The 261,762-nt window shown below is 41.0% G+C and overlaps 7 protein-coding genes across 18 annotated transcripts; 2 read left to right on the top strand and 5 right to left on the bottom strand.

Annotated features, from left to right (window-relative positions):
- Positions 1–15,309: 15,309 nt before the first annotated feature.
- asic1c (acid-sensing (proton-gated) ion channel 1c) lies at positions 15,310–174,601 on the top strand. Of its 6 annotated transcripts, none has more exons than XM_021613580.2 (11): positions 15,310–16,904; positions 149,110–149,260; positions 149,682–149,809; positions 157,320–157,470; positions 159,052–159,108; positions 159,362–159,515; positions 162,003–162,094; positions 164,968–165,047; positions 165,283–165,354; positions 168,249–168,301; positions 169,841–170,458. In XM_021613580.2, the coding sequence occupies exons 1-11, from the start codon at positions 16,350–16,352 to the stop codon at positions 169,917–169,919; spliced, it is 1,572 nt and encodes a 523-aa protein (XP_021469255.1). In that variant the 5' UTR covers positions 15,310–16,349; the 3' UTR covers positions 169,920–170,458. The 6 variants fall into 6 exon arrangements, with proteins under 6 accessions (XP_021469255.1, XP_036842019.1, XP_036842020.1 ...); XM_036986124.1 differs by lacking the exon at positions 15,310–16,904 and adding an exon at positions 117,512–118,240; XM_021613575.2 differs by lacking the exon at positions 15,310–16,904 and adding an exon at positions 142,545–143,770.
- Positions 174,602–175,775: 1,174 nt separating this feature from the next.
- LOC110530478 (cyclin-dependent-like kinase 5) lies at positions 175,776–184,317 on the bottom strand. Its single transcript, XM_021613581.2, has 12 exons — positions 184,121–184,317; positions 183,663–183,751; positions 183,482–183,549; positions 183,226–183,286; positions 182,961–183,017; positions 180,397–180,492; positions 180,151–180,225; positions 179,958–180,054; positions 178,512–178,581; positions 178,272–178,332; positions 177,975–178,055; positions 175,776–177,638 (listed from the first exon to the last, which is right to left on the bottom strand). Exons 1-12 carry the CDS (start codon positions 184,155–184,157, stop codon positions 177,552–177,554), a joined length of 879 nt encoding a protein of 292 aa, XP_021469256.1. The 5' UTR covers positions 184,158–184,317; the 3' UTR covers positions 175,776–177,551.
- A 3,779-nt stretch (positions 184,318–188,096) lies between these two features.
- abcb8 (ATP-binding cassette, sub-family B (MDR/TAP), member 8) lies at positions 188,097–194,338 on the bottom strand. 3 transcript variants are annotated; one of them, XM_021613584.2, is made up of 16 exons: positions 194,194–194,338; positions 192,328–192,664; positions 192,043–192,198; positions 191,828–191,922; positions 191,562–191,667; positions 191,147–191,308; positions 190,872–190,957; positions 190,624–190,721; positions 190,427–190,532; positions 190,243–190,276; positions 189,983–190,119; positions 189,785–189,879; positions 189,540–189,673; positions 189,203–189,350; positions 188,739–188,989; positions 188,097–188,537 (listed from the first exon to the last, which is right to left on the bottom strand). In XM_021613584.2, exons 2-16 carry the CDS (start codon positions 192,544–192,546, stop codon positions 188,454–188,456), a joined length of 1,911 nt encoding a protein of 636 aa, XP_021469259.2. In that variant the 5' UTR covers positions 192,547–192,664; positions 194,194–194,338; the 3' UTR covers positions 188,097–188,453. The 3 variants fall into 3 exon arrangements, 2 of the variants coding, with proteins under 2 accessions (XP_021469259.2, XP_021469258.2); XM_021613583.2 differs by lacking the exon at positions 194,194–194,338 and adding an exon at positions 193,042–193,274; XR_002474533.2 differs by lacking the exon at positions 194,194–194,338 and adding an exon at positions 193,042–193,304 and having other exon boundaries at positions 188,496–188,537; positions 189,203–189,369.
- Positions 193,454–216,644, top strand: atg9b (autophagy related 9B). Of its 2 annotated transcripts, XM_021613582.2 has the most exons (15): positions 193,454–193,748; positions 194,369–194,504; positions 194,784–194,827; positions 197,414–197,478; positions 197,601–197,771; positions 200,046–200,187; positions 200,501–201,249; positions 201,582–201,735; positions 209,956–210,135; positions 210,860–211,105; positions 211,366–211,607; positions 211,841–211,934; positions 212,046–212,133; positions 212,278–212,456; positions 213,006–216,644. In XM_021613582.2, exons 2-14 carry the CDS (start codon positions 194,396–194,398, stop codon positions 212,436–212,438), a joined length of 2,445 nt encoding a protein of 814 aa, XP_021469257.1. In that variant the 5' UTR covers positions 193,454–193,748; positions 194,369–194,395; the 3' UTR covers positions 212,439–212,456; positions 213,006–216,644. The 2 variants fall into 2 exon arrangements, with proteins under 2 accessions (XP_021469257.1, XP_036842021.1); XM_036986126.1 differs by lacking the exon at positions 193,454–193,748 and having other exon boundaries at positions 194,409–194,528.
- Positions 216,645–230,047: 13,403 nt separating this feature from the next.
- LOC118936275 lies at positions 230,048–231,819 on the bottom strand. Of its 2 annotated transcripts, none has more exons than XM_036986851.1 (4): positions 231,626–231,819; positions 231,227–231,349; positions 231,001–231,108; positions 230,048–230,740 (listed from the first exon to the last, which is right to left on the bottom strand). In XM_036986851.1, the coding sequence occupies exons 1-4, from the start codon at positions 231,803–231,805 to the stop codon at positions 230,528–230,530; spliced, it is 624 nt and encodes a 207-aa protein (XP_036842746.1). In that variant the 5' UTR covers positions 231,806–231,819; the 3' UTR covers positions 230,048–230,527. The 2 variants fall into 2 exon arrangements, with proteins under 2 accessions (XP_036842746.1, XP_036842745.1); XM_036986850.1 differs by having other exon boundaries at positions 230,048–230,743.
- A 7,522-nt stretch (positions 231,820–239,341) lies between these two features.
- LOC100136187 (cathelicidin antimicrobial peptide) lies at positions 239,342–240,889 on the bottom strand. 2 transcript variants are annotated; one of them, NM_001124463.1, is made up of 4 exons: positions 240,685–240,872; positions 240,283–240,405; positions 240,057–240,164; positions 239,342–239,799 (listed from the first exon to the last, which is right to left on the bottom strand). In NM_001124463.1, the coding sequence occupies exons 1-4, from the start codon at positions 240,862–240,864 to the stop codon at positions 239,584–239,586; spliced, it is 627 nt and encodes a 208-aa protein (NP_001117935.1). In that variant the 5' UTR covers positions 240,865–240,872; the 3' UTR covers positions 239,342–239,583. The 2 variants fall into 2 exon arrangements, with proteins under 2 accessions (NP_001117935.1, XP_036840403.1); XM_036984508.1 differs by having other exon boundaries at positions 239,578–239,796; positions 240,685–240,889.
- A 7,216-nt stretch (positions 240,890–248,105) lies between these two features.
- On the bottom strand, positions 248,106–250,553 carry LOC110530481. Of its 2 annotated transcripts, none has more exons than XM_036986853.1 (4): positions 249,757–250,553; positions 249,366–249,488; positions 249,140–249,247; positions 248,106–248,879 (listed from the first exon to the last, which is right to left on the bottom strand). In XM_036986853.1, exons 1-4 carry the CDS (start codon positions 250,048–250,050, stop codon positions 248,715–248,717), a joined length of 690 nt encoding a protein of 229 aa, XP_036842748.1. In that variant the 5' UTR covers positions 250,051–250,553; the 3' UTR covers positions 248,106–248,714. The 2 variants fall into 2 exon arrangements, with proteins under 2 accessions (XP_036842748.1, XP_036842747.1); XM_036986852.1 differs by having other exon boundaries at positions 248,106–248,882; positions 249,757–249,974.
- Between the last annotated feature and the right edge of the window lie 11,209 nt (positions 250,554–261,762).

The raw sequence follows: 261,762 nt of genomic DNA on the forward strand, positions 1-261,762 counted from the left end.
TACATATTCCTAACACATTTTGATATGTCGTAGTGCTGAGCGATGAGTGCTTTTTGAAGTTGGTTCAGTTTTGGTTTTGATTATATTTTTATAGACATTTAATGCATTATGCATTATGTGGGTTGAATGCTGTAACAACACAGAATAAAACAACTAATAAAGGTCCCATAATGGTAGTGACTGCCAATTACTGCTTATCACTTATTCACCATCATTTATTCACATGACTTTAATTAAAATATTTCAGTTGTTGTGTATACAATGTACAAAACATTAGGAACACCTGCTCTTTCCGTGACATATACTGACAAGGTGAATGCAGGTGAAAGCTATGATTCATTATTGATAGCAACTCTTAAATCCACTTCAGTCAGTGTAGATGAAGGGGAGGAGATGAACGGATGCTAATTAAGATGCTAGTTACCACATTGCTTGACCTCGAAATAGGTTTCGAATCAGTGGAGGCTGCTGAGGGGAGGACGGCTTATTATAATGGCTGGAATGGAGCGAATGGGATGGTGTATTTTGATATATTTGATACCGTTCCACTCATTCCGCTCCAACCATTACCACAAGCCCGTCCTCCCCAATTAAGGTAACACCAACCTCCTGTGTTTGGAATGTAGTGGCACTGGTAATCACCCTGTACAATATGGTTATAATGGAGTGGATAGTGACAACCAACCCCGCATTCTATGTGACAACTGTGGCAACCCCCCCCCCCCCCCCATGCTAATTAACATGCTAGTTGTCACATGCTAGTTGACCTACGAACTCAGCAACTCAAAGATACTCAAATACAGTACCAGTCAAAAAATTCTACATTGTAGAATAATAGTGAAAACATCAAAACTATGAAATAACACATAAGGAATCTTGTAGTAACCAAAAAAGTGTTAAACAAATCTAAAAATATATTTCTTCAAAGTAGCCACCCTTTGCCTTGATGACAGCTTTGCATACTCTTGGCATTCTCTCAACCAGCTTCATGATGAATGCTTTTCCAACAGTCTCGAAGGAGCTCCCACATATGCTGAGCTCCCACATATTCGGTCCAACTCATCCCAAACCATCTCAATTGGGTTGAGGTCGAGTGATTGTGGAGGCCAGGTCATCTTAGCGCATGCTGGTTTTTGAGACTGCACATGAAAAAACTTCTTGACATTTTCCATATTGACTGACCATGTCTTAAAGTAATGTTGTTTCTTGGTCTTTTACTAAATAAGGCTATCTTCTGTATCCCACTCCTACCTTGTCACAACACAACTGATTGGCTCAAACACAAGAAGGAAATAAATTCCACAAATTAACTTTTAACAATGCACACCTGTTAATTGAAAGCCATTCCAGGTGACTAACTCATGAAGCTGGTTGAGATAATGCCAAGAGTGTGCAAAGCTGTCATCAAGGAAAATGGTGTCTACTTTGAAGAATTTCAAATCTCAAATATTTTTGATTTGTTTAACACTTGTTTGGTTACTACATGATTCCACTTGTGCTATTTCATTATGTTGATGTCTTCACGATTATTCTATAATGTAGAAAACAGTAAAAATAAAGAAAAACACTTGAATGAGTAGGTGTATCCAAACTTTTGACTGGTACTGATGGTTTGTAATATAGCTCTCCCTTTCCTCTTTTCAACAAACATAATTGTTCATGCATACTCCCAAAGTTAAACATTTATAAAGAAAATATCAAGACATATGATTTTTACTTTCACATATGAAAAACACTGGAATACACCTCATCTCAATGTTTTATCAAGCTGATATGAATTGACCAGGTGGATGAGTTCTTCCAAAGAATTCACAAATTTTAACCTTAAACTTATTACACAGCACCTTTTAGATTGGCAGTAATAAGAATTGTGAGACAAGCAACCCCGGTCTCCCCTATACACAATAAATCTGCCATTGATATAATAATAATCATTTGGAGGGTGCTTATATTTGTCCTATTTCACACATGTACAAGTGTGTATTATACACGTGTGAATTGGAAATGTGTTTTTTTTTTTCATATCCCAACTCTCCCTGAGACACCCTCAGAGAGTGGGGTCATGGCCAGGGTCAGCCATTATCAATGACGACCCTGGTTTGTACTGGACCAGACCCTCCACTGAAGGACATGCTCTTTGTGTTGTTATACGTATCCAAGTATAAATTTAACGAGTCGGATGTGAAGGATTTACTTCAGACACCGACAAGGCCCAAATCCCAGTCATTCGCATGAGAAAGAGACAGAGATATCGGGGATGTAGGTTGGAGTGCCTTGTAAGGATCCGACGGCTAGTGGGTAATCTGCCTCTACCATCAGTCCTGTAAGCCAACGTACAATTATTGGATAACAAAATAGACGAGCTACCATCACGAATATCCTACCAACGGGACATTAAAACTGTAATATCTTATGTTTCACCGAGTCGTGGCTGAACGACAACATGGATAAAATACAGCTGGCGGGTTTTACGCTGCATCGGCAAGATAGAACAGCTGCCGGCGGTAAGACAAGGGTTGGTGTCTGTGTATATTTCTAAACAACAGCTGGTGCACGAAATCTAATATTAAGGAAGTCTCGAGGTTTTTCTCGCCTGAGGTGGAGTATCTAATGATAAGCTGTAGACAACACTATTTGTTTTTCATAGCTGTTTATTTACCACCACAAACCGATGCTGGCACTAAGACCACACTCAATGAGCTGTATAAGGCCATATGCAAACATGAAAATGCTCATCTAGAGGTGGTACTCCTAGTGGCCGAGGACTTTAATGCAGGGAAACTTAAAGTAGTTTTACCAGCATGTTAAATGTGCAACCAGAGGAGAAAAAACTCTGGACCACTTTTACTCCACACACAGAGGTACATACAAAGCTCTTATATACTCCTGATTCCTGCTTACAAGCAAAAACTAAAGCAGGGAGCACCAGTGACTCGGTCAATAAAGAAGTGGTCAGATGAAGCAGATGCTAAGCTACAGGACTGTTTTGCTAGCACAGACTGGAATATGTTCCAGGATTCTTCCGATGGCATTGAGGAGTACACCACATCAGTCACTGGCTTCATCAATAAGTGCATCGATGACTTCATCCCCACAGTGACCGTACGTACATACCCTAACCAGAAGCCATGGATTACAGGCAACATCTGCTCTGAGCTAAAGGGCAGAAATGCTGCTTTCAAGGAGTGGGACTCTAACTCAATTATACAATTATAAGAAATCCCACTATGCCCTCCAACGAACCATGAAACAGGCAAAGCATCAATACAGGACTAATATTGAATTGTAATACACCGGCTCTGACTCACGTCAGATGTGGCAGGGCTTGCTGACCATTACAGACTACAAAGGGAAGCACAGCCACGAGCTGCCTAGTGACACGAGCCTATCAGACAAACTAAATTACTTCTATGCTCGCTTCGAGGCAAGCAACACTGAAGCATGCATGAGAGCATCAGCTGTTCCGGACGACTGTGTGATCACGCTCTACGTAACCGATGTGAGTAAGACCTTTAAACAGGTCAACATTCACAAGGTCGCATGGCCAGATGGATTACCAGGACGTGTATTCCGAGCATGCGCTGACCAACTGGTCAGTGTCTTAACTGACATTTTCAACCTGTGCCTGAGTGAGTCTGTAATACAAACATGTTTCAAGCTAATCAAATGGCTACCCAGCCTATTTGCATTGTCCCTCCCACCCCCTCTTTTACGCTGCTGCTACTCTCTGTTTTTTATCTATGCATAGTCACTTTAACTCCACCTACATGTACATATTACCTCAATTACCTTCACTAACCTGTGCCCCCGCACATTGACTCTGTACCGGTACCCCCTGTATAAAGCCTCGCAATTGTTGTTTTACTGCTGATCTTTAATTATTTATTTTTAGGATCTATTTTTTACTTGACACTTATTTTTCTTAACTGAATTGTTGGTTAAGGGCTTGTAAGTAAGCATTTCACTTTAAGGTCTACACCTGTTGTATTCGGTGCATGTGACAAATACAATTTGATTTGATTTGAAAGGAGATGCCGGCATAAAGATGTTCAGTATCAGCATGAAATACCAATCTCCCAGGCGACTCTGCTTTCTTTGTGTGTGTGAAAATAAAGGTTTGTGTGTGTACATCCACTAGCCAGATGTCTAACTATCAACAGCAGTAACAGATGTAACCTGGAGTGTGTTGTAACCTGTAGCAGATGTAACCTGTAGCAGATTTAACCTGTAGCAGATGTAACCTGTATTCCCATTGCTGGTCGATACGTGTCAACACAAATTGCGTTATTAACAGTATTTGAGTTTGTTTCCATACACTCTTTAGGGATAATCTGAAATTATTTACTTAGATGTATTGTAACATAATCAGAGACACGTTATGGTCCCAGTGTGGTAGTTCTCTTGGTTTGAGAGTGCTGCTTGTAAACATCAGATTTGTGGGTTCAAGTCCCTAATGGACCATATTTCTATGAATATGTGTATAATGTAACCGCTGTGGATAAAACAGTCTTTGCCCCTCAAAGTCTTTGTCCCTCTCTTGTTTCAGTGCTGTAATGAGTCATATGTCTTAGGTGAATAAATACATATACTCTGGTGCTTTTCTCCTGTGGAATCAACCAGGGTGCATTACATAGGGGAGACCGGAGTTGGTTGTCTCACGGGTTGGTTGTCTCATGGGTGCTTATTACTCCCAATCTAAAGGATGCTGTGTAATAATAAAACAATTCAAATGTGTGAATTCTTTGAAAGAACTCATCCACCTTGTCAATTCATGTCAGCTTGACAAAACATTGAGGTGAGGGGAATGTGTTTTTCATAGGTGAAAGTAAAAACCAGATATCTTGGTATTTTCTTTCTAAGTGTTTAGCTTTGGGAGTATACATGAACAATTATGTTTGCTGAAAAGAGGAAAGGGAGGTTTACATTTCAAACCTATTTCTGAGTTGCTAGGTCAAGCCATGTGGTAACTAGCATGTTAATTAGCATTGGTGGGGGTGGGAAGATAGAATTCTGGGTTGGTTATTGTACGGGGAGATTGCCAGTGCCACTATACAATAAATCCCAAGCTCTTTTCCCTTTTCAAGTAAACACAAACACCTTTGGCCGACATATAGTGCTGAGCAATTAACCAAAATGTTGGTTATCTTTCATTTTTTAAACAACTAACTGACGAGGTCGGTTCAATTATTTGAATTGAATTCCATTTGTATTTGTTTATTTTCTGTGAGCTCGATGTGCAGTTTCTCTAGAGATAAATCAGATCAAGCCAGAACTGTGCGATGTAGTATGGAGTTGTAGTTTCCAACAGGCCAATATTCTACATAGTTTAGCCCAGAAAATGTGGCAATTAACTACCATGACCATAATCCATTACACGCCTGCTGATTTATCCCGTCTGTGTGGAGCAGACACGGAGATGGAGAGAAGCGAGAACGTCTGATCGAGAAGGATAGAAAGCACTTCGTGATGTATCTCTACCTTAAAATACATGATCTATGTGATTGATAGTTGATAGTAGGCAGAATAAATAAGCCACCAGAAAACATTGTGACAACCAACCCCATACTGTGTGACAACCAACCCCAAGATGGGGCTAGTTGTCACAAGTGGATCGAGTGTGTTTGATGGCTTATAACTTCATTATATGAGGATAAAAAGGGTCCGCATTTCAGCCAAAGAACTTGGTCTTTCTATTAATGTTGTAAAGAGTCTTGTAAGACATACTGGTGCTGAGAAATGCACACGAGAAACACATCATGAGATATATAATCACCAGTGAAACTTCTGAAACAACACACGCACACAAGATTAACGCCAATCAGGGTAACAATAAGTACAATTGAACAAACACATGTTCAGACCGCACATAGAGGAACAAATAAAGTGATTTTGCCTTTGGTAATCTCTAGGAAATGTCTTCTTTAGGCTGTATTGTAGTGTATTGTACTAGCTGTGTGGCTGTTGTCTTCATTCAAAGAGTTTGCCAAGTTTTCTCACACCCTGATCTGTTTCAGCTTTCTTTGTGATTGTCTCCATCCCCCTCCAGGTGTCACCCACCTCCCTTTTTATCCCCTGTGTATTTATACCTGTGTTCTCTTTGTCTGTTGCCAATTTGTTTTGTTTCGTCAAGCCTACCAGGATTTTCCCCTCTGTTCCTGTCTCTCGATTGTTCCTGTTTTCTAGTTTTCCCGGTTTTGACCTTTTCTGCCTGCCCTGACCCTGAGCCTGCCTGCCATCCTGTACCTTTGCTCCCCTATCTGGATTACTGACCTCACAGGCTGGAGTCCGTTCTGCCACACCCATTGTCTGAAGTTAACGCAACATGCCCCGGAACGTCTTCCTGGGGGCTCGGAAGGTGCCCCGTACCTCTCCACCATTCCCGCGGTGTACTAGGATCTCACCATCTTCCCCCCCTGTCGACACTCACCTCTACCAAGGTTCAGTTCACGTGGTCCTCTGCCGTTGACCAGGCATTCCGGGACCTCAAACACCGCTTCACCACTGCTCCTATCTTGGTTCATTCTGGTCCTTCCCGTCAGTTTGTGGTGGAAGCCGATGCTTCAGATGTTGGAGTGGGGGCTGTCCTGTCCCAACGTTCTGCCCTGGACCTTAAGCTGAATCCCTGTGCTTTCTTCTCCCACCGCCTCAGTGCCACGGAGAGGAACTATGATGTGGGGAATCGAGAGCTTCTTGCGGTGAAGATGGCATTGGAGGAATGGAGGCACTGGCTCCAGGCAAGCGAGATGTGCTCTGCTGTTTACCTGGTTCAACTTTCCCTCTCTTACCAGGATCCAAGAACGTCAAGCCGGATGCCCTGTCTCGCCGCTATAGCCCTACGGTTACCACCCCGGAGCCCGAGACCATCCTTCCAACCTGGTGCCTGGTGACGGCACTCAGCTGGTCCGGGAGGTGCAGCGGTCCCAGCCGAACCCTGAGGGGGGGCATTCCTCCAGGCTTGCCTGCCACCCGGGCTCCCGTCGGACCCTGGTATTCGTGTGACAACGCTTTTGGTGGCCTACTATGGTTCCGGATGTTACCGCATTTGTCGCCGCCTGCACGGTCTGTGCTCAGAACAAGACTCCTCGGCAAGCTCCGGCTGGTCTTCTCCAATCACTGCCTGTCCCTCACTGTCCCTGGTCCCACGTATCCCTGGATTTTGTCATGGGTCTCCCCCCCATCTGAGGGCAACACTGTCATCCTGACTGTGGTCGACCGGTTTTCCAAAGCTGCCCACTTCATTCCTCTCCTCAAACTACCCTCGGCCAAGGAGACGGCCCAGCTCATGGTGTAGCACGATCCATGGACTGCCCGTGGACAGTGAGGGTCCTCAATTCTCGTACCGGTTCTGGAAGGCGTTCTGCACCCTCATTCGGTCATTGGCCAGCCTGTCCTCTGGGTTCCACCCCAGTCCAATGGTCTGTCAGAGCGAGCCAACCAGGAACTTAAGACCACACTGCGCTGCCTGGTCTCCAATAACCCCACCACCTGGAGCCAGAGCTTGTGTGGGTGGAATACACCTGCAACACCCTTCCCTGCTCTGTCATGGGCCAATCGGCATTTGAGTGTTCCCTGGGGTATCAGCCCCCACTCTTCCCCGAGCAGGAAGAAGAGGTCGGTATACCTTCTGCACAGATGTTTGTTGGCCCTCCTCAAGAGCACCTCCAGGTATTGACGACAAGCGGATCGCCATTGGACCACTGCTCCCCAGTATCATCTTGGGCAGAAGGTATGGCTGTCCACCCCTCTGCTGTTCGTCTTCTGTTGCCCCGTACTCTTTGTATACATCCCACCTTTCATGTGTCCAGAGTTAAACCCATGTCTCACAGCCTTGCTGTACCTTTGCCCCACCAATCTGGATTACTGACCCCTGGCTTTCCTTGACCTCTCTTTTGCCTGCCTCTGTTGGATTAATAAACTATTGTTAATTCGACGTTGTCTGCATCTGGGTCATACCTTGAAACATGATAGTTTTAAAACATGCTCTATATAATGAGATGAATGACACAGTTTCCCTTCACTATCAATTTGAGAACGCCCACCCGCAAATTGCTCTTCCCCCAAATGAGTGCTGAAACAAACCCCTAAATAGCTAATTAACATTTCAATACATCTTAGAGATAACTGGTACTGTTTAAAACATTCCACTGACATTGCATTCCCTGACTACTGTTGCTAAGGATTAATATAGAAGCATTTGTCTACTAGATGTCCATGTCTAAATTGTCAGTAGTCTCTTGCAGTTGATGGCTATGATTCTGATATACTCATTGTACCATTTTACCTTTATCGTATGTATGTCATGTTTTCATCTTATAGCACAATTGTGTATTCAATGCACATTAGTGCCCCTTTCGCTATTCTGTAAAATGTTCTATATTCTGGATGAAAATGAACAGGGTGATATTCTGTTAGTACATGTACCCTAGTGTTAGTCTTGCAAAAGGGCTGGTGATCAGGTTTGTCAAGGTGAAGGTGTGCAGTGCAGTTCTCAGTTTAAGCATCTGTCTTTCTGTAATCCTAATGCACTCTGTTTCTGTCTCTTCCATTCTGGAAAAGTGGCACTGCATCATTCTGGGCATAGAGGACCATCCCAGTCCCTCTATCACTGTCTGATGCCCATGCTGCCCTCAAATGTCAGATAGTTTACCCTTTTACAAAGTCACCCACTGGGCCCCATTGGAATGGGGTCTAATGCATCCTCTGAGGCTTGGGGCCTGGGCCAGCTCTCTCTGGAGTTTGGTTTGGTAGGGCACAAAGTGTGTTGCTTAGCTGATCTAGAAGGCTGTGTTCCGGTGGAAGAGTCATTATAAGGAGTCTGTTTTTGTTTAGTGTAAACATAAATGTTGAGATATCTGTGTATGATGATGAATACTGATTGATTTATTGATAGGCTTACATTGCCAACAAGAGCACCTCCTACTCATGGTTAGAGCACTGTGTTCATTACTGACCATATGCCCTGACAAGAAAAAACCTTACAAATGAGATGAGAATTCATCAGTTTTAATAAGAGTAGCATGACTAGCCCAAAATGTAGGGGGACATAGTCATTGTGGACAGGAGACTCTGAAGACAGGAAATGGAGCCATAATAACAACAGACACAATCAATCTACATCAGGTGCATGATTTTAAGAAAAGTATATAAAGAGGTCAAAAGGTCAGAATTAAATACTGTGGCTTACGAATTCACCCCCTTTGGCATTTTTCCTATTTTGTTGCATTACAACCTGGAATTAAAATGGATTTTTTTTGTATCATTTGATTTACACAACATGCCTACCACTTTGAAGATGCAAAATATGTTTTATTGTGAAACAAACAAGAAATAAGACAAAAAAAAATGCGCATAACTATTTACCCCCCCCCCCCCCCCCCCAAAGTCAATACTTTGTAGAGCCACCTTTTGCAGCAATTGCAGCGGCAAGTCTCTTGGGGTATGTTTCTATAAGCTTGGCACATCTAGCCACTGGGATTTTTGCCCATTATTCAAGTCAAACTGCTCCAGCACCTTCAAGTTGGATGGGTTCCCGCTGGTGTACAGCAATCTTTAAGTCATACCACAGATTCTCAATTGGATTGAGGTCTGGGCTTTGACTAGGCATTCCAAGACATTTAAATGTTTCCCCTTAAACCGCTCGAGTGTCGCTTTAGCAGTATGCTTAGGGTCATTGTCCTGCTGGAAGGTGAACCTCTGTCCCAGTCTCAAATCTCTGGAAGACTGAAACCGATTTCCCTCAGAATTTCCCTGTATTTAGTGCCATCCATTATTCCTTCAATTCTGACCAGTTTCACAGTCCCTGCCGATGATAAACACCCCCACAGCATGACGCTGCCACCACCAAGCTTCACTGTGACGAGGGTGTTCTCGGGGTGATGAGAGGTGTTGTGTTTGCACCAGACATATGTGTTCTCCTTGAATTCCAAAAAGCTCAATTTTAGTCTCATCTGACCCGAGTACCTTGTTCCATATGTTTGGGGAGTCTCCCACATGCCTTTTGGTGAAGACCAAATGTGTTTGCTTATTTTGTTCTTTAAGCAATAGATTTTTTTTCTGGTCACTCTTCCGTAAAGCCCAGCTCTGTGGAGTGCATGGCTTAACATGGTCCTATAGACAGATACTCCAATCTCCACTGTGGAACTTGGAAGCTCCTTCAGGGTTATCCTTGGTCTCTTTGTTGCCTCTCCGATTAATGCCCTCCATGCCTGGTTTGTGAGTTTTGGTGGGCAGCCCTCTCTTGGCAGGTTTGTTGTGGTGCCATATTCTTTCCAATTTTTAATAATGGATTTAATGGTGCTCTGTGGGATGTTCAACGTTTCAGCTATTTTTTTATAGCCCAACCCTGATCTTTACTTCTCCACAACTTTGTCCCTGACCTGTTTGAAGAGCTCAATTGGTCTTCATGGTGCCGCTTGCTTGGTGGTGCCACTTGCTTAGTGGTATTGCAGACTCTAGGGCCTTTCATAACAGGTGTATATATTGAGATCACGTGACAGATCATGTGACACTTAGATTGCACACAGGTGGACTTTATTTAACTAATTATGTGACTCCTGAAGGTAATAGGATGCACCAGATCTTGTTTAGGGGCTTCATAGCAAAGGGGGTGAATTCATATATACCCACCACTTTTCCGTTTTTGTATTTTTTATTTTTTTTAAACAAGTAATTTTTTTTCATTTCACTTCACCAATTTGGACTATTTGTGTATGTCCATTACATGAAATCCAAATAAAAATTCATTTAAATTACAGGTTGTAATGCAACAAAATAGGAAAAACGCCTAGGAGGATGAATACTTTTGCAAGGCACTGTAGAAATGACTGAATCGTCTGGTTGTGTTATTGAAAATGTAAAAGAGGCAATGGCATTTTATTTAATTACATGAGGAGGAATGGAATAGTTATTGGACCATCAAATGTTCTGTTGCCTAAGATTTGATTTCTTTCTCAAAAAAATCTATAGAAATTAGGAACCCAATCATTTCCTGGCCATGCTTGGCTGTTCTGGATGGCACAGATGGTGTTTCTTTGGGTAGGTTTGTGATTGAGAGGATGACTTTACAATTGCAGATACCAACAGAGCTGGCATTTGAAAAGAGCAAGAGGGATCTTTAGAAAATTCCTTGGCTGGAGAGCTTAGATTTGTACAATAGCAATCCTGAAGGACTGTCGTAGAACAATATGTAATACACCAGATGAGTACTTTAGAGATGTAGACCAGGATTCATTCATGTAGACAGGCATGAGGGGGTTGGTGTCACACTTTTGGCACAGCCCCAGCTAACACACCTGACTTCAATAATCAACCATGATTGTCAGTTTAGAATGTGATTAGTTTAATCAGCTAGGAATGGGGGAAAAAGTGTGACACCACCTCGGTCCCGGAGGACTGGAGTTTCCCTTCCCTGTTGTATGTTATAAATTACAAGTTATGTTGTTTCAATGCAGTGGGCTAAATCTGGGTCACACAGAGTGTTTCTTGGTTTTAAACCAAATATACACTACTGTTCAAAAGTTTGGGGTCGCTTAGAAATGTCCTTTAAAAAAATAGTACCCACAAAACACCAGTCTCACGTCAACAGTGAAGAGGCAACTCTGGGATGCTGGCCTTCTAGGCAGAGTTCCTCTGTCCAGTATCTGTGTTCTTTTGCCCATCTTAATATTTTATTTTTATTGGCCAGTCTGAGATATGGCTTTTTCTTTGCAACTCTGCCTAGAAGGCCAGCATCCCGGAGTTGCCTCTTCACTGTTGATGTTGAGACTGGTGTTTTGTGAGTACCTTTTAATGAAGCAGCCAGTTGAGGATTTGTGAGGCGTCTGTTTCTCAAACTAGACACTCTAATGTACCTGCCCTCTTGCTCAGTTGTGTACCGGGCCCTCCCACTCCTCTTTATATTCTGGTTAGAGCCAGTTTGCGCTGTTCTGTGAAAGGAGTAGTACACAGCGTTGTTCCAGATCTTCAGTTTCTTGGAAGTTTCTCGCATGGAATAGCCTTCATTTCTCAGAACAAGAATAGACTGACGAGTTTCAGAAGAAAGGTCTTTGTTTCTGGCTATTTTGAACCCACAAATGCTGATGCTCCAGATACTCAACCATTCTAAAGAAGGCCAGTTTTATTGCTTCTTATTCAGAACAACAGTTTTCAGCTGTGCTAACATAATTGCAAAAGGGTTTTCTAATGATCAATTAGCCTTTTAAAATTATAAACTTGGATTAGCTAACACAACGTGACATTGGAACATAGGAGTGATGGTTGCTGATAATGGGCATCTGTACTCCTATGTAGATATTCCATTAAAAATCAGCCGTTTCCAGCCACAATAGTCATTTACAACATTAACAATGTCCACACTGTATTTCTGATGAATTTGATGTTATTTTAATGGACTTTTTTTTTTGCTTTTCTTTCATAAACAAGGACATTTCTAAGTGACCCAGATCTTTTGAACGGCAGTGTGTGTATATACATATATATATAAAAAAGGAAAAACTATTTCACTAGGCAAGTCAGTTAAGATCAAATTCTTATTTACAATGACGGCCTTCAACTCTATACACCTCGCACACGGTAAAAAAGAAGACACCCTTACCATATCAGATATAAAGTTGAAATGTATTCAATTTTGAGTTTGCATCCCAATATGTATATATCACAGAAGACTGAAAAATAACAAAACTGTTTGATATTGAAACACCAGATTTGTATTTTATTTTTTTTAAATATGGTTGAGTAACTATGAAATTATGAAAAATATGAATAACATTTCACCCATGAGGCCACTAGAGTGCGATTTGGTCATTTGACTGCAGGAAACGTTTCCTCCTATTGATTACAGCATAGAACAAAGACATCACCTGCTGCATCCTGACTTGAGGTACTCATGTGTGATTCAAATTTCAGCACATATCTTATGTTGACTACGTCACAAGCTACAATTTATTCCTGTTGTTGGACTATCTAGGTTAACTAGCCAACAAACCTTCACCACTGGATCAGTATAAAGTCAAATAAATCATGTTTTAATTTATCCCACTAGGCCCTGCAGCTATGCAGAGTACTGGACATAAATTATAAGCTGTATCGTTTTAGCTGCTTCCCTTCCAGTTTCCTGGAATACTGAATTGACCAAGTCAATATGAGGATGACTCTGTGCATTTACAAGCATTTCTCTGAACTAGTAGAAAATATGAAGAAATTTATGTAATGCATCGTGCATCACAGTATAAAGCCTATCTTTGGTGCATTGTGCAGTATGAAGACATTTTTGGTGCATTGCATGTAAGGAGCAGAATTTTGTTACATTTAAGTTGAACTGTATAGCAGTCAGAGAGACATAACTGTGTCTGTATTTGCTGTAGTTAGTGACAGGCACACACATTCAAAAAGACCCACATAAAGAGAACCATTTATATATCGCTTAGGAGTGAGTGCTTCAAATGTTTCTCTTCCTATTAATATTCACTGCATTATGCCTCGCAAATCACCAGCCACTTGAAAGCCAATTACTAAGCGAAAAGTCCACAGTTTTCCCCTCTACAATCTGTAACAAGCATGAATGCAAAAACTTTAACCAGTTTGATTTTGTATAATCTGTTTGTCTACATATAATGTACTACAGTAGTACAAGTAAATTGCAAATAAGTGCATAGGCTGTACGTTTGTTAGTTATTTACATTTCTTGAATACGTTTGTGGAGTTTAAATTATTTAGATGAAAATCTATGCAAATATGGTGAACCACTTGCAGTTGACAACTGAGTCACTTTATTGATTAGGCCCCTATGTCAAACTTAGGCACCTATTGTATGGACATGTTTATGTGGTACAAATGGGATGACATGATGGATTGTCATAATGATCATAGATCGCTTATTTAAAGCTTTTCACTAGGCCTCAAAGCCCTTTACATCAAAAGGGGGAGTAAGGGGGTGACTTCATGCAACTCCACCTAAGGAATAGCCTCCACCTAAGTGATGGGTGACAGCTATTTTGTGTCAGAACACAACACTAACATAACATTGGCTATCACTGTGGGGAGTATTTTTGGTGTCCAAAAGTATATGAATGACTAACCAAGATGTATTTAGAATTTTAACCCAAATTTTTCTTCATACTTTATACCTTTACACCCGTAGCAGGGTGATGGTTGTTTTTTCCTCATCTGTTTTCAACCTCAAAACATTAGAGATTTTATTGCCAAATAAAATGTCTTAACTTGTAAGAAAAAACAAAAGCAGAAAACACAGAGAAATGTAGAATGTGGACATAAAACCCAAATTGTCTTATCACTCCAGGCATCATGTTGTGTCTTCCTCAGAGTGTTTTTCAAATTGCTATTTCTATTATGCCAATATCCATTTGACAAGTTGATGCATGACTGGGTATTTTTTGTATTATCTCAAAAGCACGACGGATGAAGTTAGTATCGCGGATGGGTAATGGTTGGTTGCTATGCTGTGAGTGTGAGCTCTTGGTTACCAGGACATATATATTGATTTAATCCTCCAGGGTTGTGGTCATAATCCTTGGTAATTTGTCTATTGTTATGATAATAAGGCTTCTCTGGGTGAGCCAATGAGTGATCATCTTGTTTGCTCTTAAGAATAATGAACGGGGTTTCTCTTTAGGATGAGATTAACTTTTAACCCCAATGAAAAGCCCAAGCCAATTATTATTGGTCAAGCCTTGAAACCCTGGACCATATTTGGAGCAATAATTATCAGGGAAAGACCCTCCAGGGGTTGGTTGTTCCACTGGCCCAAGGTGGCAACAATGAGCTCTGGGGATGTAGGACCGGTTAATACTTACCGAAGTCTAACAGAAATGAAATGGCAGCCAATGTGTTCACTTCACTATCCTATTAGAAGAGACAAAATACTCCTGAGAAAAATACTATTTTCACTATGAGAAGATCGATGGATTCAGTTCTGCAATGTTCGGATCATTTATTTGACTTGTGCCTGTTAACATCAAATGGAGACACATGCTCTCAGCTATGTGAAGATGTAGGCTCTTGCAACCACATCCCCTGTTACAGATAAATCATACTCTTTTTGGCTATGAATTTTACATCCATATCTACATGCAACCTGTGGCATTCCCATACACAGTAGGAGCTATCACTGAATTGCAGATGACAGACGCTGACTGTTAGAGCATATTAGAAAACCATAACAATAGTGAAGTTACCGGCAGCACAGAATGAGAGACTCCCCCTGTGAGCACAGACACACAGGCAAAGCAGCCATTCGGCAGTAGGATGGATCCTGACTACTAAAGAGGTAGAGAAAGAGAGGGGGGGCTAGAAAGAGTGGTGGTGGGAGGGAGCAAGAGCAGCAAGCGAGCAAGCGAGGGAGCGAAAGAGAGGGAAGAATAGAAATCTGTATGTTGAGATCAGGAGAAACGCTAATGGCGATGAACAGGCTTTAGTGGCTCGGATGGCGAAGGTGGCCGTAAAGCATCAAGATGTGCATGGGCTTCCTTGCTAATTGTGGATGAGAGCGAAGCAAGGAAGTACATACCGTGGAGGCTACCTACCAACACTGGGCTTGTCTGTCAACCACACAGGAGAGGTGGGTTAGTGGGAGGTCTATGACCCCCCTCATCATTTTCATCTGGAGAAAAGAGAGAATAGAGTGACAGAGAGAAAATAAAGTAAATTAAGGTGGCAGCGAAGGATAGTGAGCCATCTCTCTCTTTATTCCTTCCCCCATTCCAAAATCCATTGCATCCCTTTATCACCGAAATGTAGTGGCGTTCATGCCGATAGGAGGAGGAAGGGTCCCATTGACTGTTGAGGCTGAACCCGTCTCTTCAGCCCTCCGCAGCCCTTTCATTACCAGTCCCCATCTCTCCCTCTCCTCTCCCTCACTTCCGACCATTATTTTCTCCTGTTTGTTCTTTTCATTATCCTTTTCACACTGCCCAGGGTACAGAAGGCATTCCTTTTTTGGTAGAAGTGGGTGTTTCTGGAGCTGTCATTGTGTTTGGTTCTGCTACAAAAGACAGCAGAGCGGGAGAGAGAGACAGAGTGAGAGCTAGAGAGAAAGAGAATAGAAGAGGAGCTTCAAAGAAAAGGGGAGACCTGGGACTACATGGAATAACTAAGACCCTCTGGAAGGTGAATTGTTATAAAAGAGAAATTGTAAAAGCGGCTGAAAACCATTTTAAGATAGCGGTTAGAATTTGCCACTTGCAGATTATCGTTGGAATAAAAGGCTCAGGTTGCCGCGCCAAAACATTGGCGACTGGTTGGTTTATGCTACATTCTGTTGCTAAGCAAGTCTCTCGAACCTGAAGTTCTTGTTGAGGAAATACTAGCGTCTTGAGGATCACTCACCTGCAACCATGAAGGGGGACTCAGAGGAAAGCATCGAGAGCATTCGGCCCTCCAACCTGCAAGCCTTCGCCAACATGTCCACTCTACATGGCATGAGCCACATATTTGCCTACGGGCACATGACGTTTCGCCGCTTCCTCTGGACACTCTCGTTCCTGGGCTCGCTGGCCTTGCTGATGCTGGTATGCATGGACCGCGTGTCCTACTACTTTGAGTATCCTCATGTCACTAAACTGGATGAGGTGGCGGCGCCTAACCTCACCTTCCCTGCTGTGACCTTCTGCAACCTCAACGAGTTCCGCTTCTCCCAGATCACCAGGAACGACCTGTATCATGTGGGGGAGCTCTTGGCCCTCCTGAACTCCAACTATCAGATAGCCAACACTCACCTGGCCGAGCCCGAGGTGCTGGACGCCCTCAAGGATAAGGCCAACTTCCTCAACTTCAAGCCCAAGCAGTTCAACATGACAGACTTCTACAACCGCACGGGCCACGATATCAGTGACATGCTGCTGCATTGCACGTTCCGGGGATCGGAGTGTTACCCATGGAACTTCACTACCGTGAGTCTCTTCAAATCATTTCTGGTTATGTGGTTTGGGGTTTGCCTCTGGGTTTGTGTTAGGTGTTCTTTTCCAGACTTAACAAAGTTTGGATTTCAACAGTTTTAGTTACTGTGCTGAAAGTTGTACATGTTTAAAGGTGATCCATAGCCCAAAGGGAAATCCAGAATTGGTCATGACGGTCAAATGAACACTGTCAATGGCTAGCTGTAATTATAATTTTTCTAGATGGTAGTCTACTGTAAGAAAAGCATTAGTTGTGGTTCAGGCTACTCTAGTGGTCATGGCTAAAGACGAGGTGAGCGATGAGAAACTGATGATGCATAATTAGAGACACGTCCTTAATTTCTCTAAGCTTTTGTTTTTGTGAAGAGAAGTAATGATACATGATTAAATCCATACATTTTAGTAGCATGGAACACTAAAATCTCAGGCGGTGATATACAGTAGAAGTTGGGATACTCTGCCCATGAGGTGCCATTTGCAGGTCAAATTATGATCTAATCTAGACATTCATGAAAAAAAGCACAGTATTGTTCATACATTGTGAAGGGCATGTAGTTATTGTGTATACTATCTGGTTTTGGTATAGAGTCAATCATGCAGTAATGAAGTCACTTTACACCTACCTACATGTACAGTACAGTTCAAAAGTTTGGGGTCACTTAGACATTTCCTTGTTTTTGCAAAAAAAAGTGTGTCTATTAAAATAACATAAAATTGATCAGAAATACAGTGTAGACATTGTTAATGTTGTAAATTACTATTGTAGCTGGAAATGGCAGATTTTTTTATGGAATATCTACATAGGCATACAGAGACCCATTATCAGCAACAATGTGTTCCAATGACACGTTGTGTTAGCTAATTCAAGTTTATAATTTTAAAAGGCTAATTGATCATTAGAAAACACTTTTGCAATTATGTTTGCTCAGATGAAAACTGTTGTGCTGATTAACGAAGCAATAAAACTGGCCTTCTTTAGAGTGGTTGAGTATCTGGAGCATCAGCATTTGTGGGTTCGATTACAGGCTCCAAATGGCCAGAAACAAAGCCCTTTCGTCTGAAACGTGTCAGTCTATTCTTGTTCTGAGAAATTAAGGCTATTCCATGGGAGAAAAAGCCAAGAAACTGAAGATCTGGTACAACGCTGTGTACTACTCCCTTCACAGTACAGCGCAAACTGGCCCTAACCAGAATAGAAAGAGGAGTGGGAGGGCCAAGTGCACAACTGAGCAAGAGGACAAGTACATTGGTATTGGTTCAGTGTCTAGTTTGAGAAACAGACGTCTCACAAATCCCCAACTGGCTGCTTCATTAAATAGTACCCGCAAAACACCAGTCTCAACGTCAACAGTGAAGAGGCAACTCTGGGATGCTCGCCTTCTAGGCAAAGTTGCAAAGAAAACGCCATATCTCAGACTGGCCAATAAAAATAAAATATTAAGATGGGCAAAAGAACAGACACTGGACAGAGGAACTGGTTGAGAGAATGCCAAGAGTGTGCAAAGCTGTCATCAAGGCAAAGGGTGGCTACTTTGAAGAATCTCAAATATAAAATATAATTTGATTAGTTTAACACTTCTTTGGTTACTACGTGATTCCATATGTGTTATTTCATAGTTTTGATGTCTTCGCTACTATTCTACAATGTAGAACATAGTAACAATTAAGAAAAACCCTTTAATGAGTAGGTGTGTCCAAACCTTTGACTAGTGCTGTATATAATAAAACAATTAATTTATCATGCTCTCTCATGTCCCTCTTCAGCAGACATACTGTACAGTGAGCAATTTTTTGAAACATCAAATCACAATAAAATCGCAGTATCAAATCACAATACATATAGAATCGTGAGAATCTTAAGAATCGTGAAAATCGCAATGCATATCGTATCGTTACCTAAGTATCAATGATCGTATCTTGAGGTCCCTGTTAAATCTCAGCCCTAAATATAGTGTGGGGCATTAACAAAATAGGCCTACCACCATATTCAGTTAAATTCAATACAACTGTATTTATCCCCCTAGGGGTAATTACAGTTTAGGGGTATATTGAAGTTTTGAAACCTCCTGGCCAGAGTATAACAGTACTTTATGTGTACTTAAAAAACGGTGTAAATCTAGTACTCATAACAATGTAGATAGGGGATTACATACTTCATGTGCCCTTGGCAGCAACTTCCAATAGCATTACCATTGGGTATGGTGTAGTTGTGTAACCTAACCTATATTAATTGGTGTTTTATTATGTGTTTTTTGATAACTGACTTTATGATTCATGGAATATTTGTTTGAGAAATTCTGATGTACATTTACATTGTGACGTAGAAAAACATTATTTTATTGTGAAATGTGTTGTCAATCATGACAACTACTCTGGTACATGTGGTACATGCTGTATGTATGAGAATAATTATTTGTGATTTGACATTTTGGAAAATGTTTTTACATTTAAAATGCCTTATCAACACACTGGGCCAACTTTACATAAGGCTGTCAGATACAGCAGAATAACAGAGAGGCCTTGGTCCTCGTGCTTTCTCACACCGCTGAGGTGTGCCATAGTTCCCTGGCAAGGCACAGTCTGTCGTGTGTTAATGCATACTTATATTCATATTCCATTTAGTTATGCTGCCTACCAATAACAATAACCACGTTTTTATGCGAGTAAATCACGACAGCTGTGATTGCAGCAGGAAGTTTCAGTACAATTTTGAACGCCAACAAATAATTTGTTTGTATGACATGATGGAATATTTTTGTGTCGCTAATATAGTAATGCTATATGGAGGTGGAAATACCTTTATGCGCAAATATTGATATAAAATCATCATATCGAGGTAAACTTGGAGTCATGCATGATACGGTATATGGTCCTCCCACTACAACTCGGGAAACCATGCAGTTTATTAGGCTACAGATGAAATACAGTAATTTATGATGAACTTCACAGGGTGGTGAAAGTGCACAGTGATCTTGATGCTCCTTTCCAATAAATATAGAGGGTCTGATTCTGGTGACATGATGATGGATAGTGACTGCCGTTTGACAAATACAAATATTCTCGCTCTTATCCGTATTAATCTCATTATGTAGACTAGCTTACCGCACTGTATCTGCGAGCACGTGCCAAAACCAGAGTAGGCACATTTGCTATTTAACGCAACAGTTTTTGTGATGTTTACATGAAAACTTAAGCAAAAAAGTACATTTGTGTGTGCACTACGCCAGTGTTTCCCAACCCTGGTCCTCCAGTACCCCCAACAGTACACATTTTTATTTTAGCCGTGGACAAGCACACCTGATTCAACTTGTCGAACTAATCATCAAGCCCTCAATGAGTTGAATGAGGTGTGTTTGTCAAGGGCTACAACAAAACTGTATACTGTTGGGGGAACTCGAGGACAAGGGTTGGGAAACACTGCACTATGTCATCATCAAATCAAATCAAATGTATTTATAAAGCCCTTCTTACATCAGCTGATGTCACAAAGTCCTGTACAGAAACCCAGTCTAAAACCCCAAACAGCAAGCAATGTAGGTGTAGAGTTTATCATGCACAGATTGTTATCTGCAACATGTCAGTTTGGTGGAAACACACCAACAGTGGGAAAAATGTGCATGGAAATCTGTTGCCAATTGGATGGAAACCAACTACTGATTAGTATTTTTTTAAATGATGGTCCAAGTTCTTCTATTGATCTCACAGTTCTCTAAGGAATTTATTTTGATCCTGTGTGAATGAGAGAAAAAAATCTTCCTCCAAATCAGTAAACTCATTAGGTAGTGTCCTAAATGTTATACTTTGGTCAAATAAAACTGACATCTCACCAGATGAGACTTTTAGTATCCTGGTTAAATGTCACCTACGCCTATGATGTTACCATTGTGGTCAGGAAATGGAGACAGTGTGTGATGATGCTGTGTGTGTGATTGAAAAGGAAATGAAATGCAAACAGCTTAGCTTACAATTTGTAGCCTAAGATGGTTTCATATAATTTTATATAAAGACTGCATGTGTGCATTACCAGGATTTAGGCTAGGCTAATCATAGTGCTACAGAAATGTAACATATTTCCTTTGCCTAATGATTTCTGTTTCAAGTTGTGTGAGTGCTGCCCCACCCCTGTGCACCTGAGGGATAATGAAGTGATGAGTTGAAATAGAAACCCTCTATTAGTCCAGATGATATAACAGACCTGTAGACCCAGTACCTGTAGCTACAGTTGACTGAGTCATAGGTTCTGCTTTAAACTGACATCTACATTGTTAGTACTTCAAGATAATGTGAATATGGTGGCGATATGAGGTATTGGTTCAGGGAAATTCAAATTTTCTCACCCAATAGTTTTGATCTACAGTACACTGGTAGGTTACAATAATCTTTCAAAAGTTTGAATCTTGGCTGGTTTGAATTTGATATTGTGCCTACTCATCATCTTAAAAACCTCAGCTCTCATATTAATGGTTAAATGAATATTCTTCCAAACAAAGAACTAAGCAGGTATTATTTTCACTGGGAAAATCCTTTGGACACACTGATATCAATATCACAATCAATCTGACACAATACAGTACAGTATTCTAACTAGAAAAGTGTCTGATTAAGCCAATGCTTTACTAAAGCTTTATATATTATATTTATGTACAGTATTTCTGGCAGTACTGTAGCAGCAAGCAGAAATGTCTTTCTTCCTCCTTATTCCTTTTCAAACCCTCAATGTGACTCTGCAGAAAGTACTGTAGGCTCCATTCCGAGAGGGCTCATTAGTTCTCTCACATCATGTATGTCATTCCCCTGTGCCCTCTCAGGTGGAACTAGAAACGCTTCGAAGCTAGTCGCAACCTTAAATTTGATCAGGTGAAATAGTTTTATTTGCATTTATTTTATTAGAATGATTCAATGATTCAACTGATTTTCCCCAGGCATGGCCCTCTTCATTGGATTGCTTTGCAACATTCTTCTGACGAACATGGCATCATATGCACCTGAAATAGCTATATAGCGCTTAGGACTGGTTTAGGATTAGTTTACAGTACTACTGGTAACATTCCAACACTTTATACATTTCAAGTTATGCTGCAAAATGAAGCAGATAACGAAGTTAGTCAAATAGTCTTGGAGCTATACACATTTTAGAAGGTTTATTGGAACACTGATTCACTCATAGCATTTCTCCTCCTATCGTGAGTGCTTGACGGCAATGGATTGGTAAATGAAGTAAATGGAATTCTCTCCCTGTTTCAAAGTAACCTGGTCCATAATGTTGTCCGTTATTTGTTGTATTCCTCTAAGCCATGTGTATGCTAATGGACAAAAGTATCACGACTCAGGAGAAGACCCAGATGCAGACAGTTCGAAGTAACAAAAGTTTATTACAAAAACAGGGGGCAGGCAAACGACAGGTCAAGGGCAGGCAGAGGTCAGTGATCCATAGCAGAGTCCGAAAGGTACAGAATGGCAGGCAGGCTCAGGGTCAGGGCAGGCAGAGGTCAGTAATCCAGGGCAGTGTCATAAGGTACAGAACAGCAGGCAGGCTCGGGGTCAGGTCAGGCAGAATGGTCAAAACCGGGAATACTAGAAAACAGGGAGTAGAGAAAAATAGGAGTTTTGGAAAAGTGCTGGTAGGCTTGACGAGACAAGCCTGAACTGGCAGCAGACAAACAGAGAACACAGGTATAAATACACTGGGGAAAATGGGGAAGATGGGCGACATCCGGAGGGGGGTGGAGACAAGCACAAAGGCAGGTGAAACAGATCAGGGTGTGACAAAAAGTCAATTTGGGGTTTGACTCTCAGTAGTGACGGAGTAGACTTACTGTATCTTAAGGATTACTTTACCACCAAACCAGTGGCTAGCTTATCAGAAGAAGAAGAATAAGCAGGTACACCAATGTGCAGGGTTCTGTTTCTATCCCTGACTTTCATATTCACAGCAATAGAATCATGTAACCTCGCTTTTACAGGTTTTGAGAAGAGTAATATTTGGCCATTGACAAGTGAGTTTGTGTGAACCAACTGCATGTGGTCATTCAGAAGACATTTTGTATCTTAAGAGTGTTAACGCTGTGCTCTCTGTAGACCTTGAAATAGGAACTTGGCACATGGCTTGGCATATCCAGTGTGGGCTTATATGATTAGACTGTGACTGTGATTTGGTATTCTGGTGAACTCTCTTGTCTAAGCAAAGGGACATTAAAACTGAAATCCCACGTTGCTTGTGAAGTAGTCACAACTGTCATTTCAATTGCATGTTCCTTTTTTTGTATGAAATGGAAATATCTTAATTTCCATGTGTGTTGCCAAGCAACAGTCTTTGGCCTTGGAACAGCAAATCTTTCATCAGTAATTTACATTGTAATGCTTGATTGAAAACACTTTCCAGGTCAAAGACCTGGTTAAGTTAGTGCCCACTAGAGCCCATCTTTGTGAATGCACATTCCATTGGTGCTGGTGGTTGAATGCACATGTGGTCTTACACATTCATTGTCATACACCATATCTGATAATTAAAGGATTGTGTTGAAGCAGTAAACATCAGTCAAACCACCAATTTCAAACACACACCAACAATCAGGTATTGCTGTGTTTTTATGGAGTGAATGAAGCATCGCCACAATATACTACATCATGCACCCCCATGCAGAAAAGCATTTGTCACTGTTGGGCTGGATGCCAGAAGGACTACATACTACTGATCCAGAAGTTAGCTCAGTGCTACACTACATCTATCCCATTAACCCTCTATGGGGGTAACCACTCTGTTGATAACCTGCTATATGGCACACACTGATTATGCTCAGAACTGTGCATAACACATGGGAATCAGTCAAGATGAATTATGACATGATTGAATTAGATTCCACCCTTACGTCATTTGATGCATTTCTTTTCATTGTGATAATGTGAATTAGTTTTTTGTAAAAAAAAAAAAAAAGCAGTAGGCTTATAGACCAATATTTAGAGAAATGCCACAGGAAACATTAAATTATTCAAATTCCCCTAGAAAGGTCTGGTGAGAGAGATTTACAATGCAAAGGATTGTGGGAGGGATGAGCTTTGACCTTGAGTAAATGAGGAAGGAATTCCATTAAGTCTGGAGTGTGACACAATGGAGCTTGGAAAGCATTAAAATTCACCTTAAAGTAAAAAAATAAATAGAAAAAGATCACAATTTACATTTTCAATGTCAATCAAAAAATGTATTTGTAACCCCCTCCACCCATCATACAAACCTGCTGTATATTCGAAACAACACAGAAAATATACACATAGAGTTGCCCAGACATCAGTCTTACGGTACTAGTTCCTTCATCTATCCCCATATGGTTTAGCTAATAAAAGAAGGGAAATCAAAGCTGTGCTGCTCTGCAGTGCTAGTCTGGAGAAGAGAGCCTCTTCAGTTCACAGGTGAAGGCTGCTGTTCACGCACCGATTTGGTTTCGGCTTTGGCTTTTGGTGACGTTCCTCATTTCGCTACAATGTTATTTCTGAGTTTAATTTAAGTGTGTCCAAGAGCTGTTGTTGAATAGGTTTCCGCTAAAGACTACATTATGGGGCCTATCTTCCAGGTTCACTTGGAAATGCTCAGCAATGTATGAGTGCTTATAGTGTGGTCTATTCCTACAATTGTGGTCTTTGGATTTGAACACACGCCACAACATACTGCAGGAGCACTGTCAATACCACTGACTCAGTGGTAGTGGTAAAGCCAGGGCATTTCGTGGTCTGGGGGCTACAGTACTTCAGGACTCAAGAAGGCAGTAGCGCTGCTAACTTTGCCATCCGCTACATTTTAAAAGGACAAAATCCAATTGGCTGTGGATGTGACATTTCTCTGAAGAGGTCTCTCAATACAAAATCAAAATTAGTTTTGATTTGGATCATAATTGTCATGTCCACATTGTGGCAGTGGTTTAATAGCACTGAGCCCATTGAGAGATCGAACAAATAAGAGCCAGTCCTAATTCCACATCTATCAAGTACTTAAGAATGCTTTGCAATTGAAATATTTATTGCATAAAGCTTTCCACTTGCAAACCCCTTCATAATATTTCCTTGTAATCCTGAAATGCCTGCTAAGACATTTTCTTTTCAAGTTCAGTGGGAGAGCTACTCAGTAGGATTTAATTTTAATAGAATTTTATTGCAAGGCTTAACAATTTTTTACTCAGTTGAAAAAGTGGCCTATTCCATAATACTTATTTAGAAGTTCAGACCAAACTTTTTCTACATGCTTTGAGAATGCTTGTTTGACTACAATTTGATTTAAAATTCAACTAAATATTTATGCAATGCTCTCTCAAAGTTGGATAGAAATGTTGTTTTGCCATATCCTGGAAACCTCTGTACATACATTTTGCTTGAATACGCCCTATGACTGTTATCTTTATTAAATTATAGGCCTATGCTAACTATTTCAAGGACAATAGTCCTACTGTGGTTTAAAGAGTATGGTGAAATTATCATCTTTTCCTGCCAAAGATAAGGCTGTTATCGATATGTATCTATTGGTTAGCCACCTTCAAGAGTCAATGCCCAGCAGAGCATGTAAATTGTTTCTCATTCTTTGATGGACTTGTCAGCTATAGTGAGCGAGAAGTTGATTATCATAATCTGATAGCACTGAGGTAATACTAGAGTCTTTATTCTTGACAGGTGTAGCGGAGAGAAGTCCCTCTAGGGTACGCCTTACCCTGGCATTTTCTCACACATAGATCTGACTGCGAATAAACAGAATCAGTATTCATCACTGCATTTTGCTGAAGCTCAGTGTTCTTCTTTAAGACTTGAAATCGCCTTTCATCTTGAGTGTTCTCCATGACAGCAGGTGTCGAGGGGGTGAGAGACGTATCTGTGATAGGTCGCTAGCTGGTATTACTGGGGCTGATTGACATAATGCTATGTCTAATGGATTTAGATATTACCACGGCACCCACTGAGCATGTAAATCTAAGAGCTCCTAACAAGCACTCTTTCGCATCCTATTCCCTATATAGTTACAATACTTACCTGGTCAAAGGTAGTGTGAATAGGGTTCCATTTTGGAGGCAACCATAATATCGTATACCAGTGTTTCTCCTTCTTGGTCCTAAGGACACAAAGGGGTTTCCCTAGCACTCACATACCAGATTCTATTAATCAAAGGCTTGTTGGTGAGATTATTAGTTGAATCCAGTGTGTTAGTGCTAGTCTAGGGCAAAATCTAAAATGTGCACCCCTTTGGATGCCCAGGACCTGGATAAGAAACAATGTCCTATAGGATAGGGCTGCACGATTAATCAAATGTTATCCATTTTGCAAGAGGCTGCGATATTTTAAAATGTCACTTTTGTTTTACTTTTGATTTATTGCTCAAGTTCTCTCTGTTGCTCCTCTTTGGCCGCTTCCCAATCCCAAACACACCAAGCCCCACTTCCTGTCACTCAAGCAGACCAATTCCTCATGCTCGAGATTCACTCACAATGACCAAACAGCATGCAGTCAACAGATTTTTCCAAACAAGAATGACGCAGCTTTCCACTTTGCTTATTAATATAAATCCACATGTTTTTCATATTATACTATTTGTCTGTGTAACTTGCTTTCTGCAAAACACTAGTTTGTTGGTCTTAGCAAGCTGCAAAAAACCTTTAATGTCTATGATGACGCTGAAGGAAATGGCTGCATCGCGGCTATCTCTTAAGAAACTCTGCAGTATTGTGTTTGTTTCTGTACTATTTTTTACATTATTAGCTCAGGAATTGTTTTGTGTCATTACATACTGCCGGGAAGAACTATTGGATATTAGAGCAACGGTAACTCACCAGAACGTCCAACATTACAACCAGGATTATGACTTCCCTGGAGCAGAACCTTTGTTCAATCTCCCCAGAGCAATTTAACTTATTCCAGAGGCTGACCCAAAACAATGCCGGCGGAGGAGAGGTACTCGGAGCGGTCTTCTGGTCCGATTTAGGAAGCGTGTACACCACCCACCGCTCCTGAGTATTTTACCTGCTAATGTCCAATCTTTGGATAAGAAAGTTGATGAGCTCAAGGCCAGAGTTGCTTTTCAGGAACAAACATTTCTCCAGGAAGCAGAAGGGTGGAGGTATATGTTTTATGATTAACGACTTATGGTGTAAATGTGATAACATACAGGAACTCAAGTCCTTCTGTTCACTCAACCTAGAATATCTCACAATCAAATGCCGACCGTACTATTTCCCGAGAGAATTTTCGTCAATAATAGCCACAGCGGTCTGTATCCCCCTTCAAGCTGATACCACGACGGCCTTCAAAGAACTTCACTGGACTTTATGCAAACTGGGAACCACATATCCTGAGGCTGCATTTATTGTAGCTGGGGATTTAAACAAAGCACTTTTGAGGAAAAGGCTCCCAAAATTCTATCAACACATTGATTGTTGTACTTGCACTGCTAAAACTCTTGGCCATTGTTGTACTACCTTCCAGAATGCATATAAGGCTCTCCCCCGCACCACAATTCCATCTTGCTCCTCCCTGCTTATAGGCAGAAACTCAAACAGGAAGCACACGTGGTAAGGACTATTCAAAGCTGGAACTGACCAATCGGAATCCAAGCTTCAAGATTGTTTTGACTACGAGGACTGGGATATGTTCAGAGTAGCTTCAGAAAATAATATTGACACATATATATATATACATATATATATATACATATATATACGTTGAATGAGTTTATCAGGAAGTGTATAGAAGATGTTGTACCCACTGTGACTATTAAAACCTACCCCAACCTGAAACCGTGGATAGAACCACCGCATTTAACCAGGGAAAGAAGACTGGGAATATGGAAGAATACAAACCTGTGCAGTCATTCCCTCTCAATCAAGCAGGCTAAACGTCGGTATAGGGACAAAGTTGAGTCCCAGTTCAATGGCTCAGACACGAGACATATGTGGCAGGGTCTACATACAATCCCGGATTATAAAAGGAAAATCAGCCACGTCGCGAACACTGACGTCTTGCTTCCGGACAGAATGAACACCTTCTTTGCTCGCTTTGAGGATAATACAGTGACACCGACGCAGCCAACTATCAAGGACTGTGGGATCTCCTTCTCCGTGGCCAATATGAGTAAGACATTCAAGTCTGTTAACCCTCACAAGGCTGCCGGCCCAGATGGTATCCCTAGCCACGTCCTCAGAGTATGTGCAGACCAGCTGGCTGGTGTGTTTACAGATATGTTCAATATCTCACGATTCTCAGTCTGTTGTCCCCATGTGCTTCAAGATCCCTGTACCTAAGAAAGCAAAGGTTATTCGCCCCGTAGCACTCACCTCTGTCATCATGCTTTGAGAGACTAGTAAAGGATCATATCAACATCACCTTACATGCCACCGTAGACCCACTTCAATTTGCTTACTGCCCCAATAGATCAACAGACAATGCAATCGCAACCACACTGCACAGGCATACCTATGTAAGAATGCTGTTCATTGACACTAGCTCAGCATTCAACACTCATCATCAAGCTCATCATCAAGCTTGAGGCCCTGGGTCTGAACCCCTCCCTGTGCAACTGGGTCCTGGACTTCCTGACAGGTCGCCCCCAGGTGGTGAAGGTAGGAAACAACACCTCCTCTTCACTGATCCTCAACACTGGGGCCCCACAAGGATGCATGCTCAGCCCCCTCCTGTACTCCCTGTTCACCCATGACTGCGTGGCCAAGCATGCCTCCAACTTAATCATCAAGGTTGCATACGACACAACAGTAGTAGGCTTGATTACCGACAATGATGAGACAGCCTACAGGAAAAGGAGGAGGTAAGGGCTCTGGGAGTGTGGTGCCAGGAAAATAACCTCTCACTCAACTTCAACAAAACTAAGGAGATTATCGTGGACTTCAGGAAACAGCAGAGGAGGCACCCGCCTATCCACATTGATGAGACCGCAGTGGAGAGGGTGGAAAGCTTTAAGTTCCTCTGCGTAAACACTACTGACAAACGGAAATTGTCCACCTACAGACAGTGTGGTGAAGAAGGCGCAACAGCCAAAACCTTCACAAACATTTACAGATGCACAATTGAGAGTATCCTATCGGGCTGTATCACCGCCTGGTACAGCAACTGCACCGCCCACAACCGCAAAGCTCTCCAGAGGGTCTGCATCACCAGGGGCAAACTACCCACCCTCCTGGACACCTACAGCACCCGATGCCATAGGAAGGCCAAACCGATCATCAAGGACATCAACCACCCGAGCCACTGCCTGTTCACCCCATTATCATCCAGAAGGCGAGGTCCGTACTGGTGCATCAAAGCTGGGATCGAGAGACTGAAAAACAGCTTCTATCTCAAGGCCATCAGACTGCTAAACAGCCATCACTAGCACATCAGAGGCGGCTGCCTATAGACATAGATTAGAAATCACTGACCACTTTTAGAAATGGATTACTAGCCACTATAATAATGTTTCCGTATCTATCATTACTCATCTCATATGTATGAACTGGACTCCACACTTTTCTATGGTATCTTGGTCACTATTAAATTATGTTTACATATTGCATCACCCATCTCACACTGTATGTATTTACTGTATTGCATTGTATACTACACCACTGACTGTTAAACAGCCACGTCCAGCACATCAGAGGCTGCTGCCTATAGATATAGATTAGGAATCATTGGCCACTTTAAGAAAATGAAAATGAAACACACGCAATACCATCTGCTAAACACGTGCATGTGACCAATACCTTTGATTTGATTTGAAATGTGCCTAAAAATGTGTGTTAGTGCCTAATGTTAATCGCTATAGCTAGCCAGCTGGGTAGCTAAATCCACTGAGATAGGGCAAACCTTGCTAGCAAACTGTTGCTCTATTACAGACTGGTAGCAGTGGGGGAGTATATCAGCATTGCTTGTGCAATTAATACTCTAAAATCTTCATCTGAATGTACCTATCTATTTCAATCTAAATAGGGTCCCATGGGAAACACTGTCCAACACTTTGGTTCCTACTCTGTCACAACCATCTCCTCTGTTTACTTTTAATTCGTTGCCATGCCAAACAAAGTTGCATTCCATGTGCCCACTCTATTCCAACCATAAAATTAGAATGATTATTTTATGTATATGATTCCAACAGTCTATCCAAGTGTTTTGGTCTACAATTGCAGATAAAATCGCAATCGGAAGGTTTGGTTAAAAAAACGCAATACATTTTATTTGCCCATAGCGTGCAGTACTACTATAGGATTATTTCATTCCAGAGAGCAATTGATACATAAAATAAGAATAAATTATTCTGTTTTTGTAAAACAAGCATCTAGTCCTTGCTCAGGCGTAGTCGGTCGGTGGGAAACCAAGTACTATTTTTATTTTATTTTTATTTAACCTTTATTTAAATAAAAATAAAGCCCGACTAGCATCGCTACTCTGGACGGTTCTGACTTAGAATATATGGACAACTACAAATGCCTAGGTGTCTGGTTTGACTGTAAACTCTCCTTCCAGACTCACATTAAGTGTCTCCAATCCAAATTAAATCTAGAATCGGCTTCCTATTTCGCAACAAAGCCTTGTTCACTCATGCTGCCAAACATACCCTCGTAAAACTGAATATCCTACCGATCCTCGACTTTGGCGATGTCATTTACAAATTAGCCTCCAACACTGTACTCAGCAAACTGGATGTAGTCCATCATAGTGCCATCCATTTTGTCACCAAAGCCCCATATACTACCCACCACCGCAACCTGTATGCTCTCGTTGGCTGGCCCTCACTTCATATCCGTCGCCAAATCCACTGGCTTCAGGTCATCTATAAGTCTTTGCTAGGTAAAGCCCCGCCTTATCTCAGCTAACTGGTCACCATAGCAACACCCACCCGTAGTACACGCTCCAGCAGGTATATTGCACTGGTCATCCCCAAAACCAATACTTCCTTTGGCTGCCTTTCTTTCCAGTTCTCTGCTGCCAATGACTGAAAGGAATTGCAAAAATCTCTAAAGTTGGAGTCTTATATCTCCCTGTCTAACTTTAAGCATCGGCTGTCAGAGCAGCTTACCGATCACTGTACCTGTGCACAGCCAATCTGTAAATAGCACAGCCAACTACCTCACCCCCATATTATTACTTACCCTCTTGCTCTTTTGCACCCCAAGTATCTCTACTTGTTCAAGGTACAAATCTGTCGTTCTGCCCCTGAACAGGCAGTTAACCCACTGTTCCTAGGCCATCATTGAAAATAAGAATTTGTTCTTAACTGACTTGCCTGGTTAAATAAAGGTAAAATAAATAAAAATATTTTTAAAATCATCTGCACGTCTATCACTGCAGTATTAATGCTAAATTGTAATTATTTTGCCTCTATGGCCTATGTATTGCCTACCTCCCTACTCTTCTACATTTGCACACACTGTACATAGATTTTTCTATTTTTATTTTCTATTGTGTTATTGACTGTACATTTGTTTATGTGTATGTCTGTGTTGTTGTTTTTGTCGCACTGCTTTGCATTATCTTGGCCAGATTGCAGTTGTGAATGAGAACTTGTTCCCAACTGGCCTTCCTGGTTAAATAAAGGTGAAATAAAAAATACATGTATTTTTTAAACTAGGCAAGTCAGTTAAGAACAAGTTTTTATTTACAGTGATAGCCTACCATGGAACAGTGGGTAAACTGCCTTGTTCAGGGGCAGAATGACCTTGTCAGCTCAGGGATTTGATCCAGCAACCTTTCAGTTTCTGGCCCAACACTCTAACCACTAGTCTACCTGCCACCCCAAGTCTGCCCTTCCATTTGCGCGAATGATTTTTCCTATTAAACTACAGCAACAAAACAAGTGGAGCTCAAGTTAATGTCACTCTAAAAATCAATTCTGCCTCATTCCTACACGTTCTGAATGTTTATTAATCCCCTTAAATTCGTCCCGGAAAAACGAATAACTCATTGGCGCAAGAAGCTCTTAAGAGCAGCAACTTAGGCCAGTCCTCAAAATACATTATGTCAGTGCACCCTCACACATCATGACCAACACACGCATGGTGAAACTAAACGAGTAAAAGTATTTTTACCTGCCACTGACTTGATTGCAGTCGGTCTTGCGTAGTCAAAAGGGGTGCTGCGGTTCCCAACTCATTTAAATTAATTGGCTGCAGTTGGGTTTATCTTTATGAATGGCCACAATGGTGGATTACTGAGCTTGAGGCCAAATAACTGTACAACATGTTCTACCGCACATGTCCTATTCATGAAAGAAATGACCCTAGTCTGAGGTCCATTTTCATGCAATGAGAAGCTGAATAATGTTGTTAAAAGGTTGTTTCGTCCTGTATAAGTAGGCATTCCAGCCTCCTGCTAGGAATGGCTGTGATTCAATTTTGGTCTTTCACCAGTGTGCTCTTAGGTCACCACTGTGGTTCAGAAAGACCCCCCGAGAGTTTCCAATAAATATAATGGGTTTTTCTTTTTCGTCATCTTTTAAAAAGCCAGCTGTCATTCTGTCAATGTTCATATGTGATCCAGTTCTGTTGTCCCACTTGACTAGCTGACTGTTTATGCTGACTATTATGATGCTGTGAGCAGCTTGGTTAGCATTTCATGACTATTTAAAACCCGTTGTCAGCTGTGAGATACAATAGAAGACAAAGGGTCAAAAGACATGTAAGAACCGGCTACAGATGTTAGCTGTGTAATCTGAAGAATTGGAGGAACAGAGGAAATGTTTTCTTCCACCAACATCTCAACAAATAGGGTTCTGATGTGGCGTTGGTTTTTCCCTAAGAACTGGATGCAAGTTTCAAAGTTATTTTGAATTTTTGGATCGTGCATTTTCATCTACTAGACATGAGATAGCTTGAAGTTTGAATTATTTTTTCTTTATGAAATTAATCTCAGAGAGAGAGAGAGATTGGTGTGTGTGTGTGTCTCTAGCTTTTCACTGGCTCAATTAACGTTTGTTCACCCCTAAAATTAATTTTGTTTGTTCTGGGTACCGACTGACTTAAACGTGCTCTGTCATGCATTCTTGTCTCTGAGTTCTCCCACAAGAATCCCTGCTCAGTACTATTGTGGTTTTTAAATGATAATTAATTTGGTAATAATTGAATATTTGTTCCAGGCCTTCCCTGCTCTTTTTATCACGCCCTGGGGTGATACGCATGGCACATTGTATTTCTTGCAATGCTGTTTTGTAACGTCAGCAAGCTTACTGTGTTCTGATTGTTCCATCAACAGAACCCTTGAACCCTCTGCATTATTTTTTTCATCCTATGATTCTGTTACACCAATGGAACTCTGCGGAGTCTAGGTTTGTACAACAACTGTAACTGAGAAGGCTTTCAAACTGAATTACAAATGCAGTCGCAGCAACAGCAGGCACCATGCAGTCAAAGAGCACGCTGTTAGGTGACAGACACTAGAGCTGTTAGATGAAGCGAGATGCACTAGCCTGTGACGAGAGCATGAGGTCATACACTGTATATCCCGTCAATGTTTGTGTGCACGAGGTTAACAGACCAATACAATGTTTCCATGTGAGTGTCTTTGTCCCCTTAGATAACCTTATGGCCTACTGACAGTAGGCTTTTACTACTGAAACCACATTGCAGCAACAATTTATGGGAGAGGCAACCAAACTATACAAAGGAAACTCATTTTATTATCAACTACATTTAAATATTTAGTTTGGGTCTCCTCCGACATCTTTAAAATGTGATAGACGTAGTTTGGAAAATGGAGAGAGATTTTTATTTATTTTGGGGGATTAAGATTGTGTTTATTCTCATAGATTTAATTTCTGTGCATCAAGAAAACAAATTAAAGAAATAGCAATAAAACAAAGAACTTGACTGACATCATTAGTGGAGTCTAATAATGGAACCAAAATGTTATATCCACACACACACACACACACACACATACACACACACACACACACACACACACACACACACACACACACACACACACACACACACACACACACACACACACACACACACGCTTATCACAGAAAATATTAAAAAGATTTGCTCCCAGAGAATAATTCATTATGACCTCCAATCAGCTGAGACAAAATTATCATCAGTCAGTGAACAGCAAAGCATGTAATCCATCATTTAATCCATCATCTATTGACCACATTTCTTATTCAACTTTAACTAAACAAATCACCTGGGAAAACAGGCTGGCATCATCAGCTGAGAGTATAATTCTGAAATCTTCTAACCAAACAATAATGTCAAAGCTAAAGAAAGTATAACCTGTATAAGCCACAATGTACTGCAGAGCTTTAGATGCATATGTAGGCTACACATGTACCTTCATGTGCTGCTGTTGTACCCCAAACCCCTTCATAGCCATTGTATATGTAAATATTCAAGGTATTTAGCGCAACGTAAAGTGGAATGTTGGATGAGTGGCATGTTGGATTTTCATGAATTCAGATTTGTTCAGGGTGTTTTTTTCTCACATCTGAATTGCAGTATCTTCCCATGCTACCGCGGGCCAGTCTGTTCTGTTGCCATGGCAGTAACAGTGTCTCATCTGGTATTATCAAAAGCAGCAGATTGGGCAACACTGGGAATACTTAAATTGCCACTCTTTTTTTCACAGCATGTAAGATTTCTAGGTACATTCAGTAGGTTCCTACTTATATTGTCTGGTAACTTTCCTTTATTGTGTATATTCTAAGGCCATACTGAACTGTACATGGTCCTTTCAATTCACATTATCCTCGAGTGACAGTTACGATACAGCTGTAGTCTATTTATTCATACATGTTTCACAGCACAATGAGGCTTGGTCCATTCACTATTGACAGACATGCAGGTTTGAAAAACATTTGAAATACGAAGGAACCACTTTTTGAGTATGTTGGGCCTGAAATCGGACCACATTTTGTACTTTGAAAATGTGATTCAATAGTCTAGGTTTAAGGCATTGGACTAGTGGAATACTTGGATTTTTTTCCCACTGCTTTCATTGTGCATTCTATCCTCCAGAGAGACCAGTGAAAGGACAAAGGAGCATCCGTTGTTTTGGTTCATGGTCCCTCAACATTTCACTCTGTTATTTTATATACATTTGAATTAAATCCAAAGTATATAAATGGTGCATAAGATACATTGATAAGAGCTCTTGAGTCCAACAGAGTATAGCATAATGTCAGCCCCAACATACTCCAAAAGCAGTAGTAGCCGATGATGTCAGGTTAGCAAGATGGCGCTGACAGAGACGGTACATTGTTAGCCCTGATAATCTTGTGTTATTACATACAGCCGGGAAGAACTATTGGATGTAAGAGCGACGTCAGCTTACCAACATTACGACCAGGAATACGACTTTCCCAAAACGGATCCTTTGTTCAGACCACCACCCAGGACATTGGATCTAATCCCAGAGGCTGACCCAAAACAACTTCGCCGCAGAAGAGGTAGACGGAGCGGCCTCCTGGTCAGACTTTGAATGCGTGCACACCACCCACCGCTTCCGAGTATATTACTTGCCAATGTCCAGTATCTAGACAACAAGGTGGACAAAATTATGGCAAGGGTTGCCTTCCAGACAGACAGAGATTGTATCAGAGAGATTGTAACATTGTCTGTTTCACGGAAACAGCTCTCCTGTATGTTGTCGGAGTCGGTACAGCCACCCGGGTTTCTACACGCATCGCGGCGACAGAAATAATCATCTCTCTGGGAAGAAGAAGGGCGGAGGTGCATGCCTCATGATTAACGACTCATGGGGTAATCATAACAACATGCAGGAACTCAAGTCCTTCTGTTCACCTGACCTAGAATTCCTTACAATCAAATGCCTTATTATTATATTATCTCCCAAGAGAATTCTTGTCAGTTATTGTCACAGCTGTGTATATCCCCCCTCAAGCAGATACCACGACGGCCCTCAATGAACTTCACTGGACTCTATGTAAACTGGAACCCATATATCCTGAGGCTGCATGTATTGTGTCTGGGGATTTTAACAAAGCAAATTTGAGAACAAGGCTACCTAAATTCTATCAACACATCGATTACAGCACTCGCGCGGACAATACACTGGACCACTGCTACTCTAACTTCCGCGATGCAGGCCCTCCCACTCCCCCGTTCTAAGAGCATGCGCAGACCAGCTGGCTGGTGTGTTTCCAGATAAATTCAATCACTCCATATCCCAGTCTGCTGTCCCCACAATGCTTCAAGATGGCCATCATTATTCCTGTTACCAAGAAGGCAAAGATAACTGAACTAAATGACTATTGCCCCGTAACACTCACTTCTGTCATAATGAAGTGCTTTGAAGGCTAGTCAAGGATCATATCACCACCACCTTACCTGCCACCCTAGACCCACTTCAGTTTGCATACCGCCCCATCTGGTCAACAGACGCAATGCAATCGTCATCACACTGCACACTGCCCTATCCCATCTGGACAAGAGGAATACCTATGTAAGAATGCTGTTCATTGACTACAGCTCAGCATTCAACACCATAGTACCCTCCAAGCTCATCATTAAGCTTGAGGCCTTGGGTCTCAACCCCGCCCTGTGAAATTATGTCCTGGACTTTCTGACGGCCCGCTCCCAGGTGGTGAAGGTCGGAAACAACATCTCCACTTCGCTGATCCTCAACAGTGGGGCCCCACAAGGGTGCATGCTCAGCCCACTCCTGTACTCCCTGTTCACCCATGAATGCGGGTCCATGCATGCCTCCAACTCAATCATCAGGTTTGCAGACAACACAACAGTAATGGGTTTGATTACCAACAAAGATGAGACAGCCTACAGGGAGGAGGTGAGGGCACTCAGAGTCTGGTGTCAGGAAAACAACCTCTCAATCAACGTCAACAAAACAAAGGAGATGATTGTGGACTTCCAGGAATCAGCAGAGGGAGCACCCCCCTATCCACATCGATGGGACAGTAGTGGAGAAGGTGGAAAGTTTTAAGTTCGTCGGCGTACACATCACAGACAAACTGAAATTGTCCACCCACACTGAAAGTATGGTGAAGAAGTTGCAACAGTGCCTCTTCAACCTCAGGAGGCTGAAGAAATTTGGCTTGTCACCTAAAAACCTGACAAACTTATACAGATGCACAATTGAGAGCACCTGTCAGGCTGTATCATCGCCTGATACGGAAACTGCACTGCCCTAAACCACGAGGCTCTCCAGAGGGTGGTGCGGTCTGCACAACGCAGCACCGGGGGCAAACTACCTGCCCACCAGGACACCTACAGCACCCAATGCCATAGGAAGGCCAAACAGATCATCAAGAACATCAACCACCTGAGCCACTGCCTGTTCACCCCACTATCATCCAGAAGGTGAGGTCAGTACAGGTACATCAAAACTGGAGCCGAGAGACTGAAAAACAGCTTCTATCTCAAGGCCATCAGACTGTTAAACAGCAATCACTAACTCAGAGAGGCTGCTGCCTACATACAGACTCAAATCATTGACCACTTTAATAAATGGATCACTAGTCACTTTAAATAATGCCACTTTAACAATGTTTACAATACTCATCTCATATGTATATACTGTATCTTATACCATTTATTGCATCTTTCCTATGCCGCTCGGCCATCGCTCATCCATATATTTACATGTACATATTCTTATTCCATCCATTTAAATTTGTGTGTATTAGGTAGTTGTTGTGGAATTGTTAGATTACTTGTTAGATACAGCGCTGTCGGAACTAGAAGCACAAGCATTTCACTACACTTGCATTAACATCTGCTAACCATGTGTATGTGACCAATACAATTTGATTTGATTTGATGAATGTAATATGATTTGTCTAGACCCACAATTAAACTGCATCTTAAACATATTCACTGAATTCCAGTGGCAAACTCAATCAATTTGGATTTCTATTCGATAAAGTTCCATCCATCAGAATGCCTGGTACATCCCTGAATTCAAACCATTCAAGCTTCTTCATTTAGTGTACAAGACTCACGGTAATGAACATAATTGTCGAGTGTAAATTAAATTAACTGCTCCAGACTGTGTTAAGGCAAAATAGATTGCCTTATTTACAGTACACTCAATCATGTGCATTTCATGACTGACATATAGGCTTAAGCTACCTCAGATATGTGCCTTGTCATGAATGGATATTTCAGCATTTTCCTTATAAAAAGGTTTAAAAATGTTAGACCCTTCTATCATCCGCTATGTGATCGATTCACAGCAGGACAACTGCAACAAGTTCCATTTTATTGAAACCTTCTTCCGGTCTCCCTTTGTGTTCGGTGGAAGACGATGCTTCTTATTAGCCAGCCCTCCCCCGAGACTCATTATGACTGAAACTGGAGGATATGAAATAATGGCTTCACAGGAGACTTTGAGCCCCTCAAACCACAGCACGTCTTTGAATTAAGAGAGTATGGTAACCAGTTTGTTTCTGCCGTCCCTATCAAGGTGATCTTTCTAGATCTGCTGTCACAGTGTGGACACTTGATGGGGATATCTGTATGCATGGTCAAAGCCATAACACTTTACAGGCAGCCACAGCATTATGTTGCAAATGGTTACGGTATGTATTGTCCGTTGGTTGGTTTGTACATCAGAATGAATACTAATGAGAATCCCCCTTCAGGATGTCAGTGGTTCAGTCAGTGTGTGTGTGTGTGTGTGTGTGTGTGTGTGTGTGTGTGTGTGTGTGTCTGTGTGTGTGTGTGTGTGTGTGTAGAATCATGATCAGGCCTCAGGTTATTACCAGAGATGGACTAGTGTATGGTGTAAGTGTACAGAACCACGCTTGCATTATGACTCACCTTGCCTGTCTGAGACCTGAAGACTTGTGTTGTCTCCCCATGAGTTAAATAGAACTCAGTGTTTTTGTTACACACCGAAAGTACAGGCGGGACAACTGTGTTGTTATCTGCTATTATAATATCCTTAAACTGGAATATGTTGTTTTTACCTGTGAAGAAGGAGATAGTGTGGTGACTCATCTGTTTTCCATTGAGTTTTTGGGTTCTGTGTTGCCGCTTATCTCCAAGTGTCTGAGCATTCTAGTCTGAGTGCCAGAGCGCAGAATAACTGCTGAATTTACAAACACAAAACACTGTTGAATATGGCCAGTGTCGGTAAACTTCAAGCGTAATTAAATTGATGCCAGCAGCACAGTTACAGTCACCAATGCTCTGGATAATATGAAAACAGCCTAACAAGCTCTGCAAGCGCGAGTAAAATGGTCAGAGCGAGGTGTTCTCTCCTTTGTTTCTGGAAGTAGCTAGCAAGCTAGCCAACGTTAGCCAGTTAGCTTGGGTGCATGACTGGCGTTGTGAGGTCAGATCAGATCAGCCCTACTTCTTGGCCAGAGCGTTCAGTGAGCACTCTGAATGTTCCGAGAGCGAAACGCTCTGAATTCACGATCTGACAATGCTCTGAATTTACGAACGCCTAGAGTACACTCTGATCGTACTCTTGCACTCCAGATTGAATTTACGAACACAACCATAGAGACTCCACTTGGCTTGCTCCCTCTCTGTTTTCACCAGAGAATGTAAATGTTCTCAGAATATGATCACTTATTAATTATTATGGATGTGGGCTAAATTAATTGTGCTTCCTTTTTTTGTGTGCAAACTGTTCTTTCTGAATCAGTCACTCAGTTTACTGAATGCAAAATGAGTCTAACACAGAGAAAAAGAAGGCATGTTTACCAAATCATAGTCTTCAGATTAGGCCCAATTAGACCACTGTGCACCACCTTAATTTTTCAATAAAACACTCAATTTCCGTGTGTATTGAAGTAAAACTGGGCTATTGAATAATGAATAACTATTACAATGACATTTGGGCTGCCTGAGAATATAGTGATTACTCCGATAATGTAGTGCAGCACTTATCCTCTTTGCCTTGAAAGTTGAACCAACGCAGCGGTTCATATAATGAATGTACCTTAGGAATGTTCAGGGCGACCCAGTGGAATCTCTCTCCTTAGTAAAGGCTGCTCTACACGCTCCTCTCTCTGTCGTATCTTCCAATAGATAGAGCCTATTAGAGACTCTACGTCTCACAACCACAGGGTTGCACTGCTTTTTGAAGACACTTTAGCGCCGCTGAACAGTTATTGAGGAACAAGCCGTTTGGAGTGTTCTACTCAGAAGGGATCGTCTCTGAAGGAATGGGTATGCATCATGTTCCTCCAGACACTGTGTAATCACATAACGTTACTCTTTATATTTACTCTTATCATGCCCAATTCTCTGCTACAAGCAGTTCTCAGTTGGCCATAATAAAGTGAAGTCAATGCTATTCTTACCCAATTTGTGGGAGACCTACGTATTGGTTCCAGTGCTAGCAGCACCAGGGTTGTCCGTTTGTATCTTGCATGTGCCACCTATAGTGAATAAATGTATCACTATGAACTGTAAGTCAATTTAGAAGATAAAAATATCATCTTATTTACCACAGACTACAGTATTAGCTCCTTCATCAGCTGACTAAAGAATGTCCAGAATGGAAGAGGTGCTGCTCTCATCTCCCCTCCAACCCACATCGATCATGGCCGTGGGAAGGTTCGCTGCAATGCTGACAAGTCAATGTCTCTCTCCCATTCCCTCTCTCTATATCTCTCTATCCCCCTCTCTCAATCGTTCTCACCCCTCTCTCTCTCTCTTCCTTTTCCTCTCTCCACTTTTCTCTCTCCATACTGAGTCAGGTCCAACACGCCAGAGAGAGATCACTCCACTGTATATAAATTAAAGGAGATAATTGTCTTGTTGCTTTATTATCTGCTAGCTCTGCTGAGTGGTATTTCAAATATTCTCACGGTGATGTGCCAACGCTCATTTCAGGGGCTAATGATGGAAGATTTGAACTCATTCACATGTGTCATGCAGAGCAGGGGATGAGTAGTGACAATGTGAAGACAGCATCTGTTTTGTTGGGCGGTGTTACAGTAGGTGACACGACTGCTGGTGATTCATTAGGATTACACGTTGGACAGACTTGTTTCATTTTTTCATAAACAATCTTGTGTTGTTGACACTTGGAATATTCTGCACATATACAGTACAGAATGTCTTCTTTCCAATGGTAAACAATGTCTTGATTCTTTATAGCCCACACCCGTCATTAACAATTTCTAAAGATTTTCTTTAAACAATAATAATCAATAGATTTTTGGTAAAGATCAGTCATTATTCAGGCTAGATGTTCCCGTTTTCAGAGCTCTAACATGCTTTTCAATGGCAGCTATCTACACTACTAGGGTGTTACATGTTGTTTACAAGATCCTGTATGTCAGTTCTCCCAGTAATTGGCTGGTATTGGTATTGTCCAATGCCATGTCTTCTCTGGGCCGATGTGTTTAGTGTTATCTGTTCAAACCATTTCGCAGACTGTGTTGGGGTCTTGTTAATCTAAATTGCTTGAGTCTAAACTCATACAGAACTTTAAGATAGAGAATACATCACTATTGACTATTTCACTATCTTAATTGAGTTATAGGGCTGATAATTGTATTCCTTGGTCAAAATTATTGGAAAATGTGTGTGTGAATTTTTCTGTGATAAGGGCAATGAGGTTCCTTAATTGTTTGCTATATTTCAAAAACTAACATACAGTTTTTTTCGATTGCTAAACGACAGTGGGCACAACTGGAGTCACATGTGCAAAACTCTAACTACAGTCTGCACTACCAACAGTCACCTGAGCTAAACAGTTCACATCACCTGCAAAACTCATTCCAAGCAACTCTTAACACATGGCTCAAAACACGCTCAGTGCAGCCAAACACTATGCACAACCCTCACTGAGATAACACACACTGTCACTCAGAACACACCGAGAGTAAAAACACTAGCATCAAACACCAATACAGAAAATACAAACTTTTCATCTTTACAGTTTGAACAATTTCAGTGACTTCATACAAAATAATATTTTCTTCAAAGAAAAGAGTGACATTCTTTCACATGATTTATTAAATTTTTTAGAACATAACAATTCTTTAAGGTAAATGAAAATTAGCAGTTTGCTTCAATAGTCTATAATAATTTACGGAATTACAGTAATGAGAAAAAAAGGTAGAAACTAAAAGTACATACTGTAATTCAAACAAATAATTGAGAGGCTAATCCTGCCTCTCTCTAGCATCAGGCCACAGGTTTTCTTCAACATCACATCTAATGTTTTCTCTTGCCATGCACCTGGGGAAGAACCTTCTGGAGTGCCTTATCCATCCCTGGCAGTCCTCTGGACTCGTGTCCTCACATCCGGCACGCATGGCTTCCAAAAGAGACATTTGGTCATGTGGGTGGTGACCAAACACTTTCCACCTCCAGGCAGAGAAAAGCTCCTCTATTGGGTTGAGGAAGGGTGAATATGCAGGCAGGTACAAAACCATAAATCTGTGATGTGCTGCAAACCAATCTGTGACAGCTGCAGAGTGGTGAAAAGCACGTTATCGCAAACTATGACAAAAACTTGGGGGTTTCTTACTGGCTCCCCCTGTTCTGCTGGCACTAGCTGAGCATAGAGCTGTTCTGGGAAAGCTATAAGCCTTTCTGTGTTGTATGGGCCAATGAGTGGTGTGTTGAGAAGCAAACCATCATTGGCCATTGCAGCACACATGGTGATATTTCCCCCCCTTTGGCCTGGAACCTCCACAGTGGCCCTTTGACCTATAACATTCCTTCCTCTGCGCCGTGTTTTGGCAAGGTTAAATCCAGCTTCATCGATAAATACAAATGAATGTGGTCTTTCCAGTGCTTCCACCTCCATTACTCTCTGAAAAACAGATAGTGCACAGTTTTACTGTAGAAATGCTAGTGTTTTTTTTTACTGTAAATATTTTGTATAGCTGTGTACGTAACCTCAGACGTCTTACCTGGACATATTGGTATCTTTGCTCTTTTACCCGTTCACTGTTTCTCTCGAACGGTACAGTGTATAACTGTTTCATTGTAACTTGGTGTTTCTTTAGGACTCGAGCAATAGTTGTTGTGCTGACAGAATTAACATTTTCAAATATATCATTATCAGCCAGCACTCTATCTTGAATCTCCCGCAGTTTTATTGCATTGTTGACAACAACCATGTCAACAATAGCATTTTCCTGCGCATCTGAAAATATTTTTCCTCTGCCCCCTGTTGGGGGCAGCCTTTGGGTCCTGTTGTAAAAATATATTTTACAGTCAAACTTACTGTAATATATATCTGTGTAAATATTCTATAATTGCAATACAAAATAGATTCCTGTAATGTTTTCATTTACTGTAAGGATGTATCTCTCACCTGTTTGCATGATGGAAAATTCGCATTACAGATGCCACTGTGGATCTTGGCAGATTGGGTTGCACCCTCAACCCTGCCTCTCTCAATGAGAGACCATGGTTCTAACAGCTCTTTGTCTTCTTTGTCTTCCTCCACGCATCTGCCCTCTCCCTGCCACCCTTCTCCCTCCACGAACCCCATCTTCCTTGTTCCATTTCAAAAATGAGTCTTTCTGAGCTCTACCTATATATACTGTAACATGTGTGTGTGTTCACTAACAAGTCTAAAACAAGACACCTGCTTAGCCTTTCAGCTGAAATTGCAATCAGCAGTGTTTGAAAGGCACAAGGCTGAAATCAATTCCGTTTTGAATGTGTGGTTCACAGTTTTGACAGCAGTGTGTTAGCATTTTAACAAAGTGCTGTAAATCCACAGTGTTGTGCAGGTTGTGGTTAAAGTCATGGGATAAGTGTGTAGAGTTTTGAAAACTGTGTTCAAGCAATGAAAAACGAACTAGAGTTTGGTCCACATGAACTGCTGCTGTGCAGACTGTAGTTAGAGTTTTGCACATGTGACTCCAGTTGTGTCCACTGTCGTTTAGCAATCAAAAAAAAAAACTGTAATAAACACATACTAATAATAGACTTTTATCAGAATAATTAGTTTTTGTCGCAGTAATGTTGACAATGGCATAAATGTAGGGCATAAGCCAGTACATAGATGTGATTGTGAGTAACTATAACTTGTTACCATACTGTTTCCATAATATTTACACTTTATTCAGTGCTGTAATTTGAAGTTCCATCTAGCTGCACATAGTCTACCAAACAACCGCACATCAATATGGGCCCTGAGCCATGGATGCGGTGCAGAGTGCCAGTTGGAATATAATATTGGGTACTGATCTCATCATCTGTCTGTCAGACTCCCAACGTGCTGCTGTGTGGTGCAACGGAAGCGGCAGTCACTGCTCTGCTTTCTGATGTAGTGTGTGTGTGTGTGTGTGTGTGTGTGTGCATGTGTGGGGTCTCTTTGGCTGATACAGACAGGTCTCTCTTAATTGGCCAGGTTAAGGCTGGCCACTTTCGGGCTTGTCACTGAAGATCGCTGCTCCAGACCCTTTAAAGAGGATTTTCACTCCAAGCTCCTTGACCCCCCGCCACCCCTCATCTCATTTACCACACCAATTTCCTCCACTTGTCTGGAAGGTGTGAAATGTTTAACGTCTTGTCTTGTCCCTGACATGTATGTGAAAGTCAATTTCTTGTCATTTTGAATGCATAGCCTATAGGCCCAATCTATTAATTTGGACAGAAAATTTGGTCTGAGAGGCTATAAATAGTTTCCGACCAGCATCTCATCATCAGGCTCTCAGGCCATGAACATAAGTACAGTAAAGTACAGGGCCTTTAAAATGCCTCAAGACCGAGTTTCATAACAATCAAAGTCGCTCTCGTCCCTCCCAGACTTGGAGGAAGTCCCACGTTGCCTAAGGCCTGCGTTTGGCAGGATGAAGGGCCTCAGCTTGTACCAGGGGGTGAGAAGCACTCTGCTCGGCTTCCTCAGCCAGCTTCACAATGTCCTCCTCCCCTCCAGTCTCGCTGTGTTACACCCTCCCATCCAAGAGCCCCCTGCTGTACGGCCACCTGGTTCTTTTGTAGAGAACCCAGTCCCACCCACCCTCCACCGCCCATCCATTAGGGTGCTGTAGATACACCACCCATCCATCGGGGTGCTGTAGATACACCACCCATCCATCGGGGTGCTGTAGATACACCACCCATCCATCGGGGTGCTGTAGAAACACCACCCATCCATCGGGGTGCTGTAGAAACACCACCCATCCATCAGGGTGCTGTAGATACACCACCCATCCATCAGTGTGCTGTAGATACACCACCCATCCATCAGTGTGCTGTAGATACACCACCCATCCATCAGGGGGCTGTAGATACACCATCCATCCATCAGGGTGCTGTAGATACACCACCCATCCATCAGTGTGCTGTAGATACATCACCCATCCATCAGCGGGCTGTAGAAACACCACCCATCCGTCGGGGTGCTGTAGATACACCACCCATCCATCAGGGTGCTGTAGATACACCACCCATCCATCAGGGGGCTGTAGATACACCACCCATCCATCAGGGTGCTGTAGATACACCACCCATCCATCAGTGTGCTGTAGATACACCACCCATCCATCAGGGGGCTGTAGAAACACCACCCATCCATCGGGGTACTGTAGATACACCACCCATCCATCAGGGTGCTGTAGATGCACCACCCATCCATCAGGGGGCTGTAGATACACCACTCATCCATCAGGGGGCTGTACATACACCACCCATCCATCAGGGGGCTGTAGATACACCACCCATCCATCAGGGTGCTGTAGATACACCACCCATCCATCAGGGGGCTGTAGATACACCACCCATCCATCGGGGTGCTGTAGACACACCACCCATCCATCGGGGGGTTGTAGAAACGCCACCCATCCATCAGGGTGCTGTAGATACACTACCCATCCATCAGGGTGCTGTAGATACACCACCCATCCATCAGGGTGCTGTAGATACACCACCCATCCATCAGGGAGCTGTAGATACACCACTCATCCATCAGGGTGCTCTAGATACACCACCCATACTTCAGGGAGCTGTAGATACACAGCCCATCCATCAGAGTGCTGTAGAAACACCACCCATTAATCAGGGTGCTGTAGATACACCACCCATCCATCAGGGTGCTGTAGAAACACCACCCATCCATCAGGGTGCTGTAGATACACCAACCATCCATCGGGGAGCTGTAGATACACCACCCACCCATCTGGGAGCTGTAGATACACCACACATCCATCAGGGTGCTGTAGATACACCACCCATCCATCAGGGTGCTGTAGATACACCACCCATCCATCAGGGTGCTGTAGATACACCACCCATCCATCAGGGTGCTGTAAGGACCCACCGCCCATCCATACGGGCCTGGTGGTCTTATGAGGCAGTAGGACTCCCACCACTAGGCCTCAAAGGTGCAAAAACGGACCCTGACAAGACCTCATATGCCATGGCATGACTTCACAGCAATGCAGTGCTGGGAAAAGCTAGGCTAGTGAGAAAACATATTTTAAACAGTGGGGGAGGTACTACCTTAACTTGTCCAGTTAGAACACAGATTAGCATTTTCTGTTGCAAACTGTTTTGCTATGGTGTGCCCTTCCCTGCTTTTTCTGGTACACTGTAAAAGCAAATTGAAGTAATGAGTGAGAAAATGATTGAACAGGTGTTTACTAGGCATTCCACTGAGTGGCCATTAAAGGGTTTCGTTGACTGGAAGCAATAGCTGGTCTTTACGCCTGTCAACATTCTATCAATAGCTTCTGTTCAATTTAGTAGTGAAAATCTCAGATAATAGCTTTGGATTTAGATATCTCTTGCATTACCTTCTTTTTAGCCAAGAATGTTAGCACTCAGCAGAATGAATTATAAAAGTTGGAGTTTGAGGAGATTTCAGTTGATTTAAAGCATTTAATACTGGAGCCTAAAGTAGCAAAGAACAGTTACGGTATTTCCTCATTCAGTATGAGGAGTGTTGATGTGGATGCTGACCTTTTTAGATGTAATTTCTCCTAATTGCCAGTGATCAAATGTAAAGTCTTCATCTTGTAAATGTAAACTCGGACATTCAGAGCCCTTCTATCGGTCTCTTTGATTCAGTAAACTTCAAGCACCAGGACCTCGCAAGCAAATCCCCCTTGATAGCTGTGGTCCCCACCATGCCACTTCCCAGCCTCTTCTGGCTCTCATAGATGCAGAATACTACTGATGAGTGGTATTTGTATTTAAACGGCTGTAACATTTCCCTTAGTCAAACAGTCAGAATATTATATTACAGATATAATATTAGTGTTTGTCATTTGCCCTGCTGTCTGTCGGGCGATTAAAACACATTAGCCTTATGTTACGATGTACCAAGCCTGCTGCCAAGGGCCCCTTGCACAACCCAGCCTAAAATTATATAGCCAACTCTTTCTGATTATAAACTACTCACGCCCAGAAATCCCCCGTTTGCATAGCCGCAATAAGTATGGGTGCTGAGGGTACTTCAGCACCCCCTAAACATTTGAATAAAAAACCTTTTCTCACAAAAGTAGTGCACTGGGCCTTTACTAGTATTAGCGGACCTATGTAGATGTCTGTAGAGCAGGCCCCAAATCTTTTTCAGCATAGAAGCTTTGGCAAAAATGTAATTGTATAATAAAGAACAGTATCTTGCAGGATTCACTTGCTGGAATTGTAAGAGTTGTTGCCCTGTCCATTTCTCTGAGATTGTCATTCTAATGGAATCCAGAAAGAACAAAACCCTGTCCTTAAATATTTACATCAAAAAGTGCAAAGTTATGGGCAAAGACACAAAATATCCACAGCAAATAAAATATTGTTCTTGTTCAAATAACATGAAAAATAACAACTTTATGCAGTATTAATTTACTATCGTTACATACCATTTAATGTAAATGTACATTACTGTATTGTACATAGGCTGGTCATCTAGGGTTGTACCTGTAGACTTTCCATCACCATGAAGAAAAACAATACAATAATTGAGTAAATTGAAGCATCAAGTAGTTTGTTATCATGTGATATGGTGATGTGGCTCAGTTGGTAGAGCATGGTGCTTGCAACACCAGGGCTGTGGGTTTAATTCCCACAGGGGACTAGTACAAAAATGTATACACTCACTACTGTAAGTGGCTCTAGATAAGAGCATCTACTAAAATGGAAAAGGAATGAATAGACCATTTCAGTCTTCATTTAAAAAATCAAGTATTCTAAGAAACTGGAAAACATATATCAAGCAAGTATTATCAAATGAACTGTTTTGTACAGATGATTATCACACTCAATTTACAAATGCTGGTAAACTTACATTACATTACAATTACATTTTGTTAAAAATATCACAAAAGTAGTGCACTGGGCCTTTACAGCGCTGGCAAAACATTTTTCTCCACCCCCCCCCAGCATCTCATCATCATCAGGCTCTCAGGAAATGAACATAAGTACTACTTCGGCAAAAGAATTGCAGTGTCCCCGCTGCCAAACTACTTCCCGCAGCTATGCCTGTTTGATGAGTTTACAATGTCTGGAAATGTTGCAGATTTTCTTACTTTTCCATTTTTTTTATTTGTATAATTTATTTCACTAGTTAATAGTTCATTTTGTAAATGTTTTCTTAATTCTATTTTACTTGAACTGTATTGTTAGTTAAGGGCTTGTAAGAAAGAATTTCACGTTAAGGTTGTATTCGGCGCATGTGACAAATCAAATTTGATTTGATTTGAGATGCTCCACTACAGACTAAAACGATGAGATAAAAACAAAATACCAGCTATAATTGCTTTCGAATCAGGATCGATACCAAAACAACCGATTTTGAAATGAAGTCATTTTAAACATCCACCATTATTGGAGATGGTTGATTTATTCATTGGTCTCAGTGCAATGCCTTTCACTGTAAAATATGGTATATTATATGTTTTTTAGTCAGCTTAGCTATTTATTTGACCAGACCTGAGTTGAAATAGGATTTGTTTTCTTAAAAGGGGCATTTGATTGAGTATGTCTGCACTAGAGTGCCTGATGTCTGTCATTCTTACAGGTTATTTTCCTATGTATTATCCCCTCAGTTTGGGAGCAGCTGCGGGAAGTGATGGCAGTACAGTAGTAGTGCTGTCCTCTCTGTACAGTAAAAGTGCCAAGCCACGTTATGAGGTCTGATGAGTTGCATTGCTCCGCGTTGCGTTTAGGGTGTGTGTGTGTGGCGGATGGTGGGTGCAGACTCATGTCAGTGGAGGAGAGAAATATGGGACACACTCAGTTAATTTCCCGTCGGCTGTGTGCCATGGAGGCCAGCTGTACCCGGGAGCTTCTCCTCTCGCTCAGCAGACAGACGGACGGACGGACGGACGAACGGACGGACGGACGGACGGACGGATGGACAGACAGACAGACAGACAGACAGACAGACAGACAGACAGACAGACAGACCTTTAGAGATGGATCTAAGCAGTTAAAACACACTTTAGATTGATGGCCAGTTGGATACTCAATGAAGGAAAGAACCTTAAGAGTTACACTTTCAACCAAGTGCAGTCAATGAAACCATGTGGGATGGAATGAAGTTGGACTAAAGTAGGGTTGGTAACCTGACGACTCAACCTGAAATGTCTCAACCAGTGCCATCGAATTGCTAGCTTTTCAGTAGCACAGCTGGCTAAGATGTTGTCAAGAGGGTGGTCAAGTGTGTTGGCAGGATCCAAGACGACTGGTAAGGACTTGTGAGTTAGGAAGGAAGCTATACTGTTAAGCAAGCAGTGTCACACTGCTTGCTTAATGTCTTATTCCTGCATTTTATGTCCTTGTATAATCTCTTGTAGAGGTGAATGTTATTCATCTAAACAGGTGTCCTATCTTCATTTGATTCATTTCTCACAGCAGGAAAATAGTCCTGCAGCAACAGGAAATGTTCATTAGGGCAAATCAAGTCTGACATTTTTAATATGAAATTGCAAACTTTAGAAGACTTTTAAAACCTTGACTACACGACAAGATTGCATTGTCTGCTGTGCAGGAAAATAAAATTCTGTGCAACAACAGAGTGATCACGATAGCAATTTGCAGGCATACCTCCTCGGTGCTCAGAGAGGGAAACAGAGGGGCTAACAGAGTGGGGAACCATTAGGGTGAGCAGACGGGAACATAGGGGGGGGGGGGGAATGGGGTGAGCAGAGAGAAACAGAGGGAACCATTGGGGTGAGTAGAGGGGAACATAGAGTGGAACAGAGGGGAGCATGGGGTGAGGTGATCCAGAGCCAGTACTGTAGCAGCCTAGTCTTTTCATTTTGTTCCAGTACAGGAGTAGTGTGTATAGACACAGACAGAGAGAGAATAGAGTGCCGCTGGTGGTTTCTCTCTGAGTGCCTGGCTGGCTGGTTAGTGTTCTAGCAGCGAAGGGTGCTGTTATTGCAGCGTTGGTCCACAGGCTCTGAAACATCAGTAATTATCTGGTGCTCCTGTCCCTGGAATTATGAGAGGGTAAAAATAGCACAGCGACGGCAGAAGGGGAACCGAGTAGAATATATACTGTATACTCAGACACACTGTATACTCAGACACACTGTATACTCAGACACACAATGTATACTCAGACACACACTGGATATTCAGACGCACACTGTATACTCAGACACACTGTATACTCAGACACACTGTATACTCAGACACACACTGTATACTCAGACACACACTGTATACTCAGACACACTGTATACTCAGACACAACCTGCACAACCTACGCATGGCTGTTTACATTTGGAGATATATGCCGAATGCAGACAGTGTCTGCGGTGTGTGTGTGCTTGTGTCTGCGTGTGATGACGAGTAGAAATGTGAGGGCAGATTTTCTCTCTCCGTCACTACTGGCTATATGCTTTTCAATACACTCTCTGGCTGTTGATGCATTGTGGTGGTGTGTTTGTGATGGATTGCAGGTGGGCTGTGGCTCTGATGGCCACTGGTCTGTAAAGTCAAACTGTCTTTAGTGTCAGCTGTGTTTGCAGAGGTCCTATGAGGCTATTTCAATTACAGACACGCCGCCACTCTCGTCTTCAACAACCCCATTGACCAACCCCATGTTGTCATCAGACTGTTGTTTTGATGTTAGGAGAAAGAAATGTGTCTGACCCATCTGAAGCTTGGATGCATTTCAGTTCTCTAAAGTGGTTTCCTTTCCTCACCTCCTTTCCTCCATCTTCACTGAATATAAAGTTAAAATTCAGGTAAATTCCTGGTAGGTATTCTTCATATTGCTTTAATAATGCCTATGTGATCACAATAGTGTAGATGAAAGAGAGGAGACGAGGAGGGGGTGGCACAAGTATTGAAATGCACTAATTCAGTGTTTCCATAGCTCTGTTGTCATGGACAGCAAAGATCATATCAGGGTAAAATGGGGTTATAAATTGATGATTGGATAATGATTATAAACAGACAACTTGTTGGGACTAGGAAGTGGTTGCCATAGCAGCATTCCTAATTTACTCTATCCACCATAGACATTGAGACTGAATGTTTTATGCTCCATTTCATGTTTGTGGAGAGCCTTGACATGTCATGCAAATCACAGCTACTTGACAATCAAAGAGGACACCTGACTTTGATAAAGGCTTGGTTACACAGAAGAAAATACGCGGGCATGCACACACACACAAATACATGCATGCATACACACGCACAAACACACGCTCATGCTCACACACACACACCAGGGTTGTGCTCAATTCAGAATTGAATTGAGAATGCCTCAGAAATTCCAATAAAATTATTGAATTTGAATTGAATTTGAATTTAAGTAGTTAACAAGATACAGTATTGGAATTCAAATTTGATTGAAAAAAAAAGAAGATTTAATTCAGTGAAATTCAATGAAATTCAAATGCAAATATTTTTGATAGATGGCACCGTACTGTATGGCTGCTGTCTTGCGAACTCCGACCCAACTTTGCTATTTTGTGACATTGATCTTAACTTTTTTTTAAAGAAAATGTATCCAATATAATTTCTTATGATCGACAAGAACTTTTGAACATCAGCTCGGCAGTTATTAACATTAGTTCCAGCTTCAACTTCAACTGCCCTGGGCTCTTTGTGTAATTCCAAACCAATTTTCAGGCTTCCCAAGAGGAACCGCCGGCATTACAGAGGCAGGAGAGGAGGAGTCCTGGTGAGATTAAGGCGAAGGGAGAACCTGACACCTCTTCCTTGCATTTTGCAATTTTTAAATGTTATTTTTTTCAACAATAACAACCATCTTCCTTCCATTCTATTGGCCAAGTCACTTGATAATAAGATAGATGACCTTCGATCGCTTTGCTATCAACGGGACTCTCATAACTGCAATATTCTCTGCTTTTCTGAAACATGGCTTTCGGACAAGACACCCCCCATGGCTATCCATCTCAATGTATTCTCCATTCACTGCGTGTACAGGACATTGGAATCAGGGAAATCTAGAGGGGGAGGGGTATGCCTCTTCATCAACAACAAATGGCGTGCTGACTAACACACGCGCAGTGGAAGTCTCGACCCATTGTTCACCTGTCTTGGAATACTTGATGGTCAAATGCCGACCCTTCTACGTCTCAAGTTTTCAGCTGTTATCATGACTGCTGTATATATTCCACCTCAGGACACTTAACTAACTGTACGAGGCTATATACAAGCACGAAATCATGCACCCAATGAGGCTGCTCTTCTTGTTGCCAGTTATTTTAATTCTGCATCATTAAGACATGTGATGCCCAACTTCCATCAACTTGTCTCCTTCGTCCCTAAGGGTGATAATGTTCTAGACCACTCTACCCACAATCAGGTAAACAAGGCCCTTCTCCGTCCCCCTTTCGGCAAATCAGACCATGACTCTATCTATACTCCTGCTTCCTGTCTACAAGCAGAAGTCCAACCAGGAAGTACCCCTGACACGCTCCGTCAAGAAATGGTCCTCAGAATCGGAGGCTATGCTACAGGATTGCTTTGCTAGCACTGACAGGAATATGTTCCGGGACTCTGCCGATAGCATTGACAAGCTAACCTCCTCCGTCCACATTTTCATTAGGAAGAGCATCGCCGACGTTGTCCCCACAGTGAAGGTTTGTTTTTTCCCCAATCAAAAGCCCTGTATTAACACTGAGGTTGGCGCTAAGCTAAAGGACAGGGTTACTGCACATAGAGCTATAGCAGCCAATCCCGAGGCTACGGCTGAGGACATGAAAAAGTGCAAGAAGTCCTGCTCCGACACCAGCAAAGCCATCAAGCAAGCAAAAGCCCAATATAGGAACAAGGTGGAATCCTATAACACGTGAAGCTGCTATAGTCTATTACAAAGGAAGACCCAGCCATGACCTGCCCAACAATGCCTCTCTATCAGACTAACTCAATGCTTTGACAAAAACAACAATATGTGCAAAAAATTCAAAAGTATTTGCTTTGTCATTGTGGGGTATTGTGTTTAGATTGGTGAGGGGAAAAAACTATTGAATCCATTTTAGAATAAGGCAGTAATGTAACAAAATGTAGAAACGTCAAGGGGTCTGAATACTTTCCAAATGCACTGTACGCTGCTACTACTCTTTTTATCATATAGCCTAATGCCTAGTCACCTTACCACCATCCATATCTATCTCTATCACACCAGTATCCCTGCACATTGTAAATATGGTATTGGCACTGACCCAGTATATACAGTAGCTTACTTACGTACTCGTTCTTCTTATTTCTGTTTCTCATGTGTTTTTGTTCTACTTTACTTTGTTTTATAGTATTACTGACATCACATGAGGGTTGGTGGGGAGAACGGGCTTGTGGTAATGACTGAAGAGGAATTAGTGGAATGGTATCAAACACATGGTCTCCAGGTGTTTGATACCATTCCATTTGCTCCGTTCCGGCCATTATTATGAGACGTTCTCCCCTCAGCAGCCTCCTGTGACTGACATTGATTACTGCATTGTTGGGAAAGAGCTTGCAAGGAAGACATGTCACTGTACTTGTGCACGTGACAATAAAACTTGAAACTTCATGAATCACTTAAAGCGGCAATATGTAACTTTTTGGGAGACAAGAACAAATTCACATAGAAATTATAGATATAGTTATTGATATGTCACTAATTGAAAGCAAGTCTTGAGGCGTTAGATTCTGTTCTATGTGGACTATTTCTATGCTTCCCATTCTTAAGTTAAGTTTTTGCATCTTTTACTTTCGGTTTTGTACACCAGCTTCAAACAATATTTTTGGTTACAGAAAATATATTTTACAACGGTTTGGTACAATGATTCTCTAAACTAGACTTGCTTGTTTTGTCACAAACTGAATTTAAATTGAAATGTTTTTAAATGTATTTAACTTTTATTTAACTTGACAAGTCAGTTAAGAACAAATTCTTATTTACAATGACGGCCTACCCCGGCCAAGCCCTCCCCTAACCCGGATGATGCAGGGCCAATTGTGGGACTCCTGATTATGGCCGGTTGTGATACAGCCCGGAATCGAACATGGGTCTGTAGTGACGCCTCTAGCACTGCCTTAGACCGCTGTGCCACTCAGGATCCCAAATTAGGCAAACTATTAGTGTCACACCCTGATCTGTTTCACCTGTTTTTGTGATTGTCTCCACCCCCCTACAGGTGTCGCCCATCTTCCCCATTATCCCCTGTGTATTTATACCTGTGTTTTCTGTCTGTGCCAGTTTGTCTTGTTTGTTCAAGTCAACCAGTGGTTTGTGTCTCAGCGCATGCTTTGGCCAGTCTTTCTTTTCTCGCCCCCCCGGTTTTGACCTTTGCCTGTCTTGACTCCGAGCCCAACTGCCTGACAACTCTGCCTGTCCCTGTCCCTGAGCCTGCCTCCCGACCGGTACCTCTGCCCCCCTCTGGATTACCGATCTCTGCCTTACGTTGACCACTGTCTGGTACCATTGCCCCCCTCTGGTTTTCTGACCCATGAGTGCCTTGGCCTGTCTATTACCTACCCTTGTTTGGAACATTAAACTATTGTTTATTCAACGTGGTCTGCATCTGGGTCTTCCCTTCATACCTGATAATTAGAATTTTTGCAACCAGGAAATGGCGGTGTTATTTCTGAATAGTGTACCTTTTAAATGTTGTTCAACATGGGGAAAATACTACACTTCCCAGAATGCATAAGTTTTAACCCTCAAATTAACCCTAACACCTTTAAAAAGAAGCCAAACAAATACAATTGTTTGAAATATAATTGCATATTCTAAGCACAAATGTTAAAAGAGTATGTGAACATCGTTTCCAGAGAAAAGTTATATATTCTTTGATATCTGGAAGTGTGCACTGAATTAAATTCTACTTCCTGTCACTCAAATTCAAGTTCTACATTGTTTGGCAAATTTTATTTTAATTTCAACTCGTAAATACACACACACACACACCTTGGCTCCTCAATACCCTCAACCTAACTTTTAGAAAACTCTTTAACTTCTTTGATTATTTTTTATTTCACTGCGTATTAAGCTCTTTTATTGCTCTGTTCCAGACTCAAGGATTATCCTTGTTATTTATACATTACTGTTATCTACTAATCATTAATGACTAGTGCTTTGCCTGTTTTCATTCTGGTGGCAAGGGATTATGGCTTGTTTTGCCTCAAGGATCCCTCACATCCCCACTTCCCCATCTCCCTTGTGACTGGGGGATTTGGGGCTGTACGTGTAAAGCAATCAAACATCAGAATTTTTTGGAATGAAGTTGGCAAACACCTGCATGTTGCTATCAGTTCAAGTCATGAGGAAGGGGTGTAAGATTGTAGGTTCCTTTAAAAGAAAATGTAATAGTGCAGATTGTAGTTTTTTTTGTAAATATACACACATACACAGTACCAGTTAAAAGTTTGGACACCTACTCATTTCTTTATTTTTACTATTTTCTACATTGTATAATAATTGTGAAGACATCGAAACTAAGAAATAACACATATGGAATCATGTAGTAACCATCAAAAGTGTTAAACAAATCAAAATATGTTTTACATTTGAGATTCTTCAAAGTAGCCATCCTTTGCCTTGACAGTTTTGCACACACTTGGCATTCTCTCAACCAGCTTCATGAGGTAGTCACCTGGAATGCATTTCAATGAACAGGTGTGCCTTGTTAAAAGTTCATTTGTGGAATTTCTTTCCTTTTTAATGCGTTTGAGCCGATCAGTTGTGTTGTGACAAGGTAGGGTTGGTATACAGAAGATAGCCCTATTTGGTAAAATAGCAAGTCCATATTATGGCAAGAAAAGCTCAAATAAGCATCAGAGCGCACAACAGAACATTGTACGGTCTACACTCAGTTTGTTGTTTATATTAAAACATTTTCATTCAATCGATTTTAATCAGAACTAAAGTTTTGTTGCTAAGGATTCCACGACACGGTTATCCTTTACGACTGGGACTGCAAGTTTGTGTTCCTTTTTTTGAGTGGATTCCGCGAGTGCTATCTGGCTGTACTACAGACACCTGTTGTCGTCGTGGGAAAGACTCATTGTTATCTTTTCGTAAATCAACTGGTTGCAGTAAAGAGCCAACCTGGATACTAAGGAGATTCTGAGGGAAATCAACGAGTACCAACAGCTTTACGCTATGGAGGAACAACATACTCCATCATGAAAAGATCCGACTAACCCAACAAAAAATAGAATAACAGTTTAATATACAGACACGGACAATTTATTTACCGTTGAAGTAGAGGCTAGTGCTCTGGCTGGAATCCATGCAACACTGAAAAAGTTGTGTGAGGAGGTAGCAGGGCTGAGGGGGAGTTTGGAGTTCAGCCAGAGTGAAATTCTCACACTCCAAGGAGAAAACAAGGCACTCACAGCCAAGGTAAAAATCCACGATTCCTACATGGATTGTCTAATCAGGGAAAACAGGGTGATGAAGGAGTCAGTACTAGACATACAAAGTCATAGCATGCGTGAAAATATTTTTTTCTGGGATTCCTGAGGACGCATCCAATTATCCAGAGGGCGCAATCAGAGAATTCATGCAATCCGCCTTGAAACTTCCTATAGAGACTGTAAACAAGGTGGCTTTCCACCGAGTACAGAGACTTCGAGCTCGGAGCGACAAGACCAAGGGTCCCCGACCGATCACCGCAAAATTTGAACACTACCAACAAAAGGAACTGATCAAAAGTAGGGGAAGGGAGCTTGAAGGGACCAAATTCAGTCTCAATGACCAATTTACAAGGGAGATAAACGATCATCGTAAGAGACTGTATCCGGTACAAAGGCAACAAAGGGAGACAGGTAAGCGTGCCTTTCTCATTGTGGACAAAGTCTTTATAGATGAACAGCTATTCCGAGACAGCTCCATAACACCATGGCTGTACTAAATTCTACAGGGACTTCAGATTACAAAAAAAAGTGTGGAGTGGATATGAACACACACGTACTCAATTACATGTTCGCTTACACATACGGACTTATACATACACACACACACACCTGATCTCGCTCTCATCTTTCACTCTCTCTTTCTCTATTTTCTCTTCTCTTCTCTCCCTCTATCTCTATTGTCTGTATTTTTATGTATTTGTCTACAAGTTTATATATGTTTACAACAAGCAAGGGGAAGATATCAGAATAGAGGCATTGGGAAATAATAACATATTGTACGGAATACATTTGTACTGTAGTGAAGCCGTCTCTAGAGTAACGCAAGGTCTCTTTCATGATCATGTGAAACGTCAATTGCTATGGAAATGTAATTATGATGCAACTATGACAGTGATACGATATGGATTACAATTATCATCATGAATATTAAGGCTATACACACTACATGTTACACACACAGACACTCAACCATGCAAATTGGCGGAGTTATTATTTATTTGGACATCACAAATTATAGTCTTACTCTTATACAGACATCGTACACACTCACTAAATCACATCCAATATCATACACATCAACCTACTCAGATTTACTACACACATATATCTTGTCTCAATTTTCTAACATCTGTGGAATTGGCTCACAGGCAAACAGGCAAGGGAATAAAACAAATATTGCTAGAACCTATTTATTGAATTCTAAATATCAGACATTTGAAAGCTCTAATTTTGACTGTCATAATACCTCTGATGGCAGCAACTTTACAAGCACTAAATTATGGTAAATTTAGACTGAGAATAGTATCTACTTATGGTAAGAGGTGAAATAAGTATAGCCAGTTATAATTGTAACGGTTTAGCAGATTATAAGAAGAACATCTTTATATGGCTAAAAGAGAAGCAGTATAACATATACTGTTTGCAGGAAACTCACGTTACATCCTTAGATTAAGTTGCGTGGAAAAAGGACTGGGGTGGTGAAATAATTTTCTGTCATGGACAAAGGAACTCAAAAGGTGTGATAATATTAATTAACAAAAAAGCAAGGAAGGTGGATCTTTTTGAATATGAAAGTGGACAAAATATAGATTTGGCTCATTAATCTATATGGTCCAAATGAGGATGATTCATACTTCTTCAAAAACATTTATACCAATATATTGAAGTTACAGGCAAGAAATGATCAAATCATGGTAGGAGACTATAAGACAGTGTTAAGTACCTCAGCGGACCGTAAAGGTAATCACTCTACAAACTATCATCACCGTGCCCTTAAGGAAATCACAGATATTATTGACACATTAGAAATAGTGGATATTTAGAAACTAAAAAACAACGACCTATTGAGATATACATGGAGGAGACTTAATCAAGCTAGTTGTTTTGACTACTTTCTTGTCTCTTTCTCTCTTGCATCAAAGGTTAAATTTAAAAAATATATTTAATAGGAGACAGAATGCAATCAGATCATCATCTAATTGGCATTCACATAACTCTTATAGATGATCCACGTGGACGGGGATATTGGAAATTTAATCAAAGTTTACTGGAGGACAACTTATTTTTAACGAAGATAAAATCATTTATATCTGAATTTTTCCAATATAATATAGGTTCGGCAAATCCCCTTCTTGTTTGGGATACCTTTAAATGTACCTTCAGAGGTCATTCAATTCAATATTCATCAATAATAAAAAAGCAGTTTCTGGCTAAATAGGCAAGACTAACAAGGGAAATCCATTAACTAATAGTACAGGTAAATAAAAACGACACTAAAGAGATACAAAATAAGGTAGAGGAAAAACAAAAAGAACTTGAGGAACTTTTTCAAGAACGATCTAATGTAATCTATTACAAAAATAAAGCAAACTGGATGGAATATGGAGAAAAATGCTCAAAATTCTTCCTGAATCTCCAATACAGGAACGCGAACGAAAATAATTTGCAAAAACTCATTACTGAAGACAGAGTCAACTATGATTCTCCAAATTATATTTTAAATGAGGAAGCTAGTTAGTTTAGGCAGATGTTCTATTTTCCGTCTCATCCTCTCCCACTGAATGAAGATTACAGTAAGGAATTCTTTCCAAATAATTAAAAAAAAATGAAAATTAACAAATGTACAGAAAGATAAGTGTGAAGGCCAAATTACAGAGGAATAACTTTTTGAGGATATTAAATCCTTTCAGTCTGGAAAAACACCAAAGCTTGATGGCATACCGGTAGAGGTATGTCAAGCCGTTTTTGATATACTTAAAGCTCCATTGTTAGATTGTTTTAACTACTCCTATTGAAATGGTAGTCTGTCAGTTACTAAGCAGGAAGGTCTGATTTCTCTATTATTAAAACAAGACCCAGATGGCAAATATAAAGACCCAGTCTATCTAAAAAACTAGAGGCCCCCTTACACTTCAATGTTGTGATGCAAAAATACTAGCGAAATGCTTAGCACTCAGAATGAAAAGGGTTTTACCAGGTGTTGTTCATCCTGATCAGTCAAATTTTTTACATGGACGATACATTGGAGATAATATTCGACAACTAATAGAAATAATAGAACATCATGAAACATCTAAGAAGCCAGGCCTGGTATTTATAGTGGATTTCGAAAAGGCATTTGATAAAGTAAGACTGGATTTTATTTATAAATGGCAGGATATTTTCAATTTCGGTAATGCTCTTATAAAATGGGTATAAATAATGTATAGCAAACCCAGGTGTAAAATAATAAATAATGGCTACTTGTCTTTGAATAGTTTTGAATTGTCAAGAGGAGGTAAACAAGGGTGTCCGCTGTCACCATATCTATTCGTTATGGCCATCAAAATGCTAGCTAATGAAATCAGATCCAATAACAACATTAGAGGATTAGAAATCCAAGGCTTAAAAACAAAGGTATCCATGTATGCCGATGGCTCAAGTTTTATATTAAGTCCGCAAGCTAGATCCCTGCAATGTCTCATTGAAGATCTAGATAACTTGTCTGTACTCTCTGTACTAAAACCTAATTATGATAAGTGTACAATATTATGTATTATATCTTTAAAAAATACAACTTTTACATTACCCTGCAGTTTACCTATAAAATGGGCTGATGATGAAGTAGACATACTTGGTATTCATATCACAAAAGATATAAATAAGCTCTCCACAATGAATTTCAATAGAAAACTTGTAAAAATAGACAAGATCCTGCAACCATGGAGAGGTAAATACCTGTCTATTTATGGAAAAATTGCCCTGATTTACCTCCTTAGTCATATATCAGTTTACTCACTTACTTATGGCGATGCCTACTCCTGATGATTCGTTTTTCAAATCATATGAGCAAAAAATATTTCGCTTTATCTGGGACGCTAAACCAGACAAAATAAAACGTGCCTATATATTTAATGAATATGAATTTGGTGGATTGATATTATTAAATATAAAAGCACTAAACCTCTCTCTAAAAGCTTCTCTTATTCAAAAGTTTTACTTGAACCCTAAATGGTTCTCAAGTAGATTATTAAGAAAAGTTCATCCATTGTTTAAAATGGCCTTTTTGCCTTTGTGCAGTTTGCCATGTCTCATTTTCGATGAATTGAAAATAATGCTTTTTTCAAAGTATCTCTCTTTTTCAAACAAGCATTGCAAAGCTGGCCACAATTTCATTTTCATCCCCCTGAAAAGATAGAAAAAATATTACATCAAATATTATAGCTGAAATCAAATGTGCCGGTTGATAAAATACCTGTATTTATGGGAAAGCTGTTTGAAAAGGGTATTTTGTTCTTAAACAATATTGTAAATTGGAATGGTGGAGTTATGTCCTTCATGGAGTTATCAGAATTGTACGGGAAGGTCTGCTCAATCCAAGAGTACAACCAATTGATTACAGCTTTACCCCAAAAATGGAGGAGGCAGATGGCAGCGGGAGGAGGTAGGGAACTGGTCTGTCTGCCTAATATAAAAGATCAAAACTGACAGAGAAATAAAAATAGCATAAATAGAAAATTATACCAGTTTCATTTGAGGATCAGGATGATGACAACTGTGCCATACAGATTGCAAAATAGTTGGGAAGAGATTTTTGATGTACCGATTCTATGGTACAGGGTGTATGAATTGATATATTAAACAACGCAAGATTTAAGACTTTGTGCTTTTCAGCTAAAATTATTATATTGAATTCTTGCCACCAACATTTTTTGAATATTTGGGCATAAAATCATCAAATCTCTGCAGATTTTGTTACAGAGAATACAGAATCAATAGACCATTTATTTTGGTATTACCATCAGGTAGCGTGTTTCTGGTCTCAGGTTCAGGAATGGCTGAAAATGCATAGCATTGATCTAAAATTGACCCTAGAAATAGTACTGTTAGGAGATCTGGAGAGACCTGGTCAGTCAATTACTAGTATACTAATATTGTTAGTAAAAGTATTTATCTTTAACTCGCAATCTGTGGATTCTATTCCATTAGATAGATTGAAATTGTACGTTAAACAGGGAACATGAGTTTACAAATAACAAAAATATATATGCTTAATTTATGTATTTCATTAACAAAGTTTTGCCCCCTTACATTCAATGACTGATTGTTTCACCTTTAGCTGCAATGACTGAGACCAAATGCGTCCTGTAGTTGTTGATTAGTCTCACATCGATGTGGAGGAATTTTGGCCCACTCTTGTATGCAGAACTGCTTTAACTCAGCGACATTTGTGGGTTTTCAAGCATGAACTGCTCTTTTCAAGTCCTGCCACAACATCTCAATTTCGATTAGGTCTGGACTTTGACTAGGACATTCAAAAATGAAAAATGTGTTGCTTTTTAACCATGTTCATGTAGACTTGATTGTGTGTTTTTGGATCATTGTCTTGCTGCATGACCCAGCTGCTTCAGCTTCATCTCACAAATGGATGACCTGACATTCTCCTGTAGAATTCTCTGATACAGGTCCTGAGGTAGAAAAGCATCCCCAAACCATCACCATGCTTGACCTTTGGTATTAGGTTCTTACTGTGGAATGCAGTATTTGGTTTTTGCCAAACAAAATCATCCAATAACATTCAGTATAAAAAATATGAAAAGTAGAGAATATTTGAAAGGCAAATACTTTTTCATAGCACCATAAGCCTTTGTAGCATTACAGTATTCTAGGCTTTTTCAGCGTACAGCAGGGTCATCATGCACCCCAAAAATCTGAGGAGGAACAAAGTATGTGAAAGTATGTACCCCAACTGCGGGTAATTGGATAATTGGAGTTGGATAATTTAGCATTTTTCAAACTCCTGAAAAAGCCTTTTCCTGCAATCTAGAGCTATAATCATTATTCTTAATTCTATGTCTCTTTTTCTGCATATCTAAGCACAGCTCTTGAGCTGTCTGTATCCTCCTGACTGGTGGTTATTTTTTAATTAACGAAATATACTTCTCTGCAACTTCTCTGTGTAACAGTACTCTTCTTGCGTTGTGTTATGAACAATCAGTGAAAAGGACTCCAACATGTAGCACCAGCCATGGGTTTATTATCTGATAGGGAAACTGCATGGTCTGTGATGCAGCCATCACAGATCATTCTACTCTCCATACACGCGCCCTGGTTTAACGCTTGTTGACCTGGGTAAGCATAACTACCAAAAATAATACAAGTTTATCACAACAGGAATACATGAAAATTACAATATACAATATACTAATAAATGCACAATGTACTTGATAGGGAAACAGCATGGATAGCACGTCATGCAATGCAGCCACCACAGATAAATCTACTCTCTGCACGCGCGCTTTACAAAATACATAAAACACCACCAGACACAGTGAATGTAGTATTAGCTGAAATTATATTGGACAAAATGCACCACAAATATTTACAATCTCATGTACAATATTATAGAAATGTTTACAAACAAATTAATGAACCTGTACATTCCATTCTGCACGTAGGAGTATAAAAATCCCTTTAATTTACCGCTGGCTTGGCACTCCTTGATTGGGACGATTCTAACTCAAACACCGCCCCTCGTAAGCAAGCCACTCAAACCAGCCAGTAAGATTCCATGTTGAGTAGGAGTCACCAATAATAACTCTGTTACATCTGCTAAAATCTGAGTAAAAGATTGATTCAGTACATTTAGTCATTGATTGCTTTTCGAATGTCTACTAACCTTGCCAGCAGGCATGCCAGCTAAGTTAGATTTTACAGAACAAATCCTCTATGGGCTTGATGCCTCTGTCATACGAAATATATTTTTGATGTACATAGATTTTTTTATACTGTTGTAGGCAGTGGTTTTGAAGATATCAGGAAATGTACTTTTGTCAGGTGGCAACCAGATGTGCTGCGTCGTGTATCTTTCTGTTATTCCACTATGTAGGCTGACTGACTCCTCCTCAAAGATGAAACTGCTGAGCAGGCAGCTTTACATTTGGTTTGGGATTTTAGCCCAAATTTAACAGATACTGAATGCAGTGGAGATTTAGGAGTTTTTTTCTCTTTCATTCAGTCTAATTGTTTGTTCCAATTTGAAGTAAGCTCACTAGGTGGCATGTGTATTGAAATGGAAACATATTCATCTCCCGCAGTGTTGTCTACACTGAGTGTACAAAACATTAGGAACACCTTCCTAATATTGAGTTGCATCCCCGTTTCCCTCAGAACAGCCTAAATTAGTTTGGCCCATGGACTACAAGGTGTCGAAAGCGTTCCACATGGATGAGGGCCCATGTTGGCCCACAGTTGTGCCAAGTTGTCTGGATGTCCTTTGGGTGGTGGACCATTCTTAATACAGAGGAGAAACTGTTGAGTGCGAAAACCTCAGCAGCGTTGTAGTTCTTGACACAAACCAGTGCGCCTAGTACCTACTACCATACCCTGTTCAAAGGCACTTTATTATTTTGTCTTGCTCATTCACAGTCTGATATCACACACATACACAATCTCAATTGTCTCAATCCTTCATCAATCTGTCTCTTCCCCTTCATCTACGCTGATAGAAGTGGATTTAACTGGTGACAGCAATAAGGAATCATAGCTTTCACCTGGATTCACCTGGTCAGTCTATCTCATGGAAATATGTTTTGTACACTCAGTGTAATGTTTTGTACACTCAGTGTATACCTATTTCTGCAAAACAGGCTACAGTAGCATTTCAACGTGTTCTTGTAAAGGACTAAAGGAAGATAATTAATTTTCCTCTGACAGCTAGACATGAATGAACATATGAGGAGGATAATCACTTTTAAAACTTTTTTTTACATTGAAACGTGGTATTGTTAAATCTCAGTGGGTTACAATGACAACAAAGTAATACATATAATATGTCGTCTTCATCTACTTACTGTAATTTTTATTTTATTTTTTTATTTCACCTTTATTTAACCAGGTAGGCCAGTTGAGAACAAGTTCTCATTTGCAACTGCGACCTGGCCAAGATAAAGCATAGCAGTTGAAGACTAAGAATAATTATCCAGGCATTTTCAATTGTAACCAATCGAAGCCAACAGCAAGCAAGGTACTCAAGGTCAGACAGGCAGCAAGACTTTAAACTACTGCCCTCTGGGCCCAAGTACTGTACAGGGCATCTGCTTGCAGAAAAAACAGGACAATAATTTGTGCCATGAGCAATATCCCTCCTTAACAACTGGGGTTGGTCTTCACATACTGCTTATTCTGTTTATCACTGTTATCGATTTGTATTGTGAATGTTGTTGAATGTACAGTATGTATTGTTCTTTTTTATTTTTAACACCATTTTAAATGTATATACAACCTTTTCCCCACTGGGACAATAAAGTCAGTAAAGTAAATGTTAAGGTTGGGGGAAACAGAGCTACAGGAGGTGAGGCACTTCCGGTATGTACAATGATAGGGGAAACACTGAATATACATCACCTTCTTAGTGTGCGAGGTCGGTAGACAGAGCTGTTACCAAGGCAGAATGTAGAGAGCCATACACCAACCCAGACGTGGAAGGAATATTTGTAGTAATTTCATATCTCAGCGCCTGTTGCCAGCCGTCGTTGAATGTGATTTTGGTGCAACCCTGAGTGGTTGGGAATTGCATTCAGTCGATAAAACTGCACCATAAATCAGCCACTCCATTCAGCAAAGTTAAGATAAAGCCAAGTGGAATATTGACTGAGACCTCCTCAAACACCACAGGTATTAATATACACTTGTCCACTCTAATGTCTCCTTAATGTCTCTTCTGCCATGCAGGGTGGTGTTACGTTTGAACCCTAAATAGAACCAGTCGGTTCTATGAGAAGCAGTTGGTGGTTGGCTCAGCCGACTTGTCAAGAGGAAGTTGAAAAGGTCTGACCATAGTTTGTTTACCCTGGAAACTAGAATAAACAACAACAACAACCTCACAGTGTACAAGGAAAGAGAATGAGCCGTGTTTAGGCCTGTCATTATGAATGCATACAAGATCCTGGGTTACATTCACAGTCAATTTACACTGTTGCTGAGATGTGTCTGTGTGCAAATGGAATACATGGGCAAAATGCATTTAAAAAAATATTTACACTTGGCTTAATGGATGGTGTTTCAAGTTTCAAGTTTAACTAGTCACATGTACAGCACAAGCATGGTATACATCATCCAACTAAATGCTTACTTGCAGGTTCATTCTCGACAATGCAACAACAACAATAAATAGTTTAAAAAAAGAGTACGAACATAAATTAAATGGCTTAGTAGAATACATTTGTATTGGGGAAGGGGGAGGTGCATAAATTGAGCAGATTAATAATAGTCTGGTACCAGCTGGATGGGTGGAAGCACGGTCCCAGCGATGTACTGGGCCATCTTCACCACCCGCTGGAGAGTCTTGTACTTGTGGATGGAGCAATTCCCGTACCAGGCCATGTTGCAACCGGTCAGGACCCTCTCGATGGTGCAGCAGTAGTATTTCTTCAGTATAATTTCTTTAGCCGCCTTAGGAAGTAGAGACGCTGTTGCGCCCTCTTGACAAGAGTGGTGGTGTTACTTGTGCATGACAAGTCCTTGCTGAGGTGGACGTCGAGGAACTTAAAACTCGTCACTCTCTCTTCTACATTGATGTGGATCTGTGCATGTTCCCTCTACATTAATGTGGATTAGGGCATGTTCCCTCTTGCAAAGCCACGCGGTCGCGGGTGAACAGGGAGTACAGCAGAGGACTGAGGACACACGCATGGGGGACCCCTGTGTGAAGTAGGAGTTGTGGAGTAGGTAGGAGTTATGGAGTATAGAGTAGGTGTTGTTGCCAATCCTCAAAGCCTGTGATCTGTCCGTCGGGAAGTCCAGGATCCAGTCGCAGAGGGTGGTGTCCAGATCCAGGGCTCTGAGCTTGGTGTCGAGGTTATAGGGAACAACAGTGTTGAATGCTGAACTGTAGTCAATGTAGTCAACAACATTCACACATAGGTGTTCTTCTTGTCCGGATGTGTTACGGCCATGTGAATAGGAATGGAAATGGCATCGTTTGTGGATCTGTTGGAGAGGTAGGCAAATTGGAATGGGTCCAGTGTGCCTGGCATGCTGGCCTTGATGTGGGCCCTGACCAGCTCATGTTTAGTAATGATGTTTGGATTTTTATAGGTCAGCTCCACCCTAACTTCCCTAATTGCAACAGGCTCAAGTTATCCTGCCTCTCGTCTGTCCATAAAGCAATCTCAGAATCCTGAGAAGCGTGGGAGTGAGCGGATTTCCTCGTCCTTCTCGCCAGCTGTGATTCTGGGCAGTTCCATGGTAAAACATTTGACCGTTCCTGGTCCAAAAACAATATCTTATCCAGGAGCTGGAGTAAATGACATTACTCAGGTGCTCCCGAATGTACTACACCAGGACATGGAAATTGATTCTATCGTAGTCTATGTGGGTTTTAATGACAGTATGAAGGGCAGCTCTGAAAAGTTGAAACTGGATTTCAAGAGTTGATTGACTCTCTGCTAAACACTAACAAAATACCCAACATCTCTGAACGCTTTAGCAGGATTCTTTCTCTTCACACCTGGCTATATGATTATTGCAGCTCAATGGGTGTAACTTTTGTTGACATTTTAAGGAGGATGGGATCCACCCAAATCATTTGGGTTCCTGGATCCTTTCACAGCACTATGAGGATGCGTTGAGACAATGACTTATCAATGACTCAAACCCAGCACAGCTAATCGCTACGATTGTGACACATAGCTGTCATAATGCTTCAGCAATTGTACATTACACCAGGGGCATCAGTAGACACAATACAAGTAACATAATTGATGTCCCTTTAACTGCCCTGAATGACCCTACTGAACCTACAGCTATTGTATTCAGTAATCATGTGCCTATTAAGCAGATTTATACTGTTAGTACTAAGCCGGTGTGCCCTAGGAGGAAGTCCACTGTGTGCAGCTCACCCTGCACTAACATAAATAACATGAGCACATCTACTGCTGTTAAGATTCTCAGGAAAGCAATGAAAGAAAGTAAGCATCCCAGAAGAAACGTGCTCAAAATAGCCCACATTAATTTATGTAGCTTAAGAAACAAGGTTCATGAAATCAATAATTTTCTAGTAACAGATGACATTCATATTCTGACTATCTCTGAAACTCACTTAGATAATACCTTTGACGATACAGTGGTAGCAATACAAGGTTATAACATTTATAGAAAATATAGAAATGCCAATAGTGGAGGTGTTGTGGTTTATATTCAGAACCACATTCCTGTAAAGATTAGAGAGGAGCTCATGTCAAATACTGTTGAAGTAATATGGCTACAAGTTGATCTACCTCACCTAAAGCCCATTCTGGTGGGAAGCTCCTATAGACCATGAAGTGCTAACATCAGTATCTGGATAACGTGTGAAATGCTTGATAATGTATGTGATATCAACAGAGAGGTATATTTTCTGGGTGATTTAAATATTGACTGGTTTTCATTAAGCTGCCCACTCAAGAAAAAGCTTCAAACTGTAACCAGTGCCTGCAACCTGGTTCAGGTTATCAGTCAACCTACCAGGGTAGTTACAGCACAGGAATGAAATCATCAACATGTATTGATCACATCTTTACTAATGCTGTAGAAATTTGCTTGAAAGCAGTAACCAGATCCATCGGATGTAGTGATCACAATATAGAAGCCATATCTAGGAAAACCAAAGTTCCAAAGGCTGGGCCTAATGTAGGTTATAAGAGGTCATACAATACGTTTTGTAGTGATTCCTATGTTAACGATGTAAAGAATATCTGTTGGTTTGTGGTGTGTAATGAGGAGCAAACAGACACTGCACTTGAAACATTTATGAAATTGCTTATTCCAGTTGCTAATAAGCATGCACCCATTAAGAAAATGACTGTAAAAAAGGTTAAATCCCCGTGGATTGACGAGGAATTGAAAAATTGTATGGCTGAGAGGGCTGCACAACCGATTGGCAAACGTGTAGCAAATTGAGAAATCATGTGAATAAATTGAATAAAAATAAGAAGCAACTACACTATGAAACAAAGATAAATGAAATAAAGAATTATAGTAAAAAGCTTTGGAGCACCTTAAATTAAATTCTGGGAAAAAAGCCTATTAAGGCAAACTCAGCTCCATCATTCATTGAAACAGACAGCTCATTCATCACAAACCCAAATTATATTGCCAACTACTTTTCATTGGCAAGATTAGCAAACGTAGGCATAACATGCCAGCAACAGATGCTTACACAACACATCCAAGTATATCTGACCAAATTATGAAAGACAAGCATTGTAATTTTACATTCCGTAAAGTTAGTGTGGAGGAGGTGAACAAATGATTGTTGTCCATCAACAATGACAAGCCACCAGGGTCTGACAACTTGGACAGAAAGTTACTGAGGATAATAGCGGACGATATGGCCACATCTTCAATTTAAGCCTACTAGAACGTGTGTCACTCCGCTACCTAAGAATAGTAAAGCCCCCTTTACTGGTTCAAATAGCCGACCAATGAGCCTGTTACTAACCCATAGTAAACTTTTGAAAAAAATTGTGTTTGACCAGATACAATGCTATTTTACAGTAAACAAATTGACAACAAACTTTCACAATGGTCATAGAGAAGGACATTCAATAAGCACAGCACTTACACAAATGACTAATGATTGGCTGATAGAAATGGAGGATAAAACGATTGTGGGGGCTGTTTTGTTAGACTTCAGTGCAGCTTTTGACATTATCGATCACAGTCTGCTGCTGGCTAAACGTATGTGTTATGGCTTTACACCCCTTGCTATATTGTGGATATTGAGTTACATGTCTAACAGAACACAGAGGGTGTTCTTTAATGGAAGCCTCTCCAACATAATCCAGGTAGAATCAGGAATTCCCCAAGGCAGCTGTCTAGGCCCATTACTTTTTTGAATATTTACTAATGAATTGCCACTGGCTTTGAGGAAAGCCAGAGTGTTTATTTATGCGGATTACTCAACACTATACATGTCAGCTACTACAGCAACTGAAATGACTGCAACACTTAACAAAGAGTTGCAGTTCATTTCAGAGTGGGTGGCAAGGAATAAGTTAGCCCTAAATATTTCTAAAACTAAAAGCATTTTATTTGGGACAAATCATTCACTAAACTTTACACCTCAACTGAATCTTGTAATAAATAATGTGGAAATTGAGCAAGTTGAGGTGACTAAACTGCTTGGAGTTACCCTGGATTGTAAACCGTCATGGTCAAAACAACAGTAGCTAAGATGGGGAGAAGTCTGTCCATGATAAGGCGCTGCTCTACCTTCTTGACAGCACTGTCAACAAGGCAGGTCCTACAGGCCCTAGTTTTGTCACACCTGGACTACCTTTCAGTCATGTGGTCAGGTGTCACAAAAAGGACTTAGGAAAATTGCATTTGGTTTAGAACAGGGCAGCACTCGGATGTATACAGAGAGATAATATTAATAATATACATGTCAATCTCTCCTGGTTCAAAGTGGAGGAGAGATTGACTTGATCACTACTTGTATTTATGAGAGGTATTGGCATGTTGAATGCACTGAGCTGTCTGTTTTAACTACTGGCATACAGCTCAGACACACAGGCATACCCCACAAGACATGCCACAAGAGGTCTCTTCACAGCCCCAAGTCCAGAAAAGACAATGGAAGGCGCACAGTACTACATAGAGCCATGGCTACATGGAACTCTATTCCACATCAAGTAACTGATACAAGCAGTAAAAAAATAGATACAAATACACCTTAAGGAACAGCGGGGACTGTGAAACAACACAAACTTAGGCACAGACACACACACACACACACACACACACACACACACACACACACACACACACACACACACACACACACACACACACACACACACACACACAATAGCATATGCACTATACACACACTTACACATGGATTTTGTACAGTATATACAGTACATGGTGGTGGTGGAGTAGGGGCCTGAGGGCACACAGTCTGTGAATGTATTGTTATGATGTTGTTTTTTAATTCTACATTTTGCTGTTCCCAAGGAAGAGTAGCTACTGCCCTGGCAGTAGATCCATAATAAATACAAAATACAAATTGCATTAGCTACTGTTATTGAATACACAAGATATGAAATTGAGCACTCAACCACCGCTAACCAAACACAGGTTGACTCACTTAGAGAAGGGAGGATTATGCCTAGTCTTCTTTGTAGAACGGTGGTCAGGTTCAGTCGGAGGGCTAGGGTTTTGACAAGAATGAAACAGTCAAATTCAATCATACTTCACCATAGCATCACTGGAAAGTTAGTTCGTTACCCTCAGAAAACTTTCACAGTGCAAGAGGTTAACTAATTCATTTTTTTGACACAAGAAGTTAGAAGCAAGTAAGATCACTCAAGGGAGCATGAGAGACAAGCTGAGAGAGTTGATCAGCGTCAGAACTTTCATCTGTTTGAATCTGGGGACTTAAATATGTGGAAAGGTCATACTCCAGACTCTGAGAAAAGACCTGTGAGACCCCCCCCCCCCCCCCACCCCACACACACACACACACACACACACACACACACACACACACACACACACACACACACACACACACACACGCAACCGTAACCACATTGTGTTAAATGTTTAAAGCGTTTATGTTAAAAGCCAACCTGTCTTTTAAGACTGCATCAGAAGCTCTTTGAAGAATTTGCTCTGTTCCCTGCATAGAGTTTAAAGAAAGCAGCTGGTCTCAGACACAATGAAAGAGAGAAAAATAGAAGTTTTGTGCCTATACTGTATTTTGATTTAGCAGCTACGGTATGCAGTGACTTGATTTAGGTACAGTAGTGTGGTATCATTTCAAGTTGCATACAAATAGATTTTTATTCAACCCAAGGCTGATAGTTGCCTGTCATCTGTCTTGTCAACAATGCACCTGCTATTATTACTTAATTTTGCAATTCATGTTCAAATGTTATGCTGTTAATTGATGTTATTTATGTGGTTTAGATGTGGTTGAAATATCTCACATTTGTTGAAACGTGTTTTACATCACAAGGGACTGATGGGCATCAATTTCTGACATTAGATGGCCTAAAAAAAGAAATCAAATTTAAATGTGATTCTCTAATTCAGATGAGTAATCAATAATGATAACTTAAACCTGGTAATTTGACAGAGTAATGACAGCTTTCCAGTAATCATCTGTACACATAAATGAGATTTGCATCTTGGTGGTCTGGTTTGATGTTGGTGTGTTATGTTCGCTATATCATATTCTGGCAGTTACGGTTGTTTGTTCCTCTTCACTCACCAAAGTTGAGTTATCTTAAACATTCTGAGCCACCGTACTATCCTTGACTTTGGCTAATGTAATGATAGTTGTCTTTGTAATGCTAACGTTAACTCACAAATGTGTGGATGTTTGAGTTGGATAAAACCCCAGTCTCGTTCTTTCAACATAACATTGGCAATGATGTATTGTATCTATGTCTCGTTCGTGGTCTCATGTTGTGTGCTAATGACTCAATTGGGTTGTTCTGCTGTCTGTAAAGAAATGGGTGGGCTTTAGGTTGATTCTGCTCCTACGATTGGATAGTGTGCAGCTGTGCAGCATGCTCAGATGATTTGGGTCCCGTGGACATGTGGGCATGATTGAAATCTAAACTCAAACCTAAATTATTCTATGAAATTGGTGACATCCTCGATTCCATCTCTCAAAACACAGTTACTGACTTTATGACCAAACTATATTTTATGTTAATGACTACTATTGATGCCACATACTCCCTGTTCAAGAGAAGTCTTATTTTGTGGGTTCAGCTTCTCTTTAAGATATTTGTCACAAACATGCATCACCAAACCTGTTAATTCTCTCAATTTATTTTGGTCATGGCCACATGAATGGTCTTCAGTACAAAGGCACCAATTGACTCCCCTTCTACTCTACTGTTGCTAATATGAAACTGATGGGCCTCTCAATCTGATTGGCCAATGATTTATCCTTTGTCTATGCAATCGGTTTGCTATTTGTGTTCTGATTTGACAGCATGGGTTCAGAGCCTCAGATTACTCTCTTCCCATTCGCTAAAGCCCTGTGTCATCCCAGCTCAACTCATTTTTTTTTTATCTGAGGAGAACACAGAACAGCGCAGAATCTCAATCTGTTATCTCTGTTTAGCAGGAATGTCTCCTAATCAAGCGGTGTGTAGTCAGGATAGGTCCACATAAATCATCGTAATTCAACTGTTCCACTGAAGCCTGCTGGAACCAGAGCTGAGTAGAGCAGCTCCACTGTTGCGTTGAGATGTGTTATGCATACTCTCCTCTTCCTTAATTTAAAAAAATGGATTGCTATCTTTTTTTACAGGTACCATTCATATTGTTCTCTGGCGCAGTTCGGCTGCCACAGTCTGAAAAAAGTTGTATTGTGTTGAATCCTCTCATTTCCTTTCCTTCATTACATTTTTTTTCCTATATTTCATATTGCACAGCACCATTAATATTGTCAATTCTATGTTAGCATGTAACAGTTGTAAAGAAACAACGAAAAGTTTACATGAATCCTTATCAGCAGTTTTTTATTTCACAACAGATTTCTGTTTCTAACTCAAACATCTGCAATCCATGACTCATGTGTTGATATTTTGTCACGTTTGTTTCACACCGACTGTCTTCAAAGTTCTCCCTAAGGGGGGTACAAAGCTAGATATCTGTGGTTCTTCATGGTTCTGGTTTGATTGATGAAGCTACCCTCCTGCTGTGTCTCCATGCTTCTCTGTGTGTGTGACATGTTCACAGTGGTGTTGGAGTGAAAGGGCACCCCTGTGCAGGTTCCCGTTGAAAGCTGATCACAGTGGCTTTCCTACAGTTGTTCCTCTTCCTCACACCATTTTCCTATCCTCTTTTTGTGTTTTTTTGGTATAAAGGGCCAAATCGTGGGGTCGTTTTAATCAATCCCAATGTATCATATTTCACTCTGTGTTTCTCCTAAGACATAGAAGTATACATCTGGGACACAAAGACAGATGTGCAGTCAGGTCCAGAATTATTGGCACTGTACAGACTGTATAAAGTAATAATCTCAATACTGAGCTATATTGTACACTAATAGATTTGCTCAGAGAAAAATACATTTTGTTTTTGATAGGATAACGACATTTCTAAAATGTTTTGAGATTGGAGAACAGATTTGGAGAGAGCTTAGACCATTCCTCCACATCTTTCCGGATCCTTGATATCAGTCTTCTGCTCTTATGGACTGCCCTCAAATTCAAACCACAGGTTTTTAATGGGGTTCAAGTCCGGACACTGAGATGGCCATTTTAAAATGTTGATTTTGTGGTCAATTAACAATGTTTTTGTTGATTTTGATGTGTGCTTGTAGTTATTGACTTGCTGGAAGACTCACTTGCAGCCAAGTTCTAGCCCACTTGCTGAAGCAACCAGGTTGGTGTGTGTGGCCAAAGAGCTCTATTTTCATGTCATCTGACCACAGCACCGTCTGGAGATTGCTAATCAACATTGTACTTGGATTGGAACTGGTGCTATGGTTATGCACACCAATGGTTTGGTGGGTGGTGTGGGCCTTTCTTTGTATTATTTATTTTATACAGTCATTGCTCATCTTTATCAAGGGTGTCAATTATTTTGGACCCCACTGTAAATGGGGAAATATCCATAGAACATTACACAGAGGTCAATCTCCTGTTGATTCATGTGAATGAATAGGGGTGGCAATTATTACCATTGGACAGATATAATGAACACCACACGGTTTACTGTGGGTTAGTGTAGACCAGCTGTACCTGTACATAGTCTCCTCTGAGCCACTAACAAGCTGGTGGATGTTATGTCTCCTGTCTATGGCACTGAAGCACAGGAATACCTGCTGTTGGCTATTGCTGTAGGAGCTATGCCCTTACAGTGAGGGGTAAGGGGATGCTCCAGTATCATCTGGCACATACGGAAGTGCCTACACAGATGGATCAAAGGCAGGGTCAACATGAAGTACATTGCATAAAGTGTGAATGACTACTGTACATTATGCCCCCATGTTGTGACACAGTAGGGCTGCTTGGATTTCACACTGGCTGTTCAGCATTCTGACATTCTGTATTTCTGATCCCAAAGAAAGCGTTCACATTGTGCAACTACAGCTATTGACAATTCGGGGATGTCATGAAGTCTCAGGGTTCCATGGTTGTAAAGTTAACTGACTGAAAAAGAATGTGTTGTTTTTCATTCTTCATTTACTGTCTCTAGCTGGCGGAACATTGCAATGTGAGGAATGGGAGATAGAACTCACAGACCTAATAGAACAGGATAAAGGGCTTCCGAGCGATTCCGAGAAATGGTAGAACATTGAGTGAAAACCCAACTCTATTATGGAACTTCAAATTCAGATTCATGGTGCAATACACAATGTTCTCTCTCCTTATTTGTATGTGTAATGTATTCCTCCTAGTTATTGTCTAGACCTGTAAACCCGTATTGGGATGCATCATCACACCTGAGAACGCTTTGAATCATTCTCCTCTTCAGCAAATATATCATCCTTCAGAAAATACACTGAGTGTACAAAACATTAAGAACACCTTTATAATATTGAGTTTTGCCCTCAGAACAGCCTAAGTTTGTCGAGGCATGTACTCTACAAGGTATCGAAGGCATTCCACAGGGATGATGGCCCATGTTGACTCCAATGCTTCCCACAGTTATGTCAAGTTGGCTGGATGTCCTTTGGGTGATGGATCGTTCTTGATAGACGCGGGAAACTGTTGAGGGTGAAAAACCCAGCAGTGTTGCAGTTCTTGAAACAAACCGGTGCCTGGCACCTACTACCATACCCCGTTCAAAGGTACTTACATTTTTTGTCTTGCCCATTCACTCTCTGAATGGCACACATACACAATACATGTCTCAATTGTCTCTAGGCTTAAAAAAATGTTTTTTACCTCACTGTCAACTATACTGATTGACATGGATTTAGCAAGTGACATCAATAAGGGATAATAGCTTTCTCCTGGATTCACCTGGTCTGTCTATGTCATGGATAAACAGTGGTGTAAAGTACTTAAGTAAAAATATTTTAAAGTGCCACTTAAATAGTTTTTTTGGGTATCTGTACTTTACTATTTATATTTTTGACTATATAATCGATTTTGCTCTACGACCCTCACAAGCCCCACGGGACTCGTCTGACGTCGGTAACGCTGATGTGCCAACTTCTGTCTGTAGCGTTCGAACATTTGGGCTACAAATTTTCCACTGTGGAAAGGGGAGAATCTCTCAAACACGATGGTGTTCTACGTTTTGCTCTATGACCCCAACAATGGTCCAGTGGTGTAAAGTGCTTAAGTAAAACTACTTTAAAGTACAATTTAAGTAGTTTTTGGGGGTATCTGTACTTTACTATTTATATTTTTGACAACTTTTACTTCACTACATACCTAAAGAAAATGATGTACTTTTTACTCCATACATTTTCCCTGACACCCAAAAGTACTCGTTATATTTTGAATGCTTTGCAAGACAGGAAAAGTCCAATTCACACACTTATCAACCGGACATCCCTGGTCCACCATACTGCCTCCGATCTGGTGGACTCACTAAACACACATGCTTCATTTATAAATGATGTCTGAATGTTGGAGTTTGCCCCTGGCATTCCGTTAAAAAAAGAAGAAAAAAAGAAAATGGTGCCATCTGGTTTGCTTAATATAAAGGACTTTGAAATTATTTATACTTTTACTTTTGATACTTAAGTATATTTTAGCAATTACATTTACTTTTGATACTTAAGTATATTTTAAACCACATACTTTCAGACTTTTACTCAAGTAGAATTTTACTGGGTGACTTTTACTTTTACTTGAGTCATTTTCTATTAAGGTATCTTCACTTTTACTCAAGTATGACAGTTGGGTACTTTTGCCACCACTGAGCACTGGGTGTTCAGAATGTTTTGTACACTATATTATATTTTCCTAGTTGATTCTAACTCATAAACAGACTCAAATGTCTTACAAGTTTAGAGATACAGATATCCATGTTAGCATATGACAAATGAAATGGCCAATCTATTAACACAGTTCCCAAAAGCTAGGTCTATGTGATAAATGAATAGACTTTCATGTGACTATATGTTAATCTGAGCTGTTTGTAGAATTGTTCTCTTTTATTACAGTCGTAGGCCTATCAGCCTTCTGCCTGTAGCAGCCTGGTCCTGAAAGCAGCGTATGAACGCTTGTCATGGTCAATCTGGAATCTTTTGAACTCTTTATTTTTCCCCTCATGAGAAATTTGCACACCATCCATTCTTATTGACTTGTGGTTGTACATTAAATCACTTTGTGGAGAGCTTTGCATTTAATTAAGAGAGAGCGAAGGCGGTGGGGAAAAAAAATCCATATGTTTATCTCTGCAGCAAGCTTGAAGGCAAAGGAATTTCCTGGTTTAAGATTTCTGCTCCATTGAAGCACACCTTTTTCCCTTTTCTCACCTATATACTCACCTTAAATACACAGCTACAAATGAAATATGTTCCTTACTTTGACTGCGAGTATAAAATGTTTCATTCAAACATTTAATTACCATAAAGCGATTAAGCCAGTGCTCTCCCTCAATGTCAGGGAGTAAATGGGGGCGCCATATTAGGTTGTATCAGAAAATGAGCTTCTTTTCATTCCCCCACCTTCAATCATGAATGTTGGGTGAACCGTCGTGACGAGACCTGTGTGTATAATGAGGAGCAGCTCAAGTAACCATAACGGTGACATCATTATTCAAAAAAATACCTTAATAACAATGATGTCACGCTTATTATTTTTGATGAATATGGCCTACATAGGCCTGCTACAAAAATATATATATATATATATTCTAATCTAGGTGTATACCTTAAATAGCTGTGTGTAGAGGCCCAAGTTATTACAATTCTGTGTAGATCATGCCTTTGGTCACAGTGCTTGCTTTGGCTCTCAGCTTTTATCACATTATTTTTTAGATGGTTTTGTTGATGATAGAGAAGTCCTAGATATTTAATTCACCCAAAGGGTCGTAGGGCATACACTTCATTAATTCTATTGATTGTTGCCTTTGATTGTAGAAAGAAAGCTTTGAATGTTTTTTCTTCCTAGATTCATTTTTTTGTTTATTCAGTTCTCTTATTACAGTTTTTTACCATTGCTTACACACTAACATTTAACTTTTCCCACAATTAGCAAAACCTTACACTCAAGGAGCAAAACACAAGGCTAGATTTGTAAGCACATTGTCAGCTTCACACTATTTACAAAACATTACACACAGTGATTTGCAAAACACTAAACACACTTGTATACATCAGACACAGAAGTATATCATGAAATATCCTTAAAAATTCCAAAGCACTGACTGTCAATTAACACACCTATGAGCCAATCTGTTAAACACAGCCATCAGGTGCACAAACACATGATTGCTAAATTGTAGACACACCAATCAGGTTTAAGCACTATAAAAATGCAGCAGGTAGTTTCACCTGCCTTCAACCAAAATGTAAGGAGTTAGAAGAAGAGTGAGGGTGAGACGAGGAGTACACAGAGGAGGAGGCGGAGGAGGAGGAGGAGGAGGAGGCAGAGGCAGAGGCAGAGGCAGAGGCAGAGGCAGAGGCAGAGGCAGAGGTAGAGCCAGAGCCCGAGCCAGAGCCAGAGCCCGAGCCAGAGCCCGAGCCCGAGCCAGAGGTCGAGGAAGACCTGAAGCAAGAGGAGTGCACAAAGAAGAAGAGGACCAAACTTATCAAATGACATTCGTGCAACACTAGTGGACCATGTTCAGAACCACGGATTGAAGCTGAGGGAGGCTGGACTGAGAGTTCAGCCAAATCTTCGCAGATATACAGTGGCATCTGTCATAAGGACTTTTCGACAGGAAAACAGGTAAAAGATCTGTCTACAGTTACAGTAATGAGCTGCTTATTGTATGCACCATATCAGCACTTGTGATACCCATTCCTGTGACATTGTACAGTAAGTTACATGTATTATTTTCTACATAGGATTGAGGGTCGGGAACGACAAGGAGGAAGGGGGCCCATATTCACGCAAGAACAAGAGAGAGAGATAATAAACATGGTTTTGGCCAATAATGTTATCAGGCTCAGAGAACTACAAGCCAACATTATCGGTGACCATGCCATTTTCAATCATGTCCATCAGGTCTCTCAGTCAACACTGGGACGCATCCTGAAAAGACATCAGGTTCAAATGAAACAACTTTATCGAGTGCCTTTTGAGCGGAATTCAGAGAGGGTCAAATGGCTGCGGCATGAGTATGTGGAGGTTTGTATTGTTCACTTTAGTACTGTGATGTTGCATACTGCACACATGACCTTTTTACATTGACTGTATACTAGACCTATCCTGAACTACACAATCTTGTCTTTCACTGTATTTCAGGGAGTTTTGCAGATGGATGCTGAGGAAATCCTGCATGAATTCATATATATTGATGAGGCAGGTTTCAACCTCACAAAAGCAAGAAGGAGAGGCAGAAATATCATTGGCCACAGGTCTATAATCAATGTCCCAGGGCAACGTGGGGTTAACGTCACCCTTTGCGCTTCCATTTCACAGGGGTTGTAAGGGCCCATTTTGGCATGTCCTCCGTCATGCCAAAATGGGCCCTTACAACACACCTCACATTCTCACATTTTTGGACCGATTGCACCACATCGTCACAGCAGGTAATGAAATGCACCAGATGCAATACACGGTCATCTGGGACAATGTGTCATTCCACCGCTCTGCTTTGGTCCAGAACTGGTTTCAACACCATTCACAGTTGACAGTACTATACCTTCCACCATACTCTCCATTTCTAAACCCTATCGAAGAGTTGTTCTCTGCATGGCGGTGGAAGGTTTACGATCTCTAGCCCCAGGCTCAGGTACCCCTCATTCAGGCCAGGAAGGTTTACGATCTCCAGCCCCAGGCTCAGGTACCCCTCATTCAGGCCATGGAGTTTTACGATCTCTAGCCCCAGGCTCAGGTACCCCTCATTCAGGCCATGGAGGTTTACGATCTCCAGCCCCAGGCTCAGGTACCCCTCATTCAGGCCATGGAGGTTTACGATCTCTAGCCCCAGGCTCAGGTACCCCTCATTCAGGCCATGGAGGTTTACGATCTCCAGCCCCAGGCTCAGGTACCCCTCATTCAGGCCATGGAGGTTTACGATCTCTAGCCCCAGGCTCAGGTACCCCTCATTCAGGCCAGGAGGGTTTACGATCTCCAGCCCCAGGCTCAGGTACCCCTCATTCAGGCCATGGAGGTTTACGATCTCCAGCCCCAGGCTCAGGTACCCCTCATTCAGGCCATGGAGGTTTACGATCTCCAGCCCCAGGCTCAGGTACCCCTCATTCAGGCCATGGAGGTTTACGATCTCTAGCCCCAGGCTCAGGTACCCCTCATTCAGGCCAGGAAGGTTTACGATCTCCAGCCCCAGGCTCAGGTACCCCTCATTCAGGCCATGGAGGTTTACGATCTCCAGCCCCAGGCTCAGGTACCCCTCATTCAGGCCAGGAAGGTTTACGATCTCCAGCCCCAGGCTCAGGTACCCCTCATTCAGGCCATGGAGGTTTACGATCTCCAGCCCCAGGCTCAGGTACCCCTCATTCAGGCCAGGAAGGTTTACGATCTCCAGCCCCAGGCTCAGGTACCCCTCATTCAGGCCATGGAGGACGCCATTGACCAAGTCGACGCCGCAGCTGTGCAAGGATGGATTCGACATTCAAGACGGTTCTTCCCGCGTTGTCTTGCTAATGATGATATTGCTTGTGATGTTGATGAAATTCTCTGGCCAGATCCAGCTAGGCGAAGAGAAAATGTATAGTATGTTTACTGTAGTATTTTCTGTACAATATTGTTAGTGTTTTTCAGAATATTTTTTATGTTTGTTGTTGTTGTTATTTACTGTAATTGTAACCTGTACTGGATACAGTATTTTACGTTTGTCTGTTTGCTGAGCTAACAGTGTCATGCACACTACTGTAGTAGCATGAAACTGGGACCTGTTTTGTTGACATGTTGACGGATTTGGGTATATGGAGAGAAATACATGATATTTTCCTCAGACTGCAGCATTGGTCTTGTGTAGTGTTTGTATAGTTGCACTTTCTCTGTGTACTTCATTTACAGTACTCTAATCACTGACAATTAGACTTGCTAAAAGTGTTTTAGGTTAGCAACAGCAGTGTGTAACTGGTTCAAAGAGATTGAAGTCATATGAAATGTGTGTTTCATATGGTAACAAAATATTATTTTTATGAAGTCTAGTGTATAGTCTAGTGTATAGTTTCGACAAGTGTTCCATTTTGCAAATTATCTGAAGTGTTGTGCTACTTTGGTGTAGGGTTGTGCTAATTGTGTGTAGTGTTTTGACAAACCGGGCCCTGTTTTCAAAATTGTGCTTAAACAATTGAAAAAAACTAGACTGTCGACAAAATGAAAAGTAAAGTACCTCAGCTCTGATAATTGTGTACAAGCTTAATATTATACAGATGCAGCACAGTAATCATGATTGCATTAGACTAGAAAGATGAACGATTACTGCTAGATTACATAGAGAAAGTGTTTCAGCTTCTTGTGACTGTTTGTGTGTGTGTTTGTGTGTGTGTGTGTGTTTGTGTGTGTGCGCGTGTGTTTTTAACAAATTGACTATTGCTAGATGAGAGAATTACTTTATCCCCGTGGGGAAAGTATGGTTGTGGCTCTGTGCATATAAAAACAGACAAGGACATGTACAGATAATACAGGTAGAAAAAGCAGTTCATGAGTGCTCAATGATCGTCTGGACACTACATATACTATACGCAACATAACATTCTGTCATCTACAATGTCAACTGTAGGCCAGCCTGCTTGTCCTGCTAGTAGTTGTCATTATTCAGGAGCCTTACTGCCACTGGGACAAATTATTGTTTGGTTCTATTCTATTTATGCCCTGTTGCCCTGGTAACAACCAAGGGGAATATCTCAAACTCCTGGTAAAGAGCATTTCTGGTGTCCATCAGTACTTTGTGGGCTTTAGTGAGGGTTCTTTAATCATAATTCCAGACTCATCTGCTTGACCCTCAGCACCTTACTTGCAGAGCTAGCAATTTTTCTTAAGACATTTGACATTTTAGTAATTTAGCAGACATTCTTATCCAGAGCAATTGGGGTTACGTGTCTTGCTCAAGGGCACATCAACAGATTTTTGACCTAGTCAGTCAGGCGATTCAAACCAGTAACCTTTCGGTTACTGGGCCAACGCTGTCAACCACCAGGCTATTAGCAGATATGTTAAGACACTCTCAATTAATGACTTGTAGAACAGCTATAATAAAACACGATCAACATTAAAGAGTGTAGATTCCTTAAAAAGTAGAGCCTTTGCTGTTCTTTGTTATAAATCTGCTCTGATTTAACCATTGTAGCTTGTGGTCAAGTATGACACCCAAGTACACTATATCTACAAAAATATGTGGACACCACATAACATTTGTGGATTGGACTATATCAGCCTCACCTGTTGCTGACCAGTACATAAAATCGAACACACAGCCAATGCAATCTCCATAGACTAACATTGGCAGTAGAATGGCCTTGCTGAAGAGTTCAGTGACTTTCAACGTGGCACCGTCATAGGATGTCACCTTTCCAGCAAGTCAGTTCATCAAATTTCTGCTCTGCTAGAGCTGCCCCGGTCAACTGTAAGTGCTGTTATTGTGAAGTGGAAATGTCTATGAATAACAACGCCTCAGCCGTGAAGTGGTAGGCCACACAACCTCACAGAACGGCACCACCGAGTGCTGAAGCACGTAGCAAGTAAATATTGTCTGTTCTTGATTGCAGCACTCACTACCGACTTCCAAACTGCCTCTGAAAGCAACGTCAGCACAATAACTATTAGTCAGGAGCTTCATGGAATGGGTTTCCATGGCCAAGCAGCCGCACACAAGCCTAAGATCACCATGCTCAATGCCTAACATTGGCTGGAGTGGTGTATAGCTCGCCGCCATTGGACCATGTAGCAGTTGAAACGAATTCTCTAGAGTGATGAATTACGCTTGACCATCTGGCAGTCCGACTGACAAATCTGGGTTTGGCGGATGCCAGGAGAACGCTACCTGCCCAAATGCATAGTGCCAACTGTAAAGTTTTGTGGAGGAGGAATAATGGTCTGGGGCTGTTTTTCATGGTTTGGTCTAGGCCCCTTAGTTCCAGTGAAGGGAAATCTTAACACTACAGCATACAATGACATTCTAGACGATTCTGTGCTTCCAACTTTGAGGCAACAGTTGGGGAAGTCCCTTTCCTGTTTCAGCATGACAGTGCCCCCGTGCACAAAGCGAGGTCAATACAGAAATGGTTTGTCGAGATCGGCGTAAAAGAACTTGACTGGGCTGCACAGAGCCCTGACCTCAACCCCATCAAACACCTTTGGGATGAATTGGAACACCGACAGCGAGCCATGCCTAATCACCCAACATCAGTGCCCGACCTCACTTATGCTCTTGTGGCTGAATGGAAGCAAGTCCCTGCAGCAATATTCCAACATCTAGTGGAAAGCCTTCCTAGAAGAGTGGAGGCTTTTATAGCAGCAAAAGGTGGACCAACTCCATATTAATGGCCATGATTTTGGAATGAGATACGTTTGGTCATATAGTCTATTTATACTCTTTCACTTCCTCTATGTCTCTTAACAACAGTCAGTGGGGGGGCTGTTACATTTTTTAATTTGCATCTTTTTGGTCTTCTTTGTGTTGATCACTAAGTGAGAGTCTTTACACCACTTCAGAAAGTCCTCCAAGACTGGCCCATGCTCCTCCTCCTCATTCTAGAGTAGACTGGCTAGCGTTGTGTCGTCTGCAAATTTTACCAGGTGTGTACCAGGGTAGAAGCTTTTACAGTCATTGGTGTACACAGAGACGGTTCCAGGCATAAGCGTTAGGGCCCCTGGCCATTAGGGGGAACTCAGTCCGGGTCTCAACTTACAATTGAGAGGAAGAATAGTAGATACACCAGGCGTAATTTAGAAATGTGGTTGTGCATCAGCAGTTTTTTTCTTGTTATATCAGTCACTGACAGTCACTCAATTACCCATGTCAGCTAACAATTTTTAGATTGGTAGTTAATCTAGCCAGCTATCTAAATTTGTAGTGATCATTTAAGTGATAATGCCAAAGAAGCCGGTGTTTGGAGGATATATTGGCACCTGTGTTGTTCGTCGACGGCCGGCAAACCATGCCAATATATCCTACAAACCCCAACTTTGAGGTCATTATCACTTTTATACAATGGGTTGACAACATATTCAAATAATGATTGACATATTTTCATAAAAAAACATTATTTTGATGAATTTATTCATACTATTTCATCCTTCCACAAGATACAGTATAGTCACAAAACAAACCTAGGGTTGCTACCCAAGCCAGTTGGTCGTTCATTCTGTTCTTTCGGTTGCTAGAGACGCAACCCAGTCTTTCAGTCTTTTTGTTCTGTATCTACGGACGCAACCCAGTCGTTCTGAATGTTCCATTGTCAAACAGTGCTGACAGAATAACAACAGTAGCTGCATTTGTTTAAGCTGTTTTCTAGTGACATTTATTTGGATACATCCATAACAATGAGCTAATGAGGCACGATTTTGCCTTGAAAAGTGCTCTTTCGTAAGGACACTGTTCAGAGGAGCTAGCCAACAACACAGCTAACACAATCACTTCAAACTGATGCTGGAAAGACAGCAAACTAGCTGCACTTCGCTTTGTTTTAGCTTTTTTCAATTGACATTTCTTTGTGTATATCCATAAAAATTATGCCAGCTGATTCATGATTTCGACTGGATGATCAACGCTGCTTGCCTCTCTCGTCCCTACTCCCGACCCTTACAAGTTCATAACTATGGGACAGTCGGAGATTGAATTTGAATATTGAAACAATGTTGCAAATGTCGGAGAGACAGACAGCAAGGTTTCTACAAATCGCTGTTGAAAACTAAATGTTAGTTTCAAAGAAATGTGAGATAATATCTAAATGTTTTTATAGTGGAGATCAAGTTTATAACTTCCCTGCCTGGGCTGATGAGACAGAGGATTGCGCAGTCAGATGGAACAGAGTAAATAGGCATGTTTACATCATAGATTTAGCCAGTGGTAACTTGTGGAATAGACACCAGCTGGAATGCCCTTTTTTTGTATCTTTATTTAACGAGTCAAGCTTTGAGGGGTGGCTGTCCTCTTCTTGCTGTGCCGGGTGGAGATTATAAAAGTACATGGCCATTAAGGCTAGATTGTTCTTCAAGATGTTAAAATGTTCATAGATAACTAGCAGGGTCAAATAATAAGTGGTTGTAGAGGGTGCAACAGGTCAGCGCATCAGGAGTAACTGTCAGTTGGCTTTTCATAGCCGAGCATGATATATATTAACATGGCAAAAGTCATTACAAAATGTGTAGAATTTCAGAAGCATTGCTTTAAAACTGCAACATTTTCTCTATTGCCCGTGGCAAAATGTGGAGAATTGCAGGAAATTAACCTCCTCCGCCAAGACAGAGGCCACTAAAATGTTTTGCTGCGAGGCAGTCCACCGGCTAGAGCCGACTCTGGGTGTAAAAGATGTACAACAGAAGAAAAAGCACATACTCTTAAGGAGAGATCATGCTGGTGCGAAATCCACTGTGCCACCTTGAACTCCTGTGTTCTGATGCTCAAGAACTTAAGGATCCTCAACACCAGGCTATTTCCAATTAGTCTCTGAGCCAAGGTAGAGTGCGGGATTGTATTAAACGTTGAAGAGAAATCAACAAATAAGTCATGAGCATGGTATTTGTCTCCCTCTAGGTCAGTGGTTCCCAAACGTTTTATATTCCTGTACCCCTTCAAACATTCAGTCTCCAGCTTAGGTACCCCCTCTAGCACCAGGGTCAGCACACTGTCAAATGTATTTTTTTGCCATCATTGTAAGCCTGCCAAACGCACACTATATGATACATTTATTAAACATAATAATGAGTGTGAGTTTTTGTCACAACCCGGCTCGTGGGAAGTGACAAAGAGCTCTTATAGGACCAGTGTACAAATAATAATGTAATAATAATCAATCATTTGGCTCTTTATTTAACCATCTTACATATAAAACCTTATTTGTTCATCAGAAATTGTGAATTACTCACCACAGGTTAATAGGCGTACCGCTAGCGCCCGGCCTCGACAATATCCGGTGAAATTGCAGAGCGCGAAATCCAAAATTCGTAATATTAAACATTAATGGAAATACAAGTGTCTTACATCGTTTAAAAGCTTAACCTCCTGTTAATCCAGCCGCTTTGTCAGATTTCAAAAAGGCTTTACGGCGAAAGCACACCATGTGATTATCTGAGGACAGCGCCCCGCACATACATTTTCCAACCAAGCAGAGGCGTCACGAAAGTAAGAAATAGCGATAAAATAAATAACTTACCTTTGAAGATCTTCATCTGGTTGCAATCACAATGGTCCCAGGGGGGGTCCCAGCTATAAAGTCCTCCTTTATATCCCAAATAAGTAAGTTTAGTTGGCGTGCTTGACTCAGTAATACACCGGTTTCCCTCGTTCAGAATGCATACAAATGAATACTGAAAGTTACCAATAAACTTTGTCCATACAAGTCAAACAACGTTTATAATCAATCCTCAGGTACCCTAATATGTAAATAAACGATTAAATTTAACACAGAGAATAGTATGTTCATTACCGAAGATAAATAACAAAGTGCGCGCCCTCACCTGAGCGCGCAACAAACACTAAAGCCAACATTCTAGCTAATTTTTTGAAAAACAAGCCTGAAACTCTTTCTAAAGACTGTTGACATCTACTGGAAGCCCTGGAACTGCAATCGGGGAAGTATTCCTTTTACATTCCCATAGACAGCCATTATAATTAGTGGTGAGCCCCAAAAAACAAATTCCCAGATGGATTCTCCTTGGGTTTATGCCTGCTAGTTCTGTTATACTCACAGATATTATTTTAACAGTTTTGGAAACTTTTGAGTGTTTCCTATCCAATACTACCAATTATATGCATATCCTAGCTTCTGGGCCTGAGTAACAGGCAGTTTACATTGGGCACCTCATTCATCCAAACTTCTGAATACTGCCCCCTAACCCGAAGAAGTTAAGGAGAAGGGTTTGTTTGAAAGGATGCACATAACTCTGCAATGTTGGGATATATTGTAGAGAGTTTCAGTCTTAAATCCTTTTCCACACGCAGTCTGTGCCTGTATTTAGTTTTCATGCTAGTGAGGGACGAGAATCCACTCTCACATACAGTGGGGCAAAAAAGTATTTAGTCAGCCACCAATTGTGCAAGTTCTCCCACTTAAAAAGATGAGAGAGGCCTGTAATTTTCATCATAGGTACACTTCAACTATGACAGACAAAATGAGAAACAAAATCCAGAAAATCACATTGTAGGATTTTTTATGAATTTATTTGCAAATTATGGTGGAAAATAAGTATTTGGTCACCTACAAACAAGCAAGATTTCTGACTCTCACAGACCTGTAACTTCTTCTTTAAGAGGCTCCTATGTCCTCCACTCGTTACCTGTATTAATGGCACCTGTTTGAACTTGTTATCAGTATAAAAGACACCTGTCCACAACCTCAAACAGTCACACTCCAAAATCCACTATGGCCAAGACCAAAGAGCTGTCAAAGGACACCAGAAACAAAATTGTAGACCTGCACCAGGCTGGGAAGACTGAATCTGCAATAGGTAAGCAGCTTGGTTTGAAGAAATCAACTGTGGGAGCAATTATTAGGAAATGGAAGACATACAAGACCACTGATAATCTCCCTCAATCTGGGGTTCCACGCAAGATTTCACCCGGTGTGGTCAAAATGATCACAAGAACGGTGATCAAAAATCCCAGAACCACACGGGGGGACCTAGTGAATGACCTGCAGAGAGCTGGGACCAAAGTAACAAAGCCTACCATCAGCAAGGGCATTGAAGATGAAACGTGGCTGGATCTTTCAGCATGCACTATCATTGTATAGTGCAGAAAGTACACAAGAGTTCAGGGGCCTTGATTTAACAAAGTTAACCATTTTCACTGTAGTATCCAAAACGTCTTTCAAGCTGTCATGCATTCCTTTGGCAGCAAGGTCCTCTCGGAGGATTCTGCGGTGTATGCAAGTGGTGTTGGGAGCAACTGCTTGCACGTGCGTTACCACTCCCCTATTTCTCCCTGTCATGGCTTTTGAGCCATCAGTACAGATAAACACATCTGACCACCAAAGTCCATTTGATATCACAAAGTTGTCCACTACTTGTTGTCCTGGTTTCCAGTGGTTTGCAGAAGAGGATGTATTCCTTAATTGACCCCCCATAAACGTAACAGACATATACCAGGAGCTGTGCCAGGCCCGTCACGTCTGTTGACTCATCCAGCTGTAACGCATAGAATTCACTGGCTTGTATGGGAAGCAGTAATTGTTTCAAAACATCTCCTGCCATGTCACTGATGCGTCGTGAAACAGTGTTGTTTGATGAAGGCTTTGGCTGTATAGTTTTTTGGGCCTTTTCCCCCAGCATTGCCCCAGCCATATCTGGGGAAGCAGGAACAATTAAGTCATCCACAATAGTATGGGGCTTACCTGTCCTAGCCACCCGGTAGCTCACCATATAAGACACTTCTAGCCCCTTCGTATTAATGGTATCTGTTGCTTTTATACATGTCTTACTACTCGAAAGTCGTCTTTATTCTCGCTCAAAAATCTCCCGTGGCTTATTTTTAAAATTGGCATGTTTTGTTTCTAAATGTCTGCACAAGAGTGAAGGTTTAATCTAGTTGTGAGATAGTACTTTTGCACATATAACACACTGTGGCTGAGGAAAGGCACTACTCCCAATGTACGTGAACCCCAAATCAATGTACAGTAGTTCTCATCATAATTGCGCCTCTACGATGGTCCAACGTCTCTGTCTGTTGTTCGGTGCTTTCCCGTGTAAGGGGGCAGTAGCTCTTTGGCTGCATCAGATTCACAACTGTCAGTGCCCATGCTAGCTGGGCTAACAACAAATGTAGAATTACTGATGCTAGCAATGGATGTGCTAATGGAAGCAGAACAACTTGTGTTGTCGACAGGTGCAGGTGTAGTACTGCCAGTAGAGCTGATATGTGTCTCTATGGATGCGGGCCTTACTTTTTTTTAACCATTTTTCTGTTTTCAAGCAAACGGAATGAGCAGCAGCTACGTTTGGCTACATTCAGACCGTTAGTCGAATTCCACTAACGGTTAATGTGATTGGATGTTAATTATTTGACTAGGCTACCTGTATTTCACATTGTGTTGTTATTCTGATGAACACTACATGGTTTAATTTTTGGCAGTGAAACGAGGCTACTCAGGTCAGAAAAAGAACTCACCAAAATGTGTAGCCCCGTTGGAAAATATAAATGGACTGAGTAGCCTCGTACCCCCAACGGCATTGCGCGTACCCCTGGGGGTAAGCAACGCTATCCTTTTGGATCAAGTAGACTGGTTGTTGTTTGTTTGTTGGACTGCTGAGTTAACATATGGAATTGTTCTAACAAAGTCATACCATGGGTCATTTAGCTATTTTATTTTGAATTGTAGGACCCCTTTAGGTATAAAAAAGCACATTACAATGTATTGAATAACACATCCATAAATGGCAAAAATATAAATAAATCATAAGGAATATGATTTTGAAGTCTGTCTGTCTTACGAGATATAGGAGAGCTCAGAAGAAAAAATTGACACATATTTAACCCTTTGTTTTATTTGTTTTATTTGGCACAAAACTACCTCCGCACTCCACATTTCCTCCACACTTCCACTCCACACTTCCACACTTCCATTTGTATGGGTTACCCTCAGACGGGTCCCGTGACAACTGCAGTGGTGGAAAAAGTACACAATTGTCAGTAAAGATAACCTTAATATAAAATGACTGAAGTAAAAGTGAAAGTAACCCAGTAAAATACTACTTGAGTAAAATACTAAAAGTATTTGGTTTTAAATATACTTAAGTATCAAAAGTAAATGTAATTGCAAAAAATATACTTAAGTACTAAATCAAAAGTAAAAGTATAATTAATTAGAAATTGCTTGTATTAAGCAAACCAGACGGCACAATTGACTTATTTCTGCATTTTATTTATAGATAGCCAGAGGCCCACTCCAACACTCAGACATAATTTACAAACCAAGCATTTCTGTTTAGTGAGTCCAAAAGATCACAGGCAATAGGGATGACCAGGGATGTTCTCTTGATAAGTGTGTGAATTGGACCATTTTCCTGTCCTGCTAAGCCTTCAAAATATAATGACTACTTTTGGGTGTCAGAGAAAATGTATGGAGTAAAAAGTACATAATTTTCTTTAGGTATGTAGTGAACTAAAAGCAAAAGTTGTCAAAAATATAAATGACAAAGTACAGATACCCCCAAAAACTACTTAAGTTGTACTTTAAAGTAGTTTTACTTAAGCACTTTATACCACTGGACCATTGTTGGGGTCATAGAGCAAATCGTAGAACACCATCGTGTTTGAGAGATTCTCCCCTTTCCACAGTGGGAAGTTTGTAGCCCAAATGTTCGAACGCTACAGACAGAAGTTGGCACATCAGCGTTACCGACATCAGACGAGTCCCGTGGGGCTTGTGAGGGTCGTAGAGCAAAATGGAGAACACCATCGTGTTTGTGAGAGGACCGATTTTTGGGATGTCTCATGGTCTGACAAACACCGTAGTAGCTCAGCCATCTTCCACAGCAGATGCGGAACGGCGATATAGGGGGATGTGGCAGATTGAGACGCAGCCCATGCAGATACAGTGCCTTGCGAAAGTATTCGGCCCCCTTGAACTTTGCGACCTTTTGCCACATTTCAGGCTTCAAACATAAAGATATAAAACTGTATTTTTTTGTGAAGAATCAACAACAAGTGGGACACAATCATGAAGTGGAACAACATTTATTGGATATTTCAAACTTTTTTAACAAATCAAAAACTGAAAAATTGGGTGTGCAAAAGTATTCAGCCCCTTTACTTTCAGTGCAGCAAACTCTCTCCAGAAGTTCAGTGAGGATCTCTGAATGATCCAATGTTGACCTAAATGACTAATGATGATAAATACAATCCACCTGTGTGTAATCAAGTCTCCATATAAATGCACCTGCACTGTGATAGTCTCAGAGGTCCGTTAAAAGCGCAGAGCATCATGAAGAACAAGGAACACACCAGGCAGGTCCGAGATACTGTTGTGAAGAAGTTTAAAGCCGGATTTGGATACAAAAAGATTTCCCAAGCTTTAAACATCCCAAGGAGCACTGTGCAAGCGATAATATTGAAATGGAAGGAGTATCAGACCACTGCAAATCTACCAAGACCTGGCCGTCCCTCTAAACTTTCAGCTCATACAAGGAGAAGACTGATCAGAGATGCAGCCAAGAGGCCCATGATCACTCTGGATGAACTGCAGAGATCTACGGCTGAGGTGGGAGACTCTGTCCATAGGACAACAATCAGTCGTATATTGCACAAATCTGGCCTTTATGGAAGAGTGGCAAGAAGAAAGCCATTTCTTAAAGATATCCATAAAAAGTGTTGTTTAAAGTTTTCCACAAGCCACCTGGGAGACACACCAAACATGTGGAAGAAGGTGCTCTGGTCAGATGAAACCAAAATGGAACTTTTTGGCAACAATGCAAAACGTTATGTTTGGCGTAAAAGCAACACAGCTGAACACACCATCCCCACTGTCAAACATGGTGGTGGCAGCATCATGGTTTGGGCCTGCTTTTCTTCAGCAGGGACAGGGAAGATGGTTAAAATTGATGGGAAGATGGATGGAGCCAAATACAGGACCATTCTGGAAAAAAACCTGATGGAGTCGGCAAAAGACCTGAGACTGGGACGGAGATTTGTCTTCCAACAAGACAATGATCCAAAACATAAAGCAAAATCTACAATGGAATGGTTCAAAAATAAACATATCCAGGTGTTAGAATGGCCAAGTCAAAGTCCAGACCTGAATCCAATCGAGAATCTGTGGAAAGAACTGAAAACTGCTGTTCACAAATGCTCTCCATCCAACCTCACTGAGCTCGAGCTGTTTTGCAAGGAGGAATGGGAAAAACAATTCAGTCTCTCGATGTGCAAAACTGAGAGACATACCCCAAGCGACTTACAGCTGTAATCGCAGCAAAAGGTGGCGCTACAAAGTATTAACTTAAGGGGGCTGAATAATTTTGCACGCCCAATTTTTCAGTTTTTGATTTGTTAAAAAAGTTTGAAATATCCAATAAATGTCGTTCCACTTCATGATTGTGTCCCACTTGTTGTTGATTCTTCACAAAAAAATACAGTTTTATATCTTTATGTTTGAAGCCTGAAATGTGGCAAAAGGTCGCAAAGTTCAAGGGGGCCGAATACTTTCGCAAGGCACTGTATCTCTAAATCAAATCAAATCAAATTTTATTTGTCACATACACATGGTTAGCAGATGTTAATGCGAGTGTAGCGAAATGCTTGTGCTTCTAGTTCCGACAATGCAGTAATAACCAACAAGTAATCTAACTAACAATTCCAAAACTACTGTCTTGTACACAGTGTGAGGGGATAAAGAATATGTACATAAGGATATATGAATGAGTGATGGTACAGAGCAGCATAGGCAGATACAGTAGATGGTATCGAGTACAGTATATACATATGAGATGAGTATGTAAACAAAGTGGCATAGTTAAAGTGGCTAGTGATACATGTATTACATAAGGATACAGTCGATGATATAGAGTACAGTATATACGTAGGCATATGAGATGAATTAATAGGCTAAATTACACATTCTGTAAAAAATTCTTAAGTGCCACTGTCGTCGAAAGAAGTGGACCAAAGTGCAGCGTACATTTTCCTTTTATTGTGGAATGACGCCAACAAAACAAGAAACAAAATGAACAACCGTGAAGCTTACGAGGGCTGAGGGCTAAGTGCCACTAACACAAGTCAACTTCCCACACTGACAAAAGGGGAAAAGGCTGCCTAAGTATGATTCCCAATCAGAGACAATGAATGACAGCTGTCCCTGACTGAGAACCATACACGGCCAAAACAAAGACATACAAAAACATAGAAAATAGAACATAGAATGCCCATCCAAATCACACCCTGACCAATCCAAAATAGAGACATAAAAGCTCTCTAAGGTCAGGGCGTGACATTAAGAGTCCATAGGCGCACCTGTGCATCAATCTACGTAACATCATAAAAAAATACCCATCAAAATCCATCAGTTTAACACACAAACTATGTTTCAAATGAGAATTAGGCAGGTCTGGTGTCGAGAAAGAAAGCACATTCTTGTCTACTTTACCTCATACTTTATTTTCTTTTTGCAAAAAAATTGTGAGTGCTTTCAGTAGTTAGCTACACCACTACATGGGGAAAAAACTAGTGAAAACACCACCTAGATTTGAACTACCACCAAGCTACGGCAAAATGTAGTTTAATTACTAATTGAACCACGTGCAGTTCACGTAATATCCTATCCCAAAACACTTGAAGAAAACATTCTCAGAGCTCCAGGAATTGAAAACAATGTTATGTTTTGCTCTGACCTTGTCGGAATGCCTCTGGAACATTATGTTTGACTACACCCATTCAAATAGTGTTTCGAGAGCCCCCATTTATTCATTACCTCAATGTAATGAGCTTCATTGTTGCTCAGATCGTTTTCAGATACTACAGTGTCAATGTTGTACTACATACACACGAACAGACACCAAAATATACTGTAACATGGGAATTAAGATTGGCTGCTTTGAGATTGCCATCAGATGCATATTAAACAGGCTCTAACCCGGGTAGTTTCACCTTGATAAGTTATCACAGATAGGAGAAGGTGGACATTTAAAGAGGTTGTTTATGAAAACAATGTTAGCAAAGATGAATGCACGTTGTTTAATTGAGATGAGTGTCAATTTAATGAATCATAAATTCTGCATAATGGCAAAGTTTTGGAGGGATTAGCAGCAGGGAAGTGTTGGGGAATATGGTGTTCTCTGTGTAAAACTAATTGAGCTTTTATTGTGAGGATTAGTAGGTTATAGACTGAATAATTACCGAATATGTTCGAAAAGTGAAATAGGAAATTAAGAAAAGGAACTGAAGATAGAGTTGAGCTATTTACTGTTTATTGTCTTGTTATTCTCTGTTCCCAAGTTGGAGATTAGAGTCTTCTTATCACATGTAGTAACCTGTAGTTTAACAAACTATTAGACATTTGAATTATGGTAATAATAACGTAAATGATGACTAAGCAAAATACCTGACTGATTTGCAGCTCCATTCAATGCGGCATCCAACATCAGTTACCACTCTCTCACACATACCTTCTCCTCAATACCTACATTATTCACCACCATACTTTCCATTTACATCTAATATGACTGACGCAGCAGAACTGCTTTCCCCGTCTCCCTCTCCGCAGCAGAAAAATTCCATTGGAACCATGGCATAAATATTAGCTTCAACAAAACGACAAACTAACCTTATGTACCAGACTCATCCATTACTGCTTTGTCAGCATTTTTTCATTCTAACCAGTTGCGTTTGGAGAAGACATTTGAGCATTTCCGAAGGTTGGCCACTCAAAGACAATCGTCGATAACGGTCTTATAGCTACTTGCCAATAGAAGATGCTAGATTCATCTTCCTTATCACATTTTAATGTAACAAAGGATAATGTAGGGGAACAAACCAAATGCCACACCTTCGTAATTAATTCTCATGTAGCCAACCTAGTTAGTTAAAAAAGCCTGGCTATGATAACATTTGATCTCCAAGAGCAATCACAATTGAGACGTGTTCAATACCTGTTTGTATTATATTGATTTGGGGGAAATCAAGAGTTAGGGAGATGGTAAATACCCACTGACTCATGGGGTATTCACTTCTAGCAGACAAAGCTAACAGAAACTGTTCATTTAACCACTTCCTTAAAGCTGTAACGTAATTATTATTATTTTTTAAACTTTTATTTAACTAGGCAAGTCAGTTAAGAACAAATTCTTATTTTCAATGTCGGCCTAGGAACAGTGGGTTAACTGCCTTGTTCAGGGGCAGAACGACAGATGTTTTACCTTGTCAGCCTGGGGATTCGATCTTGCAACCTCCAACGCTTTAACTACTAGGCTACCTGCCGCCTGTAATTGTATGGGCGATACCTTGAATGCGCGGTGCTCCCCACCTCTGGTTGTCAACAAAACAAAAACAATAACAACATCCGTGAGGCGAACAGTGGTGCTGTTTCCCACTACTGCGGATTCCATCTTTAACCAGCGAAGAGCATTGTGCTAGAGTCAGCTTCCCATAGGAATATGGAAAGTCTGTCCCCATTTAGAGGAAATCCAACACCTACAGTGCCTTGCGAAAGTATTCGGCCCCCTTGAACTTTGCGAACTTTTGCCACATTTCAGGCTTCAAACACAAATATATAAAACTGTATTTTTTTGTGAAGAATCAACAACAAGTGGGACACAATCATGAAGTGGAACGACATTTATTGGATATTTCAAACTTTTTTAACAAATCAAAAACTGAAAAATTGGGCGTGCAAAATTATTCAGCCCCTTTACTTTCAGTGCAGCAAACTCTCTCCAGAAGTTCAGTGAGGATCTCTGAATGATCCAATGTTGACCTAAATGACTAATGATGATAAATACAATCCACCTGTGTTTAATCAAGTCTCCGTATAAATGCACCTGCACTGTGATAGTCTCAGAGTTCCGTTAAAAGCGCAGAGAGCATCATGAAGAACAAGGAACACACCAGGCAGGTCCGAGATACTGTTGTGAAGAAGTTTAAAGCCGGATTTGGATACAAAAAGATTTCCCAAGCTTTAAACATCCCAAGGAGCACTGTGCAAGCGATAATATTGAAATGGAAGGAGTATCAGACCACTGCAAATCTACCAGGACCTGGCCGTCCCTCCAAACTTTCAGCTCATACAAGGAGAAGACTGATCAGAGATGCAGCCAAGAGGCCCATGATCACTCTGGATGAACTGCAGAGATCTACAGCTGAGGTGGGAGACTCTGTCCATAGGACAACAATCAGTCGTATATTGCACAAATCTGGCCTTTATGGAAGAGTGGCAAGAAGAAAGCCATTTCTTAAAGATATCCATAAAAAGTGTTGTTTAAAGTTTGCCACAAGCCACCTGGGAGACACACCAAACATGTGGAAGAAGGTGCTCTGGTCAGATGAAACCAAAATTGAACTTTTTGGCAACAATGCAAAACGTTATGTTTGGCGTAAAAGCAACACAGCTCATCACCCTGAACACACCATCCCCACTGTCAAACATGGTGGTGGCAGCATCATGGTTTGGGCCTGCTTTTCTTCAGCAGGGACAGGGAAGATGGTTAAAATTGATGGGAAGATGGATGGAGCCAAATACAGGACCATTCTGGAAGAAAACCTGATGGATTCTGCAAAAGACCTGAGACTGGGACGGAGATTTGTCTTCCAACAAGACAATGATCCAAAACATAAAGCAAAATCTACAATGGAATGGCTCAAAAATAAACATATCCAGGTGTTAGAATGGCCAAGTCAAAGTCCAGACCTGAATCCAATCGAGAATCTGTGGAAAGAACTGAAAACTGCTGTTCACAAATGCTCTCCATCTAACCTCACTGAGCTCGAGCTGTTTTGCAAGGAGGAATGGGAAAAAATGTCAGTCTCTCGATGTGCAAAACTGATAGAGACATACCCCAAGCGACTTACAGCTGTAATCGCAGAAAAAGGTGGCACTACAAAGTATTAACTTAAGGGGGATGAATAATTTTGCACGCCCAATTTTTCAGTTTTTGATTTGTTAAAAAAGTTTGAAATATCCAATAAATGTCGTTCCACTTCATGATTGTGTCCCACTTGTTGTTGATTCTTCACAAAAAAATACAGTTTTATATCTTTATGTTTGAAGCCTGAAATGTGGCAAAAGGTCGCAAAGTTCAAGGGGGCCGAATACTTTCGCAAGGCACTGTATTTTATCACTGAAACACTGACATGTTTGGAAGCATCAAGATCACCAGTATGGGTGTTTCATTTATATCATTAAAACTGTCAAAAGGACTTCAGATTGGAAGCTATCATTCATTTGAATACATTGTCAATGTATCAACAACCATCCTGTCTCCACTGGCAGGCAGTTCTATTGAATCCTAATCCGCAGGCTATGGCTTACATCTATGTGAGTAGGTGGTGTGTTTTAGTTAGAGCGCTTCAGCACACAATACCCATAGGTGTTATTATGATGATTTGGGTGGGTGCTACACATTGATAGTGGATGAGGTGAGATACCCTCATACAATGTAGCCTACACTAAAGCACTTCAAACTCATGAAAAAAATGCTGCTGTGTGAATCAAATCCATTATGCCAATGATTGCCCTACTGGGGACGATAGTGTGACTCAGAAATGCCCATGATAAGTTATGCAGAGTAAAGTAAACTCAATTTAGTCATGCTAACACATTTCCTTAGGTGTTGAGCAAGCCTGAATGACGCACCATTTAAAGAGTGCAACAGGAAGGAAAGAGACTGGAGGTTACAGCACCACACGTCTATTTTTACCCCTCCAGGCAAATCCAGCTCAGATGTGTACCACTGTTTACGTATATGCATCTACTTGACATAGTGACTGCAGCACTAAATAAGACCCCGGTTCAACACTTAAAGCCCACACACTTCGCTGCAAGCGTAGGAGTGGGATCCAATGACAAAACAGGATAAATCAGCTTGGACTTCTTAGAAAATCTAGTTGGTTGGCTGGTAGTCTTCCTCTGCAATGTTTACACTCACATTTGTACAGCATTAATAAACTATGTATGTGCATAGAATATGTTATATGAATGTATAGAATGTTGTTATATTGTGTGTTGGAATTGTTTAGCGGTCTGAAACCAAGGAATGAATAGCTGCTAGGTAGAAGGTAGATCAGGGGCTTTACTTCTGTTGCGTTACTTTAATCTCTCTCTCTTCTCCAGAGCCACAAACAAGAGAGCGTTCTCCGTTAAAGATCTCGCACAAATTAAAAAGCTTCAGCCCTGAAACCAAATCCATCCAACCTCCCATCCATCAGTGCTTGGTCCATCAGTGGTCCATCTTTATTAAAGGTAAACTCCTTGTTTGGAAAAAGGACAGCCCCACCATGCTATTGTTATTTTATTGCTGCTCTTTAATTACTTGTTACAATTTTTTTTTAACTCCATTGTTGGTTAGGGGCTCGTAAGTAAGCATTTCACTGTTGTATTTGGCGCATTTGACTAATACAATTTGACTTGATTTGCTATAAAGCTGAGGAATAGGGCTGGAGAAATGGAGACAATCTCAAATTCATAGATGGAACTATGTATCTAATGATGGGTACATATCATTCATTTGAATGATCCAAAATGGTTGTGAATATCACAGATTGGGCCTTTAAAACAGGGATAGTCTTTAAAACAGGGCTAGTCTCTATCTGACAACCAACAGCTGCAGCCTCACACATGATTGGTGTAAAGACAAAGAGATCAAAAGGCCAATTGATCATGAACTTGAACAGGCATGGTTGAAAATGTATGTCATATTTGACATTTACAGTGTGTATATGATGAAAGGCTCTATTTATATATGCACATACACTATGGAGCGACCAAGATATTGATATTACATTCTATTCTCTCTCCTTGACAGTGACATGGACATAAGAGTAGATGATGATAGCCCCTCAAATTGCCTGCAGTGTTTATGTGGAGGCAGTAAATGGCTTTTCTGTCAGACAGACAGGCACATTCACAGTTTTTCCCTGATAGCATTTATCAATGCTGGACAGGCTTGTTTTCCAGGCTTTCTGGTATTGGTCATGGAGGCTTGAGAGCAGGTGGGGTATGCATGGCGAAGGTGAACTTCTAATGTAATGCATCTTTTATGCATCTACACCTCAAAATTGGACCCTTTGTTTTAATACTAACATACAGGGAAAATGCATTGCGAGTAAGACTGGGGGAAAATAGAGCATCTACACACTTGTTTGTTCTGACATGGGCATATCCTGTGTTGGGAGGATAGATAGCTTGTTTGTGAATGCTAACAGAATGATTTGTGGCTCAATAGTTGCACAATGATGGAATACTTTGGTATTTGTCCTAGAGCCACGGTTTCTTCGTGAATAAAGTCGGATCTGGCATCATGTCCATCCAGCCCCTGCATTTGTTATCTATTGCTTGTGTAATGTTTTAGATGTGTGCATTTCCATTATGAATTCAAAAACAGCATATTTTTATAAACGTCATCTACTTCACCTAAATCAAGGATAAGACCACCTGTGAGGTGTTTAAAGCTTATTATAAACTGGGTGGTTCGAGCACTGAATGCTGATTGGCTAAGAGCCATGGTACATGTTACACAGCCAAAACATGTCTTCATACTGCTCTAATTACATTGGTAACCAGTTTATAATAGAAATAAGTCACCTCAGGGGTTTGTGGTATATGGCCAATATACCACGGCTAAGAGATTTATCCAGGAACTCTGCATTGCGTTGTGCTTAATTAAGAACAGCCCTTAGCCATGGTATATTGGCCATATACCACACCCCCTATTGCTTAAACAAGGCAACTCTTGAGATTCAGACCAGCCTAGATGGAAGATGGAAAGGCCGGCCGCTGTCGAATCAATCAGCATACAATTTAAAATGGACTACTTATAGGACACCTTGTGGGTGTGGGAAATGTCACTGTCATCTTGACTTGAATAGCCTTCTACAGCTGCAGTGTTTCCAATGTCGATAACGTTGATCTGACAAAATATGCCAAATGTTCTGATTTTATATACATTTTTATATCAATTAGTCATAGCACGACTCCTGTAGGAGTGTCTCAATGTCTGTCTATTCATCAAGCCAGAAACAAAGCAAGGACAGTTCCACTGTCTGCGTCCCCTCACTAAATAAACATTGCCACCTGCTGCCAGACTCTATTAATTCAGGTTTGGCCACAAAATAATTGCTTTTCGATTCTGCTACAGAGAGATGTAGTGAACGACAGCCATCCTCTCTCTTCCCATCGTCCATGGATTAACTCGACAGGCTTATTCAGAGGATACAAATGTCAAGCCACTAACCCTGCTAATGCTCATGTAAATCCTATTAATGTATGTGTGTATAAAGAATGGTAAAGATTTAGTAACTTAGCCCCAGGACATATGAGTTGTACATATCATGCTAAATACACTACACTGTAATGTGTTTGAATGCTAATAGTATCCGCCCCTGTAGGAGACTTAGGGTTGGAGTGGGTGGCTGTTGAGAATGTTAGGCTAGTTACTGGGGAGTAGAGAAGGAGCGTGTGTGTTTGTGTGCGTCTGTGTGTCAGTGTGTGTGCGTGCGTGTCTTAGGTCTTGTGTGGAAGACAGAATTGGATTGAGATACTGTCAGTATGTACTTGGTGGATGTTCAGTGAAGAAGCAGGATATCTGTTAGGCTCACTAGAGAGCTTGTTAAGGAGGCAGCTCTTGGAAGGAGAACGAGTTGATGCCTTTCTCTGCACTGTCTGTCTTCTGAGGGGTCCAGCACAACACAGCTGATCAGCCAAATGCACCCAATACAACGAAGACCGGTGTGAACTAAGGTCAACCAAGCAACGCCAAAAATGTTTTCCTGAACAGTAATGAGTTGCCTTTGTGTTCGCAACTGTCCTCAGTGACGTTACAGCACCTGGACTGTGATGAGAGAAAAGTTGTGGGTCAACAAGAAGGGAAACGTCTGATAGTAGGACACTTTGTGGGTGTGGGAGAAGTCATTTGAAAGGGAAAAAAATTATGAGAATGGAATCTACCTATATGTCTATTTATCCTACTGTTTTTACCAAAATAATGTCCATTTTTTGGGGGGGGGGCAGGGATTGAAATCTTTCAATCCACAACAGAGAACAACATTTTCAGATTATGGTTTTACTATTTTACTAATATAAACGCAACATGTAAAGCATTGGTCCCATGTTTCATGAGCTCAAATAAAAGATCCCAAAAAAGCTTATTTCTCTCAAATTTTGTGCACAAATTTGTTTACATCCTTGTTAGCGAGCATTTCTCCTTTGCCAAGATAATCCATCCTCCTGACAGGTGTGGCATATCAAGAAACTGATTAAACAGCATGATAATTACATAGGTGCACCTTGTGGTGGGGACAATAAAAGGCCACTCTAAAATATGTAGTTTTGTCACACAACACATTGCCACAGGAATATCTGACTGCAGGAATCCCCCAGAACTGTTGCCAGATCATTTAATGTTAATTTCTTTACCATAAGAGAATTTTTGAGAATTTGATGGTACGCACAACCACAGACCACTTGTAACCAGTCCAGCCCAGGATCTCCACATTTTTTCTGATGAAACTGTGGGTTTGCACAACCTAATAGTTTCTGCACAAACTGTCAGAAACCGTCTCAGGGAAGCTCATCTGCATGCTCGTTGGCCTCACCAGGTTCTTCACCTGACTGCAGTTTGTTGTCATAACCAACTTCAATGGGCAAATGCTCACCTTTGATGGCCACTGGCAAGCTGGAGAAGTGTGCTCTTCACAGATGAATCCCGGTTTCATCGGTAAGGGCAGATGGCAGACAGGGTGTCATGGGTGAGCAGTTTGCCCCATGGTGGCGGTGGGATTATGGTGGGTGGGATTATGGTATAGGTAGGCAAAAGCTATGGACAACGAACACAATTGCATTTTATCGAGGGCAATTTGAATGCGCAGAGATACCATGATGAGATCCTGAGGCCTTTTGTCGTGCCATTCGTCCACTGCCATCACCTCATGTTTCAGCCTGATAATACGCAGCCTCATGTCGCAAGGATCTGTACACAATTCCTGGAAGCTGAAAATGCCCCAGTTCTTCCATGGTCTGCATACTGACCAGACATGTCACCCATTGAATCTGTTTAGGATACTCTAGATTGATGTGTACGACAGCATGTTCCAGTTCCCAACCAATACCCAGAAACTTCCCACAGCCATTGAAGAGGAGTGGGACAACTTTCCATAGGCCACAATCAACAGTCTGATCAAACCTATGTGAAGGAGTTGTGTCGTGCCGAATGAGGCAAATGGTTGCACTGAATGGTTTTGTAATCCACGCCCCTACCTTTTTTTAAAGGTGTCTGTGACCAACAGATGCATATCTGTATTCCCACTCATGTGAAATCCATAGATTAGGGCCTAATTCACTTATTTCAATTGACTGATTTCCTTATATGAACTGTAACTCAGTCAAATCTTTGAAATTGTGGCATGTTGCATTTATTTTTTGGTTCTGTGTATATTTACATGGTTTCAATGTACTGTAGTTGTTATTGCAAGATATACTGTAGATAAGCCCATAATCCTGATGATACCAACACTCTAAACCACTGACCAACCGGAACCACAGTAAGTAATGTAGTTAGCTAAAATAGTGACTTTTGTAATTGGAAGGGGGAATAAGAGAAGCAAGATCTATCAGTGTCCACATGAGTGGATGTCAAAGGTTGTAGGAGAGGATGTTTACTGGGGCTCTTTAATTTAATTGCTCATGCATTTGAACACGCCCATTACAGAGTGGAGTGGGCCTAATAAGTTAACTGAAGTCTGTAGCAGTAGCCTGATGACAGTTACACCAAGCCAATTTACTATGTAATTGGAAAAGAGTCCCCCGGACAGTCAGTATAAAAACACTGCTTTCAATACCATTGATTGGGAGGGTGATGTAATGTGAAAGGAAAGAGTCAAGGTTTATGAGCTCTTCTTCCAATTCTAATTTTGTCAGAATATAACACTGTATCATCCCCTTAAGTGGGGATGAAAAGTCACCTTTAATTTTCATATTACGCTTGCTGTCTGTGTACTAGCTAATTGGTTTCTCCGACTGGGAGGAATTTATTTTGGAGAGGGACCTTTGAAGTAACCACATTGAAGCCTTTGCTTGCCTTTGTATTATGTTTGAGTACTTTAGCAGCTTTATGAAGTCTCCTGTGGCCCTCTGATGAATGATTTCCAATGCAGATTTAAAGCATTACATCATTCTGGGCAAGGAATGCTCTTATTACTATAATGTACTAACACAGAGGGATGGTGGAATCAAGCAACTGTAGCTCCTAGTAAAGCAAATCTATATAAAGATACACACACTCACACTTAGCTCAGTCTCTTCTATGGACATACTGTAGTAGGATAATGAGTCAATTTGTGTTTATTTTCCCATCCAACCTCAAGATATACTACTAGCTACAGTGTCTTCAGAAAGTATTCACACTCATTGAGTTTTTCCACGTTTTGCTGTGTTACAGCCTGAATTTAAAATACAATACGCTGAGATTTTGTAATTGGCCTACACACAATACCACATCATATCAAAATATCATTTTTACAAATTCGTTAAAAATGAATGGCTGAAAGGTCTTGAGTTAATAAGTATTCAACCCCTTTGTTATGGCAAGCCTAAACAAGTTCAGGAGTGAAAATGTGCTTAACAAGTCACATAATAAGTTGCATGGACTCACTCTGTGTGCAATAATAGTGTTCAACATGCTTTTTTTAATGACTACCTCATCTCTGTACCCCACACATACAATTATCTGTAGGTTCCCTTAGTCGAGCAGTGAATTTCAATCACAGATTCAACCACAAAGACCAGGGAGATTTTCCAATGCACACATGAAAAAAAACATACATTAAATATCCCTTAGAGCATGGTGAAGTTATTAATTACACTTTGGATGGTATATCAATACACCCAGTCACTACAAAGATACAGACGTCCTTCCTAACTCAGTTGTCGGAGAGGAAGGAATCCTCTCAGGGATTTCGCCATGAGGCCATGGCTGTGATAGAAGAAAACTGAGGAAGGATCAACAACATTGTAGTTACTTGACAATGCTAACCTAATTGACAGAGTGAAAAGAAGGAAGCCTGTACAGACAACAACAAAAAATCTTAAACAAGCATCGTGTTTGCAACAAGGGCCTAAAGTAATACTGCAAACAATGTGGTAAAGCAATTCACTTTTTGTCCTCAATACAAAGTGTTATGTTGTGGCAAATCCAATACAACACATTACTGAGTACTATTCTCCATGTTTTCATTCATAGTGGTGGCGGCATCATGTTATGGGTATGCTTGTAATAGTTAAGGACTGGGGAGTTTTCAGGATAAAACATCACCCGTATAGAGCTAAGCCCAGGCAAAATCCTAGAGGAAAACCTGGTTCAGCTGCTTTCTACCAGACACTGGGAGATTAATTCACCTTTCAGTAGGATAATAACCTATAACACAAGGCCAAATCTACACTGGAGTTGCTTATCAAGAAGACAGTGAATGTTCCTGAGTGGCCGAGTTACAGTTTAAATCTGCTTGAAAATCTATGGCATGACATGAAAATGGTTGTCTAGCAATGATCAACAACCAATTTGACAGAGATTGAAGAATTTTGAAAACAAAAATTGGCAAATGTTGCACAATCCAGGTGTGGAAAGCTCTTAGAGGCTTACCCAGAAAGACTCTCAGCTGTAATCGCTGCCAAAGGTGATTCTAACATGTATTGGCTCAGGGGGTTGAATACTTACTCTATGTAATTGTCACGGTCGTCCTCCTCTTCGTCTGAAGAGGAGAGGCGAGATGGATCAGAGGACCAATATGCGGCGTGGTAAGTGTCCATGGTAAATCTTTAATAACGAAAGACTGAACACTATACAAGAGAGTAACAAAAACAATAACCCAAATTCGACCGTGAAGCTACAAAATGAGACCTGTGCTAAAACAAGCCATCAACATAGACAATCACCCACAAACAAACAGTGCAACCCAGGCTACCTAAGTATGATTCTCAATCAGAGACAACTAATGACACCTGCCTCTGATTGAGAACCATACTAGGCCGAAAACATACAACTGCCCCAAAACATAGAAAAACAAACATAGACTGCCCACCCAACTCACGCCCTGACCACACTACATAAATACAAAACAGAAATAAAGGTCAGAACGTGACAGTACCCCCCCCCAAAGGTGCGGACTCCGGCCGCAAAACCTTGACCTATAGGGGAGGGTCTGGGTGGGCGTCTGTCCGCGGTGGCGGCTCTGGCGCGGGACGCGGACCCCACCTCATCATTGTCTTAGTCCGCCTTATTGTCCGCCTCCGTGGCTTTCTCAGCATGACCACCCCTCTCAATGACCCCACTGGACAGAGGGACAGCTGCTCGGGACAGAGGGACAGCTGCTCGGGACAGAGAGACAGCTGCTTGGGACAGAGAGACAGCTGCTCGGGACAGAGAGACAGCTGCTCGGGACAGAGAGACAGCTGCTCGGGACAGAGAGACAGCTGCTCGGGACAGAGAGACAGCTGCTCGGGACAGAGAGACAGCTGCTCGGGACAGAGAGACAGCTGCTCGGGACAGAGAGACAGCTGCTCGGGACAGAGAGACAGCTGCTCTGGGCAGAGGGGCTCCGGCAGCGGCGCCGGACAGGCGGGAGGCTCCGGCAGAGGCGCCGGACAGGCGGGAGGCTCCGGCAGAGGCGCCGGACAGGCGGGAGGCTCCGGCAGAGGCGCCGGACAGGCGGGAGGCTCCGGCAGAGGCGCCGGACAGGCGGGAGGCTCCGGCAGAGGCGCCGGACAGGCGGGAGGCTCCGGCAGCGGCGCCGGACAGGCGGGAGGCTCCGGCAGCGGCGCCGGACAGGCGGGAGACTCCGGCAGCGGCGCCGGACAGGCGGGAGACTCCGGCAGCGGCGCCGGACAGGCGGGAGACTCCGGCAGCGGCGCCGGACAGGCGGGAGACTCCGGCAGCGGCGCCGGACAGGCGGGAGACTCCGGCAGCGGCGCCGGACAGACAGGACCACCTGCAGGGAGGAGACAGAGAGACAGCCTGGTGCGTGGGGCTGCCACAGGTACCACCAGGCTGGGGAGCCCTTCAGGAGGCTTGGGGTTAGGAGGAGGCACCTGAAGGACCGGGCTGTGGGGGAGCACTGGAGCTCTGGTGCGCAACCTTGGCACCACCTCCCCAGGCTGGATAACCACTCTAGCCCGGACCGTCCAGAGTGCAGGCACAGGTTGAACCGGGCTGTGGGTAAGCACGGGAGATCTAGTGCTTACTACACGCACCTCTCCCTTCGGCTCCATTCCCACATTCGCCCTGCACGAGCGGAGCGCAGGCAGAGGACGCACTGCACCCTCCCAGCGCCCCGGAGACACAGCACGCAGAGCCGGCGCAGGATACCCTGGACCAAAACTGCGTACCGGCGACCAGACCCGCTGAGCAGGCACCATACGCCCTGGCTCGATGCCCGCACTCACATGACACTCTCGGGGGGCTGTCCTATAGCGCACCGGGCTATGGACACGTACTGGCGACACCGTGCGCTTAACCGCATAACACGGTGCCTGCCCAGTATCGCGCTGCTTATAATAAGCACGAGGGGTGAGCGCAGGTCTGCTACCTGGCTTAGCTCCACCCCTCGTGTGCCCCCCCCCAAAAAAAATTTGGGGCTGTCTCTCGTACCTGTCGCACTGCCGTGCTGCCTCCTCATATCGCCGCCGCTCAGCTTTCGCTGCCTCCAGCTCTGCTTTGGGGCGGCGATATTCCCCAGCCTGTGCCCAGGGTCCCTCTCCGTTCAGTATCTCCTCCCATGTCCAGGAGTCCTGTGATACCGGCCGCTGTTGTTGTTGCTGCTGCTGCTGCTGTCGTCGCTGTTTTCTACCACGCCGCTTGGTCCTTGGTTGGTGGGTGATTCTGTCACTGTGTTTGGTGTCACAGGATAGGACTGTTTTGCGTTTTCACATTTCTTGTTTTTGTTAGTTTGTTCATGTGTAGCGATTTATTAAAACATGAATAACCACCACGCTGCGCTTTGGTCCGCTTCTCTTCCTCCTACAGATGAACGCCCTTACAGTAATACACTTGTCTTCCACTGACATTACAAAGTGTTTTGTGTAGATCGTTGACAACAAATTACAATTAAATACATTTTAATCCCACTTTGTAACACAATAAAATGTGGGAAAAGTAAAGGGGTGTGAATACTTTCTGAAGGCACTGTATCTTCCATCCTCCTACACTGAAATCCCAAAGGCCCTGCTATTGCAGGTGTGATCACAAATAATTGCCATTTAGAGTCCTGACAGTAGAGGTGTCATCGGAACATGAAAGAAGGGGATAAAGGCAGATGCTTGCTGACATAGTCCAGTGGGAGGGTCGAACACTCGCTGAGCTCTGTCTTTATTTTCATCTTGTGTTATAGGCTCTTCTTCTAATTTGTTGTTTTGCATATTTGTTCATACATTTCTCAGTAGGATTCAAGGGTGTGAAAAGTGTATTATCATATTTTTCAGCGCTTTTTAATTGAGCTAATTTACCCTGCTTCGACTTTAGCAGCGCATCTGAAAACAGGGTTCTTATACTGTCGGTGAGTTGTTCATGAAGTTAGGATGACATGTTTTTTAAAATGCATACTCAAGGTTTTTAGTCAGTAAACTCTTAGAAAAAAGGGTTCCAGAAGGGTTCTTTGGTTCTCCCCATAAGATGACCTTTTTTGGTTCAAGATAGAACTCTTTATGGTTCCAGGCAGAACCCTTTTGGGTTCCATGTAGAAACCCCTGTATAAACAGCGCTACATGGAACCCAAAAGGGTTCGACCTGGAACCGAAAAGGGTTTTTCAAATGGTTCTCCGGTGGGGACAGCTGGAGAAACCTTTTAGATCAAATCAAATCAAATTGTATTAGTCACATGCGCCGAATACAACAGGTGTACAGTACACCTTTAGTGAAATGCTTACTTACGAGCTCCTAACCAAATCAAATCAAATAAAATTTCATTTGTCACATACACATTGTTAGCAGATGTTAACGCGAGTGTAGCGAAATGCTTGTGCTTCTAGTTCCGACAATGCAGTAATAACCAACGAGTAATTTAACTAACAATTCCAAAACTACTACCTTATACACACAAGTGTAAAGGGATAAAGAATGTGTACATAAAGATATGTGAATGAGTGATGGTAAAGAACGGCATAGGCAAGATGCAGTAGATGGTATCGAGTACAGTATATACATATGAGATGAGTATGTAAACAAAGTGGCATAGTTTAAAGTGGCTAGTGATACATGTATTACATAAAGATGCAGTAGATGATATGTACAGTATATACGTAGACATATGAGATGAATAATGTAGGGTATGTAAACATTATATTAAGTAGCATTGTTTAAAGTGGCCAGTGATATATTTTACATCAATTCCCATTATTAAAGTGGCTGGAGTTGAGTCAGTGTGTTGGCAGCCGACAGTGCAGTTTCAAAAAATCCGGACAGGAATAAGAGGTAAAAGTAACAAGTAACAGGAAGAGCAGTAAAAAATAACAATATACACAGGGAAGTGCCGGTACAGAGTCAATGTGTGGGGGTACTGGTTAGTTGAGGTAGTATGCACATGTAGGTAGAGTTAATTAAAGTGACTATGCATAGATGACAACAGAGAGTGGCAGTGGTGAGGGGAGGGGGGGAAATGTGAATAGTCTGGGTAGCCATTTGACTAGATGTTCAGGAGTCTTATGGCTTGGGGTTAGAAGCTGTTTAGAAGCCTCTTGGACCTAGACTTGGCGCTCCGGTACCGCTCGCCGTGTGGTAGCAGAGAGAACAGTCTATGACTAGGGTGGATGGAATCTTTGACAATTCTTAGGGCCTTCCTCTGACACCGCCTGATATAGAGGTCCTGGATGGCAGGAAGCTTGGCCCCAGTGATGTACTGGGCCGATCGCACTACCCTCTGTAGTTCCTTGCGGTCGGAGACCGAGCAGTTACCATACCAGGCAGTGATGCAAACAGTCAGGATGCTCTTGATGGTGTAGCTGTAGAAGCTTCTGAGGATCTGAGGACCCATGCCAAATCTTATCAGTCTCCTGATGGTGAATAGGTTTTGTCGTGCCCACTTCATGACTGTCATGGTGTGCTAACCATGTTAGTTTGTTGGTGATGTGGACACCAAGGAACTTGAAGCTCTCAACCTGCTCCACTACAGCCCCGTCGATGAGAATGGGGACCTGCTCGGTCCTCTTTTTCCTGTAGTCCACAATCATCTCCTTTGTCTTTATCACGTTGAGGGAGAGGTTGTTGTCCTGGCACCACATGGCCAGGTCTCTGACCTCCTCCCTATAGGCTGTCTCGTTGTTGTAGGTGATCAGGCCTACCACTGTTGTGTCATCTGAAAATGTAATGATGGTGTTGGAGTCGTGCCTGGCTGTGCAGTCATGAGTGAACAGGGAGTACAGGAGGGGGCTGAGCATGCACCCCTGAGGGGCCCTTGTTTTGAGGATCAGCGTGGCCGATGTGTTGCTACCTACCATTATCACCTGGGGGTGGCCCGTCTGTAAGTCCAGGATCCAGTTGCAGAGGGAGGTGTTTAGTCCCAGGGTCCTTAGCTTATTGATGAGCTTTGAGGGCACTATGGTGTTGAACGCTGAGCTGAAGTCAATGAATAGCATTCTCACATAGGTGTTCCTTCTGTCCAGGTGGGAAAGAGCAGTGCGGAGTGCAATAGAGACTGCATCATCTGTGGATCTGTTGAGGCATTATGCAAATTGGAGTGGGTCTAATGTTTCTGGGATGATGGTGTTGATGTGAGCCATGACCAGCCTTTCAAAGCACTTCATGGCTACAGACATGAGTCCTACAGGTCGGTAGTCATTTAGGCAGATTACCTTAGTGTTCTTGGGCACAGGCACTATGTGGTCTGCTTAAAACATGTTGATATTACAGACTCGGACAGGGAGGGGTTGAACATGTCAGTGAAGACACGAGTTGGTCAGCGCATGCTTGCAGTACATGTCCTGGTAATCCGTCTGTGTCACGGCTGGCTGAAGGACTGGACCGAGGTGCAGCATGGTAAGCGTACATTTGAACTTTATTTAAAAATGACGCCGACAAAACGAAGAACAAAAAAACAACCGTGAAGCTTTGGGCTATGTGCCCTGAACAACTAAAAAGTTAACTTCCCACAAAACAGGTGGGGGAAAAGGATACCTAAGTATGGTTCTCAATCAGAGACAACGATAGACAGCAGTCTCTGATTGAGAACCATACCAGGCCGAGACATAGAAATACAAAACATAAAAAAAATGATATAGAATGCCCTGTGCAACTGGGTACTGGACTTCCTGACGGGCCGCCCCCAGGTGGTGAGGGTAGGCAACAACATGATCCTCAACACTGGGGCCCCACAAGGGTGCGTTCTGAGCCCTCTCCTGTACTCCCTGTTCACCCACGACTGTGTGGCCATGCACACCTCCAACTCAATCATCAAGTTTGCGGACGACACAACAGTGGTAGGCTTGATTACCAACAACGACGAGACGGCCTACAGGGAGGAGGTGAGGGCCCTCGGAGTGTGGTGTCAGGAAAATAACCTCACACTCAACGTCAACAAAACTAAGGAGATGATTGTGGACTTCAGGAAACAGCAGAGGGAACACCCCCCTATCCACATCGATGGAACAGTAGTGGAGAGGGTAGTAAGTTTTAAGTTCCTCGGCGTACACATCACAGATAAACTGAATTGGTCCACCCACACAGACAGCATCGTGAAGAAGGCGCAGCAGCGCCTCTTCAACCTCAGGAGGCTGAAGAAATTCGGCTTGTCACCAAAAGCACTCACAAACTTCTACAGATGCACAATCGAGAGCATCCTGTCGGGCTGTATCACCGCCTGGTATGTCAACTGCTCCGCCCACAACCGTAAGGCTCTCCAGAGGGTAGTGAGGTCTGCACAACGCATCACCGGGGGCAAACTACCTGCCCTCCAGGACACCTACACCACCCGATGTCACAGGAAAGCCATAAAGATCATCAAGGACAACAACCACCCGAGCCACTGCCTGTTCACCCCACTATCACCCAGAAGGCGAGGTCAGTACAGGTGCATCAAAGCTGGGACCGAGAGACTGAAAAACAGCTTCTATCTCAAGGCCATCAGACAGTTAAACAGCCACCACTAACATTGAGTGGCTGCTGCCAACACACTGACTCAACTCCAGCCACTTTAATAATGGGAATTGATGGGAAATGATGTAAAATATATCACTAGCCACTTTAAACAATGCTACCTAATATAATGTTTACATACCCTGCATTATTAATCTCGTATGTATACGTATATACTGTACTCTATATCATCTACTGCATCTTTATGTAATACATGTATCACTAGCCACTTTAACTATGCCACTTTGTTTACATACTCATCTCATATGTATATACTGTACTCAATACCATCTACTGCATCTTGCCTATGCCGCTCTGTACCATCACTCATTCATATATCTTTATGTACACATTCTTTATCCCCTTACACTTATGTCTATAAGGTAGTAGTTTTGGAATTTTTAGCTAGATTACTTGTTGGTTATTACTGCATTGTCGGAACTAGAAGCACAAGCATTTCTCTACACTCACATTAACATCTGCTAACCATGTGTATGTGACAAATAAAATTGGATTTGATTTGATTTGATTTGACATCAGCTGCGGAGAGCATAATCACTGAGTCTTCCGGTACAGCTGGTGCTCTCATGCATGTTTCATTGTTATTTGCCTCAAAGCGAGCGTAGAAGTAGTTTTGCTCGTCCGGTAAGCTCGTGTCACTGGGCAGCTCTCGGCTGTACTTCCCTTTGTAGTCTGTAATGGTTTACAGGCCCTGTCACATCCGACGAGTGTCAGAGCCGGTGTAGTACGACTCGATCTTAGTCCTGTATTGACTCTTTGCCTGTTTGATGAAGCCAATGACTGATGTGGTGTACTCCTCAATGCTATTGGAGGAATCCCGGAACATATTCCAGTCTTTGCTTGAAAAACAGTCCTGTAGCTTAGCATCTGCTTCATCTGACCACTTTTTTATTGATCTAGTCACTGGTGCTTCCTGATCTTTGTATATATCTCTGTGTGTGGAGTATAGGTGGTCCAGAGTTATTTTCCCTCTGGTTGCACATTTAACATTTTGATAGAAATTAGGTCAAACTGATTTAAGTTTCTCTGCATTAAAGTCCCCGGCTACTAGGAGCGCCAGCTCTGGGTGAGCGTTTTCTTGTTTGCTTATGGAGGAATACAGCTCATTCAATGCTATCTTGGTGCCAGCTTCTTACTGTGGTGGTATGTAAACAGCTACAAAGAATATAGATGAGAACTCTCTCGGTAGGTAATGTGGTCTGCAGCTTATCATGAGAAACTCAGGCGAGCAATGGCTCGAGACTTCCTTCGATATCGTGCACCAGCTGTGCCGCCCCTTCTTCCCAGACGCCGCTGTTCTATCCTGCCGGTTCATCGTATAACCAGCCAGCTGTATGTTGATATTGTCGTCGTTCAGCTACGACTCCGTGAAGCATAAAATGTTATAGTTTTTAATGTTCCATTGGTAGTTAAATCTTCCCAACAACTTGTCAATTATATTGTCCAAAGATTGCAAGTTTGGAGCAGAACTGAGGGGAGCGGGGGTTTATTCGATCGCCTCTGACTCCTCAAAAGGCAGCCCGCCCTCCGGCCTCTTTTTCTCCACCTCCTCTTCACGCAGATCCCTTGGTCGGGGCCTGTTCCCGGGGGAGCCGTATACCCTCCACCTCGGGCTCGTCAGAGTCGTAAAAGAAGAAAAAGGATTCTTCTAGTCCATGGTGAGTAATCACAGTCCTGATGTCTAGAAGTTATTTTAGGTCATAAGAGATGGTAGTGGCAACATTATGTACAAAAATAGTAAAGAAATAAGTTACAAACATCGCAGATAAATGAACAAAAAAACAATCAGTTGGGGGCACAGTTGGGGGCACGTAGTTTCTAAGGTGTTTCTCCAGATGATGATGATGATGGGGTCTTGTAAAAAACAGGTGAGAAAGTAATTATCATGTAAAGAATAGAGAGAAAGAACATCTCCCTCAATGCTGCTTATTCAAATGCCCTTTCAGCATCATGAAAATAGCAGCCTTGTAGTTTGCTGATAGCATGTGCTCAGCCAGTTATAGATACACTACACTAGGTCTGCCTGACATTCCCATCGCATGGCTGGGCCGGGATACAAAGTGGATGATGAGAAGGGGCACTTAGTCTCCGAAGAGATCAGTAATCTCCACACGTGTGAATGCAGCTTCTCTCGCCCCACTGTAGGGAAGAAAATAAAAAGAGTTTGGCCAGCCAGCCCTGCTGCAAAAAAGTCCTACTCTACTGATGTGATGATGTTTGGAGGCAGGGTATTAACCATGCACCTAAAGCTAACTTCCAGCGTGTGAAAAACTCTTGGTGCCCTATCGATCACAGAGTCCCAGGGACTTGTACTCCACTCAGGGTGCAGAGGTTAATTACTGAAATATGCTTTCACATCACCACAAACTCAAGATTAGGTCTCCCATGGGTGACGTTTGCTCTCATAATTGCAAATATAATATTCTGGATACACACAGTAGTGTTGTCCCATTTGGAGTAAGCATGTGGTGTGTGTTTGCTGTTTAAACGGATCTACACTGGACAGAAAATATAAACGCATGCAACATGCAACAATTTCAACGATTTTACAGAGTTACAGTTCATATAAGGAAAACAGTCCATTGAAAAAAAATAATTAGGCCCTAATCTATTGATTTCACATACAGGTGAAGTCATACATTTACATACACTTAGGTTGGAGTCATTGAAACCCGTTTTTCAACCACTCCACACATTTCTTGTTAACAAACTATAGTTTTGGCAAGTCGGTTAGGACATCTACTTTGTGCATGCCACAAGTAATTTTTCCAACAATTGTTTACAGACAAATTATTTATCTTACAATTCATTGTATCACAATTTCAGTGGGTCAGAAGTTTAAAACGTTTAAATACAAGTTGATTGTGCCTTTAAAAAGCTTGGAAAAGCTGAAAATGATTCCAGAAAATTATGTCATGGCTTTTGAAGCTTCTGATAGGCTAGTTGACATCATTTGAGTCATTTGGAGGTGCACCAGTGGATTTGTAGACCTCCACAAATCTGGTTCATCCTTGGGAGCAATTTCCAAACGCCTGAATGTTCCACGTTCATCTGTACAAACAATAGTACGCAAGTATAAACACCATGGGACCACGCAGCCGTCATACGCTCAGAAAGGAGACGAGTTCTGTCTCCTAGACATGAACGTACTAAGGTGCGAAAAGTGCAAATCAATCCCAGAACAACAGCAAGGGACCTTGTGAAGATGCTGGAGGAAACAGGTACAAAAGTATCTATATCCATAATAAAACAAGTCCTATATCGACCTAACCTGAAAGGCCGCTCAGCAAGGAAGAAATGTCCTCTGGTCTGATGAAACAAAAGTAGAACTGTTTGGCCATAATGACCATCATTATGTTTGGAGGAAAAAGGGGGAGGCTTGCAAGCCGAAGAACACCATCCCAACCATGAAGCACGGGGTGGCAGCATCATGTTGTGGGGGTGCTTTGCTGCAGGAGGGACTGGTGCACTTCACAAAATAGATGGCATCATGAGGATGGACAATGATGTGGATATTTTGAAGCAACATCCCAAGACATCAGTCAGGATGTTAAAGCTTGGTCGCAAATGGGTTTTCCAAATTAACAATGACCCTAAGCATACTTCCAAAGTTGTGGCAAAATGTCTTAAGGACAACAAAGTCAAGGTATTGGAGTGGCCATCACAAAGCCCTGACCTCAATCCCATAGAAAATGTGTGGGCAGAACTGAAAAAGCATGTGCGAGTCTACAAACCTGACTCAGTTACACTCTGTTACACTCAGTTCCACGTATTGTGGAAAGCTTGTGGAAGGCTACCCAAAACGTTTGACCCAAGTTAAACAATTTGAAGGCAATGCTACCAAATACTAATTGAGTTTATGTTTACTTCTGACCCACTGGGAATGTGATGAAAGAAATTAAAGCTGAAATAAATAATTCTTGCTACTATTATTCTGACATTTCACATTCTTAAAATAAAGTGGAGATCCTAACTGGCCTAAACCAGGGAATCTTTACTGGGATTAAATGTATTTGGCTAAGGTGTATGTAAACTCTCGTCTTCAACTGCAACTGGAAATACAGACATGCACTTGTCGGTCAAAGACAATTTAAAAAAAAAAGGTAGGAGCGTGGATCAGAAAACCAGTCAGTATCTGGTGTGACCACCACTGGCCTCATGCAGCGCGACACATCTCCTTCGCATAGAATTGATCAGGCTGTTGATTGTGACCTGTTCATTGTTGTCCCACTCCTCTTCAATGGCTGTGGGAAGTTGCTGAAAATTCATAGGAACTGTACATGTCAATCCAGAGCATGCCAAAAAATGCTCAATGGGTGACATGTCTGGTGAGTATGCAGGCCATGGAAGAACTGGGACATTTTCAGGTTCCAGGAATTGTGTGCAGGTCCTTGCGACATAGAGCCGTGCGTTATCATGCTGAATCATGAGGAGTTTGTGGCGGATGAATGGCACGACAATGGGCCTCAAGATCTCGTCACGGTAACTCTGTACATTCAAATTACCATCGATAAAATGCAATTGTGTTCATTGCCTGCCCAAACCATAACCCCACCTCCACCATGTGGCACTCTGTTTACAACGTTGACATCAGCAAACTGCTTGCCCACATGACGCCATCTTCCATCTGCCCGGTACAGTTGAAACCAGGATTAATCCGTGAAGGGCACACTTCTCCAGCATGCCAGTGGCCATCAAAAGTGAGCATTTGCCCACTGAAGTTGGTTATGACGCCAAACTGCAGTCAGGTCAAGACCCTTGTGAGAACAACAAGCACTCAGATGAGCTTCCCTGAGACTGTTTCTGACAGTTTGTGCAGAAAATATTTGGTTGTGCAAACCCAGAGTTTCATCAGCTATCTGGGTGGCTGGCCTCAGGTGATCCCACAGGTGAAGAAGCTGGATGTGGAGGTCCTGGGCTGGCGTGGTTACACATGGTCTGCGGTTATGTGCCCGGTTGGACGTACTACCAAATTCTCTAAAACAAAGTTTGTAGAGAAATTAATATTGCATTCTCTGGCAACAGCTCTGGTAGACGTTCCTGCAGTTTTTATGCCAATTGCACGATCCCTCATAACTTGTGACTTCTGTGGCATTGCTCTGTGTGAAAAAACTGCACATTTTATAGTGGCCTTTTATTGTCCCCAGAACAACGTGCACATGTGTAATGATCATGCTGTTTAATCAGCTTCTTCATATGCCACACCTGTCAGGTGGATGTAAATGCTCACTAAAAGGGATGTACAGATGTGTGCACAACATTTGAGAGAAACTAGCTTTGTGTGCATATGGAACATGTCTGGGATCTTTTATTTCAACCAATGAAACATGTGACCAACACTTTACATGTTGCATTTATATTTTTGTTCATTTTACTTACTGTTTTATAGGCCATCTTCACTGTTATGTTTTTACTAGAGTATTTACAGTGTTATTACATAGGTATAAGAGCAACTCAGTGTAAACATGTCACTCAAAATCATATACTATAATTTCTGGGTTCACAACAGCGTTGTGATTGGAACCCTGATAACCCTCACCTAAACCTTAATTCAGTTACAACCACTTTTCTTACAAACTCTATGGTCTGTGCTGCCAGCCCAAGGTGGAATGGGATTTATTTTCTGACTATTGTAAAGATAGTGTTCACAGCCACCCTCCTGCACAGTCCTGTCTGTTCCCTGCGTTGGGACAAAGGGAACAGAGATCATTCTAAGCCCTTCCCCACTGTTGAAATTCTCCACAGGAAATTCACTTCCCAACAGTGGCTGTAAAACCAACTCAAACATTGGCTCTTCAAATACAAGAGTATATTTGATATAGTTCACCTAGCTCTTTGACCAAATTCTCTTGCCCACCTATGATCTACATCACACTGAATTACAATTCTAAACATAATAATAATAATAAAGATTGAACACGTCTATATATAGTTATGTTTGCTAAAACATAAAGCTCATAAACAATTTGATAGCGCTCTTCAGTAACCTAGACATTTCTTTAACCTGAAAATCTGCCCTAGCATGTCTGCACCAGATCAAATTTTGAATGGGAACAGATGCCTATGATAATGGCCTTGGCCAGGCTTGCATCACATCGGCCTAGTCCCCATTATACCTTAGTCCTCATTAATTATGTATGTTGTAGGGAGGCTGCAGAATAAGACACACTGTAAACTGCTGAGCAAAGTTAAGGGTCCAGCTCCCTCTAGTTGACGTTTTGGTTTTGGAAAAGCATACAGGCGATGCAGACATGTTTTTTCATTAGATTGTGGAACAGCCTTAAAGTCATTGGATGGAACTGGTTTGCTAGATGAGTCAGGCCAGACAGAATCATTGAAGAAACAAAACAATCTAAAAATATTTTAATGATACATTTATACAAATATTGATACCTAACTTCTCCTGTATTCTGTAGCATAGTACCGTTATGCTGCCAGTGAAAATATGAATTCCAGTGTCTGTCTATTCAATAACATTATAACTACATGCTGATCATGACCTTGTAGCCACATCATGCAGAGAACATTGAGATCCAAAGACGTTTCTTTACATTTCTTCTAGGCATATAGCACTTTCTTATATGTGCCGCCTGTGAATTTCTAGTCCCGTATCTCCTATAATTCAATTCAATGTGCGTCATTGCTGTGGTGTCTGTGTCTCTGATTGAACCCTCTGCCCCACCCAGCCCTATGTCTCATATCCTAATGAAACACTATATCCTGCTCTTCAATGTGCCCTCTAAGATCTCGCAAAGGATTGGTTGATTCAGCAATCCATTTCTCCTTTCCTGCTTCTGATGATAACCCACCCCTTGTTCTCCCTTGGGTGCTGGGGAAACTGGACCCTTCCTGGTTCTATTGCCTTCGCCCCTTTTACTTTTGGACAACCTCCCTGCCACCAACGGTCTCTCTGAGCTTCACAGGAGCACCAGGAGTTTGTGTACATTAGCAGAAGTTGGAGTTGAATGGAACTGTCTTTTAGAGCTTTCCCAGGCCAACAGAGCAGACATTGTGGTTGTGAAGGAACTCCTACATTCAAATCAAAAATCAAATCAAATTCGCTACTTGATTTAGGAGGATGGGTTCCCCGACAGAGGAAGAAGAGCAGCCCCGGGGGCCCTCTGACATCACGGTGTTCGGGGCCAACTGCACTCTCCACGGCCTCAGCCACATCTTCCTTCCCGGTGGGGTGACCATCCGGCGTCTTCTCTGGTCCATCGCGTTCACCAGCTCCCTGTCTTCCTTCCTCTACCAGGTGGCAGGAATGGTGATGCTGTACTACCAGTACCCCCACGTCACCATCCTGGACGAGATGGACAGCCCTGTCATGCCCTTCCCAGCCATTACTCTCTGTAACTATAACAGCTTCCGTAAGTCCCAGATGACGAGGAACGACCTGTTCTGGATGGCCGGGATGCTCGGCGTGGAGCAGGGAGACTTTGATGACTTCCTGGCTGCACTGGGGACGCCCACAGACAACAGTAAGTTCTTCCCCAGCAAGACATTCAACATGCTGGAGTTTGTGCAGCGGACAAGTCACAACATAGACGAGATGCTGCTCGACTGCAAATACAGAGGGAGGGAGTGCGGTCCGGAGAACTTTACAACGGTAAGAACGGATGGATGGGGCAGTCTCAGAGGCAGTCTATGGGTATCAGCAGCTTCAACTGAAGGGGATCTGTCAGAGTAAAGTAGTAAGCACTGATCCACGGAGGACTATTGATCTTTCCGATACTCCAGAATTCCAGACAGAAAGAGCTACGAGCTATGACATTTCCAACAATGTTATAATATATCTAAATCAGGGATCTAATTGGGTACACTCAGTTATGAAATATATTAAAACCAGACAGATGCTGTCAATGAGTTGAAGAACTAAAGCCTTACCGAGCCTATGCACCCAGGCGATGGATTGTAATAAATTTTTTGAAAGAGGATCCTGTCTCTTGCTTAAGTTATGAATACATTTGAATATAAGGTAATATAATTGTGTTGGCACTTTTAAAGTCTGTAGGGGGTCTTTCTGTTTATTGTAGTAATTCAAGTAGTTTGTTGCTTCAAGAGATGGTTTTGAAGATATACCAGATGGTGAGTTTAATTATAATTTAATTTATGTTTATGAATGATGTTTATGAATGTCAGGAGATTTAAATTAGGAGATTTATTGTGGCCAAGATTAATTTGGTTCTACGTCATTCCAGCTGTGTCCAAGGCAGTCATGAGAAGAGATACCCACCACACCTTAAGTTCAAGTTCAAGTTTTTTCTCGCACAGGATGCATATGGTATACACAGTGCAACGAAGTGTTTACTTGTGGGTTCCCTCTCAATAATGCTTCTACAATAAGAAAACACAAGAATAAAAAAAGTTAATGAGCTCAGTAGATGCAGACTACGTATTTGACAGTACAGTAATACCCTTTGGGGTAAATATGACTTAAACATTCAAAATATGTTAACAAATATGTTAAATATGTCTTCCTTTTCAAATTGTGGAGTAGATGATTAAAATTCACAAGCTGCTCATTAGGACTAAGCATTTGGCATTGTTGGAAAGCAATCCTGGCATGTTGATTAAAGGAATGTTGTACGTAGCTCTGGGGTGATTAAAATTCAGGTACGAGACAAAGTGTGAATTTTTCTGTCTCAGGCGTGAATATAAGGCGGGATTTGTATCTATCCCTAGTAGGCAATGCCAGTTCCTACGGTGTGATGCCAATCCCTATACGGTGCAATGCCAAACCACTTTCTTAAACAGTTGCCACAAGTTTTTGTCCCTCATTTTATTAACAAGGGTCATTTTTTCTTAGCAGTTGGGAATACTAGCCATTTCTAAAATTGTATCTGCTCTGAAATGTAAACTGTTAAGGTGCCAGATGGCCGGACCAAATCTCTTCTGAGCCCATTCATCATGCATTATGAAGCAAACATATGCTGATTTCCAGTACAGTAGAGGTTTCAATATATCACTGTTATTCTTTTGAAAAAGCCCATGGAAATCTTTTAATCATCTCGAAGGCTTTTTCAGCAGTAACTAAGACAAACACTCAGATATTTAAACAACTGTATCTTCGGAACGTAAAACATTTCAGGTACATTTTATGTTCACAAGTCTTTTACAACACAGCATTTTGATTTACAGTAAGCTGAGGAACATTTCTTTTCTCCAACATTTCACCTGTCATTTCTGTCTGGTTCAGTCTTTTTCTTTACCCACAACCCCCTGCAGAGGAGATAAAATCATGTCAGCAGAATTTGAATGGAACTTAATCGTCCTGCTGCGGAGACAGGGGAAGGATTGTATTTCGATGAAATGGGCCATTGATTTGAGTAATGAAAGCCTAGAACCCGGAGGAGTTTGTCATGCAGCGCAGTGTCTTTGTACAGCAGCAGAAGTGAAACTGAGAGGCAAATGACTTATCATAATTACATAGACGCCTCACCGTGGCCATTAAGGTTCTGTGTGGGGAGACAAAGGTCTAAATTGAAAAATGATGCCCCACTGTTAAACGTGTGCCGACACAGACTCCTCTAGTGTTCCATGCATTGTCACCATTCACATAGAAATAATAGGCAAGTATTTGAATCCATGTATAGTAAGTCCATTAAGACAGAGAATTAAAAATTGGGTTTTGTATGTATTGTAATGGAGCATTATTCTTTTCACTTTCAGAACTCCAAAAATAACTATAATGCTGTTTGTTGTTGCGCTAAATTAATTGAGATGAATACAGCACTTACCGTACTAAGCTAACTGAGGCATAGGGCCAGAAGTAGCAGGTTTTTATGTGTCTGTGGTTAGTCAGTGTGCTGACCTTGGCTTATCACATCCTCACAATATGAAGAGCAGATTTCATCTAAATGTCCGAAATTGGAGAAGCTGAGAAGGCCTAAGTATAGAGGAGCCTGATTAAAGATTCATGAAGATCTCTTCTCTCTGTCTCAGCCAGGTTCTGGCTGCATGAATCCTCTCCTCCTCCTCCTCCTCTCCTTCTCCTCCTTCTCCCACTTCTCCTCTCCTTCCTCCTTCTCTTCTCCTCTCCCCCTCTGCTCTTCCTTCTCCTCTCCACCTACTCCTCTTTCTCCTCCATCTAATCTCCTACTCATTTTTCCTCCTCTCCTCTATCTCATCTCACCTCCTTCTCCTCTTTCTCATCCTTCCATCCTCTCCTACTCCTTTCTCATCCTCTCCTTGTCCTTCTCCTCCTCTCCTTCTCATTTCTCGTCCTCTCCTCCTCTTCCCCCCTTCTCCTCTCCTTCTTCTCCTCCTTCTCCCACTTCTCCTCTCCTTCCTCCTTCTCTTTTCCTCTCCCCCTCTCCTCTTCCTTCTCCTCTCCACCTACTCCTCTTTATCCTCCATCTAATCTCCTACTCATTTTTCCTCCTCTCCTCTATCTCATCTCACCTCCTTCTCCTCTTTCTCATCCTTCCATCCTCTCCTACTCCTTTCTCATCCTCTCCTTGTCCTTCTCCTCCTCTCCTTCTCATTTCTCGTCCTCTCCTCCTCTTCCCCCCTTCTCCTCTCCTTCTTCTCCTCCTTCTCCCACTTCTCCTCTCCTTCCTCCTTCTCTTTTCCTCTCCCCCTCTCCTCTTCCTTCTCCTCTCCACCTACTCCTCTTTATCCTACATCTAATCTCCTACTCATTTCCCATCCTTTCCTCTATCTCATCTCACCTCCTTCTCATCCTTCCCTTCCTCTCCTACTCCTTTCTCATCCTCTCCTTGTCCTTCTCCTCCTCTCCTTCTCATTTCTCGTCCTCTCCTCCTCCTCTTCCTCCTCCTCTCCTCTGCCTGATGATCTGACAGTAGTGGGGAGATACAGTAAGAGGTGATTGAATTCAGATGACTCCTCTAACGTGCATCATGGAGCTAAGGTTAAAGGGACAATTCATCTTAGCTCTGCCGCTGTATACAGTCATTATTATATTAACAACATTATGTTTTGTCCTAAACATTAGAAATCTCCTCAACCCAACCTAGAACAAGCGCATTTCACTGGTAGAATCAGGAAGTTTCAACTACCTATTTATTTGTCTGCTCATAGTAACACAAGGTTCCGTCAATCATTGTGAATGGACAATGCACGATGAGGCCAGAGGAGGAATCACCACCCAACATGTCACCTTTAGGCCAATATGATTTTAAGACTGAAACCGAGCTCATTATTTATCTTATGTGCGTATCTGTTGTATGGTTGTCACTTTTTTTAATATTGATTTTGTTGTTGAAACGTGACTGCACAACAAAGTTCCCAATTGGGACAATAAAGATATTGATTGATTGATATACATATCCAGTCAAAAGTTTGGACACCTACTCATTCAAGTTTTTTTTGTGTGACTATTTTCTACATTGTAGAATAATAGTGAAGACATAAAAAGTGTTAAACAAATCTAAATATATTTCATATTTGAGATTCTTCAAAGTTCCCACCCTTTGCCTTGATGACAGCTTTGCACACTCTTTGCATTCTCTCAACCAACTTCCCCTGGAATGCTTTTCCAGCAGTCTTGAAGGAGTTCGCACATGTGCTGAACACTTGTTGGCTGCTTCCCTTCACTCTGTGGTCCAACACATCCCAAACCATCTCAATTGGGTTGAGGTCGGGTGATTGTGGAAGCCAGGTCATCTTATGCAGCACTCCATCACTCTCCTTCTTGGTCAAATAGCCCTTACACAGCCAGGAGGTGTGTTGGATAATTGTCCTGTTGAAAAACAAATGATAGTCCAACTAAGTGCAAACCAGATTGGATGGCTTATTGCCGCAGAATGCTGTGGTAGCCATGCTGGTTCTGTGTGCCTTGAATTCTAAATAAATCAGACATTCTCACCAGCAAAGCACCCCCACACCATCACACCTCCTCCTCTATGCTTCACGGTGGGAACCACACACGAGGAAATCAAAAGTTCACCTACTCTGCGTCTCACAAAGACACTCAAAAATCTTACATTTACTGTCCATTGTTTGTGTTTCTTGGCCTAAGCAAGTCTCTTCTTCTTATTGGTACCATTTAGTAGTGGTTTCTCTGCAGTAATTTCACCATGAAGGCCTGATTCATGCAGTCTCATCTGAACAGTTGATGTTGAGATGTGTCTGTTACTTGAACTCTGTGAAGCATGACCAGGTCCTGCCGTATAGATCCCTCACCTTCCTCATGATCATTGATGCCCCACAAGGTGAGATCTTTCATGGAGCCCCAGACCGAGGGTGATTGACCGTCATCTTGAACTTCTTCCAATTTCTAATAATTGCGCCAACAGTTGTTGCCTTCTCACCAAGCTGCTTGCCTATTGTCCTGTAGCCCATCCCAGCCTTGTGCAGGTCTACAATTTTATCCCTGATGTCCTTACACAGCTCACTGGTCTTGGCCATTGTGGAGAGGTTGGCGTCTGTTTGATTGAGTGTGTGGACAGGTGTCTTTTATACAGGTAACGAGTTCAAACAGGTGCAGTTAATACAGGTAATGAGTGGAGAACATGAGGGCTTCTTAAAGAAAAACTAACAGGTCTGTGAGAGACGGAATTCTTACTGGTTGGTAAGTGATCAAATACTAATGTCATGCAATAAAATGCAAATGAATTACTTAAAAATCATACAATGTGATTATCTGGATTTTTGTTTTAGATTCTGTTTCTCACAGTTGAAGTGTACCTATTATAAAAATTACAGACCTCTACATGCTTTGGAAGTAGGAAAACCTGCAAAATCGGCAGTGTATCAAATACTTGTTCTCCCCATTGTGTATATATATATATATATATATATATATATATATATATATATACAGTTGTCCCAGTTGTCCTAATATTGCTATATTTCTTTATTCCATTCTTTTACTTTTAGATTTGTGTGTATTTTTGTGTATTGTTTGATATTACTGTACTGTTGGAGCTAGGCACACAAGTATTTCTCGACATCAGCAATAACATATGCTAAATATGTGTATGCAACCAATAAAATGTGATAAAAATGTGCATGCATACATTTTCACATTATTAAAAAAACATGTTTTTTTTTAGCTTTAACTCTGCGTTGTGGGAAAATAACCTGTAAGTAAACATTTCACTGTTGTTTACGAAGCATGTGACAAATACATTTGATATGGGTGTGTGTGTGTGTGTGTGTGTGTGTGTGTGTGTGTGTGTGTGTGTGTGTGTGTGTGTGTGTGTGTGTGTGTGTGTGTGTGTGTGTGTGTGTGTGTGTGTGTGTGTGTGTGTGTGTGTGTGTGTGTGTGTGTGAGAGAGAAAGAAAGAGAGAGAGAGAGAGGAAGCATGAGCCATGTCACAGCATGACTACAGCAGTTGGGGAAACGGCAGATGTTTCCGTTAATGAGTTAGATGTTGGTGCGATAATATTGAGGAGTCTGGGAGAGAAATATCAGGGCACCAGGAATAATGATTTCCTCTGCAAGTAGTGAAGGAATGTTTCTGGGTGCAGGAATTCACTGGAGAAGAAACAGTATCAAGTAGAAAGATGCTGGCAGATGGCAGATATGTATCTCAGCCAAGAGCTAAATATACATGTGTTACCGTATTAAGTACAAACACTTCAATGGGATTGTCTCTCCCTGGACTTTGTTGTAGTCATTATTAGAGAAACTAAAATATATCCTACTGCCTGGTTTTACAAATGTGAATCTGTGACTTATTTTTGGTGTCATGTACATTTTCCTGTAATGCCACAGTAAGCATTTTATATCTGCAGCAAAGGTGTGTTTGTGTTTTGTATAGTACGTGTGCGTGCGCGCGTTCAGGTGTGTACATATCCTTTCCGATAGGTCTTATTAAGCATTCCATCTTAAATTAAGCAAAAAGATTGCATGAGTCTCCAAACATTTAAACAGAGACGTTTGTAGATCGGCCCAAAGTAAATTTCATAACCCCTTATTTAATTATCAAAGTGAACCTATCTCACGCTGCCCACTCATTGTATCACATAGCGGCTGTCTTCCAGACCTGGGTTCAAATACTATTTGAAGCATTTTCAAATACTTTATCAGGGCATGATTTACTTGGCTGGCACAATGGATCCAATAGAATATTCACAACACAATAAATCCCTCCAATCTGGCCCTCTAGGCAGGCTAAAGCGAACATTAACAGTATTTAAAAGACTTCAAATTGTATTTAAACTCAGATCTGCTATCTTCTGAGGTGGAGTTTGATGGATAGGCTCATTAATACTCAGAGACATCTGTATTCGGCTCAACCTGACTCACAAGTCTGAAGCAGGGAGCGAGAACCCTGATCACATAAATCAGCCTGGCTGTCAGTGAATACATGCTGTGCTCAGGCTGAAGTTGGCGTTGCGTAATGTCATCGCTATCAAACGTTGGGTTTGCACATCAGTGTACCAACAATGTGCCAAGATGGTGGGTAAATACACTAATGCATTTTTCTGTAATCGATTATTTTGTGTGGTCTGATGGATGTTTCCAAACCGTCAACGTCTCAAGTTGTCACTTTCTTGAGGATAAGGATAACTTTTAAAATGCCTTCGGGTGGATTTTTTGCAGCGTTGCAGCGTCTGTGTCCCCCAGACGGTCCTTGTGCCCCAGCAACTCCAAATATGCTATTCATTCACTTCTTGCAATATAGCGAGCTACCTTCATTTACTGTTGGGCTGCCTCGGGGAGGAGGAGGAGGGGGGGGGGGGGGGGGGGGGGGGGGGGGTGACACCAGGGTGGCAGACAGAGAGAAATCACAGTCTACTTGAACAGAGCAATACTAAATTATGAGGCATGAAAGCCAAAGGAACTGAATAATATCAAGAAATGCTATAGATGGAAGGAAAGTAGTGTGGAAACCACCAAAAACAATTAGGCAGCAACAAATTCAACCCCTTTCAGACAACTTCGTGGACGAAACGTTTCACTGTAATAGTGAAGCTGTAAACTTGGCAGTAGAAAACCTAAAAACAGTATATTTGAATTCTCAACTTCCCTATCAAATCAAAAAATGTCAAGCAGAAACTTAAGAAAAATGAACAACAATGACAAATGGTTTGATGAAGAATGCAAAAACCTAAGAAAGAAATTGAGAAACCTATCCAACCAAAAACATAGAGACCCAGAAAACCTGAGCCTATGCCTTTTTTATGGTGAATCACTAAAACAATACAGAAATACACTACAGAAATCAGCTGAAGAAGAAGAATCCATAGACTCTAACCACTTCTGGGAAAGAGTTAGCTATCCAAAATGGAGATGTATGGATAAACCACTTCTCCAATCTTTTTGGCCCTAGAACAAAGAACAAACTGCAAAAACATAAACATGATCAAATACAAATCTTAGAATGAACTATTTAAGACTACCAGAACCCACTGGATTCTCCAATTACGTTGAATGAACTACAAGACAAAATGCAAAAACTACAACCCAAAAAGGCCTGTGGTGTTGAAGGTATCCTAAATGAAATGATAAAATATACAGACCTCAAATTCCAATTGGCTACACTTAAGCTCTTTTACATCATCCTCAGATCTGGCATCTTCCCCAATAATTGGAACTAAGGACTGATCACCCCAACACACAAAAGTGGAGACAAATTTGACCCCAATAACTACCTTGGATATGCGTCAACAGCAACCTTGGGAAAATCCTCTGCATTATCATTAGCGTGCTCATACACTCAAACAATGTACTGAGCAAATGTCAAATTGGCATTTTACCAAATTACCGTACGACAGACCACGTATTCACCCTGCACACCCTAATTGACAAACAAACAAACCAAAACAAAGGCAGTCTTCTCATGCTTTGCTTATTTCAAAAAGCTTTTGACTAAATTTGGCATGAGTGTCTACTATACAAATGGATGCAAAGTGGTGTTGGGGAAAAACATTATAAAATCCATATACACAAATCAAATCAAATTTTATTGGTCACATACACGTTTAGCAGATGTTACTGTGTGTGTAACAAAATGCTTGTGATTCTAGCTCTGATAGTGCAGTGAAATCTAACAAATAATATCTAACAATTTCACAACATATACCCAGAGCATTGGGCCAGTAACTAAAAGGCTGCTGGACCGAATCCTGAGCCAATAAGGTAAAAATCTGTCATTCTGCCCCTGAGCAAGGCACTGTTCCCAGGAACCCAACGATGTGGATGTTGATTAAGGCAGCCCCCCACACCTCTCTGATTCAGTGTGGTTGGGTTAAATGTGGAAGACACATTTCAGTTGAAGGCATTCAGTTATACAACTGACTAGGTATCCCCCTTTCCCTTTCCCTTCAAATACACACAAATCTAAGTAAAGGAATGGAATTAAGAATATATAAATATATGGACGAGCAATGTCAGAGCGGCATAGACTAAGATACAGTTGAATTGAATAGATTACAGTATATGAGGTGAGTAATGCAAAATATGTAAACATAATTAAAGTGACTAGTGTTTAATTTAAAGTGGCCAGTGATTTCAAGTCTATGTACAGTATATAGGCTATTTAACAGTCTGATGGCCTTGAGATAGAAGCTGTTTTTCAGTCTCTCTGTCCTAGCTTTGATGCACCTCTAATGACCTTGCTTTCTGGTTGATAGAGGGGTGAACAGGCAGTGGCTCGGGTGGTTGTTGTCCTTGATGATCTTTTTGGCCTTCCTGTGACATCGGGTGGTGTAGGTGTCCTGGAGGGCAGGGAGTTTGCCCCCGGTGATGCGTTGTGCAAAGTCCAATGAAGTTCGTGGAGAGCCATCGTTGTATCTACTTGAGGGGGGATATACACGGCTGTAACTATAACTGAAGAGAATTCTCTTGGGAGATAATACAGTAGGCATTTGATTGTGAGGTATTCTATGTCGGGTGAATAAAAGGACTTGAGTTCCTGTATGTTATCACAATCACACCATGAGTCGTTAATCATGAAACATACACCCCCGGCCTTCCTCTTCCTGGAGAGATATTTATTCCTGTCTGTGCGATAAACTGAGAACCGAACTGGCTGGACGTACTCAGACAGTATATCCTGAGAGAGCCATGTTTCCGTGAAACAGAGTATGTTACAATCCCTGATGTCGCTCTGGAAAGAAATCCTTGCCCTAAGCTTGTCAACTTTATTATCCAGAGGCTGAACATTAGCAAGTAATATACTCGAAAGTGGTGGGTGGTGTGCACGCCTCCTATGTCGGACCAGAAGACCACTCTGAGTACCTTACACACAAATGTGCAGTTAAAATGTGCAAAAAACACACACGTTTCTTTCCACAGGTCCAGCTTAAGCCCCACTCCCTTCAACATATATGTCAACAAATTGGCGAGGACACTAGAACAGTCTGCAGCACCCGGCCTCACCCTACTAGAATCTGAAGTCAAATGTCTACTGTTTGCTGATGACCTGGTGCTTCTGTCCCCAACCAAGGAGGGCCTACAGCAGCATCTAGATCTTCTGCACAGATTCTGTCAGACCTGGGTCCTGTCAGTAATTCTCAGTAAGACAAAACTAATGGTGTTCCAAAAAAGGTCCAGTTGTCAGGACCACAAATACAAATTCCATCTAGACACCGTTGCCCTAGAGCACACAAAAAACTATACATACCTCAGCCTAAACATCAGGGCACAGGTAACATGCACAAAGATGTGAACGATCTGAGAGACAAAGCAGAAGGCCCTTCTATGCCATCAAAAGGAACATAAAATTCAACATACTAATTAATAGAACCCTATAACAGTTATTGCCCTTTATGGTTGTGAGGTCTGGGGCAAACACCAAATTGTACAATGTAAAACACCAAATAATGCATGCAGAGTAGAATTAGGCCAATATCCGCTAATTATCAAAATCCAGAAATTAACCGTTAAATTCTACAACCACCTAAAAGAAAGCAATTCCCAAACATTCCATAACAAAGCCATCACCTACAGAGACATGAACCTGGAGAAGAGTCCCCTAAGCAAGCTGGTCCTGGGAATCTGTTCACAAACACAAAAAGACCGCACAGAGCCACAGGACAACAACACAATTAGACACAACCAAATCATGAGATAACAAAAAGATAATAACTTGACACATTGGAAAGAATCAACAACAAAAATAGCGCAAACTAGAAGCTATTTGGCCCTGAATAGAGAGTACACAGTGGCAGAATACCTGACCACTGTGACTGACCCAAACTTTAAGGAAAGCTTTGACTATGTACAGACTCAGCGAGCATAGCCTTGCTATTGAGAAAGGCCGTCGTAGGCAGACCTGGCTCTCAAGAGAAGGCAGGCTATGTGCACACTGCCCACAAAATGAGGTGGAAACTGAGCTGCACTTCCCAACCTCCTGCCAAATGTATGACCATATTAGAGAAACATATTTCCATCAGATTACACAGACCCACAAAGAATACGAAAACGTTTGATAAACTCCCATATCTATTGGTGAAATACCACAGTGTGCCATCACAGCAGAAAGATTAATTTTCCCTTTTGTATTTTAACTATTTGCACATAATCTGATTTTTTTAAATGTGAGAGAGAGAGAGAGAGAGAGAGAAAGAGAGAGAGAGAGAGAGAGAGAGAGAGAGATACAGTAGTAGTCCCAGTAAGAGAAGTGGGACGGAGGCTTAGGCCTGACAGGCACATGGTGACTCAGCAATGCTGGGAGCTCAGCCAGCAGCCCAGCCGTCCAGGAAACTACAAACTACAAACTACAACTGGAAACAGGCATTAAGTGAGATGAAGGACAGAATAGAGTGAAGGAGTCTAAGGATTATAAGGCTGTGATGTCAACAGCATACGAGAAGGAGAAGGGATGGGTACAAGCAGACAGGACTCAAGAGAGATAGAATGAAGACAAGGCCATAGAACTAGCGAGCTATGGTTACTCTAAGTGTAAGTGCAATGACTATGTGAGTGTGAGAGAGAGACAGAGACATCGAACACAGGTCAGAATGTGGAAGAGCTAGGTGACCAGACCATTTAACCTCATTATTTTGTAAGGTTAGACCCAAGGGTGAGTACATTCATCCATAACAAATAGCAGTCACACCGCTATTTTATCATATTAGATAGATTATAGTTTTTATGAAGTTGGCTCAATATCCACTGTCTACCTTGTACATAATGTTTTCCTCAGATTATCATTGGGCAGAATCATCATTTGATATCAAATCACCTTTGATATAGAGTTACCTCTGTTATCTCTTCAGGTCAATATTTGGCTTTGGTTTCCCTCTAATGGAATCTCCGATCCATGCACAGCCTTGTAGCACCTTCCGTGGTATTGTGTATCTACTTCCCCGTAAATTGAGATTCCCCAAGGGGTTCCATGGCCTTGTACTGTGGGGAAGTGGGAGATCAGACAATGACCAGAAAGTTCACATTATTCCAAACCCACTTCCCCTAGTTTGGTCGCGTTGACTGATGAGGTACTTATAGTAACTTATGCTCTTTCAAATGCTTTACATTTAGATTAGGCAATGAAATAGTGTTAATGCACAGGTTTTGTGGTTACAAGTGCCTGTCGAATCATAACGGTATATTATTGGATTTTAAATAGCTACAGCATACTATGCACAAGGCAAGTGCTTAGTCCACTTGATTTTGTGTAGAATGAGCAAACTAGTTTTCAAAGTCAGATCTCAAGAAGAAACCTCATAAGTTGAATGTGAACAACCCAAACCCAATGCATTGGGATATATGAATGCACTACCGCACTACCACACCAGAAGGGGCTTGATCCATGTAATAGAGGATGTGTTGGAGAGGATGAGAGAATTCAAGGAATGAGGAATCTTTCAAAGTGTGACTGCAAGCTATGGACTAGAAGTGTTTGAAAGACAGAACATTTTCCACTGGTGAAACAAACCCTGGTTGAATCAATGTTGTGATGCCGTTGAATCAACATGTCTTTTTTTTTTTAACCCAACTTTTAACCTAAATCCAATGACATGGTGAAATGTTTTGTTGATTTCACGTTGAATTCAGGTTTGTTGACAACTCAATCAATTGTAAATCAAAACCAGATGTTGAACTGATGTCTGTGCCCAGTGGGTTATGTTTCCTTTAGATGAATGCTGCCTGCTGGGTGTGTGAAGGCAACTGCATCTGGTATTTATTGATATAGACTGCCTCTCCTCTGCTCTGCTCTGCCCGGGGCTCAGGCTCAGTTCACCCAGGGAATACACACAACACCCACTCAGGCAGAGATGTTGGCAATTTGATTTCAAATAACTAACGCTGCTGGCTGCTGACTCCTGGCCTCTTCTTACCTGAAAAAAACCTCTCTCTGTCTGGGAGAGAGATCATTTTAGACTTGAGAGCAACGTAGTAATTATTTTGAATTGAGACCGCATTCCCCACTGAATAACTAAATAGGAGCTTTTTAAAAGATGACAGTTTTTGTTAAGTCTTCAAGAAGCTTTTAACAAATATGTTCTGCAGTGTAGATAGCTTCAAGTTAATCTTTCAAATAGCAACGGTTCCAAAAGAATGTTCTGTACGGTTGCATAAAATCCGCAACAATGTGAAATGTCCTCTTCCTTGAAATGTACTTGATTTTTCTGAGGTAGGATAGTTCAATATTCACCCTAACTGTACATTTTACATGAATAACATTACAGCAGGAGTAGTCTTTGATGTGAATTTTTTCTTGGTTTCCCTGCGTTCCATCTGTAGAATGTAGAGTGGATGTGTTGATCCCTCTCTTGGCCAGAGGAGGTTAGGTTAATTTAAAAACAGGCCACAAGATGTCCCTCTTCGACAAAAGAAGAGGCCAGAGTCACAATCTGCTAGGATGAATTGATGGGTTGATGGTAAATGATGGTACATGATGCACTTTCACAGTTTTTTGTTGTCTCTTTTTAATTGTTAGAACCCTATAAAACCCAGTAGTTAGGACAACATGTGAGATGTTTTTCTTTCTAGGTTTGCAGATTCATTTCCAATAAAATGTGTATTGAGGTTCAGACGGCAGATTATCATCAGAGAATGAATGAGTCCTAAACCACTTCTAGCAACATGACTGTATTATCCACACTTCACCTCCTCCATCTCCTTCCCTCCTTTCTCCATCCCCCCCTCCCTCCCTCTCTCTCTCTCTCTCCCTCTCTCTCTCTCTCTCTCTCTCTTTCTCTATTTCTCTCTACCCTCCCCCTCCCTCTCTGTATTTTTGAGGTGTGTCTAATTGGTGCCAGCTAGGGAAGGATGTGATGTGTGAAGCAACTAGCATTCCTTCTCACTGGCCCTTGAAGGAGCTAGCTCTCTCCATACAGTCCAAACCATGTTCTGCTCCTCTGGCCTTTTAATGAGTCCTCTGGGTCTTCAAACCAACTGTACATGATCAGGGAGGATTCTGTCTGACACACGGCACAGGTATAGCTGAGGTTGAGTTACTCTCAAGGTGTGGACACAGTCCTGGAATTGAAATCACGCTGCTACTGAAGATGAAATGGTGTTAGATAGAACAAAGAAGGGTTCTATGGCTTGATTGGCTTCATATATAGCCCTTAATGCACCCTTACCTTTAGCATTGCAGACTTCAATGGAGTTTAATTTCTAACGTGAATCGGTTTACAAGGTAGTCTTCAAATTATGCATACTGTGTAAATGTTTAATTAAATGGTAATTTATTGTTAGATCCATTTGAAAAATGATAATGCAAATGTTTAGGCGATAGAAATGTATTTTCAATAGCTGGGGTAGCGGTTCCAATTTTAAAGAGCAGAAAAGTCATTAATGATTGCCCTTGAGCTGGTAATATTCATGAATAAAATTAACGCTGCCTTTGAGAAGATCTCATAACAGAAAAATCTCAGTTTGGATGACAGTCTCATCCGTAAAAAATATTTTTGAACATAAACACAGAATACAGTAAGTGTTTGGACCAATCTTTGACCAATCCACTTGCCAGCTATGGATAACAAACTCTTAACACATGATTTATAGTTAGAGAGAGAGAGAGATTAAGCTATGAAGACAATAGTCAATTGTTGACTGGAGAAAATGCAGAAATGAAAGTTGTGAAATCTTTATGGTATTTCAAGCATGTGGGAAAGACAGATATAAACATTTTGCAGATTATTAATGAAAGCAGTTGTTCACTGTTCATTTTTTTTAAAGATTCACCATAAAAACTGCAACTTGTAAAAGAAAATGCATCATGCAGGGTGGGAGCACCCTGTGAATCGCTCCATCTTTCACATTCAGTTTTATGCTACAGCCTGGATGTCTTTTCCCACAGTGAGGCTGAGGCAAGTGTCATTAAATGATATCACTGGGAAAAAAGACCCTTCTGGAAATGTCCAAGAGAGTTTGCTGAGAGTTTGCTTGTAGCTTGAGATATGGAAAGTTAAAATCCACTTGAATATCTGTACAAATTTTGAGATGCCACTTTGCTTATTAAGAAGTGCCTTGGCTTTGTGTGTTGGACTGAGCTGCAGGAATTTCACAACAATTGACTGTCTCATTCGTGCTTGTCCCCTCCTATACTCCCTGTTCACCCACGACTGCATGACCAAGCAAGACTCCAACACCATTATTAAGTTTACTGACGACACAACGGTGGCCACCGACAATGATGAGACAGCCTGTAGGGAGGAGGTCAGAGACCTGGCAATGTGGTGCCAGAACAACAACCTCTCCCTTAATGTGAGTAAGACAAAGAAGATAATTGTGGACTACATTCACATCGACAGGACTGTAGTGGAGCGGGTCGAGAGTTTCTTGATGTCCACATCACCAACGAACTATCATTGTCCAAACACACCAAGAAAGTCGTGACGAGGGCACGACAACGCCTTTTCCACCTCGGGATACTGAAAAGATTTGGCATGGGTCCCCAGATCTGCAAAAAGTTCTACAGCTGCCCCATTGAGAGCATCCTTAATGGTTGCATCACCGCCTGGTATGGCAACTGCACGGCATCTTTTTTATAGATTTTTCTATTGTGTTATTGACTGTATGTTTGTTTATCCCATGTGTAACTCTGTGTTGTTTGTGTTACACTGCTTTGCTTTATCTTGGACAGGTCACAGTGTAAATGAGAACTTGTTCTCAACTGTCCTACCTGGTTAAATAAAGGTGAAATAAAAAATAAATTGAAGTCTGACCGTAAGGCGCTACAGAGGGTAGCGCGTACGGCCTAGTACATCACTGGGACCAAGCTTCCTGCCATCATGGACCTATACACTAGACAGTGTCAAAGGAAGGGCCAAAAAAATGGTCAAAGACTCCAGTCACCCAAGTCATAGACTGTTCTCTCTGCTACCACACGGCAAGCGGTACCGGAGCGCCAAGTCTAGGTCCAAAAGGCTCCTTAACAGCTTCTACCCCTATGCCAAAAGACTGCTGAACAATTAATTAAATGGCCACATGGACTATTTGCTATTTGCCCCCCCCCCCACCCCTGTTTTTGCACTGCTGCTGCTCGCTGTTTATTATCCACAGTTTATTTAGTAAATAGTTTCTTAATTCCTTTCTTAAAACTGGGGCTTGGTTAAGGTCTTGTAAGTAAGTTATATTCGCCGAGTGTGACAAATAAAATTAGATTTGACTTGATCAGCGCAGGAAATTATTGAAAGATCTGATTATATACATTTATAAGTAGATGAGTGGGAATGTTGGAATAGATTAACTAGATATAATCCTTCTCTTTGTAAAGTGTATTGGTACCATGAGTACCCACTTGGATAGTGAAGCACTTGGATTTTAAGCTTGTTTTACTACAATATTAGTTAACAAAGTCAAGCAAACACTGTAAAGCCTCTTGTAAAGCCTCTAATGAATAAAACTATAATATTGATATCATAGATAGTCAACCTTTGCATCTATAGTTCTGCCAGTGAATTTGAGTGATTACATTTCTCCAGTCCCATCCATCAGCTTTTTACCAAACCAGAGGTGGGGTGTCTGCTTCATTCGTGTTTCAATTAAAGCTGAAATATGTAACTTTCTGGGCGACCCGACCAAATTCACATCGAAAATGTGTGTTATAGATCTGTGATTCTCATTGAAAGTAGGTCTAAGAAGCAGTAGATCTGTTTGATCTTTGCTATTTTTACATGCTTCCTCTTCTTAAGTTTCCTGCATCTTTTACTTTCAGCTTTGTACACTAGCTTCAAACAGTTAAAAATACAATATTTTGGGTTATGGAAAATCTATTTCACAGCGGTTTAGATGGTACAATGATTCTCTACACTATACTTGCTTGTTTTGTCACATAAACTGAAATTAGGCGAACTATTAGAATTTTGTCAACCAGGAAATGTCAGGGAGAGGCCTGTATAGTGCATATTTAAGGGGTCTATCTTTAATAAAACACATGTAACATCTCCTCGCTTCCACACATAGCCTACAAGCCATTTTATAAAGTCTAATAAATCCATGTAATATAGCCTACACAATAAATCCCTGATTTATTTAAGACTGGTCTAAAGGAGCATGATATGAAGAAGATGTAGTCTATTTCAGTAAAACATAATAGTACCATGATACTCTGAGTTGTTCTGATGTTAGGTCCCGACGTGGCTATGCCAGATGGCTGTGGGCTACACTAGTTCATTTAACAGAGAAGATTTGCTTAGAATTCCGAGGTATTATTTGATGTAATTTTACAGTATGAAGAATACAAAATATTTTCTCCAAATGATTTGAGGGAGTGCGCACATGCAGCTATTCGGTGTTGAGCGGTTAACAAATAAATAGGTTCTCCTATATGCTTAATTTAAAGGTATTAATGTCATTTTAGTTGTTCTACAAACACTGGGCTACATGTTTTGATTTTTAGTACATTGTATGGCTGCATGATGTGACTAATGATGATTTGAAAAAAATAGCTTGAAAGGCATGAGCTCTGCTTAGTTTTTTTGCGTAGGCTGTACACACTCCAGTAGTCTCTCATTCAAAATTTGACAAGCACTTGATAATGCCTCGAATTTCACAGCGGCATCCCCTTTGTGGCCGTAATGCACCCTAAAAAAATCCATGCCTAAACAAATCCATACCTTTTCCGGCTGGAGTGCTGCATTGTGCACTTCTCCCTGAGTGTGTGCAATCCGAAGCACCTCTCACTCTCTGTCAAATGATCAGATATTTTTCACAGGCTACAAGTTAAGACAGACACATCGGGACTAGCCTATGTCAATCTACTATCCCCCATAGTACAAAAGTCAACCTGTTCTATTCTGTGCGAGAAATACATTTTCCAAACAGTCTGGGACAGTTGAAGGATGCGATAGATCCCATAGTATTACAACCACTAGCATCAAAAAACTTTTTCATGTAATGTGGCTGATGCAACAGATTAGAACATTGATAACATTGATAAACTATTAGGCTGTTCCATTAGCAGAAAAAAACATTACCACAAGTGACTGCAAATGCAATTATACATGTAATGCTTTTATTATAAAGGTGCATTTTTATGGTGACAGTTATCTTCCCCTAACTTGAAACTCACACCCTGTTTATATATGCCAGTTAGGCTCTGCACCCCTTGTAAAGCAGATTAATGTGCCTAATTTTAAGAAGTTATTTGGCCACCTTAGTTGTGATACAAAACTCATTAAAACATATGGGCTAGGCTACATGATGTTTGTGACTATGATTCGAACAAGTCACAAAAAAATATTGTATCTTGTGCTATTTCATTTATGCACTTAAGTAGCGAATGGAGGACGCTTTCCCAGTGGTTAATTTTCATGCCAGCCAGGTAGGCTACACTCCTGTTGTAAAGAGAAGCAATGTGCTTAATATTAGGAAAGCTGAGATATAAATATAGTAGGCCTAGCCTATAGAAAGCTGATGGGATCCTCTTCTTTTTATTACCGGCTTCACTCTGTTTTCTCCCGCAATTGCATAGCCCAGTGGTTCCCAAACGTTTTATAGTCCCGTAACCCTTCAAACATTCAACCTCCAGCTGCGTAGACCCTCTAGCACAAGGGCCAGTGCACTCTCAAATGTTGTTTTTTGCCATCATTGTAAGCCTACACACTATACGATACATTTATTAAACATAAGAATGAGTGAGAGTTTTTGTCACAACCCGGCTCGTGGGAAGTGATAAAGAGCCCTTATAAGACCACGGCACAAATAATAATATCATTATAATCAATAATTTTGCTCTTTATTTTGCCATCTTACATATAAAACCTAATTTGTTCATCGAAAATTGTGAATAACTCACCACAGGTTAATGAGAAAGGTGTTCTTGAAAGGATGCACATAACTCTGCAATGTTGTATTGTATTGGAGAGAGCATCAGTCTTAAATCATTTTCCACACACAGTCTGTGCTTGTATTTAATTTTTATGCTAGTGAGGGCCGAGAATCCACTCTCACATAGGTACGTGGTTGCAAAGGGCATCGGTGTCTTAACAGCATGATTTGCCAAGGCAGGAAACTCTGAGCGCAGCCCTATCCAGAAATCTGGCAGTGGCTTCTGATTAAATAAAATTTTCACAGAGGCAGGTTAAGAAACGAATAACGAATCCAGTTGTTTGTATTGTCCCAGCCATATCCGCGGCAGCAGGAAGAATTAAGTCCTTCACAATAGCATGGGGCTTGCCTGTCCTAGCCACTCAGTAGCTCACCATAAGACGCTTCTGGACCCTTCTTATATCTGTTGCTTTTATACATGTCTTAATACTCCAAAGTCATCTTAATTCTTGCTAAAAAAAACTCCTGTGGCTTATTTTTAGAATTGGCATGTTTCGTTTCTAAATGTCTGCGCAAGAGTGATGGTTTCGGGCGAGTTGTGAGAAAGTACTTTTGCACATTTAACACACTGTGGCTGAGGAAAGGCACTACTCCCAATATAAGTGAACATATTTGTGCCTCTTCAATGGTCCAATGTTGTTCGGTGCTTTCCCGGGTAAGTGGGCAGTAGCTCTTCAGCTGCATCAGATTCACAACTGTCAGTGCCCATGCTAGCTGGGCTAGCAACAAATGTAGAATTACTCATGCTGGCATTGGATGTGCTCGTGGAAGCAGAACAATTTGTGTCGTCGACAGGTGCATGTGTAGTAGTACTGGTTGTAGCAGTACTACCTGTAGAGCTGGTATGTTTCTCTATGGACGCGGGCCTTACTTTATTTCCATATTTATCAATTTTCGAGCAAACGGAATGAGCAGCAGCTACGTTTGGCTACATTTGGACAATTAGTGGAATTCCCGTGAGAGTGTAACGGTTAATGTGATTGGATGTTAATTGTTTGACTAGGCTACCTGTATTTAACATTTTGTTGTTATTTGGCTGAACACTAGATGGTTTAATTTTATTTTAGGCAGTGAAACGAGGCTACTCAGGTGATTTTTGAATCATGAATCACATTGCGCGTGTCTCAGTTTGGGAATAGCCGGCATAGCCTATAGAAATGTTGAGAAGCTCATGAGCCCTCATGAAGTATTTGATTCAATTTTCAAATACATTTCCATTGATGTCAGAGTGATTAGAGGGGCCAGGCAGTTAGCAAGTTTGGTGGGCTACTAATGACCAGCAGCAGCATCAGAGCTTGGAGAAGCCAAATTACTGTGACTAAAAGGTCATGTTGAATTTGACTGCCTTCATGACTTGCGACCACGGGGTGGCGGTAATACGGTCACTGCATCAGCCCTAGTCAGTAGTCAACCTTCAGTCTACAGATGTTTTCATGCCATACATTTTTATTCAAATTGTTTTTAGACAAAATTATCAGAGAAAAAAATGTAATCTGGGCTCGTTAAATATTCAAGTGTACTTTTTTCTTGTAGCAAAAAGAACGGGGAGGGAAAGCGTAATTAAAAAGCTGGTTAGACAAGACCACAGGCAGGCATTTAATGATCAGATAAGAACTTGTGTTTGTTAAGAACTCTATTGGACTGTGCAAGAAAAAGGTAATTGAAGCTAAAGATTTAGGCAGTGCTTCAAATCGCTTATGGTTTTATAGCTCCAACAAATATTTATTGTAAGCCCTCAAACTCCAGTCAACTCTTCACCCAGTCTTCCCCTCCTAACCGGGAGAGATTTTATCATATCCTGTTTAGTATTCAGGACTATGGATTGACACAGCCTTTTTGATTAATGAGATTTGGGGAATCCACAAAGTACGGTTTAAAGAATTAGTCTTGCCTGTTTATGAATATAGGAGATGGGCATCTTTTACTATTAAATGGATGCTTTATTTCAGTATCACACTCACCACAGGGAGGATCAGCTCAAAATTACAAACACAGACAGACACCTGGTTCCAAGGAGAAAGTCACAGAAGTATATCTAAGGATTATTTGCTGTGGGGTATGTTGAGCCATTTTTACATTCAGCATCACTACATCAAGGAAAATATAGTATTTTTATATACCTACATATATTTCAGGATAATGTGTATCTCTGGAAATAAACATAATTCATGTAAATGTAACAGTTTTGAAAACATACACTCATAGAAAGAAAGGTGCTATCTAGAAAGGTGCTATCTAGATCCCCATAGGAAAACCTTCTGAAAAACCTGTTATGGTTCCAGGTAGAACCCGTCCTTGGTTCCACGTAGGACCCTTTCCACAGAGGGTTCTACATGAAACTGAAAAGGCCACTACGTGGAACCAAAAGGGGTTCTCCTATGGGTACAACCAAAGAACCGTTTTGGAACCATTTTTTGTTAGACTGTAGCTTGTTGGTACCATTTACCCTGGGAATGGGGTAAGTTGAGCATAGGGACAGGGTAAGTTGAGTCGCCTTGGGGTATGTGGGGGATGGTGTCCTGCAACAGTGGGTGATGATGCTGGTAAATCAAAGTTATATTCATAGAATGGGAGTGTGGTATATTGTAATGTATATCTTAAATGTATGCCTACATTCAGATATACAGTTGAAGTCAGAAGTTTACATACACTTTAGCCAAATATATTTAAACTCAGTTTTTCACAATTACTGACGTTTAATCCCAGTAAAATGTCCCTGTCTTAGGTCAGTTAGGATCACCACTTTATTTTAAGAATGTGAAATGTCAGAATAATAGTAGAGAGAAATATTTATTTAAGCTTTTATGTCTTTCATCACATTCTCAGTGGGTCAGAAGTTTACATACACTCAATTAGTATTTGCTAGCATTGCCTTCAAATTGTTTAACTTGGGTGATACGTTTTGGGTAGCCTTCCACAAGCTTCGCACAATAAGTTGGGTGAATTTTGGCCCATTCCTCCTGACAAAGCTGGTGTAACTCAGTCAGGTTTGTAGGCCTCCTTGCTCGCACATGCTTTTTCAGTTCTGCCCACAAATTGTCTATAGGACTGAGGTCAGGGCTTTGTGATGGCCACTCCAATACCTTGACTTTGTTGTCCTTAAGCCATTTTGCCACAACTTTGGAAGTTTGCTTGGGGTCAATGTCCATTTGGAAGACCCATTTGCGACCAAGCTTTAACTTCCTGACTGATGATGTCTTGAGATGCTGCTTCAATATATCCACATCATTGTCCATCCTCATGATGCCATCTATTTTGTGAAGTGCACCAGTCCCTCCTGCAGCAAAGCACCACCACAACATGACGTTGCCACGGTTGGGATGGTGTTATTCGGCTTGCAAACCTCCCCCTTTTTCCTCCAAACATAACGATGGTCATCATGGCCAAACATTTTTATTTTTGTTTCATCAGACCAGAGGACATTTCTCCAAAATGTACAATCTTTGTCCCCATGTGCAGTTGCAAACCGTAGTCTGGCTTTGTTATGGCGGTTTTGGAGCAGTGGCTTCTTCCTTGCTGAGCGGCCTTTCAGGTTATGTTGACATAGGACTCGTTTTACTGTGGATATAGATAATTTTGTACCTGTTTCCTCCAGCATCTTCACAGGGTCCTTTGCTGTTGTTCTGGGATTGATTTGCACTTTTCACAACAAAGTACGTACATCTCTCGGAGACAGAATGTGTCTCTTTCCTCAGCGGTATGACGACAGTGTGGTCCCATGGTGTTTATACTTGCGTACTATTGTTTGTACAGATGAACGTGGTACCTTCAGTCATTTGGAAATTGCTCCCAAGGTTGAACCAGACTTGTGTAGGTCTGCAAATTTTTTTCTGAGGTCTTGGCTGATTTCTTTTGATTTTCCCATTATGTCAAGCAAAGAGCCACTGAGTTTGAAGGAAGGTCTTGAAATACATCAACAGGTACACCTCCAATTGACTCAAATCATGTCAATTAGCCTATCAGAAGCTTCTAAAGCCATGACATCATTTTATGGAATTTTCCAAGCTGTTTAAAGGCACAGTCAACTTAGTGTATGTAAACTTCTGACCCACTGGAATAGTGATACAGTGAATTATAAGTGAAATAACCTGTCTTTAAACAGTTGTTGGAAAAATTACTTGTGTCATGCACAAAGCAGATGTCCTAACCGATTTGCCAAAACTATACTTTGTTAACGAGAAATTTGTAGAGTGGTTGAAAAACAAGTTTTAATCACTCCAACCTAAGTGTATGTAAACTTCCGACTTCAACTGTAGATATCTCTGTTCAATATCACTTCCATTTCTTGACCATATGTCATTTGTGTGGTGGTACGGTGGCGTTTGTCTCAAATTACCCTAAGGCCAACAGTTTGACTATGTTAGCCTACACAGCTACAAGGATGCACTTTCATGCTAGTTTTAGGGCCTCATATTGTGAATTATAGTCAGCCCAAATTATGTATAAAACTACAGTGTGTTTACTTTGGTTTCGAAACAAGCATCATGAAACCTTTAAAAAACTAAATTCATTTGACTTTGTGAAAATTCGTTTTTTGGACCTAAATTGAGTATCACTTTGTCCATGTGGTTTCTTCCTTCACAGACTCCATATAATGGTCACATGATTGATTTTGTGTATGGTTTCCTAGAAACAAGGTGTGGCTCAACTAACCCTTTGACTCACTCTCCACCACCCTAAACTTGATTTAAAATATGTTTGCTCCATTGCAGTAACACATTTTTTATTTTACCAGGCAAGTCAGTTAAGAACAAATTCTTATTTTCAACGACGGCCTAGGAACAGTGGGTTAACTGCCTTGTTCAGGGGCAGAACGACAGATTTGTACCTTGTCAGCTCGGGGGTTTGAATTTGCAACCTTCCAGCTACAAGTCCAATGCTCTAACCACTAGGCTACCCTACCCATGACATGCTCCCAACTTGTAACCACTTAGATACAGGTGACTGGGTAGTTCAAGAGAGTTTTTTCTGCAGTCTTTGAACATCTGTCTCAGTGTTTTAAGCCCTCAATAAATATTTGCTACAAATACTGTAGGACTTTTCCCAATTAACAGAATAGTATGTCTATTATACTCCAGTGGGGAAAAACTTGTACCACGCATGCAAAAGTGTTGTGCTGATTATGTCGTAAAATGACATGGCTCTCAATACTCTTGGGTCCAATTTCCTCTGCCTGGCTGGCTCTCGAGGTTCTGAGAGGCTCTGATTCAATGAAAAGAAAGCTGCTTCTTTCGTATCTGTTAATTGTGTAGGAGCTCCTTGGCAGCATTGCACTTTATTTGTGAAACTAACATGTAGAACTGTCTAAGACCCAAAGAATCAAAAACAAGTAGTAAAAGTGACATTTGATACTGCCTGATTACGGTAAAAGCCCTTGTGACTGATATATCAAAGTTTATAAATGCATTTGATTGATTTTCAACTAGAATTCTGAGGGTGTAATTTGAGTTCATGTCTATTGGCTAGTATCTGATTTACTGTTCTCTGGTTTATCAATAATACAGTTGTCATGGATCCCAGTAAATAAGCTGCTACTGTTGCAGCACTACTGTAGCAGAGTGTAGGTAGCAGTAGATGGAAATGGAACCAAGGCATTCCCTGTTGCAATAGGACTTTTTGCTGTATTCTTGCTTGTATTTTCGAAATACCGTTCCCCTTCCCCTCCTCGCATCTGTGCCTATTCTATCACTGGAGGAAAACAATTTCACTCAGTGGCTCCACCTCATTCCCATTCGACTGTAGAGAAAAGAGAGTGAGGGGGGAAAGTAGCTATATATTCCTGCTGCAAGTCCACAGACAAAAGCATATCTTCCAGCTGAGCAGAAGGGAGGAGTTGATAGCTTTCTAGGCAGCTTGCGCACAAAAGGCACAAACCACTGGAAACTGGGAGAACTATTGTCTCATTGTGGAGATGAAGAGGAAGGTGAAGAAGAAAAAGAGAGACAACATCTGAGCAACAGGGATACGTGTTTACAGATTTCCTAAGTGACTGATTGCTTCAGGAATTGAACTACATGCCTGCACCTGCAACATAGTATTATCACACCCATCTGTTGATGAGAGACTGGTGTTGGTTATCTTCTCTTTAAAATGTAATTACATTTTTTTTATTTTTATTAAATCGTGAAGTTATCAAACCTAAGAACTGGACAGCTGAGTCTATCTGGAGCATCGAAAAGGATATTCTTTTTCACTTTTTCCTGGAATTGATGACACCAGTTCAACCAGAAAACCCATTATGATTTTCCAGGAAGCCACTGTATGCAAAATGAAAACCCTAAAGCTTGCCTAAGAAGACTGTATTTTGGCTTGAACCTTACAGGTTGCCTTTGGACAGACATCATGATGTTAACTGCCCCCACATCAGAATTAAACAGCCTGGGGTCTCTACCTAACGATGCCCAGGAAACCACTATCCAGAACAAAACAGGAAGGAGGAAGAAGAGCATGCTGAAACAGTCATGGATGGAGATCACCATAGCCTTCATGAGGAGGACCAAGGTCCACGGGCTGAAGTTTGTCTTCTCCCCAGACAAGACCTTACCCCAGCGGGTCCTCTGGCTCCTGGCCTTCTTTGTGTGCATGGGTCTCCTGTTCACCTGGTCCTGGAACCGCATCCTCTACCTGATGTCCTACCCGGCCGTCACCAAGATCAAGATGGTGTGGGCTCACAACATGTCCTTCCCGGCCGTGACCTTCTGCAACCACAACCTATTCCGGGTGTCCAGTCTGACCAAGGCTGACCTATACCACAGCGGCTACTGGATGGACCTGATGCATCAGAACCACACGGTCATGGAGAGGAGCCTGGCTCTTCTGAGGGACAACCACAAGTACAGCCTCCTCAACCTGTTGGACTTCAATGGCTACACCCCGTCTCCACATTACCATGTCAACACAACTGAGATGATTGGCAGGCTGGGCCACCAACTGGAGGACATGTTGCTGGAATGCAGGTTTCGGGGGGGGAACTGCACCCATCAGAACTTCACCACTGTATGTAAAGTAACGTAGTCTAGAGATATAGAGACCAATGTTTGAGAGGTGTTGTTGATGGCATTTTGTGTACATGGTAATAATAATTAATTCAAGGGTGTGTTTGAATGATATTCACTCGAGCAGGTACTCTCTAGGCAGGAGGATTGAAGGTATTGCAGTTTTAAGGCTAGCTGCTGGTATCAAGTCAGATGATTTGTCTGGTCCTTGGTAAACATGCCATGTCTTTTTGGTAACACTTATTTGAAGCGTCCGTTATAAAACATTTATAAGGCATTTATAAAGTGTGTGTTCACTATTTATTAAGCATTAGTAAAGTATTTTTGCAGCCCCTAGTCTAAAGTGAGCGCTATTTATGCTTTATAAATACTTTATAAATGTTTGGAGTGTCCAGTGTTATTTCTCAAAAGAAGATTGTCATGCCATTGGTAGACATTCCAGCAGTACCTGGTAAAAGAATAGGCACACAATAGAGGATATTTAAGGAAATATATATATACATTTGTGAATAATTAGCTTACTAAGATTTTCAAATGTGGGAGTAATGATTAATAAATGATGCGCAAACTGTTTGGAAATGTTTTAGAAATGCCTTATAAAACATTTATTATGGACCCTTCACATAAAGTATTGCAGTCTTTTCTTTAGCCTATTAAACATAATAGTTGTTCAGTGAATTGTAAGAATCCAAATAATCCAAATACAGTTTAGAGAAGGTTATTGATCCATTTCTTTACATATTGTTAACACGCTAGATGATTTTAGAGCCGCAGTGGTACGGTATAACAAAGTGAATCCTACCACATTCACATTGTCTCCATCTCCAAACATGATCCTTTTAGTAACTGCTATTCAAACCACAGTGGCAGCTTCAGGGAAGACTAATGAAGGCATCAATAATTCAACCATTATAAATGTACAAAATTAAAGTTTACGCATCTCATATTAAATATCTGGAAGTTTATTGACTGTGTGCATCCATTTCATGAGCTTATTCCTCGGAGAGGTGGATTGCTTTAGGCTTATCAGTGAAAATAAGCCCCTGAATGCACCAGTCTATAATTATAACAGTCAGCTACTCTCAATCATTTCACCTCAAAGCTATTAGCACTCTTCAAACAGATTGCTGCTAAATTTGACATGAAAAGAAAATGGATGTCATTGTTAGTCACATTCAAGTGCTTAGTAGACATGACCAATTTATCAAGAGCACAGGTTTAGAAAAAATATGAATAGACAATTTGGGATTTGCGTTTAAGTAGCTGACAGGTCCAGAGATTTTTATCGTCTGTCATTTCAAGTTTTATCGGATTAAATGAGATTCCATCTAAAGGAGGACTTTTCTCTTTAGGTTCCGTCTTTTGACAGCTTTGACAAAGAGATTTTCCACAAAGATTTGGTACTTCATTGTGAGGCATTGTAAAGCTTCATCCTAGGGATTATTTTATATTAAACCAGCACATTTTCAAAGGTCAAACCAACAACAACAAAAAATTGAATTCCAGCTGCCATTTTGTGCAGGGGCCAGTTGCTCCGAGGGCCTCATTATGGACAGGAGGAGAGAGGAAACTGAAGCCTTGTCATGTCCGTCTGAGCCGATGTTGGTCTATCTAAGACAGGACATGGAAGCCTGACTGATATCTAGAGAGAGGCTTTGTTACGCTGTCAGAGTCATCTCTCTCTTCCCCATCATCACTCTCCCTAAAACGTTCACCATAATGGATATTGAAAGGGAAATCTGTAGCCCATGGCCACAGAGTACTGGGCTACCTGTTTATCTTCTAATGTATATATGTGGGACCAGAGTATTAAGCCAGGTGGTGATTAATTCAGCAACAAGGCTTGTCTTGACCATGTTAGTGTCTGTTAGTGGCTATTAAATACTGGCATATAATGCCCCAGCTCAAATCAAATGGTAGTTGGCAGTGTGAAGGGATTAAATAGTGGTGATTTATCCATCATAAGGCCTTATTAGTTTGATGAGACAAAATACTCCCAACAAACAGGTTTACCTTTTATATGGTAGTTGAGAGAGCAGGCAGAGGCAAGCGGGTCTCGTGCCATGATCTTGGATGTGTAATATTCCCATGTGTATGAACACTGTCATGGATAATTGTGCCCATACAGTACCTTACTGATGTATCACCTGTCCTGTGGTTATGAATATACAGTGGGGCAAAAAAGTATTTAGTCAGCCACCAATTGTGCAAGTTCTCCCACTTAAAAAGAGGAGAGGCCTGTAATTTTCATCATAGGTACACTTCAACTATGACAGACAAAATGAGAAAAAAAATCCAGAAAATCACATTGTAGGATATTTAATTAATTAATTTATTTGCAATTTATTTGAATTTATTTGAAAATAAGTATTTAGTCACCTACAAACAAGCAAGATTTCTGGCTCTCACAGACCTGTAACTTCTTCTTTAAGAGGCTCCTCTGTCCTCCACTCGTTACCTGTATTAATGGCACCTGTTTGAACTTGTTATCAGTATAAAAGACACCTGTCCACAACCTCAAACAGTCACACTCCAAACTCCACTATGGCCAAGACCAAAGAGCTGTCAGAGGACACCAGAAACAAAATTGTAGACCTGCACCAGGCTGGGAAGACTGAATCTGCAATAGGTAAGCAGCTTGGTTTGAAGAAATCAACTGTGGGAGCAATTATTAGGAAATGGAAGACATACAAGACCACTGACAATCTCCCTCGATCTGGGGCTCCACGCAAGATCTCTCCCCGTGGGGTCAAAATTATCACAAGAACGTTGAGCAAAAATCCCAGAACCACATGGGGGGACCTAGTGAATGACCTGCAGAGAGCTGGGACCAAAGTAACAAAGCCTACCATCAGTAACACACTACGCCGCCAGGGACTCAAATCCTGCAGTGCAAGACGTGTCCCCCTGCTTAAGCCAGTACATGTCCAGGCCCGTCTGAAGTTTGCTAGAGAGCATTTGGATGATCCAGAAGAAAATTGGGAGAATGTCATATGGTCAGATGAAACCAAAATATAACTTTTTGGTAAAAACTCAACTCGTCGTGTTTGGAGGACAAAGAATGCTGAGTTGCAGCCAAAGAACACCATACCTACTGTGAAGCATGGGGGTGGAAACATCATGCTTTGGGGCTGTATTTCTGCAAAGGGACCAGGACGACTGATCCGTGTAAAGGAAAGAATGAATGGGGTCATGTATCGTGAGATTTTGAGTGAAAACCTCCTTCCATCAGCAAGGGCATTGAAGATGAAACGTGGCTGGGTCTTTCAGCATGACAATGATCCCAAACACACGGCCCGGGCAACGAAGGAGTGGCTTTGTAAGAAGCATTTCAAGGTCCTGGAGTGGCCTAGCCAGTCTCCAGATCTCAACCCCATGGAAAATCTTTGGAGGGAGTTGAAAGTCCGTGTTGCCCAGCAACAGCCCCAAAACATCACTGCTCTAGAGGAGATCTGCATGGAGGAATGGGCCAAAATACCAGCAACAGTGTGTGAAAACCTTGTGAAGACTTACAGAAAACGTTTGACCTCTGTCATTGCCAACAAAGGGTATATAACAAAGTATTGAGATAAACTTTTGTTATTGACCAAATACTTTTTTTCCACCATCATTTGCAAATAAATTCATTAAAAATCCTACAATGTGATTTTCTGGATTTTTTTCCCTCATTTTGTCTGTCATAGTTGAAGTGTACCTATGATGAAAATTACAGGCCTCTCATCTTTTTAAGTGGGAGAACTTGCACATTTCGTGGCTGACTAAATACTTTTTTGCCCCGCTGTACATGTTGGTGATAACTGTATGACAGTATCGATAAAACCCTTAGAGAACTGCATGACCAATCAATTCCACCTCGGTGAAATTAAATCACTTACACAGCAAAATGCATAGAGAATTTAAAGCCATTATCGCCTTTATCTATTTTAACTTTTAGTTTTAAGTTATAGCTCACCAGCCATGTGTGTCAGTTGTGCAAAATCAGATGCAGCATTCTAAGAGGCTCCTAATGATTATTTTTGCTCTGCTGGCACACATGAAAGCAAAGTCGCCCATCTTAGAGAATTTGTAAAAAAAATAAATAATGAAACGTCAATATGAAATGTGTGAGAGATGGTGCTAAAAGAACATGGTGGTGCTATACTGGAATATCAGCACTGTATATCTCTGAATCAGTTAAACCAGCTGGCTATTTGCTGCAGGCAAAATTTTGTCTGTACCAATACTTAATAGTACAGATGTAGGATCTTAATTTGAGCCAGTTTGCTACAGCAATCTGAAGCAGTGGAATTTCTGCTGACTTCTGTGCTGCTCTTGGGAGCCAATTCTTAATAAACCTAAATCACGGCTGGCAATTCACAAAGCTTAATTATTTATTTTGTTCTCTCTTACTCAGAGTCTGCTACCATTGCCTTTCTGTTACACCACAAAATATTATTTTCACACTCAAAGGAAATGGATTTACTTTTATACAAAAGGAATTTGTCAACAGCTTGCCATTGTTCTTTGTATTTTTTGAAAAGCCAACCAGTCAATGTCATTTTTCTCACTACATGTTATTATGCATTACTGAATGCAATTTATGTACAGATGTAGAATCTTTATTTGAGCCAGTTTGTACAGCAGGAAAACAATCCTGCAGCAACAGGAAATGTGAATTATTATGTGGATTATAATATTTTGTAGAGGTTGATACATTTTCTTAAGGGAAAGTCAAGTCTGAAATTTCAAAGTTAAAATGGCATGCTTCAGAAGCCTTTTAAAACATTAACTCTACTGCAAGTTGTACATTTCCTGGAAATGTTATCCTGCAAAAGGGTGATCCAATTAAGATTCTACATCTATAGATTACCATTGAGCTGCATTGGTACAAGTTAATGCTTTCAAAGGGGTCTATAAGACACTTCCTAATATAAATTGTATTTGAACAATCTAATTTAGTGTTTTGTGGGATGGAAGAGGTTGGGTTTTGGCTATATTGCTTTGGATTAACTAGAACTTTCAGTTTTAATGGAAAATACATCCTAAAGAAGTATCTAAATTACTCAGGGGAAATAAAAAAAAATGGGTCTGGGTAAAGATTGCCAGTTGCCACAGTAGAGGTGTTAATTTATTTATTCATTCATCATTCTAGTATCTTGTTTGGTTCAGTGTTTTCTAAGATAATTACCTGCAAAGCTTTCCTGCCCAGCAACCCTATCCCCAACCGCAGTTTAAATTGGTCTACACAGAGAGCAACCATTGCTCAAAGTGACTGTGCTGTTTACTGTCTGTGTTGTCGCTATGTCAAAACAATGTTGTTGCATTGAGTTAATGTCATGTACCTTCTTCTTCTTCTTGCAGATTTACACGCGGTACGGAAAATGCTACACGTTCAACTCTGGTTTGGATGGCAACCCGATGTTGACAACGTTGAAAGGCGGGACAGGAAATGGGCTGGAGATCATGTTAGATATCCAACAAGATGAATACTTACCTGTTTGGGGAGAGACAGGTGAGTACCCAGTGGTATGACACCACTTAATTAGTACCACAATAACTGATCTGTCCATAAATACAATAATAACTTTGGATTTTGGGACATTGGTAGAATGAACTTTACACATCAACCAGCCGACTGACATGCATTCATTCAAGGTTCCTTCCTAGTGCTGAATTTGACCTGTACACTATTACAACAACATATAGTTTAACAACTTATCCAACACAACATTTATTGTCTCCGTCCTGGGAAAAATAGTTCATTCTTAGCACTGCATTTTCAACACGTGACTTTATCACAACAGATGTCCAATATCCAGTAAAAACACATATCTCATTCCCAACACAACAAGCAATGTCTCTGACCAGGGAACAGCGATCAGCAGAGGTTTCTGTTGTTACATTCTCTAGCCTGCTGTTGTATGTATCCACAGATGAGACCTCGTACGAAGCAGGCATCAAGGTTCAGATTCACAGCCAGGATGAACCTCCCTTCATTGACCAGCTGGGATTTGGTGTGGCCCCTGGTTTTCAAACTTTTGTGTCATGTCAGCAGCAACTGGTACATACTGCAACACCTTTCCCTTCCTTCCTTCCTTTTTTTCTACTTCAATCCTCCTCTCGCTCTGCTTTTGTCTGTGTTTTTATCCAAAGCCCCAACCCTTCTTCCTTCTCCTGTCATTGGCTATACATCTGTGTCTCAGACCCTGGAGAAAAATATATTCTATTTATCTTATTGTATAATGCACGTAATAACATGCGACCAGCACAATCGCTAAATCTGAACAGAAACCGTCTAATGATTCTGAACTGAAGTAGTAACAATATAATATTTGCTACCTAGTATGTATCCAACAAGGAATACAGAAGGAGAGACAGATTGGATGTACAAAGCAGAAATTGCCTGTAAATGTATTTACACTGTTATTGGTGGCCAGAGCTACAGTACCCCAGGCAGTTCACATGCAATCTCTGACGGCTCAAAGGTATATTTTCCATATAATCTTGCTGTTGCTGATACCAGTTGGATAGAGAACAATAGCATAATATATGCTACAGATGTAAGATCTTAATTTGATCACCCTGTTGCATGAAGACATCCTGCAATGCAGGCTTCTGAGGTTTGTCATTTTTTATTTTCCCTTATGAAAAACGTATAAATTAATTATAATCCACATAATAATTCACATTTCCTGTTGATGCAGGATTATTTTCCTGCTGTAGCGAACTGGCTCAAATTAAGATCCTACATGTGTACATAAATTGGATTTAGTCATGCATAATAACACTATGTAGAGAGAAAAATAACATTCGGGAGACTTTGGTTTGCTTTTCATAAAATACAAAGAACGATAGAGTTACATTTTGTGGTGTAACGAAAAGGCAATGGTACCACAATGATCATGGCTTTGAGTAAGAGAGGACCAACAAAATCATTAAGCTTTGTGAATTACAGGCTGTGACTGAAGTGTAGTCAGAAATGCATCCCAAGATTAGCACAGAATACAGCAGAAATGTCATTGCTTCAGATGCTCTCTCTCTCGTTCAAATCAATTCCACATGCTAAATAAATACAAATCATGAATGATGGAGCATCTGGTACATTGAATCAAAAATATTTCCAGAGGATTTCATTTACATTGTATGGATACATTTCAGATGGAAAAAAAGACCTAGCTATAGGCTACAGACAGTGCCTGTAACCACAGTCCTATACAGTAGCCTATATCTATTGGGCACTGTGAACAGTCGTAACGGAGCAGGAACATCTACACTGAACAAAAATATAAACACCACAAGTATTGTGTTGGTGTTGGTACAATGTTTCATGAGCTGAAATAAAAGATCCTACAAATTTCCCATAAGCGCAAAAAGCTTATTTCTCTCAAATTTCTAGCACAAATTTGTTTACATCTCTGATAGTGAGCATTTTTCCTTTGCAAAGATAGTACATCTCCCTGACAGGTGTGGCATATCAAGCAGATAATCATATTAAACAGCATGATCATTACACATGTGCACCTTCTGCTGGGAAAAATAATAGGCCACTCTAAAATGTGCAATTTTGTCACACACCTCAATGCCACAGATTTCAAAGGATTTGAGGGAGCGTGCAATTGGCACGTTTTAATTTTTAAAATATTTATAACTAGGCAAGTCAGTTAAGAACAAATTATTATTTACAATAACGGCCTACCCCGGCGACACTGGGCAAATTGTGCGCCACCCCCTATGGGACTCCCAATCACTCCCAAGCCTCTTGCATTGAGATGCAGTGCCTTAGACCACTGCGCCACTCTGGAGCACTGCAGGAATATTAACTGCAGGAATGTCCTCCAGTGCAGTTTCCAGAGATATTCATGTTCATTTCTCTACAATAAGCCGCCTCCGTTGTTTTAGAGAATTTGGCAGTATGTACAACCGGTCTCACAACCGTAGACCACGTGTATGGTGTTGTGTGGGCAAGCGGTTTGCTGATGTCAACATTGTGAAAGAAGTGCCCCAAGGTGGCAGTGAGGTTATGGTATAGGCAGGAATAAGCTAAGGACAATGAACACAATTACATTTTATCGATGGCAATTTGAATGCACAGAGACACTGTGACGAGATCCTGAGGCCCATTATCTTGCCATTCATTCGCCACCATCACCTCATGGCCTTATGTAGCAAGGATCTGTACACAATTCCTGGAAGCTGAAAATGCCTGCATACTCACCAGACATGTCACTCATTGAGCCTGTTGGGATGCTCTGGACCGACATGTATGACAGTGTGTTCCAGTTCCCGCCAATATCCAACAACTTCGCACAGCCATTGAAAAGGAGTGGGGCAGCATTCCACAGGCCACAATCGACAGAATGATCAACTCTGATCAACTATCTGAAGGAGATGTGTCGCGCTGCATGAGGCAAATGGTGGTCGCACCAGATACTTACTAGTTTTCTGATCCACGCCCCTACCTTTTTTTAAGTTATCTGTGACTAACAGATACGTATCTGTATTTCCATTCATGTGAAATCCATAGATTAGGGCCTAATTAATATATTTAAATTGACTGATTTCCTTATATGAACTGTAACTCTTATATGAACTGTAAAATCTTTGAAGTTGTTGCATGTTGCGTTTATATTTTTGTTCAGTATAGTATCCATTATCCAGTTGTCAGACACGAATATTAAAATCAATGTAGTCTTCCATTAGGGCAGATGTCAGGACCACGGGAGTCATTTTAATACTGAACTAAAATGTCTCTAATAAGTCTGTATTCCATGTGGTCACAATGGTCTGTTTGCCAGATCCATAGGTCATCTATTTCACAGTCCTGTCATTGTCACTAACTGTAACCATATCCAGGGTTAAATCAGTGAACATCAAACATACGTTAATAGACTCTCTTCGCAGTGTTCTTTCGAGTTGAGCACCCAATACTTCCTTCAATAATAGAACAGGTGCATGTCCATAATACCCACATTGTTTTTCACATCAAAACCCAGACAAATCAAAATGTGTCGAAGGAATGTTTTCTACTACTGCATAATCATTTAAAGAGGATAGAAAATAGTATTACAAACCGTGCACCAGCGCCGGTTCCACGCATAAGTGACATAGACGGTCTCAATTGACTCTATTGAGAGTAAGAATAGTAGAATACACCAGGTGTAACTTCAGAATTTGTTTGTGCATCAGCAGTTTTTCTCTTGTTATGTCTGTCACTGACAGTCACTCAATTAGCCATGTTTGCGAACAACTTTTAGATTGGTAGTTAGTCTAGCCAGCTGTAATCATGGCCAAATACTGACCGGGCACACAGGGCTATTCATTCTCACTCAGATATCATATTAACATGGCATAAGAAATTACAAAATGTGTTGTATTGCAGGAAATGTGCTTTAAAACGGCAAATATTCCGCTCACGCCCATTTCAAAATGGGTAGAATTGCAGGAAATTTGCTCTAAAACTGCAAAAATGTCTCTCAAACCCATGTCAAAATCGGTAGAAATTCAGGAAATTTGCTCTAAAACTGCAAAATAATTTTCTCTGCCCCATGGCATAATGAGTAGAATTGAATGAAATGTTATAATATTGCAGTTTTCTCTCCCCATTGCAAAATGTAGAGAATAGCAGAACACTTGCTTTAAAACTACAACATTTTCTCTATGGCCCATGGCAAAATGTGGAGAATTGAAATTTTCTCAAGAGGGGGCCACTAAAATGTTTTTCCGCAAGGTGGGGGCCCCCCAACGAAACCTGCTTAGGGCCCCCAAAAGGCTAGAGCCAGCCCTGCATTGCACATGGTTTTTTTGTCCATAAAATAAAATCTAATAAAATCTATTGCAATAACATGCCACTCAGGCTGCAGCTCGTGAAATCCGGTGGTTTGAAAACGGTGACAGAACAGTGAAATACAGCTGTGATCTTTTGATAGATATTTTCTTTGGCAACCACTTTATTGTAAAGGACCTCAGCAAAGTGTCACTGATGTCACAATGTCACGTTTTATACACCCATTGAAGATACAAATCTCATTAGGTGTCAGAACTCAGTTTCTCTTGAGTAGGGGTTTGTGGCACTTTTCCTACTGAATGAGTTACAAACTCATCAGAAATTAATTATAATACCTAGAATTACACCTTGAACCACAAGTTATTCAAAAAATCCTTTGATTCCAGAGAAGATATTATTTGGTACAAGTCACAAGTCTCTTCAAAATCCCTCACGCCATATTCAACAGAATAACATAGGGTTATCGGTGCAGTGCATCTCTAAAACAGACAATTGGACACAACAATCCAAACAACACTGAATTCTGAATTCAATCGACTTCCCTTGTAAAGTAGCTATGAGTAGATATATAAGGTGATATGTAAATTAATCTGCTCTTATGACTAGAGCAATTCATTTATAATAATTGTACTGAATTGATTAGTGTGCCATTTAAATCTGATAGGAATCATCTATCATAGGCTCTTGAGTGGCACAGCGGTCTAAGGCACTGCATCTCAGTGCTAGGGGCATCACTACAGGTTCAATCCCTGGTTCAATCTCGGGCTGTATCACAACCGGCCATGATCAAGAGTCCTATAGAGCGGCGCACAATTGACCCAGCCTTGTCCGGATTAGGGCAGGGTTTGGCCCGGGTAGGCCGTCATTGTAAATAAGATTTTTTCACGTAACTGACTTGCCTAGTTAAATAAAGGTTCAAAAAAATATTATAATAATCTTACTAGTAACACCATCTCAAATGAATCCAAATTAATTGCTAAAAATGTTTAACCCCATATCCTTTTGATTATTTAATGCTTTTCAAACCCTTTTCGGAGGGATTGATCAATATATCAATATATGATTATACTTCCATTCACCAGAACCACTCAAATCTGCCTCACTTCAACCACATGATACAAACAGGTCTCCCAATGTCAGTGGAAGAAATGTCTGAACTAAATCCAGTCTTTAAAGGACAACTTCATTCTGCAGCAAGCAAATACAGTATAATAACTTGGGGTGGAAATTTGGAACACTATTTTTACCAACAATCGAGCTTCAAGTGGCCGAGAACAATTATTGAAAGATGGCTGAATGACAAGAAATGTATGTTTCTGAACCAGTTTTGGGTTTGTGTCCTCAGACATGGGCTCAGCTGTTTTGGGGCTCAGTAAGATGAACACATATAGGTTGACTGGCTGGCTGCTTACTGTGTATCTGAGAGCCAAACAAAGGGCTTTGACAGATGTTGTCCGTGTCAAAATCGGTAGTTGGTGACGTGTTCACTGGTCCTTCCCCTAAATGAGAAGTCCTATGAGGCCTGAGTAAAGGTTCAGATTCACTAGTCAGAGCCTCCTCTCCCACACTAGATAGGTTTCGGGGTGGAAGCCCTCGGCCAACTGTAACCCCAGGCTTCCAAACGTTAGTTTCCTCCCAAGTGCAGTGGGTGGCATACCATAGCATACCGTAGTGTACCATAGCATACCGTAGTGTACTGTAGCTTAACATAGCGTACTGTAGCATACCATATGTACAGTAGCGTACATAGCAAACCTCCCAATCTCATTACCGATCAAGTCTTCATGATGGAATGGACCAATCACCTCCCTCCATGTGGCTGTCGTGACCTCATTTCAACGACTGTTTCTTCCTGGTTCATCTCTGTCTTATGTCTCTTCATAACTACCATCACTATAGAATATCAGCACATAATGTTATCCTTTCCAGCTAGCACATTAAACACTCATTATCCAGTCTTTGTCTTCATAAAAGCTGTTGTATATGGTGCAACCAATATTATTGTGCAGTTATGTTTAGTTTGTTTTGTTGTTTTTGGGCTTTGCATTTGAATGTTGTACATTGCTGGGATAATCTACATCTGGCTAATGTCTTCTGTTAGCCAATCGTTGTGTTTAATGTGGTTCTATTACCCTCCCAGAGTAAAGTCCTAGGAGACATTAACCAGATTCAAAGGATCCCAGGAGTATGCAACATTCAAATGCAAAGCACAAAAACAACAAAACAAATAAACATACTGTAACTGCAAAATAATATTGGTTGCACCATATTCAACAGCTTGTATGAAGACAAAGACTGGATAATGAGTGTTTAATGTCTAGAGGGCCTGTTATTTTCTCTGGGTTTTTATTTCCTACATGGATAATGTTTATGAGAGGCTGTAGCCTGGAAATCAAGTTCCATAAAGAATAAATCAACTATTCCATTTCAAGTCACTTCATGACTTACTGGCACTCTGTATCTGTCACACTCAGTCTTCCAATGCATGCAGATGCAAGAGACGGTCAAGGGTAGATTTGGGGAAAATGATTGAGAAGTTCGGAAAATCTCTAAGCCACACCAAGGTCTTTTCAGTTATCTGTTATGTCCAATGGGCTATGTGCTTCTCTGAATGTTGGTACATACACAAATACAGTTGAAGTGGGAAGTTTACATACACCTTAGCCAAATACATTTAAACTCAGTTTTTCACAATTCCTGACATTTAATCCTAGTAGAATTCCCTGTCTTAGGCCAGTTAGGATCACCACTTTATTTTAAGAATGTGAAATGTCAGAATAATGATTTATTTCAGCTTTTATTTCTTTCATCACATTCCCAGTGGGTCAGAAGTTTACATATACTCAATTAGTATCGGGTAGCATTGCCTTCAAATTGTTTAACTTGGGTCAAACGTTTCGTGTAGCCTTCCACAAACTTCCCACAATAAGTTGAGTGAATTTTGGCCCATTCCTCCTGACAGAGCTCAGAGTCAGGTTTGTAGGCCTCCTTGCTCGCACACGCTTTTTCAGTTTTGCCCACAAATGTTCTATGTGATTGAAGTCAGGGCTTTGTGATGGCCACTCAAATACCCTGACTTTGTTGTCCTTAAGCCATTTGCCACAACTTTGGAAGTATCCTTGGGGTCATTGTCCATTTGGAAGATCCATTTGCGACCAAGCTTTAACTTCCTGACTGATGTCTTGAGATGTTGCTTCAATATATCCACATCATTGTCCATCCTCATGATGCCATCTATTTTGTGACGTGAACCAGTCCCTCATGCAGCAAAGCACAACCCACAGCATGATGCTGCCAACCCCGTGCTTCACGGTTGGGATGGTGTTCTTTGGCTTGCAAAGCCTCCCCCGTTTTCCTCCAAACATAAAGATGGTTGTTATGGCCAAACAGTTCTATTTTTGTTTCATCAGACCACAGGACATTTCTCCAAAAAGTACGATCTTTGTCCCCATCAAGTTTTAATGACTCCAACCTAAGTGTATGTAAACTTTCAGGACTAGACCTGACCTGCATCACTGATTTTCTGCATGGTGTCTGCTTGTTGCTTTCTGTGAGCTGTGTTTCTCAGTTACACCGTAGTCTGAGTGGAATATTCTTATAGATGTGAACAGAAGCCAGAAAACATGTCATTATTTCATTATGTTCCCTTATTAAATGTTCAATACATATGTTTGTTTTTTTGTCTGCTTGTGTGCACTTTTATTTTGGATTTCCTGCTGGGCTTGACTAGATGTTGTTGAAAGTGGCCAATATACTGAGGGGAAATCTATGCTCTGTTCTGTCGCAGCTTCAGTACCTCCCTCCCCCATGGGGAGACTGCAAGTCCACTCCCATCGACTCTGAGTTCTTCTCCACGTACAGCATCACAGCCTGTCGTATCGACTGCGAGACACGCTACCTGGTGGAGAACTGTAACTGCAGGATGGTCCACATGCCTGGTACTCACACACGTCTTGGCTTGACCATCACATAGTTCCTCAATGAATATGATTAATAATGTTTTCTGTGTTGTTGTTGTCATTCATAGGAATATGTACAGTGGGGCAAAAACGTATTTAGTCAGCCACCAATTGTGCAAGTTCTCCCACTTAAAAAGATGAGAGAGGCCTGTAATTTTCATCATAGGTACACTTCAAGTATGACAGACAAAATGAGAAACAAAATCCAGAAAATCCCATTGTAGGATATTTAATGAATTTACTTGCAAATGATGGTGGAAAATTAGTAGACTGGGAAGACTGAATCTGTAATAGGTTAGCAGCTTGGTTTGGAGAAATCAACTGTGGGAGCAATTGTTAGGAAATGGAAGACATACAAGACCACTGATAATCTCCCTCGATCTGGGGCTCCACGCAAGATCTCACCCCGTGGGGTCAAAATGATCACAAGAACAGTGAGCAAAAATCCCAGAACCACACGGGGGGACCTAGTGAATGACGTGCAGAGAGCTGGGACCAAAATAACAAAGCCTACCATCAGTAACACACTACGCCGCCAGGGACTCAAATCCTGCAGTGCCAGATGTGTCCCCCTGCTTAAGCCAGTACATGTCCAGGCCCGTCTGAAGTTTGCTAGAGAGCATTTGGATGATCCAGAAGAAGATTGGGAGAATGTCATATGGTCAGATGAAACCAAAATATAACTTTTTGGTAAAAACTCAACTCGTCGTGTTTGGAGGACAAAGAATGCTGAGTTGCATCCAAAGAACACCATACCTACTGTGAAGCATGGGGGTGGAAACATCATGCTTTGGGGCTGTTTTTCTGAAAAGGGAACAGGACGACTGATCCGTGTAAAGGAAAGAATGAATGGGGCCATGTATCGTGAGATTTTGAGTGAAAACCTCCTTCCATCAGCAAGGGCATTGAAGATGAAACGTGGCTTGGTCTTTCAGCATGACAATGATCCAAACACACCGCCCGGGCAACGAAGGAGTGGCTTCGTAAGAAGCATTTCAAGGTCCTGGAGTGGCCTAGCCAGTCTCCAGATCTCAACCCCATGGAAAATCTTTGGAGGGAGTTGAAAGTCCGTGTTGCCCAGCAACAGCCCCAAAACATCACTGCTCTAGAGGAGATCTGCATGGAGGAATGGGCCAAAATACCAGCAACAGTGTGTGAAAACCTTGTGAAGACTTACAGAAAACGTTTGACCTCTGTCTTTGCCAACAAAGGGTATATAACAAAGTATTGAGATAAACTGTTGTTATTGACCAAATACTTTTTTTCCACCATAATTTGCAAATAAATTCATTCAAAATCCTACAATGTGATTTTCTGGATTTTGTTTCTCATTTTGTCTGTCATAGTTGAAGTGTACCTATGATGAAAATTACAGGCCTCTCTCATCTTTTTAAGTGGGAGAACTTGCACAATTGGTGGCTGACTAAATACCTTTTTGCCCCACTGTGGTTATGTTAACATTACATTTTTGTTTTGCTCTCTCTCTCTCTCTCTCTCTCTCTCTCTCTCTCTCTCTCTCTCTCTCTCTCCCGCTCTCTCTCTCTCTGACGTGTTGAATAGGGACCTCAACAGTATGCACACCAGAGCAGTACAAAGACTGTGCAGACCCAGCTTTAGGTAAGGCAGAAACAATGGTAATGATATAAGGATTAGGAATATGAACCAGTTATCACTGATCAGTAGATACACCAAACAATATTTTAGTTTGAGATATGAGTACGAAAGCGTTTATACAATACAGCATTTTGAAATAAGGAACTGCTGAGCAGCAAAGGTTGTTTTGCAGCTTCTTTTGAATTGTACTACCTTTTATCATGGGGCCTGTAGTGAATTGGGCCCAGGACTCCCATTCTATTGTCATCCCCCACAGACTTCTTGGTAGAGAAAGACAACGACTACTGTGTGTGTGAGACACCCTGCAGCATGACACGCTATGGCAAAGAGCTGTCCATGGTGAAAATACCCAGTAAAGCCTCTGCCAAATATCTGGCCAAGAAATTCAACAAAACTGAACAGTACATCGGGTAAGTATCTGGATAGTTACAGTGAGTTAACAACTTCAAATTAATTTAGTCTCAAATAGCCGCCTGTCCCTTTTAATAGTCGGCAATGGTACACATTTCAGCAAATAAATGACTGTTTCAAATAAACGCTGGGTCTAAATGAATTGTTTCCAATTTTACCATGAATTGTTTACTAGGTTTAACGTGAGATTTGTTGCATTAAATAATTAAGTAATGACTCTGAAAAAATATGGCAATCATCTGTTTTTATTGCCATTAAGAAATTGGCAGCCATTGGCTACTAACAGCTGAGAACTGCTAGCTAGCTGGCTAGCATAAAAACAGCTAACAACTTCGGGAGTACGGACTCCTAGGAAATCATGCTCCAGTTGCGGATTACGCTCTAGTGGCAAAAGTAAGAACTGACAAAAATTCACAGTCAAAGAGGAGAATAATTATTCTGTCAAGGAAGTTTAATTTAATTTTAAAAGAGGTATACTTAGACAGAAGACATGTAACACAGTGCTTAAATGATAACATATTAGTGCAGGAAATAAAAAAATGTATTAAACTACTGGAAGTGGACTTAAACAATGAACTACAGTTGAAGTCGAAAGGCTACATACATTCAGGTTGGAGTCATTAAAACTCGTTTTTCAACCACTCCACAAACTATAGTTTTGCCAAGTCGGTTAGGACATCGACTTTGTGCATGACACAGGTCATTTTTCCAACAATTGTTTACAGACAGATTATTTCACTTACAACTCACTGTATCACAATTCCAGTGGGTCAGAAGTTTACATGCACTAAGTTGACTGTGCCTTCAATCAGCCTGGAAAATTTCAGAAAATGATATCATGGCTTTAGAAGCTTCTGATAGGCTAATTGACATGATTTGAGTCAATTGGAGGTGTACCTGTGTATGTATTTCAAGGCCTACCTTCAAACTCAGTGCCTCTTTGCTTGACATCATGGGAAAATCACAACAAATCAGCCAAGACCTAAGAAGAAAAATTGTAGACCTCCACAAGTCTGGTTCATCCTTGGGAGCAATTTCCAAACGCCTGAAGGTACCATGTTCCTCTGTACAAACAATAGTACGTAAGTTTAAACACCATGGGACCACGCAGCCGTCATACCATTCAGGAAGGAGACGCGTTCAGTCTCCTAGAGATGAACGTACTTTAGTGTGAAAAGTGCAAATCAATCCCAGAACAACAGCAATGGACCTTGTGAAAATGCTGGAGGAAACAGTAAAACAAGTCCTATATCGACATGACCTGATAGGCCGCTCAGCAAGGAAGAAGCCACTGCTCCAAAAATGCCATAACAAAGCCAGACTACGGTTTACAACTGCACATGGGGACAAAGATCGTACTTTTTGGAGAAATGCCCTGTGGAACAAAAATAGAACTGTTTGGCCATAATGACCATCGTTATGTTTGGAGAAAAAAGGGGGAGGCTTGCAAGCCGAAGAACAATGTCCCAAACGTGAAGCACGGGGTTGGCAGCATCATGTTGTGGGGGTGCTTTGCTGCAGGAGGGACTGGTTCACTTCACAAAATAGATTGCATCATGAGGAGGGAAAATTATGTGGATATATTGAAGCAACATCTCAAGACATCAGTCAGGAAGTTAAAACTTGGTCGCAAATGGGTCTTCCAAATGGTCAATGACCCCAAGCAAACTTCCAAAGTTGTGGCAAAATGGCTTAAGGACAACAAAGTCAGGGAATTGGAGTGGCCATCACAAAGCCCTGACCTCAGTCCTATAGAACATGTGTGGGCAGAGCTGAAAAAGCATGTGTGAGCAAGGAGGCCTACAAACCTGACTCAGTTACACCAGCTCTGTCAGGAGGAATGGGCCAAAATTCACTCAATTTATTGTGGAAAGCTTGTGGAAGGCTACCAAAAACGTTTGACCCAAGTTAAACAATTTGAAGGCAATGCTACCAAATACTAATTGAGTGTATGTAAACTTCTGACCCACTGGGAATGTGATGAAATAAATAAAAGCTGAAGGAAATCATTCTCTCTACTATTATTCTGAAATTTCACATTCTTAAAATGAAGTGGTGATCCTAACTGACCTAAGACAGGGAATTTTTACTAGGATTAAATGTCAGGAATTGTGAAAAACTGAGTTTAAATGTATTTAGTGTATGTTAACTTCCGATTTCAACTGTATGCAAATGAGCAAAAGCTGTGTACATTAAGGAAACAGAAGTCTCTGTCTATTAAGCGCTTGTTGTGTTCAGTGATTTAAGCAAATAATCACCCGGGCTATTAATTGAAGTTTTACGGTAAGTGACGTAACGATCAGAGGTTTGCATTTTGATTAAAATAAATCATAATAAAAGTATGATATTGGTCTCCACCGTTCACCTTTATTGTAAATTAATGCAAAATGTCTCAGAATTAGTAAATTAAATCAATCAATTGTATCTCTAAGATAGATGTACGTTATAAAGTAACACCTTTTCGATGTATTTGTTTTTGTCTCTAGAGAAAACTTACTAGTCCTGGACATCTTCTTTGAGGCATTGAATTATGAGAAGATTGAACAGAAGAAGGCGTATGAAATTGCCGGGTTGCTTGGTGAGCGATTGTTTCAAGTTTTCCCATCAGGTTCATGATCTGTTTTTACAGACTGAGAGGAAACGCACTAGGCCTGAAGATCACATCCTCAGCAAGCACTACACGTTGTCCCATTGTGTGATCATGCCTGCTGGTCTAAACTCCTTTTGAGACTATTTTCTTTGAACCTGTAAGACTCGGTCGAATGCATTATTAGAATGTACTTGAAAAGAGCACTCAGTCAGGAGAGGCATATGAAAAGCAAAGTCTGGATGGACAGTTTCTGGTCTGAGTCTGACAGCTCTCCTCACCTTGCTGAGAGACAGAGCTTAAGTTAATGTTTCAGGAATCGTTTTGTGCACTGTGTTTTTAATTATTTTTATTTCACCTTTATTTAACCAGGTAGGCCAGTTGAGAACAAGTTCTCATTTACATCTGCGACCTGGCCAAGATAAAGCAAAGCAGAGCGACACAAACAACAACACAGAGTTACACATGGAATAAACAAACATACAGTCAATAACACAATATAAAAATATATATATAGTGTGTGCAAATGATGTAAGATTAGAGAGGTTAGGCAATGAATAGGCCGTAGTGGCAAAGTAATTACAATTTAGCAATTAAACACTGGAGTGATAGATGTGCAGAAGATGAATGTGCAAGTAGAGATACTGAGGTGCAAAGGAGCAAAAAATGTTTTTAAAATAACAATATGGGGATGAGGTAGTTGGATGGGCTATTTAAAGATGGGCTATGTACAGGTGCAATGATCTGTGAGCTGCTCTGACAGCTGATGCTTAAAGTTAGTGAGGTAGACATGAGTCTCCAGCTTCAGTGATTTTTGTAATTCGTTCCAGTCATTGGCAGCAGAGAACTGGAAGGAAATGCGGCCAAAGGAGGAATAGGCTTTGGGGGTGACCAGTGAAATATACCTGCTGGAGCTCGTGCAAGGGTGGGTGCTGCTATCGTGACCAGTGAACTGAGATAAGGCGGGGCTTTACCTAGCAAAGACTTATAGATGACCTAGAGCCAGTAGATTTGGCGACGAATATGAAGCGAGGGCCAGCCAACGAGAGCATACAGGTCGCAGTGGTGGGTAGTATATGGGGCTTTGGTGACAAAACAGATGGCACTGTGATAGCCTGCATCCAATTTGCTGAGCAGAGTGTGGAGGCTATTTTGTTAATGATATCGCCGAAGTCAAGGATCGGTAGGATGGTCAGTTCTACGAGGGTATGTTTGACAGCATGAGTGAAGGATGCTTTGTTGCTGAATAGGAAGCCGATTCTAGATTTAATTTTGGATTGGAGATGGTTAATGTGAGTCTGGAAGGAGAGTTTACTGTCTAACCAGACACCTAGGTATTTGTAATTGTCCACATATCAGAACCGTCCAGAGTAGTGATGCTGGATGGGCGGGCAGGTGCGAACAGAGATCGGTTGAAGAGCATGCATTTAGTTTCACTTGCATTTAAGAGCATTTGGAGGCCAAGGAAGGAGAGTTGTACGGCATTGAAGCTCGTCTGGAGATTAGTTATCACAGTGTCCAAAGAAGGGCCAGAAGTATACAGAATGGTGTCGTCTGCATAGAGGTGAATTAGAGAATCGCCAGCAGCAAGAGCGACATCATTGATATATACAGAGAAAAGAGTCAGCCCAAGAATTTAACCCTGTGGTACCCCCGTAGAGACTGCCAGAGATCCGGACAACAGGCCCTTCGATTTGATAAGAATACAGTGATTGACAGAGTCGAAAGCCTTGGCCAGGTCGATGAATACAGCTGCACAGTATTGTTTTTTATCGATGGCGGTTATGATATCATTTATAGGACCTTGAGCGTGGCTGAGGTGCACCCATGACCAGCTCGGAAACCAGATTGCATAGCGGCGAAGGTACGGTGGGATTCGAAATGGTCGGTGATCTGTTTGTTAACTTGGCTTTCGAAGACCTTAGAAAGGCAGGATAGGATAGATATAGGTCTGTAACATTCTGTGTCTAGAGTGTCTCCCCCTTTGAAGAGGGGGATGACCGCAGCAGCTTTCCAATCTTTGGGGATCTCAGAAAGAGAGGTTGAACAGGCTAGTAATAGGGGTTGCATCAATTGCTGTGGGTAATTTTAGAAAGACAGGGTCCAGATTGTCTAGCCCAGCTGATTTGTAAGGGGTCCAGATTTTGCAACTCTTTCAGAACATCAGTTATCTGGATTTGTGTGAATGAGAAATGGGGGAGGTTTGGGCAAGTTGTTGTGGGGGGTGCAGGGCTGTTTACCGGGGTAGGGGTAGCCAGGTGGAAAGCATGGCCAGCCGTGGAAAAATGCTTATTGAAATGCTCAATTATCATGGATTTATTGGTGGTGACAGTGTTTCCTAGCATCAGTGCAGTGGGCAGCTGGGAGGAGGGGCTCTTATTCTCCATGGACTTTACAGTGTCCCATAACTTTTTGCAGCTTGTGCTACAGGATGAAAAATTATATTTGAAAAAGCTAGCCTTTGCTTTCCTAACTGCCTGTGTATATTGGTTCCTAATTTCCCTGAAAATTTGCATATCACAGGGACTATTCGATGCTAATGCAGTACACCACAGGATGTTTTTGTGCTGGTCAAGGGGAGTCAGGTCTGGAGTGAAACAATTGCTATATCTGTTCCTGGTTCAAAATGTTTTGAATGGGGCATGCTTATTTAAGATGGTGAGGAAAGCACTTTTAAAGAATAACCAGGCATCCTCTACTGAAGGAATGAGGTCAATATCCTACCAGCATACCCGGGCCAGGTCGATTAGAAAGGCCTTCGCGCTGAAGTGTTTTAGGGAGTGTTTGATAGTGATGATGGGTTATTATCTGTCTGACTGTGGTATTGCCTGTTTACGTCTTTTCATCTGTCATCCTCTTTTCAGGTGACATTGGTGGGCAGATGGGTCTGTTCATTGGAGCCAGTGTTTTAACGATACTGGAAATATTTGACTACTTATATGAGGTAAAGTGGAGGCATTCACATTTGTTTAATCACTTAAAAGTATTCTCAAGTAGTAGAGTTGGGGTTATATGTTGAAAGTACACAATTCATTCATGATGATGAAGTATTTAAATGAAATCAAAAATACGAGAAACGCTTGTCCTAATGATGTTGTCTGTCTGTATGGTTTTAAGTGTTTTCAACTGTTTGCACTGTCTGGTTTGTTGTGATGTTAACTAGATACTCTTGTATTTAGGTATTTAAGGATAAAGTTTTGGGTTACTTCATGCGCAAGAAACGACCGCAGCGTTGTCCAAGCGACAATCTGGTAATTTGAGTCTCCCACAATGCACTGGTTTGTAGTTCTGCACTGCACTACAAACAAAGTAAAGCACTGTAATGTGTCAGAATCTCAAGCCTTTTTCATGACCAATCAATGACAGATGTGGAACGCAAATCAAAGTGAGCACTTTTTCTTTAGTTATATACAGTGCCTTCAGAAAGTATTCATACCCCTTGACTTATTCCATATTTTGTTGTGTTATAGCCTGAATTCAAAATGGACTAAATAAATTTAATTTCATCAATCTACACACAATACCCCATATTGACAAAGTGAAAACATTTTTTTAGAAAATTTAGCACATTGATTGAAAATGAAATACAGAATTATCTCATTTACATACAGTACCAGTCAACATTTTGGGCACACCTACTCATTGAAGGGTTTTAAAAATGTATTATGTGACTTGTTAAGCAAAATTTTACTCCTGAACTTATTTGGGCTTACCATAACAAAGGGGTTGAATACTTATTGACTGAAGACATTTCAGGTTTTCATTTTGTTTTCATTTGTAAAAATGTCTAAAAACATAATTCTACTTTGACATTGTGTGTTGTGTGTAGAACAGTGACAATAACATCTAAATGTAATCCATTTTAAATTTAGGCTGTGAAACAAAAAAATGTGGAACAACTCAAGGGGTGTGAATACTTTCTGAAGGCACTGTATATGCCCATAGTCTGGTTCCAAGGTAGTGAAAAAGCCCTGAGTTTCTGTTTCTGCATGAACTATCTGCATGCACGGTTGCTTCAATCTTGGAGTTTTTCCAGTAAACTGATGTGGTGGAAAAGGTTAGATAAAGATGTCCTGGCTCCCCTACTGAGATAACTGCAGCTGCATGTGCCAAGGAGGTATGTCTCCTACTGATATTTTTGTTAAAAAAAATGTAAACCAAATAATACATTTAAAAAACTCTAAGACTGAATGACCAGGAAGTCTTTAAAATACACTTCTGTTGTTACTTGGCTTTCAGCTCTTTTTGCATTATGTGTAAAATAGAAAGTCCAGTTGGATTCAGCCTACAGATTTGGACATGTTGACACTTGGATACAGTTTGACTTACAGTATCCTACAAAAAGGAGTTTAAACAGTCTATTGTAATTTAAACAGTCAAAAGGTATATAGTAATTTAAACAGTCGAAAAGGCAAGAGATGTTTGACAATTAATATCATAGATATGGTTCTGTATTTTTATTTGTTTGTTAAAATGGAAATAACAAGTTTATTCAGAGCATTCTACATGACAAAGAGGAGAGAGAAGTAAACAATTTCAACTGGATGTACCCTATGAGAGATCCGCTCCAGGCATAGAATCGTTTCTTTAGTATCACATTGTGTCAGCACTATCACTCTAAGCTTGATACTGGTAGAACCCATCATATCTGAACAGCTAAATCTGGACACATGGAGAGAAACACTTCTCCCAAACCTGTTTTCATGCCTGTTGACTTAACTGTTTCTTCGTGAATCAACAATACCATGCATGCCAGTCTCTCTTGGCTAAGAGTTAAGGAAATACACTTCATCACTTATTGCTTTAATAAGAAACATGAATGTGTTGGAAATTCAATTTTCTTTGCATAGTCAACTTACACACAGCACTGATACACACACTTACCCCGCCAGAACCCACCAGGGGTCTTTTCACAGTCCCCAGGTCCAGTACAAATTCAAGGAAACATACAGTATTATACAGAGCCATGATTGCATGGACCTCCCTTCCATCTCATATAGCGCAAATGAACATCAAACCTGGTTTAAAAAACATCTAATAAAGAAACACCTCACGGCACAAAGCCTCTCCCCCGTGTGACCTACTTTTTATGTGTATGTACTGACATGTATGTGTAACTGATAGATGCCCACACACACTACATGCAAATGTTTTTAAATATATGTCAATTGTAAAGTATGTTGTCTGTAATGTCTTTTTCGTTGTGTGTCGGAGCCCAGTAAGACTAGCTGTCGCCACTGGTGTCGGCTAATGGGGATCCTAGTAAAATCAAAACAGAGTAGAGCAGAAAAAAGACCTTTGTGGCATCACAACAGTTTTTCCTCAGGCTTCAGCATTATAGATGCTTTTCATCAGCAGGAACCAACAATGTTATGTAACATACCCTGACTAGAGGCACATACTGCAACATGAAACAAGGACATGGAGCGTTAGGTGGATGTAATGCTGTTTTACTATAACATTGTTTCTCCACCCATGTCATGTAATCATCCATTATTGGAGGCTTTCTTTGCATTGAAACATAATGATAAGCCATCTTTAATAGCTTTTACTGTCATGTTCCCCAATCCTCTTCTCCTTTACTTCCAACTCCATTCACCTCCTCTCCTCTCTAACCACCCAATGAATCAACCTAGATGAGATCAAGACAAGTGCTATATGAAAACAGTCAAATAAGTAATGCAGATGAATGTTAAACATAGTGGTATGATAGTTCTAAGACTACTGACTTTACATAGTACATTAGATGGCATGTAAGACGAATGGCGCCAATAGCAACCCTTCCATATCAAGATACAGTATATTAGTGATTTCTATTTCAATTAATGTCTACAATCTTTGAAACATTACGAAAAACATACATGGGCAGAGATTAAGAATGGTCTCTTGCTTTCTCAAATGTCTCAAATTTTGAGACTTTCATTAAAATTAAATGGCTGAATGGAGGTAGCTCTCTGTAACATTTATGTATTGGTGTGCAGCATTCTTCTCTGTAACTAGTCAATTACACAGGGCTGTAGCCTAGCCATTGTGCACAGACAGACTTGCTTGGTGGGGCCACTTGTTTACTTACTTATCAGCTCTGCATTGTATTTTAATTTCATTTCAGTCACCCTCATCTTTCTTTTCATCATGTCTATTCCAGGAGTTTCCAGAGAACCCAACCAGCCCTGGTGTCACGCCTAATCATGCCCCCAGGTAGCAAACCCCATTGATAATAGCTCCTCCCACCCATACTGTCCTTCCTTTTCAGACATTCTGGGAACCATTTCATACATCATTTCCATTCTGGTTAATGAGATGTTGGTTCACCTGAAGCTGGTTTGGTGGGTGATTTTGTAGAGATGTTGGTTCACCTAAAGCTGGTTTGGTGGGTGATTTTGTAGAGATGTTGGTTCACCTAAAGCTGGTTTGGTGGGTGATTTTGTAGAGATTTTGGTTCACCTGAAGCTGGTTTGGTGGGTGATTTTGTAGAGATGTTGGTTCACCTGAAGCTGGTTTGGTGGGTGATTTTGTAGAGATGTTGGTTCACCTGAAGCTGGTTTGGTGGGTGATTTTGTAGAGATGTTGGTTCACCTGAAGCTGGTTTGGTGGGTGATTTTGCAGAGATGTAAAACATACTAGTAGTGATCACTTTATACATTTGTTTTTCCAACATTGCGTTAGGTTAATCTTCCTAAATACAATACAATGTATTTTCTGTGGAGTCTATTCTGAAATCAATGACTCTTAATGCCGTAAATAGGTTTGCTGTGTGGATTTTTCATTCTGAGATTATTATCGGTTTATTATAAACAATGAATTGTTTGTATTCTCCATCTGTTAAGACAATTTGGGACTTGGCTATAAGAAAATTAGCTTCTTTCTTATTGTTTTCACTGAATAATAAAGATGCTTTCCTTCCCTTAGGATAAAATGCAGTTTCCTGAGAAAAATATAAATGTGTATACATACATAATTTGTTGTAGATGGCACAACAAAAGCTGATCCGCAGGGGATCATCTACATATTGCTTCCCTGCAGCACCAAGGTCCATTTAAGCGGACCATTTTACTGGAATCTGTGTTCAATAACATCACTAGATGCATTCCTTTGTGATGCTATCACAGGTCTGCATGCAATGCAGTTTGCATCAAATTAAATGGTTCTTTGTCTGCTGAAATAGCTATCTACATCTACAGTATGGCTAATGCTTCTTTTGAACCCACATATCAGCAATATTAACTGAAACAGCCGCAGTTGCACTAAACGTATGCAGATATCATGTGGATGTCGATGAACATGTAGGAATCAAGATACTAACATAGAGACAAGGACTAAAAAACTGTTTTGTTTTCTCTTTCCCTTCTTCATCCATACCATACCCCTCTTCTCTTTCTTCTCTCTACCCATACCCTGAAACATAACTGACCTACTTTAAATGTCCCCTACACTACCAATTTAATGTTCACCCATTTGTATTGTATTATTTTGTCAATGTGTGTACTATGCTTTCAACCCTCTCCCTCTGTCTGATGTATCAATGATGGTTAACGTCATGTTATCTACATCTATTCTGTTTCCACTTGGTTCTGGTTATGTTAAATTGTCCCACTTTATTCCTATTTATGTCACATCCCCTCCTATTTTTACTGTGACCTGTGTGCCTCTCGATCTCCTCTTCTCCTCCCTCCCTCATCACCCCTCCCTTAATACGGTTGAACTCCTCTTCCCTCCCTCCCTTCCCTTGTCTTACAGAGCACCTGTGACACCCTCCGGAGTCACTCGGACAGTCTCGGATTCACGCCGAACATGTTACCTCGTCACCCGACTCTAGGCAACTTTGAGGAGTTTGCTTGTTGACGACATAAAGCAGGGGGGGGGCGGGGGGGCTCTTGGGATATTCGGGGTTTGACAGAAAACTGTGAAATAACATGTATTATTACAAACATGGTTAGTGTAGAGTAGTAGGATCTAGCGATTGCCTGAATAGAAATAGAACACTATCATAAGAATAAAACCATTTCCAAAGCAGAACTCAGGTGACGGACATATCAAGGCGTCGACGACACTATTTATTTGATGTTCCATTCATGTTGCATTCTATTAAACAGGGTGACATTAGTGTGACATTAGTGTGTCAGCCTAGTAATGTATAAGACTAGTAATGTATAAGACTTGTAATGTAGATGGAAAGGACTTCAGAGTGGTCTCAGTTCATGTCAACTTATTTAAACCATTGTAAAATACTCAACAAAAATATAAACGCAACATGCAGCAATTTCAAAGATTTTCCTGAGTTACAGTTCATAGAAGGAAATTAGTCAATTGGAATATATGAATTAGGCCCCAATCTATGGATATCACATGACTGGGAATACAGATATGCACTTGTTGGTCACAGATACCCTTTTAAAAAAAAGTTGGGGTGTGGATTAGGAAACCAGTCAGTATCTGGTGTGACCACCATTTGCCTCATGCAGCGCGAAACATTTCCTTCGCGTAGAGTTGATCAGGCTGTTGATTGTGGCCTGTGGAATGTTGTCCCACTCCTCTTTAATGGCTGTGTGAAGTTGGTGGGAACTGGAACGCGCTGTCGTACACGTTGATTCAGAGCATCCCAAACATACTCAATGGGTAACATGTCTGGTGAGTATACATGCCATGGATGAAATGGGAAATGTTCAGCTTCCAGGAACTGTGTACAGATCCTTGCAACATGGGGCCATGCATTACCATGCTGAAACATGAGTTGATGGAGGCGGATGAATGGCACGACAATGGGCCTTAGGATCTTGTCACTGCATCTCTGTGCATTCAAATTGCCATTGTGCTCGTTGTCCTTATGCCTGCCCATACCATAACCCCACCACCACCACCACCATGGGGCACTCTGCTCACAACGTCATCAGAAAACAGCTCACCCACACAACGCCATACACGTGGTCTGCGGTTGTGAGGCTGGTTGGATGTACAGCCAAATTCTCTGAAACAACGCTTATGGTAGAGAAATTAACATTCAGTTCTCTGGCAACAGCTCTGGTGAGCATTCCAGTAGTCAGTATGCCAATTGCATGCTGCCTCAAAACTTGAGACATCTGTGGCATTGTGTTGTGTGACAAAACTGCACATTTTAGAGTGGCCTTTTATTGTCCCCAGCAGAAGATGCACCTGTGTAATGATCATGCTGTTTAGTCAGATAACTGATATGCTACACCTGTCAGGGGGATGGATTATCTTGGCAAAAGAGAAACGCTCACTAACAGGGATATAAACAAATTTGTGCACACAATTTGAGGGAAATAAGCTTTTTGTGTGTATGGAACATTTATTGGATATTTTATTTCAGCTCATGAAACTTGGGACCAACACTTTACATGATGCATTCATATTTTTGTTCAGTGTAGCAGTCAGTTCTGGTGTGCTGAATATCAAATTGAGAGGCTAGCCATGGTTAGCATGTGTAGCATCAGCATAGCCAGGTCCATTCATTAGTAGAATCAAGAGGGGTTTTAAAGACATATTCATGTTACCACTCTTTCATTTATAACTAATTGAGAGTAAGAGAATGCAGATTTCAGTGATGCCCACTCAACTATGATCACAATGCTCAAAGGAGAACAGCAGACCTAACTTGAACCCCCCAGTAATAGACAGTTCGCAGTAATTGTGCTGCCTTCGTACTCAAATGATTCTGTTCAGAGATTGATCCTATCACTGATTTGAAACTATAAACCATCAAGTAATGAAAGCCTCTCGCGTTAGGTCCCCGGAAGTTAAACTATTGCAAGATAATTGAATGCAATTCTTTGTTTACAAGTGACATATTGGAAAATAGAAAAAAAGTGTTTATGTTTTCACATATGAACAATCACAACTTTTCCATGAGATTTGGGGAAAATAGGAACATTTCCGTTGTTATATATAGTGCTCCACATACTTTCTATCTGCTTACTGCTGAAAAAATGTACATCAATGACAACATTTTCTTCTGTCGTGTTTTCCCATTTTTTCTGGGAAAAGAGTTGTCGTACTGACCGTACTGTCACTGGAAATGGACACTCTTCACAGGAGTCTGCTGTAACTCAGCCCCCCTCTTAATCACCACTTTCAATAGAATAGACAAACAAGCAAGATGATCCACCAAACTTAAAGTTAGTTTATGTGGGTGTTGTTCAATTTTGTTCCATGACCATGGCTTTTAACTGCTACAAAAACACTCATTAGCACAAGTCCCCTGTGATCGTAAACTATTCTCTATTGGAAACTAGTGGAGTACAAACATTGTCAAGGTGGTGTTCTAAATATTGATTGAAAAGTGTAAATACCAGATCAAAATGCCATTAAGAAATTCAATCTCGCTCATATGTTGATATGTTTATAGTATGTAAAAAAAAAAAAAGACAAAAAAATGTATCCATTACTGCTGTTGCACCATAAGGGAATTGGAGGACAAGGGAGCTGCAGACTTACCATACGAGCACACAATGGCCTACCCCAAGAGTTGTCCATTAGTTTGTGTTGTTATCCAAGTGGACCTCAAGTGTCTTCCAGCTTCTATTTAATTTTAGGACCGGACACAAGAGTAGAATTTGTTAGATACCAGAGGCAGTTTAATACAGTGCTTCAAAAACATACATGTCCCAGGTTCCCTACTTTACTCAGTTCAGTTGGTTTAAAACACTAAAATGCATTGTATAATTGCATTGTTATATACTATTGTTATTGGAATTCCAGTACATGTAATAAGACTAACTTAACAGTCAGTTTGTGATGTGTAAATTATCAAATATAATAAACTATATATTTAACCATCTTCCTATGTACATACTTTTCTTTTGTAAATCTTTTGTGTCTATTTTCTCTTATGCTACTATTCATGTTGATCTTTGCATTAATTAGCTAACAACATAGTTTGTTTTATTTATGTGAAATTAGTTCTAGTCATGTTAAACTTTGTTATGTGGTCATTTTAGAGAAAAGAAACCAGAACACTTCAAAGGGACATTCAAAGGGACATCTGTAGCTTTACCTTTTTTCCTATGGAAAATGTCTAATTCTAGAAGTTATATTTCTATGCTTTTGTCTGTTTATTAGATGACTGTTGATGAGAAGCACAAAGACCTTGAGATCAGCCTTGGTTCCTGAGCCAATTACCTCCCTCTCTGATCAAGACTGGCTACCTTATTGGCACATCTTATATACAACTATGTATCCTGGGATAAGCCTTGTCTTGGGTGAGACTAGAACCAAGCCAAACATCACTCAGTAAGGGTCTCTTTTTTGTAGTTGTAAACTTTAAGATATGGTTAATCAGTGTTTTGTTATGAGCAATAAATGCATTGGTCCAAAAATAATGTAATTGTCAAATCAATGCTATTAACACTATTTTCAAGTCTGGTCACAGCTCCCCTACTAATGGAATTTGTGGATTTGGCATAAAGGAATTCATTTTTGTACTGGGTTACCACAACTGATGATGTGACATTGTCTTGGTGTTATCTGTGTGTCCCATTGTGGTCTGGTCTTTCATGACAATGTGGAGGTTAGTTATAAAACTCACCACCAAGGGGGTGTCCTTCCTGAAAAAAATACAGTACGTACTTAACAGAAATCAGAATACATTGCAACTATTTGCTTATGCTTTGTAAGCATCAATCTAATTTACATTCAATTCATTATAAATCCGATTGAAAGTGAAACAGGTAGCAAATTTAAGGGGTTAAAGTTTTATGAATACTTTGTACTACGTGCCATACTGTGTCCCATACTAGAATCCTTATCTACCCCTGCCATAATGCCAATCAAAGAATAGCAGAGCAGAAGCAACACAATAGTCTGAAACAGAATATGGACATGGTCCTGTCATATTTGAATAATACCTCAATACTGGTTGTGCTTATTGATTCAAGTCTTTTAATGGGTATTTTATAGCATTATAAATTACAGCCAAGTAGATGACAGTGTTGTATATTTATGTCAACTAATAGTCTAAAGACCTTCATTCTTGCAGCTTAATGATGTGTATTGTTATTGCACCTCACCTCTTTTCCTCCTTGCATGATCATTGTGTACTCCTCCTTGTGTATAATCAGCCGCCATGTTACTTTACTATTTTGTTGGGAGCGAGATGGTTAATATCCATGTTGTGTGGTAGGGTACTGTTCAATCGTTAGAATGAAAAAATCTTCATGAAAAACTAGGCTTAGGGTTGTGCAATATTCAGTGACCATGAAGTATTGAACATGGGGCTGAGAAGCCGGGATATGTTTCCTGACAACAACAAAAATATATATATTGTACGTACAGCATGTGGCCACTGGCTTGTAAGGAATGTTATACTTCTGTAAGACTGGATCTTACAGAGAGTAGATTATAGTATGTCTCGCACTGTTGGAGGCCTACAGACAGCTGTGGAACTGAACTAGGATCAACTGGCACTATGTACTGTATGTATATGATACTTCCACCATGTGATTGACCTTAAATATCCATTAAATAATGAATACCCTCTCCTAACCAAGTGTAACATTCTCAATCTTACGTGAAACATCACGTGCAGACATTTCTGGAAATGTAATCAGCATTGTTTGGTCTTCTATGCATCATCATTCATGTAATTACATGTAGATCATGTAACACCATCTTTATCTACCCTTAAACAATCAATCAATCAAATGTATTTATAAAGCCCTTCTTACATCAACTGATGTCACAAAGTGCTGTACAGAAACCCAGCCTAAAACCCCAAACAGCAAGCAATGCAGGTGTAGAAGCACAGTGGCTAGGAAAAACTCCCTAGAAAGGCCAGAACCTAGGAAGAAACCTAGAGAGGAACCAGGCTATAAGGTGTGGCCAGTCCTCTTCTGGCTGTGCCGGGTGGAGTTTATAACAGAACATGGCCAAGATGTTTAAATGTTTATAGATGACCAGCAGGGCCACTATAATACTAATCACAGTGGTTGTCGAGGGTGCAACAGATCAGCACCTCAGGAGTAAATGTCAGTGGGCTTTTGATAGCCGATCATTCAGAGCATCTCTACCGCTCCTACTATAGAGAGTTGAAAACAGTAGGTCTGGGACAGGTAGCACGACCGGTGAACAGGTCAGGGTTCCATAGCCGCAGGCAGAACAGTTGAAACTGGAGCAGCAACACGACCAGGTGGACTGGGAACAGCAAGGAGTCATCAGGCCAGGTAGTCCTGAGGCATGGTCCTAGGGCTCAGGTCCTCCGAGAGAAAGATAAAATTAGAGAGAGCATTCTTAAATTCACACAGGACACCAGATAAGACAGGAGAAATACTCCAGATGTAACAGACTGACCCTAGCCCCCTGACACAAACTACTGCAGCATAAATACTGGAGGCTGAGACAGGAGGGGTCGGGAGACACATGGTATGACATATCTCTCCAGGATATAAGTTCCTTCAACTATTTGAACCATTTGTGTAACTGAGGTATTCTATTTGGCAATATTTGGATCAAAAAGTTACTTTAAAATCCTGGGTGATGGACCATGGTAACATCTTAACGGAAATTCACTCACACCAGCTGGTGCATAGGGCAGAAAGTTGGAAAAGGCTCTCCACTTCTGGTGGTTGTTGACCATCTTTTCCACTGTGCCCCTGCTCTGAAATTGATGGAGCTTTGTCTTCATTTTACTGAAAAGGAAATCATTTTCCAACAACAAAAAAAAATGTTGAGTCCACTTTATTGAATTACTGAACCATTGTGTTTTAAAATGTACACAAAAAGACCACTGCTGACAGCAATTGTCTAAATACTTGACCCAAGTTTTACAATAAAACAATGATAATAATAAAAGTGCAAAGTCCACTCTTCTTTCAAAATAGAAATGAGTCATATTTAAACTAATAATCTACAGCAGTCTTGTCTAAAAAATAAGCACTGGAATTGCTTGTCTTTACAGATGTAGGATCTTAATTTTATCACCCCATTGCAGGAAATTTCCTGCACGGCAGGAAATGCAAACTTGTAGTGTATTTGAGGTTTAAAAGGATTCTAAAGTTTGCAATTTTCACTTTAAAATGTCAGACTTGATTTGCACCATCTAAAAATGTATCAAACTCTACAAAAATGTCTATTAATTATAATCCACACAAAAATTCACATTTTCTGCTGTGAGAAACTGGTCAAATTAAGATCCAACATATCTGCATGTGATAATGGAATTGAATCTCAACTCAGATGCAAACATCAATGCACACTATAAAGAGCAGTAAAAATGACATGGAACTAAGTGTCACAAATGTTATTATTTGAATAAGAAGAGCAAATACAACTCCTGAAAGTAATTTGTTTGATAGAAAAAAAGACAATGCACACATAAGCAGACATTCAATGATCAATAAATACATGCATTCTGCTTGTCATCTTACATCATCAAAACACACATTTCCCCTATCCATGCAAACCAATGTTTTGGTAGATTACTTATAATTGTGGCTTTTGTGGGATAAGTAGCTGGAGTAAAATAACACTGAAAAATGTGCTAGTTCCTTGCCAAAATTAAGTTACCCATCTGAGTGAACACAGTCAAAGTCAGAGTGGTGCAAAACAATCATAATGTGGTAATACAGGTATCAGTGGATTTCCTCCTCTCTTCACTTTCTCTTAAGCTATAAGAGATTAGGTCAATTATGAAAGATTGTACAAAGTTACAAAAATGTAACTATAAAATAAAAGCAATGACTCAAGCTCGTATTGAGCTGTTCATAAAATATATCAGTTGGCCCCAGCTTTGACAATACCGACTTTGTGTTCAACTTTACTTTATAGAGTAGATGAGATCTAAACTATTAAAAAAGCAACTGCCATTTACAAAGTGCACAAAAAAACTCAAACACAAAAAGCTAAACAGCAAGCCTGAGAAGTAACTGATAAATATGCCTCCCCTCCATTTTACAATCTCCTATTGTAAGTGGAATATTGTTATAACTATGATGAAGAACAAGGGAAATATGCAAGTCTGTCTCCAATCTTATGACCAATTAATGCAATATTGACAACAGCAGTAGCACATTAAACCTATTTGAACAATGTATCCAAATACCTACATTTTGCCAGTACATTATGCAGCACACAACTTCAATTGTTCAAACCTCTTACTCTGCTGCGCAGCTATTGGCTCAGAAGGATTCACGGTTTCTCTGGGTCCAGATTTGTTATTCGCTACATGTTATATGTTTCCATATCAGTGCGCTTCACAGACAAAAGCAGACAGGTTTGCTAACAAAATCTAAAATATTGCAGAGCCCACAAGGACTTGATTCCATTTGGAGGCACAACAGGATGAAGTGAAGGGAAGTGTCTTAGTCAAAACAGGTGCTGCTGAAGGATGAGCCTTGTAGGGAGTCGGGATAGACAGATCCTGGTGAGAAGATGGGAGTGAAAGAGGATTGATTCTGATGGAGGAGGTTCAGTTGAGTGACGTGTTTGGGCACCTCATCTACGGTGGGCAGAAATCAGCAAAGTAAGGGTGTTGTAATGCCTCCTCTGCAGAGATCCTCTGGACAGGATTACACTTCAACAGATTCTAAAAGAGAGAAAAAATAAATAATGCAAGTCAGATGTGTGTTGTTTGTAAGGCAACATTTCTTAAGTATTCAAGTGGCATTTGGGAAAAAGCTTTGCACTGACTCCACCTAGTGACAACGTGACATTCCTGTCTAAGCTGTCTGCCAGGTACACTACACACAACTAGTTTGTTGTAACTCCACAGCGTGGGTTTGCTCATATGAAACATATGAATTCAGAGTATTACAGTGAAGGACATTGCATTGTAAGTTTATGTTAACGTCAAGGAATGATATAGCATGATAATACATTGTATACTGATGAATATATTGGTTATGGGGGGAGGAATACTAACCTGCAGGAGATCCCGTCCTGTGCTACTGAGTTTGGGGACAACATTCACCAGTGAGGTCGTGGCTGGATACATGGGGTACGGCTGTAGGTAAAAAACAACGATAGAGAAAATGGATGTACAGTAAACAGACAGCAGCGCAGAAAATATTTGTTCCATCTCTTATCGATGAATCTGATCTACAAAAGTCAATTACTCTCATACCTTGTAAATCATATATTCTTATTTTCCTGAAGGCAGTAGAAAACATGAGTTTCTGTATGGTCATCAGTAATTGACAACATCAGTGGGATAGCCTACCTTATAGTCTGGAAGCTTTGTCATTGTCTGCCACTGTTCTTCAGTTGGTGTACCCAACAATGTGCCACAGCATTAAGGAAAGACTTTCACCAGTAAATAGGACTGGTAAAGTTTAGTCATTGCAATAGATGAATCTCAACAAAGTGGACCAACTTTAGTTTCCGTCTTTGTTTCTACATACCATACAACACAGACAGTATATTGAACCTGGTTACCATCTAAACATCTCTGAAAGGATATCGGAAGATCCTCTTCAGCTGGTCGTCAACGTCATTACCCGGAAACAGGGGCCTTCCAGCATTTGCCAACTCTAAATGAAAAAAAGCAAAAGTTATAGAAGATCAACAAAAGGTAGAGGCCCTAACTTATTTACTTACTTTATTGTCCCCATGGGGAAATATTGTTGCAGTGTCATGTACACGTTTAAAGTGGCGTTTAAATACAAAACAAAATTGGCAATACAACTTTCCTAACAGTTACATACCAATATAAAACATATATATATATATTTTTTTTTGAAATATGTTTTAAAGACTAGCCTGCTGGCCTTACTGAGTCAATAGGAAAATTAGCCGGAGCTATTTAGGAGGGATATCACACCTGGCACAAATGATTGTCTAGTTCTGTTTTTCCTGCTGAGGGGTGCCCTATACCTGCGCCCAGAGGGGAGCAGTTCAAAGTCCGGGTACAAGGGGTGGCTTGGGTCTAAAATGATTTTGTGAGCCCTGACCTTAAATATCTTAAATATCTCATCCAGGCCTTTCTGTTTGACTCCAAGTACCTTGCTTGCTTTAGTGATAATCCTTCTCAGCAGATTTCTCTGGCTGACAGTGTCATTGCCAAACCAACAAACAATTCAAAAAGTTAAAATACTTTCAATTAAAGATTTGTAAAACAGAGTCAGTATAGTATAGCCTACATTAAAAGATCCCAGCTTTTTGAGAAAATAGTCTCTGTTGGCTCTTTTTGTAGGTCAGGTCTGTACATTTACTCCACTGAAGTTAATTGTCCAATAGGACACCAAGGTATTTGTATTCCTCTACAATCTTTATATTCTGACAGATGTTAGAGGTAGGTGTTGTACACTTCCTGAAGTCTATGCACATCTCTTTGGTCTTGAGGACCAAGTGTGATTCCTCACACCACTCTACAAAGTCATCTAGGACCGGGAGATGATGTTCCTCGTCATCATGCAGCAGGCTGACCAAGGCAGTGTCATCAGCTAACTTAACAAGGTGTCTGTCAGGATGGTGTACAATATGTACAGGAGTGGGGACAAAACACATCCCTGAGGAGAGCCTGTGTTGGTATTGCGTATGTCTGACACTTGGGGACCTATTTTGACTCGCTATGAGCGTTGGGTCAGGAAGTCCAACAGCCACAAAACCAGCCCCCCCATCTAAAGAGCAGTCCCGAATGAGTCTCTGTGCCAGAATGTAGGGCTGGATTATGTTGAAGGCAGAAGAAAAATCAACAAACAGAACCCTAACATGGGATTTGGCACCCTCTAGATGTCTATAGACCATGTTAAGGAGGGTAAGAATGGCATCATCAACTCCTCTGCTAGGCAAAATGAAATGGGTCGAGAAGCTTCTGGGTGACTCAGAGAATATAACACAGGTAAGTAGAGTGTACAATCATCCCCTTGAACTTGCTGTGCAATTTTGACCTCAAGGTTATACATACCTGCAAATATGCATCCAGCAGACCACATGTCAATAGAGGTAGAATAAAGCTTAGCACCGAAGAGCACATCTGGGGGCCTATACCACAACGTCACAACCTACAGAGAGAGAGAGAGAAGCTTGAATGACACCAGTAATTTAGGCATTCATTTTCTTTGCTCGTATCCAAATTAATACAATAATTGTCATATCACCTCTGCTGAGTAACATCTCACTGGGATTCCAAAGGCTCGAGCCAAGCCAAAGTCAGCCAGCTTCAATTCCCCATTCTAAAAGGAGCAAATCATTCCACATTGTAGACTATGGAAAAGGTAAATTATTTTCTCACTAACCAAGCAAGATCATTTCTGTTTAAGTTAAGACACTTACAGCACAGTATATCCTCTAACTTTCAAGAACTAGAACTTAACCAGTCAAAGCCTAACTTTCCACTGACTTACCCTATTGATGAGGAGGTTCTGTGGCTTCAGGTCTCTGTGGAGAACATTACGACTGTGGCAGAAGGCAAGCCCCTTCAACAGCTGGTACATGAACGACTGCACATACAGAAAGTAGGAAAAGACTGAGTTAAGCACAGAGATACAGAAAGACAACAAAGCAGTAATACTTCATTCTCATTATTAATGAGAGAGGACATTGGTGGTAGTCTTCGGAGTTACACAATAATTTGTGTCACACAGTGGAGGAAGGGGAGGACCATCCTCAGTGAATTTTATAAAAATAAAAAGGTCTAAACATTTAAAAAGTTATAATTTTTAAATGAAACTAAGCTAAATATAATCACGTCAACAAATAATTTATTAAAACTTAAAAATGTATTTGGAAAGAATATAGTAGCCTTCAACAGAACTCTGTAGGGTAGCACAATGGTATAGCCGGAGGACAGCTAGCTTCGTTCTCCTCTGGCTATATTGACTTGACAATACCTAGGAAGCTAATATTTGAACAGTTCTGAACAAATTAATTTCTTCCAAAATGAAGGAGAAGCAAGAGTCTTTTTTTTCCACTTTCAGTTTCACTTAGCTAGCAATTGCAGCTAGACATTGAAACACCCTGCTCAAACAGAGGGATGCTATGTTAGCTAGCTGGCTATGACTTTAACACAACACTGGAACTCTTCCAAGTCATGGTAAGCTTTTGGTATTACTAATTTATTGCCACCGGGGCCCGCCCGTGTAACTGCTTACTGACTGTACACTAACGTTACTGTATGATTGTAGTGGGTTTACTAACGCGTTAGTTCTATTAGCTACATTGACTATGACATTATTGCAAGTAAAACTAAATGCATGCTCTTCAACCGATCACTGCCCGCACCTGCCCGCCTGTCCAGCATCACTACTCTGGATTGTTCTGACTTAGAATATGTGGACAACTACAAATACCTAGATGTCTGGTTAGACTGTAAACTCTTACTCCAGACTCACATTAAGCATCTCCAATCCAAAATTAAATTGGCTTCCTATTCCGCAACAAAGCGTCCTTCACTCATGCTGCCAAACATACCCTGGAAAAACTGACCATCCAACCGATCTTCGACTTTGGCGATGTCATTATAAAATAGCCTCTAACACTCTACTCAACAAATTGGATGCAGTCTATCACAGTGCCATCCGTTTTGTCACCAAAGCCCCATATACTATCCACCACTGCGACCTGTACGCTCTCGTTGGCTGGCCCTCGCTTCATACCCGTCGCCAAACCCACTGGCTCCAGGTCATCTACAAGTCGCTGCTAGGTAAAGCCCCGCCTTATCTCAGCTCACTGGTCACCATAGCAGCACCCACCCGTAACATGCGATCCAGCAGGTATATCTCACTGGTCACCCCCAAAGCCAATTCTTCCTTTGGCCACCTCTCCTTCCAGTTCTCTGCTGCCAATGACTGGAACAAACTGCAAAAATCACTAAAGCTGGAGACTCTTACCTCCCTCACCAGCTGTCAGATCACTGCACCTGTACATAGCCCATCTGTAAATAGCCCTTGCAACTACCTCATCCCCATACTGTATTCATTTATTTATCTTGCTCCGTGGCACCCCAGTATCTCTACTTGCACAAGCATCTTCTGCACATCTACCATTGCAGTGTTTAATTGCTATATTATAATTACTTCGCCACCATGGTTTATTTATTGCCTTACCTCCCTTATCTTACCTCATTTGCACTCACTGTATATAGACTTTTATTTGTTTTTTTCTACTGTATGTTTGTTTATTCCATGTGTAACTCTGTTGTTGTATGTGTCGTACTGCTGTGCTTTATCTTGGCCAGGTCGCAGTTGTAAATGAGAACTTGTTCTCAACTAGCCTACAAAAAATACATTACATAATATGATGACAACGATGTAGGCTGTGTGTAGTGGTTTGGCTTGGAAAGTTTTTTTTGTTGCCTGGTCACATACAGCTGATGTGTTGTGCTTTGAAGTCCACAAGTGAAGGGAAGAGGTGAGAGGAGGAGAGCGCATTGATACGAGAAGGAATACAACGTGGCTGCTATGAAAGTGAACTATGTTTAAGCGTGATCAGTGGTGTATTAATTGTGCCGATTCTGTTCAAAAACGTTTCTTAAACAGAAACAAAACGAGGACCAAAACCTGAATTTGTCCAATAGAAACTCGTTTGCAATTGTTGGACTAATGATTACACCCAATATCAGCTAGATGCAAGCAAGTGTGCAAGGCGGTATTGAATATCACTGTCTGTCACCTCAAACTTGTTTCTCGACCTGTGTGCACCTACTTTCATTCATTGGATAGATTGTAGCGACCTCATGATCGATTTAGGGAAAATTTGAGTAACATGTCTCATCCAATATGCTGTAATAGAAATAGGGCTATGCTCTTAAAAAAAATAAAAATCCTCCCTCATCTTAAACGGCACTGACCCCCACTGGTGTGACATTACATGCATTTGACTTAGTTAGTCATGGGACATCAGGGTGTGGTTACACAAACATGTTTCTCAGAGCCATATTCTGCACCTTATTTGAATCTCAATGACTCACCTTGACAGTTTCTGGATCTAGGTCTCCATTGCAGCTGTCAAAGTATTTCTTTAGATCCTGTGGTTGTAAGAGTCAAGTTAAATCACTGCACCCCAGCAAAAAGAAAATCAGACATCAAATCAAACAAGTGAATCACTGAGGAGAAAACTTGTATCTTGTGGGCGGGCACTTCTACTTTAAATTGGTTTTGGTAAATTGTCATAGCTAAAGCAACAAACTACTCTTCATACAAAAACGGCATTCACATACATCTGGCAGCACTCACCTGATCACAAAATTCAAACACCAATGTTAACTTCTTGTCACTGTGCAGAACATCATGCAATCTAGGAAAAGCAAAATTAAATGTGAATTAAACTCTTTGCATAGCTAGATATTTAATATAGTGCTAGAAATTACACTGTTGAAAAGTTATTTACTAGTCACTTAAGTTCTGATTCGGGAAGATGTATGCCATACAATAGTTGGACATAGCTAATTTATGCATTTTCAGAATTTGATAAATTTCACATCAGACATACCTCACAATGTTTTTATGCTTCAGTTCTTTCAGGAGGCAAATTTCTCGCAGGGCAGAACTTGGGACCCCCTACAAGAAACCAGCAAGCAAATTGAGCCGTCAACAAATATGCCATAACCTTAGCAAACTAACCAATTGACTAGCTTTAGCATAGCTATATTTGTAGTCTCAATAATTCCTACCTCATCGTCGTCATCCAATCTCACTCTTTTTAAAGCCACGATTTCATGCGTTTCTCTATTTTTTGCTTTGAAAACAGTTCCATATGTGCCTGCAGAAAGAAATCACAAATGTTACTAGATGGCTAGCTAGCTTGGCTGAATGGGTTATGTTAGCTTGCTTAGCTACATTGCTAGCTAACTTGCCCATGACTGGAATAATGACACGCTAGCTAGCTCAAGATAACTAACTTTAATTAAATTAACTGACTAAAATTTCATTGTGGCTTAATCTTGCTGCTAGGTAGGAAAGACATTGTCAAATTAGCTAAATATTAAAAAACGTGTGTAACATATCAATGTCAATGACTTGTCATTCAAAATCGCTAGCTGGCTAACGTTAGCGATGTAGCAATGCTAACAGAAAACAACATTATTAGATAACATTAGAGATTATCTGGGAAAGAAACAGGCACACTTACCCTCTCCAATCTTCTCAAGTTTTTCATACTTCTGCATATTTTGTCAATAAAGCTAGCCTTTAGCTAGCTAATAGTAGTGGAATGCAGCCTCAGTGGAAATGTTGTTAACGTTCGCTAGCCAGCTGTTATTCACAGCTACAATGTTGCTGCTACACCGGCATCTAAAGCGGTCAAATTATGAACTGCAACATGCGGGTGAATCACCACCCATTCCCTCAGTGAAACAGCATTCATGTGGATAATGAACCTGTAATGACAATCTTAGAAATATTTACAAAAAATTTAACATCTCTAATGTTACCTTCTAACGAAATCCTCAGATATTGGTCCAATTAGACAGCCTGTAGGCGTACAATCTTGTTAAATATGTTAATAGTTTAGCTAGAACCACCATCTTCACACAGTATAATCTATTTTACACAATGATTATCGCACGCACGCACGCACGCACACGCACACACACACACACACACACACACACACACACACACACACACACACACACACACACACACACACACGGGAAATATGTTTACATTGCCTGAGTAAGTGAAATAGATAATAAACAAAAGTAAAATAAACAATCAAAAATTAACAGTAGACATTACACTCACAAGTTTCAAAGGAATAGGCACATTTAAAATGTCATATTATGAATATGTACATAGTTAAAATGATGTGCAAATAGTTAAAGTACAGAAAGGAAAATAAATAAACATAAATATGAGTTATATTTACAATGCTGTGTGTTCTCCATGGGTTACCTTTTTCTTGTGGCAACAGGTCACACATCTTGCTGCTGTTATGGCACACTGTGCAATTTCACTCAATAGATATGGGAGTTTATCAAAATTTGATTTGTTTTGTTATTCCTTGTGGGTCTGTGTAATCAGAGGGAAATATGTGTCTCTAATTTGGCAGGAGGTTAGGAAGGGCAGCTCAGTTTCTACCTCATTTTTTGGGTTGTGTGCATATTTTCACACAACCCAAGTTTTCATCAACACCACAGGCCTTTTTGGGGTGGAGGGTTTGTATTTTGTCCTGTAGTTCATTCAATGTAATTGGAGAATCCAGTGGGTTCTGGTAGTCTTTAATAGCTGATTCTAAGATTTGTAATTGATCATGTATATGTTTTTGCTGTTTGTTCTTTGTTATAGAGCCAAAAAGATTGGAGAAGTGGTTTATCCATCTCTATTTTGGATAGATAAGTCTTCATCTTGTTGTTTGTTTAGTGTGTTTACATTTTCCCAGAAGTCGTTAGATTCCTTCCATCTATAGCATTCCTTAATATTGTGCAGTACCTTTAGGCTGACACATCATGATTGAGTATTGCTCTGTTCAAATAGACTGTGATTTTGCTTTGATCTGATAAGGGTGTTAGGGGACTGACTGTGAACACTGAGAGACTCTGGGTTGAGGTCAGTGATAAATTAATCTAAAGTACTACTGCCAAGGGATGAGCTGTACCTACCATAGGAGTCTCCTCGAAGCCTACCATTGACTATGTACAGACCCAGCGTGCGAAAGAGCTGCAGGAGTTGTGACATGTTTTTATTGGTTGTTTTGTCATGGTTGTGTCTAGGGGGGAACGTTTGGGAGGGAATACTGTCACCTCCAAGTAGGTGTTTGTCCCGCTGTGTGTTGAGTGTCAGGTTCTTGTCCATTTCTGGCATTTAAGTCGACACACAGACACACATGTCCCTGGGCCTGGAAATGGTTGATCTCCTCCTCTAGGATGGAGAAGCTGTCATTGTTAAAGTATGGGGATTCTATTGGGGGGATATACAGTGCATTTGGAAAGTATTCAGAACCCTTCACTTTTTCCACATTTTGTTACGTTACAGCTTCATTAAAAAAAAATAACTCTCTCCAATCTACACACAATACCCCATAATGACAAAGTGAAAACAGATTTTATTTTATTTTTGCAAATGTATAAAAAATAAATAAACGTATTTACATAAGTATTCAGACCCTTTGCAATGAGACTTGAAATTGAGCTCAGGTGCACCCTGTTTCTATTGATCATCCTTGTGATGTTTCTACAACTTAATTGAAGTCCACGTGGTAAATTCAATTGATTGGATTTGATTTGGAGAGGCACACATCTGTCTATAAAAGGTCGCACAGTTGACAGCGCATTTCGAAACAAAAACCAAGCCATGAGGTTGAAGGAATTTTCCGTAGAGCTCCGAGACAGGATTGTGTCAAGGCACAGATCTTGGGAAGGGTACCAAAAGCATTGAAGGTCCCCAAGAACAGTGGCCTCCATCATTCTTAAATTGAAAAAGTTTGGAACCACCAAGACTCTTCCTAGAGCAATGAGGAATGAGGGAGGGAGGTCTTGGTCAGTGAGGTGACCAGGAACCTGATGGTCACCCTAACAGAGCTCCAAAGTTCCTCTGTGGAGATGGGTGAACCATCTCTGCAGCACTCCACCAATCAGGCCTTTATGGTAGAGTGGCCAGACGGAAGCCACTCCTCAGTAAAAGGCACATGACAGGTCTCTTGGAGTTTGCCAAAAGGCACCTAAAGGACTCTGACCATGAGAAACAAGATTCTCTGATCTAATTAAACCACGATTGAACTCTTTGGCTTGAATGCAAAGCGTCACGCCTGGAGGAAACCTGGCACCATCCCTACGGTGAAGCATGGTGGTGGCAGCATCATGCTGTGGAGATGTTTTTCAGTGTAAGGAGACTAGTCAGGATCGCTGGAAAGATGAACGGGACGAAGTACAGAGAGATCCTTGATGAAAACCTGCTCCCGAGCACTCAGGCCCTCGGACTGGGATGAAGGTTCACCTACCAACAGGACAACGACACTAAGCACACAGCCAAGACAACACAGGAGTGGCTTCAGGACAAGTCTCTGAATGTCCTTGAAGGGCCCAGCGAGAGCCCGATCTAACATCTCTGGAGAAACCTGAAAATAGCTGTGCAGCGACGCTCCCCATCCAACCTGACAGAGCTTGAGATAATTTGCAGAGAAGAATGGGAGAAACTCCCCAAATACAGGTGTGCCAAGTTTGTAGCATCATACCCAAGAAGACTCGAGGCTGTAATCACTGCCAAAGGTGCTTCAACAAAGTACTGAGTAAAGGGTCTGAATCCTTATGTAAATGGTTTATAATAAATTTTTAAAATCATCCTCCCTCATCTTAAACGGCACAGACCACCACTGATCTACCGGTGGGTTAAAAGTCATCCTCAGTTGGTTCTGTTTTTTCTCCTGCAGAAATTCCAGTTGAAAAACTAGGGATGGTTGGAGGAATTTGTCACACTTATTCCCTCTTGATTCCAGAAAATCTGTCATTATGTCAATCATTATGGGGTATTGTGTGTGGACGAGGGAAAAAATATTTGATCCATTTTAGAAGTGGTCTGTAAGGTAACAAAATGTGGAAAAAGTAAAGGGGTCTTGTGACGACCCTCCCACTCTGTCTGCCGTATTCTCTCTTTGTTATTGTTTCCTTATTAGGATGCCGGTGGGCGGAGTTGGGAGGGTCGTCAGCTACATGTGAAACACCTGGGCCCGGTGTGTCCCAGGATAAATAGACCTCTTCCACATTCATGGAAGAGACTCTCTCCATGCAGACACCTTTATAGATTTTTGTTGTGTTTCTTGGTGGCTTTTTGATTGTTTGCTTTAGCATCTTTCAACACCCTGCATTATCACATTCATGCATGCAAAACACTCACACTACTGATTACACACACACCAGTCTATTTTATACTTAGTTACTTATTTAATAAATATATATTTTGTTACTCCTTATCTCCACGTTGTCTCCCTTTTGTTCCGGGCTTTGAGCCGGTTCGTGACAGTCTGAATACTTTCCGAATGCACTGTAGGTAGCACACAAGGACATTTTTTTGTTTCTAGCCAGATGTATAATGTTCCTGTTTTGACTAATTTAATAGTGGGTTAGGTCTGCTCTGTACCAAATTAGCATTCTCTCGCTCTCTCTGAAAACAGATTAGTGGATGAATAGAATTTAATGATTAAAAGTCTTGCAAAATGTACAGACACAGGACAGGGCCAAGTAACCCTGCTAAAACCACATTCACATCCTGTACAGTTAGTATTCTCTTCCTATAAACACATGATAAACACTTGCAATTTCAGCAGCCTTACTTGGGCCACAAAATATAATCCAATTGGTCCAACCATACATTTGGCTTTAAAAAAAAATGGAATTGGACCATTAAACTAAATCAACTTTACACCAACAAAACAAGTGATAATACCTATGCATCTTTAATTTCTTATGAAAAGGCTGTCCCTAGTTCATGATATAGGCCTACAGTTCTGTGCCATATCAAAGTAGTGTTCACTTCTCTCCCTCTGATCTCTGCCTGCGTATCAGGTCAGCATACAGCCCTCCTTTGCTCAGCAATTCCGTGTGAGTTCCAGCCTAGGAAGAGACAAGACAAAAACTATACAACCAAGCATTTGTAGTTAAATTGACATACATCATTACGTGTTGTGATGCTCTTTAAAAAAACTTTACGATTATTACTTTAATGACAAGAAAACGTGTCTGGAAAAAAACACCAATGGGACAGAGGACAATAGACATCCCTCTCTTCCTTCAGTGCTTTAGCCGCTCCCTCACCTCTACAATGCGTCCATTGCTCATGACACAGATGAGGTCTGCCCTCTGGATGGTGCTGAGTCTGTGGGCGATGATGAGCACAGTGCGTCCTGTGGTGGCCCGGTCCAGAGCCTCTTGCACCACCCGCTCTGACTCTGCGTCCAGTGCACTGGTGGCCTCGTCCAGGACCAGGATGCTGGGGTTCTTGATCAGGGCACGGGCAATGGCAATACGCTGCTTCTGGCCCCCTGACATAGTCACTCCTCGCTCACCTGTGTGTCCACAGAGGTACAATATTCAGTAAAAGCACTTATTGTAATGCAATTAGTACTACTTATGTTAAAAAGTATTTAAGTACATTTGATTTGAATATGTGTGTCTGGGATTTATTAGAGTGGAATAGACTAGTAATACATCAGAGGATGTTAGAACTGGGCCATTCACAAAAAAATATGTTTTTTTCTCAAATATGTGCTGTCACTTACCAACCACAGTGTTGTATCCATCTGGAAAGCCTGTGATAAAGCGGTGGGCGTTGGCCTGCTTGGCAGCATTGATGACCTCAGCATCAGTGGCCTCCGGCTTTCCAAAGCGAATGTTCTCCATCACGGAGGAGCCAAACAGCACAGGCTCCTACACGCAGGGGTGGGTTCTGAATTGTTAATAACAAAGTAACATTGCTATCACTGTTATTATGGCAAAAATCACACAAGAAGGCTGTTTCTTACGGAGGACAATAACCAAATCTGAAGCAGTTCTGAAAGAAGATCCTAGAACATCCTTATGCACTAGAAAACAGAATGATTATTCTAGAACATTTACCTGATTGATAAATCCAATGACTTGTCCTCTGAGCCAGGATGGATCCAGTGTCCGGATATCCAGACCATCCAACATGATCACACCACTGCTGGGGTCATAGAAACGCTCCAACAAGGAGGCCACTGTGGACTTCCCTGCAGTGCAGGAGAACCATAACTGACACATCATTTTCATAAATATTTCATTATGTTTATGTAATCAGACTAATTGAGAACTTGTATCCATGGGAACGCATGGGACATTACCTCCTCCGGACTCTCCAACGATTGCGACAGTCTTACAGGGGGGGATGATGAGGTTGAAGTTCTTTAGGATCCGTTGGCCAGGTCTCGTTGGGTAACTGTGGAAAAACAAATAGAAAAAATGTCACTTACTGATATATATCATTTGTATGTGTTTGTGTGTGTCTTTTTGTTAATTTTGTCTTTCTGATGTGGTCATGCCTGAAAGTAATGTTCATGAAGTCCACCCGTCCTGTCAGAGATTTGTAAGGAATGCGGCCTCCTCCCGAAAGTGGAATGGTAGGCTCCAAAGACAGGTACTCAAAAACACGGGCCCCAGAGCTGAGGCCTCTGACCATCTGCAAAACATGGTAGGTTCTAATTTCTTATTGCCATATCAACTGATCACCTTGTGAAACCTGAAACTCTACATTGATAGCAATGTATTTCTGACTTCTTCTATACGTCAAGTCTTTACTCACTTGGCCAAACAGGATAGAGATGCTGGCCAAAGACCTAAGAAAAATAACCGAAGGAAAGGTCTAATCCAATTTGTTATTCACCTAACGTTCATTGAACACTTCCATTTGACAATGCAAGCATTTGGCACGTTACAGTGTGAGAGATTAGCTTAAGTGTTATCTTTGCTAACAACAAATATTTTACCTCTGCACCGTCTGTGAAGCCACCAGGAAAGACATGAGGTCACCTGGAGACATTTCATCACCTGCCATCAATGACCCACCAGCAAAGATGGTGCCTAAAACAATGCCTGCAAGAAAAGAAACCATGTAACAGATAAGCAATGGCATACTTAAATAAATAGCAAGTTCAATCCACTATTCATGATAAAAGGAACTCACAGTTCAGGACGATATTTGACATTCCTTGGAAAACAGCTATCCCTGAGCCTAGAGATTCATTCATCTCGCATGATTTGTCCACTTCCCAGGCATATAACCTGCAAAACACAGACAAATAGTTACATTCTTTCACACAATCCCTCTAATAAGGGGTGAAATTAGGAATGCTTTGAAAGACAATTGTGACTTTATTATAAGGCAGGTCTGATAATATTGTCTGATCTGGACTATAATAGACTGTCACTCACTGCATCTCTCGCTCCTCCATGGCGAAGGCTTTCACTGTCCTCACATTGCCAAGGGCCTCGTCTGCCACCCCTGTTGCTTTCGACACCTACACAACCACAACAATACACATACTGTATATCAGTCTAGACACAGACAGACACCAATGCTCAGCACACACCATTCTCCATGCTGTAGTTCTGATAAACTCAGTAGAATGCTTTCTCAGTTGATACTTTTATCTATTTCTCTAATGTGTTTCAGATAGTGAATGAGTCAGAATGAGTGATGATGTCACCTGTTCCTGAGCCAATCGGGACAGCCTGCGAAGGAATGAGCCAATCAGAGCTCCTGCCCCCACCAGACAGGGAAGTATCACCACTGTCATACCAGTGAGTTTAGGGGAGATGACATAGAGGGACACGAAACAGCCAACCGTCTGTGTTACACTCCGCAGGCCCTGTAGATATGAGTAATTGAGGCAATATCATTAGATTTCGATCTTGTGAACTGTCTCTAGATGGGAGCAACAGCTAATTAATAAATTATACTGAAAAGTTATGGCAATATGTAATAGGGAAGTGCATAGGGAACCACAATGGAAATAAGCTTTATTGTGTTTTTATCCTAGATAATTTTGAATGTATGTTGTCTTCGGCTGGAGCAGCCTACTACTTTTAATTATCCAATAAATCATATGTACATAGCCATACCTGAGAGACGACCAGTTTGAAGGAAGACTTGAACTCCTGAATATCAGCAGTCAAACGGTTCACCAGCATGCCAGTTTTGTTGGAATCAAAGAAGGCTACATCTTGCCTGAAACAAAAATGCCAAGTATTGTGTTAGCAAGAGTAAAAGTTGGACAGTGGATAGCAGGTCTAGTGACATCTAGTCAGTCACTCTACTCTCTGTCTTGGAACTGGTCTATTCTACCTCTTGTTGCTTTCAATATATATTACTGCAACTGGGTGTATACCTGAGTAAAGATTGGAAAAGAGTCTTTCTCATGTCTGCTGCTACTCGCTCCCCTACCCTGGAAAGCAGGATGATGTAACCAGTCGTGAGCAGACCCTGAAGCCAGGAAAGAGATTTCATGACCATATTGTTTTTCTATATATTCCACAGAAGTAGATTTTTCAATCTACATTTAAATTAAATCATTGACAATGACTTTTTTGACAAACAACTTACTTGGAGACCATACAATCCCAGCAACTTCAGAGCAGGTCCCCTCATCTCTCTCATGTAATTCCCAGTATGTTCTCTCATGTAGCGTGCCACTATGTTCACCAGATCACCCAACATCAGGGGAATTTGAATATTCAAGATGGCAGCACCAAAAGCAAGCTGCAAAAAAAACATGATTGGTCTGAAATATCTCAGCATTCCAATACTATTAAAACACCACTGGAGTTTAGCCAACATGTTACTGTCTAAACAGTAGATTGTCCAGTAGTGTTAAGTTATGTTGCTCACCACAACAGCACCAAGAAGGGCAAAAAGCTGGGGTTTGACAAACTCCCACAGGATATGCCAGTCGAACTCAGGCTCAGTTTCTTTGGCTTGAAGCTCTAGTAGAACATTGTTTTTCACATCTGCCTGGCAATATGCTACACTACCAAGTACTCGAGCAGAGATGGTGAGAACCACTGGCCCCAAGATGAACTTCAGGGCACCCCCTGGTGGTTTTGACATCCAGCAGGCAGATTGGCGAACTGCTGCTTGAGCCAGACCCCAGATACGCCCAGCAGCATTACTTGGCTGTCCAGAGGAGTTGCCTGCATTGGCCAATTGTGTTGTGTATAGCCGTGATCTGAAACGAAAACAAAACAAACAAACAATATAACAAGCTGTACTGTTTGTAGTGTGATCTGTGTTATACAAGTTTGAGAGACATGGACAACATGAGCTTAACAACTAATAATAACTATGTGGTGGGCTTTTCACTCAATGTATTGTTAAAATTGTGACAAAAAAAGTTACAAAAGGCATGACACTTCTGGATGGTCCATTCCATTAAAATCACTTTACTGAACAGTGAACAACACAACTTACAACTTTGGGACAGAGCTGAACTAATATTGTTTTCATAAGGAATCATATTAGCTAGTGCAAAGCCTAAGGTCTGTAACTATAGTAGCTGTCTGATCAGCTGACTACCGGTATTAGCCAACTAGAACGTTGTCCTACCGTGGCTGTCTCCATAAACCTTGTGTTCTATTCAAATGCGAGTAGAGGGGGCGCAACGGTGCAGTTGTGCTGACTCTATTACAAAGTAAGTGAAACATATTTAGACGTTTTCACGGAAATCTAACAAAATTCAAAGAATCTGAGCGCTTAACTCAGAAGGGTACAAGGAACAACATGTAGGCTGCCATGTTGACACTATCCCAGAATGCATCTCATTGGCACAGTAAATGGGATCATGTTTAATGTCAATAACAAAACACGCATTTTGATCGCTAAAAACAATGTTAAAAGGCTACAACATGAATCTGTATTCATTATCATTGGCAAGGATTATCTCTGTCATTGGGAAAAAGAAGAAAAAAAAGACACTCGTCTCGCGGAAGTGACGATCGTTAAAATTAAGTGACGTCAAATTGTGTTTTGTTGACATATGTTTGTGAAAGACAAAACAGTGGAAGCCCACGAATGATCTCTAGCTATTTAGCTGGCCAGCTACTGTTTGTTAGGAACCATTAATATCTATTAGTTAAATATATAATATTGGTTATTCCAATAGCTCGACAAATAACGTTGAAGTCCAGGCCATTTGAATATAGAATTCTGCGAATGGACCGTGAAGGGAACAATAACGTTAATAGCAGTACATCAAGGCAAGGATAAACGAGTAACGTTAACTGACTGGCAAGCAAGAAAATAAGCTGATCGAGGTAAGAACAGTTAGCTACCTTGCTAGATAGTTAGCTACTTGGTAGTTTGTTGCTGCCTTTGTTGGTGTTAGGTAACGTTAACCATTCAACGTCACATTGTAATGCTACGTATCTAACTAACGTTAACTAGCATAATAGCTACAGTAGCAAGCTGTCCCCAGCTGTCTGATTTCTCTTTAGCGAATGTTAGCTAACTAACGTTAGTTATCTGTAAAATGACTGGTTGGTTGTTGACAACAAGTAACCAACATAACACAATATTTAGTCAATCTAACTAACGTTAGCTATGTAACGTTATGCCTATTTCTGTTAGCTAGCCAACGTTACCTGTCACACTGTCGTGAACACGACTGCTAGCTACCGGTTGCAAGTTAGATTCCAAGAAAGGCAAGAATGCATAGAAAATCAAATAGACCAGATATTTTAAATCTAACGTTACACTTACTTGGTTATCTAACTCTCCAGTTGAATGTTGTTGACAGCTCATCTTGCTGTGAATTGTCTCACACTGCTGACATCATCTATGTAGTGTGTGTTCACTGTGTCTGACACTCGTCGTTGATGAATGCTGCTCTTTCCAATACTTAACACTGTGTGTGTTCCCAACTTGCCTACTGGAGGAGGAACAGTGGAGAATGTGAAGGACAATGGCGAACTTTGAAGCTTACCAGGAGTACCAGCGGATTGATGACTTTGAGGAGGACTCACCTCCCGGGGAGGAGGACCTATTAGTGCATGTGCCAGAGGGCCTGAGTGGTACTGTACTGGTTATATTATAACGTAATATATATTGATCTATTAGGGATAGACATAAAGGCTATGTTATGGTATAATATGATTTGGTGTGATAATGTGATTCCTTGTATTGAATGACACAGTACTACTATTTCCTTTAAGCCCAGGCTCTAGATTCACTGAAAGTTGTTGTTTTCTTCAAATCATACCTGATTACTACTGTTATTGCTGTTTTGTTGAACAAAAGTAATGGTTTCAGTAAGTCTCAGTGTTACTTTTATTCCCACCCCTAATTTGCAGACTCATGGCACCATATCAAGAATCTGGACAACTTCTTTACAAGAATATCCTTTTAAGATAAACATGATAAACATGTTTCTCTGGCAATATACAGTACCAGTCAAAAGTTTGGACACCTACTCATTCAAGGGTTTTTCTTTGTTTCAAAAATGTTTTACATTGTAGAATAATAGTGAAGAGATCAAAACTATGAAATGACACATGGAATACTGTAGTAAACAAAAAAGTGCTAAACAAATCCAAATATATTTTAGATTCTTCAAAGTAGCCACCCTTTACTTTGATGACAGCTTTTCACACTCTTGGTATTCTCTCAGCCTGCTTCACCTGGAATGCTTTTCCAACGGTCTTGAAGGAGTTCCCACATACTTGTTGGCTGTTTTTCATTCACTCTGCAGTCCAACTCATCCCAAACCATCTTAGTTGGGTTGAGGTCAGGTGATTGTGGAGGCTTGGTCATCTGATGCAGTGTAACAGTTTAGCTTCTGTCCCTCTCCTTGCTCCTACCTGGGCTCGAACCAGGGACCCTCTGCACACATCGACAACAGCCACCCTCGAAGCATCATTACCCATCGCTCCACAAAAGCCGCGGCCCTTGCAGAGCAAGGAGAACAACTACTTCAAGGTCTCAGTGCAAGTGACATCACCAATCAAAACGCTATTAGCACACACCCCGCTAACTAGCTAGCCATTTCACATCGGTTACACTCATCCCCCTTTTGACCTCCTCCTTTTCTGCAGCAACTAGTGATCCGGGTCAACAGCATCAATGAAACAGTTTTGCTTCCGTCCCTCTCCTCGCCCCTACCTGGGCTCAAACCAGGGACCCTCTGCACACATCAACAACTGCCTCCCACAAAGCATCATTACCCATCACTCCACAAAAGCCGCGGAGCAAGGGGAACAACTACTTCAAGGTCTCAATGCGAGTGATGTCACCGATTGAAACGCTATTAGCGCACTCCCTGCTAACTAGCTAGCCATTTCACATCGGTTACAGCAGCACTCCATCAATCTCCTTCTTGGTCAAATAGCCCTTACACAGCGTGAATATGTATTGGGTCATTGTCCTGTTGAAAAACAAATTATAGTCCTACTATGTGTAAACTAGATGGGATGGTGTATCGCAGCAGAATGCTGTGGTAGCCATGCTGGTTACGTGTGCCTTGAATTCTAAATAAGTTACAGACAGTGTCACCTGCAAAGCACCATCACACCTCCTCCTCCATGCTTCACGGTGGTAACCACACATGTGGAGATCGTCCGTTCACCTACTCTGCATCTCACAAAGACATGGCGGTTGCAACCAAAATTCTCAAATTTGGACCCATCAGACAAAAGGACAGATTTCCAACGGTCTAATGTCCATTGCTTGTGTTTCTTGGCCCAAGCACGTCTCTTCTTCTTATTGGTGTCCTTTAGTAGTGGTTTCTTCACAGCAATTCGACCATGAAGGCCTGATTCATGCAGTCTCCTCTGAACAGCTGATGTTGAGATGTGTCTGTTACTTGAACTTTGTCAAGCATTTATTTGGGCTGCAATTTCGGAGGCTGGTAACTCTAATGAACTTATCTTCCGTAGCAGAGGTAACTCTGGGTGTTCCTTTCCTGTGGCGGTCCTCATGAGAGCCAGTTTCACAGCGCTTGATGGTTTATGCGACTGCACTTGAGAAACTTTCAAAGTTCTTGACATCCCTTCATGTCTTAAAGTAATGATGGACTGTCATGTCTCTTTGATTATTTGAGCTGTTCTTGCCATAATATGGACTTGGTCTTTTACCAAATAGGGCTATCTTCTGTATACCACCCCTACCTTGTCACAATACAACTGATTGGCTCAAACCCATTAAGAAGGAAAGAAATTTCACAAACTAACTTTTAACAAGGCACAGCTGTTAATTGAAACACATTCCAGGTGACTACCTCATGAAGCTGGTTGAGAGAATGCCAAGAGTGCAAGCTGTCATCAAGTCAAAGGGTACTTTGAAGAATCTTAAATATAAAATATATTTAGAATTGTTTGGTTACTACATGATTCCATATATGTTAAGTCATAGTTTTGATGTCTTCACTATTATTCTACAATGTAGAATAGTCAAATTAAAGAAATGCCCTTGAATGATTAGGTGTATCCAAAGTTTTGACTGGTATTGTGTATTGTAGCTTATTGTCATGTAAATAAGCATTACTTTCAGTATGATGTTTAAAATTGCAGCTTTATCATGTATGTTATCATTATTATCACCCAACAATCTAATTTAGGCAGGAGCCATTTTAAACACCGCTTTGACATGAATATGATTCTGACAGTACGATGTGGCTGTAAATAAATGCAACTCGTGATGCACAGTGACTTTAAATAAGAGACTTGCCTCAGGAGAACGACTTTCAATTATGTGTGTCCTTCCAGAACGTCCTCTGTACTTTAATGATATTGATGCCATACTGGTTCACTTTACGTTGCTTTGTTGTGGTTTTGTTTCTCTGTAATGGATGTATTAAGTCTACTTAAAAAAACCTACATCATGGTTATTATTTGATTAGCCATCAACGATTACTTAGAGTGGTTGTTTTGTAGGCTATGACAAAACAAAAACACTTGACTCTGTTTTTCTTAACTCAAATTTCCACATCTATCAGTTTCATCAGAAAAATGGCTTTGCTTGTATGATGTTATCAGAGTTCTTTGAACTTTTGTAAGTACATCCATTTATTTACCAACCTTATGTTAATCTAAGATTGTTTCAACTTTTAAGACAATATTCAAAGTTTATATCAGCTAATGTTTAACCCCAACATCTCAAACTCCTTATTGCAGTCAGTTCCTGTTTGTGGTCACTTTCACAACATTCCTCTTCAACTGTGTGGAGTATGATATACTGTTTGCCAACCGGGCAGTGAACCACACAGGACCTGGCCAGAACCCCCTGGACAGGAACAAGGTCTCTCTGCCTGATGCCATCCTACCAAGCCAGCAGTGCACTGAGAGGTAGGTCAATCAGCATTGGCTTAATAGATGGATTGGTAGCCTATATAGGCATGGATGGCTATAAGAATATGTAGTTGAGGTAGAAATAGTTGTCCTTGTTGCCAGTTCAGGTTTATTGTTTTTGTACATGATCCCTCAGAAACAAATCTGCTTGACTGCATAGATAAATTGGGTGGTTTTCTTACCACTTCAACGCCTCTCCCCCATGTGACCTACTTGTTATGTGTAACTGATAGATGCCCACACACACTACTTGTTAATGTTTTTACATGTATGTCAATTGTAAAGTATTTTGTTATATGTCGGACCTCAGTAAGACTAGCTGTCACTAATGGGGATCCCAAAATCACTGCCAATGCCAGAATGTAAATCCTTCTTCATGACATTGGGTATTTTATTCTCTTGTGACTAGACATAATTATACCAGGGTATACGTCTCAGAGCCTACAGAACTTCATCAGGCCTGAAAAGGGGATTTCCAGCTAAATGTAATGATGACCAGTAATTCTGAGGCTAATGTTTGCTTATTGGGTTGTGTCAGATGAGGTTTTACTGTAAGACATGCTCACATTCATAGAGATACACTGTGGAGCGCAGAGCTCTGGCCTACTTTCACATTGCCTGTGGGTTATACTTTCACTCAGAACATTATGATGAAGAAATCATTTTCTTGTTTATCAGAGATGCTAATTGCGATATGAGCTCTTTTGAGTGGTGAAGTCTTATCATTGTCATTTTCTATTATCTAATTGGAAGTTGACATTCATTTAATTAATTTGGAGTGCTATTGGCATGTAAGTCTAATTGTGTTCAATGGACTGAGGGAGGGCTGCTGTTTTAATTAAATTTGATCCAAAGTTATTTTAGTTAGCCTTGTGTGCTGTGAACTAGGTTAACCCTTGTGTTGAAGAGCTTAGTTAGTTAGACCTACCGAGCAAAGGCTTTGGTAGACATGACTTCTCTGTCAAAGACAAATCTGAAATATATAAATTAAGTTCCCTGCAACTACATTTGAATAGTTTATTTCAAAATACTAAATCATCCGCATAGCCTCGGCCTAAAACACTTGGAAACACGAGGCAGGTTGCAACACCGTCAGCCTGTAGTTGATGACAGGTTCTTGAAGCAGGTTATTTGTGTATCAGTGCACTGTGTTCAGAGTAATACCAGGGAAAACAATGTAATGGATAGCCCCTACATGGTAAGTCTCACACAGGGACAGCTCACTGAGTAGCTGAAAGGAGTCACTCTTGAGGTCTGGGCAGGCAGTCTGTGGACCCCATGACACACCCAATCTCTGCTGCTAGACCCAGTCCCCTCCACCCCCACCACAGCCACATTTGTTTCCAAGATGGATAAACAAGCTTTCCTGTTTTCATATCATTAATCTGGTTCTGCACACAAACACAATCTTAGGCTGCCACCCCCCCCCGAATCCCTTTTCTAAGAACCCTCCATGACTGAATGGGTGTTTAGACGGAAGATGATGACACACCACTGCTAGGAATTCTAATCGAGGAACAGCATGTCCCATCATTTAAAACCACAGACGTTGCCTGCTCTCTTTTTTAACATTTGAATTGGTCTGGAAATGAAAAGGATGTCACACAAATTCGGAAGTAGCCTAACTTTGTCACGTTGTTTGTTTTAGTTTTTTAAACTTCCAAATTAAACTCCTGAATGTATGTTTATGTTCATTGTTCATTCTCCTGAATATGTTTACCAGGGTGGTTACCTAGATCAGGGGTTTCCAAACTTCCAGCATTAGGGAATATAAGGCTCCTTTACTCTCATTTGTAGATAGTTAGTTAGTTAGTTATGGTCATACATCAATGGTGCAAATAAATCATTTTCACCTTCTATGCATGGCCTTCATCATCATTCAAAGGGGTATAGTAGTAGGAGCCAGGTGCACCTGTTTGACTGTGTCAAGAACTGCAACGCTGCTGGGTTTTTCACGCTCAACAGTTTCCCTTGTGTATCAGGAATGGTCCATCACCCAAAGGACATCCAGCCAACTTGACACAACTGTGAGAAGCATTGGAGTCAACATGGGCCAGCATCCCTGTGGGACGCTTTCAACACCTTGTAGAGTCCACGCCTCGACGAATTGAGGCTGTTCTGAGGGCAAAAGAGGGGTGCAACTCAATATTAGGAAGGTGTTCCTAATGTTTTATACCCTCTATACACATGCATTTTCCATTAATTGAAATGAACCTTTAATGTCAAACAGAGACTAAAAATATGAATTATTTCATCCCTTCTTTTCCAAAGGATCCAGGAGAATAGTTGGATCATCTTCCTGCTCATCATGGCGACCATCTTCTGGGTCTACCGGATGATCAAGGTCTTCTGCAACATCCTCAGCTACTGGGAGATACGCCAGTTCTACATCAAAGCACTGAAGATCAGCATGGTAAGGCTTTTTTTATGTCCACTGGACATAAGGAGTTGACATTTTATGTCAACCCCTTAAAGGTTTCAGTGACCAGGAATAACACATTAAGGGATAATTGTATTTTACGTTTGATCCTAGAGTCTCATGAAACAGTGGTATGCTGATTTTTCAGACCGTTTTAGCTTACTGTAGTTGTCAGTTTCCTTGGAATCCATTGGTTTCAAAAGATATAAAGAAAAATGTTTGTTATACCCACCCAGCTTACCTGCAAATAGGTGTCCCTCATATCAGGGTACAAAGTCTGAACACCTTTGACCTCTCCCCTTTCCAGGACGAGCTGTGTAACTTCACATGGCAGGAGGTCCAGGACCGTCTGATCAGCCTGCAGCGGGAGCAGCAGATGTGTATCCACAAGAAGGAGCTAACTGAGCTGGACATCTACCACCGCATCCTGCGATTCAAGAACTACATGGTGGCCATGGTCAATAAGTCACTGTTACCTGTACAGCTTCAGCTCCCCCTTCTGGGAAACCTGGTGTTCCTCACCCAGGGCCTCAAGTACAACTTTGAGCTGATTCTCTTCTGGGGTCCGGGGTCGCTGTTCCAGAACAAATGGAACCTGCACCCCAAGTACAAGCGAGCAGGGAACCGTCTGGAGCTGGCCCAGCAGCTGAGCCGGGTCATTCTTCTACTAGGCGTGGCCAACCTGCTCCTCTGCCCCTTCATCCTGGTGTGGCAGGTGCTCTATGCCTTCTTCAGCTACACCGAGGTCATCAGGAGGGAGCCAGGGAGTCTGGGAGCACGCCGCTGGTCTATGTTCGGCCGCCTCTACCTGCGCCACTTCAATGAGCTGGACCACGAGCTGCACGGCAGGCTAGGCCGCGGCTACAAGCCCATCTCCAAGTACATGAACTCGTTCACCTCGCCGCTCCTCACCGTGCTGGCCAAGAACGTGGCGTTCTTCTCGGGCTCGGTGCTGGCCGTGCTCATCGCACTGACCGTGTATGATGAGGATGTCTTGACTGTGCAGCACATCCTGACCGCCATCACCGTGCTGGGAGTGGTTATCACCATCACCAGGTAAGCCAGGGGACAGGGGGAATGGTGACCTCTCGGGATGATCTTGCAGTGATTTGTGGCTGTGTATCATTTGAAAAATGCATTCCTTACCCCTTCCCATTGCAGAGTTGGTATGCAACACCTCCACCTTGATTCCACCATATTGTTGTCACCACACCAGTTCTAACAGACAGTAATGAGCGAGGGAGCAGAAGGAAACTTCTTTGTTAGAGAATATTTCAGCCTATGTTAAACCCCCAGACATACCAGTCTGTCCATAATCCATATAATATGTCGTGTTAAGTGTTGTGTGAAATGGAGAGATGATGTCTGTGAATATGACCTCCTCCTAGGTCCTTCATCCCAGACGAACACATGGTGTGGTGCCCGGAGCAGTTGCTGCAGTGTGTGCTTGCTCACATCCACTACATGCCAGACCACTGGAGGGGCAACGCCAACAAGAGCGAGACCCGGGACGAGGTGGCACAGCTGTTCCAGTACAAAGCGGTGGGTGAGAAGGGCCAGACAGTAAATAGAGACTGCTCATTGGCTGCAGCTTAGATAGAATGGAACTACTGAACTATTCAGAGTGTTCAAAACATTAGGAACATTCCTAATATTAAGTTGCACCCCTTTTGCCCTCAGAACATCCTCAATTCGTCGAGGCATGGACTACAAGATGTCGAAAGCATTCCACAGGGATGCTGGCCCATGTTGACTCCAATGCTTCCCACTATTGTCAAGATGGCTGGATGTCCTTTGGGTGGTGGACCATTTTTGATTCACACGGGAAACTGTTGAGCGTGAAAAACCCAGCAGCGTTAAAGTTCTTGACACAAACAGGTGCCTGGCACCGACTACCATACACTGTTCAAAGGCACTTACATTTTTTGTCTTACCCATTCACCTTCTGAATGGCACTAATACACAATCCATGTCTCAATGCTTAAAAATCCTTCTTTAACCCGTCTTAATCCGTCTCCTCCCCTTCATATACACTGATTGAAGTGGATTTAATAAGTGACATCTATAAGGAATCGTAGCTTTCACCTGGATTCAGCTGGTCAGTGTATGACTTTATGACATACGATCTGAAATTGAAATGCTCTTGTAACTAGGGCTGTTGCGGTGGCCGTATTATCGCCACACTGGTGGTCATGAGTCATGAAGGCAGTCAAATTCCACATGACCGTTTAGTCACGGTAATTAGGCTTCTCCAAGCTCTGATTCTGCTGCTGGTCATTAGTAGCCTACCAAACTTGGTAACTGTCACTCTGACATCAATGCAAATGTGATCAAAAATCGAATCAAACACTTCATGAGAGCTCATGTTGCGCAACATTTCTATAGGCTATGCAATTGTGGAAGAAAACAGTGATGGCCACTAATAAAAATAGGAGGATCCTATTAGCTTTCTATAGGCTTTCTATAGGCTAAGCCTACTATATTTCTCAACTCTCCTAATTAAGCTCATTGCTTCTCTTTAAAACTGGAGTATAGCCTACCTGGCTGGCATGAAAATGAACTATGGGAAAAAGCATCCTCCATTCGCTATTTAAGTATGTAGATGACATGTCTTTTTTCCCTCTGCCCCTGTTTGGATACAGGTGCATGATAATGGTCTCTTCTAAATCAAAACAAATGTCACATATATATTATTTAGTATACACTACTTGTCAACCATTTTAGAACACCCACTCATTCAAGGGTTTTTCTTTTCTTTTTACTATTTTCTATATTGTAGAATAATTGTGAAGACATCAAAACTATGAAATAACACATGGAATCATGTAGTAATCAAGAAAAGTGTTAAACAAATCAAAATATATTTAATATTTGAGATTATTTTAGCCACCCTTTGCCTTTGACAGCTTTGCACACTTGGCATTCTCTCAACCAGCTTCACCTGGAATGCTTTTCCAACAGTCTTGAAGATGTTCCCACATATGCTGAGCACTTGTTGGCTGCTTTTCCTTCACTCTGCAGTCCCACTCATCCCAAACCATTTCAATTTGGTTGAGGTCGGGTGATTGTGGAGGCCAGGTCATCTGATGCAGCACTCCATCATTCTTCTTCTTGCTAAAATAGCCTTTAGACAGCCTGGAGGTGTGTTGGGTCATGGTCCCGTTGAAAAACAAATGATAGTCCCACTAAGCCCAAACCAGATGGGATGGTGTATCGCTGCAGAATGCTGTGGTAGCCATGCTGGTTAACTGCCTTGAATGCTAAATAAATCAGACAGTGTCACCAGCAAAGCACCACCACCTCCTCCATGCTTTACAGTGAGAAATATACATGCAGAGATTGTCCACCTACTCTGTGTCTCTCAAAGACACGGCGGTTGGAACCAACATTCTCAAATTTGGCACAAGCAAGTCTCTTTTTATTATTGGTGTCCTTAAGTAGTGATTTCTTTGCAGCAATTTGACCATGAAGGCCTGATTCATACAGTCTCCTCTGAACAGTTGATGTTGAGATATCTATTTTTATTTAACCTTTATTTAACTAGGCAAGTCCAGTTAAGAACAAACTCTTATTTATAGTGATGGCCTACAGCGGCCAAACTCAGATGACGCTGGGCCAATTGTGCTCCGCCATATGGGACTCCCAATTACGGCTGGACTCCCAATTACAGCCTGGATTCGAACCAGTGACGCCTCTAGCACTGAGGTGCAGTGCCTTAGACCGCTGCGCCACTCGGGAGCTGTTACTTGTACTCTGTGAACCACTTATTGGGCTGCAATTTCTGAGGCTGGTAACTCTAATGAACTTATCCTCTGCAGCAGAGGTAACTCTGGATCCATTCCTGTGGCGGTCCTCATGAGAGACAGTTTCATCATAACGCTTGATGGTTTATGCAACTGCACTTGAGAAAACTTTTAAAATTCTTGAAATTTTCCCTATTGACCTTCATGTCTTAAAGTAATGTTGGACTGTGGTTTCTCTTTGCATATTTGAGCTGTTCTTGCCATAATATGGACTTGGTCTTTTATCAATATACCCCCCCCCTACCTTGTCACAACACAACTGATTGGCTCAAACACATTAAGAAGGAATGAAATTCCACAAATGAACTTTTAACAAGGAACACCTGTTAATTGAAATGCATTCCAGGTGACTACCTCATGAAGCTGGTTGAGAGAATGCCAAGCATGTGCAAAGCTGTCATCAAGGCAAAGGGTGGTAACTTTGAAGAATCTTCAATATAAAATATATTTTGATTTGTTTAACACTTTTTTGGTTACTACATGATTCCATATGTGTTATTTCATAGTTTTGATGTCTTCACTATTATTCTACAAGGTAGAAAATAGTAAAAATAAAGAAACACCACCAGTCATTTTAGAACAGGGTTTATGTAAAGATGAGAATAAATGAAGAATAGTCTGATGGGTGACAATATTAGCCTATCACTTGTGAATTATATAATATCACTTGTTAATGATGCCCAGCATCAGAAACAATGTTGTTGTTTTTTGCAACTTTTTGATTCATAGTCGCACATCTCATGTAGCCTAGCCCATAGGCCGATGTGTGTGTTTTAATGAGGTTTGTATCTCAACTAAAGTGGCCAAATAAATTCTTAAAATGAATCACATTTGTATGTATTATGGATCCCCATTAGCTGCTGCCAAAGCAGTAGTTACTCTTCCTGGGGTCCAGCAAAATTAAGGCAGTTGATACAATTTTAAAACATTACAATACATTCTCAGATTTCACAACACACTGTGTGCCCTAAAAACCCCTACTCCACTACTACCACATATCTATAGTACTAAATCCATGTGTATGTAGTGTGTGTATGCATGTGTCTGTGCCTATGTTTGTGTTGCTTCACAGTCCCCGCTGTTCCATAAGATGTTTTTTTTTATCCGTTTTTTAAAATCAAAATCAAATCACACTGCTTGTGTCAGTTACTTGATGGGGAATAGAGTTCCATGTAGTCATGGCTCTAGGTAGTACTGTGTGCCTCCCATAGTCTGTTCTGCACTTGGGGTCTGTGAAGAGACCCCAAGATGTCTTGTGGGGTATGCATGGGTGTCCGAGCTGTGTGCCTGTAGTTTAGACAGACAGCTCGGGGCATTCAACATGTCAATACCTCTCATAAATACAAGTAGTGATGAAGTCAATCTCTCCTCCACTTTCGGACAGGAGAGATTGACATGCATGTTATTAATATTAGCACTCTGTGTACATCCAAGGGCCAGCCGTGCTGCCCTGTTCTGAGCCAATTGCAATGTCCTTTTTTGTGGCACCTGACCACACGACTGAACAGTAGTCAAGGTGCGACAAAACTAGGGCCTGTAGGACCTGCCTTGTTGATAGTGTTGTTAAGGCAGAGCATCACTTTATTATAGACAGACTTCTCCCCATCTTAGCTACTACTGCATCAATATGTTTTGACCATGACCGTTTACAATCTTGTGTTACTCCACGTAGTTTAGTCATCTCAACTTGCTCAATTTCCACATTATTTATTACAAGGTTTAGTTGAGGTTTAGGGTTTAGTGAGTGTTTTGTTCCAAATACAATGCTTTTAGTTTTAGAAATATTTAGGGCTAACCTATTCCTTGCCACCCACTCTGAAACTAAGTGCAGCTCTTTGTTGAGCGTTGCAGTCATTTCAGTCGCTGTAGTAGCTGACGTGTATAGCGTTGAGTCATCTGCATACATGGAAACTCTGTCTTTACTCAAAGTCAGTGACATGTCGTTAGTAATCATTTTAAAAAGTAAGGGACCTAAACAGCTACCCTGGGGAATTCCTGATTCTAACTGGATTATATTTGATAGGCTTCCATTAAAGAACACCCTCTGTGTTAGACAAGCAATACTTTATCCACATTATAGCAAGGGGTGTAAAGCCATAACACAAGTTTTTCCAGCAGCAAATTATGATCAATAATGTCAAAAGTTGCACTGAAGTCTAACAAGACAGCCCCCACAATCAGTTTATCATAAATTTCTCTCAGCCAATCATCAGTCATTTGTGTAAGTGCTGTGCTTGTTGAGTGTCCTTCCCAATAAGGATGCTGAAATTCTGTGAGAATAAACCAATCGTGATGGAGAGCAATGCGAGTGAGAGACGCTTCGGATTGCGCAGCACACTCAGGGAGAAAGGCACAATGCAGCACTCCGGGCCACAAAAGACATGAATTTGTTTAGGGTCCATTATCGTCACAAAGAGCATGCTTGTCAAAATGTGAATGAGAGACTAATTGGAGTGTATACAGCCTGCGCAAAAAACAAAGCACAGCTCGTGCCTTTCAAGCATGTTTTTTCAAATCATCATTAGCGTCTCATCATGCAACCTTACAATGTATTAAAAATAAAAACATATGGCCCAGTGTTTGTAGAACAACTAAAGTTACATTAATAACTATAAATGAAGCATATAGGAATTCCTATTTCTTTGTTAATACCTATTTCTTTGTTAACATCACAGAATAACCACGTGTGCACTCCCTCAAATCGTTTGGAAACCATATTTATATTATGTTCCATTGTATTCTTCATACTATAAAATACTATAAAATAATGCCACGGAATTATAAGCAAATCTTGTCTGCTAAATGAACTAGTGTAGCCCATAGCCATTTGGCATAGCCACATCAGGACCTAACTTTTTATTTTTATTTAAACTTTATTTAACCAGGAAGGGCTCATTGAGATTTAAAATCTCTTTTTCAAGAGCGTCCTGGTCAAGATAGGCAGCACCAAGTCATTACAAAAATTACAGACAAACAACATGAAAAACTACAAGTAATCTAGTAAAAACCATAGAATTCACAAGAGTATATCAAAATCAAAAACAGCATTATTGAGGATAAGTTTCAATTGACGCAATGTATGTTGAACAGTATAAAAAGCAATTTGCAAGTTCTGGAAAGCTTTTGTAAGAGACGAGGCACAACAGGAAATAACAGTATCATCAGCATAAAAATGAAGTTGCGCATTTTGTACATTTTTGTCTAAATAATTCATATAAATAGTGAATAAGAGAGGACCAAGTACAGAGCCTTGGGGCACACCATTAAAGACAGACAATTTAACAGACATAAGCCCATCAAATTGAGTGCACTGAGTTTTATCAGACAGATAGTTAGCAAACCATGCAACTGCATGCTCTGAAAGACCTATACTCGACAATCTCTGCCTTAGTATAGCATGATCAACTGTATCAAAAGCCTTAGAGGGATCAATAAAAAGTGAGACACAGTGCTGCTTTTTGTCAATGGCTTCAGTGATATCATTTAAATCCTTCATGGCTGATGTAATTGTGCTATGCTTCTTCCTGAAGCCCGATTGGTACATTGATAAAATAGAGTTAGTAAATGAAAACTCTTTTAGCTGTTCACTCACAAGGGACTCACACTCACAAGTATTTTCACCAGGGGTGACAGCTTTGAGATTGGCCAATAATTATTTAAAAGAGTTGGATCTCCCCCTTTTAAAAGTGGTAGGACAAATGCTGATTTCCAGATTTTCGGAAGTTCATTACATTCCAGGGTTAGATTGAACAGTTATGTAAGTGGTTCAGCTATGAAATCAGCTGCCAAATTTCTCTTATGAATAAAATGTGGGTTTGTCTTAGGAACCTTAGTATTTCTAACAGCAACAAATGCACAATGGTCACTTAAACCATTACAAAAAACACCAACCGCAGAATATTTATGTGGAACATTTGTTAATATCAAGTCAATCAGGGTAGATTTATCTGGGCATTTAAGATTTGGGCGAGTGGTTGAGTTAATCAACTGGGTAAGATTCATAGAATTACAAAACATTTTTAAATCATCAGACACCGGCTTTAATCAACACCAGTTGAGATCACCAATCAAGATAATTTCACTGCAAAGAAGTTTAGACATAAGGTGCGTCAAAGAAGAAAATTCATCACCGAGAGCAGAGGGGGGTCTATATAACAGCCAATCACAGTTATAGAGAGACCCTTTGAAACCTCAAGATTCAAAGCAAGAAATTCCAACTGTTTACAAATAGTTTCAGACTTTGCCACACTTACAGGGAATTTAGATTTTACATATATAGCCACACCCCCACCTTTCTTAACTTGATCAGTGCGATAAACATTGTAACCACTTGTACAAATATCCTTATCAAAAACAGACTTGCTGAGCCAGGTTTCAGAAAACACAATTACATCAGCATCAGTTGATTTAGCCCAAATCCTAACCCCATCAATTTTTGACAACAGGCTGCGTACATTTAAATGAAAAATACCAAAACCCGATCTTGATTTAAAATCCGAGGGGGTTTGGAGACATTGCATATCAGGGCCAGGGTTAGGTTGCACGTTACCCTATATCAACAAAAGAAGAATAACTAGGCACCTCTGTTTAATAACCTTGCACGGCTTCTCTTTTTTAAGAGACCTAATCCAAGCGAATTCTACAAGTGAGTTTCCAGACAATACAAAACAGTCATTTAAAACCATTAGACTTTGGTAGTGACACACATTCGTACTGTTCACATCATGCCACAAATACATAGGCACTTGGACGAGTGGACTGAGTGAAAAAGAGCGAGTTCCTGCAGACAAAATGTCTAATGGACAGGAGAGCACATTGTCAGATGTACTCACCCAGCGACAATGTTCGTTTTCTCCAGAGTTCAGTAAAGTCAGTGCACAAAGCAATACCACGAAAATTGTCATTTTCTCTGACAAATGTAAAAAATAGAGGCCAACAAAGGTAAGGGGAGAGAGGGACAGCGTGTATGTATGAGTCTGAATGTGAGTAGATTGGGTGTTGAGGTCGATTGAGAGAACGGGTTGGGGATTGTTGAGCTGCTACTGACATCCAGGCGAAGAGCAAAAAAGGAGCAGCTTGGACGAGACACTCCGCGGATGAAGGAGGAACTCAGGCCAGCCAGAGATAGGGTTACTTTGGTCAACTTCAAGTAATGAAGTGCCGAGTTGAGGGAGACCCGTAATCTTTACACCAGCAAAAACAAAAAAGTTTGCACTACACAACAAGGAAGTTACTCAACCATAAATAAATAGGTTATTAGTAGGTTAAAATGTACTAGTCACAGACAAACGACTTGACATGCTGCCATCTTGGATTTGCTGCAAAACATAAGGACAACATAAGGACAAGCTTTTCTTCTGAAATATACTTTATTTTTGAAATATCATGTTTTCTTTAGACCTGTCTAAAATAAATAATATATTTATTGTGAAGGTGTAGACTGTATTACATGGATTTATTATACTTTTTTTAATGGTGTGTGGAAGCCAGGAAATGCTAAATATGTTAATTTATGGTCAATTACCGTGAGACCAACAGTTATTTGCTTGACAATCACCGGCTGACGAAATTTCGTGACCGCCACAGCCCTACTTGTAACACACATGTAAGGATTTGCTCAAGATTTGATCAATGCCTAAACAAGTGCTTTAATTGTATTAAGTTATTCTTGTACACTCCAATTCATATGACCTCACCATAATATTGTATGTCACTTTCCACACAGGTAGTAATTCATCTTATGCCACTTTAATCATTCGTTTGGGGGACACAATGGAAAGTATTCAGACTTGATCAAAGTACTTAACTTTACTCGCAACTCTCTCATTAACAATCAGTGAATGACATAGGCTATGTAAAAAGTTCAAGTTAAGGGTGCAGATCTCAAGTCTGAATAGCGCCAAATCCTCATCCAGTATTGTCTGTCTTTGTGTCTGTGTGTGTCTGTCTGTCTGTTTAGCTGTTTATCCTGGAGGAGCTGCTGAGCCCCATCGTCACGCCCTTCATTCTCATCTTCCTCCTGAGGAACAAGTCCCTGGACATCATCGACTTCTTCAGGAACTTCACTGTGGAGGTAGTTGGGGTCGGAGACATCTGCTCCTTCGCACAGATGGACATCCGTCGTCATGGAAACCCTCTGGTTAGTGCCTGTAATTTAGGGTATGGGAAAGGGACTTTGATATGGAAAGTATTGTCATTACTTTGTTGAAATGAAGATTCTCACTGCTGTTTTTAGGTCAGTGATCACCAGGTCATCATTATTGCATCAGAAATGAATGTGAATGCGTCCTCTCCTGATATTAGTCACTTATGCATAGTTATTTTTTTAAATATATTTTTTGTTATTTACCCTCTTTTTCTCCATAATTCTGTGATATCCAATTGCCATCCAATTACTATCTTGTCTCATCACTGCAACTCCCCAACGGGCATAAGAGAGGCGAAGGTCGAGTTATGCTTCCTTCAAAACATGAGCCAAGCTGCACTTCTTAACACCCGCTCGCTTAACCCAGAAGCCAGCTACACCAATGTGTCAGAGAAAACACCTTTCAACTGACGACTGAAGTAAAACTGCAGGTGCCAGGCACGCACAAGGAGTCACTCGAGCGCAATGAGCCAAGTAAAGCCCAACGACCAAACCCTCCCCTAACCCGGACGACGCTGGGCCAGTTGTGCGCCGTCCTATGGGACTCCCGATCACGGCCGGTTGTGACACAACCTGGAATGGAACCCCAGGCTATAGTGATGCCACAACACTGCGATGCAAAGGCTTAGGCCGCTGCACCACGTGGGAGGCCGCATAGTTAATTTTTTTCAATATTGCATTGTTCCAGTGAGTAATTGTCACACGTTGTCTGTTTCAGTGGATGTCTGAGGGCCAGACGGAGGCGTCTGTGTACCAGCAGGCTGAGAACGGCAAGACTGAGCTGTCTCTGATGCACTTCACCATCAAGAACCCCCGTTGGCAGCCCCCCCAGGAGAGCTCAGTGTTCATCAGCCATCTGAAGGAGAAGGTGCACCAGGATGCCCAGGGAGGACCCCCCACCCAGCTGCTGCTCTCTGAGGCCCCGCTCTGCTCCTCACTGCTCTCCAACGGGTCCGGCAATGAAGTTAGTAACTACAGTAACTCCCCACTACACCCACATCCCCATCCAGCTAATTCATTGTCAGTCACAGTTAGGACACAGGTAGATTTTTGCCTCAACACTATAACGGCAACCAGACTCTGCTAGTCATTCAACTGTTTCATCCAACAATGATGTCAATGTATTGCAATTTGTCTAAGGTTTGTTATTGGATTACAGTATGTTGAGTTATATCTTGACAATTTGCTTGTATACTGCCCTCTGGGTTATGTTTTCCTGTCCAGCCTGACAACCTATTGGCAAGTGTCCTGGCCCACCCTGTGCTGACCGCGTCAGGCCTACCAGGCCGAGACCGCCGCTTTGTTCCTCCCAGCACGGCTGCCTCTGCAGCCGCCAGCGTCCTGGCCTCGCTATCCAACTCCCACTCTCAGCTCCCCCACGCCAGCCGCTCCCGCTCGCATGTCCATCTGCCTTCCACCCACCCCGACAGCACCATGTACTGCAGTGACCGCACCATCATCGACAGGTAGGTAGACCGACACCATGCTCTGCAAACACACACTGCAAACCCAACACTGTTGTCTAGGTTCATCCATAATGCAAAAGTGTTGATTGATTTGATACAGTACCTGCTTGTCGAAGGTGCATTATTGATTGAATATGAGGTTAGTTCATAGTCTGTGAATTAAGTGATTAATAGCAATGTACTTAGATGTTTTTTTTAGACTTGCTGATAATGGCTTGTTTTTATTTCCTCAGCATGTCAGCCAGTGATTCTCGAATGAAGAGCACTACATTGCTATCAGAGTTTGCCTCGGCTGAGATGAGTCTCCATGCTATTTACATGCATGAGGTAGGTTACCTCGAAGAGGTGGCCTCAGGGTCCTTCTTTTCATTTACCTTTCTACACGCACGCACACACACACACACCGAGTGTGTGACGTGTGTTCCACTCTGTCCCCAGGTCCACCAACAGAACTCGCTCCCCCACCAGAGGACAATCGGCCAGTGGCAGAACCCAGTGCCAATGAGAGAGCTAAGCAGCAACGCTGGTACGAAACAGTCATTCATCTGTTTTTACTTACATAAGATCTTGGCTAACGTCAGATGGAGCGTGTTTGGTAGTTGATAGTTTTTAGCTTATGACATCCAGTTGTCCAACTGTCTATGCTCTGACCCTCTATCTACGCAATCAGGTTCTCAGACGCACAGCGTCCACACAGCAGTCAGCCTGTCTAATATGCCCACCCCGCTGCGTCTGGGAGGCTGGACGGAGGAAGAGGAGGGGGATGCAGAGGAAGAGGAAATCCTCAACAGTGGGTCGACTCCTAAACAGGACTCTAGGAGTAGCTATTGAAGTGCCTTAAATAAATGGGTTTGTTCCATCACATCTCTATTTCCTACACACGGACACTCCTCCATAATCTATAGGCTAATATTGACAGAAAATGATATTTTATCTAGTACTACTCTTTTTGCTTTTCTTAAATGTGCAATATGTAGAAATAGCCCTGCCTTTTCCTGTTTTCTAAAATTCTAAAATGTTTTCCAGATTTCAGTTTGTGACATCAAGCAAATGTAGAGAATTGTTGTACCATCTAAACCACTGTGAAATATCTTTAAAGCCAAAAATATTAAATATCTTTATAGCCAAAAATATGAAATGGCTTTATAACCAAAAATATTTTTCAGCTGTTTGAAGCTGATGTACAAAACCGAAAGTAAAAGAAGCAAAAATTAAACTTGTGGAGGGGAAATAGAAATATTGCACATATAATGGATCTACTGCTTATCAGACTTGCTTTCAATGACTAAAATGTCTGTCTGAAAACAGTCGGGTCATACACAATTCCATTATGGAACTTTTAAAAAAAAATATCCCACAAGGGATGTGTGGCTGACTGTCTTTTCTCTTCTTTTGCAGTGTTTACACTTTCCTTTCTGGATGAACATTGTGGCCTTAGATGATCTTTTTGGAGTATAGGATAGATAGGACCTTTATGACGTCACACAGCACAGGCAGCTGGGGAACTCATTGGATAACCACTGTCTCCATGCCTCTCCTCCTATCACATCAGGAGGTTTTGTCGTCAGGGAAACCAACTGTATGTCTTCCGTCCCTCTCCATGTCATTGTTTTGTTATAGAATGTATTTACATCGCTCATAGAGGTGTGTGTGTGTGTGTGTGTGTGTGTGTGTGTGTGTGTGTGTGTGTGTGCGCGCACGCGCACGCTTTGGGACTCTGGGAAAGAGTGGCATGCACAGCTAGGACACTTGCAAGGCAGGCTTGAGCATGGTACGCAGCAAAACCTGTCACACTTTTGTTGCATATTCATGTTTTTTTTAATATAATATAAGTTTGATTTGTGCATTTGGGAGGTTTACAATATGGGTCTGGGTTCACTTTCTCATGGTGGAAATGGTGTCTTTCCTGGTGCTGAAGAGACTGGAGTGAAGGTGTATCATACTAGCTGCCTGACCATTTTCACTATATGATGAAAGTTAAGTGCAAAATTCTACATTGGCATATTTGGCCCTTACTTATTGCTTGACATTTGTAAATACACTTTAGCGTCTTACATCTATATGAATATTTAAGATTTGTTGTTTTTAGTCCTTGGGGCAGTTTTAATCATTGGGGAAGATGGAAAAGTACTGAAAACAGTGACATGAAGCAGGCTGCAACTATACTACTGCTACTACAGATAGGACCCCACTAGAAAATATGACAAAAGCCTACAGATGCGCTAGATTAATTAACCACAATTGTAAACAGGATAAAATCTCATTAAAAGCTGCTGTCTGATTTAAATGGGCCTAATATTATTCTCTTTCTTTAAAATCCTGGGTGACTCTAAGACAGGATTCAACATATAATAACTTGATTATTTTGTATCAAAGTATCTTCCATGTACAGTCTCCACTGGCAACAGGGGTGTTATACTTGACAAAGGTACATACATCAAGATTACATATTTGCAGAGACAGTAACTACATTGTTGTGGGTAGGTATGAGAATAAGCTATGGAGGGTTGCATATTATGTACAGTAAATTAAGAAGTGTTGTTGAATACATTGATTTTGCATGTACTGCTCAACATTTTGTTTACAAAACACTTTCCCCTATGTACACACAAGTGAACTTTATTATTATTTTGCAATTACAGCAATCAGATCTTGAGGCTTAAACCGGTTGGTTTTCTGTTCTACCTGATAGTTAATTGCACTCACTTGGTGTCCACGGTCTAAATTAGTCCCTGATTAGAGGGTACAATGAAAAAATGCAGTGGAACTAACTTCGAAATCCAGAGTTGAGATTGAGGGTTATAGAGGATGATGTGAGCTGGCCAATCAGCGGTCTACTCACATTAATATTTTTAATGACCGGTATACACCCACACCATTCTGTTTTTGGGGTATGCCCACACCATTCTGTTGTTGGGGTATGCCCACACCATTCTGTTGTATTGGGTATGCCCACACCATTCCAACACAGAATAGCATTCTTTTTATAAAAATAATTGTACATTCTTCATTCAAAAACTGTGGAAGGAAAACAACTATTTCACTCATATTGGTATTCATTATATGTCATATTTCATAGAAATCTGGTAACTGGATAGTTACTTTAATATATTTCATTTAGTATTTATTGTTGAAAAATCATCTTTATAGTAAATACATTCATACCAAATATGATTGGGATCTAATGTTAATAACTGAACGTCTTAACAGAAATCTTGAAGGCACCCATGTAAATCTAACTTGTTTTCCTTAATGTATGTCTCATACAACATTGAACAAAACTGATTTTAAAAAATATATATTTTTGTTGAATTGCCTTTGACAAAACATAAAGTAACTATCCATATGCAACTTTGAAATGAAACAATCCTTCATGTTGCTGGTGTCATCAGTACAGTACAACTCAAAGGAGGGCACACTTGTCTGCATGTAAATGCTGAATGTAACCCAGCCATCATCCCATGAAATACGTGGCATGATGTATCATTGGTACTGTAGCCAGAACAGTTTATTGAAACATTATACTAAAGCTCCATTACTGCTACTGTATCCATGTCCCACTGATACAATAACCTAGTCCACACCTATACGTATATCTCTGTATCCTCTACAACATTTTAGTCATTTAGCAGCTGCTCTTATCTAGAGCGACTTACAGTAGTGAGTGTATACATTTTTGTTTTGGTCCCCCGGTGGGAATCAAACCCACAACCCTGGCATTGCAAGCACCATGCTCTACCAACTCAGCCAAACAGGACCACTATTGTAAGACTAGAGAGTATATGTGTTTGATGACTTTTTCCCTTCATTTAGTTTTTTTCATTTGTGTTTTGAAGTGGTGTGGATGTAGACATCAACCTAACTATGCTAAGCTAACGTTGACTCAAAAGTTTTGCACTGATTGAAAATAAAAATTATATTGCTAGAGACCTGCATCAAACTATATTTTCGATCCAGCCGAGGTCTCAAAGGAACAGTGAGTGGAACTCCCTTCCTGAATGGCCTCTCTCACTATATATAATAACCATATGTAGGATTGTTATCATCCATACCGTGGGCCTATCACAGACCTGGTTGTTGTTACCTCTGGTCAGCAAAAGTTCACCAATTAGTGGGGAATGTCTGTCAATGTTTTAAGTAACATTATAGGCCTAGTCAATGCCACATATGGTATTGCTGTTGGTGTTCCATTTGTTTTACTGATGTAATAAGTTTTAGGGGAGATGTGGTAGTTCATGAGTCTTGCCAGTTTCCATAGCCTAGATTGCACTGCCTCTCCCTATCTTTTTTTATTTGATTATTTTGCTTTATTTTGAGCAGTGCCTTAGGGTTAGCTTTAGTTCATATTAGAAACCATTGAAACCGTCAGAGCTCATTTTACTTTGTATTTTAGCAGCACATAATGTACAGTATTTCTTTTGGCAGGATTGTCATGTTTTGGCACCAAGTATACAGTGGGACTTGTATTCTAATATTGTTGATGAGTCCTGAGTAACATGAACTACAACAGACTGATATTTGACATAAAAGTAGTCAAATCACTTTCACCTGATGACAGAATTAATCTGATCAAAGTGTTTCGTTCTGTACTGTCTGCCTCCCCAGTCCAAAATAATCAGTTGGGGAGGGGAAATGTTCTATACCCTTTTCATTTATGTTTAATTATTATTTAATTCCATCCTTGAGGCTCCCCATTCAATATCATTGCTTCTTATCCACTACAAACCAGTCTCCCCCAAAAAAACATGTTGACTGGTACAAGGTGCTACGTTTTCATATTCTTAGTGTTGAATAGATTTTGAGCCATCTATTCTTTGTTGCTTAGGTTTGTTCTTTTTGTTTGTTTTGTTTAATTTAAGAAACACTAGCTGAGAATGAACAATGCCAAAATAACTTGTTTTCAGCAAAGCTTTATCATACACATTTTATTTGTTTTCTGTAACTGAATAGGCAAAGTAATTCTTATTGTGTGTATTTAATCATTAAAGTGTGTCCCAAATTCTAATGTACTTGATTTGAAATAAAACATGTAATATACATTCTGTTCTATGCATTTCTTGAGTTTCCTTGGCAATGTTTGCATTGGAACAAACTTTTCAAATACTGTAGTATTCCTGAACTGCCATGAAACATTTAATAAATAATGCATTGCCCAGCCATTCTCTTTTAAAAAATGTATTTTTCAGTTTATTAGTGTGATAAACAAACTGGACGTAACTAGTAATAATTAACATTCAACAATTGGCATATAAAAATATGTGTATCAACAATTTTTTATTAAAACGAATTGCAAACAATTCAGAAGGTAAGAAAACAAAGCTATTGGCAGCATTTTAGAAAAAGAGCTAAATAAAAGTTGTTCAACCACCATAACTTGAAGTTCTTTAACAGATCGGACGAGTCATGGAGGTGCGATGGAGACACTTCTAGGGAGAAGAACTCTGCTGCCCCCCCTGGAACCTTTGCTGCCCACCTTTAACCCTCAATTACTGCTTCTTATCTGAATCTGCTGTTGCAATCATGAAAAATATGATTAAAATGTGTATAAAATATAATTAGATAATTACAAGAAGTGCATGTTCACTTCATCAAGAAACATGAACTTCAAACAAATAATTAACATATGCATTTTTTGATAGAAGAGCAACTCTTCTGTCACTCACTTCATCGTTGTGTCTTATAAACTTCCAGTGCTCAGTAGCATCCCAACTAGTTGTTTCCATGTCATTTCAATGAAATTATGTTGAACCAACGTGGAATAGATATTGAATTTATGTCTGTGCCCAATGGGCCACCTGCATAGCATGATGTCCTACCTAGACACTTTAGACAGGTTGTGTGATTTGTTTTGTTTGGGTGTCGTCAGATACAGTTCAGGGAAATAAATATTCAAACGTATAACATCTATTATGATTTTTTATTTTTTATACTCTGAAATCAAAGATAACCCTTTTGGTTAGACCGCAAGTGGCAGTCTAACCAAAAGGGTTATCTTTCAGGATTTCTGAGTATTTTACAGTACAGTATTTTAAGCTACAATTGGAGCACCTGTATTTGGGGATATTCTCCCATTCTTCTCTGTAGCTCCTCTCAAGCTCTGTCTCAGGTTGGATGAGGAGCGTTTCTGCGCAGCTATTTTCAGGTCTCTCCAGAGATGTTCGATTGGGTTCAAGTCCGGGCTCTGGCTGGAAAACTCAAGGACATTCAGAGACTTGTCCTGAAGCCACTCCTGCGTTGTCTTGGCTGTGTGCTTAAGGATCTCTATGCACTTTTCACTTTTCTCATTCATCTTTGCCTTGATCCTGACTAGTCTCCCAGTCCCTGCTGCTGAAAAACATCCCCGCTGCATGATTCTGCCACCAACATGCTTCACCGTAGGGATGGTGCCAGGTTTCCTCCTGACGTGACATTCAAGCCAAAGAGTTCAATCTTGGTTTCATCAGACCAGAGAATCTTGTTTCTCATTGTCTGAGAGTGCTTTAGGTGCCTTTTAGCAAACTCCCAAGTGGGCTGTCATGTGCCTTTTTGTGAGGAGTGGCTTCCGTCTGGCCACTCTACGATAAACACCTGATTGGTGGAGTGCTGCAGAAATGGTTGTCCTTCTGGAATGTTCTAACATCTCCACAGAGGAAATCTAGAGCTCTGTCAGAGTGACCATCGGGTACTTCGTCACCTCCCTGACAAGGCCCTTCTCTGCGATTGCTCAGTTTGGTGGGGGGGACAGCTCTAGGAAGAGTCTTGGTGGTTCCAAACTTCTTCCATTTATGAATGATAGAGGCCACTGTGTTCTTGGGGACCTTCAATGCTGCAGAAATGTTTTGGTACTCTTCCCAAGATCTCTGGCTCAAAACAATCCTGTCTACGGACAATTCCTTCGACCTCATGGCTTGGATTTTGCTCTGACATGCACTGTCAACTGTGGGACCTTTCCAAATGATGTCCAATCAATTGAATTTACCGCAGGTGGACTCCAATCAAGTTGTAGAAACATCTCAAGAATGATCAATGGAAATAGGATGCACCACGAGTTTCATAGCAAAGGGTCTGAAAACTTATGTAAATAAGGCATTGCTGTTTTTTTATTTTTTATAAATTTGCTAACATTTCATTTTTTTTACATTTGTCATTATGGGGTATTGTGTGTAGAAAAGGGCTGTAATGTAACAAAATGTGGAAAAGTCATGGGGTCTGAATACTTTCCGAAGGCACTGTATGTCTGCCATTCAGAAGGTGAATGGGCAAGGCAAAAGATTTAAGTGCCTTTGAGCAGGTTATGGTAGTAGGTGCCAGGCACACCAGATTTAGTGTTTCAAGAAGGTGAACCTGTAGCCTGTGAACCATTTAGTAAAAATATAGGCAGGATATGAATTAATGCAAATACTGCCATAGCCTTGCGAGAGAGAATATACTGTATATCTACATCTGAAACTGCTAACAAACTATTTCTTTTTATCTCTCTGTATACCCCATGTTTCACAGATGTCAGATGATATTACATGTAACAGACAAAAACACCTAATATGATAATAATTGAGAAACCTCTTTCTTACAAGCGTTTTCAATGACCTGGGGCCGGCAAGCCCAAGCAGGGCCTGAACCAGCACTGGCATCAAAGATGATCAGGCCGAAGAGCTACAGCGCCTTGCCGGTCTTCAGCGTCCAGAACACCATCCTCACCATGCCCACCAACAGGCACAGGACGATGGACAGCACCAATCAACCAGAGCTAGGAGAGCCCACTGGCCTACCGAGTGTGAAGTGAAGTGAGGAACGGCTGGTGAAATGGAGAGAGAGGGAAGAGAGAGAGAGAGGGGGCAAGGAGGAGAAAGAGAGGGGAGAAATAGAGAGGGAAGAGAGAGGGGAGAGGGGGTAGTGAAAGAGAGTTTAACTGAATTCTAAATATGACTTGTGCAACTTTTGTGACTGTAGTTTTTCTTCAGAGGGCATGGTTGGCCTTGCTGCCCCTGTGCCTTACTGCAGAGCGTCTCCTGCAGGGGGAAGCTCAACCTTACAGACACCTCAGACTGGTCCACATCCTCTGTATTCAACTGGGATCATTTTCATGAAAATGTGTACATGTTGTTACATATTAAACAGACAATTATTGCTTGACTTGAATGAAAGAAAACTATTTAACAAACCATGACACGTAAACGTTGTTGTGCCCATCAGCACTGTGTAAATAAGGAGGGAAACTTTCATACTGTCAGAATACTCAGTCTCGACTTCCAGCTGGTTCAGAAACGACCGAAAGCCTGCTCTTCCACAGGAAGCAGCTGATTTGAAGCAGCTGTGATGACGTCTTCATACCTAGTCTCAGTCTGGGTCTGACCTCTGACCAGCAGGCAGGCCACATTGAGCAAGAGGAGAGATCTCACCAAAGCCTTCATCTTCATGTCTGATTCCTACCTTGAGATCCACTTCTGTTTTATAGTCTGTCTTGTGTTTATAGGAAACCCCAGTAATAAGCCATTTTGGGAAACCACGTCCCTTTTGTCAAACCACTGCCTGCGGGGTAATCCCTGTTTACTGTCTGTGCCAGAAAGGTAAACGTACAAAGCAACGTGATGGCTCAGGCAGCATTCTCAACTTGTTTTCTTTTCCCAGCCTGGCCAATTAGAGATAGGCCAGGCTGGTTTACCAGACACATAAAGTCCTGGACTGAAAAGTATTTTGTATTAAGATTATTTGTCCAGGACTAGGCTTCATCTGCATCTGGAAAGTGGGTCTTACATGTTTCAACAAAGCCAAAATTGTCTGCCAAATAGATCAATCATAGCATTGACCATTTATATATATATGCATATATAATAACCTGTAACTGAACCCACAAATGCTGATGCTCCAGATACTCAACTAGTCTAAAGAAGGACAGTTGTATTGCTTCTTTATCAGCACAACAGTTTTTAGCTGTGCTAACAAAATTGCAAAAGGGTTTTCTAATGATCAGTTAGCCTTTTAAAATGATAAATCTGGATTAGCTAACACAATGTGCCATTGGAACACAGGAGTGAGGGTTGCTGAAAATGGGCCTATATAGATATTCCATAACAAATCAGCCATTTCCAGCAACAATGGTCATTAACAACCTTAACAATGTCTACACTGTATTTCTGATCAATTTGATGTTATTTTAATGGACTAAAAATGTGCTTTACTTTCAAAAACAAGGACATTTCTAAGTGACCCCAAACTTTTGAACAGTAGTGTATATATACAGTCGTGGCCAAAGGTTTGAGAATGACACAAATATTAATTTTCACAATGTCTGCTGCCTCAGTTTGTATGATGGCAATTTGCATATTCTCCAGAATGCTATGAAGAGTGATCAGATGAATTGCAATGAACTGCAAAGTCCCTCTTTGCCATGCAAATGAACTGAATTCCCAAAAAACATTTCCACTGCATTTCAGCCCTGCCACAAAAGGATCAGCTGACATCATGTCAATGATTCTCTCATTAATTAACACAGATGTGAGTGTTGATGAGGACAAGGCTGGAGATCTCTCTGTCATGCTGATTGAGTTTGAATAACACACTGGAAGCTTCAAAGGGAGGGTGGTGCTTGGAATCATTGTTCTTCCTCTGTCAACCATGGTTACCTGCAAGGAAACATGTGGAGTCATCATTGCTTTGCACAAAAAGGGCTTCAGGCAAGGATATTGCTGCCAGTAAGATTGCACCTAAATCAACCATTTATCAGCTCATCAAGAACTTCAAGGAGAGCAGTTCAATTGTTGTGAAGAAGGCTTCAAGGCGCCCAAGAAAGTCCAGCAAGCGCCAGTACCATCTCTTAAAGTTGATTCAGCTGCGGGATCGGGGCACCAACAGTACAGAGCTTGCTTAGGAATGCCAGCATGCAGGTGTGAGTACATCTGCACACACAGTGAGGCGAAGACTTTTGAAGGATGGCCTGGTGTCAAGAAGAGCAGCAAAGAAGCCACTTCTCTCCAGGAAGAGCATCAGGGACAGACTGATATTCTGCAAAAGGTACAGGGATTGGACTGCTGAGGACTGAGGTAAAATCATTTTTTGGGACATCCGGAAAAAAGCTTGTCCGGAGAAGACAAGGTGAGCGCTACCATCATTCAAGTGTCATGCCAACAGTAAAGCATCCTGGAACCATTCATGCGTGGGGTTGCTTCTCAGCCAAGGGAGTGGGCTCACTTACAATTTTGTCTAAGAACACAGCCATGAAAAAAGAATGGTACCAACACATCCTCCAAGAGCAACTTCTCCCAACCATCCAGGAACAGTTTGGTGACAAACAATGCCTTTTCCAGCATAATGTAGCACTTTGCCATAATGCACAAACAATATTTAAAAAAATATAACCAATATAATTACCGAGATAAACTCAAAATACAGTGCCTTGCGAAAGTATCCGGCCCCCTTGAACTTTGCGACCTTTTGCCACATTTCAGGCTTCAAACATAAAGATATAAAACTGTATTTTTTTGTGAAGAATCAACAACAAGTGGGACACAATCATGAAGTGGAACGACATTTATTGGATATTTCAAACTTTTTTAACAAATCAAAAACTGAAAAATTGGGCGTGCAAAATTATTCAGCCCCTTTTACTTTCAGTGCAGCAAACTCTCTCCAGAAGTTCAGTGAGGATCTCTGAATGATCCAATGTTGACCTAAATGACTAATGATGATAAATACAATCCACCTGTGTGTAATCAAGTCTCCGTGTAAATGCACCTGCACTGTGATAGTCTCAGAGGTCCTTTAAAAGCGCAGAGAGCATCATGAAGAACAAGGAACACACCAGGCAGGTCCGAGATACTGTTGTGAAGAAGTTTAAAGCCGGATTTGGATACAAAAAGATTTCCCTAGCTTTAAACATCCCAAGGAGCACTGTGCAAGCGATAATATTGAAATGAAAGGAGTATCAGACCACTGCAAATCTACCAAGACCTGGCCGTCCCTCTAAACTTTCAGCTCATACAAGGAGAAGACTGATCAGAAATGCAGCCAAGAGGCCCATGATCACTCTGGATGAACTGCAGAGATCTACAGCTGAGGTGGGAGACTCTGTCCATAGGACAACAATCAGTCAGTATATTGCACAAACCTGGCCTTTATGGAAGAGTGGCAAGAAGAAAGCCATTTCTTAAAGATATCCATAAAAAGTGTCGTTTAAAGTTTGCCACAAGCCACCTGGGAGACACACCAAACATGTGGAAGAAGGTGCTCTGGTCAGATGAAACCAAAATTGAACTTTTTGGCAACAATGCAAAACGTTATGTTTGGCGTAAAAGCAACACAGCTGAACACACCATCCCCACTGTCAAACATGGTTGTGGCAGCATCATGGTTTGGGCCTGCTTTTCTTCAGCAGGGACAGGGAAGATGGTTAAAATTGATGGGAAGATGGATGGAGCCAAATACAGGACCATTCTGGAAGAAACCTGATGGAGTCTGCAAAATACCTGAGACTGGGACGGAGATTTGTCTTCCAACAAGACAATGATCCAAAACATTAAGCAAAATCTACAATGGAATGGTTCAAAAATAAACATCCAGGTGTTAGAATGGCCAAGTCCAGACCTGAATCCAATCGAGAATCTGTGGAAAGAACTGAAAACTGCTGTTCACAAATGCTCTCCATCCAACCTCACTGAGCTCGAGCTGTTTTGCAAGGAGGAATGGGAAAAAATTTCAGTCTCTCGATGTGCAAAACTGATAGAGACATACCCCAAGTGACTTACAGCTGTAATCGCAGCAAAAGGTGGCGCTACAAAGTATTAACTTAAGGGGGCTGAATAATTTTGCCGCCTAATTTTTCAGTTTTTGATTTGTTAAAAAAGTTTGAAATATCCAATAAATGTCGTTCCACTTCATGATTGTGTCCCACTTGTTGTTGATTCTTCACAAAAAAATACAGTTTTATATCTTTATGTTTGAAGCCTGAAATGTGGCAAAAGGTCGCAAAGTTCAAGGGGGCCGAATACTTTCGCAAGGCACTGTACCAACATGTGAGAAATACTGTACTTTATTAATGACCAATGGAATCCACCAAAATCATACAACAAATTAATACAAAACACATTTCACCAAAATCAAGGTTTCATAATTATTGTCACTCACCATTTAGTTATATTTTACTTTAATATATTAACTAGGCAAGTCAATTAAGAACAAACGATGGCCTGATGGCCTAGGAACAGTGGGTTAACTGCCTTGTTCAGTGGCAGAATTACAGATTTTTACCTTGTCAGCTCGGGCATTTGATCTTGCAACCTTTCGGTTACTAGTCCAACGCTCTAACCACTAGGCTACTTGCCGCCCCATTTAGTACATAGTGCAACCACCTCTGGCAAGGATAACAGCATGGAGTCTTTTCCTGCATTGTTTGACAAGATTAAGGAACACATCTGGAGGAATTTTGGACCATTCCTCTATGCAGATCCTTTCAAGATCCTTCACATTCTTGGGTTTGCGCTTATCAACTGCTCTCTTTAACTCAGCTCTCAGGTTTTCTATTGGATTGAGGTCCTGCAACTGAGATGGCCATGGCAGAACATTGATTTTGTTTGTCGCAGATCCATTTCTGTGTGGATCTTGAGGTATGTTTTGGGTCATTATCTTGTTGGAAAGTTCATATACGGCCAAGTCCCAGCCTTTTGGCAGTGGATTGTCAGACAAAATTGCCTGATACTTGGTGGAATTCATTATGCCATCAATCTTAACCAGTGCCCCTGGACCTCTGGAATTAAAACAGCCCCAAAACATTACTGACCCACTACCATATTTCACCATGGGCATGAGGTGCCTCTCCTTGTATGCATCTCTGTTTCGATGCCAATCATGCCAATGTTTCAATTTTGGTCTCATCTGACCAGAGCACCTTCTTCCAGTCATAATTTAAATTACGTTTTGCAAACTCCAAGCACTTGCATCTATTTCTTGGGGTCAGAAAGGGTTTCTTCTGGCAACCCTTCCAAAGAGCCTTTGGTTGTGGATGTGGTGTCTGAGGGTGCTTTTTGAAACCTGGTGACCCCAAGATACCACCACGGCCTGCAATTCTTTTACAGTGATTCTTGGGGGTTTTGTTGCTTCTCTCACAATCGTCCTCCCTATCCCGGGGGACAAAATGCATTTGCGTCCTCTACTTGTGAGGGTTTCAACTGTTCCATATCTTTGGATTTTTTTAAATAATTGCCCTGACAGTGCTCAGTGGTATATTCAATCATTTGTGGATCTTCTTGTTATGATTATGATTATGATTATTAGAAAGCAAATTACGGACTCCTTTTTAAATCTGCGTATTCCTTCAAAGCTCGGTTGTCCTGAGTCTGCACAACTCTGCCAGGACCTACGATCAAGAGAGACGCTCAAGTGTTTTAGTACTATATCTCTTGACACAATTGTGAAAATAATCATGGCCTCTAAACCTTCAAGCTGCATACTGGACCCTATTCCAACTAAACTACTGAAAGAGCTGCTACCTGTGCTTGGCCCTCCTATGTTGAACATAATAAACGGCTCTCTATCCACCGGATGTGTACCAAACTCACTAAAAGTGGCAGTAATAAAGCCTCTCTTGAAAAAGCCAAACCTTGACCCAGAAAATATTTTAAAAACTATCGGCCTGTATCGAATCTTCCATTCCTCTCAACATTTTTAGAAAAGGCTGTTGCGCAGCAACTCACTGCCTTCCTGAAGACAAACAATGTATACGAAATGCTTCAGTCTGGTTTTAGACCCCATCATAGCACTGAGACGGCACTTGTGAAGGTGGTAAATTACATTTTAATGGCATCGGACCGAGGCTCTGCATCTGTCCTCGTGCTCCTAGACCTTAGTGCTGCTTTTGATACCATCGATCACCACATTCTTTTGGAGAGATTGGAAACCCAAATTGGTCTACACGGACAAGTTCTGGCCTGGTTTAGATCTTATCTGTCAGAAAGATATCAGTTTGTCTCTGTGAATGGTTTGTCCTCTGACAAATCAACTGTAAATTTCGGTGTTCCTCAGGTTCCGTTTTAGGACCACTATTGTTTTCACTATATATTTTACCTCTTGGGGATGTTATTCGAAAACATAATGTTAACTTTCACTGCTATGCGGATGACACACAGCTGTACATTTCAATGAAACATGGTGAAGCCCCAAAATTGCCCTTGCTAGAAGCATGTGTTTCAGACATAAGGAAGTGGATGGCTGCAAACTTTCTACTTTTAAACTCGGACAAAACAGAGATGCTTGTTCTAGGTCCCAAAAAACAAAGAGATCTTCTGTTGAATCTGACAATTAATCTTAATGATTGTACAGTCGTCTCAAATAAAACTGTGAAGGACCTCGGCGTTACTCTGGACCCCGATCTCTCTTTTGAAGAACATATCAAGACCATTTCAAGGACAGCTTTTTTCCATCTACGTAACATTGCAAAAATCAGAAACTTTCTGTCCAAAAATGATGCAGAAAAATTCATCCATGCTTTTGTCACTTCTGGGTTAGACTACTGCAATGCTCTACTTTCCGGCTACCCGGATAAAGCACTAAATAAACTTCAGTTAGTGCTAAATACGGCTGCTAGAATCCTGACTAGAACCAAAAAATTTGATCATATTACTCCAGTGCTAGCCTCCCTACACTGGCTTCCTGTCAAAGCAAGGGCTGATTTCAAGGTTTTACTGCTAACCTACAAAGCATTACATGGGCTTGCTCCTACCTATCTCTCTGATTTGGTCCTGCCGTACATACCTACATGTACGCTACGGTCACAAGACGCAGGCCTCCTAATTGTCCCTAGAATTTCTAAGCAAACAGCTGGAGGCAGGGCTTTCTCCTATAGAGCTCCATTTTTATGGAACGGTCTGCCTACCCATGTCAGAAACGCAAACTCGGTCTCAACCTTTAAGTCTTTACTGAAGACTCATCTCTTCAGTGGGTCATATGATTGAGTGTAGTCTGGCCCAGGAGTGGGAAGGTGAACGGAAAGGCTCTGGAGCAACGAACCGCCCTTGCTGTCTCTGCCTGGCCGGTTCCCCTCTTTCCACTGGGATTCTCTGCCTCTAACCCTATTACAGTCACTGACTTACTGGGGCTCTCTCATGCCGTCCCTGGAAGGGGTGCGTCACCTGAGTGGGTTGATTCACTGATGTGGTCATCGTGTCTGGGTTGGCGCCCCCCCTTGGGTTGTGCCATGGCGGAGATCTTTGTGGGCTATACTCAGCCTTGTCTCAGGATGGTAAGTTGGTGGTTGAAGATATCCCTCTAGTGGTGTGGGGGCTGTGCTTTGGCAAAGTGGGTGGGGTTATATCCTTCCTGTTTGGCCCTGTCCGGGGGTGTCCTTGGATGGGGACACAGTGTCTCCTGACCCCTCCTGTCTCAGCCTCCAGTATTTATGCTGCAGTAGTTTATGTGTCGGGGGGCTAGGGTCAGTTTGTTATATCTGGAGTACTTCTCCTGTCCTAATCGGTGTCCTGTGTGAATCTAAGTGTGCGTTCTCTAATTCTCTCCTTCTCTCTTTCTTTCTCTCTCTCTGAGGACCTGAGCCCTAGGACCATGCCCCAGGACTACCTGACATGATGACTCCTTGCTGTCCCCAGTCCACCTGGCCGTGCTGCTGCTCCAGTTTCAACTGTTCTGCCTTATTATTATTCGACCATGCTGGTCATTTATGAACATTTGAACATCCTGGTCATGTTCTGTTATAATCTCCACCCGGCACAGCCAGAAGAGGACTGGCCACCCCACATATGCTCTCTCTAATTCTCTCTTTCTTTCTCTCTCTCGGAGGACCTGAGCCCTAGGACCATGCCCCAGGACTACCTGACATGATGACTCCTTGCTGTCCCCAGTCCACCTGACCGTGCTGCTGCTCCAGTTTCAACTGTTCTGCCTTATTATTATTCGACCATGCTGGTCATTTATGAACATTTGAACATCTTGGCCATGTTCTGTTATAATCTCCACCCGGCACAGCCAGAAGAGGACTGGCCACCCCACTTAGCCTGGTTCCTCTCTAGCTTTCTTCCTAGGTTTTGGCCTTTCTAGGGAGTTTTTCCTAGCCACCGTGCTTCTACACCTGCATTGCTTGCTGTTTGGGGTTTTAGGCTGGGTTTCTGTACAGCACTTTGAGATATCAGCTGATGTACGAAGGGCTATATAAATACATTTGATTTGATTTGATTTTTTGCCATTAACAGATTTACGAAGGTCTATGACCATCTGTCTCTTTTGAACTGCCAGTTCTTTTCTTTTCTTCATGGTGTTGGAAGATGAAGGGATATTGCATGCGTGTTACCTTATTTGTAAACCCAGTGAAACAGGAAGTGATGTAATGACTCAATGTAGCTCCTTAAGACTTAGATAAACTAAAATAAGTGGAATTTAATTCCGGGTTTAATTTTGGTAGATGTTATTTACAATAATCTTAAGGCTGCCATTAATTGTGAAACCTTGATTTGGAGGTCATTGATTTATTATTAAATCAATAAATTATTTTGGTGGGTTACGTTGAAACATTAATAAAGCACAGAATTTCTCACGTTGGTATTTTAAATTTATCTCCATAATTATATTGTTTATATTTTTTTAAGTATTGTTTGTTTATTGCCAGTCAGGGGTGCCAGTAATTTTGGAGCACACTGTACGTGTGTATGTGTATATTGTATATTGTATATTTTTCCACACTGCCTCTGTTCAACTTGGTCACACGGCATAAGACAAATAGCCTCAGTCCATACTGTTCTTCTCATATATTTCAAGGGCACAGCTATGTGGAGATGTAAGGTGAACAGAGGCTGGCTTGATCAGAGAGGAGTAACGGAACTAATGTCATCACTTGTTTGTGCGCTATGAACCAATAGCCACAAGAAGAAAACAAGCTCCCTGATCTGCCAGGGAGGGATGGAACTAGCCATGACTACGCATTTTTAGGTCCACTATAAAAGACCTCAGTATTTCCTGTATTGTCACCTAACGGTGGTCATTGACCAGCTCCATTATTGCAATAATTTAGCGATATTAAAGTATGATTGTTTGAAGAAATAAAAGTCACTCCTTATTGGTTAGAATTTCCACATCTTACCACTTACCACGGTCCCAACATCTTACCACTGCTACACCTGGATATCAGTAGAGCCTTGTCTGGCAGCGAAACAGTTCATTCAGCCTCATTTACTACCTTTAAAAAAAATAGCTGATACTGTATGTTTGACTTGCTTAAACAAATGTGGTTTCTAATGACAATTGAGATGTAAAAACTATGGCATAAGGGGACGACAAGCGGATAAGAGGCACTCCGTAATTTTGATTAGGACGGACGGTTAGTCAATATAACTATTTGTTCAGCAACAGAATTCAGAACATGGGCCGTTCTTACAGTATTATCCCTGTACACCAAGTTAGAACCGTATAATAAATAAAGGGGGCATATAAGCAGATAATGAAAGCTCTTACAATATTAGATGATTACATTTCTCTAAAACAGGTTATAGGCTACCTTAGAACAGTCAGAACAGTAGGCGAAATTAAGATGGGTAAATAGACCAAATTATTAGGGTGAGACAAATGCGCTACTAACATCTTACTACACAACATACACTTAGTATTGCTTTCTTAGCTACAGTATACATATCTTCCTGGCATATTACATCATTTACGAAGCTGAATACATTACATTGTTTTACTCAAATTGTTGTGCTCGGCTCACTTGAACAGGAAGGTAATGCGGCGGTCCTCCAAGTTAACAGTTGTTTTGATCATCATGCTTCATTGACAGCATGGCCAATTTTTAATGTTTATCATTTTAAACTTGGAAAAGAGCCCCTTAATCACAGATTTGTGTCCACACAGCCACTGTCACTGATTTCTTCCAAACCACTCGTTGAATTATTTGTGATTTCCAACTTGTTGTGTAATGTTTATGTCTAACCGCCGATGAGCACCGATACGTTTTATTTATCATTTCTCTTCATTATTTCTATTCATATGACAAGGATTAAAAAGGATTTGCCAGTAGATTGTCAACTTGATTCATGATGATGACTGCTAGCTAAGATTTTGATGATGTTGACATGAACATACATATAACGTGATTTTACATCATTTTATCTGTGAACAATGACCATGAGCCTTCTTGGATGGGCACGTCTATGGCAGCAACCGAAGAGCTAGCATTTTCAATGTCTCTTCTTACACTTGGCAGTGACGTAAAGTCCCCATGAGTGACAGAACACTGAGCCAATCATGGCGCAACGATCAGTACTTTCTGCTGGCTTGCCCCACCACCACAAAAAGCACTGAGCTAGGCTGAAACACCTGCATTTTGGAGATGCCTTACTCAAGAAAACAGAAAAGAGACCATGTTTGTATGCTGCTTTATTATGTCAATGAAATATATATATTTTTTACGTTGTTGGCAAACTGATATGTGACACGTATTAATGCCAAAATAACATGCAAAACAGGCAAATGTCTGGCTAAAAATGTGGGGCTCTGCCCCCACCTGCCCTGAATGACAGGTCACTGCTCTTAACTCAATCTGTGTCCAGGAAACCATTCCGACATGTTTCAGCAAAGCCTAAACTGTCGGCCTAACAGAACAACAGAGAAATGATATTTTTTTAAAGAACAATAAACACAAAAACGAAAAACGTAGAGCTCTCAAAAACTTCCTAAACTGCCATGAAATTACATATTTTACACACAGTGTCTTTTGAAAACTTATTTTGCAGTTTATTAGTGCAGTAAACATGAACTGGAAATAATTTTCGGTAGTTAAAATTCAAAGATTGGCATGTAAGAATAGGTACATTATTACAAACAATGATAGCTACAAAATACAAAACAATTCATAATGTAGACAAAAGAGTTACCAGAAGCATTTTTTTAAAGAAGCTCAAGGTTTCATGTTCACCCATTAACAACAACTTTGAGTGCTTTTGAAGTTTATTTTATTGGGGAGATATCTTGCAGTTATCCAAAGGGTGTGTTGTGCTGTTCGATGCAGGGAGAGTTCCAACATGGTTTACTCCGCTAGCTCCAGCAATGCCGGAGCCAAACCCAAGACGAGAGCCACTCCCAGGACGACCTCTCCAACCCCCCTTGGAATCTTTTCTACCCATCTTAGGGCCTCCGCTGTCCTTGCCTCTTCTTGTCCGAATCTTCTGCTGTAATCATAAAAAATATGAATTTAAACTTTTAAAAAGGAAAAAGCAGAACCTTTTTGACCAGACTAATCGGAAAAAGTTATTATTTCAAGAGATGCATGTTTCCACATTCATGAAATTCATAAACTGCTATGCATTTAATGCACTTTAACATCTGCATTTTTTTTATTGCAGATCAACTGTTCTGACACTGTTAGGCTACCTTTAGCATTACGTCCTAACTAATATAGGTAGGGAGATGTAGAGAAATATCTTACAACTTCTGCCTCCATGTATTCACAAGAAATGTCAGACCGGTCAGTGTTGAGGGTGTTGCCAATCTCCAGAATCGGATGTCTGACCTCCATGCTGCACATCATTCGTTTCTATAGAGGAAGGAGTCATTGACAATTAGCCATTTGCCAATCTCAGCTTATTATTGGTTGTTTCTTGCGTCCCATGACTATTATTTCACACAATACTGTAAAATCCAATTGTTCTTACCCCATTTTTCTTCAGAGGGCATGGTTGGCCTCGCTGCCCCTGTGCCTTACTGCAGAGCGTCTCCTGCAGGGGGAAGCTCAACCTTACAGACACCTCAGACTGGTCCACATCCTCTGTATTCAACTTGGATCAGAGAGAAAACACAGTATTGTCAATTATTTCAATGGTCACCCCCCCCCCCCCCCCCCCCCCCCCCATTGAGTCTATTTCTTTTCCATGTAAAAGTATCTGAAAATGTGTACATGTTGTTGCATATTAAACAGACAAATATCGCTTAACTTGACTGGAATAAAACTATTTAACAAACCATGACACATAAACATTGTTGTGCCCCTCAGCACTGTGTAAATAAGAGGACGGAAACGTTCATACTGTCAGTCTCACTATCTCAATACTCACAGTCTCGACTTCCAGCTGGTTCAGAAGCGGATGGAAAGCCTGCTCTTCCATAGGAAGCAGCTGATTTGAAGCAGCTGTGATGATGTCTTCATACCTGGTCTCAGTCTGGGTCTGACCTCTGACCAGCAGGTTAGCCACAGCGAGCAAGAGGAGAGATCTCACCAGAGCCTTCATCTTCATGTCTGATTCCTACTCTGAGCACCACCTCTGTTTTATAGTCTGTCTTGTTCTTATAGGAAAACCTAGGGTTGAGCAATCCAGGCTTTTGGGAAACCACTGCCTGCAGGTTGTTATGCTTCTTCCAGGACTAGGTTAGGCCTAATCTGTGTCTACGAAAATGGCTCTACATGTTGTCTGCCAATTAGATCAGTCAGACCATTGGCCCCTTTGCAGTATATTGCTAAATTAGATACATATTTTAGTTTAAACAGCGTAATGAACAATTATTCTAATTCTAATAATGTTTGTTAAGATGATGTATGTTTTGTATTCTACTTTATACATGCTAAAACAGTCATTCGTTATGGGCTAGACTATGATGATCTGTAATGTCTACTACACTTTAAAACAAGTTGTTGAGTGAAATTAGCACTCGTCAAACTTGGACGTGTATTAAGTATACATGTAAAGTGGACTTAAGTGCTGAAATCCTAAACATACACAACTTAATTGACCAGGAGAGATAGTTGACAAGCAAACATAATTGGATGGCAAGAATTATCACAGACGTCCTTGTAATGTATTGTGTGATATGTTTCTTGTTTAATATGCAATACAGTGTAAAACTTTTTTTTATATACAGTGCCTTCAGAAAGTATTCATACCATTTGACTTATTTCACAATTTGTTGTGTTACATTTTAGCAAATGTATAGAAAATGAAAGATCAAATTTACATAAGGATTCACACCCCTGAGTCAATACATGTTAGAATCACTTTTCTGGGTAAGTCTTTAAGAGATTTGCCCACCTGGATTGTACAATATTTGTTCTGATCAACTGGCAAGTGGCTTCGCTGAATTTTTCAACCTCTCTATGACTGAGTCTGTAACACCAACATGTTTCAAGCAGACCACTATAGTCCGTGTGCCCAAGATCACTAAGGTAACCTGCCTAAATGACTTGCCTACCGACCCGTAGCACTCACGTCTGCAGCCATGAAGTGCTTTGAAAGGCTGTTCAGGGCTCACATTAACACCATTATCCCAGAAACCCTAGACTCACTCAATTAGCATACCGCCCAAACAGATCCTCAGATGATGCAATCTCTATTGCACTCAACACTGCCCTTTCCCACCTGGACAAAAGCAACTCCTATGTGAGAAAGCTATTCATTGACTACAACTCAGCATTCAACACTATAGTGCCCTCAAAGATCATCACTTAGCTAAGGACCCGGGGACTTAACACCTCCCTCTGCAACTGGATCCTGGACTTCCTGACGAGCCGCCCCCCAGGTGGTGAGGGTGGTAGGTAGCAACACATCTGCCACGTTGATCAACACATCTGCCACATCTGCCACCTCAGGGGTGCGTGCTCAGTCCCTTCATGTACTCCCTGTTCACTCATGACTGTACTCCCTGTTCACTCACGACTCCAAGACCATCATCAAGTTTGCCGATAACACAACAGTGGTAGGCCTGATCACTGACAACGATGAGACAGCCTATAGGGAGGAGGTCAGAGACCCGGCCGTGTGGAGCCAGGACAACAACCTCTCCCTCAACGTGATCAAGACAATGGAGATGATTGTGGACTACAGGAAAAGGAGGACCGAGCACATCCCCATTCTCATCGACGGGGCTGTAGTGGAGCAGGTTGAGAACTTCAAGTTCCTTGGTGTCCACATCACCAACAAACTATCATGGTACAAACACACCAAGACAGTCGTGAAGAGGGCACGACAAACCTATTCCCCCTCAGGAGATTGAAAAGATTTGCCATGGGTCCTCAGATCCTAAGAAGGTTCTACAGCTGCACCATCCTGACTGTTTGCATCACTGCCTGGTATGGAAACTGCTCGGACTCTGAACGCAAGGCACTACAGAGGGTAGTGCGTACGGCCCAGTACATCACTGGGGCGAAGGTTCCTGCCATCCAGGACCTCCACACCAGGCAGTGTCAGAGAAAGGCCCTAAAAATGTTCAAAGACTCCAGCCACCCTAGTTATAGACTGTTCTCTCTGCTACCGCACGGCAAGGGGTACCGGAGCGCCAAGTCTAGGTCCAAAATGCTTAACAGCTTCTTCCCCCAAGCCTTAAACCTCCTGAACAGCTTATCAAATTGCTACCCAGACCCCTCTTTTACGCTGCTGCTACTCATTGTTTATTTTTATGCATAGTCACTTTAACTCTCCCTCCATGTACATATTACATCAATTACCTCGACTAACCGGTGCCACCGTACATTGACTCTGTACCGGTCCCCCTGTATATTGCCTCAGCAATATGCAGCAGATCATTGACATATGGAGGTTAGTGTTCTTTAGTGACGTATGCTTCTGAAGGTGCTGGCCAAGTAGCAGTAGGAAAGCTAAGCCAGGAAAAAAAGTGTTGTGAAACGTCTCATGACTCATGTTCCCCCGTCACTCAAAATGTGTGTTGCAACTCGCTTAGAACCTTTTATTTCCCAATCTGACTGCCACTATGTCAAGGCACTGTCAAATGTAAACACATATCAGAAAACTTTACAGCTACACAAAACGTTCCGTTTCTAGATCTAGTATATCTGTATGCTAGATGTTATTGATTTGCATCATTTTGAATTGAAGAGGTGAAGAACATTAGGCTACTGATCTACTGTATGTTTTCCTTGTGGGTTGGTAATGTGGGGCAATTTAATACTCAGTTTCAATGGCATGCATTTTAAATGGTTATATATCAGTATGTGGGCAGTTATTACAATGCAGTCTACTGTTCATAACAGTAGGCCTATACTATATGCATATGTTGATACCTTTACTTTGACTGTATAGATGAACAATTATGTCCCAAGATCAAAAAGATTTTCAGATTTGCACATTATTGTCACCCATGATGTAACTGTATCAAGTCTGCTCTCAATTGTAGATCCACCGCAGTATACACAGTAGTAATAATAATAACAATTATATTTATTGGGAAATATACATATAGTGCTTTTCAAGGACTCAATGTCACTTAAACTAGTTCTTTATTGCATAGACTATAATTTGCTAGCTCACCGAGTAATACTGTCTCATTCTCGCCATCTCCTGGACATGCTGTGAAACCTCTTCTCTCTTGTGATCTTCCCAAAAACATGTGCATGTCTGAGTCACCAACATCATACACACTTGACTGTAGACGGCAGAGGTCACGTGAAAGACCGAAAGAGGGTTGGATCCTCTGCAACAAAGGCATTTCAACCGCTTTATCTATTTGGATATTTTTTTGTTGTCATGTTTGAAAACAAAATACATTTACATTTCCAGACATTTATTTTCACACACCTTCCTATTTTGTTTCAATTTACATGAACACATATATTGAAGTGTCACTACAAATCAACTTGAATAGAGTTCAGTACTGCTGTAGTGTTGTTGTTGTAGTACTGTCTGGAGATGAGTCACACTAAAGTAGCTTCTCTATGCTTGTCTATAGCAGCTGCTGTAAGAATCCCTTCATTTACACAGATGTACATGTGCAGCACTGTAAAGGCACAAATGGCACCTCAGTTGCTGTAGGAGTAGTGACCGCTTGCTGTTAATGTCTTTTGGGTGTTTACTGAGGGGTGTGGAAAATATTTACAACTCGCCTCTAGACCAGCTGGTTTTTTCAGCATGCTCTGATAATATTCTCACTCGCAACAACTCAAGATGGACTGTGAAAATTCACATGCACCTATAAAACATGCACATACATGTAGTGAGTAAAACACATACAACAACAAAAAAGTACACATATGATGAATGTAATGCTCAGTTATAATAATGTAATTAAAATTTACCACAAAACATATGTTGTTTATTGTTTTCGCATAACTACAGTAAATTGTATGCATGACATTGAGCACTAAGTTTGAATGTTACAGTATGAAGCTATGCACAAAGCTGGAGACATTGGAACTTGACATGCCAATACCAAGTATGCAGTGGCGTGCCGTGGGCCTGGGGCCTGGGCCTTCAGTGAGGTCCTACACAGTCCCCTTCGAATGAATCCACCTCTTATTACCATCATTATGATGCCATGGCTCTAGACACTATACATTTAGACAGAAACGCAGTATAACCAGGCGTTACGTCACCTTGAAATTGACATTTTTATTCAGACAATTGCAGGGGAAGAGTACAATACAGTACAGTTCAACTAATAGGCAAGAACATAGTCGAGTGCAACAGAGTTATATTAATATTCTTCTTCTATCCATTTCTGGTCCACAAACTTTGAGCTTTAAGTAAAAAATAAATAAAAAATACAGTACCTGTTTACCCAAAAACATGACACAATCAATGAGTCTTTTCAATATTTCCCTATTTTTCTTCACCTTTTCATTGTGCAGCTCCGTTGCCCTGCGCGCTTGTTCGTTGAGCTGTAGATCCACTCGGGTGTCCCCAAAAGTTTTCAAAAGCACCATTGCTTGTAAGTGCCCAGCCATACTTTGGTGTCTCGTTGCTGCCTTGGTTAGACAACTCAAGTTTGCAAAGCCAGTGTGGCTCCAAACACCAAATCGATCACTTGCAAATAATAGGCATTCCCAGCAGTACAGTTTGCAGTGCTTCTCCTAGCCTGTGAGCCATTGATAGAGCTCGTAGTTGGAACTTTGAAAGTGGCGAACGAACCCCTTTCCCGCTTGTGACAGGCTTTGTAGTGTCGGCGTTGGGCGACCTCTCCTTACAATGTCTAACTTTTCTTGAAAAGTTAGTCTTGAGAATGGCGTTATAATTATATCCTCGACCAAATCGATATCTTCTCCTCCTTCCGCCATTGTGGGTTGAAAAAACAGCTTAGTAGTACGCAAATTAATTTGTTTATCAAATTCAGTTTCCTAGTTCTGAGGTTCTGCATAGACCTGCCCATAGGACTTGCCTCTCAATATTGGTAATCCAATAAAAAAGACGTGCACACACTACGCCTGCTAGCTGGCTCCTGTGTAACACTGGAGCCAGCCAGCAGGTGTACAATAGCCAACTCAAAAGCTGATTGGTTGACACAAAATTTTAATTTCCATTCACTTTAAGCTACAAGCGCCCGCACTGTTGATTCTGAAGGCCTGAGGGCAGATTTTAGACCCCAGGCAACACATGATGGCTGAATATGATTGCATAAAAGATCTAACATAAAGACCAGCCCTCCAAATCTCAACCTGGGGCTGGAAGCAGTGCAACCAAGAGGAAAGCTATGAAATGAAGCGTATAACTCTTACTCTGGGGAATAATTTAATACATATTTGTGGGAAAATATATATTTTTTAAAATTATATTCTGATGATGTTTAGGCCAGCAGAGAAGGCCTTGCTGGCCCTGACGGTCCACCACTGCAAGTATGGAATTTCAATTTTGACATTGTGTCCATCATGACATTGAAGTGTCGGTCTCATTGATCAAAAATAGTACAAGCATAAATTGATAGCAAAACATGGCTATATGTATTACTGTACATGTGATAAACCGCCTGTAATTCTAAAAGCAGATACAGTACAACTATGTATTTAGTTTATGTGATCCTCTATCCAATTTGCCTATCCTCTATCAGGTACAGTATAAGCATTTTTAGGTCCACTATATAAGACCTCAGCATTTCCTGTAGTGTCAGGCTTGATCAGAGAGGAGTAACGGAACTAATGTTATCACTTATTTGTGCGCTATGAACCAATAGCCACAAGAAGAAAACAAGGTAGCTCCCTGATCTGCCGGGGAGAGATGGAACTAGCCATGACTACGCATTTTTAGGTCCACTACATAAGACCTCGGTATTTCCTGTATTGTCAGGCTCTCAACGATCACCTAAGGGTGGTCGTTGACTAGCTCCATTATTGCAATAATTTAGCGATATTAAAGTATGATTGTTTGAAGAAATAAAAGTCACTCCTTATTGGTTAGAATTTCCACATCTGACCACTTACCACGGTCCCAACATCTTACCACTGCTACACCTGGATATCAGTAGAGCCTTGTCTGGCAGCGAAACAGTTCATTCAGCCTCATTTACTACCTTTAAAAAAAATAGCTGATACTGTATGTTTGACTTGCTTAAACAAATGTGGTTTCTAATGACAATTGAGATGTAAAAACTATGGCATAAGGGGACGACAAGCGGATAAGAGGCACTCCGTAATTTTGATTAGGACGGACGGTTAGTCAATATAACTATTTGTTCAGCAACAGAATTCAGAACATGGGCCGTTCTTACAGTATTATCCCTGTACACCAAGTTAGAACCGTATAATAAATAAAGGGGGCATATAAGCAGATAATGAAAGCTCTTACAATATTAGATGATTACATTTCTCTAAAACAGGTTATAGGCTACCTTAGAACAGTCAGAACAGTAGGCGAAATTAAGATGGGTAAATAGACCAAATTATTAGGGTGAGACAAATGCGCTACTAACATCTTACTACACAACATACACTTAGTATTGCTTTCTTAGCTACAGTATACATATCTTCCTGGCATATTACATCATTTACGAAGCTGAATACATTACATTGTTTTACTCAAATTGTTGTGCTCGGCTCACTTGAACAGGAAGGTAATGCGGTGGTCCTCCAAGTTAACAGTTGTTTTGATCATCATGCTTCATTGACAGCATGGCCAATTTTTAATGTTTATCATTTTAAACTTGGAAAAGAGCCCCTTAATCACAGATTTGTGTCCACACAGCCACTGTCACTGATTTCTTCCAAACCACTCGTTGAATTATTTGTGATTTCCAACTTGTTGTGTAATGTTTATGTCTAACCGCCGATGAGCACCAATACGTTTTATTTATCATTTCTCTTCATTATTTCTATTCATATGACAAGGATTAAAAAGGATTTGCCAGTAGATTGTCAACTTGATTCATGATGATGACTGCTAGCTAAGATTTTCATGATGTTGACATGAACAGTCCAGTCAAATCTGCTGTACATATAACGTGATTTTACATCATTTTATCTGTGAACAATGACCATGAGCCTTCTTGGATGGGCACGTCTATGGCAGCAACCGAAGAGCTAGCATTTTCAATGTCTCTTCTTACACTTGGCAGTGACGTAAAGTCCCCATGAGTGACAGAACACTGAGCCAATCATGGCGCAACGATCAGTACTTTCTGCTGGCTTGCCCCACCACCACAAAAAGCACTGAGCTAGGCTGAAACACCTGCATTTTGGAGATGCCTTACTCAAGAAAACAGAAAAGAGACCATGTTTGTATGCTGCTTTATTATGTCAATGAAATATATATATTTTTTACATTGTTGGCAAACTGATATGTGACACGTATTAATGCCAAAATAACATGCAAAACAGGCAAATGTCTGGCTAAAAATGTGGGGCTCTGCCCCCACCTGCCCTGAATGACAGGTCACTGCTCTTAACTCAATCTGTGTCCAGGAAACCATCCCGACATGTTTCAGCAAAGCCTAAACTGTCGGCCTAACAGAACAACAGAGAAATTATCTTTTTTTAAAGAACAGTAAACACAAAAACGAAAAACGTAGAGCTCTCAAAAACTTCCTAAACTGCCATGAAATTACATATTTTACACACAGTGTCTTTTGAAAACTTATTTTGCAGTTTATTAGTGCAGTAAACATGAACTGGAAATAATTTTCGGTAGTTAAAATTCAAAGATTGGCATGTAAGAATAGGTACATTATTACAAACAATGATAGCTACAAAATACAAAACAATTCATAATGTAGACAAAAGAGTTACCAGAAGCATTTTTTTAAAGAAGCTCAAGGTTTCATGTTCACCCATTAACAAGAACTTTGAGTGCTTTTGAAGTTTATTTTATTGGGGAGATATCTTGCAGTTATCCAAAGGGTGTGTTGTGCTGTTCGATGCAGGGAGAGTTCCAACATGGTTTACTCCGCTAGCTCCAGCAATGCCGGAGCCAAACCCAGGACGAGAGCCACTCCCAGGACGACCTCTCCAACCCCCCTTGGAATCTTTTCTACCCATCTTAGGGCCTCCGCTGTCCTTGCCTCTTCTTGTCCGAATCTTCTGCTGTAATCATTAAAAATATGAATTTAAACTTTTAAAAAGGAAAAAGCAGAACCTTTTTGACCAGACTAATCGGAAAAAGTTATTATTTCAAGAGATGCATGTTTCCACATTCATGAAATTCATAAACTGCTATGCATTTAATGCACTTTAACATCTGCATTTTTTTTATTGCAGATCAACTGTTCTGACACTGTTAGGCTACCTTTAGCATTACGTCCTAACTAATATAGGTAGGGAGATGTAGAGAAATATCTTACAACTTCTGCCTCCATGTATTCACAAGAAATGTCAGACCGGTCAGTGTTGAGGGTGTTGCCAATCTCCAGAATCGGATGTCTGACCTCCATGCTGCACATCATTCGTTTCTATAGAGGAAGGAGTCATTGACAATTAGCCATTTGCCAATCTCAGCTTATTATTGGTTGTTTCTTGCGTCCCATGACTATTATTTCACACAATACTGTAAAATCCAATTGTTCTTACCCCATTTTTCTTCAGAGGGCATGGTTGGCCTCGCTGCCCCTGTGCCTTACTGCAGAGCGTCTCCTGCAGGGGGAAGCTCAACCTTACAGACACCTCAGACTGGTCCACATCCTCTGTATTCAACTTGGATCAGAGAGAAAACACAGTATTGTCAATTATTTCAATGGTCACCCCCCCCCCCCCCCCCCCCCCCCCCCCCATTGAGTCTATTTCTTTTCCATGTAAAAGTATCTGAAAATGTGTACATGTTGTTGCATATTAAACAGACAAATATCGCTTAACTTGACTGGAATAAAACTATTTAACAAACCATGACACATAAACATTGTTGTGCCCCTCAGCACTGTGTAAATAAGAGGACGGAAACGTTCATACTGTCAGTCTCACTATCTCAATACTCACAGTCTCGACTTCCAGCTGGTTCAGAAGCGGATGGAAAGCCTGCTCTTCCATAGGAAGCAGCTGATTTGAAGCAGCTGTGATGATGTCTTCATACCTGGTCTCAGTCTGGGTCTGACCTCTGACCAGCAGGTTAGCCACAGCGAGCAAGAGGAGAGATCTCACCAGAGCCTTCATCTTCATGTCTGATTCCTACTCTGAGCACCACCTCTGTTTTATAGTCTGTCTTGTTCTTATAGGAAAACCTAGGGTTGAGCAATCCAGGCTTTTGGGAAACCACTGCCTGCAGGTTGTTATGCTTCTTCCAGGACTAGGTTAGGCCTAATCTGTGTCTACGAAAATGGCTCTACATGTTGTCTGCCAATTAGATCAGTCAGACCATTGGCCCCTTTGCAGTATATTGCTAAATTAGATACATATTTTAATTAAATTTTACATATTTTAGTTTAAACAGCGTAATGAACAATTATTCTAATTCTAATAATGTTTGTTAAGATGATGTATGTTTTGTATTCTACTTTATACATGCTAAAACAGTCATTCGTTATGGGCTAGACTATGATGATCTGTAATGTCTACTACACTTTAAAACAAGTTGTTGAGTGAAATTAGCACTCGTCAAACTTGGACGTGTATTAAGTATACATGTAAAGTGGACTTAAGTGCTGAAATCCTAAACATACACAACTTAATTGACCAGGAGAGATAGTTGACAAGCAAACATAATTGGATGGCAAGAATTATCACAGACGTCCTTGTAATGTATTGTGTGATATGTTTCTTGTTTAATATGCAATACAGTGTAAAACTTTTTTTTATATACAGTGCCTTCAGAAAGTATTCATACCATTTGACTTATTTCACAATTTGTTGTGTTACATTTTAGCAAATGTATAGAAAATGAAAGATCAAATTTACATAAGGATTCACACCCCTGAGTCAATACATGTTAGAATCACTTTTCTGGGTAAGTCTTTAAGAGATTTGCCCACCTGGATTGTACAATATTTGTTCTGATCAACTGGCAAGTGGCTTCGCTGAATTTTTCAACCTCTCTATGACTGAGTCTGTAACACCAACATGTTTCAAGCAGACCACTATAGTCCGTGTGCCCAAGATCACTAAGGTAACCTGCCTAAATGACTTGCCTACCGACCCGTAGCACTCACGTCTGCAGCCATGAAGTGCTTTGAAAGGCTGTTCAGGGCTCACATTAACACCATTATCCCAGAAACCCTAGACTCACTCAATTAGCATACCGCCCAAACAGATCCTCAGATGATGCAATCTCTATTGCACTCAACACTGCCCTTTCCCACCTGGACAAAAGCAACTCCTATGTGAGAAAGCTATTCATTGACTACAACTCAGCATTCAACACTATAGTGCCCTCAAAGATCATCACTTAGCTAAGGACCCGGGGACTTAACACCTCCCTCTGCAACTGGATCCTGGACTTCCTGACGAGCCGCCCCCCAGGTGGTGAGGGTGGTAGGTAGCAACACATCTGCCACGTTGATCAACACATCTGCCACATCTGCCACCTCAGGGGTGCGTGCTCAGTCCCTTCATGTACTCCCTGTTCACTCATGACTGTACTCCCTGTTCACTCACGACTCCAAGACCATCATCAAGTTTGCCGATAACACAACAGTGGTAGGCCTGATCACTGACAACGATGAGACAGCCTATAGGGAGGAGGTCAGAGACCCGGCCGTGTGGAGCCAGGACAACAACCTCTCCCTCAACGTGATCAAGACAATGGAGATGATTGTGGACTACAGGAAAAGGAGGACCGAGCACATCCCCATTCTCATCGACGGGGCTGTAGTGGAGCAGGTTGAGAACTTCAAGTTCCTTGGTGTCCACATCACCAACAAACTATCATGGTACAAACACACCAAGACAGTCGTGAAGAGGGCACGACAAACCTATTCCCCCTCAGGAGATTGAAAAGATTTGCCATGGGTCCTCAGATCCTAAGAAGGTTCTACAGCTGCACCATCCTGACTGTTTGCATCACTGCCTGGTATGGAAACTGCTCGGACTCTGAACGCAAGGCACTACAGAGGGTAGTGCGTACGGCCCAGTACATCACTGGGGCGAAGGTTCCTGCCATCCAGGACCTCCACACCAGGCAGTGTCAGAGAAAGGCCCTAAAAATGTTCAAAGACTCCAGCCACCCTAGTTATAGACTGTTCTCTCTGCTACCGCACGGCAAGGGGTACCGGAGCGCCAAGTCTAGGTCCAAAATGCTTAACAGCTTCTTCCCCCAAGCCTTAAACCTCCTGAACAGCTTATCAAATTGCTACCCAGACCCCTCTTTTACGCTGCTGCTACTCATTGTTTATTTTTATGCATAGTCACTTTAACTCTCCCTCCATGTACATATTACATCAATTACCTCGACTAACCGGTGCCACCGTACATTGACTCTGTACCGGTCCCCCTGTATATTGCCTCAGCAATATGCAGCAGATCATTGACATATGGAGGTTAGTGTTCTTTAGTGACGTATGCTTCTGAAGGTGCTGGCCAAGTAGCAGTAGGAAAGCTAAGCCAGGAAAAAAAGTGTTGTGAAACGTCTCATGACTCATGTTCCCCCGTCACTCAAAATGTGTGTTGCAACTCGCTTAGAACCTTTTATTTCCCAATCTGACTGCCACTATGTCAAGGCACTGTCAAATGTAAACACATATCAGAAAACTTTACAGCTACACAAAACGTTCCGTTTCTAGATCTAGTATATCTGTATGCTAGATGTTATTGATTTGCATCATTTTGAATTGAAGAGGTGAAGAACATTAGGCTACTGATCTACTGTATGTTTTCCTTGTGGGTTGGTAATGTGGGGCAATTTAATACTCAGTTTCAATGGCATGCATTTTAAATGGTTATATATCAGTATGTGGGCAGTTATTACAATGCAGTCTACTGTTCATAACAGTAGGCCTATACAATATGCATATGTTGATACCTTTACTTTGACTGTATAGATGAACAATTATGTCCCAAGATCAAAAAGATTTTCAGATTTGCACATTATTGTCACCCATGATGTAACTGTATCAAGTCTGCTCTCAATTGTAGATCCACCGCAGTATACACAGTAGTAATAATAATAACAATTATATTTATTGGGAAATATACATATAGTGCTTTTCAAGGACTCAATGTCACTTAAACTAGTTCTTTATTGCATAGACTATAATTTGCTAGCTCACCGAGTAATACTGTCTCATTCTCGCCATCTCCTGGACATGCTGTGAAACCTCTTCTCTTGTGATCTTCCCAAAAACATGTGCATGTCTGAGTCACCAACATCATACACACTTGACTGTAGACGGCAGAGGTCACGTGAAAGACCGAAAGAGGGTTGGATCCTCTGCAACAAAGGCATTTCAACCGCTTTATCTATTTGGATATTTTTTTGTTGTCATGTTTGAAAACAAAATACATTTACATTTCCAGACATTTATTTTCACACACCTTCCTATTTTGTTTCAATTTACATGAACACATATATTGAAGTGTCACTACAAATCAACTTGAATAGAGTTCAGTACTGCTGTAGTGTTGTTGTTGTAGTACTGTCTGGAGATGAGTCACACTAAAGTAGCTTCTCTATGCTTGTCTATAGCAGCTGCTGTAAGAATCCCTTCATTTACACAGATGTACATGTGCAGCACTGTAAAGGCACAAATGGCACCTCAGTTGCTGTAGGAGTAGTGACCGCTTGCTGTTAATGTCTTTTGGGTGTTTACTGAGGGGTGTGGAAAATATTTACAACTCGCCTCTAGACCAGCTGGTTTTTTCAGCATGCTCTGATAATATTCTCACTCGCAACAACTCAAGATGGACTGTGAAAATTCACATGCACCTATAAAACATGCACATACATGTAGTGAGTAAAACACATACAACAACAAAAAAGTACACATATGATGAATGTAATGCTCAGTTATAATAATGTAATTAAAATGTACCACAAAACATATGTTGTTTATTGTTTTCGCATAACTACAGTAAATTGTATGCATGACATTGAGCACTAAGTTTGAATGTTACAGTATGAAGCTATGCACAAAGCTGGAGACATTGGAACTTGACATGCCAATACCAAGTATGCAGTGGCGTGCCGTGGGCCTGGGGCCTGGGCCTTCAGTGAGGTCCTACACAGTCCCCTTCGAATGAATCCACCTCTTATTACCATCATTATGATGCCATGGCTCTAGACACTATACATTTAGACAGAAACGCAGTATAACCAGGCGTTGCGTCACCTTGAAATTGACATTTTTATTCAGACAATTGCAGGGGAAGAGTACAATACAGTACAGTTCAACTAATAGGCAAGAACATAGTCGAGTGCAACAGAGTTATATTAATATTCTTCTTCTATCCATTTCTGGTCCACAAACTTTGAGCTTTAAGTAAAAAATAAATAAAAAATACAGTACCTGTTTACCCAAAAACATGACACAATCAATGAGTCTTTTCAATATTTCCCTATTTTTCTTCACCTTTTCATTGTGCAGCTCCGTTGCCCTGCGCGCTTGTTCGTTGAGCTGTAGATCCACTCGGGTGTCCCCAAAAGTTTTCAAAAGCACCATTGCTTGTAAGTGCCCAGCCATACTTTGGTGTCTCGTTGCTGCCTTGGTTAGACAACTCAAGTTTGCAAAGCCAGTGTGGCTCCAAACACCAAATCGATCACTTGCAAATAATAGGCATTCCCAGCAGTACAGTTTGCAGTGCTTCTCCTAGCCTGTGAGCCATTGATAGAGCTCGTAGTTGGAACTTTGAAAGTGGCGAACGAACCCCTTTCCCGCTTGTGACAGGCTTTGTAGCGTCGGCGTTGGGCGACCTCTCCTTACAATGTCTAACTTTTCTTGAAAAGTTAGTCTTGAGAATGGCGTTATAATTATATCCTCGACCAAATCGATATCTTCTCCTCCTTCCGCCATTGTGGGTTGAAAAAACAGCTTAGTAGTACGCAAATTAATTTGTTTATCAAATTCAGTTTCCTAGTTCTGAGGTTCTGCATAGACCTGCCCATAGGACTTGCCTCTCAATATTGGTAATCCAATAAAAAAGACGTGCACACACTACGCCTGCTAGCTGGCTCCTGTGTAACACTGGAGCCAGCCAGCAGGTGTACAATAGCCAACTCAAAAGCTGATTGGTTGACACAAAATTTTAATTTCCATTCACTTTAAGCTACAAGCGCCCGCACTGTTGATTCTGAAGGCCTGAGGGCAGATTTTAGACCCCAGGCAACACATGATGGCTGAATATGATTGCATAAAAGATCTAACATAAAGACCAGCCCTCCAAATCTCAACCTGGGGCTGGAAGCAGTGCAACCAAGAGGAAAGCTATGAAATGAAGAGTATAACTCTTACTCTGGGGAATAATTTAATACATATTTGTGGGAAAATATATATTTTTTAAAATTATATTCTGATGATGTTTAGGCCAGCAGAGAAGGCCTTGCTGGCCCTGACGGTCCACCACTGCAAGTATGGAATTTCAATTTTGACATTGTGTCCATCATGACATTGAAGTGTCGGTCTCATTGATCAAAAATAGTACAAGCATAAATTGATAGCAAAACATGGCTATATGTATTACTGTACATGTGATAAACCGCCTGTAATTCTAAAAGCAGATACAGTACAACTATGTATTTAGTTTATGTGATCCTCTATCCAATTTGCCTATCCTCTATCAGGTACAGTATAAGCATTTTTAGGTCCACTATATAAGACCTCAGCATTTCCTGTAGTGTCAGGCTTGATCAGAGAGGAGTAACGGAACTAATGTTATCACTTATTTGTGCGCTATGAACCAATAGCCACAAGAAGAAAACAAGGTAGCTCCCTGATCTGCCGGGGAGAGATGGAACTAGCCATGACTACGCATTTTTAGGTCCACTACATAAGACCTCTGTATTTCCTGTATTGTCAGGCTCTCAACGATCACCTAAGGGTGGTCGTTGACTAGCTCCATTATTGCAATAATTTAGCGATATTAAAGTATGATTGTTTGAAGAAATAAAAGTCACTCCTTATTGGTTAGAATTTCCACATCTGACCACTTACCACGGTCCCAACATCTTACCACTGCTACACCTGGATATCAGTAGAGCCTTGTCTGGCAGCGAAACAGTTCATTCAGCCTCATTTACTACCTTTAAAAAAAATAGCTGATACTGTATGTTTGACTTGCTTAAACAAATGTGGTTTCTAATGACAATTGAGATGTAAAAACTATGGCATAAGGGGACGACAAGCGGATAAGAGGCACTCCGTAATTTTGATTAGGACGGACGGTTAGTCAATATAACTATTTGTTCAGCAACAGAATTCAGAACATGGGCCGTTCTTACAGTATTATCCCTGTACACCAAGTTAGAACCGTATAATAAATAAAGGGGGCATATAAGCAGATAATGAAAGCTCTTACAATATTAGATGATTACATTTCTCTAAAACAGGTTATAGGCTACCTTAGAACAGTCAGAACAGTAGGCGAAATTAAGATGGGTAAATAGACCAAATTATTAGGGTGAGACAAATGCGCTACTAACATCTTACTACACAACATACACTTAGTATTGCTTTCTTAGCTACAGTATACATATCTTCCTGGCATATTACATCATTTACGAAGCTGAATACATTACATTGTTTTACTCAAATTGTTGTGCTCGGCTCACTTGAACAGGAAGGTAATGCGGTGGTCCTCCAAGTTAACAGTTGTTTTGATCATCATGCTTCATTGACAGCATGGCCAATTTTTAATGTTTATCATTTTAAACTTGGAAAAGAGCCCCTTAATCACAGATTTGTGTCCACACAGCCACTGTCACTGATTTCTTCCAAACCACTCGTTGAATTATTTGTGATTTCCAACTTGTTGTGTAATGTTTATGTCTAACCGCCGATGAGCACCAATACGTTTTATTTATCATTTCTCTTCATTATTTCTATTCATATGACAAGGATTAAAAAGGATTTGCCAGTAGATTGTCAACTTGATTCATGATGATGACTGCTAGCTAAGATTTTGAAGGTATGATGTTGACATGAACAGTCCAGTCAAATCTGCTGTACATATAACGTGATTTTACATCATTTTATCTGTGAACAATGACCATGAGCCTTCTTGGATGGGCATGTCTATGGCAGTAACCGAAGAGCTAGCATTTTCAATGTCTCTTCTTACACTTGGCAGTGACGTAAAGTCCCAATGAGTGACAGAACACTGAGCCAATCATGGCGCAACGATCCGTACTTTCTGCTGGCTTGCCCCACCACCACAAAAAGCACTGAGCTAGGCTGAAACACCTGCATTTTGGAGATGCCTTACTCAAGAAAACAGAAAACAGACCATGTTTGTATGCTGCTTTATTATGTCAATGAAATATATATATTTTTTACATTGTTGGCAAACTGATATGTGACACGTATTAATGCCAAAATAACATGCAAAACAGGCAAATGTCTGGCTAAAAATGTGGGGCTCTGCCCCCACCTGCCCTGAATGATAGGTCACTGCTCTTAACTCAATCTGTGTCCAGGAAACCATCCCGACATGTTTCAGCAAAGTCTAAACTGTCGGCCTAACAGAACAACAGAGAAATTATCTTTTTTTAAAGAACAATAAACACAAAAACGAAAAACGTAGAGCTCTCAAAAACTTCCTAAACTGCCATGAAATTACATATTTTACACACAGTGTCTTTTGAAAACTTATTTTGCAGTTTATTAGTGCAGTAAACATGAACTGGAAATAATTTTCGGTAGTTAAAATTCAAAGATTGGCATGTAAGAATAGGTACATTATTACAAACAATGATAGCTACAAAATACAAAACAATTCATAATGTAGACAAAAGAGTTACCAGAAGCATTTTTTTAAAGAAGCTCAAGGTTTCATGTTCACCCATTAACCACAACTTTTGAGTGCTTTTGAAGTTTCTTTGATTGGGGAGATATCTTGCAGTTATCCAAAGGGTGTGTTGTGCTGTTCTATGCAGTGAGAGTTTCAACATGGTTTACTCCGCTAGCTCCAGCAATGCCGGAGCCAAACCCAGGACGAGAGCCACTCCCAGGACGACCTCTCCAACCCCCCTTGGAATCTTTTCTACCCATCTTAGGGCCTCCGCTGTCCTTGCCTCTTCTTGTCCGAATCTTCTGCTGTAATCATAAAAAATATGAATTTAAACTTTTAAAAAGGAAAAAGCAGAACCTTTTTGACCAGACTAATCGGAAAAAGTTATTATTTCAAGAGATGCATGTTTCCACATTCATGAAATTCATAAACTGCTATGCATTTAATGCACTTTAACATCTGCATTTTTTTTATTGCAGATCAACTGTTCTGACACTGTTAGGCTACCTTTAGCATTACGTCCTAACTAATATAGGTAGGGAGATGTTGAGAAATAACTTACAACTTCTGCCTCCATGTATTCACAAGAAATGTCAGACCGGTCAGTGTTGAGGGTGTTGCCAATCTCCAGAATCGGATGTCTGACCTCCATGCTGCACATCATTCGTTTCTATAGAGGAAGGAGTCATTGACAATTAGCCATTTGCCAATCTCAGCTTATTATTGGTCATTTCTTGCGTCCCATGACTATTATTTCACACAATACTGTAAAATCCAATTGTTCTTACCCCATTTTTCTTCAGAGGGCATGGTTGGCCTTGCTGCCCCTGTGCCTTACTGCAGAGCGTCTCCTGCAGGGGGAAGCTCAACCTTACAGACACCTCAGACTGGTCCACATCCTCTGTATTCAACTGGGATCAGAGAGAAAACACAGTATTGTCAATTATTTCAATGGTCACCCCCCCCCCCCCCCCCCATTGAGTCTATTTCTTTTCCATGTAAAAGTATCTGAAAATGTGTACATGTTGTTGCATATTAAACAGACAAATATCGCTTAACTTGACTGGAATAAAACTTTTTAACAAACCATGACACATAAACATTGTTGTGCCCCTCAGCACTGTGTAAATAAGAGGAGGGAAACGTTCATACTGTCAGTCTCACTGTCTCAATACTCACAGTCTCGACTTCTAGCTGGTTCAGAAGCGGATGGAAAGCCTGCTCTTCCACAGGCAGCAGCTGATTTGAAGCAGCTGTGATGATGTCTTCATACCTGGTCTCAGTCTGGGTCTGACCTCTGACCAGCAGGTTAGCCACAGCGAGCAAGAGGAGAGATCTCACCAGAGCCTTCATCTTCATGTCTGATTCCAACTCTGAGAACCACCTCTGTTTTATAGTCTGTCTTGTTCTTATAGGAAAACCTAGGGTTGAGCAATCCAAGCTTTTGGGAAACCACTGCCTGCAGGTTGTCATGCTTCTTCCAGGACTAGGTTAGGCCTAATCTGTGTCTACGAAAATGGCTCTACATGTTGTCTGCCAATTAGATCAGTCAGACCATTGGCCCCTTTGCAGTATATTGCTAAATTAGATACATATTTTAGTTTAAACAGCGTAATGAACAATTATTCTAATTCTAATAATGTTTGTTAAGATGATGTATGTTTTATATTCTACTTTATACATGCTAAAACAGTCATCCGTTATGGGCTAGACTATGATGATCTGTAATGTCTACTACACTTTAAAAAAAGTTGTTGAGTGAAATTAGCACTCGTCAAACTTGGACGTGTATTAAGTATACATGTAAAGTGGACTTAAGTGCTAAACACCTAAACATACACAACTTAATTGACCAGGAGAGATAGTTGACAAGCAAACATAATTGGATGGCAAGAATTATCACAGACGTCCTTGTCTGTGTGATATGTTTCTTGTTGAATATACAAAACAGTGTAAAACTTTTTTTATATATACAGTGCCTTCAGAAAGTATTCATACCATTTGACTTATTTCACATTTTGTTGTGTTACATTTTAGCAAATGTATTGAAAATGAAAGATCAAATTTACATAAGGATTCACACCCCTGAGTCAATACATGTTAGAATCACTTTTCTGGGTAAGTCTTTAAGAGATTTGCCCACCTGGATTGTACAATATTTGTTCTGACCAACTGGCAAGTGGCTTCGCTGAATTTTTCAACCTCTCTATGACTGAGTCTGTAACACCAACATGTTTCAAGCAGACCACTATAGTCCGTGTGCCCAAGATCACTATGGTAACCTGCCTAAATGACTTGCCTACCGACCCGTAGCACTCACGTCTGCAGCCATGAAGTGCTTTGAAAGGCTGTTCAGGGCTCACATTAACACCATTATCCCAGAAACCCTAGACTCACTCCAATTAGCATACCGCCCAAACAGATCCTCAGATGATGCAATCTCTATTGCACTCAACACTGTCCTTTCCCACCTGGACAAAAGCAACTCCTATGTGAGAAAGCTATTCATTGACTACAACTCAGCATTCAACACTATAGTGCCCTCAAAGATCATCACTTAGCTAAGGACCCGGGGACTTAACACCTCCCTCTGCAACTGGATCCTGGACTTCCTGACGAGCCGCCCCCCAGGTGGTGAGGGTGGTAGGTAGCAACACATCTGCCACGTTGATCAACACATCTGCCACATCTGCCACCTCAGGGGTGCGTGCTCAGTCCCTTCATGTACTCCCTGTTCACTCATGACTGTACTCCCTGTTCACTCACGACTCCAAGACCATCATCAAGTTTGCCGATAACACAACAGTGGTAGGCCTGATCACTGACAACGATGAGACAGCCTATAGGGAGGAGGTCAGAGACCCGGCCGTGTGGTGCCAGGACAACAACCTCTCCCTCAACGTGATCAAGACAATGGAGATGATTGTGGACTACAGGAAAAGGAGGACCGAGCACATCCCCATTCTCATCGACGGGGCTGTAGTGGAGCAGGTTGAGAACTTCAAGTTCCTTGGTGTCCACATCACCAACAAACTATCATGGTACAAACACACCAAGACAGTCGTGAAGAGGGCACGACAAAACCTATTCCCCCTCAGGAGATTGAAAAGATTTGCCATGGGTCCTCAGATCCTAAGAAGGTTCTACAGCTGCACCATCCTGACTGTTTGCATCACTGCCTGGTATGGAAACTGCTCGGACTCTGAACGCAAGGCACTACAGAGGGTAGTGCGTACGGCCCAGTACATCACTGGGGCCAAGGTTCCTGCCATCCAGGACCTCCACACCAGGCAGTGTCAGAGAAAGGCCGTAAAAATGTTCAAAGACTCCAGCCATCTAGTTATAGACTGTTCTCTCTGCTACCGCACGGCAAGGGGTACCGGAGCGCCAAGTCTAGGTCCAAAATGCTTAACAGCTTCTTCCCCCAAGCCTTAAACCTCCTGAACAGCTTATCAAATGGCTACCCAGACCCCTCTTTTACGCTGCTGCTACTCATTGTTTATTTTTATGCATAGTCACTTTAACTCTCCCTCCATGTACATATTACCTCAATTACCTCCACCGTACATTGACTCTGTACCGGTCCCCCTGTATATTTCCTCAGCAATATACAGCAGACATGTGGAGGTTAGTGTTCTTTAGTGGCGTATGCTTCTGAAGGTGCTGGCCAAGTAGCAGTAGGAAAGCTTAGCCAGGAAAAAAAGTGTTGTGAAACGTCTCATGACTCATGTTCCCCCGTCACTCAAAATGTGTGTTGCAACTCGCTTAGAACCTTTTATTTCCCAATCTGACTGCCACTATGTCAAGGCACTGTCAAATGTAAACACATATCAGAAAACTTTACAGCTACACAAAACGTTCCGTTTCTAGATCTAGTATATCTGTATGCTAGATGTTATTGATTTGCATCATTTTGAATTGAAGAGGTGAAGAACATTAGGCTACTGATCTACTGTATGTTTTCCTTGTGGGTTGGTAATGTGGGGCAATTTAATATTCCGTTTCAATGACATGCATTTTAAATGGTTATATATCAGTATGTGGGCAGATATTACAATGCAGTCTACTGTTCATAACAGTAGGCCTATACAATATGCATATGTTGATACCTTTACTTTGACTGTATAGATGAACAATTATGTCCCAATTATGTCCCAGTTATGTCCCAAGATAAAAAAAAAAATTCAGATTGTCACATTATTGTCACCCATGATGTAACTGTATCAAGTCTGCTCTCAATTGTAGATCCACCGCAGTATACACTGTAGTAATAATAATAACAATTATATTTATTGGGAAATATACATATAGTGCTTTTCAAGGACTCAATGTCACTTAAACTAGTTTTTTATTGCATAGACTATAATTTGCTAGCTCACCAAGTAATACTGTCTCATTCTCGCCATCTCCTGGACATGCTGTGAAACCTCTTCTCTTGTTATCTTCCCAAAAAACATTTGCATGTCTGAGTCACCAACATCATACACACTTGACTGTAGACGGCAGAGGTCACGTGAAAGACCGAAAGAGGGTTGGATCCTCTGCAACAAAGGCATTTCAACCGCTTTATCTATTTGGATATTTTTTTGTTGTCATGTTTGAAAACAAAATACATTTACATTTCCAGACATTTATTTTCACACACCTTCCTATTTTGTTTCAATTTACATGAACACATATATAGAAGTGTCACTACAAATCAACTTGAATAGAGTTCAGTACTGCTGTAGGGTTGTTGTTGTAGTACTGTCTGGAGATGAGTCACACTAAAGTAGCTTCTCTATGCTTGTCTATAGCAGCTGCTGTAAGAATCTCTTCATTTACACAGATGTACATGTGCAGCACTGTAAAGGCACAAATGGCACCTCAGTTGCTGTAGGAGTAGTGACCGCTTGCTGTTAATGTCTTTTGGGTGTTTACTGAGGGGTGTGGAAAAGATTTACAACTCGCCTCTAGACCAGCTGTTTTTTTCAGCATGCTCTGATAATATTCTCACTCGCAACAACTCAAGATGGACTGTGAAAATTCACATGCACCTATAAAACACACACACATGTAGACAGTAAAACACATACAACAACAAAAAAGTACACATATGATGAATGTAATGCTCAGTTATAATAATGTAATTAAAATGTACCACAAAACATATGTTGTTTATGGTTTTCGCATAACTACAGTAAATTGTATGCATGACATTGAGCACTAAGTTTGAATGTTACAGTATGAAGCTATGCACAAAGCTGGAGACATTTACACAGATGTACATGTGCAGCACTGTAAAGGCACAAAAGGCACCTCAGTTGCTGTAGGAGTAGTGACCGCTTGCTGTTAATGTCTTTTGGGTGTTTACTGAGGGGTGTGGAAAAGATTTACAACTCGCCTCTAGACCAGCTGGTTTTTTCAGCATGCTCTGATAATATTCTCACTCGCAACAACTCAAGATGGACTGTGAAAATTCACATGCACCTATAAAACACACACACATGTAGACAGTAAAACACATACAACAACAAAAAAGTACACATATGATGAATGTAATGCTCAGTTATAATAATGTAATTAAAATGTACCACAAAACATATGTTGTTTATGGTTTTCGCATAACTACAGTAAATTGTATGCATGACATTGAGCACTAAGTTTGAATGTTACAGTATGAAGCTATGCACAAAGCTGGAGACATTTACACAGATGTACATGTGCAGCACTGTAAAGGCACAAAAGGCACCTCAGTTGCTGTAGGAGTAGTGACCGCTTGCTGTTAATGTCTTTTGGGTGTTTACTGAGGGATGTGGAAAAGATTTACAACTCGCCTCTAGACCAGCTGTTTTTTTCAGCATGCTCTGATAATATTCTCACTCGCAACAACTCAAGATGGACTGTGAAAATTCACATGCACCTATAAAACACACACACACATGTAGACAGTAAAACACATACAACAACAAAAAAACACACATATGATGAATGTAATGCTCAGTTATAATAATGTAATTAAAATGTACCACAAAACATATGTTGTTTATGGTTTTCGCATAACTACAGTAAATTGTATGCATGACATTGAGCACTAAGTTTGAATGTTACAGTATGAAGCTATGCACAAAGCTGGAGACATTGGAACTTGACATGCCAATACCAAGTATGGAAATTCTCTTTTGACATTGTGTCCATCATGACATTGAAGTGTCGGTCTCATTGATCAAAAATAGTACAAACATAAATAGATAGAAAAACATGGCTATATGTATTACTGTACATGTGATAAACCGCCTGTAATTCTAAAAGCAGATACAGTACAACTATGTATTAAGTTTATGTGATCCTCTATCCAATTTGACTATCCTCTATCAGGTACAGTATAAGCATGAAAAATTATACACCTTGCCTTGTCACTGAAACATAATATTATTAGTCTTTCCATTGTTTTTCAAAAGCATGACTGTCAGTCTACAATTCATTAATTAATTAGTCTCTAGGACTATTATTTTAGCCCAGGACATACAGTAACTCAGTAAAGACATGAAGTCTGAATTCAAGTCGTCCGTGGCAATAGAGACTTAGTAATGTTAGGATTACCCTCCGCTAGAGTTTCAGAGTTTAAATAAGAGCCATCGGAGGCCTGCTGTTGTCAGTCACACAGTAAGCTAAGCAGAGCAGAGGGGGAAAGCCCAGTGAGAGGACTAGGACCATGATATGGCTTGACGGCAAACAGTCAGGCAGGTGCTGCATCAGCTTTGCACTACCTCTACTTTATTCCTATAATAAACCATATTTAATTCAGATTGCAGCTGAAGTAGATCATGCTTTGAACCAGAGCCATATAAGCTCATATGGTTCTGCTTTGAACTGTTTGCCCAGTGGCGTAGTGCACTTTCGTGGTACCCCCGCAAGGTTCGAGCAAAATTGTATAGCTAATCTTATGCTATTTTACACATTATTCCATTAGGCTCAGAGAAAATAGCGCTGTTAGAGCTAATTTCCTGTATAAAAAAAAAGATAAGTCATTGCCCATAACATGATATGCTATCTGGGGAGTGGGGAGCCCCCCCCCCCCTGATATTTAATAGCTTATTCATAGGTTGCACCTCTGCCACTCATTGAGTAGAATGCTCAGTTGGGCATAAGTCCAAAACAAACCTACTTCCATCCAATGAGATGCAGTTTGTTCTGTAGTCCCATAATAGGAGGGATGATTTCTATATTGATTGTCTTTGAATTGCTCTCTTGATTGATTTGAATGAACTTTGGTAAACAGAGACATAAGAACACAATGCTGTATGTTGTCCGTAATGGCAAATTCGGAGCAACTCCATGGTAAGAAATGTGACTGTTCCTGGTGCAAATACAATGTCCTATCCCATCCTATCTAGCCCTATGCCCTCTCTAAATCATGGCATTGAATGTGTTAGCAGGATTATCTCTCTTCACAACTGGCTATGTGATTATTGCAGCTCAATGGGTCTAACTTTTGTTGACAATTTTGCTACCTTTTGGAAACAAAACACGTTTATAAGGAGGATGGGATTCACCCAAATAATTTGCATTCCTGGATCCTTTCACAGCATCATAAGGCTGCGTTGAGACAATGTCTTATCAATGACCCAAGCCCAGCTCAGCTGAGCTCAGCTGAGTTAATCCCTACCATTGTGTTGCTGAGTTTTTATAATGCTTCAGCAAATGTACATTATCCCAGTGTTGGTGTTGGTGCGAGTGTTGGTAGACACAATGTAAGTAACCTAATGTATGTCCCTCTAACTGCCCTGAATGCCTCTGCTGATCCTACAGCAATTGTATGCAGTAATCATGTGCCTATGAACCGGGGCTATACTGTTAGCACTGATGCGGTGTGCCCTAGTAGGAAGTCCACTGTGTGCAGCTCAGCCTGCACTAACATACATAGCATGGGCATGTCTACTGCTGCTAAGCTTTCCAGTAAAACTAGGAAAACAATCAAATATCACAGAAAAGTTCTAAAATAGCCCACTTTAACATATGTAGCTTAGGAAACAAGGTTCATCAAATGAATAACTTGCTACAGTAGTAACAGATGACATTCATATTCTGACAATCTCTGAAACTCATTTAGATAATACCTTTGATGAAACAGTGGTAGCAAAACATGGTTATAACATCTACAGAAAATACAGAAATGCCCATGCTGGAGGTGTTGCTGTTTATATTCAGAACCACATTCTTGTAAAGCTTATGGGTAAAGGTTCATCTGCCTCACTTAAAGCCCATTCGGGTGGGATGTTGTTATAGACCACCAAGTGCTAACAGTCAGTATCTGGATAACGTGTGAAATGCTTTATAATGTATTTGATATCAACAGAGAGGTATATTTTCTGGGTGATTTAAATATTGACTGATTTTCATCAAGCTGCCCACTTAAAAAAAAGCTTCAAACAGTAACCAGTGCCTGCAACCTGGTTCAGGCTATCAGTCAACCTACCAGGGTAGTTACAAACAGCACAGGAATTAAATCATAAACATGTATTGATCACATCTTTCCTAATGCTGCAGAAATTTGCTTGAAAGCTGTATCCAGATCCATAGTATGTAGTGATCACAATATAGTAGCCATATCTAGGAAAACCAATGTTTCAAAGGCTGGGCCTAATATAGTGTATAAGAGAAAGTGTGTGCCCTCTGGCCTGGAGGGAAGCAAAAGTCATTTTGCTACCTAAGAATAGGAAAGCCCCCTTTACTGGCTCAAATCGCCTGTTACCAACCTTTAGTAAACCTTTGGAAAAAATTGTGTCCGACCAGATACAATGCTATTTTACAGTAAACAAATTGACAATAGACTTTCAGCATGCTTATAGGAAAGGACATTCAACAAGCACAGAACTTACACAAATGACCAATGATTGACTGAGAGAAATTGATGCTAAAAAGACTGTAGGGGCTATTTTGTTAGACTTTAGCAATGCTTTTGACGTTATGATTGTAGTCTGCTGTTGTGGCTAGGGCTGTGGCGGTCAAGAAATTTCGCCAGCTGTTATTGTCAAGTAAATAACTGCCGGTCACACAGTAATTGACCGTTAATTAACATAAACACATTTAGCATCTCATGTCTTCCATGCATAGCCTACAAGCCACTGATGCAGACCTTTGAAACGTCTACATAAAAAAAATCCATGTCTAATAAATCTATGTAATATAGCCTACACCATCACAATTATTCCATCTCTTATAAATCTATGAAATACAGCCTACACCGTCACAATAAATCCATGTCTAATAAATCTATGTAATATAGCCTACACCATCACAATTATTCCATCTCTTATAAATCTATGAAATACAGCCTACACCTTCACAATAAATCCATGTCTAATAAATCTATGTAATATAGCCTACACCATCACAATTATTCCATCTCTTATAAATCTATGAAATACAGCCTACACCTTCACAATAAATCCATGTCTAATAAATCTATGTAATATAGCCTACACCATCACAATTATTCCATCTCTTATAAATCTATGAAATACAGCCTACACCTTCACAATAAATCCATGTCTAATAAATATATGTAATATAGCCTACACCATCACAATTATTCCATCTCTTATAAATCTATGAAATACAGCCTACACCTTCACAATAAATCCATGTCTAATAAATCTATGTAATATAGCCTACACCATCACAATAAATCCATGATTTATTTTAGACAGGTCTAAAAAAAACATGATATGAAGAAAATGTAGTCTATTTCAGAACAGAATAGCATACTCTGAGTTGTCTTTATGTTAGGTCCTGTTCTGGCTATGCCATATGGCTGTAGGCTACACTAGTTCATTTAGCAGAAAAGATTTGCATAGAATTCTGTGGCATTATTTTATAGTGTGAAGAATACAATTGAACATAGCTGAATAAAATAGAAGGGGTATTTTCTCCTAAACGATTTGAGGGAGTGCGCACATGCAGCTATTCTGTTTTGAGCGGTTACAATGAAACAGGTCCTCCTATATGAGTTATTTATGGAACTTTAGTTGTGATACAAACGTTGGACTGTATGTTTTGATTTTTAATACATTCTAAGGCTGTATGATGCGACTCTATTGGTGATTTGAAAAAAGTTGCACGTGCCGTTGTGCCCTTGGGTTGCATATAATTATTAGTATTCCTTTCTCCTGGCTCCATGCTCCAAGGCACCTCTCACTCAAGTGGGTCTCTGTCATGTGATCTGGTCTTTCTCACAGGCTACAAGCAACTCTGTGCATCCTTATCCAATTCCGAGGCGCATATTGAAGATATTGGAAGAACTGTCCACATATACTTTTTGTCAGCCAACAAGATGAGTAGACCTAAGGAACAGCAAAAGCACTCACCTATGTCAATCTACTATCCCCCATAGTACAAAAGTTAACTTATTTTATTCTGTGAGAGAAATAAATATTCCAAACAAAGTCTGTGACAGTTGTGGGATGGGATAGGTCCCAAATCAATACAACCATTAGCATCAACAAAAACTTTTTTAAGCAATGATCAGAACGTTTAGCTTAGAAATCTTGTTAAACTATTAGGCTACTTCACATTAGAAATGCAGCAAAGCGCAAATGTTCCATTAACGGGAAAACACCATTCTTAAAAGTGACTGCAAATGCGATTATGCATGTAATGTTTTAATTATAAAGGTGCATTTTTATAGTGAAAATGATCTTCCCCAAACTCATGTGCTGCGAATAGTTGCCAGTTAGACTCTAAACCTGTTGTAAAGCTGATTAATGTTCTTAATTTTAAGAAGTTATTTGGCTATTTTAGTTGTGACACTAACCTTATCAATACATATAGGCCTATGGGCTAGCCTACATGAGGTGTGTGACTATGATTTTCTTGCCTTACTGTACACAAACTTGGCATCATTCACAACTTAAGTGATAATATATAATTCACAAGTGATAGGTTAATATTGCCACCCATCACACTATTATTGATTTATTCTTGTCTTTATATATACCAAATAAATAACATAAAGCTGTCATCAAGGCAAAGGGTGGCTATTTTGAAGAATCTCAAATATAAAATATTTGTTTAACACTTTTTTGGTTACTACATGATTCCATATGTGTTATTTCATAGTTTTGATGTCTTCACTATTATTCTACAATATAGAAAATAGTAAAAATGAATAAAAACCCTTGAATGAGCAGCTGTGTCCAAAACGTTGACTGGTACTGTATGTGTGAAATTAGTTTTAGTTTAGAATGGACCATTATGATGCATCTGTCAGAATAGGGGGGAAAATGCATGTAATCTATGCACTTAAATAGAGAATGGAGGACACTTTTCCCATGGTTCATTTTCATGCCAGCCAGGCAGGCTATACTCCTGTTGTAAAGGAAATAAGTGTGCTTAATATTAGGAAAGTTGAGAAGAAAATATAATAGGCCTAGCCTATAGAAAGCTGATGGAATCCTCCTAAAATTACAATTGGCTCATAACAGGGCAGCAGGGCTGGCCCTTAAATGTACACGGAGAGCTAACATTAATGATGTGCATGTCAATCTCTCATAGCTCAAAGTGGAGGAGAGGTTGACTTCATCACAACTTGTTTTTGTAAGAAGTGTTGACAAACTACAAGCACACAGCTCAGACACCCATGCAAACCCCACAAGACATTCCACCAGAGGTCTCTTCACAATCCCCAAGTCCAGAACAGACTATGGGAGGTACACAGTACTACACAGAGCCATAACTACATGGGACTCTATTCCACATCAGTTAACTGTTGCAAGCTGTAGAATCAGATTTAAATAACTGATAAAAAATATACCTTATGGAACAGCGTGGTCTGTGAAGAGACACAAATACAGGTACACAAAAAACAGCTTCATGAGGTAGTCACGTGGAATGCATTTAAATTAAAGGTGTGCCTCATTAAAAGTTAATTTGTGGAATTTCTTTACTTAATGCATTTGACCCAATCAGTTGTGATGTGACAAGGTGGGGAGGTATATAGAAGATAGACCTATTTAGTAAAAGACCAAGTCCATAATAAGGCAAGAACAGCTCAAATAAGCAAAGAGAAACAACAGACCATTATTACTTTAAGTCAGTCAATACGGAACAATTCAAGAACGTTGCAGTGCAGTCGCAAAAACCATCAAGCACTATGATGAAACTGGCTCTCCTGAGGACCGCCACAGGAATGGAAGACCCAGAGTTACCTCTGCTGCAAAGGGTAAGTTAATCAGAGTTACCAGCCTCAGAAATATCTGCCCAAATAAATGCTTCACTGAGTTCAAGTAACAGACACATCTCAAAATCAACAGAGGAGACTGAGGAGACTGTGTGAATCAGGTCTTCATAGTCAAATTGCTGCAAATAAACCACTACTAAAGGACACCAATTAGAAGAAGAGACTTGCCAAGAAACATGAGCAATGGACATTAGACTGGTGGAAATTTGTCCATTGGACTGGAATTAACATTGGAGATTTTTGGTTCCAACCGCTGTGTCTTTGTGAGACGCTGTGTGGGTGAACAGATGATCTCTGCATGTGTATTTCCCACCGTAATGGGGTGTTATGGTGTGGGGGTGCTTTGCTGGTGACACTGTCTGTGATTTATTTAGAATTCGAGGCACACTTAACCAGCATGGCTACCACAGCATTCTGCAGCGAAACGCCATCCCATCTGGTTTGGGCTTAGTGGGACTATCATTTTCAACAGGACAATGACCCATCACACCTCCAGGTTGTGTAAGGGCTATTTGACCAAGAAGGAGAGTGATGGAGTGCTGACCTGGCCTCCACAATCACCAGACCTCAACCCAATTGTGGTAGTTTGGGATGAATTGGACTGCGGAGTGAAGGAAAAGCAGCCAACAAGTGCTCAGCATATGTGGGAACTCCTTCAAGACTGTTGGAAAATAATTCCAGGTGAAGCTGATTGAGAGAATGCCAAGAGTGTGCAAAGCTGTCATGAAGGCAGAGGGTGGCTATTTGAAGAATCTCAAATATAAAATATATTGTGATTTGTTTAACACTTTCTTTGGTTACTACATGATTCCACATGTGTTATTTCATAGTTTTGATGTCTTCACGATTATTCTACAATGTAGAAAATAGTAAAAATAAATAAAAATCTTGAATGAGTAGGTGTTATAAAACTTTTTACCGGTAGTGTAAATTGTGGTATTGTTGTATGGTGGGTTTTTTTGTGT

This window comes from Oncorhynchus mykiss, chromosome 8 (assembly GCF_013265735.2).
Source record: "Oncorhynchus mykiss isolate Arlee chromosome 8, USDA_OmykA_1.1, whole genome shotgun sequence".
NCBI lineage: Eukaryota > Metazoa > Chordata > Actinopteri > Salmoniformes > Salmonidae > Oncorhynchus > Oncorhynchus mykiss.

Bases quoted from the DNA above. Each gene is read 5' to 3' on its own strand.
- asic1c (XM_021613575.2), top strand. From the start codon at position 143,036: ATGCAAAATGAAAACCCTAAAGCTTGCCTAAGAAGACTGTATTTTGGC. The intron at 149,261-149,681 runs GTGAGTACCCAG...ATGTATCCACAG, and splicing joins ACCTGTTTGGGGAGAGACAG to ATGAGACCTCGTACGAAGCA. The intron at 165,355-168,248 runs GTAATTTGAGTC...TGTCTATTCCAG, and splicing joins GTTGTCCAAGCGACAATCTG to GAGTTTCCAGAGAACCCAAC.
- LOC110530478 (XM_021613581.2), bottom strand. From the start codon at position 184,157: ATGCAGAAGTATGAAAAACTTGAGAAGATTGGAGAGG. The intron at 178,582-179,957 runs GTATGTATAACC...TTTTTCATTTAG, and splicing joins TGCTGGATGCATATTTGCAG to AGTTGGCAAATGCTGGAAGG. The intron at 178,056-178,271 runs GTAGGCTATCCC...TTTTACCTACAG, and splicing joins CAAAGCTTCCAGACTATAAG to CCGTACCCCATGTATCCAGC.
- abcb8 (XM_021613583.2), bottom strand. From the start codon at position 193,139: ATGTTTCACTTACTTTGTAATAGAGTCAGCACAACTGCACCGTTGCGC. The intron at 191,309-191,561 runs GTATGGCTATGT...TCATATCTACAG, and splicing joins TCAAACTGGTCGTCTCTCAG to GGCCTGCGGAGTGTAACACA. The intron at 188,990-189,202 runs GTAAGTGACAGC...GTGGACACACAG, and splicing joins TGGATACAACACTGTGGTTG to GTGAGCGAGGAGTGACTATG.
- atg9b (XM_021613582.2), top strand. From the start codon at position 194,396: ATGGCGAACTTTGAAGCTTACCAGGAGTACCAGCGGATTGATGACTTT. The intron at 197,772-200,045 runs GTAGGTCAATCA...TCTTTTCCAAAG, and splicing joins AGCCAGCAGTGCACTGAGAG to GATCCAGGAGAATAGTTGGA. The intron at 200,188-200,500 runs GTAAGGCTTTTT...TCCCCTTTCCAG, and splicing joins AAGCACTGAAGATCAGCATG to GACGAGCTGTGTAACTTCAC.
- LOC118936275 (XM_036986850.1), bottom strand. From the start codon at position 231,805: ATGAAGATGAAGGCTCTGGTGAGATCTCTCCTCTTGCTCGCTGTGGCT. The intron at 231,350-231,625 runs GTGAGTATTGAG...CTCTGATCCAAG, and splicing joins ACCAGCTGGAAGTCGAGACT to TTGAATACAGAGGATGTGGA. The intron at 230,744-231,000 runs GTAAGATATTTC...TTATGATTACAG, and splicing joins AATACATGGAGGCAGAAGTT to CAGAAGATTCGGACAAGAAG.
- LOC100136187 (NM_001124463.1), bottom strand. From the start codon at position 240,864: ATGAAGATGAAGGCTCTGGTGAGATCTCTCCTCTTGCTCGCTGTGGCT. The intron at 240,406-240,684 runs GTGAGTATTGAG...CTCTGATCCAAG, and splicing joins ACCAGCTGGAAGTCGAGACT to TTGAATACAGAGGATGTGGA. The intron at 239,800-240,056 runs GTAAGATATTTC...TAATGATTACAG, and splicing joins AATACATGGAGGCAGAAGTT to CAGAAGATTCGGACAAGAAG.
- LOC110530481 (XM_036986853.1), bottom strand. From the start codon at position 250,050: ATGACAACCTGCAGGCAGTGGTTTCCCAAAAGCTTGGATTGCTCAACC. The intron at 249,248-249,365 runs GTAAGAACAATT...CTTCCTCTATAG, and splicing joins GCCCTCTGAAGAAAAATGGG to AAACGAATGATGTGCAGCAT. The intron at 248,880-249,139 runs GTAAGTTATTTC...TGATTACAGCAG, and splicing joins AATACATGGAGGCAGAAGTT to AAGATTCGGACAAGAAGAGG.